General features: G+C 48.2%; 3 protein-coding genes across 4 annotated transcripts; all 3 read right to left on the bottom strand.

Moving 5' to 3' along the window:
- Positions 1–7,554: 7,554 nt before the first annotated feature.
- On the bottom strand, positions 7,555–11,289 carry SMIM44 (small integral membrane protein 44). Its single transcript, XM_060275306.1, has 2 exons — positions 10,125–11,289; positions 7,555–7,842 (listed from the first exon to the last, which is right to left on the bottom strand). Exons 1-2 carry the CDS (start codon positions 10,300–10,302, stop codon positions 7,628–7,630), a joined length of 393 nt encoding a protein of 130 aa, XP_060131289.1. The 5' UTR covers positions 10,303–11,289; the 3' UTR covers positions 7,555–7,627.
- A 7,175-nt stretch (positions 11,290–18,464) lies between these two features.
- Positions 18,465–34,971, bottom strand: DOHH (deoxyhypusine hydroxylase). 2 transcript variants are annotated; one of them, XM_035119281.2, is made up of 5 exons: positions 34,785–34,971; positions 22,306–22,611; positions 20,620–20,696; positions 20,303–20,540; positions 18,465–19,044 (listed from the first exon to the last, which is right to left on the bottom strand). In XM_035119281.2, the coding sequence occupies exons 2-5, from the start codon at positions 22,577–22,579 to the stop codon at positions 18,728–18,730; spliced, it is 906 nt and encodes a 301-aa protein (XP_034975172.2). In that variant the 5' UTR covers positions 22,580–22,611; positions 34,785–34,971; the 3' UTR covers positions 18,465–18,727. The 2 variants fall into 2 exon arrangements, with proteins under 2 accessions (XP_034975172.2, XP_034975171.2); XM_035119280.2 differs by having other exon boundaries at positions 34,708–34,798.
- Positions 34,972–41,544: 6,573 nt separating this feature from the next.
- On the bottom strand, positions 41,545–180,578 carry UNC13A (unc-13 homolog A). The gene is given in 44 exon segments (XM_060275227.1): positions 41,545–41,772; positions 42,244–42,535; positions 45,736–45,895; positions 47,009–47,101; positions 52,014–52,070; positions 54,834–54,981; positions 56,502–56,582; positions 58,150–58,206; positions 67,226–67,255; positions 70,697–70,735; positions 78,208–78,331; positions 78,479–78,631; positions 79,513–79,601; positions 81,109–81,186; positions 82,301–82,384; positions 83,301–83,444; positions 85,827–85,923; positions 86,951–87,077; positions 88,452–88,537; positions 88,971–89,104; positions 90,607–90,741; positions 91,055–91,144; positions 93,852–93,920; positions 104,723–104,873; positions 107,039–107,202; positions 110,011–110,126; positions 111,327–111,496; positions 113,272–113,413; positions 116,272–116,499; positions 119,745–119,964; positions 121,960–122,031; positions 131,877–131,955; positions 133,600–133,649; positions 138,031–138,124; positions 138,455–138,588; positions 138,949–139,333; positions 145,702–145,912; positions 152,120–152,159; positions 155,100–155,197; positions 156,081–156,204; positions 157,265–157,382; positions 158,717–158,816; positions 161,365–161,394; positions 180,382–180,578. Coding segments are annotated over 44 exon segments (5,343 nt in total). The 5' UTR covers positions 180,404–180,578.
- Between the last annotated feature and the right edge of the window lie 41,925 nt (positions 180,579–222,503).

Genomic DNA, 222,503 nt, shown 5'->3' with positions numbered 1-222,503 from the left:
TCCATCCCCTCCAACACTTCTCTGATGAAAATTGGGACGCCCTATTCCATCCCCTCCAACGTTTCTCCCATGAATAGAGGGACATCCTATTCTATCCCCTCCAACGTTTCTCACGTGAAAATAGGGACGTCCTATTCCATCCCCTCCAACGTTTCTCCTGTGAAAATAGGGACATCATATTCCATCCCCGCCAACATTTCTCCCATGAATAGAGGGACGTCCTATTCCATCCCCTCCAACATTTCTCCCATGAATAGAGGGACATCCTATTCCATCCCCTCCAACGTTTCTCCCGTGAAAATAGGGACACACTATTCCATCCCCTCCAACATGTCTCCCGTGAAAATAGGGACGTCCTATTCCATCCCCTCCAACATTTCTCCTGTGGAAATAAGGACATCCTAAGGAAATGATAGCTCTGGGGTTGGGGGGACGGACTGCTGGGACCTTAATGCCAGGAAGCCCCCAGGAAGCGGAGACGAGTTTATTTTTCTGGAGGGTGGCTCTTGCCGAAAACACCGTCGGCGAGTCGCCCTCCTCCTCTCCCCTTCGCCTGCCCTCCGTCCTTGCTGCCCTCGGCTCACACCCTCTCTATTCACTCTGCACATGCTCAGAGGCACCAGGGCAACGGAGGAGGGGCAGCAAGAAGATTTGGGGCGGGCAGGTCGGCTGTCCCACCTCACCTTGGAGGAGCATGAGGCCTGGCACATGCCCAACCATTCCTATCTGCGAACGGCAACCTGTTCCTGGCATTTGGACTCTGACCCTCACATGATCTGCTGGCACAGTAAAATCTGTGGTCGTGCTGGCAGGAAGGGAACGGCTGAGTGAGGAACATTCAGAGCCAAATCTCTTCTCCTCTCAGGTTCTCCTTTTTCCAGTCGTTAAGTCCAGCTCTCTATATTTCAACATTGGTTTTGTAATTATTATTATTTTTTAAAAATCTTCAAGCAAATTCATCAGCATCCAGGAATCTCAGCTGAAGCATCTATGACAGATGGAGGGCTCTTAAGTCTTTCGAATATACACATCCCCCCACACCCCTGCAGAGCCATCCCCCCTCACACAATAAATTTCCTATGCTATTTCCTTTTCCTTTTCCTTTAATACAACTTTTATTAAATTTCCTGTTTTACAATTGAAAGCACTCGTTTATACATCCTTAAAATATCAGCGACTTCCCTTCTTCTCTTTCCATGGTTCATTTTGCGTAGCATAAATCCCTGCACATTTTACAGAAACTATCTCCTGTTAGGGAATTTTATTGGGGGGGGGCACCCTGACGAGGCTTCATTTGGGAATCAAGATTGGCACAAATGCCCTCAAGGGGACCCCGTCTGATCCTACAACACCACTCTAGTATCGCACCAACACGAACCCCTCAAGATCAAGCCCTGTGTAATAAAGGCTCCCTTTCCTACCCTTTCTCTGTTGCCTGAGACTCTATGTAACCATATTTCTTGATGAATGAATACCGTGTATCTGTATTTCTAAATGAAACCCCCTTTTGCTACTCTGGCCAAGGGCTCTCAGGAATGCAGGGAACAGCCATAATCCTTTAAGCAAGAGGTCAGGTAGCCAGGGTGGTGCTCCTCTGCATATCCATAATCCATTCAGGTACCATCTCCTGCCATTCCCGACCCTCCGAAGCCAGAGGCAATACACACACCTGGACCCATTGTTTTTCCCTGCCAGGTACTCAAGGATCCCCTCCCAGATACTTACTGGTACTTGCTTATCAATGTCCTGGGACATCCAGCATTGTTACCTTATGTTAATCCTGTTTACCTCCTGTTTACCTGTATGCTAATGCCCCTTGCACCGTCCCCTTTTCTGACATTTTACCCTGTCACAAGTGATGTATGTATGATGCTTTCGATGTGCATTATGGGGTGGTGGTGGGAACTTTTAAAAGTTCTTGCAGCCCTGTTCACGGTGTTCAGTCTGGCACTGAACCTGCTGCGCAGTAATAAACCTTGCTGTTTGCTCCGGATCGTGGCTGGACTCCTTCCTTTTATACTCCAAAATGACCACAGGCCCTTGCCTGATGAGCTGGGTGGCTGAGCATTCTCGCACCCAGAATTTTGCCCTAACAATACCATTCAGTATTCCATGATCGTATCCGTCAAAGCTTCTTTACCCTGTTGAATATATCTTAATGTTGCAAGCGTTTTCAGCTGCACAGTTATTTCCAATATACAGTCATACCTCGGTTTAAGTACGCTTCGGTTTGAGTACTTTCAGTTTAAATACTCCGCGGACCTGTCTGGAACGGATTAGTCCACTTTCCATTACTTTCAATGGGAAAGTTCGCTTCAGGTTAAGTACGCTTCAGGTGAAGTACAGACTTCCGGAACCAATTATGTACTTAAAACGAGGTACCACTGTACTTTCAATGGGAAAGTTTGCTTCAGGTTAAGTACGCTTCAGTTTAAGTACAGTCATACCTCGGTTTAAGTACGCTTCGGTTTGAGTACTTTCAGTTTAAGTACTCCGCGGACCCATCTGGAACGGATTAGTCAACTTTCCATTACTTTCAATGGGAAAGTTTGCATCATGTTAAGTACGGACTTCCAGAACCAATTACATTCATACTTCGGGTTAAGTACGCTTCAGGTTGAGTACTCCGCAGACCCGTCTGGAACAGATTAATCCACTTTCCATTACTTTCGATGGGAAAGTTAGCTTCAGGTTAAGTACAGACTTCCAGAACCAATTGTGTACTTAAACCGAGGTACCACTGTATTCAATAAACGTTTTAACAATCTTCTCCAAACATATACCGGTATGTTCTTCTTGTTCTCTTATCCAATATGTTAAGTCCGCAAGCTGAGCATATTCTGTCTGCTTAAGTTACCTTCTCCTTTGGTTGGGACCTTGCGTGTTTCCCATATTTGGGGCTAACGAAACATGGGCCGCAGTAGTTGTTTAGTCGTTTAGTCGTGTCCGACTCTTCGTGACCCCATGGACCATAGCACGCCAGGCACTCCTGTCTTGCACTGCCTCCCGCAGTTTGGTCAGACTCATGTTCGTAGCTTCGAGAACACTGTCCAACCATCTCGTCCTCTGTCGTCCCCTTCTCCTAGTGCCCTCCATCTTTCCCAACATCAGGGAAAGTAGTGGCATACACAAATAACCTTTTTGACACCTGGGAATTTCCGTCTCAATTATGCCTAACAGAAAGGGGTTTTTTTTGGGGGGGGGGAGTGCTTTAAAACATTTTTCCCCCAATTTGTTATGGATCATTTCCCAATACTCTCTTTTACCTTTTTGCAAGTCCACCACATATGAAAAAAACGCCCCTCCCACATTTTGTATGCTGTTTTCACCAACGCATGCCTTTCCGAACTTTAGCCCAGCAGATGGATTTTTGTAGCTGTTACGGAAAAGTCCGAGCCATCGCTCAGCCGGAGAACTGCATCGCAAAACTTGGAGCAGGGCAGATTTTGCAGGGCGGCTGTGTTTCTGCCCACGTACCATTTTGGAAAGCATCAATTAGGTCGGGTTTGCTGTTCAGAAATCCAATTCCATCTCCTTCCTTAGTGGGAAGAGGCTTGCTCCAGTAGATTTGCGGTGGCGGCACAGAGGAAGCTGGTCTTTTGTGGGTCCGGATTAAACATGAAAGGCCCTGCCATGTGTGTGTTGTGGTAGGAAACCTCGTTCCGAGGAAATGCTCGAGGGAAGCGGGCTGCCCCAGATTTTGACAGACCAAAGAAGCAACGGAGAAGACTGGCGGGACTCGTACCCTGCCCATTTATAATGTTACAAAACACCTCCATCTCTGAGCAGTGGGAGATTGCTTTCCAGTGATCCTCGTGATAAAAGCAGGCAATGCTTTTTCTTTCTTTCTAAAAAAAATGCTTAGGGGTACTCTCATTTTCCTACTTGTTATGAGAATTATAAGGTCTAAGCAGGGGTGTTAAAAACTGGCAGTGTTCTACCCCCTTTTTTGAGTTCAGGTCAAAGTTGTTGAGCAGGCATCCCTAAACTGCGGCCCTCTAGATGTTTTGGCCTACAACTCCCATGATCCCTAGCTAACAGGACCAGTGGTCAGGGATGATGGGAATTGTAGTCCAAAACATCTGGAGGGCCGAAGCCCTGTTTTTTTTGGGGGTGCAGGCCAACACTGTTGAACTTTTTTTTAGGGGAGCCAAAGTTGTTGAGGTTGTTTGGGGGGGGGGAGCCAGTGATCTACCACAGACATCAAGTGATCTACCAGTAGATCACAATCTACCCGTTGGACGTGCCTGGTCTAATGTTCATAAATGTACTAGGCAAACACATACACACACACACACACACACACACACACACACACACATATATGAGCCACATGTCTGAAACAGGACAGGAAAACAGTCCCAAAGGCATTTGGACTCTTTTAGTGACCTCAAATATTCCTCTGCAGTTTGGATGGAAATGGGGAAGACCTCCCCATCATACCTACCGAGTCTCCCGCTTAAAAATGCGGGATCAGCAGCGGCGCGGCACCGGAAGTTGCGTAGAAGCAACGTCCGGGGCCGCTCTGACCATGTGTGGGCTATGCAGCCACCACCAAGATGGCCGCTGGGCATGCGTAGAAGCGACTTCCGGTGCCGCTCTGCCCTATTTCCGGTGCCCACACATGGGCAGAGCAGCACCCAAAAATGGAGGCTCCCTGGCAGGTAGGAAATCCAGGGGATTTCCGGGATTTTTCTCCATTCGGGAGAACAGCGGGAAACGGATTAAAATCCGGGGGTTTCCCGCGAAAAACGGGATACTTGGCAGCTAAGCTCCCCACTGCCTCTGTGCTCACAAATCCTGCCTTTAAGGCACGTTTCGGTATGAAGAGGGTGAGCCTGTCACCTGGACTCAGAAATTCATCTTCTTTGGCGATCACTCGTATCCGAGTAAGATTGTCTTCCACGGTTTTAACAATGGGTCCGTAAGTGACTGTGGAGGCCAATTCCGGATCCCCACGTCCTTCCACAGTGGGGACATTGGTTTCTGGGTGGGAGTTGACGCCAGTGGGGGTTTGCCAAGCGTGCCTTCCTCTTAGCACATTTCTCCCTTGCGTCCTGAGTTCAAGTGTCTTCAAAGCCCAGGACACCTTTGGTCAAGGCTGTTCTCTAACTGGAGCACTCGCAGGCCAGTGTTTCCCAGTTGTCAGTGTTTGTACTACATTTTTTAAGACTTGCCTTGAGAGAGTTTTTAAACCTCTTTTGTTGACCACCAGCATTGCGCTTTCCATTTTTAAGTTCGGAATATGTAGAGTAGTTGCTTTGGAAGAGGATCATCAGGCATCCGCACAACATGACCAGTCCAACGAAGTTGATGTGAAGAATCATTGCTTCAACACTGGTGATCTTTGCTTCTTCCAGTATACTGGTATTAGTTTGCCTGTCTTCACAAGTGATGTGTAAAAAATTTTGGAGACACCGTTGATGGAATCTTTTGAGGAGTTGGAGATGGCGTTTATAAGTGGTCCATGTTTTGCAAGCATATAGTAAGGTTGGTAGTACAATAGCTTTGTAAACATTCATTTTGGTTTCCCTGCAAATGTCCCGGTCCTCAAACACTCTGCACTTCAATCGGGAGAAAGCCGCACTCGCAGAGCTCGGGCGATGCTGGATTTCGGCATCAATGTTGGCCCTTGTGGAAAGATTACTGCCCAGGTAGGAGAAGCAATCGGCATTTCCCAACGTTACACCACTGAAATTACATATTTATCATCACAAAAGAATGGGCAGGCTGTCCAGGTAAACCCATTAACAGGTTTCCTGCCAGACAGGTTCCCTGCTGTAGGCTGCACCTTCTGTGGTGTATGTATGATGTTTGGGGGGGGGGGTGGTCTTGAGGTACAGGATGACAATTTCAAAAGTCTATATAAGGGCTTGCGCACCATCGTTCTGGGTTTCTCCTTCCTCCTTCATGTGGTTGATTATTGCTTTCATTTTATGGATCAATGGTCTCGCTAGATAGTAAAATTAATGTTAAACTGCTGTTTTAGGGGTTGTTTTTAAAAGCTCCGGAACGGATTAATCCGCTTTGCATTGCTTTCTATGGGAAAACACGCCTTGGATTTGGAACGCTTTGGTTTTGAAACGGACTTCCAGAACGGATTAAGCTTGAGAACCAAGGTGCCACTGTAAATTAATTCTATCATTTGCTTCTCTTTCTTTCCCTGTCTCCCCATAAGTCCCTAACAAAGCTCTGCTTTGGCTTTGCAGAGGAGCTGAGCTGTTGCAAAATGTTTTTTTTGGGGGGGGCAGTTTTGGGCAGCTAAAGGAAAGCAACTGGGAGCCTATTTTACTTGGAATGGGAAGTTTTGAAAGCAGGTGGCTTAGACCTGGGGCAGTAAAAGTTTTCTGGGAAATGATATATAATGAGCTGAGACAAAATGTTTCAGATAACTTTTTTGTTAGGCATTATAGGTGCAGAACTGTGTATGTTTGCAGCAACAGCCGCAAGAATGCTCTTAGCCCAGAGATGGAAAGAAGAAAAAGTACCGACTAGAGAAGAATGGCAGACCAAGCTGATGGAATATGCAGAAATGGCGAGACTGACGGGAAAGATCAGAAACCAGGGAGACCAAGTATTCTTAAAAGACTGGAATAACTTTCTAACATATTTGAGAGACCACTGTAAACAGATGAAATCACTGGCAGGAATACGACGACGCTTGTAAAGTAACATGGATTTTGGATACTATGATTATATAATAGAAAGATTATGGTAAAAGATGCAGGGATAAAATTTAGAACTGGAACCCATAGAGGGAGGGAAGGAGGTCTCAAGGTTCGAAAACCCCCCCTTTTAATGTCCGAAAATGTTGCGCTTATGGTGTAGAAGCTTTATGTAAAACTAATAACAAATAACAATATTTTTCTGTGTATAAGACCATGTTGCTTTATTAAAATACTATGCTAAAAACATGGGGCGTCTTAAACACGGACAGTGGAGAGGTGCGACGGGCAATTGGTGTCTGCCGCGAGCAGGAGATTGTCTGCGGCGCTTTTGTGGGCGATGGTTGATTGCTGCAAGGTCCGCTGGCTATTGGAGTCTGCGGCAATTGGGCGGGCGATCGGTGCTTGCTTTCAGCGAGCGTGCCGGCGTTGGGTGGCGTTGCCAATGTGCGTGCGATTGGCCGTTGTGTTCCTCCGGGCAAGCTATTTTTGACAAACTCCCCTCCCCCACAAAAAAGCTCAACAGCTCTGGGCAATCCCCCCCCCCAATTTTCTCTATTAGGAGTCCTAAAAACGGGGGGGGGGATCTTATACATGGGGGCATCTTATACGCGGAAAAGTATGGTACAGTCGTACCTCGGGTTGCGAACACCTCGGGTTACGAACAACCCGGGTTACGAACTTCGCAAACCCGGAAGTATTTTCGCCGCGTGCGCATGCGCAAAGCGCGAAAATAGCGCTTTGCGCATGCGCAAAACGGCGGTTCGGGCCCTTTTCGGGTTACGAACTTTTCGGGTTACGAACTGCGACCCGGAACGGATCGCGTTCGTAACCCGAGGTACCAGTGTATTAAAAAAAAAAGGAAAGGAAAGAAATAGGATCACAGGGATCGCGAGCCTGGAAATCCAAATCCAGGGGTGATATATATCCAGCTGATCTCTCCAGCTGATCCAAGCAACAACTCAGCCAGACGCTTCCAGAGTTGTTGAAGGCGATGTGGAGCCGGTCTCCATCCCAGGTAGGGGGTGCAGGGTGCGGCCCTCCGCACACTCCAGCCCTAGGAAAGGGACGTCCTTTTGCCAACCCAGGCGATGGTCGGGAAAAGCTGCAACCTCACATCCATCCGAGGCCTCTTCCAGCCTCTTCCTCTCTTCCAGTTTGGGGCCAAATGCCCAATCTGGGGGGGGGGGGAGAAGAGAAAATTAAAACCAGCAGGCTGTGGGCAGCAGAAAGTTGGGTACGTCTCAGTGCCAGATTGACGTATAAGCTAAACAAGCTCTAGCTTAGGGCCCCCCAAAAAATTTAAGGGGAAAACAACAACTGAATGTACATTTCCAAAATATAAGATAAAAAAACAAATAAAATAAAACCTACATACAGCAACAGTGTTTTGTGTTGTGCAGGCTCCTGTGCTGTAAGTCATGGGCCCCGCCTGCTAGCCTGCTCCCTAAAATATCCCTGGTTTGCTCCTTTCTAGATATAGGGTGCCTACATTCTGCTATTTATCATTATTAGTAGTTTGCATCATATATTTACACCTCTTATTATTTCATGTTCTAGCAAGTTTCTAGAGACTAGATTATGAGTCTTTGTCAATTGTGTTCCTAAAGGAACTTCTGTTCTTGCCAAATGCCAACGTGTTTGCATTATTCAGTTTGTGACGAATCAAAAATTATTAAGTTACAGCTAAATAATTATTTCACTATTAATATACTTCTTAATTGTATTTCAGTTCAACAATTGCTTTGATAAAATACATATTTTGTGATGTGCAAATGGCTTGAGATACCTATTAGCATATATTCAACACACAAAAACAGTGACAATTTGTTGTGGACAAAGGACAGCTGGACATATAATGGGCCCCATTCCCTTCAGTAGCTTAGGGCTTCATCAAACCTGAATCCAGCCCTGGGTATGTGTGAGAGTGTGCTTGCAAATGCTTTTTAATTTTTTTTTACCCCTTTTGGTACAGATGTTTTTATTTCGTCTTGTAACGGAGGTAAAACAGAGAGAGAGAGAGAGAGGAAAGCTGCAGCAACAAAACCAAAAGAGGACTAGCGAAAACGTAGGATAAGTAAAGCCGCACACAGGTTAAAACGGCAATAATCCAAGTCAAGAAAAGGAAAAAAAGTGGGAATAAATGTCTTCGCGTCAAGGATATTAGGAGTCCCTTGGAGGGTGGTAGACTCTCCTTCCTGGGACTATAAAATAATAATAATAATAATAATAATAATAATAATAATAATAATAATAATAATAGACCCAGGTGGTGCGGTGGTTAAACCACAGAGCCTAGGGCTTGCTGATCAGAAGGTCGGCGGTTCGAATCCCTGTGACGGGGTGAGCTCCCGTTGCTCGGTCCCAGCTCCTGCCAACCTAGCAGTTCGAAAGCACATCAAAATGCAAGTAGATAAATAGGAACCGCTCCAGCGGGAAGGTAAACGGCGTTTCCATGTGCTGCTCTGGTTTGCCAGAAGCGGCTTAGTCATGCTGGCCACATGACCTGGAAGCTATACGCTGGCTCCCTCGGCCAATAATGTGAGATGAGCGCGCAACCCCAGAGTCGGTCATGACTGGACCTAATGGTCAGGGGTCCCTTTACCTTTACCTTTACCACTACTACTAATAATTTATTATTTATACCCCACCCATCTGGCCGGGTCCCACCTGCCATCTATAAAACTAATCATATTTTGTTTACTTGCAGGTTTATAAGCTGCTTCACAACCAAAACTTCTCAAAGCAGTGTAGAATAAAATCGCAATATAAAGTACAAAAGATTACAGACTCAGTGACTGCGCACGTTAAAGCCATTTCTATGATTATACAGTTGTTATTTCATGAAATTGACTAGGTCATTCAAACTACAGGAAAGCCTTCTTTAAAAAAATTAATAAAATTGAATAGCTGCCTAAATATCAAAATGTGTGGCCTTAGTCTAATTTTAGTTGGTCACTTGGATTCGTCATGTTTCAATATTCTAATTAGCGTTGTGCGCAATTTTGTTCCTAGATCGGCATGAAACTTACATTTTTAATTATGTGTAGATCTCCCCAGAAAAAGGAACCAGTTGACCTGTAAGGAATCTGCTTAGCTAGAACTTATTTGTGTTTTTTTAAATATATATTTTTTATTAAAGATGCCTTAGTTTTCAAAAGTATGTGCAATGTCTCTCTTTTTTACCCAAGCTGCGTTTTCTACAGATCAGTTTCGTTTGTTCCTTGGGACGTTTTTAAGTGGAAAACCCAAACTGGTAAGTAGGGTAATGGTTTTGGAACGCTTTGGTTTTGGAACAGACTTCCAAAAGGGATGGACTCTGAGAACCAAGGTACCCCTGTAAACAAATTAAAAAACAACAACAAATGGAATACTCAAACTCAAAATGGTCCTGAGGACTAGCAACTTGGAAAAGAAAGGGGAGCTTCTCAGAGGCATGGCCTCGCTCTGCCCACTCACCCGCAAAGTCGTGCGCGAGGTCGTTGATGAGGTGACCCACAATGGCGTAAGCAACCACGACCACGATGATGACAGCCATCAGAAGGTACAAGGCGTAGCGGGGCAGGCGGATCGAATCGAGAGAGGGGGGTTTGTAATCTCTGAAGAGGGCACCCGCCTCCTCCTCTCCGGACTGCATCAAGCGAGGATTCACACTCAGGTCCCTGGAGCCCTGTTCCCCTTCCTTCCTTCCCCAGCCAGCAATCGTTATTTAGGTTTCCCCTGATGGATATTCTGGGGAAGAAAGAGATAGGGGCAGCTCAGGCCCCACTTACGGAGAAAAGCCATATGTTAAGAAAAAAGGCCCATGGACAGTATCAACTTGGACAAATAACTCAAAATTTACGGCAGGCTATACTTTAAACGAAAACCGTCTAAAGATCCACAGGCGGTTACTTAACACCAAATAGGCCAGCAAAGATGTTTAAATCACAGAGTGATAAATGCTGGAAGTGTGAGAAAACAACAATAGTAGGAACATTTCAACACATGTGGGGATCTTGCAGTGTGATTAAATAATACGGTGGTACGTTGAACATCTCTGTTGACGAACATTTCGGTTTTCAAACGCCATAAACCTGGAAGTAAACGCTTCGGTTTTTTGAATGGGCCTTGGAAGTCGAACCGGAAACGCAGCTTTTGCATTGAGCTTTCCGTTTTAAGGCTTCTGTACTGAGTTTTTGGTTTTCAAGGTTTCGGAACTCCAACGGTCTTCCTGAACGGATGGCCTTCAAAAACCGAGGTACCACTGTACACTGGTACCTTGGTTCTCAAAGTTCATCCATTCTGGAAGTCTGTTCCAAAACCAAAGCGTTCCAAAACCAAGGCGCGCTTTCCCATAGCAAGTAATGCAAAACGGATTAATCCTTTCTGGACTTTTAAAAACAACCCAAAACTAGCAATTTAACATGAATTCTACTATCTAACGAGACTATTGATCCAAAAAATGAAAGCAATAATCAATGTATTGTACTATAAAATAAATAAGATAGCATTGTAGATGATAAAAAGTAAAATTAAATTGGATGGAAACAGAGTGCTGTGTTAAGAGAAAGACTGGTGTGCAATTACAAGAGTCTAAACATTCCCTTTTCATGTCTTCATTAAGTTTGTAAAAATATTCCTCTAACACAAGAAAATGCTGTAAATATTTATAACAACATTTTTTACCTGTCAAAAAAAAAAAGGTTTTTGGGAACAAGTATAAAATGGTTTTTATATTTTAAAAAAACATCAACTATCTTGTATATTTTGATAAGCAACAGTACCAGCTTTCATTTGTTAAGCAGCTTGTGGCAAGTGGATTTAAAATTAAATTGTTTTATTTACCTGCACTGATGACGGTCATTGTTTAGATGGGGGGCTTTTATCCATTTCCACAGTCACACAATCAATTTATATCCCACCCTCCCCAGCCAAACCGGGCTCAGGGCAGCTAACATCAAAATATAAAGTAAAGGTAAAGGGACCCCTGACCATTAGGTCCAGTCGTGACCGACTCTGGGGTTGCGCGCTCATCTCGCATTATTGGCCGAGGGAGCCGGCGTATAGCTTCCAGATCATGTGGCCAGCATGACAAAGCCGCTTCTGGCAAACCAGAGCAGCACATGGAAACGCCGTTTACCTTCCCGCTGTAGTGGTTCCTATTTATCTACTTGCATTTTGACGTGCTTTCGAACTGCTAGGTTGGCAGGAGCTGGGACCAAGCAACGGAAGCTCACTCCGTCACAGGGATTTGAACCGCCGACCTTCTGATCAGCAAGCCCTAGGCTCAGTGGTTTAACCACAGCGCCACCTGGGTCCCTAACATCAAAATATATAATACGTTAAAACTTAAAATCCAGCAATCGACTGAAATACAGCTTAAAATCAGATTAAAATCAGAATAGGACCTCCAGACACACTGGCCAGGCTTGCCCAGCCACGCAGCAATTAATATTCCTTGATGGTTCGCTGCTCTCTCTGGTTAAACAGGCGCAGAAGGTTTCGGAGGTCTGCAGCACCCCTTCCAACCTGTGCAGCGTGGGAAAAGTTTTAAGCATGCAACGACCAGCAACAATGCCTCCCGTTGCACCAAACTCAATTTCCTCTTGGGGGGGCTGCAAATCAAGCTACCCGTTTGCTGCTAAGCCTAAATTTCTAAACCTGGCTTTTGTTTTCTGGGATTTGCAGAAAGCAACTTACCTGGCTACAGGGAACAGCTGTCGTCGCGCAAGGCAGAGCCCTCGATCGCTGCAACTCGAAAGCGTCCCCAAGGAGTTCCTGGCGACTTTTAGGGGTGAGAGATGCTGTTTGCCAACAGCTGGAGAGCAAAAGAGCACATTCTCTGCACAGCCACCCACCCAGCTTTTTAAAGTTTATTTTAAATACAGATACCCTTGCTCAAAGCCTTTCCTCTTCCAGATATTTCCCCCTTTCCACCTCCCCCCCCCCAAAAAAAAACCAGCAGAAGACAAATCTACTATTCTGGGCTCCTTCCCCTCTCCAAGAGCTGATCTCTTAAAATCAGCTAAGCAGATCATAATAGCTGGGGATTTTGCGAGGGGAGGGTTGAGATGAAGGCAGGCAGGCAGGCAGAGAGAGAATTCACTATTTTGAGTCTCGGCTGCCCGTTAATTCGCGTTCCAATACACAGAGGCAAAGGATTTGCTTTCTTGCTTAGACCACAGGGGATGAATGAAATAAACACGGCAAACAAGATTGCAGTCCTCATTGTTTGGAGTAAAAGGCTGGTCCAGCAGGGGAAGCTGCTTTATATCGAGGAAGAACGCTGGTCCCTCTAAGCCAGGGGTCAGCAAACATTTTCAGCAGGGGGCCGGTCCACTGTCCCTCAGACCTTGTGGGGGGGCCAACTATATTTTTTTGGGGGGGATGAACAAATTCCTGTGCCCCACAAATAACCCAGAGATGCATTTTGAATAAAAGGACACATTCTACTCATGTAAAAACACTCCGATTCCCAGACCGTCTGTGGGCCGGATTTAGAAGGCGATTGGGCCGGATCCGGCCACCGAGTCTTAGGTTGCCTACCCATGCTCTAAGCTCAGTGCTGTCTGCACCGAGCGGAAGCTCTCCCAAGACTTCGCTCAAATACCGCCGCAACATGTGGCTAATAAATGTAGTACAGTAAATGTATTGATTATAGGTGGTTAGAATGCCACCCAAAATTTACAAATCACCAGCTTCAATACACACACACACACACACACACAGCGGTACCTCGCAAGACGAATGCCCTGCAAGACGAATTATTTGCAAAACGAATTGACTCGCGGAACGAATTAAATTCATCTTGCGAGGCACCACTATATCAGCCCATAACCAAAGAGTAGTTAGCGTAATGAATTGCTGGGAGGAAAAACCACGATGCAGGCAGGATGCTTATCAATGGATGGTGTCTGAAAGTAATGTGGTGGTGGCGGGGCTCCAACATGAAAAATTCAATAGCAGTATTATTTTTGTTGTCATTCACTGTATGTAATGAACTTAATTTCGTCATCAGCTGACGAAGATTCATCTCCGAAACAGTTGATTCAATGCGGATACACTGTTCTGTTCTGCTTGTTTCCTGGTTGCTACTGAATTCTCCATGCCGGAGCCTCCACCACCACAATACTTTTGAACATCATCCATTGGAAGGCATCCTGCCTGCGTCGTGGTGTTCCCTCCCAGCAATTCATTATGCTAACTACTCTTTGGTTAGGGACGCGAGTGGTGCTGTGGTGTAAACCGCTGAGCCTCTTGGGCTTGCCGATCGGATGGTCAGCGGTTCGAATCCCTGCGACGGGGTGAGCTTCTGTTGCTCGGTCCCAGCTCCTGCCAACCTAGCAGTTTGAAAGCACATCAAAGTGCAAGTAGATAAATAGGTACCGCGTTTCCGTGGTAAACGGCGTTTCCATGCACTGCTTTGGTTTAGCCAGAAGTGGCTTAGTCATGACGGCCACATGACCCGGAAAAACTTTGCATGGCACAGCCAGTCTAGCAAAGGTCAGAGTCGGGGAGAACGAGGCCCTGTCTACGAAGTGGGGCTCAGGAACCAAACAAAACGGTCCATTTTGCTCTGTGCAGTAAAAATAAAACCCTGTTTGGGTGTCCTCAGCCAAGGATCAAACTGTTGTCTTTTTAAAAATATGTTGCAGCCCCCCCCCCCTGCAAGCAGATGCCAAACTGGAAAGAGGATTATGAATAGGTCTCGTACACACAAAGTAATAAGAGGATTGTGGAGGGCTGAATCGGAAAAGGATTTTGGGGAAAGGGAATACTGTTTGCTTGGTTCTGCATGAAAGCAACCTCCTTTAGCCAAAAACCCTATCAGATTAGGTTTACCCAGGGCTTAAACATTTAAAGGCAAATCAGGCTTGGCAGAACCCGATTTCAATGTCAAGGCTTTCCGGAGCCGCTCCCCAGAGAGCGATTGCAAACGGCTGTGTCAAAGTCTCTCCGAATTCAAAGCTTCTACAGAAAAAACAAAAACCCAGAGGCAAATTTATTGGGCATTTTAGGATAGGATCTCCCACAGGATAAGAAAAGGCTATTTTTATATGCCACAGGCAGATTATTAATTGCTAAAAACTGGAAAGGGGGCACTGTACGTACCCAAAAAGAATGGATAGGTAAGCTATGTGAATTTATAAGGTAAAGGGACCCTTGACCATTAGGTCCAGTTGTGACAGACTCTGGAGTTGTGGTGTTCATCTCGCATTATTGGCCGAGCGTACAGCTTCCGGCGTACAGCTTCCAGGTCATGTGGCCAGCATGACAAAGCTGCTTCTGGCGAACCGGAGCAGCACACGGAAACGCCAGTTACCTTCCCGCTTTGAGTGGTACCTATTTATCTACTTGCACTTTGACGTGCTTTCAAACTATTAGGTTGGCAGGAGCTGGGACCGAGCAACGGGAGCTCACCCCGTCACAGGGATTCGAACCGCCGACCTTCTGATCAGCAAGCCCTAGGCTCTGTGGTTTAACCCACAGAGCCACCTGTGTCCCGTGATGTGAATTTATAGAACTGGCTAAATTATCGGCAGCCATAAGACACCAGTCAAATCAGAAATTAAGGATGGAGTGGCAATGTTTTGAGGATTATCTGAAAAAAAAACACTGTTCTAAAGAAAACCTGTTGATATGTATAGACTAAGTATGTAAAGCTAAATCGGATCATGACAAAATTAACAATAGGTGAATGTTGAATAATATAAAAAAACACAGTGTAAATACAGTGGTACCTCCACTTACGAACGACTCGACAACCGAATTTTTCGACTTACGAATGGGGCAAATGGCCGCACACTTACGAATTTCTTGACATCTGAACGGAAACCGCGGCGGTTTTAGATAGGTTTTTTTTTACTTACAAATTTTTAGATGGGGTTGCTTCGACTTACGAATTTTTCCGTTTCCAATGCATTCCTATGGGAAATCGCGTTTCCAACGGCGCTTTTCGACTTACAAATTTTTCGACCTACGAAGGTGCCTTCAGAACGGATTAAATTCATAAGTCAAGGCACCACTGTATTAATACTAAAAGATGTGGACTCGAGGTGGAGGGATGTCACAGTGGTGAAATTCTTATTTTATGTTATTGTAAAGATTGATATTTGATTTCTTGATTGTACATATATAGTTTTCCGAATAAACTTTGGGGGGGGGGAAGGTCTCTCTGAATTCTGGCCATTTGACACCCCCCCCCAAAAAAAATACAAGGTGTGAATGGGAAGTTCGGCGAATGGTCACAGAAATCAGACAGTGAGATTTTCAAACATACATACCTTAAGGCCTTCAAAGTAGGCCCCCTCTGATACGACGCACCGTTGGCAACGTTAACAGAACTGTTGGAAACTTCTGCAGAAGTCGTCTTCTTGTACTGCTTTCAGTTCCTTCGTCACAGCAGATTAGACGTGTGAAATGTTGGAAATATCTGTGCCCTTTCAGTGCAAATTTCAGTTTTGGAAAAAAGAAAGAAATCCGGTGGGGCCAGATCGGGAGACTATGGAGGGTGGGACAACTCGGTAACGATTTCGCAGAGAATATGCCATTCTTCCGCCATCGTTCGGGCAGACAAATGCCGATTCCGCATCAATAACTCACACACTTTGTCAACATTTGCCACTGTTCTGCTTCTCTGATGGTCATCTTCGATGGTTTGCTGACCTTTGCGGAAACGCTTAAACCACTCATACGCTGCCTTTTGAGTTACAGCTTCAACTCCGTACACAATTATGAGCATTTTGTGGGTTTGCGACACCGATTGTATGTTTGGGTACTTCTCGCTGTCCGATTTCTGTCACCGTTCACCGAACTTTCCGGTCAAACCTTGTGAGATCAAGGCATGAGGGGACCTTGCCACCGTTCCAAATCTTATACAGGATGAAGGGTGTGCAGGTAACCCTTTCAGATTTTCTTCCCCGGGACAAACGCTCCATTCTAAAGCAACACAGCTCCCAGGGCATCAATCTTCCTCCTGGGAATTGTAGCTCGTGGTGGGGGGTGGGTAAGGGTCTCCTACCAACATGCAGCACCCCTCAACGAACTACGGTTCCCAGGATCCTTTGGCAGGAGCCATGGCGGTTTGATGTGGTACGATACTGCTTTTAAATGTGCAGTGTGTTTAATTTTGGCACACGTAGGTTCCCAATTATTGCATCCACCCGCGAACGAAATATACTACGGACATCCAAAACCTATGACTTAGTTGGGTGCAATCTAAACCAGTACTTATTGCATATTGACTCAAACGATGCTTCCAAACTAGGGTCCCAGACTGTCTCGACCTAAGACTTTTACATGCCGTAGTATGCAAAGCTAAATGCACCCCGCAAGTTTAATACTAAAAACCTACTTATTGGCCTGCCCCCATATACCAGTTTTTCGTCCAGAACCCCCCCCCCCACCACCACCAAGGACTGATGCTCTAAATGTCTCTAGTCCCTATTGTGCTGGCAATGAGCACCAGGCTGCAAAGGCAAGTTAAGGGACCGGCGGTCTAAGCTTCCAGTCCCTATTGTGCCAGAAACAAACTTAAGGTTATGAAGGCAAATTATTGGGGGGGGGGGAGACAGGGGGTGATCTGCAAACATTCAACCTGGAGGTTCACAAGCTGCGTCAGGCTCACTTTAAAATGTCAGTGGTGGCCGTGGGTCTTCTCTGTACAGTACAGGAAGTTTTTAATGTTTGGTGTTATTGCTGTGCTTAATGCTTCAATTTGTCGGAAGTTGCCGAGAATCCTGGGGAAACACTGTCAGATGGGCAGCACTATTATTATTATTATTATTACTACTACTACTACTACTACTACTACTGATTGTAGGAAGTGCCATGGGCCCACAATACACCAACGCTGTCGCAAACCGTCTAATTTGTCAGCGCCTAAATGATATCGAGCATCAGAACAACTTGGCCACAATAAGGAAATTTTGCCCACGGCATGACTATTTTCCACCTTCCCATTTCGACTCTCCGGCACCCTATCTGCATAACCTAGCAATTCCAAAATATAGACGCACTTCGAGTCTCGCAAGATTGAATGTCTTGCCCTTGGCTGGACTTGTGGGACGATTCCAACAGATTCCACACGAAAAACGTCCCTGCAGAGATGGCAGTCCCGAATTAGTGGCACATCGCCCTTCTGGCTTGCCCTCTTTCTAAAGACTTGAGGAATGAGATTATCACCCCTCTTTTATTGTCCATTACGGGTCGCCCAGCCACTGCCCCAGTGTCCTTTCTCTTGGCAGATCAAGATGAGCAGGTGACAGCAAAGGCGGCAAGGTTTTTCGCTGGGGCAATCAGAATAAGATCCACCATTTGACCATTGATTCAAAACCCTAAAGTGTGTTTTATATAATTGACTTTTTATTTCTATTCTTTGTACAGTGGAACCTCGGTTTATGAACACCTCGGTTTATGAATTTTCGGTTTATGAACGCCGCGGACCCATCTGGAATGGATTAATTCATTTTCCATTACTTTCAATGGGAAAGTTCGCTTCAGTTTATGAACGCTTCAGTTTATGAACAGACTTCCGGAACCAATTACACCCATGCTTCAGTTTATGAATGCTTCAGTTTAAGTACTCTGCGGACCCGTCTGGAACGGATTAATCCACTTTCCATTACTTTCAATGGGAAAGTTCGCTTCAGTTTATGAATGCTTCAGTTTATGAACAGACTTCCGGAACCAATTGTGTTCATAAACCGAGGTACCACTGTATATTGTAGTGTTGTTTTATTGCTATGGCCGATAGCTGGCACAAACGAAGATTCATTCACTCATTCAACGCTGCCGCAAGGAAGACTCGGCAGTCAGTTTTCAAAGCGATATAAATACGTGTGACCATATATTTGCAAAACAGAGAAACAGAAAAGCCACCAGATTTGGGGCAGAACCCGCTACTGAGCTGCAGGTGCCCATCTTCCCACCAACCACCGAGCAGAGAAACAGGCAGCAAATTAGAAACGGAGGCGAGAAGTCTCGTGCCCCCCTGTCCGGTGCTCTTCCCAGGGGCTGCGGGAATCCAAACCGGGATGTAATTGCGGTGGCCGAGACGCAGCCAGCTCCCCGCGCCCTTTTCAGTCCGAGGTCTTCAGCTTGCTCAGCCCGTCGGGGTACTGGAAACTGCCGCCGTTCTCGTAGTCGTAGATGTCCAGCGCCACCTCGCAGCTCTCCCGCACGACCCGCTCCTTGTCCTGGGCGTGGGCCTGCAAGGCGGAGAGGCAGGAGGCCCGGGCGATAGAGCCCAGGGCCTCGGCGCACTCGTGGCGCACCATGGGGCTCTCGGCGCCGTTCTCCAGCGAGGCCGTCAGCTGCGGGATGCTGGCCTCGTGCTGCATCTGGCCCAGGACGTAGGCGACTTCGTGGCGGAAGAGGGCGCTGCCACACTGGAGGCCTTGCGGGTGGAAGGGAGAGGAGAAGCGCAGTTCAGGAAAGGGGCTTGAGGACTAGCACCTTGTGTTATCTTTAGAGTCAGAGCTTACTGGCAAGAAGCTCCTTCGATGCATGCAGTAGAGGTCCTGGGTTCGGTTTTATGACCGATCCAGGTAGGCCTGCTTTTGGGGGGGGGTGTCCTCTGCCCGAGACTCTACTTGGTTTCTAAAATACCCAGTTTACAACACTGCGATACACCACCAGCTAAACATTGTGATATACAATGTCCGAAATCAGGATGGAACTGGTTTTCAATATCGTGATCTATCAGTAGCTAAACATCGCTATATACCAGGGGTCAGAAAACTTTTCAGCCGTGGGCCGGTCCACCATCCCTCAGAGAAGGCATCCCCAAACTGCGGCCCTCCAGATGTTTTGGCCTACAACTCCCATGATCCCTAGCTAACAGGACCAGTGGTCAGGGAAGATGGGAATTGTAGTCCAAAACATCTGGAGGGCCGAAGTTTGGGGATGCCTGCCTCAGACCATGTGGTGGGCCAGACTATATTTTGGAAGGGGGAAAAAATGAACGATTTCCTATGCCCCACAAATAACCCAGAGATGCATTTTCAATAAAAGCACACATTCTACTCATGTAAAAACACGTGGATTCCCAGACCGTCTGTGGGCTGGATTGAGAAGGCGACTGGGCTGGATCTGGCCCATGGGCCTCAGGTTGCCTACCCCTGCTATATACTGAAATAAGGATGGGAGCTGGTTTTCAACTTCATGATATATCACAGGCTAAACGTCGCGATATACTGAGATATCACGATGTCTGAAATAAGGATGGAGCTATGGAGAAGCATTGCCTGGTTTCATGGGCTTTCCAACATTGTGATTTCTGCACAGCACCCACCCACCCAACTTGTGATATATCGCAGGTCGAAAATTATGAAACTGTTATCACGAAATGGACTTCAAACTGGTATTGGACGATTGATCACGCAGCCCTGCCACACGTCGAGATGCGCAATATATCGCTAGGTCAAGAATTATGAAGCCAATGTCATTATAGGGACTTCAAACCGGTTTCGGACCATATATTGTCTTTCTGCGCAGGGACCAAACAGATGCCACAAGGGGAAGCCACAAAACTGGTATTCACAAGCACTGCTGCCTTCGAGCACGGAAGCAGAGCGCAGTTGCCATGGTCCAAATTCTGGCCAGAGTAGCTGTCCGGGCAAAATCTCTGGTCAAAGAGAAGCAAGGAGACTCACCGTCAGCCAAGGCCAGGACAGCCGATTCCCCGCCGACGTTGCGCAGGGCGAACATCGCCCGGTATCGCTCGAACAGCAGTCGCGAATCGTCCAGCAAAACCTGCCGCAGCCTTTCCACGTCCCCCTCCTCGGACGGAGGCGCTGGGTCTACGGAGGAGTAGGGACCGGAGGACCCTTCTGCCGGGTGCTGCTGCAGCCATTCCAGCCTCTTGACGGCCAGCTGGCATGTCTCTGCCACCTGAACAGGATGGAGGGGTGTTAATTTTTTGGATCGGGTCAGGTTTGGGGAAGAATTGCAAAGGAGCCCCTGGATTTACCTCGATGACAGGGTCCTCCGAGTAGTGTTTCAGAACGTCTAGAACTTTGGGGTTCCCAATGGCACCGAGCGCCTCGCCTGTCGAAAGCAGGGAGAGGATGAGATAGGAAGGTGGAAGTGGGGGGAGGGTGTTATTAATTTTATCTGTTTATATCCCTCTCTCCCGCTGTTGACCCCACAGAGACACGCAGCGTAATAACAATAAAAAGGTCCGGTTCAAGATCCTAAAATTGCTGAAGGTCCCAGATTCAATCTCTGTTTCAAACTGCGGAGAGCGGCTGCCAGTTAGTGCAGACAGTACTGAGGTAGATGGACCAATGGCTTTATTCAGTTTAGGCAGTGAGGTTACAGGGAACCAGGCAGAGGGCCTTCTTGGTGGTGGCGCCCGCCCTGTGGAACGCCCTCCCGTCAGATGTCAAGGAGATAAACAACTCTCTGACTTATAGAAGACATCTGAAAGCAGCCCTGTTTAGGGACGTTTTTAATATTTGATGTTTTATTTTGTTTTTAATATCCTGTTGGATATTAGACCGCATTGCAGTAGCCCAAGCGGGAGATAACCAGAGCATGCACCACTCTGGCCAGACAGTCTACGGGCAGGGAGGGTCTCATCCTGTGTACCAGATGGAGCTGTGGGACAGCCGCCCTGGACACAGAATTGGCCTGTGCCTCCATGGACAGCTGCGAGTCCAAAATGACTCCCATGCTACACACCAGGTCCTTCAGGGACACAGTTACCCCATTCAGGACCAGGGAGTCCACCACATCAGCCCGCCCCCTGTCCCTGAAGAACAGTACTTCTGTCTTGTCAGGATTCAATTATTATTATTAATAATAATAATAAACTTTCTTTTGAGGAAGAGCAGTCCCTCAGCAGGAGAGCACCTGCCTTGCGTGCAGAAGGTCCCAGATTCAACCCTAAGCATCTCCAGAAAGGACTGGGAAAATACTCCTGGGCTGCTGCTTCCAGTTAACAACACTGAGCTAGTTCCCGTGTCGCTTTCCCCAACCCTGGAATCCGTCGACACAGCTAGGGCTGGATTTAGGTTTGATGAAGCCCTAAACTCCTGAAGGTAACGGGGCCCTTTCTATGTCCAGCTGTCCTTTCTCAATATATCCTATATGGTCATTTATGGACCTAATAGGTATCTCAAGCCATTTGCACATCACAAAATATGTATTTTATCAAAGTAATGGTTGAACTGAAAAACAATTGAGAAGAAGGATATTAATAGTGAAATAATTCTTTAGCTCTAACTTAAAATGATTTTTGATGAATAAACCAAACACGTTGGCATCTGGCAATAACGAAAGCTCCTCTAGAAACACAATTTCCAAAGGCTCTTAATCTAATCTCTAGAAACTTGCTATATGAAATAATAATAGGCGTAAATATATGATGCAAACTACTAATTAGAAATAGCAGAATGTAGGCACCCTATATATAGAAATAAGTAAACCAGTGATATTTGGGGGCAGGGCCCAGGACTTACATCCTAGGAGCCTACACAACACAAAATACTGTTGCTGTATGTAGGTTTTATTTTATTTGTTTTTAATTTTATATTTTGGAAATGTACATCCAGTTTTATTTTTCCCTTTAAATTTTTTTGAGGAAGCCAAGAGAGTGGGGCCCTAAGCTATAGCTTGTTTAGCTTATATGTAACTCCGGCACAGTGCCTCTTACCAGCTTCGTGGCGGACCATGGGTTCCTGGCGAGCGTCTCTGAGAACCTCAATGAGGACTGGAATCGCTCTCTCGTCCTGCATCTGCCCCAGGCAATAAGCCAGTTCGTGTTTGAGGAGGGCAGAGTCGTCCCCAAAACCTCGGCTGATCCAATCAATGGCTGCCGCCCCCCCTAGGTTCCGGAGGGTGAATAGCGCCCGGAAACGGGCTTTTAGGGGCTGGCCGACATCCACCAGCGTCCGGCCGATCAGCTCGATTTCCTTCTCTGTCACCATGGTGCCTGGGTGGGAGTTATTTCAAAAAATACCTAAAGGAAAAGGAGTTGTTTTTTTGTGTGAAAGCGCGTGTTTCAGAGAAGCCCAAACTCCCCCCCCTTTTAAAAAAATACTTTATTTCATTTTAAAATTTATGTGACAAGAAAATAAATGGATCATTGCGTTCACATAAACAGAAAATAAAGCTATACATGAACGAAATAAGGAAAAAAAAACACCCAAAAATATATAATATAAAGCTTTGGGGGGGAGGAAGAACAAAAAATTATTTATCAAACGCACAAAATTATTTAAGGATTACAAACCATAATTTGAATGTTTTATACCCAAAATTCCTAGAACGACACTAACTTCATGTTCTATTTTCTTTACCGTCATGTTCTGATTATTCTCCCAAACTGGTTTGAGTCCCTTTTAAACGGCGTTTCTGTGTGCTACTCTGGTTCGCCAGAGGCGGCTCAGTCATGCTGGCCACATGACCCGGAAGCTGTACGCCGGCTCCCTCGGCCAGTAAAGCGAGATGAGCGCCGCAACCCCAGAGTCGTCCACAACTGGACCTAATGGTCAGGGGTCCCATTACCTTTACCTTAATAATAATAATAATAATAATAATAATATATTATTATTTATACTCCGCCCATCTGGCTGGGTTTCCCCAGCCACTCTGGGCGGCTTCCAACAAAACATTAAAATACAATAATCTATTAAACATTAAAAGCTTCCCTATACAGGGCTGCCTTCAGATATCAGATAGTTGTTTTTCTCTTTGACATCTGGTGGGAGGGCGTTCCACAGGGCGGGTGCCACCACCGAGAAGGCCCTCTGCCTGGGTCCCTATATTATTTGACTTCCCACTATCTCTTTGCGGTTTCCAAGTTTCTTTTACATTCAACTTATCTGTATTCCATAATTGAAAAACAACATTCCCTTATATCTGTGAAGTTAGTCTAGGGCACAGCCAAGTTGTTGGAACCATATTTAATTAGATAGTTATTAAAGCAATCCCATTCTTTTTTTAACCTTGTCGCCTGAGTGGTTTCTTATTAATTGCGTCATTTTAGCGAGTTCAAACTTTTTAGCGAAGCCCAAACTTTGCAAAGGTTTAGAAATATGGGTTGGAGAAAACAGGCACCAAACAATGTCTACTCAGAAGTAAATTGCATCTGGGTGCATTTGATTTAAATAAAATCCATTTAAATCACGATATAAATCACTTTTTTTACAGAAAGACTCATTCTTGCTGATATCATCTTCATATTTACAAACCAGAGGAAGGTTTCATATTTGGAATGATACATTTTCAGAGCAGTTTTTACAGTTACAGGTGAAACTCGGAAAATTAGAATATCGTTGAAAAGTGGATTTCATAGAATCATAGAATCATAGAATCATAGAGTTGGAAGAGACCACAAGGGCCATCCAGTCCAACCCCCTGCCAAGCAGGAAACACCATCAAAGCATTCCTGACAGATGGCTGTCAAGCCTCTGCTTAAAGACCTCCAAAGAAGGAGACTCCACCACACTCCTTGGCAGCAAATTCCACTGCCGAACAGCTCTTACTGTCAGGAAGTTCTTCCTAATGTTTAGGTGGAATTTTCTTTCTTGTAGTTTGAATCCGTTGCTCCGTGTCCGCTTCTCTGGAGCAGCAGAAAACAACCTTTCTCCCTCCTTTATATGACATCCTTTTATATATTTGAACATGGTTATCATATCACCCCTTAACCTTCTCTTCTCCAGGCTAAACATACCCAGCTCCCTAAGCCGTTCCTCATAAGGCATCGTTTCCAGGCCTTTGACCATTTTGGTTGCCCTCTTCTGGACACGTTCCAGCTTATCAGTATCCTTCTTGAACTGTGGTGCCCAGAACTGGACACAATACTCCAGGTGAGGTCTGACCAGAGCAGAATACAGTGGTACTATTACTTCCCTTGATCTAGATGCTATACTCCTATTGATGCAGCCCAGAATTGCATTGGCTTTTTTAGCTGCTGCATCACACTGCTGACTCATGTCAAGTTTGTGGTCAACCAAAACTCCTAGATCCTTTTCACATGTACTGCTCTCAAGCCAGGTGTCTCCCATCCTGTATCTGTGCCTTTCATTTTTTTTGCCCAAGTGTAGCACTTTACATTTCTCCTTGTTAAAATTCATCTTGTTTGCTTTGGCCCAGTTGTCTAATCTGTTAAGGTCATTCTGAAGTGTGATCCTGTCCTCTGGGGTGTTAGCCACCCCTCCCAACTTGGTGTCATCTGCAAACTTGCTCAGGATTCCCTCAAGCCCATCATCCAAGTCATTGATAAAGATGTTGAACAAGACTGGGCCCAAGACAGAACCCTGTGGCACCCCACTAGTCACTACTCTCCAGGATGAGGAGGAGCCATTGATGAGCACCCTTTGGGTTCGGTCAGTAATCCAGCTACAAATCCACTGAATGGTAGCATTGTCTAGCCCACATTTTACCAGCTTCTTTACAAGAATATCATGGGGCACCTTGTCAAAGGCCTTGCTGAAATCAAGATAGGCTACATCCACAGCGTTCCCTTCATCTACCAGGCTTGTAATTCTGTCAAAAAATGAAATCAGATTAGTCTGACATGACTTATTTTTCAGGAACCCATGCTGACTTTTAGTGATCACAGAGTTTCTTTCTAGGTGCTCACAGACTGTTTGCTTAATGATCTGCTCTAGAATCTTTCCTGGTATTGATGTCAGGCTGACTGGGCGGTAATTGTTTGGGTCCTCTCTTTTCCCCTTTTTGAAAATAGGGACAACATTTGCCCTCCTCCAGTCTGCTGGAACTTCGCCTGTTCTCCAGGAATTTTCAAAGATTATTGCCAGTGGTTCTGAAATCACCTCTGCCAGTTCTTTTAATACTCTTGGATGTAGTTCATCTGGCCCTGGAGACTTGAATACATCTAAACTAGCCAAGTATTCTTGTACTACCTCCTTACTTATTCTGGGCTGTGTTTCCCCTGCTGAATCATCTGCTCCATATTCTTCAGGTCGGGCGTTGTTTTCTTTCTTGGAGAAGACTGAGGCAAAGAAGGCATTGAGGAGTTCTGCCCTTTCTCTGTCCCCTGTTTGCATTTCACCATCTTCTCCTCTGAGTGACCCCACTGTTTCCTTGTTTTTCCTTTTGCTACGGACATACCCATAAAAGCCCTTTTTGTTGCTTTTAACCTCTCTGGCGAGCCTGAGTTCATTCTGTGCTTTAGCTTTTCTGACTTTGTCTCTACACGTGCTGGCTATATGTTTGAATTCCTCTCTGGAGATTTCCCCCCTTTTCCATTTTTTGTACATATCCCTTTTAAATCTTAACTCAGTCAAAAGTTCTTTAGATAGCCAGCCTGGCTTCTTTAGGCACCTTCCATGTTTCCGTCTCATTGGTATTGCCTGAAGTTGTGCTTTTAATATCTCCCTTTTAACAAACTCCCAACCATCATGAACTCCCTTCCCTTTTAGTATTACTGTCCATGGGATTTCACCCAGCGTTTCCCTAAGTTTTCTGAAGTCGGCTTTCTTAAAGTCTAGAATTTGGACCTTAGTATGCTTGGTTGCTCCTTTCCGCTGGATAATAAACTCCAGAAGAGCATGGTCACTCCCACCTAATGATCCTGCCACTTCTACCCCACTAACCAAGTCATCACTATTGGTTAGGACCAGATCTAAAATGGCTGATCCTCTTGTTGCTTCTCCCACTTTCTGGACAATGAAGTTGTCTGCAAGGCCAGTGAGGAATCTGTTCGACCTTATGCTCTTGGCTGAGTTTGACATCCAACAAATATCAGGATAGTTGAAATCCCCCATTACTACTATCTCACTTCCTTTGGAATGCTTGGCCATCTGTTCCAGGAAGGCATCATCTGTGTCCTCAGTTTGGCTTGGGGATCTATAGTAAACTCCCACAATGAGATCACTGTTGTTTTTCTCTCCCTTAATTTTGACCCAGATACTCTCAATTTGGCTTTGAAGTTTTAAATCCTGGATCTCTTCACAGGTATACATATCCCTAACATATAAAGCTACTCCTCCTCCTTTCCTGTTTGGTCTATTTCTCTTAAATAGATTGTATCCCTCTATTACTACATTCCAGTCATGAGACTCATCCCACCAGGTTTCAGTGATGCCTATTATGTCATATTTAGTTTGCTGTACCAAGAGCTCAAGTTCATCTTGTTTATTTCCCATGCTCTGTGCATTAGTATACAGACATTGAAGACCGTTGATCATTCCCCCATGTCTCTTATTTAAGGATATTTTCGTCCCACCACTAGGTCTGCATGCTGCTTGCTCCATTTGGTCCTTGACATTTGGATGATCATCTTCAGCATTTGATAGACTCCTACCTTCAGGACCACTGTCTCCCTCCCCCACATAAGTCAGTTTAAAGCCCTCCTGATGAGGTTTTTGAGTTTTGTGGCAAAAACATTCCTCCCAACTTTTGTGAGGTGCAGTCCATCACTTGCCAGAAGTCCATCATCAAGAAACTGCAGACCGTGATCTAGGAATCCAAACCGTTCCTGTTTGCACCATTTGCGAAGCCAGTTGTTCACTTCCCCTATTTTTCCCTCTCTCCCTGGGCCATGTCGTTCAACTGGGAGGACAGAAGAGATGACAATTTGTGCATCTAATTGCTTCAACTTCCTGCCCAGAGCCTCATAATCATTTTTGATCTTCTGTAAGCTATGGCTTGCAGTGTCATTGGTTCCCACATGCACCAAAAGGAAGGGGTATTTGTCGGTGGGTTTTATTATTCCTTGCAGCCGTTCTGTTACATCTTTGATCTTGGCCCCAGGTAGACAGCACACCTCTCGAGACATCTTGTCAGGCCCACAGATCACTGCTTCTGTACCCCTCAGTAGGGAATCCCCAATCACCACTACACGCCTCTTCAGAGGCTTGGTTGGGATTCTTCTATGTGCTGTCCCTTCCAAGGTTACCTGCATATTTCCAGAGGACTGACTTGGTTGCTCGTCTTCATATTCCTCATCAACTGTGATGAGGGAGAGATCCTCAGGTGGAGTCTGTTCCTCGTCTTCCATGAGCACTTCAAAACGGTTGTTTAATTCTAAGCACTCAGAGCGATCCCTGGGCCTTCTACTTCTATGAGTCACGTTCCTCCATACATCTGGCTGCTGTGTTGGGGAACTGACCTCCTCCTCAGGGAGATCCCCTGTCTCCTCCTTGGTGCAGACAGTGTGCTCTGCTGCATCCAAGAAAAGCTCCAGCTCTTTAATTCTCTGGAGCGTAGATACACGCCCCTGAAGCTGCTGCACCTTCTCTTCCAGAAGGGCAACCTTGTTTTCTAGTAGGGCAACCAACTTGCAATTGTTGCAAGTGTAGCTACCCACATCCTTTGGCAAGAAAACAAACATTGCACAGGAATTGCAGGTGACAATGGTTGTTCCCTCCACCTCCATCTTGAAAACCTTGAGGTCAAGGGGGAAAGAGGAAGAGGCCTAGGTCCCCCCTAACAAACGTATGAGACTTGCTGCCCTAGGTCAAAAAGATGGGTAAAACTGCGCGCGCCGATAGGCGCGCGCCGCTGCACTCCAAGCTCTGACTAGCTCCGCCCACAGCTAATCACCTGAACTTCCTGACTCACACTTCTAGGTGAAAGGTCACAGCCAGAAACAAACAAGGTCACAGCCAGAAACAAACACCCACACAAGCCTGGACAGTCACCCAAATCCAAGAGGCAGCAGCCCTAGAAAACCAGCACAAGCACACAAACAAGTAAGAAAACAAATAAGCACACAAACTTACTCACACACAGCCCCAAAAGACAAAACCACAAAACCTACAGAGTGTCTCCCAAGCTCAGCTCACCTTCTGCTCCTTCCTCAGTCACTGCACTCCAAGCTCTGACTAGCTCCGCCCACAGCTAATCACCTGAACTTCCTGACTCACACTTCTAGGTGAAAGGTCACAGCCAGAAACAAACAAGGTCACAGCCAGAAACAAACACCCACACAAGCCTGGACAGTCACCCAAATCCAAGAGGCAGCAGCCCTTCTGCTCCTTCCTCAGTCACTGCACTCCAAGCTCTGACTAGCTCCGCCCACAGCTAATCACCTGAACTTCCTGACTCACACTTCTAGGTGAAAGGTCACAGCCAGAAACAAACAAGGTCACAGCCAGAAACAAACACCCACACAAGCCTGGACAGTCACCCAAATCCAAGAGGCAGCAGCCCTAGAAAACCAGCACAAGCACACAAACAAGTAAGAAAACAAATAAGCACACAAACTTACTCACACACAGCCCCAAAAGACAAAACCACAAAACCTACAGAGTGTCTCCCAAGCTCAGCTCACCTTCTGCTCCTTCCTCAGTCACTGCACTCCAAGCTCTGACTAGCTCCGCCCACAGCTAATCACCTGAACTTCCTGACTCACACTTCTAGGTGAAAGGTCACAGCCAGAAACAAACAAGGTCACAGCCAGAAACAAACACCCACACAAGCCTGGACAGTCACCCAAATCCAAGAGGCAGCAGCCCTAGAAAACCAGCACAAGCACACAAACAAGTAAGAAAACAAATAAGCACACAAACTTACTCACACACAGCCCCAAAAGACAAAACCACAAAACCTACAGAGTGTCTCCCAAGCTCAGCTCACCTTCTGCTCCTTCCTCAGTCACTGCACTCCAAGCTCTGACTAGCTCCGCCCACAGCTAATCACCTGAACTTCCTGACTCACACTTCTAGGTGAAAGGACACAGCCAGAAACAAACAAGGTCACAGCCAGAAACAAACACCCACACAAGCCTGGACAGTCACCCAAATCCAAGAGGCAGCAGCCCTAGAAAACCAGCACAAGCACACAAACAAGTAAGAAAACAAATAAGCACACAAACTTACTCACACACAGCCCCAAAAGACAAAACCACAAAACCTACAGAGTGTCTCCCAAGCTCAGCTCACCTTCTGCTCCTTCCTCAGTCACTGATTTATTTCAGTAATGCAACTTAAAAGGTGAAACCAATATCTGAGATAGATGCATGACATGCAAAGCAAGATATGTCAAGCCTTTATTTGTTGTAATTGTAATTATTTGTCGTTAGGCGGGTCAATTATAAATAGAATGTACCGTAACTAATGAAATGTAATAGCGATGCTTATTTTTGAATTATTGTAACTATTTGTTTTATTACTGTGGAATTTCCAAAAGAAAGCATTTGTACAAATTGAAAGAAAAATAAATAATAAGAAGTTGCATTACTGAAATAAATGCACTTTTCGACGATATTCTTATTTTCCAAGTTTCACCTGTACTGTATATCAAAAATTACCAATTTAGTTATACTATTAGAAATACATAGACAGGTAATTATGAAATTATGGTGAGGTTTAATAAGTTAACTTTATATTCGGAGAACTTTTCTGCTGTACTTTATTGGAAGGAGAAAAACTAATCATCTCCTTAGTAACAATTTAAACAAATAAGCACACAAACTTACTCACACACAGCCCCAAAAGACAAAACCACAAAACCTACAGAGTGTCTCCCAAGCTCAGCTCACCTTCTGCTCCTTCCTCAGTCACTGCACTCCAAGCTCTGACTAGCTCCGCCCACAGCTAATCACCTGAACTTCCTGACTCACACTTCTAGGTGAAAGGTCACAGCCAGAAACAAACAAGGTCACAGCCAGAAACAAACACCCACACAAGCCTGGACAGTCACCCAAATCCAAGAGGCAGCAGCCCTTCTGCTCCTTCCTCAGTCACTGCACTCCAAGCTCTGACTAGCTCCGCCCACAGCTAATCACCTGAACTTCCTGACTCACACTTCTAGGTGAAAGGTCACAGCCAGAAACAAACAAGGTCACAGCCAGAAACAAACACCCACACAAGCCTGGACAGTCACCCAAATCCAAGAGGCAGCAGCCCTAGAAAACCAGCACAAGCACACAAACAAGTAAGAAAACAAATAAGCACACAAACTTACTCACACACAGCCCCAAAAGACAAAACCACAAAACCTACAGAGTGTCTCCCAAGCTCAGCTCACCTTCTGCTCCTTCCTCAGTCACTGCACTCCAAGCTCTGACTAGCTCCGCCCACAGCTAATCACCTGAACTTCCTGACTCACACTTCTAGGTGAAAGGTCACAGCCAGAAACAAACAAGGTCACAGCCAGAAACAAACACCCACACAAGCCTGGACAGTCACCCAAATCCAAGAGGCAGCAGCCCTAGAAAACCAGCACAAGCACACAAACAAGTAAGAAAACAAATAAGCACACAAACTTACTCACACACAGCCCCAAAAGACAAAACCACAAAACCTACAGAGTGTCTCCCAAGCTCAGCTCACCTTCTGCTCCTTCCTCAGTCACTGCACTCCAAGCTCTGACTAGCTCCGCCCACAGCTAATCACCTGAACTTCCTGACTCACACTTCTAGGTGAAAGGACACAGCCAGAAACAAACAAGGTCACAGCCAGAAACAAACACCCACACAAGCCTGGACAGTCACCCAAATCCAAGAGGCAGCAGCCCTAGAAAACCAGCACAAGCACACAAACAAGTAAGAAAACAAATAAGCACACAAACTTACTCACACACAGCCCCAAAAGACAAAACCACAAAACCTACAGAGTGTCTCCCAAGCTCAGCTCACCTTCTGCTCCTTCCTCAGTCACTGATTTATTTCAGTAATGCAACTTAAAAGGTGAAACCAATATCTGAGATAGATGCATGACATGCAAAGCAAGATATGTCAAGCCTTTATTTGTTGTAATTGTAATTATTTGTCGTTAGGCGGGTCAATTATAAATAGAATGTACCGTAACTAATGAAATGTAATAGCGATGCTTATTTTTGAATTATTGTAACTATTTGTTTTATTACTGTGGAATTTCCAAAAGAAAGCATTTGTACAAATTGAAAGAAAAATAAATAATAAGAAGTTGCATTACTGAAATAAATGCACTTTTCGACGATATTCTTATTTTCCAAGTTTCACCTGTACTGTATATCAAAAATTACCAATTTAGTTATACTATTAGAAATACATAGACAGGTAATTATGAAATTATGGTGAGGTTTAATAAGTTAACTTTATATTCGGAGAACTTTTCTGCTGTACTTTATTGGAAGGAGAAAAACTAATCATCTCCTTAGTAACAATTTAAACAATTTATTTAACTAAAACAATAACATTATAGCATATGTATCCAAGTTGGTTAACTGATGTGGTTAAACAATTAAAAAACAACAACTTAGACTGAGTTTTAGCACACATGGAAAACAAATCCTTATTTCCTGATGAATAACCTTTGGACTATAATGTAACTTAAATAGAAAATCTTTAGAAAGATTTTTCCTCCAAAAGGATTTTATTTTAAAAATCTAATTTAAATTTTAAAAATCTGTTGTTGTTTTTTAATCATTGATTTTTATCCACCCTGAATTTGCATTGAGTTCAAGCAAATGTCCAACTCCTTTGGGCCATATCTTTTTGGAAGGTGTCAAATTAACATGAATTGCAGCTGGTTTAATTTTTGCTTGTTTGGCTTCTGTGGGGTAAACAAAATGATTGGATCTCCTACTGCAGAGAAAAAAAGTTCCAGATCCAAAATTTCCTGGGGATGCCACGCTGGTAAAATTCCATTTCACAGTCACCTGCAGGCAACTCTGAGTATGATACACACATAATTGTTAACTCAGGAGATGGTTTGGCTTTTAAGTCTTGGAAGACACCCATAAATGGCATCCTGGGAGTTTTTTTTATGTTATTGCTCAAGCACGCACATTGACACCTGGCCAAAGCATTTTGGCGAAAAGACTCCCAGGTATAAACTGCTGCAAAAAAAATTAAATTACTGTACCGGTAAGGTGCAGCACAGCTCAACTCATCCAAAATCTTGTGATTCGGACATTGTGTGGGTCAGAGGTCTGGGTTAACCCTTTAAAGGCCAAAGAAGTGGGGAGCAAGGATGTAACTTGCCTTCAAACAAGCAGCTTTTTGCTCTTGCCCAGTGAGAAATGTATAGAAAATGCATGCTCAGAGCCACTCTCTATGCCACAAATAAACTGTATATGATGCTATTACTGTAGCATCAAGCAGTAATGGAGAAATCGGGACACAAATAGTGGGAAAGAATTTTTTTTAAAAAATACACCTGTTAAATTTGATGTAATTTGGCATTGATTTGTTAAAAATTTGGGAAGCTTAATAAACAGGTGCAAATCAGAAATGGCCAATGCTGTTAACGAGCAAACCTATGCAAATCAAGGCCAGAGAATGCACAAATCTATGCAAATCATTGGAAGGCACCATAATAAATAAATAATCTGCAAATACGGCAGCGCCCCTGTAAACCTATGCAAATTAGCAAAGACCTATGCAAATTAGCAAAGATCTATGCAAATCAGCAAGGGCCCAAACCTACGTATGCAAATAACACGAAAGTCGCCAGCGGCCCCAACAGAATATGCAACAGAAGCAGAAGACATCAAGAAGAGGTGGCAAGAATACACAGAGGAATTATACCAGAAAGATATGGAGATCTCGTACACCCCAGGTAGTGTGGTTGCTGACCTTGAGCCAGACATCTTGGAGAGTGAAGTTAAATGGGCCTTAAAAGCACTGCTAATAACAAGGCCAGTGGAAGTGATGATATTCCAGCTGAACTATTTAAAATTTTAAAAGATGATGCTGTTAAGGTGCTACACCCAATATGCCAGCAAGTTTGGAAAACTCAGAAATGGCCAGAGGATTGAAGATCATCAGTCTACATCCCAATTCCAAAGAAGGGCAATGCCAAAGATTGCTCCAACTACCGCACAATTGCGCTCATTTCACACGCTAGCAAGGTTATGCTTCAAATTCTACAAGGCAGGATTAGGCAGTATGTGGACCGAGAACTCCCAGAAGTGCAAGCTGGATTTTGAAGGGGCAGAGGAACCAGAGACCAAATAGCAAACGTGCTGGATTATGGAGAAAGCTAGAGACTTCCAGAAAAATGTCTACTTCTGCTTCATTGACTATGCAAAAGCCTTTGACTGTGTCGACCACAGCAAACTATGGCAAGTTCTTAAAGAAATGGGAGTGCCTGATCACCACATCTATCTCCTGAGAAATCTCTATGTGGGACAAGAAGCTACAGTTAGAACTGGATATGGAACAACTGATTGGTTCAAAATTGGGAAAGGAGTACGACAAGGTTGTATATTGTCTCCCTGCTTATTTAACTTATATGCAGAATTCATCATGCGAAAGGCTGGACAAGATGAATCCCAAACCGGAATTAAGATTGCCGGAAGAAATATCAACAACCTCGGATATGCAGATGACACAACCTTGATGGCAGAAAGTGAGGAGGAATTAAAGAACCTTTTAATGAGGGTGAAATAGGAGAGCGCAAAATATGGTCTGAAGCTCAACATCAAAAAAACCAAGATCATGGCCACTGGTCCCATCACCTCCTGGCAAATGGAAGGGGAAGAAATGGAGGCAGTGAGAGATTTTACTTTCTTGGGCTCCTTGAACACTGCAGATGGTGACAGCAGTCACGAAATTACAAGACACCTGCTTCTTGGGAGAAAAGCAATGACAAACCTAGACAGCATCTTAAAAAGCAGAGACATCACCTTGCCGACAAAGGTCCGTATAGTTAAAGCTATGGTTTTCCCAGTAGTGATGTATGGAAGTGAGAGCTGGACCATAAAGAAGGCTGATCGCTGAAGTATTGATGCTTTTGAATTATGGTGCTGGAGGAAACTCGAGATTCCCATGGACTGCAAGAAGATCAAACCTATCCATTCTCAAGGAAATCAGCCCTGAGTGCTCCCTGGAAGGTCAGGTCATGAAGCTGAGGCTCCAATACTTTGGCCACCTCATGAGAAGGGGATGACAGAGGACGACATGGTTGGACAGTGTTCTCAAAGCTACCAACATGAGTCTGACCAAACTGTAGGAGGCAGTGCAAGACAGGAGTGCCTGGCGTGCTCTGGTCCATGGCGTCACGAAGAGTCGGACACGACTAAACGACTCAACAACAACAACATGCAGATCAGCAGCAGCCAAAATAAAACTACTATCAGCTCTGGGCCAACCCACCAACCCCAAAGCCACCCCACAACCCCACCCCCACTGTCCCCCCAACTCTGGGTAGCTCACCTGCCCCCTCCCATCCCGTCTCCATGGCAACAGGGATGCAGACGGTCCCCATCCGCTTTGATGCCTATCCCACTCACCTAAGTCACACGCGTTCTATGGCAGCCTCTGCGCCTGCGCGCTAAGCTGTAACCACTGCGCCTGCGCCTGAGCGCTCGCGGGACTACCCACCCACACGGCGATTAGGCGGACGAAACCAAGTACCACTGTGACAGAATGGTGGAGGCGCCCCTTTTTCTCTGCATGCCCCTCTCTTCTTCTTCTTCTTAAATATAGAGGGGCGAAGCGGTGAACTTTTTTCACTAGAGGCTGCCTAATTTTTTCCCTTTCTCTTCCCCCCCTCCCAACTCCGCTTCAAATGGGTGAGTCCGATGTGCAAAGGCCGCGAGAGGAAATGGCGGCCTCAAGCACATGCGCGTTAGTATGGTGACGCCTGCGTTGCTCCGCCTTAATTCCGTAAGGCTGGTCGTGGCGATAGACATCTAGGTTATAGACTGACGTGCAGTTCTGAGTTTCCGGGTTCAGTTTGGAACACTGCACCATTCGCTGTGACAATTGTGGATTTTGAAAGATTCTCTCTCTCTCTCTCTCTCTCTCTCTCTCTCTCTCTCTCTCTCTCTCTCTCTCTCTCTCTCTCTCTCTCTCTCTCTCCTTGCTTGCTTGCTTGCTTGCTTGCTTCTTTAATTTCTTATGCCTCTCCACATTTGCACATTATATTAATTTTGGGGTTTTTGGAATATGGAAATAATTTTAAAAATGAGAAATCTAGTTGTGCCCCCCCCAATAAACGCTCTTTTTAGTTTTCTAATTAGCATTAAAAAGGTAATACCAAATTAAAAATTAAGAAAATCAAGGCTCTGCTCTCAGAAGTGCTGAAAAGTTTTTATACTAATTTCATGTGGAAATAATAACAACAAAAATAATAAATAACATAAATCCCCACTAATCTGGCGCTATATATATATATATATATATATATATATATATATATATGCGGAACTCACTGCTGCAAAATACTGTAGTTTAAAAAATATTTTTAAACATAGCATATCTGCATTCAAATCAATGTGTGGTGGTGGTAAATGTGATAATGGAAATCCCTGAGTGCGCTTCTAATAGAGAAGTCATGGCAGTCTGTTGCTTTATGAAACTGATGATTCTGCAATTTGCCACCCTTCATTGGGGCAGGAATACAGCTAATATGTGAATCACAAAGATAAATTGGTACATGGTACAAATGGCTACACGTAACACAGGCTCCCAACATGCATAATAATAATAATAATAATAATAATAATAATAATAATAATAATAATAATAATTATTTATACCCCGCGGCTCCCAACAAAATATTAAAAACATAATAAAACATTAAACATTAAAAACTTTCCTACACAGAGCTGCCTTCAGATGTCTTCTAAAAGTCTGATAGTTGTTTAGTTCCTTGACATCTAACAGGAAGGTGTTCCACAGGCCGGGTGCCACTACTAAGAAGGCCCTCTGCCTGGTTCCCTGTAACCTCACTTCTCGCAGGTAGGGAACTGCCAGAAGGCCCTCGGAGCTGGACCTCAGTGTCCGGGATGGACGATGGGGGTGGAGACGCTCCTTCAGGTATACTGGGCCGTTTAGGCTTTCAAGGTCAGCACCAACCCTTTTAATTGGGCTCGGAAACATCCTGGGAGCCAATGTGGGTCTTTCAGGACTGGTGTTATGTGGTCTCGGCGGCCGCTCCCAGTCCCCAGTCTAGCTGCCGCATTCTGGATTAGTCGCAGTTTCTGGGTCACCTTCAAAGGTAGCCCCACGTAGAGCGCATGGCAGTAGCCCAAGCAGGAGATAACCAGAGCATGCACCGCTCTGGCCAGACAGTCTGCGGGCAGGGAGGGTCTCATTCTGCGTACCAGATGGAGCTGATAGACAGCTGCCCTGGACACAGAATTGACCTGCGCCTCCATGGACAGCCGTGAGTCCAAAATGACTCCCAGGCTGCGCACCTGGTCCTTCAAGGGCACAGTTGCCCCATTCAGGACCAGGGAATCCTCCACACCTGCCCGCCTCCTGTCTCCCACAAGCAGTACTACTGTCTTATCAGGATTCAACCTCAATCTGTTAGCCACCATCCATCCTCCAACCGCCTCCAGGCACTCATACTAACATACTAGCAATGTAACAGCACACGGGGGGAATCAAAGCTTGGTCACCAGAAATTGGTGAGAATCAGACCTGAATCAGCATAAATGGCCAGGGCTTATACCGCATGTGTATTAAACATAAAATGAGGTAATGATGTGCATGATTGGTGAAAAATGGAATCCTTTGTTTGAAACTTTATAAGTACCACTGCCAGAACCACTGGGTGGGGTTGCAGTTTTTGCGAAATAATTCAAATTGTAACCTATTGCCTTGCAATACACGTTGGACTCCTAGCTCCTCAAGCTTCTGGGTTTTTATTGGCATAAACTCAGGAAATAAGCCATTTTTGGCTTACATTGCAACATATGAATCCTGTGAATTCTGAATCTGGACGAGAGACAGATTCACATCGATTGCAACCGATTGCTTGTACTGTATGTATAACACCTGTGTATGGATAAAGTTTGTTTTACATTACAGGTAGTTGTTTTAAAGGGGTCACTTTAAGAAGAAAACCTTACAGCTGCAGATTGCTGTCACCTGTAACCAAACTCTATGCTGCACCTGTCTATATAATCTTACATTGTAATACTTGTTGTTCACTGCAGAAGCCACTATGTTATAAGTTCTAGTATCTTGATACTTCATATATGGTATGTACAGCCATACCTCGGTTTAAGTACGCCTCGGTTTGAGTATTTTCAGTTTAAGTACTTCGCGGACCTGTCTGGAACGGATTAATCCACTTTCCATTAATTTCAACGGGAAAGTTCGCTTTAGGTTAAGTACAGACTTCCAGGACCAATTGTGTTTGTAAACTGAGGTACCACTGTACTTCTATAGCACAATCTATATATATATATATATACAGTGGTACCTCGGTTTATGAACACAATTGGTTCTGGAAGTCTGTTCATAAACTGAAGCGTTCATAAACTGAAGCGAACTTTCCCATTGAAAGTAATGGAAAGTGGATTAATCTGTTCCAGACGGTCCGCAGAGTACTTAAACTGAAGCGTTCATAAACTGAAGCGAACTTTCCCATTGAAAGTAATGGAAAGTGGATTAATCCGTTCCAGACGGGTCCACGGAGTACTCAACCTGAAGCATACTTAACCCGAAGCATGGTTGTAATTGGTTCCGGAAGTCTGTTCATAAACTGAAGCGTTCATAAACTGAAGCGATCTTTCCCATTGAAAGTAATGGAAAGTGAATTAATCCGTTCCGGATGGGTCCGCGGCGTTCCTAAACCGAAAATTCATAAACCGAGGTGTTCATAAACCGAGGTTCCACTGTACTGTATATATACAGTAAATGTAAAAAAAGGTGAAACTGTGGGCTCCACTTTTCTCCGAAACTGCTTGACCGATCGTCCTGAAATTTTGACACAACGGTCCATGCCACTACCCGAGTGTTTGCACAACCTCCGATTGCTCACATCTCATACCTGCTCAGGTAAAAACCTGCTTTTCCACAAACTAAAACAGTGTTATTCCCACACCTCCTCCTCCACCCCATGGAGTCTAGCCCACACCCACAAACCCCACCTCCGCCATGAGATCCTGTAAAACAGGGGGACTCTGAGACTCAGGGGGATCTGAAGGGGGGCTATTACCCTCCCTTTGGCAGACTAACGCACAGCAACGCGTGCAGGGCCAGCTAGTTGTTTATATAATTTCAATTTGTTAAAATATGTTGAATTGTGACATTATATTCATTTATATTACTTAAATATGTACCACCGATGAAGCCCATGAGAGTGAATCAAGGCATTGTTCCAGAAATCCTTGTCAACTCTGAGAAACTGTAGTAGGCTCCAATTTGGACTTAATGAACCTATGTGGCACAGAAACTAGCAGGTATTTGGTCTTTATGAATGAACTGATCTATTGGGACTTCCGTCTATATTATTGCACTTTATGTGCAAGATAAACATTTGATATTGTGATAAGAATATATAGAAGAATATATATTGTTCATGTGAATGCACAGCCGGTTATGTCTTGTGTGTTTGTCGAATGTATTTCATGTAACACAAAGGTTATCACCATTATCAGCTATCCTGGTAGGCAGGATTTCTGCTGTAGGCCTGCCTCCTTCTGTGGTGTATGTATGATGTTTTGGGGGTGGTCCTGGGCTACAGGGTGGGCAATTTCAAATGTCTATATAAGAGCTTGGACACCAATGTTCGGGGTTCCTCTCCTCCCTCCCTGTGTGGGGTGAGCAGGGAACCGTGTTGCAACAGTTCAATAAAGATCAGTCTTACTAGCTTGCTTTGCTTCTCAATATTCTCTGCTTGGCCTCTGTTATTTTCTCCTACTGATAGAGAACCTACGGTACTTAAGGACTCTATACGGGCTCTTGGATACCCCATAAGGGAATAGGGAGCCGTTTTTTCCTTCTTACAACACCCACAACGAGCTCCTTTGCAAAGAAAAATCACACTTGCTAGGGCCCTAGGGGTCCCCAAACTAAGGCCCGGGGGCTGGATGTGGTCCAATCGCCTTCTAAATCCGGCCCATGGATGGTCTGGGAATCAGCATGTTTTTACATGAGTAGAATGTGTCCTTTTGTATTTAAAATGCATCTCTGGGTTATTTTTGGGGCATAGGAATTCATTCGTATTTTTTTTTCTTCAAAATATAGTCCGGCCCCCCACAAGGTCTGAGGGACAGTGGACTGGCCCCCTGATGAAAAAGTTTGCTGACCCCTGTGCTAGGTACTCTTCGCCGCGGGGAGGACGGGTTAGAAACACAAGCAGGAAAAGAAGCGTTCGTTCATTTTTCCCTTTTCTTTTTAATGTCAGTTAATAAAATATTTGTATAGAGCCCCAAAAGTTCAAAATAGTGCAAAACATCTCACCATCATGCATCGTTGGTTGTTGTTGTTGTTGTTGTTTTTTTACTCAATCCACTTCAGGTATGTAGGAACAGAACAGATAATGACATATTTCAAGACGTGTGCAAGTGGTCCACAACAGGAGAATTATTAACTCGATTCCGAGCATCCAGGAATTGTATTTACTTATTTCACTCCTCCTCCCCTCCCACCGCCGTTTTTTTTGTTTTTGTTTTAATCGTCTTCTCTTCATTTGTTTGTTTAGTTTCAAGTACATGCCGGACAGAAATGACCGAGAAGGGAATCGGTTCGGTTCGGAGAGGGGAACAGGTTGGGGGGAAGAAACACTACCAACCTTTTGGGGATGAGGTCCGTGGAGAAGAATCCGAAATCTAAACCGTTTAGATGTTCTTGTCGATGTCTTCTTTTTATTTAAATTATTATTTTAAAAAAAGTTCGACGCAATGCACACCTGCGCAGGTATACGACTTGGGGTGTTTTGTGTGTGTGTGTGTGTGTGTGTGTGTGTGTGTGTGTGTGTAAACATTCAACTCAAATTCCAACACTTTGGTCCCGGGTTAGTGGCATGGAAAAGGTATCTTCAGAAAAGCAGGAAAGCCGGCTGGAATGAAACCGCATTGGGCTGATGTTCTCTCCCTGGGGGAGAAGAAGCAGGTCTTGGAGGAGGCCGGCCAACGACGTTTTGCCGCCTGCAGTGGGGGGGGGGGACAAAGGACAAGACGACACCCGTTTCCCCCCCAATTCTGGACCGGAAGATGAGTTTCAGCTTTAGCGCTGATGGTAGAGGGTCTTGGAGGTTGACCCCACTGCAATTAACAGACCTACGGTAAGTTAGACAGGTCCTTTCTCTGAAATGGGTCCAATGAACATGCTACCCAGAAGAAGCAGGCAAGCCTAGGCTGCCCTGCTTGGTAGAGCCGGCTCTGAGCTCAGAATCGGGCTGCCGCAGTGCTTGGAAAGGGGCAGCTACCATCCCCTCCAACATTTCTCCCGTGAAAATAGGGATATTCTACCGTACCCTCCAGGGGACCCAGGTGGCGCTGTGGGTTAAACCACTGAGGCTAGGGCTTGCTGATCAGAAGGTCGGCAGTTCGAATCCCTGTGACGGGGTGAGCTCCCGTTGCTCGGTCCCAGCTCCTGCCAACCTAGCAGTTCGAAAGCACGTCAAAATGCAAGTAGATAAATAGGAACCGCTACCGCGGGAAGGTAAACGGCGTTTCCGTGCGCTGCTCTGGTTTGCCAGAAGCGGCTTTGTCATGCTGGCCACATGACCTGGAAGCTATACACCGGCTCCCTCGGCCAATAATGCGAGATGAGCGCACAACCCCAGAGTCGGTCACGACTGGACCTAATGGTCAGGGGTCCCTTTACCTTTACCTTTACCATACCCTCCAACCTCTCTCCGATGGAAATAGCAACGTCCTATTCCATGCCCTCCAACCTTCCCTCCCTCCCTCCCTCCCTCACTTCCTGCTGATAGTTGTTGAGCTGCTTTTTTAAGGAAAAGAGGGCCAGATTTTCCAAGTCTGTAATTGGAATCCCAGACATATGGCAACCCTACAGAAGTGGAATTAGTTGGTTCCGCCTGCCTTCGGTGTTTCTGCCGCCATCTGCTGTTGACCTCCCAACGGGCACCAGCAGCTTCTGAATACCACCGAGCCACAATTTTATTTTATTTTATAAAAAAAGGTTCTACTTTAAAATCCCTTCTCTTCGCCAACGGGTTGCTCTGCTTCTTGGCAGCGCTGCAAACCGCAAAGAGCTCGGCTCTTTGGGAAGGGCCGTGTTGTGAAACCTTGCTTCTTTTCAAATGCTGCCGGTTAGGGTGTGTGTCTAGCCCTACGCTGCCGGTTAGTGCAGGCAGCACTGAATTAGATAGGCCAATGGCTTCACTTGGCCTCGAGCAATTCCAACACTACCACCTCTGACCCAACCTGGAGGCGCTGGGGGACCAAAACGACTCCTTGCCAAAACCTTGGGAGAGCGCGGCTGCCGGCCAGAGCTGGCAACACGGAGCTCGGCGGACAAACGGTGCAAGGATGGCTCCTCGGTGAAGAGCTGTGACCGGGACAGAGGTGGCTGTGAGTGCGAAGGAGGAGGGTCTGTCCCGGGAAACATGCAGCAAGACCTTTGGCCCCCGTTTCCAGAAAGGTAGCGTCTCAATGGCAGAGCCCTGTTTGCCCACAGAAGGTTCAACCGTGGGCATCTTCAGGTAGGGCAGAGAACGCCCCTTTCTCCTGAGGTCCAGCGCTGGACTGGACGGGCCAAGGGTTCTGACTTGAAGGGAGGCGACCCTCTTTCCCCTCTGCCCCACAGCGGCTAATACTGAACGGAAGTGGGGTTTGGCAACCTGTGTGCATGTTCGGAGGGTGTTTGATCCTTGGCAGCGGGAGCCAGGCTCCCAAATTCAGGAAGGAAGGAGAAGGCTGGGGAATCTCTTATGGCTTCGACATGGCTGCATAAAAGAGAAGGTCGGAAGGTGATGCTAGCAGGCCATGGGGCGGGCGGACCACAGGACTGGGGCGGGCGGAGAGCAGGGCACAGCGGGGCTTAGCTGGCGCTGCCCTCCTCGGCGGAGCGCGTGTCCGACTTCAGCTTGACGAACTCCTTCGCCACATCGTCGTTGTTGCGCTGCGAGAGGATGCGGAGGACGGTCAGCCCCGTGTCGTCCATGTGGATGCGGCGGCCGAGGGGCAGCCAGCAGGCACAGCTGCCCCTCTGGAGGAGGTCCTTCAGCTGCAGAATGGCGATGCCCACCGTCCGGTCCTCGCGGGCAAAGCAGTAGTCCTTCACGCAAACCTGGAGCTCGTAGCATTCCGGGCCCGTCTCGGTGCCCAGGGCGCTGTGGGAGGAAAAAGGTGGGTTCAGCTACAGAGCCGCAAATATAAAGCTTTAAGTGCGTTTCGAGCGCATTGCGCAAACACATCATCTCCTTGACATCTGACGGGAGGGCGTTCCACAGGGAGGGCGCCACCACCGAGAAGGCCCTCTGCCTGGTTCCCTGTAACCTCGCTTCTCGCAGGGAGAGAACTGCCAGAAGGCCCTCAGAGCTGGACCTCAGTGTCCGGGCTGAGCGATGGAGATGGAGACGCTCCTTCAGCTATACTGGGCCGTTGAGGGCTTTCAAGGTCAGCACCAACCCTTTGAATTGTGCTCGGAAACGTACTGGGAGCCAGCGTAGATCAGTCTCACAGGACGGAAGGTACATGTCTGTCATGGGCTTAGCTAGTGAGGCAAGTGGGGCAGCTGCCCCCACCCCCCCAAATTCAAGTAAACAAATAAAAATACTTAAATAAAAATAGAAATAATCAGAATATTCGAGATTCAAGTGATCAAGGGGCTATGCTTACTGAGTGTGGGCAGAAAAACTGCATTGGGGGGGAAAAGGAGGAATTTGAGAAGGAAGTGCTGAAAAGGTTTTCAGCAAATCCCAGAAAATGTGCTTTGGTTTAAGTTTCTTTAAAAAAAAGATGAAAAGGTGTGTTCTTTGTAATTTTGCAAATAATAATAATAATAGTAATAATTTATTTTTTATACCCTGCCCATCTGGCTGGGTTTCCCCAGCCACTCTGGGCGGCTTCCAACAGAAATATTGTTGTTGTTGTTGTTTAGTCGTTTAGTCGTGTCCGACTCTTCGTGACCCCATGGACCATAGCACGCCAGGCACTCCCGCAATTTGGCCAAACAGAAATATTAGAATACACTAATTTCTTAAAGATTTAAAGCTTCCCTAAACAGGGCTGCCTTCAGATGTCTGGTAGTTTTTCTCCTCTTTGACATCTGATGGGAGGGCGTTCCACAGGGAAGGTGCCACTACCGAGAAGGCCCTGTGCCTGGTTCCCTGTATGTAACTTGGCTTTTCACAGGGAGGGAACTGCCAGAAGGCCCTCGGAGCTGGACCTCAGTGTCCGGGCTGAATGATGGAGGTGGAGACGCTCCTTCAGGGATACTGGACCGAGGCCATTTAGGGCTTTAAAGGTCAGCACCAACACTTTGAATTGTGCTTGGAAATGTACTGGGAGCCAATGTAGGTCTTTCAAGACCGGTGTTATGTGGTCTCGGCGGCTGCTCCCAGTCACCAGTCTAGCTGCCGCATTCTGGATTAGTTGCAGTTTCCGGGTGGGTCACCTTCAAAGGTAGCCCCACATAGAGTGCATTGCAGTAGTCCAAGCGAGAGATAACTAGAGCATGCACCACTCTGGAGAGACAGTCCGCGGGCAGGTAGGGACTCTGCCTGCGTACCAGATGGAGCTGATAAACAGCTGCCCTGGACACAGGATTGACCTGTGCCTCCATGGACAGCTGTGAGTCCAAAATGACTCCCAGGCTGCGCACCTGGTCCTTCAGGGGCACAGTTACCCCATTCAGGACCAGGGAGTCCTCCACACCTGCTTGCCTCCTGTCCCCCACAAACAGTACTTCTGTCTTGTCAGGATTCAATCTCAATCTGTTAGCCGCCATCCATCCTCCAACCGCCTCCAAGCACTCACACAGGACCTTCACCGCCTTCACTGGTTCTGATTTAAAAGAGAGGTAGAGCTGGGTATCATCAGCATACTGATGGACACCCAGCCCAAACCCCCTGATGATCTCTCCCAGCGGCTGCATATAGATGTTAAAAAGCATGGGGGAGAGGACAGAGCCCTGAGGCACCCCACAAGTGAGAGCCCAGGGGTCTGAACACTCATCCCCCCCCACCACTTTCTGAACAAGGCGTGTTCTTTTTAATTTTGCAAACTATACTCATTAACTTCCCATCTCGCGGCAGGCAATTTCACCTTCATAGCAATCGCCTCCTAATTGCTCCTACAGCCCATCATTCCAGCTTCTTGGCACTCAGTCAACAATTGCATGTTAGAACTTGAGGGAAAACCTTGTGGAAATGCAGTACCGTTTGGTACTTGACCCCACTAAAATTATCTAAAATGTACCAGAATGTTTCAAGTAAATGCTGGAGAGGTGGAAGGCTCAATGTTTCATCTTTTACAAAAACAAAAAACAAAACCCAGAGGCTTTCCTGTTGGCAACATTAATGGAAAAAATGACAGACCGCACTGAACAAATATTTATTAGGAAATGGGGCATGTACAAAAAGTACCTTAAGGATTATTGTAATAACATGAAATCTGTGTAAGCTCTAGAATAACTTCTGTGATATGTTGGGTGAGTATTAGAAAACATAACATGCATGAAATTTAATGAAAGAAAATCGAAATATAAAGTGCGATAGGTAAAATAATGAGGCCAACTAAGTTTGTCATAGGTGTGAGCTTTCGTGAAGTGTGCATGCACACGAAAGCTCATAGATATGACAAACTTAGTTGGTCTCTAAGGTGCTACAAGAAAGAAGATTCCACCTAATCATTAGGAAGAACTTCCTGACAGTAAGAGCTGTTCGGCAGTGGGATTTGCAACCAAGGAGTGTGGTGGAGTCTCCTTATTTGGAGGTCTTTAAGCAGAGGCTTGACAGGCATATGTCAAGAATGCTTTGATGGTGTTTCCTGCTCGGCAGGGGGTTGGACTGGATGGCCCTTGTGGTCACTTCCAACTCTACGATTCTATTCTATGATTCTATGCTACTGGAAGGATTTTTTTTTTTTGACTGCGTCAGACCAACACGGCTACCTACCTATAACAGGTAAAATAATGTTTAGAGGCAGGAGGGGTTGGCAGGAAGTCACTGGAATTTTGAGAATAATGTGATACAATGTAACAAGCATTAATTCTTTCTTCTTTTTATGGACAATTTTGTTTTAATAAAGCATTTTAAAAAGCAAAAAATGAAACAAACAAACAAACAAAAACAATTGCACACACCACCAGCATTTAAACTGCACGCTCAGCTGCTGGAGAATTGCAATGCCTCCACCGACTGGTGTTTCCTCTGTTTAATGCGCGTAAAAAAATTATTTCGTCAATATTTAAAAATGGTTCTTACAGCCAATTGAGACGGCTGACCTGGCGACGGGGCAGGACTGAGGTTAGCAATAATTGCCCTTCTTGAGTTGGAGGAAGGAAAGGGGGGAATGGAGAATCACTTACAACTGGATGCTCTCGTTATATTTCGGGGACCAGCTGTTGTTCTTGGACTTGGTGGCGAATTTCCTCTTCTTGTCACTGAGGTGCGGCCCGATGATGTTGACCTCAATAAAGGGGCGGAAGATTCCCGACGTTTGCCACTTCAGGTCATTGGCGGCTACCACTGGACGAGAGAAAGGCACAGTGCCGGATTTATGTATAAGCTAGACCACAGAGCCTAGGGCAGGCATAGGCAACCTTGGCTCTCCAGATGTTTTGGAACTACAACTCCCATGATCCCCAACCACTGGCCCTGTTAGTTAGGGATCGTGGGAGTTGTAGTTCCAAGCCTAGGGCTTGCTGATCAGAAGGTCGGCGGTTCGAATCCCTGCGACGGGGTGAGCTCCCGTTGCTCGGTCCCTGCTCCTGCCAACCTAGCAGTTCGAAAGCACGTCAAAGTGCAAGTAGATAAATAGGTACCGCTCCGGTGGGAAGGTAAACAGTGTTTCCGTGCACTGCTCTGGTTCGCCAGAAGCGGCTTAGTCATGCTGGACACATGACCTGGAAGCTGTATGCCGGCTCCCTCGGCCAGTAAAGCGAGATGAGCGCTGCAACCTCAGAGTCATCCGCGACTGGACCTAATGGTCAGGGGTCCCTTTACCTTTACCTTTAACCAAGCTCTAGCTTAGGGCCCCACTTTTTTGCCCCCCCCCCAAAAAAAATTAAAGGAAAAAAACACCTGGATGTATATTTCCAAAATACAGGTGAAACTCGGAAAATTAGAACATCGCCGAAAAGTGCATTTATTTCAGTAATGCAACTTAAAAGGTGAAACCAATATATGAGATAGATGCATGACATGCATAAGCAAGATATGTCAAGCCTGTATTTGTTGTAATTATAATTATTTGTCATTTGGTGGGTCAATTATAAATGGAATGTAATTAATGAAATGTAATGGCGATGTTTATTTTTGTATTATTGTAACTACAGAATTTGTTTTATTACTGTGGAATTTCCAAAAGACAGCATTTGTAAAAATAAAAATAAAAAAGTTGCATTACTGAAATAAATGCACTTTTCAACAATATTCTAATTTTCTGAGTTTCACCTGTTCAAGATAAAAAAACAAATAAAAAAGTGAGGAAGGAGAATATTCAATCAATATATTATCTCCTACTATCCACAACACCAAGGTAGCAGGTTCAATCCCCGGACAGATTCCTGCATTGCCGGAGGGTCAGACTGGATGACCTCGGGGGTGCCTTCCAAGTCTACGACTGCCACTTCTGCTCACCTTTGACGGTGACCTTATGCTCCCCGGTCCCAGGGTGGGTGATCAGTTCCACGTGGATGGAGACCTCGCCAACAGGGTCGTCCACCCCGGATCCTGCCCGGCAAAGGGAGGGAAGCATGGAGATGTAGAACAGAGAATTAGTGCATAAGCTTTCAGCCCATCCCCAGTCCGATTATTTCTCCCGCTCCTCCCTGCTCCAAAAAACCCAAAACCAAAACCTTGTTGATGGACTGAGGCCTGACGCTTGCTTCAGAGGCTCCCCCCTTTTGGGAGGTCCTTCCTATGTCATCATTCCCCCCCCCCCCCGGAGAAACCTTTCCCTGGAAGATCAGGCAAGGCCTCCTTCCACCTGGCTTGCCCCACCCTCTAGTCTCTGCTTCTCAGTTTGTATTGTATTATTTTATATACTGTGGCTTTATTGTTTGTTGTTTAATCGTTTAGTCGTGTCCGACTCTTCGTGACCCCATGGACCAGAGCACGCCAGGCCCTCCTGTCTTCCACTGTCTCCCGCAGTTTGGTCAGACTCATGTTGGTAGCTTTGAGAACACTGTCCAGCCATCTCGTCCTCTGTCGTCCCCTTCTCCTTGTGCCCTCCATCTTTCCCAACATCAGGGTCTTTTCCAAGGAGTCTTCTCTTCTCATGAGGTGGCCAAAGTCTTGGAGCCTCAGCCTCAGGATCTGTCCTTCCAGTGAGCACTCAGGGCTGATTTCCTTCAGAATGGAGAGGTTTGATCTTCTTGCAGTCCATGGGACTCTCAAGAGTCTCCTCCAGTACCATACTGTGGCTTACCATTGTTTTATTGATTATAGTTTAGAAATTGTTTACTGTAACTGTCAAGAGTGAATTTCTGTTTAACTTTCATATGCTGATATTGTTATTTTAGACTATTCCAACGATTGTCTTCTGTATGCCTGCCTGGTCGTTTTAACTGTATCTAGTTTTGAAATTGTTTTGTGGGTCTTTGTTGTTGTAATGATTGTTGAATGTTACTTTTATGATGCAGGTTGCTTATTTTAGAGTTATGTTTTATTATCACATTTTTGCATTGCATTAGATTGTTATAAGGTGTACATTTTTTGTTTCTTCAGCTTGTAAACCTCCTTGAGTACTGTAAGATAGAAATGTGGTATACAAATAAAAAATGATGGCGATGATGGTATCAGACTCACCAAAGCAGGGAATCGTACTCATATCATTGTTACCCTTTGTAAACTCCCTGCCTATTGATATTCCCTGCACCGTGTGTTTTTCCCAGCGCTTGCTGAAAGCACGCACATTTTTCGAGGGCAATTTTTATTTTATAACGTTTATGGGTCGCCTCCAATGTCAGTCGTACTCGAGAGCAGACCCCTTGAAACGGAAGTATGTGACGAACGAAGCGCCGTTCCTTTCAACGAGCGTAAACTCGGTGTAGAATTTAGTTGGCTGTAACTGTGCTTAAAAAAAAAGTGTTCTTTTGTAAAAGGCGAAAGATTCACATGATCTGAAGAGAAACCAGAGTATCATTTTGACATTTCAAAACTTGACTTCCTTCTGCCTCTTTCTGCGGTTCCTTAAATTTATTTTTTAATATTTTCTGCATATCCAAATTAACCTAATTTGGTCCTTTATTCATCTTTAAATATATACTCTCATGAAACTGCAGGTTATTACAATAACCCTGCCAATGTTTTTATCTGTCTACAATTTATTTGTAAACATTCAATAAACCATTCCCATTCTTTTATAAAAAGTTGGTTATCTTGATTTCTTATTCTCACAGTAACTTTTGCCATTTTTGCATATTTCATAAGTTTTTTGTTTCCATTCTTCCTTTGCTGGGACTTCTTCTTCTTTCCATTTTGGGGCAAGTAACATTCTTGCCGCTGTAGTCGCACACATGAATAAGTTTCTATACAGTTTAGGTAGTTCTGGTCCCTATAATTCCCAAAAGAAGCTTCTGGTTGTTGTTTTAACAAACGTTATTTTAAACATCCTTTTCATTTCATCACTTATAATTTCCCAAATGATATTTGGTTCCCCCAAATTCAGCTAAAAACGCAACTTTGATTTGCTCGTTGCAAACAGCGGAAAGTCTGCAAATTTTTTATAATGAACCTGTTTTGCAATGGGTGTTGAATAATTTCAATCTCAGCAGCAGATATAGACCCTGGTTATTTATACCTCCATCTTATAATTTTGATGCGAGCCACTTAAATGCTTTGCTGATTAAGCGGTATATATATCTAAACCCTGTTAGCGATTGGTAACCAGAATAACAGAGTCATCAGAATGGGCAGATAGCCCAGGCAAGCTTCTGTGACCTCAGCCAAGCAACAAGGTGAAAATCATTCCTTCCCGGAACCCCACTTCAGTAACAGTACCCAACCCAACTCTGCCCTTTCATGGTCCAAGAAGCAGGATAAAAACCAGTCCATCATTCAAACAGGCTTCCTCCGATGAGGAACTTATTCATGCAGCAAAGGCAGAGAAGGAAGAGGAATGGGTGAGGAGGAGGAAAGAGAGACAGCTGTTTGTCAGATGGCAACCAGGGACAGGAGATCTCAGCCAAAGGTGGCCGAGCAAATGGGGAGAGGAGTTGGTGGGCGGGGGGGAGAGAAGAGCTTGGAAACAAAAAGTGCTCCCCCCCACGTTCAGTGGCTCAGGTCTTGCGGATGGGGAGGGGGGAAGGAGGCCAAGGCTGCGGATCTCAGAAGAATGGGGGCCCTGAGCCAAGTGGGAATGTTCAGGGTGGCAGGAGAGGATATATAGTTTATTAATATCCTTCCTAGTTCCTTTACTTAGCAGAGTTAATTCCCCCTTTTTACATGCACAGCAGAGAGCTGGTTGCAGGCTCGTGTGAGGCTCTCACTATTGCACAATTCAGTCTGTCTTCAGATTGAATTGTACGTTCCTGGTAAGTTCCCTTGAATCCCTCTTGAAAGAATAAAGACGCCACAAAAAATATTCAATGTCAATAAAATAAGTTTACTCACATCCATTCACAGTTGGATTCCTGAAGGCAGACTTAGTTGCAAATATGTACATGTGGATCTACCCATATGGGGGAATAATCCCAGTGCTTCTGCTAGCTGAGAGCTAGCAGAGCAGTCCTAGCTAAAAGCTGGTCAAACCAAAGAAGGCAGTAAAAAGAAAGAAAGAGGTTGCTGCATGACTCGTCCTTTTGTTACCTGGACAGGTGAGGTCAACGCCCACCTTCCATCACACGCAAAAGGAAGGATGCTTCAGCCAGGAGGAACAGGAAGTTTTCGACTGGCCTGCCCAAACATTCCCTTGGATGTCTTCTCTAGCATTACAAGGAATGTTGCACTTGACTGCCTCTCATGGATAAAAGGGAACTTACCAGGAACGCACAATTGAATCAGACTGAATTGTCTAATAGTGAGAGGCTTACACAAGCCTGCAACCAGCTCTCTGCTGTGCATGGAAGAAAGGGGAATGTAACTCTGCTACATGAAGGAACTTGCTAGCGCAAGTTAGGAAGGATATTAATAAGCAACATATCCTCTTCTGCCACCCTGAACATTCCCACAAAAAAGAGGGCAAATTTACCTACTTCTGCTTTTAACTGACGACTCTCATTCTAATTACCCCTCCTACATGTAGGCTTTAGAAGCTGTGGTTGCCAGTAGCTATGTTCTTCACTTTCAACAACAAAATAATAATACTACTACTACTAATTGCTCCCTCGCTTGCCACGTGAAAGTATTTGGGCTCATGTTCACATCTTTGTGAGCATCATTCTGCACAGAGCAATTTATTAAACTGTTTCACACGTACATATGGATTCTCCTGGAGGGCAGAGCGGTGTCAACTCTTGCCCTCCCAGACTCCTTCTCCGTGATCTCGTAGCTGAGCCAGCGGCCTTTGAATTCAGCCGCAAGAGAGGGGATTTTTACAGGGTGGAGCTGGTTTAAGATGTTGCTCTCTTGTGATTCTCTGCTGCAGACCAGCTTAGATCTGAGTCGAATGCACTAGGAATTTTTTCCTTGGGGTTACTGTAAACCAGGGGTGGCCAACTCCCAAGAGACTGCAATCTACTCACAGAGTTTAAAAGTGATCTACCCCCTTTTTTGGGGGGTTCGGGTCAAAGTTGTTCAGGGAGGAGGTAAATGTTGAGCTTTTATTTAGGGGAGCCACAGTTGTTCGGCTTCTTTGAGGGGAGCCAATGATCTACCAGTGATCTACCACAGATGTCCAGTGATCTACTGGTAGATCACGACCTACCTGTTGGACATGCCTGCTGCAAACAAAACAAAAAAACCCTGGGCGTTTTGGCCCAATTTTAAAAATCCACCTGAACAGAAATTTTAATTCTGAAAAAGAGGACATGTCTGGGGAAAGGAGGACACATGGCAACCCTAGTATTGAGGGGAAATGTACAGCCTTGGAGGAAATGCAACGATCCGGCCGAAAAACCATTCCCCGCCACTGCCTGGGAGATAGTCCGGATCTTCAGCCTTTGCCCTTTTCATGCAGAAGGAAGATTTGGGAAGGTTGGGCAACACGCACACACACACACACTCGCAACGGCACCGAGCCAACTCCCGAGTCGCATGCTGAGACTCTCTCTCGATCCAGGAACCAAGGCTGGAAACAAACGGGTCATTTCCAAAAGGCCAAACGCAAGCACAGGGGGATGGTGAAAACCCCAAAGTTGCCCCCCTCCCCTGCCCGGTTTCCTCCATCTGGGGATGAGTGCTTGCTTGTGCAAGGGGGGGGGGGTTCTCATTCTGACGCATTCAGTGCATAAGGTTGTGGAGAGCTGATGGAGGCCCCCCCCCCCCCCCCTGAGCAGAGCTAGTCAAAAGCGAGGCAGAGGTGAGAGCCAGTTGTGGCTTGCATGTCCCTTTCCATATCGGGTCCACAGAGGATGAAAGTTTGGGGGCTTTTGCTAGCCCTGGTCAGGGTGGCGGGGAGAGGGTGGGTGGGTGAGTGGAGGAGGTCTGGGGTGGGTGCAGTCCAGGAAGGAGAGGAGCATTGGGAGGAGAGCTCGAGACGTACCCTTCTCAGGATATATTTCTTCACTAAGAGTAAACCTAACACCTTTGCCACCATGGACTAAGGATGAGAAAAGGAGAGATAAAGTTGGGAGATAAAGAAATGCCAAGGAGGGAAGATAGAGTGGGAAGTAAAGGAGGAGAAGGTAAAAGGAAGGATAAGAAAAAGGCAGAGGGGGAAAGGGAAGGGAAGAAGGTAGATATGAGGGGGGGGAAGGTCAGTACAGAAGAAAATACAGAAAGGATAAGGAGGAGGGCAAAGAGGGAGAGGGAGAAAAGTAAGGCAGGTAGAAAGAAGGAGGGGGAAAGGTAATCAACATAAGGTGGAAAGAAAATATAAGAAGGAAAGGAAGGAATAGAAAAGCAGATGGAAAGAAGGAAGGAAAATATAAGGAAGGAAGGAAAGGAACAGAAAAGCAGAAAGAAGGAAGGAAGGAAAGAAGGAAGGAAAATATAAGAAGGAAGAAAAGGAATAGAAAAGCAGAAGGAAGGAAGGAAGGAAAATATAAGGAAGGAAGGAAAGGAACAGAAAAGCAGAAAGAAGGAAGGAAGGAATATATAAGGAAGGAAGAAAAGGGATAGAAAAGCAGAAAGAAAGAAAGAAGGAAGGAAGGAAAATATAAGAAGGATGGAAAAGCAGATAGAAGAAGGGAAAAGTTCAGAAGAAGATAAAGGAAGGTGGAGAGAAAGAATGAAAGATAGAAGGGTAAAATGGAAAGATGATAGAAATAATGGGTAAGAAGAAAGTAGGAAGAGAAAGAAAAGAAAAAAGGTAAAAATGAAGTTTGAGAAAAAGAAGGTGATGAGAAAACGAGAAAAGGTTAGAGGAGAACAAAAAGTAGGAAGAAGGAACAAGAAAGAGAATGAATAGAAAAGAAGACAGCGAGAAAGAAAGACAAACGTTTGGAAGAGGCGATAAAGAAGGATAGGGTAGAAAAGAAGACAGGTGAAGAAAGGAAAGGGTAAGAAGAGGAAAAAGGAAGGTAGGGAGAAAGAAGGGAAGAAAGAATGGATAAAAACAAGGGTAGCAAGAGAGAGAAAAGGAAGGGAGGGAAAAAGAAGAGAAATAATTTAGAGGCAAAGAAACCAAGAGCAGGAAGAGAAGAAAGGAAGGCGGATAGAAAGGGTGTCAAGGAAAGTTGGAGAGAGAAGGAGGGAAAGAGAAAGAAAAGAGAGAGAGAGAGAGAGAGACATGAGATGGTTACAATAGAAGCAAGAGAGGGAAAATGTGTGAAGGGAGGAATGGAAAAAGGCAAGAGAAAAAAGAGAAGACGAGAGATCAGCTCCTGTAGATTCACACACTGACTCGAGTCGCAGCTGGAGAATTCAGAATATAATGTTATAGCAATCACCAAGTTCAATAACTCTAGGGGGAAGAGGGGAACGGTCAGAAATGTGCCCAGGAGGGCTAGACAGCGCAAGACACTGTATGAATATTTTGAATGTATCATTTGAGGTATCCTGTTTTTATTTTAAAGAGCTCTGTGGAACGCCCTCCCACCAGATGTCAAAGAGAACAACAATTACCAGACCTTTAGAAGGCATCTTAAGGCAGCCCTGTTTAGGGAAGCTTTTAATGTTTGATGGATTTCTGTATTTTAATATTTTGTTGGAAAGCCGCCCAGAGTGGCTGGGGGAAGCTGGCCAGATGGGCGGGGTATAAATAATAAATTATTATTAAAAATTATTATAGAAGCCTGAACAAGACTCCCTTCGGGTGTCTTTTAGCCTGTTTGCACTCTTTGTCAAACCAGCCGATCGATTCCATTCGCCTTTTTGAGCCACTGTTTTTAATCTCAATTCTTAAGTGGTCTTGCAGCCTATCAGTGTATTAAATGATTTCATGGCCTCAGCAGTGGAAGTAGCTGAAATAATAGCAGCGTGGATAGCCTAGTTTAAATCATCTATACGAAGAAAGCCTGTCAATGCTAAATTAAGTAATGGGGGTCCATTTAATTCTATTGGCTGCCTAAGTTATGCCTCAATTTGCGTTTGGAGATAAATTGAATTTCTAAGGGAGGGTTGTTAAGTAGTGGACCCGAGAGTACTATTGTTAAGGGTAGGCGATCGCTTGCAATACTGTGGCCCACTTCAAACTCCACAACAGATTTATGTGTGAATCGTGAGATTGCAATATAATCTATGACACTTCCTCCGAACTTTGTAAAATGGGTATATTCCCCGGGCCATGCTTCAACAATATTTGCATGGGTCCGGGCATCTATTTATTCCAAAAGGAGTCAGCTCTTCGAAATGCAGAATATTAAATATCTTTAACCTTCAGCACAGCCGGCCGGTGGTCCCGATTGAGGGGAACAGGCCCCCTGCACCCCCCCCCCCCGGACAACTTCAACAACGCGCAAGAACCCGCCTCTCTTTTTGGTTTACACCAAAGCAAAAACCTGGCACTGTTTTCTAAAAACAGCAGCTTGCCGGATGCCTTGGGGGGGGGGGGAAGGAACCTTCAAAGCAGTGCATGATGGGAAACGGCACCGACCGCCTCCTCCTGGGCAGGCTGGTGCCATAGGGATAGACTGCACCCGGCTAGGGAGGCTCCGCACAGCCTGCTGGACCAGCGAGCTCCACGAGAGCAGCGACTCCGGGGACTCAGCCGCAAATATTAATGTTTTAAGTGCACTATACAAACATGACGCTAGGTGGCGACGGCGAGCTAACGGGAAATCCAATATATTTTTCAAAACTTTTTTTTAAAAAAAGTGTTTTCGCATCTGTGTCTGGATTCTACCTGGGTCTCCTTGGGGAAACTGGGATCCGAGGAAACCCCAGAATCTGGGCCCCCTTCTGCTTCGCCAGCCGCGCTTACCTTGTGAGGACTGCGTCTGCACGAAGGTTTTGATGAGCAGGTCTGTGGCTTGCGTGTAAAGAGAAAGGGCGTAACGCAGAGACTGAAGGTCCGGGCTCTTCTCCAGGAAGGTTTTCTTCAGGCCGACGCCTCCTGCGTGGAAGTATTGCTGAATTGGGGAGGAGAGAGGGGAGAGGGTTGGGGTGGGAGAAGACACCAGTGGAAGCAAACCCACAGAGCCGTGGCCACAGCATCACATTTGCAACGTGCCAGCTGAGGCGATAATAACGGCAACGGCGACCGCAGGCTGCCATGAGGACTAGAAACTTGGATGGTGAAACTTGAGGGTGAAACTGGACAACTTAGGTCCACTAATGCCGACGGGTTTGGGATGTGACTCAAAGAGGCCTAGAAACTTGGGAAACGAAACTTAGGAAGGGGGAATCGTCCTGGGGACTAGAAGCCGCGCGAGACGTGGAAATGAAACTGAGCATTGATCCCTTGTCCTCCATCTCACTGTTGCTCCGAACTTGCCGGGGCAAGAGAAGGGTAGGGAGAAAACAAGACTGATTTGGCTCTGCCTGTCGTTCTCTCTGGCGCCACCTTCTGTTGGCCTCCTGCGCTGCCGCAGCACTCATCTGGATTTATTGGCCAAGGGAGCCGGCGTACAGCTTCCAGGTCATGTGGCCAGCATGAGTAAGCCACTTCTGGGGAACCAGAGCAGCACACGGAAACGCCATTTACCTTCCCGCCGGAGCGGTACCTATTTATCTACTTGCACTTTGACATGCTTTCGAACTGCTAGGTTGGCAGGAGCAGGGACTGAGCAACGGGAGCTCACCCCGTCGCAGGGATTCGAACCGCTGACCTTCTGATCAGCAAATCCTAAGCTCAGTGGTTTAGACTACAGCGCCACCCATAGAGTTGTTTAAAAAAATAAAAATAAAAATCACTTGGGGACACCTGGATATCTGTGTGTGAAAGGGAGAGACTATATTGACTTTACCCACAGTTTTTTTGGAACTTGTGATGGTATGGAGCCGGTTAGGGCCTTTGTCACAAACTAGCAGGCCAAGAAGGGACGGGATCCCCTCCCAGACATGCTGGGTAATCCTATACGCCAGCCCCATTCAACTCAACGAGACTTTTCCTGCGCGCAAGTGTGTCTAGTGTGACGACCTAAGTTCTTAGTCTTCTTTACCATGTGTACAACATGATTTTTTTTAAACGAAAGCACCCATGAAGTTTAAAGGATAAATAAAGCCACTGAGAATAAATAAAACGCCACAACCAAACCAGACACGTTCCACATGAATTGCAATAGGATCTAAAATAAAGATACAATTGTCAAATCATCTATTCTAGCACGCAGGGGGCCAACAAAATAATATAATTTGGCATCTGAACAATTGGCATTATTAATTGCATTATAATTTGGTATTGACGATGAGGCTTTTATGGGGCTACTGTAACTGAAAACTAATAAAAAATATTATACATTTTTCTAAAAAAAATAAAGATAAAAACAAAAAATCCCAATAACAGCGGTGTTTCACCCATGCTGAACTGGACAACCTGCCCAAGACATGGTGGGGGAAGGGAGTCCGGGACATGCCCGGTTTGGGGTTGGGCTAGATGACCGCTGCAGGCCCCTCCCAGCTCTACAATTCTAGGATTCTATGCTCTCACCTTGATAGTGTCCAGGGCCAGCTCTACCACAGCACACTGCTTGGGTGTCAAACTCTTGGCTTCCTCACGCACCATGTGGTCCTGGATGGGATGAAGAACAAGTGACGAACAGGTTTCCTTTTCCAGGTGGGGGTAATGCACCCTCCGGCAACCCCCATTTCAAAGCCCCTTTTGCCATCTCATAACCTGGATTACATTTGCCCTACGCCCGGATTTTCCCGTTCGGGATTCCGATGACGGAATTGGCGCCCAGGGAGAGTTTTGGGGTGAATCGGCAAAACGTGCAATTTTTAAGGGGGTAGGCTCAGTTGTCAGGCTCCCCCCTTCTTGACCTAGGCAGCTGCAGAACCTCAGAAGCTTCTCAACTTTCCCTAACCTAGACCAGCCCCATGGCGGTTCAGCCTGCCATGGGGCCGCTGGTGGATGCCCCCTCTCTCTGTGCAACGCTGGAGGGCTTGGTCCTTACGGGTGAAAGGGGCCACTGCTCCCCCCCCCACGCTTCCACTTGCCTTCCCTCTGACCTACAAATAGTCCAGAAAGTGCCACTATCAGTGTCGGCCCATTTTCCCCTTGTGAAACTCAGCAGGGGCAAAGGTCAAAAAGGTAAAAGACCCCTGGATGGTTAAGCCCAGTCAAAGGCGACTATGGGGTTGCGGCGCTCATCTTGCTTTTAGGCCGAGGGAGCCAGCGTTTGTCCGCAGACAGCTTTCCAGGTTGTGTGGCCGGCAGGACTAAACCGCTTCTGGCACAACGGGACACCGTGACGGAAACCAGAACACATGGAAACGCCGTTTACCTTCCTGCCGCAGTGGTACCTATTTATCTACTTGCTCTGGTGTGGTTTCAAACTGCTAGGTTGGCAGGAGCTGGGACAGAGCAACGGGAGTTCACTCCGTCACGGGGATTTGAACTGCTGACCTTCTGACCGGCAAGCCCAAGAGGCTCAGTGGTTTAGGCCACAGTGCCACCTGCGTCCCTGGGACAAAGGTAAAACGAGTTGGCTCTTCCTGCTGTTTGTCTCTGGCGCTACCTAATGTCCAGCTCCTTGCCTTCTGCAATACCATTGGGCTGGCTCCATCTCTCGTCACCTTGGGGCCATTGGTGATGGGAAGCATGGGAGGCTAGCTTGTTAAGGCAAGTGGTCTGCCTAACTCATGAGTCATCTACACTTGTGGTTTTCAATGCTAAAAGCGAGTTTTAAAAAAGGGTTACGGTAGCCATATAGCCATATGACGTTCTTTTTTTAATAATGCGTTATTGGAATGTGACACCAGGGGGCGCTGCAGAGCGATTCCCGTCAAATAAACGGGCAGACCTTGTAGAAAAGGAAGCGGAGGAGAAACCAACAGTATTTTAAACATTATTAAATATATCATTCTAAGAATGTGTAAAAAGAGAACATAGGACCCCCCCCCCCGCCTCAGTCCGCTGTCTTCCTCCTCCTCGTTTTCCGTTGTGGGACTCAGCAGGGAAGAAGATGGAGGCCACTCTAGAATTAGCTAATTCTCTGCCTGTCATTGGCTGTGGCGCCACCTAATGCCCGGCTCCCTGCTTTGCGCCCAACCAGGCCCAAGAAGCACAAACGACCGCCGTCCTCTGCAACACAGCTCCTTGAATTCTGTGGACTCCACAATCCTGCGTTTCTCACCTTGAGTTTCGAAAGCTGCCCCAGTTCCTTGGCTGCGTTGAAGATCATCTGCGTGCCCTGGGGGGCGGGCATAAGGAGGGATGGAGAGAAGAAAGGGGAGGGGGAGGGAAGAAAAGATAACAGAAAGATAAAAGGTAGCTATGTTTCTGCTGAAATTTACCCTGAACCTCAGCTATCCTTTCCCATTTGATGCTAAGAAATTCAGGCAAGGTTTCACCCATGAACATAGCTGCCAAGTACCCTGTTTCCCCCGGGAAACCCCCGGTTTTTCTTACCTTTTCCCGGTGTTCCCCCGTATCACTTCGTCTCCCGTTATTCTCCCTTATATTCTCCTGCCGGCGGCCATTTCCCCCCCTCCTGATATGCCCATCTATGGGCACCAAAAATGGCCAGCGTTGGCTTTGAAAGTCGCGTCTACGCATGTCCGGAAGCCGGCGCCGGCCATTTTTGGTGCCCACAGATGGGCAAAGCGATACTGGAAGTTGCATCTATGCAACTTCCGGTGTCATGTGGCTGCTGGTCCCGGATTCTGCAGTCCAGGACTTGGCAGGTATGCCTCTGAAGCGTTGCTTCCCAAGAGCGTTGCACCCGAAATGTCTGTTTTTCCACCTACCCATCTCAAATGGAGGGTGTAACAAAGCAATTCTGGCCCTACACACCTAAACAAGATTCACCCTTTCATTTGCAAGGCCTTGGCTCTGGCGTTTTGGAGCCGGTCACTCCCGAGCGTGACAAAATACCTGGAGGCAGAATAGCAGGGTATCGAATGGCGTTAGATACCCTGAATAGAGGCAGGATCCAGACCAGGCACCCTCAAACTTTGGCCCTCCACATGTTTTGGACTACAATTCCCATCTCCCCCGACCACTGGTCCTGTTAGCTAGGGATCATGGGAGTTGTAGGCTGAAACATCTGGAGGGCCGCAGTTTGGGGGTGCCTGATCCCAGACAGTTTAACCGATTGCATAAGCCAGAGGTTTTCAACCTTTTTGTGTGCACAGCTCCCAGGAGCAACATTTGTCTGTGGCACCCCTGTGGGGCTCAGGAGCCCAGTTATGTCCCCCCTTCCCTGCAGAGCTGGCAGCCCCTCACCCTTTTTTGAACCTCCTCCCTTGTGGCATGTTTCCCTTGGCCTCCTCTCCCCTCTCCTTGGGCGTCCTCAGGGCCGTCTTAAGCCCATCCAGCGCCCTGGCACTACGTCCCTCCAGCGCCCCCCTCCAGAGCCTCTCCAAGGGCCCGGGAGTGCCAAGCAGACCACGGCAGCAGCGGGAGGCCACCTCCGAGGACTCCGCGCTGCGCCTCCTTCTCATTTCCCCAGCGCTGGGTTCCGCTCAGTCAAGCTTCGCCACCAGCGCCCGCACCGCAGGACCAGCAAGAGCTGCTTGGGCGCTGTGCGCGCGCTGGTGGCGAAGTTCGACTGAGCGGAACCCAGCGCTGGGGAAATGAGAAGGAGGTGCAGTGCAGAATCCTCAGAGAAGGAGCGCAGTCCTGGCCAGATCGCCGGAACCCTGCGCTCACTTGGCGCCCTTCCAGCGCCCTCCAGCGCCCGGCGCCGTGGTTCTCCGTGCCACTAGCCTCTATGGCTAGGGCGGGCCTGGGCGTCCTCTGGGCATCCGCTGGCCTCTGAGCTGCCCACCCCCCTGCCCTAAAGAGAGGTGCCTCCTCACACTGCCCCACAGGGGCTTGGGACTTGTCTGCCCCATTCCCAACAGCAAGGGCTGGCGGACTGGGTGGCTGGGATCCCTCGCCTGCTTGCTTGCTTACTCCGAGGCCACCCCGACTCCTGGCACCCAGCACCCCCTGGCCAGCCCCAGAGGCACCGTTCGCCTGGGGAGCTTGTAGCCGGGGCTGCTGCAACAAACAGCCATGCAAGCCTTTGGGAGGCAGAGACACAAGAGGGCATCAGAGGAGGGAGGGAAGGAAAGAGGGACGGAGGCCAGTGTTGCCCGCAGCACCCCTGACCATCATTCTGGGCACCCCAGGGTGCCACGGGTTGGAATCCACTGCCATAAGCATTGCAAGGTGCAGAGAGATACAGTATACTAGATCTGATTAAATACAGGTACTGTAGACAGATTGGATGAGATAGATGCGGATGAAGAAGGCTGGATTAATTTAGATAGGTACAGAGAGATTTAGTTCGACGCAGAGATACTGGATTGGTTTTGATAGATGCAAATTTGGTTGGATCAGGGCTGCGTCTACACAGCCCTGGACTACTGCAATGTGCTCTATGTGGGGCTGCCTTTGAAGGTGACCCGGAAACTGCAACTAATCCAGAATGCGGCAGCTAGACTGGGGACTGGGAGCGGCCGCAGAGACCACATAACACCGCTCCTGAAAGACCTACACTGGCTCCCAGGATGTTTCCGAGCACAATTCAAAGGGTTGGTGCTGACCTTGAAAGCCCTAAACGGCCTCGGTCCAGTAGACCTGAAGAAGCGTCTCCACCCCTATCGTTCTACCCGGACACTGAAGTCCAGCTCCGAGGGTCTTCTGGCGGTTCCCTCCCTGCGAGAAGCCAAGCTACAGGGAACCGAGCAGAGGGCCTTCTCGGTAGTGGCACCTGCCCTGTGGAACGCCCTCCCATCGGATGTCAAAGAGAAAAACAACTACCAGACTTTTAGAAGACATCTGAAGGCAGCCCTGTTTAGGGAAGTTTTTAAATGTGTGACTTTTTAATGTATTTTAATCTTTGTTGGAAGCCGCGCAGAGTGGCTGGGGAAACCCAGCTGGATGGGCGGGGTACAAATAATAATAATAATAATAATATATTATTATTATTATTATTATTACTAAAATTCCTTCAGTAGCACCTTAAAGACCAACTAAGTTTTTATTTTGGTATGAGCTTTCGTGTGCATGCACACTTCTTCAGATACAGTAAAATAGAAGTCCCCAGGCACTTATGTAGAGAAGGGGTGGGGATGGGGAGGGGAGGGGGGATCACTCAGAAGGGTGGTGGAAGTGGGTGATTGACTGACTGATAGCTGTTGATGACCGAAAACGACTGCAAATGGTTTTGCATGAAAAAGCAAGGGTTGAGATGGCTGAAGATCGCTTATCATGTATAATGAGATAAGAATCCGATATCTCTGTTCAAACCAGGTCCCTCCATGGTTTTGAGCTTGGTGATAAGTTGTAATTCAGCAACTTCTCTTTCCAGTCTATTTCTGAAATTCTTTTGTAGTAAGACAGCTACTTTGAGATCTTGTACAGAATGTCCTGGGAGATTGAAGTGTTCTCCTACTGGTTTTTCTGTCTTCTGGTTCCTGATGTCAGATTTATGTCCATTTATCCTTTGGCGTAGGGTTTGGCCTGTTTGTCCAATATAGAGAGCTGAAGGGCACTGTTGGCATTTGATGGCATACACAATGTTAGAAGATGAGCAATTAAATAGCCCTGAGATGGTATGTTGGATGTTGTTGGGGCCAGTAATGGTGTTGTCCGGGTGTATGTGGCAGCAAAGTTGGCATCTGGGTTTATTGCAGGCTCTGGTACCAGTGTCCATGTTAAGTCTGGTGGTTGTATTATTGTGGGTGAGGAGTTGTTTAAGATTGGGTGGCTGTCTGTAGGCAATGAAAGGTCTTCCTCCCAGAGCTTGAGAAAGGGAGCTGTCATTGTCCAGGAGAGGCTGCCTCCTCACCCCTTAGGAGAGGCTGCCTCCTCACCCCAGTGCCTGGGGACTTCTATTTCACTGTATCTGAAGAAGTGTGCATGCACACGAAAGCTCATACCAAAATAAAAAATTAGTTGGTCTTTAAGGTGCTACTGAAGGAATTTTTTTATTTTACTTCGACCCAGACCAACACGGCTACCTACCTGTAACCATTATTATTACTGTTTATTCTGTTTCTTTGACTTTCTCTGTGTTATATCGAAGCCTTTCACGCAATGCAAGAGGCCCTTCCTGAAATCTAGCAGGGATCTACCAGAAGAGGTGGAATTCTTGGGCAGTCGCGAATTATTTCCTGTCGTTTTCATGGGCAAATATTGGGGGGGCGGCGTGGAGGGGACAGGGCCCCGAATGGGCAGAGAGGGTGGCAGAATAGTGATGTTGTCCCACTGCTGCAAGTGAGATTTAGTGCGTTGTCCAAAAGCCACAGCTCCATCGCAAAACAGGTACTGGGGTTTGAAAGGAATGGGACAGAGGCAATTAGCACTATAATCGGGGAAACTAAGGGAATATTTCCCGTGACGGAATTCACCCTGGGCTGATGGAGACAGATATATTAAATTAGATTAGGCAGGAGCAGATAGATTGGATTAGATTAGGTAGCTGCAGTTAGATTAGATTAGGTAGCTGCTGACTAAATTCAGTACAGAGAAGGTACTTGTATATTCGACAGATGCAGATTAGTGTAGATATATTGATTAGACCCAGATGGTATTAGATCAATATAATCAGACTGAGATTAGGCAGGCACAAATCAGATCAATGCAGGACATGGATAGATTAGATCACAGGCAAAATGAGAGAAACAAACATTATAAAAGTTGACTTCTTCGCTTTCAACAAACTCCCCACCTCTTCCCAAACCCTGCTTTGAGTTTTAAAATACATTTCAAACAAAATCCCGATAGGTACGCCATCCTCCTGACAGTTTGTGCCCGAGTTGCATGTGTGTGCCTCTAAAATTTACACCCAACAAGTAAAATATGTTTGGGTCTTAATCTGATGATCCTGTAGAAGAAAGGGGGATTGATTGATTGATTGAAAGGCTGATTGGTGTAGGGAGTGGATTCCTCGACCCGGAACTGCCTAAATCATGCTTCCGATGTCCCCCTAGTTAACTTGGTTTGTAGCCCTCCACCTGTTGTACTCAAAGGTACACAGCTGTTGAATGTGGAGGCTCAACCTTTGGCAGGAACTTTGCCCCAACCCTTATTCCCCAACCCCCACCGACCGGCAAGCCCTTGGCCACCACATGATCGTCTTGTGGCAGTGAGTCCCGCAAGCCGGCGATATCGTTGCGTGATGAAATCCTGAGCCCAAGCACCTTCCACGTGTTATAAGAATTCTAAGGTCCCAAATATAAAATAAAGGTTCATAAACGTACGAGGCAAACACATGCGTAAGTATATAAACCACGTGTCTGAAATAGTCCAGGGGAGCAATCCTGAAGCCATTTGGACTCTCCCAGTGACCTCAAATATTCCTCTGCAGTAAGGGGGGGGGAGGGGAATCGGGAAAGCCTTCCCATTGTCTTTTTGCTTGCAAATCCTGCCTTAAGGGCATATTTGCGTAAAATAGGGTGGACCTGTGACCTGGATCCAGGAATTTTTACCATCACAAAAGAACGGCCAGGCTGCCCAGGTAAAACAATCAGTGACCATTATCAGGTATCCTGGCAGGCAGGATTTCTGCTGTAGACCGCCTTCTTCTGTGATGTATGTATGATTTTTTTTGGGGGGGTGGTCTCTTGGGCTACAGGGTGGGCAATTTCAAAAGTCTATACAGTGGTACCTTGCAATATGAAATGCCTCGCGCAATGAAAAACTCGCAAGACAAAAGCGTTTTGCGATGTTTTTGGTGACTCACAAGACGAAGTTTTCTACAGCCGTGCTTCACAAGATGAATTTTTTTGCGTTTTTGTTTTTGCCGCGGCAAACTGCGCTTCACAAGACGAAATTATCGCAAGACGAAATTATCGCAAGAGAAAGCGACTCGCAGAACGAATTAATTTCGTCTTGCGACGCACCACTGTATAACGGCTTGCGCAGCATTGTTCGGGGTTTCTCCTCCCACCTGCGTGTGGGGAGTGGGGGACCCTGTTGCAACAGTTTAATAAAGATCAGGCTTACTAGCCGCTTTGCTTCTCAATAGTCTCTGGTTCGCCTCTCTTATTTTCTCCTACCGAGAGAGAACCCACTCAAGGACTCTATACGGGCTTTTGGATACCCCATAAGGGAAAAGGAGCAGGTTTTTTTCCTATAACGCACGGCTGGTCCTTAACATTGTAAGAACACAAGAAGAGGCCATCATAAGGGCCCTCTCCCCTCCTGCTGGCCTCCAGCAAGCAGTATTCAGAACCAGGGCTGCTTTCCAGGTATAAGTAAATAAATAAGTCGGACCCATTTCTTCCAATGAGTTTGCGACGAGCATGCTAAAACCAGGAATTGGGGGGGGGGGGCAGTTAAACGACTCCCCCCAAATCCCAAGTCCCCACCAAGCCTCTAACTATGTCCAGGACAACGGCCATTGAAAACAGGCACCACACATGCACAACAGCAAAGAGGCTGAGAAAAGCAGCCTATAAAATTGTAGCAAGAAGCGGATACCATGCATCGTATCCAATATAAAATCAAATAAATGCCGAAATACAACGGTGTGACGGATTTCCTTGGTTCCAACGGCTAATGAATCCCCTGGAAGAGGGGAATCCGGGGCTCGCCCTCCCTCCATAATCCCGTAAGCATAAGGTCACGTACTCCTTGCCCCTCCACAAGGTGTAAACTTAGCCACGCAATAGGAGGCAGGAGGGCAACATATATCCAGGGCCATCTTAACCATAGGCGTTAGGGGTGCTGGGCACCCGGGCGCCGGGCTCTCAGGGACACTAGGCTGAGAGACCAGGGCCCAAGAGTTGGAGTCCGGGGAAGAGCCCGCCCGTCAGAGCGCTGTGGTGGGTTCTTCCGCTGCGGGGGGGGGGGCTCTCCACCGCAAGTTCGGGGGCAAGCGAGCCAGCGAGGCCCTGAGGCGGCCGGCTGGCTACACCCTCCTGCTCGCCTGGGATTGGCGTAGGGCCGTGGAGAGGCCTGCCCAGGGTGCACTGCCCACCTGATGAGGCGCCCAGCCTAGCACCAGGGCCGGCTCTAGGCCCAGGCTGGGTGGCGCAATGCACCAGGGCGCCTGGCCACCAGAGGCGCCGAAGGGGCGCCAAACGGCTGGCGTCCAGCTGAGCGCGGCAGCCAGGAGCTCCATGCGAGGCGGCAAAAGCTTCCTCTCCTCCTCTTCTTGCAGAACCAGTGAGACACCTGCCTAGAGTGGCAGCAGGCGTGTGGTGTGCAAGGCCACTAAGTCCTATGGCTCCTCCTCTGCCGCTGCCTCCTCCTCTCCCTCGGCTGCAGGAATCCCCTCAGCCGCTGCCCGCCGAGCCGTCATCTGAGGGAGCGGTGCCTCTTCCCCCCTAAAGTCCCTTCTCTTTCTCTGGACTCCACCCCACCCCACTGCCCCACCGCCTTCCCATCTCCCGGCCATTCCCGAGGACGGGTGGCCAAGCTTCCCCTGCTCTCCGCGCTTCGCCCTCTGCCTCGCGCTCTCTCGTGCGCACCCTCTTCGCCTGGGCGCGCGTTTGTTTTGCCCGTGACGGCGGCAAGGCACCAGAGCGAACTTTGGCAAGGCGAGGGGCCGCCCTTGCGGCGAGTGCTTGTCGGTGGGTGGGCAGCGGAGAGCCCCAGTGGGCAGCCTTGGCGCTTATCTGCTCCGAGGAGCGAGGCAGGCGTTGCTGTGGGCAGGATCTCCGGGGAGCTGGTGGCAGCTTTATAAGCCAGTGCTCTTCGTGGGGATGGCCTCGTCGGGCGCCAAGATGCCTCCTGTCACCACCTTCCGCAAGTTGGGCCCCGAGGGGGCGCAGGAGGGATCTTTGCACCACGGAACTGGGTGAGCTTAAGATGGCCCTGCCTAGCACCACCGCCTCGCGCTCCTCTGTGCCCTGCTTTGCCCTGCCTGCATGCCTCGAAGGCTGGCCCAGAGCGCCCTGGCCCCCCCCCCCAAAGGCTGACAACTCTGGGCAACCTGGGGGGGGGAGGGCCCACCGGGTGGATTTTTGCACCCCGGCGCCACATATGCTTCAGACAGCCCTGCATATATCCCAGACAGAAACCCATCGGGATGGCGGATTGAATCCTGATACTTTCAAAGGAGAAGCCCAGGAAAGCCTTGCCGCCACGTGTAAATACTTCTATTGCTCTTTGGAGAAAAGGGTAGTTAAAAAGGTGTCGGGTATCGGGGTGGGTGACTGGGCTCATGTTTCGACATGCCAAGCTTTGTGACGTATTTGTGACGCACCAATGATGCCATTGGAAAATGGCCTCGGTCCAGTACACCTGAAGGAGCGTCTCCACCCCCATTGTTCTGACACTGAGGTCCAGCTCCAAGGGCCTTCTGGCGGTTCCCTCGCTGCGAGAAGCAATGCTACAGGGAACCAGGCAGTGGGCCTTCTCGGTAGTGGCACCTGCCCTGTGGAACGCCCTCCCATCAGATGTCAAAGAGAAAAATAACTACCAGACTTTTAGAAGACACCTGAAGGCAGCCCCGTTTAGGGAAGCTTTTAATGTTTAATAGATTGTTGTATTTTAATATCCTTCTGGAAGCCGCCCAGAGAGGCTGGGCAAACCCAGCCAGATGGGCGGCGTATAAATAATAAATTATTATTATTATTATTATTATTATTATTATTATTATTATTATTAAAGTTCAAGCAGCCCCCATGCTTGGCGTTCCTACCCTTTGTGCGTTCGAACAAATAAAGGTCAGGTCTACTGACCGCTGTTTTGCTTCTTTAGATTGGCTGGAGACTCCTCCTTTTGCTGGCCAGAGAGAATCCTAGAATCCTAGAGTTGGAAGAGACCACAAGGGCCATCCAGTCCAACCCCCTGCTGAGCAGGAAACACCATCCGAGACCCACAGGGAGAGTGGACCCTGACCAGCTGGGCAGCGGAGTAAATCCGCACCCCAGGATTTTTCCTTATCAGGCAGAACACCCCCCTGAGTCTTAGGACTGCCAACATTGATTTCCCACAAACTTGCCCACACATGCAGACAGGCAGGCAAAGCAAGCTGAGAAACAGACGAGAAGGAAAATAAGGGGTTGTTTCCCCCCTTACCACCACCAGGGAGGGTCACTTAAAAAAACAGAGGTCAGCAGACACAACTTTAGCACAGGATATATTTTTGAAGAAACACAACAGCAGCCAGGTAAATCCAGTTAGCGACACCCGGGAAAAGAGAGGGGGACAGATGGACACGATGACCACAGAGTCAAAAGACCACAGGCGGGGGGCAGGAGGGGGGCGGACACGGGGCTCTGCAGACAGAGGGAAGCAGGGTTAAGAATTAAACGGAGTATCCTTACTTCGGTGTGACTGGGGACCTTCGCCCTGCTCTGCAGAAAAGAACAGCAGGGTTTTATATACTTTCAGCACACGGAACACATTTCCATAACATTTATATACTTTCAGCAAAGTGGAGCGTTGCCCCACACAGACATTGCCCTCCATTCCTCCCTGCTGTGACTCAGCTTCCATTTCGACAGGGCTTGGATTGTGTCGATTGATCGGCGACCGACTGACCGATCGATTGATCTGTCAGGTTCTGTCCCCGGCGTAAGGCGAGTTTTGCAGGGCAGGGACCCAAATGCGCAGACCCTCTTCCCTACCCCTGAAGGCTGCCTTGCCTGCGGACCCCTTGCTAGTGTTAGGAGAATTATAAGGTCTAGATGTAAAATAAATGTTCATAAATGGACCAGGCAAATGCATACATAGATCTATAAACCACATGTCTGAAACAGGACAGGAAAACAGCCCTGAATCCATTTCGACTCTCCCAAACTGACCTCAAATGTTTCTCTGCAAGGACAAAGGAAATGGGGAAACCTCCCCATTGTCTCTTTGCTCACAAATCCTGTCATGAAGGCGTATCTGTGTGTGAATAGGGTGAGCCTGTGACCTGGATTCAGGAACTGAGTATTTACCATCACAAAAAAAAATGGGCACGATGCCCAAGTAATACATTCAGTGACCATTATCAGGTACCCTGGCAGGCAGGTTTTCTGCTGTAGACCGCCTCTTCTGTGATGTATGTAGGATGTATTGGGGGTTGGGTCCTGGGGTACAGGGGAGGCAATTTCAAATGTCTATATAAGAGCTTGCACACCAATGTTTGGGGTTCCTGTCCTCCCTCCCGGTGGGGGGGAGAGCGGGGGGACCCTGTTGCAGCAGTTTAACAAAGATCAGGCTTACTAGCTGCTTTGCTTCTCAATATTCTCTGCTTGGCCTCTGTTATTTTCTCCTTTCGATAGAGAACCTACATAAGGACTATATACAGCAGGCATCCCCAAACTTCGGCCCTCCAGATGTTTTGGACTACAATTCCCATCATCCCTGATCACTGGTCCTCTTAGCTAGGGATCATAGGAGTTGTAGGCCAAAACATCTGGAGGGCCGCAGTTTGGGGATATCTGATATACAGACTCTTGGGTACCCCATAAGGGAAAAGGAGCAGGTTTTTTTCTTATAACAATTGACAGGGACCACAGACCCCCCTTCCCTACCCTAGAAGGCTGTCTGCAGACCCCTGGCTGGCCACTGCTCAATATTGCATGCACAATGCCCCCCCCCCGAAGATCACACACCAGAGATGGGGTGGGAAGACCTCTGGACCTCCAGCTATTATGGGGTTCCCAATGTTAGAGGAAAATCCTCAGGCTCACTCGGGTCGTCGAACAAAGGCGCCAGCCAGGTGTCTAAAAGACTGCCGCAACAGGAAAACTTATAAAAGAAGGGGGCGCCCTTTTCTTCCGGGCTTCTTCCTGCTTCTTCCATGCGGTGGGTGGAAGTCCTGTTGCAACCGTCTTCTGAATAAAGATCAGACCTGTTGGCTGCTGTTTCGCTCCTATATCCCTTGCTGGTGTCTTTGCTTGGCAATACAAGCAAGCCTGAGGATTTTCCAATAACACCAACTCCGTGACTCCCCAGGAGGCAGCGTGGCTGACGGGTCAGGATTTTGGGAATATCCAACAAATATTCTCCGGGGTGTCGCAGGTTTGCCAACCCCGCCGGGAACGGCAGATCCCGACCAGCTGGCCCGTGCTGCTTGCAGTTTCAAAAACGGCTTAAGCAACCGTGTCTTCTCTCCTAAAGGAATTTGATTGCTGGCTGCATATCTCTACGCCGAGAGCTAAAGGTTGCTTTGAGGCCAGCTTCGTTTGCAATAACTGCGGCTCTGTAGTAGAGCTTCTGCCTTGAATACATCTCCGGCTCAAACTATGAAGCCTTCAATGGCTCAGGAGCGCAAGACCTCAAGGACAGCCTCTTTCCATATGAACCGACCCGGACCCTGAGATCATCTTCTGAGGCCCTCCTTCATGTGCCTCCTCCTCGAGAGGTCCGGAGGGTGGCAACACGAGAGCGGGGCCTTCTCTGCAGTGGCTCCCCAGCTATGGAATGCTCTCTCCAGGGAAGTTCGCCTGGTGCCTTCATTATACACCTCTAGGCACCAGGCAAAAATGTTCCTTTTTAACTAGGCCTTTGGTTGAAATTATTGACATCCAACACCCTTTTAGAATGTGGGTTTTTTTGGGGGGCGCGCGGTGTTATTGGGTTACCGCTTTTAGTTGTGAACTGCCCTGAGACCTCCGGGTATAGGGCGGTGTATAAGTTGAATGACTGACTGACTGAATATCTGGATGAGGCCCTGTCTGCAGTGTGCACATGTAAAGGAATTTCATGTCTTCCCCTAAAGGAGACTGAGAGTGGTTAGCAGACATCCATTTCCCTCTTCAGAGAGCTGCAATTTCCCAGAGCTCTCTGGGAATGAGAGATTGACTGTTAAATCACTGGGAATTGCAGCTCCACGAAGGGAAGATGGATCCCTGAACAACTCTCAGCACCCTTAAACTACAGTTCCCATGATCCTTTTTCTTTTTTTGGGGGGGGGGGAGCCATGACTGCTTAATGTGGACGAGCCTAAGCACTTCCCATTAATTCTTTCAGAGGGTATTGCTTTATTTTTGCCCTGTGCACCGTTGGAATAAGGCCCCGGGAAGGCATTAATCCGGCCCCTGGTTCACGGTTCCACCATATCACACTCTGTCCTCTCTCCTCTGTCAAAAGTAGAGATTGTAGACGCCTCGGGGCAGGAATCTAGCTTGTTGCTGTAATGGCGGCCCCCGCAAGTCAGCGCCAGTCTTGGGCAGCCCTGTTACGGAGCGGGGAGCTACTTGTGTCGAGACGCACCTCTTGCTCGCCGAATCTGCATGCCGCGCACACACACACACACACAACCGAGTTCCATGCCACACATATCTTCGGACACCTCCGGCCACCACACGGGGACGACACACGACGACACACACACCTCCACGACACAAGAACCACGACCCAGCCTCTCCTGATCTTCTGCCGTTTCCTCTGTCCCTCTCGGACCGGGATGGGGAATATGTAGGGGCCCCTCTAGATGGCGCTGAACCCCCCAACCCCGGTAGCCTGGGTTTAATGCTGGCTAGATCTGGAATCCGGCAACCCTTTGGGGAATTCGAACCATTCCCTACCCCCTTGACCGAAGGAAGAGGCACCACTTTCCAAAAAGAGGCATCCTCTCCATCTCTTTACGAGAGCAGGGAATGCCTCTTCTTAGTCAGGGATGGGAGAACCTGTCTAGATGTTACTTGACTCCATCTCCAAAGGTCAAGGAGTCTGGCAAAATCTGGAGGGACGCAGCAGGTTGCCCACCTCTGCTCCTCGGCCCGGGGCGCGGGAAAGGATTTCTGGCTTGGCCCTACTGCCACGGACAAGACACTCAAGGAGCGGGAAAGGTCAATAATTACCTTCTCGGTCCCTTTGCCATGCTTTCTCAAGAGAGTACCCTGCAGAGACAATCAATATCACAAATCGATCAATGCAGAATGGGAAAGGGCGAGCGAAGAAGTCCAGCGAAGGAAGGGCAGGAGGGTGGAAGGAAGGAAGGAAGGACAGACGGACAGACAGACGGATGGACGGATGGACGGACGGACGGCCTCTCATCTCAAGGCTCTCTCCAGGGAGCAGCAAGGCCAGGCATGATATTGTCCTCCCTCCCCCAAGACTCCCAGTACCATATAACACCAGTCCTGAAAGACTTACATTGGCTCCTGGGACATTTCTGAGCACAATTCAAAGTGTTGGTGCTGACCTTGACAGCCTTAAATGGCCTTGGCTTAGTATACCGGAGGGAGCGTCTCCACCCCCATCATTCTGCCCAGACACTGAGGTCCAGCTCCGAGGGTCTTCTGGCAGTTCCCTCCCTGCGGGAAGTGAGGTTACAGAGAACCAGGCAGAGGGCCTTCTCGGTGGTGGCGCCCACCCTGTGGAACGCCCTCCCATCAGATGTCAAGGAAATAAACAACTACCAGACTTTTAGAAGACATCTGAAGGCTGGAAGTTTCAGGGAAGTTTTTAATGTGTGATGTTTTATTGTGTTTTTACTATCCATCTGGTACACAGGCTGAGACCCTCCCTGCCCGCAGACCGTCTCGCCAGAGTGGTGTATACTCTAGTTACCTCCTGCTTGGACTACTGCAATGCACTCTTTATGGGGCTACCTTTGAAGGTGACTGGGAAACTGCAATTAATCCAGAATGCGGCAGCTTGACTGGGGACTGGGAGCAGCCATCGAGACCACATAACACCGGTCCTGAAAGACCAACATTGGCTCCCAGGATGTTTCTGAGCACAATTCAAAGTGTTGGTGATGACCTTGAAAGCCCTAAACGGCCCTGAAGACCTGAAAGAGCGTCTCCACCCCCATAGTTCTGCCCGGACACTGAGGTCCAGCTCCGAGGGCCTTCTGGCAGTTCCCTCCCTGCGATAAGTGAGGTTACAGGAAACCAGGCAGAGGGCCTTCTCGGTGGTGGCGCCGTCAGATGTCAAGGAGATCCACAACTATCTGACTTTTAGAAGACTTCTGAAGGCAGCCCTGTACAGGGAAGTTTCCACCGAGGGAGAAAGTTTCCACCGAGACGTGACAGCTGGCGCAAAGCAGCTCAGCGACAAGAGGGAAGGGTTTGGGGGTTCACAGAACAAAGGCGTTTTGGGGGAGGATCAGGAGCAGGGAGAAGATAGAGGCACATTGGAGAACGTAGCCAGCCACCACAGGACGACAGAAAAACCAGCTCAAGTTACTTGGGAGGGGTGGGTTGGGGGGGAACTAGACGCAAGGCACAAGGACAAAGAGATAGAGACAAACGAAAGACAGGCAGGGCTTTCACCTGCCGTACTTACAATCATCTGCCCAGGTGAGGGGAGCAATCAGAAAGAACAGCCGTCACGTGAGTATAAGCCTCAGGTCTGCCGCAACCCCACCCCGCAACCCCAAACCAACACACAACGCCACGACAACCCCACACGAAAGAGACACAACACAGCACAACAACGCCTCCCGGACGCGAGGCCACAGGTCGCACCCCGGCGCCCGCAAGCAGCAGCCCTCGGGGGGCGCGGGGTTTGTGCGGGTGCAAAAGTGAGCCTGCCCCCCTATATTTAGGCATACACCCAAGCCCCAAATCCCTGCCCGTTTGAGAAAGAACCCCCCCCCCCCAAGACCGGAAAGGTTTTCTATCTGCAATTTAGTTAGACAAAAGGAAGGTGAGTCAATTAGGACAAACACCCCCCCCCCCAAATTCATTGCAGGTTTTATTTTCAAATGCATCATAACTTTTAAAAAGTCAATCACGAAAGCTCATACCTATGACAAACTTAGTTGGTCTCTAAGATGCTACCTGTAACTAATACCATCAGAACTGTCAGCTATGCCCATTTCACTCTACACTCTATCTATCTATCTATCTATCTATCTATCTATCTATCTATCTATCTATCTATCTATCTATCTATCTTCTTGCTGTTATGAAAATGAAGAGATTTGGTGGATACTATTGAGGGGTTTTTTTGGGGGGGGAATCAGTCTGATCCTGTACCCCAGTGAGGGGGAGACTCTTAGCCAGACAAGTTTCTGTGCAAGGCAGCGACTTGAGCTGGATACTTAAGGGTCCTCATCAACACCCCCAAAGAATGAGCAACTAAGTGACGGGGCCCTCCAGGCTAATGGGGGTGGGACTTTCCTCCCACCTAGCTGCCAGGTAGGAGAATAGGGTTGAACTGAAAACAGGCTGGAAGATGGATGGACCTGCCTGCTCTGTGCTGGATCCAAAGCTGGGAGGAGATCATAGAATCATAGAGTTGGAAGAGACCACAAGAGCCATCCAGTCCAACCCCCTGCCAAGGAAACACCATCAAAGCATTCTTGACATATGCCTGTCAAGCCTCTGCTTAAAGACCTCCAAAGAAGGAGACTCCACCACACTCCTTGGCAGCAAATTCCACTGCCGAACGGCTCTTACTGTCAGGAAGTTCTTCCTAATGTTTAGGTGGAATCTTCTTTCTTGTAGTTTGAATCTATTGCTCCGTGTCCGCTTCTCTGGAGCAGCAGAAAACAACCTTTCTCCCTCCTCTATATGACATCCTTTTATATATTTGAACATGGAGAAACAAAATCTGTTGGGGTGGCGATGCTGCTCTGGTTATCTCCTGCTTGGACTATCGCCATGCACTCTACGTGGGGCTACCTTTGAAGGTGACTTGGAAACTACAACTAATCCAGAATGCGGCAGCTAGACTGGTGACTGGGAGCGGCCGCCGAGACCACATAACACTTGGAAACACATGAAAGATCTACATTGGCTCCCAGTACGTTTCCGAGCACTGTTCAAAGTGTTGGGGCTGACCTTTAAAGCCCTAAATGGCCTCGGTCCAGTATACCTGAAGGAGTGTCTCCACCCCCATTGTTCTGCCCGGACACTGAGGTCCAGTACCGAGGGCCTTCTGACGGTTCCCTCATTGCGAGAAGCCAAGTTGCAGGGAACCAGGCAGAGGGCCTTCTTGGTAGTGGCGCCCACCCTGTGGAACGCCCTCCCATCAGATGTCAAGGAAATAAACAACGACCTGACTTTTAGAAGACATCTGAAGACAACCCTGCATCATGAAAATTTTTAATGTCTAATGTTTTACAATTTTTTATGTGCCAGCGACTCCAACACTCATTGTCTCAGCATCAGGGCCATCATTGCCCATGCTTGCTTGCTGAGGATCGCTGAGAGTTGGAGACCAGGGAGATTTGGAGGGTGCCATAAATGGAGAAGGACCGGGGTGGCCCTTGAGGAATGAAAAGGCAAACCAGGAAAAGGAGGGCCATCTATTGTTCCTGTGCTCGTTTCACCCGTCTCACCCTCCTCATTGTGTAAGTGAAACCAGAGATATATTGTTTCCGTCCTGCAATCACCGCGTCCTGCTTTAACCGGGACGGGTCTCCTTCTCCCGGAAAACCACTGCTCATAAAAACATAAGAGGGCTGCCGGATGAGGCCATCGAATCTGGCATCCTATCCTCACAGTGGCCGACTAGATGCCTGTGGGGGAAATCTGCAAGCAGGATCTGGGTGCGAGAGCAACTCTCCCCCCTCCTGTGGTTTCCAGCAACTGGGATTCAGAAGTATTGTGGCCTCCGATCACAGCCATCATGGTTAAATAGCTATTAATAGCTCTTTCCTCAATGATTCCCCCCCCCTCCATATCCTCTTTTAAAGCAATCTGGGTTGGTGGCTGTCAGGGGACCTTTCTACAGGGAACCTCCCCCCCCCATCCTGTTGACCAGCTCTTTGCCCAGTGAGAGCAGCAGCAGCGGGTCAGGTGGGGGGAATGAGGAAGTCAGCGAGATGGAGGAGGCAAGGCTCAGCGATGTGGGAGAGCCCTTGTGCCGCCTTGACCAAGAGGTAGAGGGGAACACACAGCCCCTTCTGGCGCCTGAAGTAAGGTGCGCCACTAAACGTAAGGTCGGGAGGAGGCGTTTCGGAGTGCCCAAGTTCTTATGCTGGTCACACAACAGGAAACGTCCACTCCTGGATTCTGCGAGTAACTAGGAGGTCATGTTTTCTGCTATCTCTGCACTGTAAATATTATGCACAACACAGGGGCGTAGTGAGGCGCCACGACACCCGGGGCAGCAAATTGCCATGCCTCGGGGGGGGGGGGGCGCCGTCGCTACGTAATGACGCATGCATCGCTACGTAGAGGGGGATCGCGCCCCCCGCAACTTCTAAACGGAGCGTCCAGGCTCCAGGTAGATAGCCCACTGGTGTGGCAGCCCGCCGCACCAGTGGGCTACCTACCTGGAGCCTGGATGCTCCGTTTAGAAGTCACAGGGGGGGCACGCGATCCCCTCTACATTGTACATCATGCCCCCCTGCGACTTCTAAATGGAAACTAAACGGTCCAGGCTCAGGCACCGATTGCGGGGTAGGGGGCGCGGCCCCGAGTGCCACCCCCCCTCCAGCAGGCACCCGCACAGCGATTTCGGCGCTTGCAGCCTTTTCTTTTCTTTTCAGGCTGCCGTGCAGAGCTGAGGGGCGGGGGCGTGGCCCCAAGTGACACCCCCTCCAGGGCGGTACCCAGGGCGAACCGCCCCCCCTGCCCGCTTGCTCCGCCCCTGGCACAATAAAACCGTTAAAGACAAGCACGGACTTGGGCGTCTTTACTCGAGAGGAGCCGCAACAACACCATTACAGCGGCCACCACTGCTTCCTGCAGCAGAGAGTTCCACAGGGTGTGGAGAAGGACTTTCTTTATCTGTCCTGAATCTCCCAATGTCCAGCGTCGTTGGATTCATGGCTTCTAGTGCTCGCAGAAACTCAGAATGGCAGAGTTGGAAGGGACCCCGAGGGCCATCTATTCCAACCCCCTGCAATGCAGGAATCTTTTGCCCAATGTGGGGCTCGAACCCACAACCCTGAGATCGAGAGCCTCATTCACTATTGACTGAGCTATCTCCCATTTCTGCACCGGTTTGCGACTTTAAAACAACAACACATGAACGTTCACGCTGTAAATTTATCCTAGCGTACATTTCTGTATGCAATTCCCTCCTCCCCTAAGAAAAACCACCTTTTGTTTTTGCAAAGCAGTTTCCCCTAATACAGTGTTCCATTCCACCAACATATGCATTTTCGCACACACTTCTCCCCACAATTTGCATTCTTGTCCAGATTTCCTGACTGGGGAACAGCCTTGCAAAATTAATGTACGTACGGATTTTTATGCTGCAGTTCCATTTCTGCTAGAGTACCATTTGGGGAAAGTTGCAGAACTGGTCAGTTTGCATTTAAAATGTGAACCGAACAATATTTCTCCTTCCCCTCTGCAGCTCCTCAAGAGATGGCCACCCTCCTTATAAAAGTGTCAGCTAAACAAACAGTTGCATTATGTTAACTAACCCACATTTCTTGCACCACGAAATTCAAGGCGCTTAGATCTGCCTCTCAGTCCCTGATATCCCCAAGCATAAATGCTATCCTCACACCATTTCTGCACCAACTTGCAATTTATTTATTTTTTAAAAAAATCCAGAGCAAATTCTCATATTGTGCACATCCTGTCTCATGTAAGCATTTTTTTTGCAAGCGATTTCCCCACTATAGGCCCCCCCCCCAAAAAAAATTGTTAGGTAATTTTCTCAAATATGTGTATTTCCCCTTTACATAAAGCTTTTTTTTTTAATTTGTTTTACTGCAACACAACATTTAGGTAAGAGTGAGTTTCGTAGGAGCTAGAGATGGCTCAGACATGGCTGCAAGTCCCTTAGTGACACTCAGCGCCCCCCCCCAAAAAATAACACTGAAAAACCTGATTCCTCCCCAGCCAGCAAATTATTGGGAAGTCGGACAGGCAAATACCTTCACTTTTAATCAAATACAGTGGCTAAACGGACTGTCCCTAAAGATACGGGGGTTAGTCTACATCCCACCTCGAATTTAATTGTGGGATCCGATGGGGTAGTTCTCTAACCAATGGGGAAATAGAGTTCATTTCACCCATTTCTGGTTGATCCACAGAGCTGGTGAATTTCTGGAGAGTTTGCAGGCATGACGGCTACCACCCTGACGTCTAATCAGCACCCAGGGCAGTGAGGCTGTGCCCCTCCAAAGTTGTTGGACTCCAGCTCCCAGCAACCCCCCCAGGAGGGATGATGGGAGCTGGAGTCTATCCAGAGGACTGCAATTTCCCCAACTAAGTTCTAAGGAAGAATTGGAGGTGCAGAGGAATGCCTCGCCTTAGATGGAGACGGGAATACCTCTCCTTAGATTGAGAAGGGAATGCCTCGCCTTAGATGGAGAAGGGAATGCCTCGCCTTAGATGGAGAAGGGAATGCCTCTCCTTAGATGGAGAAGGGAATGCCTCTCCTTAGATGGAGACGGGAATGCCTCTCCTTAGATGGAGAAGGGGATGCCTCTCCTTAGATGGAGAAGGGAATGCCTCTCCTTAGATGGAGAAGGGAATGCCTCTCCTTAGATGGAGAAGGGAATGCCTCTCCTTAGATGGAGACGGGAATGCCTCTCCTTAGATGGAGAAGGGAATGCCTCTCCTTAGATGGAGAAGGGAATGCCTCTCCTTAGATGGAGAAGGGAATGCCTCTCCTTAGATGGAGAAGGGAATGCCTCTCCTTAGATGGAGAAGGGAATGCCTCTCCTTAGATGGAGATGGGAATGCCTCTCCTTAGATGGAGATGGGAATGCCTCTCCTTAGATGGAGAAGGGAATGCCTCTCCTTAGATGGAGAAGGGAATGCCTCTCCTTAGATGGAGAAGGGAATGCCTCTCCTTAGATGGAGAAGGGAATGCCTCTCCTTAGATGGAGAAGGGAATGCCTCTCCTTAGATGGAGAAGGGAATGCCTCTCCTTAGATGGAGAAGGGAATGCCTCTCCTTAGATGGAGAAGGGAATGCCTCTCCTTAGATCGGGGATGGTGGGCATATCTTTATCCTTCGAGACATTGCTGACCCAAACTCCCAGTAGCCAGCACAGCCAAGGGGCAGGAAAGGTGGGAGTTTGAATCCAGAAACATCTGAAGGGATACAGGTGCACCTTCTGCCCCGAGGGAAACTGAATCCTATTTGGATCCGTGCCTCTCATTTCATATGGTTCCTTTTATCTTCTGAGGGTGGGGGAAGGCTCTACAGTGAACTGGACCCCCCACATTTCCAGACTGGTGGTTTTTAAGCACATCTTAGCAGCTGCGGGAGCTGGGAGCCGATTTCCATTAAAACAAAACAAGGAGAGAACCTGATTATTTCAAGATAAAAAGGCAAGTGTGCAACCGATCTACTTTTTTTTAGGAAGGCACAGCTGAGACGCTTCCACGTTGGGCTCCTACACCCCCAGTTTGCCCATGCTCCCAGAGTTTTGGAGAGTGTGTTGGGGCCATGGGGGAAGAGTGGGTTAGCCCATCTCGTCTTACACGTGGTTTGGGACTCACCGTCTGGTCCGTGAGGGGCGGAAGCACGATCGTCTTCTCCATAGTGTTCATGACGAGTTTCCAAAGCTCCTTCAGCACTCGCTTGAGGACGGTCTTCTCGCAGATCTTCGCAAAGAGGGTCAGGCTGAGAGAGAAGAAGGCCGCGAGGGGGAAGCCGGTGAGCACCATTCAGGGCCATATCGGGGAAGGGAGGGGAAGGATCTTAGTGAGCGAGCACATGCTGCCATAGGCTGAACCTGTGGTCCTAGACCTCGGCGTCTATCCCACTCACTTGCTATCGAGAAGGTCCATGATGGGTTGCAAGACGTTGTCAGCGTCTTGGGCTACGCTGCTGCAAGCACTGGCCGGCACGTTGCCTGTGCCTTTCACCTGGCTCAGAATGTCCCCCATCTGTTTCACGCAGTCCTCAATGTGTGGCTGGAAACTTTGGGGTGAGGAGATAATAATAATAATAATAATAATAATAATAATAATAATAATAATAATAATATAGAGAAGTGAGGTTACAGGGAACCAGGCAGAGGGCCTTCTTCATGGTGGCACCCTCCCTGTGGAACGCCCTCCCATCAGATGTCAAGGCAATAAACAACGATCTGACTTTTAGAAAACATCTGAAGGCAGCCTTGTTTAGGGAAGTTTTTAATGTTGGATGTTTTATTGTGTTTTTAATATCCGTATGGTGCACAGGATAAGACCCTCCCTGCCTGCAGACTGTCTCTCCAGAGTGGTGCATGCTCTAGAATCTCATAGAGTTGAAAGACACCAAAAGGGCCATCCAGTCCAACCCTCTGCCAAGCAGGAAACACCTCCCGCTTGGACTACTGCAATGCGCTCTCCGTGGGGCTACCTTGGAAGGTGACCTGGAAACTACAACTAATCCAGAATGCGGCAGCTAGTCTGGGGACTGGGAGCAGCTGTTGAGACCACGTAACACCGGTCCTGAAAGACCGACATTGGCTCCCAGTATGTTTCCGAGCACAATTCAAAGGGTTGGTGCTGACCTTGAAAGCCCTCAACGGCCTCAGCTCAGTATCCCTGAAGGAGCGTCTCTACCCCCATCGTTCAGCCTGGACACTGAGGTCCAGCTCTAAGGGCCTTCTGGCGGTTCCCTCCCTGCAAGAAGTGAGGTTACAGGGTACCAGGCAGAGGGCCTTCTCGGTGGTGGCGCCTGCCCTGTGGAAGGCCCTCCCGTCAGATGTCAAGGAGATAAAGAACTACACAACTTTTAGAAGCCATTTGAAAGCAGCCCTTTACCGGGAACCTTTTTAATACTTGATGTCATGTTATGTTTTTAATCAGCCCTACCTGGTTGCAAACACTCGACTCAGCTCGTCCAAGACGTTGTTGAGCTTCACCTGCAGCTCCTTGAGGATGTCGCTGGCTTCTGTGTCCAGCTGGAATGGCAGAAGGCAAGAGAGCAATGTTCATCCTTGGAAGATTAATAGGCAGCTCCCCCCCCCCCCCGCAGGCAAATTCTCCAGCTTGAGAATCCTTAAGAATTTGCATCTCTATCCTATTGAGGCAAAGCCTCTGGCACGGATTAATGCCGAGTTGCTCTCATGGAACTAAACAGTTTGTAGTCAACCTTCTGTGAGGGAAAGGGAAGCTGTGAGTTTGGCTAGAGCCAAAGCCTCACGCACCACCAGCTTCAGTCTCATAGAATCATAGAATCCTAGAGTTGGAAGAGACCACAAAGGCCATCCAGTCCAACCCCCTGCCAAGCAGGAAACACCATCAAAGCATTTTTGACATATGCCTGTCAAGCCTCTGCTTAAAGACCTCCAAAGAAGGAGACTCCACCACACTTCTTGGCAGCAAATTCCACTGTTGAACAGCTCTTACTGTCAGGAAGTTCTTCCTAATGTTTAGGTGGAATCTTCTTTCTTGTAGTTTGAATCCATTGCTCCGTGTCCGCTTCTCTGGAGCAGCAGAAAACAACCTTTCACCCTCCTCTATATGACATCCTTTTATATATTTGAACATGGCTATCATATCACCCCTTAACCTTCTCTTCTCCAGGGCTTAACCTTCTCTTCTCCAGTCTCCCCTTGGCCAACCCCCCCCCCATCTGCCTTCTTCCTAACGACAAGTTCTGGGGGGGGGGCTGCTTGTGAGCTTCCTCCTCCTCCTCCTCCTCCTCCTCCTCCTCCTCCTCCTCCTCCTCCTCCTCCTCCTCCTCCTCCTCCGTGTTGCCTTTGTAGAACTCTACTCCAAATGGGCACCAATGCAGTGGATGTTTGAGGGCGAGAAGGCACATTCAGGATGCAGTGAAGCTAATATTCGGCTGGTGGTGCCCCCCTCCCCATTCCACGAAGAAAAGCAGAACAGCCAAGCTATTGGGACTTAAGTCTTCACTGTAAGGTAAAGGTAAAGGGATCCCTGACCATTAGGTCCAGTTGCGGATGACTCTGGGGTTGCGGCGCTCATCTTGCTTTATTGGCCGAGGGAGCTGACATACAGCTTCCGGGTCATGTGGCTAGCATGACTAAGCCGTTTCTGGCGAACCAGAGCAGGGCACGGAAACACTGTTTACCTTCCCGCTGGAGCGGTACCTATTTATCTACTTGCACTTTGACGTGCTTTTGAATTGCTAGGTGGGCAGGAGTTGGGATTGAGCGACAGGAGCTCACCCCGTCGCGGGGATTCGAACCGCCGACCTTCCGATTGGCAAGCCCTGGGCTCTGTGGTTTAACCCACAGTGCCACCTGCGTCTTCACTGTAGGCGAGACGTTTCCCTCTCCTACCACCTCTGACAGCGGGTGGCGAGTTGAGGGGGGCAAAGCTGCACAGGACACAGAAAGAGCTCTGCCTTTCAACAGTTTCTCAGCTGCTCTGCAGCCCCAGCCACTCTGTCCTGGGACAGGTCCGCCCCCCCCCGAAGACCTTTTAAGAAATGCAAACCTCTTTCCCCCCCATGGCTTCAAACATTTTCTCCAGTTGGACCCGCAACTGCTGGATGTTGTTCATCAAGATGCAGGGCTGTGACGGGAGAAATAAAATAAAACGGACACGTTGTTATGAAGGCACTGAGATGGCGATTCCTAGGAAAGGTGGCACCTTCCTTCTTTACTTTCTCTAATTATTCTGGGAAGCCGCTCTCTACATCGTGGAGGGAGCACGGAGTAGAATTTTCCCCTTTATACAGGAAGCTAGTTTGTACACACACAAACACAACCCACTTTCTATTGTGCGTCCAGACCAGCAAACAGCATGATTAGAGTTCAGCAACACCCATGGTTCTTTGCTGAGACAACATCTTCCACAGCTCAGCCTTGAAGCACCCACTGGGAGCTGTCCAGAGTGCTGATTTGGCTTGCCCAGGTTTCATATATCGCCGCCACCAGTACAGTCATACCTTGGGTTACGGCTGCTTTAGGTTGTGTGTTTTTGGGTTGCGCACTGCGCCAAACCCGGGATGGGTTACTTCCGGGTTTCGGCGCTCACGCATGTGCAGAAGCACTAAATCGCGCTTTGCACATGCACAGAAGTGCCGAATCGCAACCCGCGCATGCGCAGATGTGGCGCTGCGGGTTGCGAACGTGTCTCCCGCACGGATCATGTTCGCAACCCGAGCGTCCACTGTATTAGCATAAACGCTCCATTCGCCAGCAGGTCCCAGGGCAGGTTACGTCCATTTAAAATGCATAAATTAAAAAAAAGTTTAAACAAATTGCTGTCCCGGGAATAGGGAGGACCCTGAAAACACACATCCCAGGTCATTCGAGGCCTGCAAAATAAGGTGGGTATGAACGCTGACCCATCAAATTCACCCAGATGGCAATGAAATAAAACTTCACAACTTTGGGGCTGCCACAGAGAAGGCCCTGTCCCAGACCACAACCACCCCAAACATCAGAGGGCAGTGGAACTAGCGAGAAGCCCCCGTCTGTTCATCTTAACTACTGGGAGGATCTGTAGCGAAGGAGCCGGTCTCTCAAACTTTGCGGCCCCGAGTCATTTAGGGCCACATCATGTGTGTCCCCAGTCCAGCCCCAACCCCTTTGGTGCCTCGCCGCTGTTCTTTGGGAAACCCAAATCTGTCCGCAGATACTTGGAGGCGGAAGGGGGAAGAGCTACAAAACAGATACATCACCACTTTTTCTTTCTCCTTGGAGCAATGGGAAGCAAAATCCTTGGAGATAATTTCGGCGTACTGCAGCAGGACATTGCTAATGGTCTGGAAGGGAAAAGAGGAGGGGAGGCTGATGAGACGAGGAAAGCCGAGTGCTATTGCCTCCCACATATATATAGAATAGAATGATTTATTGGCCAAGTAACAAACAGATTGGAATTTTGCTTCGACTACATTGCAATGTAAACGTACCTTCTACAAACACTGTTCCACTTACAATACAATAGCACAGCAAAGGAACCCCACCCATAACTGGCCTCCCCTTCCACTGCACAACTACGAATTTAACAATTTGATGGCACAAGGGAGAAAACTGTTCCTGTGCCTAGCCGTTTTTGTGTATAGAGTCCTGTAGTGACGTCCAGATGGAAGTAAATCAAACAGATGATGACCGGGATGCAAAGGATCTGTGACAATTCCCTCTGCTCTCTTCCTAGCTGGAACAGCATAAAGTGTCTCTATTGAAGGCAAACTAGCACCGATTACCCTTTCTGCAATTCTTACAGCTCGTTGGAGCCTTTTCTTGTCCATCTTGGAGGCTGTGCCATACCAGGAAGTAATAGATTTACAGAGAACAGTTTCAATAGTACCTCTGTAAAACTGGATCAACACTTCTTGGGGCAAATTAAATTTCCTTAGTTGACGCAAGAAATACAACCTCTGGTGGGCCTTTTTAATAATACTATTGATGTTGCCTGACCAATTTAAGTTTTGAGAAATTATAGAGCCCAGGGACTTGAAGGACTCTACTACTACAACCATGTTACCAAGGATGGAAAGTGGCGGCAAGACGGAAGAGTGCCTTCTGAAATCAATTACCATTTCCACTGTCCTTTGGGCATTTAGCACCAGATTATTCTTGATGCACCACGAAACAAGCTGGTCTACTTCCCGCCTATGTGCAGATTTTCAATTAAGCAATGCTCCGAAGCTGCTGCCATCGCACAGAGCCCATTCTTACCTTGGCGAACCTGCGCATGTAGTGGCCCACAATCTGCGGGTCGGGGCACTCCAGCTTCTTGATGATTTCGAAGCTCTGGTTCAGCTGGGAAAAGACGTCGACCACCGAGCAGGAGAAAAGGGCATGCTCCGACGTTTGCTGGAACTAGAGGGGAGGCAGACGAGAGGGACAAGGTGAGAGGATCGGTCCCGTTTGGAGGAGAGGAACCAGGCTCCCTTACAAAACATTTCACAGAAATGGGATTCCAGCGGGGTTTCTCCCTCTCAGTAATCCTATATAATAAAGTGCAAGTGTCTCTGCGTCCAGTTTTCCGTGTGTCCCTGTGTCCGCGCTACTGCGCATGTGCCCCACGGACACAGGGATTGGATGCAGAGACTGCACGCACACACACGCGCGCTCTCCCCACCCACCTACTGTTTCCCTGCGGCCGCCAACCGCTGCTCCCAGCCAGACTTCTCCGAACCCCGGGATGTCTCTTTCCTATCGGCGGCTGGGGGAGAGGAAGGAAGGAGGAGAAAGGGCTGCTTTCTCCTCCTTTGTTCCTGTCCCCCTGCCGCCGACAACAAGGACAGGTCCCGGGGTTCAGAGAAGTGCTGCACAAGCGCTTCTCTGAACCCCGGGATGTTCTAGCGCCCGTTTATTCAACGGGCTGAATTACACTAGTACAGTAATAATGTTGGAGGGGATGGAATAGTTGCCCAGATTGGCTGGAACAACCCAGTCAGATGGGTGGGGTATAATAATAATAATAATAATAATAATAATAATAATAATAATAATAATTCTACCCCACCCATCTGGCTGGGTTGTTCCAGCCACTCTGGGCAGCTTCCAACATCTATAAAGGTAAAGGTAAAGGGACCCCTGACCATTAGGTCCAGTCATGGACGACTCTGGGGTTGCGACGCTCATCCCGCTTTACTGGCCAAGGGAGCCGGCGTACAGCTTCCGGGTCCTGTGGCCAGCATGACTAAGCCGCTTCTGGCAAACCAGAGCAGTGCACGGAAACGCCATTTACCTACCTGCCGGAGCGGTACCTATTTATCTACTTGCACTTTGACATGCTTTCGAACTGCTAGGTTGGCAGGAGCAGGGACCAAGCAACGGGAGCTCACCCTGTCGCAGGGATTCGAACCGCCGACCTTCTGATCGGCAAGCCCTAGGCTCTGTGGTTTAACCCACAGTGCCACCCACGTCCCCTCCAACATATATACAAACACAATAAAACATTAAACCTCCCAATATAGGGCTGCCTTCAGATATCTTCTAAAAGTTGTGCAGCTCTTTATCCATATTGACATCTGATGGGTAGGTGTCCCACAGGGAGGGCGCCGCCGCCGAGAAGGCCCTCTGCCTGGTTCCCCGTCACTTCACTTCTTGCAGCGAGGCAACCGCCAGAAGGCCCCTGGAGTCGGCTACCTGTTCCCCCCACCTCCTCATCCTGCAAGGAGCTTGTGGCTCTCCAATCCTCACAGCGACCTCACAATAGATTGCAATGGATTGCTTTGAAGCTAATTCAGCACCAGGTATTGGGGGGGGGGTTAATCACTTGCTCCCTGCCACCAGGGCCATATAAGCGAGCTAGGCAACCGCCTAGAGCGCTGTCGTGGAGGGGGCGCTGCCAGCCTGCCCGCCACCCTCCGCTCGCAGCTTTCCCTCCTGCTGCTGCTGGCTGCTGGCTGCAAGGACGGGGAGGCGGGGGAAATTGAGCGCGCACGCGCCCAGCACAGCAGCAACAGCGCCCGCCGGCCGAGCGCCATGAGCCAGCCAGCCAGCCAGGCGGCCACCGCCAGCACGCCTAAGAGCCTGCATGCCCCAAGGCTGAGCGGCGGCGGGAGGCCTGCAGGCCCCTTCTGCGCTGTGAGCGAGTTGGCAGCTGATTGACAGGCGGCCTCGGAGAGCTGCCTGAAACCGCTAAGTTTGGCGCCCCTTCCGCGCCCCTGATGGCCAGGTAAAGAGACTGCAATTACCCCTTCCCCTCACCAACAACCAAGGAACTCTCTTTTTATTTTTATTTTCTACTTTTTATTTTATTTTTTCTATTTTTTCTATTTTCTATTTTTATTTTTTTAGTTTTATTTATTTTTATTCCACTCTTATTTTTTCCAAAAAAAGTCAACAACCCTGGTAAATGGGGGGGCGCCAGAAGGTGATCTCGCCTAGGGCACAAAAAACCCTAGCACCGTCCCTGCCTGCCACCCACCCGCCACCGTCCTATATTTTGCCAGAACAAAGGTCACAACCATACTTGGCTGGGCTCTCTGAACTGAAGTGTGCAATGTTGTGCAATGTGCAAAGTCTGCAATGTTTAGTGAGGGCAGGGAAATTATGAAACCTCTCTTCCACCTTAAACACGTTTCAGGCAACGTATGGATACATCACCCAGGATTAAGTCACCACCCAAACCTCATCTGACGCTATAATCCAGGCTTCGTGGGTTGCCAGTAGAACACACATGAAAAAGATCTAGGGAGTCTTAGTAGACCACAAGCTTGATGTGAGCCAGCAGAATGAGTGATGCCATACCCCATCCTTCTTGTCCCGTTCTAGGGCTCCGTGCAAGAAATCTCGTGAGACTTCCTCATTCTCGTCCAGCCACTGGATAACAAAAGGTTCAAACCACCTAGAAAATAGAGAATGAAGAGGTTTTTTAAAAAAGACTATAGCCTCAGCTTGGGGGAGAAAAAAAGCGAGAAACTCATCTGGTTCAGGAGAACAAGGAAGTGGGTTGTTGTTTTTCTGGGGGGGGGGGACCTTTCTTGAACTTCCATTCTGTTCCGAACTAAGGGACGTGTCTCTCTTTCACTTTAAGAAAGTATGCTCCCTTTTTTCCTGCCTCGTTCTGCCTCAGGGCACTTGAGAATTTCTTTGGGATTCCTTCAGAATTTGAGAGCGTGGGGTCAGAGGCGAACGAAGGCATCGTGACACCCGGGGCGGGGCACCGCTACGTAGGGCGCATGTGCGGCGTCGCTACATGCGACGCATGCGCCGTACGTAGCGACGCTGCACACGCGCTGCACATAACGGTTTGCCAGCGGTGCTGGGATCCTTCACATGCGGCTGCAGCGGCGCGATTGCTGTTTGCGCTGCCATGGCGGGGCGGGGTGCCTTCTTGTCATCCCCCCAGACTTGGCACCCAGGGTGTACCGCCCCCTGCACCCCCATTGCAAAGCTACTGCGTGGTGTGTCGTCATCCCCCTGGACTTGGAGGTCCGAATGTATCGGAGAGCAAAGGAGTCCCGTTGGCACCCAAAATTCTGAAGAAAGCCGGAAGGTTGATTAGACTAGCCAACTGCCTTCCTTTTGGAGAGCTGTGTACTTGTGCTCGCAACATGACGCTGTAATAAAAGGACTATAAATCTTATCAACTGCTTGTTAATTCTTATCTGTGAATTAACCGAAAGGAGGGGAGGGCTCTCCATGCCTGATACAACACTGGTGTGACCAGCGGAAAACCCCACCTCTGTGTTATTACAAGCCAATAATCACAACTACTTCTTGGTCTATCTGTTTTAGGGTTGATGGGCTAATCTATCTGTTCATGTGAGCTGGCATTGTTTTGTCCTCCTTTCTTTATGTTTCAATAAAAAATAGCACTGTTGTTGTTGTTTTTTTTTAAAAAAGCGCAATAAGACAAAACGCGGACTTACGCCGGATACTCGGGGACGCGGCTCTTGAAAGAAGGGAGATCTGTGACATATTCGTTGTACAGCCACTTCACCTTAAAGTGCAGGTTCATGTAATCGGCACTTTTGCACAACCGGTGCTTATCATGCTCTGCAGAGGAGGAGAAAAGGAGAGAGGAGCCTGTATACACCTCGAAGCAGCTCCCCTGCTTCTCTTAAAGGTAAAGGACCCCTGGCAGTTAAGGTAAAGGCTGATTAGATTATATGTCTGGAAACTGTAGAAACGACTACCTTTCCTTTCCTAAAGAAGCTGCAGAACTGTGAGTTGAACCCCCATAAAAACAGGATTTTTCCCTTTGCAAAGTAAGCTCAACATCTTTGAGCTGATCCTCAAAAAATTGGGCTTTTCCCTTTTGCAAAAGAAGCTGCACAACTGTGAGCTGACCCCCCCCAAAAATGGGGCTTTCCCCCTTTCCTCCTCTAAAAACTAGGTGCGCATATGGTCAGGTGCGTCTTGTGGAGTGAAAAATATGGTAATCTACGTCACTCCTATGTCGGATAACCTGAGCTTGTCGCCGCAGCGCTCTCTGTTCTACCGCTCTCAAAGCCCGTCTAGTCTTAGACAAAGTGGGGGGGGGGTCAGGAATGCTGTCCCAGGACACTGAATCTACCAGCTGACTCTCTCCTGGTGTTTCCTCTTTCCTCTTCTAGCTGCGCCTCGCCCATTATTTCCTAGCTTTTCCCCTATGGATTATGCCCCTCTGCAAACCACTGTTCTAAATCAATACTGTCTTCCTTGTGGGAATGTTCAGGGATGCAGGAGAGGGTATATTATTTGATTATATCCTATTCCAACTTGTGTTAACAAGTTTCACAAATTAGCAGAGTTAACATTCCCCTTTTAAACTCACGGCAGCGGGTGCGCTTGCTCAGGTTCGCTAGAACCTCTATAATAATATTGTCCTGGTATTTCCCCCTTTATTCCCTCCGAAAAGATAAGGCAGGACACAGTCACACATCATCCTGTTCACAATAGGAACCCAGAAGGCAGAATTAGCTTAGAAAAGATATATACACTTGGAGACTATCCCATAGGGAGACAGTTCCTTTGTGGTCTCTTGGCTGGCCAAGAGGGCACCTCTGGCTAAGCAGTTGCTTGCTTGAGAGTGAAGTCAAAAGAGAGAGAGAGAGATGGCCGCCAGACCAGTGCTTTTGTTTACCTGCACACAGGTGAGGCCACGCCCATCTCCGGTTACATGCAGAGGAAGTTTGTCCCAGCTCAGGAGGAACAGGAAGTTCCGACTGACTGGTGCAAACATCCCCTTTCTATGTCCACTCTAGGGATGTTGTACTTGACTGCTCTTGTGTTTCACACCCCACATAGCTGCCCTTGGGAATGGGGGTGGGTGGGTGAGGCAGCTCCCACCATTCCTCCTCAGTCCTGACAGGTGGATGGAGAATGTCCTCTGCTGAGTGAGGGATCTCCAAACAGCCCCCCTTCCCCAACTCTCAAAGGAAGACTCACCTTCCATTGCATATTTCATATCCTGAGCAAAAAGGTTCCACATCACTTCGGCGCTGATCTTCCCGACGTTCAGCTCCTGGGGGAACCTGGCGAAGGGGGTCAGAGGAACCGGGAATGAGACTTCCTCGGGATAAGCCTGGTGCAAACATCAGCGGGGGTGGCCGAACCCTCTGCCGAGACTAGTCTGGACCAGACATTTGTGTATCTGGGCCCACCTTGTCCAGCAGAAGTCCACAAAGAGGAAGTGTGCCTGATAGTCCCCTTCCTCTTAAGACCCTGAGAAATTCCATTCTACCTCTGAACTGGAGCTGGGGTCCACAGCCATTAAGACTAGTAGCTGTCGATGGACTCGTCCCCCCCCCTTCCAAGCATTTGTTGGATCTGTTATCCCCAACATTGTAAACTTTCATCGTAAGGGAGTTACGCCCGTTTTTGACCCTGCACCTTTTCCCTGCTATAGAACGTTATTTTTAACGTGCGGCAGGCGGAACTGCGCGCAAAGGATCTTAAGGGTCTTACTGGTTGAGGCAGGGCGTGTATGAGTTCTTATCTTCCTCGATGATGGAGACGATCAAGGTGATAAGCTTGGACCAAAAATCCAGGTTCTTGATGCTGGGGCCTTGTTCTTCAGGAGGGAGTTCTCCTTTCTTATTCTGGAAGGAGGGCGGGCCCCCCAAACAAAAGACACATCAGATTAAGCAAAGCTATCACCACAATTCCCATTTTTAAGGCCCCCACCCCCAAAGTTATTTTCTTATTTTTTGGGGGGGGCGGACGATGACAAGAGGAACTGGAAGTGCAGCTGACATCGTATTAGGGGACCAAAGATTAGCTCAAGGAGTTTATTAGGCTTCAACTCCCCACCTTCCTTGAATATTTGGCATACTGGCTGCTGGGAATGTTTGGAGTTCGGATCCTACAGCATTTGCAGACACGCAGGTTTTCCTGTTCTATATCTAAGAAGAGGCACTCTCGCGCCCCCCTCTCTCTATAGAGGTATTCCCTCCCATGTCTTGCACGCAGTAAGGAAATGCTACTCCTAAAACCAAGGATATGACTATAATAAACATAAATTTATATAAAGGCAATAAATAAATGGCTCAAGGCTCGAGAGAAGATCTAGTTTTGGGGGACAAGGGGAAATCTCATCGACTGCTTGGTATCGCTTGACAAACTGCCTTTCGGCTAGGATGGGGTGGTAGTGCAGTAGGCAGGGGCTGGCGGGATAAACCCCGCTATAAATAAGTCAAATAAAAAAATTCCTTCAGTAGCACCTTAAAGACCAACTAAGTTTTTATTTTGGTATGAGCTTTCGTGTGCATGCACACTTCTTCAGATACCTTTTCGTGTGCATGCACACGAAAGCTCATACCAAAATAAAAACTTAGTTGGTCTTTAAGGTGCTACTGAAGGAATTTTTTTATTTTACTTCGATCCAGACCAACACGGCTACCTACCTGTAACCATAAATAAGTCAGAAATTATATCGTTATAACAAAGGGGGGGGGGAGCTATAGAAAACTGCTTAGAATTTTTTTTGCTCTCTGGCGCTATCTGGTGTTGCATGTTTACAACGCATTCAAAACACTGTTTCTTGACTAATGCCATAGAATCATAGAGTTGGAAGAGACCATAAGGGCCATCCAGTCCAACTCCCTGCCAAGCAAGAAACACCATCGAAGCATTCTTGACAGATGCCTGTCAAGCCTCCGCTTAAAGACCTCCAAAGAAGGAGACTCCACCACACTCCTTGGCAGCAAATTCCACTGCCGAACAGCTCTTACTGTCAGAAAGTTCTTCCTAATGTTTAGGTGGAATCTTCTTTTTTGTAGTTTGAATCCATTGCTCCGTGTCCGCTTCTCTGGAGCAGCAGGAAACAACCCTTCTCCCTCCTCTATATGACATCATTTTATATATTTGAACATGGCTATCATATCACCCCTTAACCTTCTCTTCTCCAGGCTAAACATACCCAGCTCCCTAAGCCGTTCCTCATAAGGCATCGTCAAAATGCCAGCAGCTCTATCTTAGGACAGACAAAGCCTAGGGAATACTGAGCTGCGGCTGCCGGGGCCGTCTCCCCCCCCCCAACCAACTCAAATACCCCACCCCCATCTCTTGGTGCCCTGCATGATAGAAACCCCCCAATGCTCACCGGATCGGTTTGGTACTCCCGACTGTAGAGCTCGTGGCAGTTGTTGAAGATGTACTCGTACGTGGAGTTGAGGCAGGCTTTCACACAGTCCTTTACCACCTGACTGGCTCGCGGGGGACTCTGAAGTTCCTGGACCTGCATGAGACTTGCACTCATTATGTTGGCCCTGCGCTGGCCACATAAACCCCAAACAGGGGGAGGGAGGAGCTCAGGTCTCTGGGCAAAGCGCAGGCCTCTTCCCCTGCCCTATACTTGGAAATGCCGTTGGGGACCGAAACCGGGTCCTCCTCCATCCAAGGCACACCACGGAATTGTAGAGTTGGAAGGTACCCCAGCGGTCATCTAGTCCAACCCCCTGCAACGCCACTGAGACGCACAGCTCTCCCCCACTAACTCAGCAGTGGGGCTGGGAAACGCAGACAAGGGCTCAGCTACTTGCGGTCATTACCTTCATCCGGAAAAAAGTGATGCTGGTCAAGAGGTCCACCGTCGATTTGAGGTCCTGCAACCTCTCCGGGCTGCTGGCAGGGAAGTTATTCTGCCAGGGAGGAAAGCAGACAGAGGGCATAGGTCATCCCCCCCCCTTTTTTGCACTTCTAAACTTAGTGAACAACCCCCTCCCACCCGGAGCTCCTTTTGTCAGTTTGCATTTCTTAGTGCACAAAGTATTGCTCTTATGTGTAGAGATCTTTCCTATTTGACTCAATTCAAGAGGGTTCTGCAAGCTTCTCTATGTGAAAGAAGCAAGCAAAAGATTCGTGATGTTTGAGTTACTCCTTCTGAGAAACTGAGTACAGCTGGCTTAAACTGGTCCTGTTATCTCTTTCTGGCAAGGTCACGCTGGCTATAAAAAATACAGTCAAACCTTGGATCCCAAACATCCGTTTTGGAACTTTTCGGCTCCCGAACGTCGAAAACCCAGAAGCAAATGCTCCGGTTTTCAAACGTCTTTCGGAAACTGGATGTCTGATGCGGCTTCTGCTTGAGTTCAGGAAGCTCCTGCAACCAATCAGAAGCCGCGCCTGGGTTGTAGAACATTTTGGAAGCCGAACGCGTTTCCAGAATGGATTACGTTCGACAACCGAGGTTTGACTGTAGGGCCAGAAGGAGCCTGAGTTTCATTTTCTCTATCGATCTCTTTTCCTTTTGTTGTTGTGTTCTGTACGTTGTATGCTTAGTGTTAAGGTTTAGACATATATATATATATATATATATATATATATATATATATATATATATATATAGGTTTTACATATAATCGCATTACGTAACATCATACCCTCTTCTTTTATCTCTTTGGCTCAACTGAGCCTAACGACTTCCCACCTTCCCGTCTATTGGTTTACAGAATTAATTTTTGCATCATTACATTTCATTTCATTTCCTATCCTTGTTATATCCTTTCCTAAAATATTAAATTAAAAAGGTAAAGGACCCCTGACAGCTAAATCCAGTTGCAGACGACTCTGGGGTTGTGGTGCTCATCTTGCTTTACTGGCCGAGGGAGCCGGCCTTTGTCCGCAGACAGTTTTTCCGGGTCATGTGGCCAGCAGGACTAAGTCGCTTCTGGTGAAACCAGAGCAGTGCACGGAAACGCTGTTTACCTTCCCACCAGAGCGGTACCTATTTATCTACAGTAAGGTAAAGGGACCCCTGACCATTAGGTCCAGTCGTGACCGACTCTGCGGTTGCGCGCTCATCTCACATTATTGGCCGAGGGAGCCAGCGTATTGCTTCCAGGTCATGTGGCCAGCATGACAAAGCCGCTTCTGGCAAACCAGAGCAGCACATGGAAACACCGTTTACCTTCCCGCTGTAGCGGTTCCTATTTATCTACTTGCATTTTGACGTGCTTTCGAACTGCTAGGTTGGCAGGAGCTGGGACCAAGCAACGGGAGCTCACTCCGTCACAGGGATTCGAACCGCCGACCTTCTGATCAGCAAGCCCTAGGCTCAGTGGTTTAACCACAGCGCCACCTGGGTCCCTAGTATTTATCTACAGTACTTGCACTTTTTTGGCATGCTTTTGAACTGCTAGGTGGGCAGGAACTGGGACCGAGCAACGGGAGCTCACCCCGTCGCAGGGATTCGAACCGCCGACCTTTTGATCAGCGAGCCCAAGAGGCTCAGTAGTTTAGAACACAGTGCCACCTGCGTCCCTGAAAATATTAAATTACTCAACCTGAATAGGTAGCAATTTCATCTTACAAATCTTCAGATAACCCTGATAGTGATTTTCCCTTTCCCTTTCTATCTCTTTTCCTTCTGGTGTGGTGTTCTGTATATAGTATGCTTAGTGTTAAGGCTTAGACTTATTATAAGTTATTGTAAGTTTAAGTTAAGTCTGCTGCAACTGGATTTCTTATGGACAGGGCCAATCCTGAATGTATTTGGATTTGTGACCATGATGCTCATTTGCCTTCAGTAGCAGTAAAGCTCCGCTGGATGAAATACAATTGCCTCTGGTCTATTTTTTGGGAATCCTGCAACGTGTTGTTGTAAGAATTTAAGGTCTCAAATATGTAAATTAAATGTTCATAAATTTACAAGGCAAACACATACATAAGTATGTAAACCACGTGTCTGAAATAGCACAGGAGTACAATCCTGAAACTATTTTGACTCTCCCAAATTGACCTCAAATGTTCCTCTGCAAGGCGGAAGGAAATGGAAAAACCTCTCCATTGTCTTTTGCTTACCTGTCCTAATGGCATCTTTGTGCATGAATAGGGTGAGCCTGGGACCTGGATTCAGGAATTAAAGTATTTACCATCACAAAAGAATGGCCAGGCTGCCCAAGTAAGCAATCAGTGACCATTGTCAGGTATCCTGACAGACGGGATTCCTGTTGTAAACCGCCTCCTTCTGTGATGTATGTATGATATTTTGGGGGGTGGTCTTGAGCTACAGGGTGGGCAATTTCAGAAGTCTATATAAGGGCTTGCAAACCATTGTTCTGGGTTCCTCCTGCCTCCTGCCTGTAGTGAGTGAGGACCCTGTTGCAACAGATTAATAAAGATCAGGCTTACTAGCTGCTTTGCTTCTCAATATTCTCTGCTTGGCCTCTGTTATTTTCTCCTTCCGATAGGGAACCTACTTAAGGACTCTATACGGGCTCTTGGATACCCCATAAGGAGAAAGGAGTGTTTAAGTTTTTACTCTGTCGGAGTTCTGCTCTGGATCAATTTTGAGCAGAATTCCACAACACTTTTCTCAATCGCAAGCATTCATACACGCAAACGTACCCGGTACATAGAGAGATCGATCCGGAGGGAATTGTGCAGTTGATCCAAAAGTTTGACAAACCGTTCTTTCTGCAAAAAGAGACAGGCCCCAGAAGCAGGTAAATGAAGTCAAAGAATGGGCAGCACTACCACCCCCCTAGCCCCACAAATAAACCTCCCACCCTATCCTTTCGGACTTGTTTCAAGCCCCCCACCCCACCCCACCCCAGACCCTCTCCATTAGGAAATCCTGGCTTTTTTATATATATTTTTGGAGAGAGAAAATGCAAGCACCTTGGGGCAGGGACCTTTCATTGTGATGAAAAGCTAAGCACCTTCCTTATTGGGGCAATCTATGCTGAACCAATGCCTTGCTCCCTGGAGTGTGGAATTCACAGCACCCATTGATTCTCCTCTGGGCACCAGTCTACAAACGGTTTAAATTCCCTCCTAATCTAGTCTCCTTAGGCACCATCTCTGCTTGCTTGCTTTCCTCAAAGGGGGCAGGCAGTACCCTAGACCTGGGCGGGAGATAACTCTTGTGGCTGAGGGGCAGGGGAAGAGCTTCCAAAAGCTCTGGCCATGAAACTCCCCCCCCCACTTCTTCTGCATTTACAGGTTTCAAAGGGGTCCCCTTGAAGCAGCTGCAGCAAGGGGTCTATTTCTCCTCCTGCTGAGAGTTAACACTTGGAGCCAGCAGCTGTTGAATTCCTGGGCTCAGCCTTCAGGGCAAGCGCCTGATTTGGAGAAACTGCAATTTCTTCACCCAGGGAAAGTTCTTCACCCAGACTGTCCCTGCTTGGTTTGCTTTGGTGTGTGGTAGCGAGAGTGGGCAATAAGGTAAAGGGACCCCTGACCATTAGGTCCAGTCGTGACCGACTCTGGAGTTGGGGCACTCATCTCGCTTTACTGGCCAAGGGAGCTGGTCTACAGCTTCTAGGACATGTGGCCAGCAGGACAAAGCCGCTTCTGGCAAACCAGAGCAGAGCACGGAAACGCCGTTTCACTTCCTGCTGGAGCAGTACCTATTTATCTACTTGCACTTGATGTGCTTTCGAACTGCTAGGTTGGCAGGAGCTGGGACCGAGCAACGGGAGCTCACCCCATCAGGGGGATTTGAACCGCCGACCTACTAATCGGCAAGCTCTAGGCTCTGTGGTTTAGACCACAGCGCCATACCTTTCCACTTATCTGGTCCCTGAGATGCAATCATGACAGGGCTCTAGGGCCACTTCGTGTTGTTACCTTTCCTCCAGAAGAGGATTTTTTTGGGGGGGGGGTGAGGGACCCTCATCCCATTTTTTTGACCCACGTGTGAAATGGAGATTGGCCTGAGCTATGTGCCACCCCCCCCCGCCCGCACTCATGACATTTCCACCAAGATATTCCCACCCACCCACCAAAGACTCTTGAGCGAAGCAGGAGGGAACGAAGGACTCAGCGTTTTTGCGACATGGCATGCAGACAGCGAGAACAGTCCTTTAGAAGGAGGTCGCCCCCCCCCTGCATCCCCACCAAGCGACACCCCCCGCCCCAGATCTCCCCCCGCCCAATTGAATCGTGATACAAGCTAAGTCCCCGTACCCCACTATCTGCCTGACATCTGCCCTCCATGCCCCCCCCCCATATCTATGACTCCGCACTGGGTTGCTTCCCTGTTTCTTAATAACGCTATGCATGCGCTCTTATGCGCAGCGCGAAAGGCAGGGTCGCCACAGGCACAAAGGAAGCGCCGTGGTGCCCAGTGGAGAGGGCATCTCTCTCCCCCCCCCGCCCTCTCAACGCTGCACGGCGATATTAAGAAACGGACGTCAGGCCTGTCGTCACGACAAGCAGTTGTGCACGGTGGCAGGAAAGGTGTACTGGGGTGCCAAAAGTGCATGAGCAATCTATCTGGAAGATAAATTGTATTTCGGGGAGTTGGTGATCTGTCAGGGTTACCCTTCTTCTCTCTTCTTAAATTCTTTGACGGCATGAAGAACAGCCTAATCCGTTGGGAGGGAGTGATAGTGCTGGGGGCCTTCTTTCATGTTGGACTTGTGTCTGTGTGTGTTTACAATTCCTTTATTAAAGATTTGTTGGTTTACAAAAGCATATGCAATGTCTCTTTTTCCAAGTTGCATTTTCTATAGACCAGTTTCATTTGCTGAGACATGAGCGTGACATTAGGAAGAAAAGGGGGGAAGAGGTGGAGGGGCCATGGTGGGTGGGGGTGGGGGTGGGGAGGCGATATTTCTATTTTGCTTAATGTATGCGTGGGGTTTTGTGTCAGCGTCGCTTGTGCTGGTTCTCTTTGCTATCCGCTTGTGTTCCTTTGGTGGTGAGAGAGGTTGGGGGTTGGCCTCGGGTGTGGCTGTTCATTTGTGATTGGTTGTGGTGAAGTTGTGAACTTTGTTTTCATGTTTTTGTTTCCCACCCCCACCACCCTCTGAATATACATAAGGGTCTGGCTCTTCTGTTTCAGTGTATCTGACGAAGTGTGCATGCACACGAAAGCTCATACCAAAATAAAAACTTAGTGGGTCTTTAAGGTGCTACTGAAGGAATTTTTTATTTTTGTTTTCGTGTGTGTGTGCCATATTGATTTGTATGCTGCTGGTGGATTCTTGTTGTCTTGTTGGGCTGCGTATGTGATAAAAGGGAGCCATATTGGGGCGAAGGCGTCTTCTTCCATTTGTCCCTGTGTCAGTTTCAGCTTATTGGTTAATTTTTCTAATAAGGCTGTTTCCCATACTATCTGGTACCATTGGTCCATGCTTACTCCCGACAGGTCTTTCCAGTATCTGGTTATGGTGCTTCTGGTTGCTGAGAGTAAGTGGGTTATAAGTTCTTTGTGATGTGAGTGGTCGTTATTGTTTTGGAAGATTTTTAGTAGGGCCAATTCCGGGGTTATTTCTAATCCTTGCTTAGTTACTTTGCATATTTCTTTTATGGTTATTGTTAGGGGGACTCCCTACAGGGAGCCTCTCCCCCCCGTCATCCTGACCAGCACTTCACCCAGCGATAGCATGAGCAGCAAGTCAGGAGGAGGGAGTGAGGAATGGAGCGGAATGGAGGGAGGGCTCAGTGAGGTGTCTGAGCCCTGGCAATGCTCAGGAGAACAGAGCGGGCAGGAAGGGCTCAGAGATGTGTCAGAGCCTTGGCACCGGGGGACAGCAGATGAGGGGCTCAGCGAGACGTCGGAGCCCAGCCAGAAAGAGGGGAGACCTCTCCTTCCGGCGCCCGAATTGAGGCGCGCGCCCACACGTAGGGCTAAGGGGCGGCGTTTCGGAGTGCCCAGGCTTTTATGCTGGCCCCGAAGCAGACGGAAGCCATTGCCGGACTCTGAAAGTGACTAGGTGAACATGTTTTCTGCTATCTCTGCACTGTAAATAGTATGAACAATAAAACTCTTAAAGACAGTGTGGACTGGAGCGTCTTTACTCGAGAGTAGCCGCAACAACCCCCTGACAGCTATTGTCCAGAAAAGTTGGATTTGGGGGCATTCCCACCACATGTGGAAGTAGGTGCCTGTGGAGGTGCACCCTCTTCCAGCATTTTGGTGAGGTTGCTGGGCGTATTAGTGCTAATTTCCTTGGCGTTAGGTACCAGCTGTAAGTGAGTTTCAGAGGGAGTTCTTTCATTTTCATTGATATGGATTCAAAGGGAGGTTTAGACCACATTCTGGTCCATTGGGTAGGGTTGATTTCATAGCCTATGTCGTCCTCCCATTGTTCTTTGATTACGTGGGGGGACGGGATGACACACATGGTCAACAAGGCCACCCGTGGAGGGAGCTGTCCAGCCCTCCGGTGCTGAAGTGAGAAGCAATTGCCTGCCAGGGTGGGTTTGTGCGCTGTCCCAGTGACCGGTTCTGAAGCTAGCTTCAGCCTGTCACACTGTGCAGACTCCCAGAGCTAAAGGGAGACCCAGTTGCGTACTGCGGGATTTGTCATCTTTCCGCAGGGCCTGCAAGACAGAGCTGTTCCGCCTGGCCTTTGGGTTGGACTTAGCCTGACCCCTGTGCTTTCCTCCCTCATGGCCTGGATTTATGGACTACTTGAAATGAGGCTGCACTTTAAATTTTAATACTGTATTTTAATCTGTATTTTAATTAACTGTTTTTATGTTTTATGGTGGTTTTGTTGGTGTGAGCCGCCCTGAGCCCGGTTTTTTACTGGGGAGGGCGGGGTATAAATAAAAATTTATTATTATTATTATTATTACGTGGAAGAAGGGAAGCAACACACTAACCTTGCCTATTGCCCCAGTTAGCAAAATGTATTTGGCCGGCCTCCAGGGTCTGCCTTCCACCCCCAACATGGACCAACGAACACCTCTCCATAGCCCACTGCCTCTGCTCCCTCCCTCCCCCTTTAGCTGAACCCTCCTTTTCCCTCAACCCACCCACCCCACCCCCAGCCCTGGTTCCTGCATCTCCCTTGACCGCTAAGGTTGCGAGAGACAACAAAAAAGCAATCCTTGCAACAAAAAGAACACGGGTGCGCATCCGCCACAACACAGCCTCCGTAGCACCCCTTAGCACCGGCACACAGAGGGTTAAAGCGACACAGTCTGGTTTTTTGGGGGGAGAGGGAAAACGCCCAAATTTTAGGCTCTCTCTGAGAGGGAAAAAGAAGAAAGAAAGAAACACGGTTTGTACAAAGCCTAACATTTGCTTTATCAAAATGATTGATTTTTTTTTTTTGAAGCCACGATGGAGAAAAACGAGAGACCAGAAAACAAAGACAGTCCTGTCGAGGGCTAAACACACCCCTAACCGCAAAACAGAATCGGTTTTATACAGAAGCAGAGTCGGAGGCTTGCTTACACACACACGTTGCGGTCAATAAATCGTGCTACATTCCCCAGAGATACATTTGGTTTCCTTTGACAAACTTGGCAGGGCTGTTGTTGCTGGCCTTCAGAATTGGGTTGCGTGCAAACCTTACCCCCCCCCCCCCAGCACTGATCTCTGTTAACGTGTTGATGCCGCATGGCCTCAACCACAGATCCCCCCCCCCCAGTTTTGCTGCGTGAACAAGCCTCCGGCAGTCGACATTTTGGAAAACGCACAGAGAAGAGAAAACCCTGTTTTCAAAAACTCCTGTTAAGTTAAAACGGCGTGGCGGAGTCATCGGGAAGGGGGCCCAGTGTCCAAGGTCACTTCCCTCAGCGCAACTGATATGGGCCTCGCTGAGATTCCCACACTCTCCCTGCGCATCAGAACTGAAATCCACGTTGCTGCTGGTCTATGTGGGCTTCCCTGCCTCTGACACAGCACCATGGGGTTTTGTAGTCTTCAAGCTGCACCGGCACATGCTGAGCAAAGACTACAAAGACCGCATGCAGTGAGAGTGCGAGAAAACCCAAAAGAGCAACTCTCCCCTCCTGTGATCTCCAGCAGCTGGTTTTCAGAAGCACCGTAGCTGTTAACGCAGAGCTATCATCATGGCGAGTAGCCTCTCCTCCACGAATTTGGCCAATCCTCTTTTAAAGATCGGTGGGCACCCCAGCCTCCTGTGTGTGGGATGTGATACATAGATAGCAGCCAAGTACAACATTCCTAGAGTCATAGCTGCCAAGTTATCCCTTTTTTTAAGGGATTTTCCCTTATGCTGAATAGGCTTCCTCGTGAGAAAAGGGAAAACTTGGCAGCTATGCCTAGAGTGGACATGAAAGGGGATGGTTGCTCCAGCCCGTCGGAACTTCCTGTTTCCTCCTGGGCTAGGGCAAACTTTCTCTCCATGTGACTAGAAGTGGGCGTGACCTCACCAGGTAACAAAAGGGCAAGGCAGGAAGCACACTCTCTTCTCCACCTTGCCTCCACCGTGTGAGCTGCAGTGACTGCACTGCGATTATTCCCCCACATGGGGTAGACCCACACCTATATATCTGTAACTAAGTCTGCCTTCAGGCATCCAGCTGTGAACTGAATGTGTAAGTAAACTTCTTTTATATACTTTGCACAAGATTGTGTCGTGCCTATTCTTTTTAAGGAGGAGATAAGGGGACCTCCCAGGAATCCAATATTAAGAGGCTTAAGCGAGCCTGCATCAAGCTAACAGCTGTGCACGTTTGAAAGGGGAATGTAAACTCTGTAAAGGCACTTGCTAATGCAAGTTAGGAAGGATATTATTAAACAATATATCCTCTCCTGCCTCCCTTAACATTCCCATACTGTGGCAGCGAGTTCCATAGTTTAACTATGCATCGCATAGTGAACAAGAACTTTCTTTAATCTGTTCCAAACCTCCCAACACTCAGCTTCATTGGGTATCTACACTGCTGGTCTGCACTGAAATATGAATTTCTACTAGGTTTTTTCTTTTTCTTTTCTTTTGCAAATTGCTGCAGAAATGTAGGGGAACTGACCTTAAGAGTGGGGGGGGGAAATGAGAAGGGAGGGGACCAAAAATCGACAGATCCTTCCACCCCTAGCCCCTCCTGTCATGATCCACTCTCCACCCTGGTTCCAGAAAGACCAACGAAAAAATTCCAGCGGCTGGCTTTCCAGTATCCCAGCAGGTTCCCCTTCCCCTTCTACTTTAACTTTCTGCCCTCCAAACATTTCCCCAGCTCCCAATCCAGCTGCAACCCAGAACATGGTTTGCCAACCTGGCTCCCAGACTGGATTTCCTTCTCCACCTGTCTGGTGTGAAAGCTCACTTTCTCCATCCTGCTTTCCGAGACAAGGCTCAAAATGTCTCCTTAGCACAGCGCTTCACTAAGTATGCCTTCTCAGTCTTAGAAGGCGACAGTAGTTGTACCGAGGGAAGTGATCTCAGGATCGGCACCTTTCCAGACTTTGCCACGCCTCTCCCGCAAGGCACAAACCACCACCCTCCTAAAGCCTTCCTGACTTAGTTGTCGTCTTCGTACATCGATATATCTATATATCAACATATTGAGGCTGGGTGTGGACTGCCTCACTCATAACAAAAGCCAGGCATTCTGCGAACATGAAAATTTGAGTTGCTTCAGCCACGGAGGGAAGCACGGAGGTATTTCAGACTTTGCTTCTTGATTGGTGGAAATTATAGTTTCACATTTATCTTATGAGTTTTCTTCCATCATGGAACGCAAGATGGTGTACATCACGTCCCCAGACAATCTCTCATCTGGGGTGTCCCATGTGTGGTGTGGCTTGTGTTCGTGGGATTATGGTAGGGTTGCCATATTTTGAAGAGCGAAAAAGAGGACACATTTGCCAACTTCTACTTGAAACTACGGGTCGCTATTGTGACAACTCTCCTTTTAAATACTCCTCCTATATGTAGGCTGTAGAAGCTGTGATATATTGCTGGTAGCAATGTTCTTAACCTTCAACAACAAAATAATACAGTGCTACCTCAGTTTAAGTACACAATTGGTTCCGGAAGTCTGTACTTAACCTGAATCGTACTTAACCTGAAGCAAACTTTCCCATTGGAAGTAATGGAAAGTGGACTAATCCGTTCCAGACAGGTCCGCGGAGTATTTAAACTGAAAGTACTTAACCTGAAGCGAACTTTCCCATTGAAAGTAATGGAAAGTGGATTAATCCGTTCCAGACGGTCCACAGAGTACTTAAACTGAAGGGTACTTAACCTGAAGCGAACTTTCCCATTGAAAGTAATGGAAAGTGGATTAATCCGTTCCAGACGGTCCATGGAGTACTCAACCTGAAGCGTACTTAACCCAAAGTATGAGTGTAATTGGTTCTGGAAGTCTGTAGTTAACCTGAAGTGTACTTAACCTGAAGAGAACGTTCCCATTGAAAGTAATGGAAAGTGGATTAATCCGTTCCAGACAGGTCCGCAGAGTACTTAAACTGAAAGTACTCAAACAAAAGCATGCTGTAACCGAGGTATGACTGTAATAATAATAATAATACAGTGGTACCTTGGTTCTCGAACTTAATCTGTTCCGGGAATCTGTTCAACTCCTGAAACTATTCAAAAACCAAGGCACAGCTTCCGATTGGCTGCAGGAGCTTCCTGCTCTCAATTGGAAGCCAAGTTGGACGTTCGGCTTCAGAAAAACGTTCACAAACAGGAACACTTACTTCCGGGTTTGTGGCGTTTGGGAGCTGATTTGTACGGGAGCCAAACCATTCGGGAACCAAGGTACCACTGTAATAACTATTGCTCCCTCTCTTGCCACATAAAGTATTGGGGTTCATGTTCACCTCTTTGTGTGTGACAGGCTTCCTCTCTTCACAGAAATCACCACGAGAGTCTCCTGACATTTTTATGATAGCTGGGGTAAACCTCCACCCCCCCCCCCCGATTCTGAGCTCGAGCTTAACCCTTGCTGCTCCTGTGAACTTTCTGGCTCCCTAGCCTCTAGACTTACTCCGACCGCTCTCCCCTCATCATCTTCCTCCCCCGGGTCCCCCTCTGGGGAACTGGAAACCACTGGCTCATCCCTGACATTGTGAACCTCAGTGTGCACAGAACAAATTATTAAACAATTTAACATGTACATATGGACTCCCCTGAAGGACACGGGGATGTTAAATCTTGCCTTCCCAGACTCCTTCTCCGAGATCTCGTAGCTAAGTCAGCATCCTTTGAGCTCAGCCGCAAGAGAAGGAATTTCTACAGGATGAAGCTGATTTAAGATGCTGGTCTGATATGATTCTCTGCTGCAGACCAGCTTAGCTGGGTGCCTTAGATCTGAGTCAAATGCGCTAGAAAAAATTCTGTGGATACTGCAACAAAGCAACCAAAAAACCCCCACAAAAAACCTAGATATTTCCCCAAATTTTAAAAAATCCACCCAGGCAGATATTTTAATCCTAAAAAAGAGAACATGTGTCAGAGACCAGGCTGAGGAGTACAACTCTGATGAGGAATGGTGGGAGGCTACCCCTCCCCCTGCTCATGGCCAGGATCCTGAAACTCCACAGGAGCAGCGGAATAGTGTTGATTTGGAACAATGGTTTGCTGAGGGGCACAGTTCACAAGACAATAGTTGGGTAGAACTGGGAGGTGAACAGCAAGAAGAAGAATGGAAAGATAAATAACAGTGGTGATAATGGACATGCTTGTCTTGTTCCCTTTTGTATTTTGCATTTGTCCGTCACCACTTGACTAACGATTAATTTTGCTTTTTGATCTGAGTATATTTCCTGTATTCCTTTTATGAGATTTGCTCCAAAATCCATTATTTCAAGAACTTTTTTCATAAATTCCCAAGAAACATTGTCGAAGGCTTTTTCTGCATCTATAAGCATAATTGCTGCTTGTTTTTCATTTCTCACTTCCAGGTATTCTATGTTAATAATATTCCTTATATTATCTTTCATTTGTCTCCCTGGAAGGAATCCTGCTTGGTAATGATGGATATATTCCTTCAAAATTGTTTTCATTCTATTGGCCATTATATAGAGATCAGGTGGCTAGGAGAACAGAGGACGGAAGTGACTAGAGGGAAGTGGGCGGAACCTTAATTGGGAGCGCCTGCTCTCCGAGAATGGTTGCTTGTTCTTTTGCTGTCTTAATTAAACATTTCTGTTATTGGTAAGTGTAAGGCGGAGGGCTTATAGGGAACAGCCCCCCCCCCCCATCAGGTCGAGTTCCTCGCAGAGCAGCAAGTCCAGTAGCAGATCAGATTACAGGAATCAGGAAGTAGAGAGGGAGGGAAGAGGCTCTGACAACATGCGAGAGCCTCAGCACCGAGTAGAGAAGGAAGCAGCTGGAGAGGAAATGACGGGAGTGGCCATGGGAGAGCAGTCAGAAGGACGGCCCTTCCCCCCAATGCCTGAATTGAGGCGCACGGCACCCCGTAGGGCGAGAGGGAGACGCTTTGGGGTTCCCAAGCTGTTATGTTGGGCGCGAAATAGAAAGAAGCCATTGCGAGGTTCTGACTCAGACTAAGCAGACATGTTTTCCAGACTCTTTGCACTGTAAATAAGATGCACAATAAAGACACCTTAAAGACAAGGAGGTGTGGAACGTCATTACTCAAGAGTTTCCGCAAGAACCTCTGACAGTAAGAGACTGATTTCTATTTGTACTGATGATCTACTGCCAAGCGGGGAGGAAGCCGAGCCCTGGAAGCCTGGCAACGTGTCTGGGAAAAAGAGGGCATATGGCAACCCTAGATTATGGCCACACCCACCTTTGTTCATGCCCACCATTGGCGTGGGGCCTCCGAACGGTGTCATCTCTCAGTTGAGGCTACTTGGTTGGGTTAATTGTGCAGTTCACGCAGGGAGAGGAAACATGTACACAATCTTGAGCTCCTCAGAGGAAGGCACGGTGTTATATTTAGAAATGAACGGCACTCCTAATAATTTGAGTGCCTTAGGTCAACTAAGCCAGGAGGCCTCAGTCAGGTTTCAGGTTGTGACCACTTCTACAGAGGACTCCAACAAAAAAAAGTCGCCGCAGAACAGGCCTGGTAGCATTCCCCACATTTTGCCTCCTATTAAATCATATTAATTTAGCGGAGTTGAAATTAGACTATGTTTCCCGATCATACTGGCTGGCTCCCAGTCGCACTGCGTCATGGTTTTGGTAGTCCTCGCCTTCACACGCCCTTTTTTCTCCAGTTCTTTCCCCCTGGGTTTCCAGCCGCTTTTGGACTACAGTCCCCATCATCCCTGACCACTGGTCCCGCTAGCTAGGGGTGATGGGAGTTGTAGTCCAACAACGACAGCTGGAGAGGGTCGCAAAGCCAAGCCCAGGCGAAAACGCAGCCGCCAATTCTGCTCTGAATCCTTCAGCAAAAACCGCCGCGGCATTTCATGGGGAAGAGGAACAGCTTCTTCCTTTGCCGAATCAGAAGAATTTCGAAATCTGCGGCGATGGTTGGTTGTTGTTTTTGGTAGGGTCCTCTCTACCGCCATGCAGCCCCCCTCCCCCCGGGGGGAAAAGGAGAGAGTAAAAGTAAGAAATGAGTGTTCTACGCACCATCGGACTTACCCCGAAATTGGACGCGGCAAAACGGTCAGAGGCAGAGACGTTGGTAGAGGCAGTTGTATGAGCATAATAAGCGTTGATGTTGGCCAACAGGGTGCTCATGACTGCTGGCACCCCAGGGCACATGTATTTCGAAGAGAGGCAGGCAAAGTGCCTGGGGGGTGGGGGGGCGTGGAGAACAAGGAAAGGAGCAGAAAAGACAGTCAACACAACTCAAGATTTAGGAAAGCAGACCGAAACTTTACACTTGGCACCACTGAAAGATGGCTGTAACCGAGAAGATGGGACATAACCTGAGATTTTGACATGGACTATTATTATTAATAGGGACCCAGGTGGCGCTGTGGTTAAACCACTGAGCCTAGAGCAGGGGTTCCCAAACTAAGGCCCGGGGGCCGGATGCGGCCCGCGCGAGCCAATTGTGCGGCCGCCGATGACTCCCGCTGCCTGCTCTTATCGGCGCGCCGCGGTGCAGTTGCCCATCTCCAGGTCAGCGTGGCGCCAGAAAGTGCACCGGAAATTACGTCTGCGCATGCGCAGAAGCCATTTCCGGCGCCAACCCATGCCAGAAAAAGCAAGTGTGCATGCATATGGGAGCACGTTCCCCCGCCCTCTGGCCCGCCGCACGATCGGCGCCGGAGGAACCGGCCCGAAGCTGGGTAAGTTTGGGGACCCCTGGCCTAGGGCTTGCTGATCAGAAGGTTGGCGGTTCGAATCCCTGCGACGGGGTGAGCTCCCGTTGCTTGGTCCCAGCTCCTGCCAACCTAGCAGTTCGAAAGCACGTCAAAGTGCAAGTAGATAAATAGGAACCGCTACAGCGGGAAGGTAAACGGCGTTTCCATGTGCTGCTCTGGTTCGCCAGAAGCGGCTTTGTCATGCTGGCCACATGACCTGGAAGCTGTACGCTGGCTCCCTCGGTCAATAATGCGAGATGAGCGCGCAACCCCAGAGTCGGTCATGACTGGACCTAATGGTCCCTTTACCTTTATTATTATTAATATTATTAATATTATTAAATTTGTTTATTGCCCTATATCTGCAGGTCTCAGGGCAGTCGACAAACAAAAAAATCACAATATTAAAACACAAAATACATAACAACAACAAACAGCAATAACAACAACAACACAAAAAAACAAGAAGGCCCTCTGCCTGGTTCCCTGTAACTTCACTTTTCCCCCCCTTTGGCATCTGGTGGGTGGGTGCCACCACTGAGAAGGCCCTCTGCCTGGTTCCCTGTATCCTCACTTCTTGCAGTGAGGGAACTGCCAGAAGGCCCTTGGAGACCTAGATGACCTACACAGGTATCCCTGAAATGTGGGGGAAGTGACCCTTTAGTATGTAATTTTCTCCCGCTTGGACTACTGCCATGTGCTCTACGTGGGGCTACCTTTGAAGGTGACCCAGAAACTACAACTAATCCAGAATGCAGCAGATAGACTGGGGACTGGGAGCGGCCGCCGAGACTGTATAACACCAATCCTGAAAGACCTACATTGGCTCCCACGACGTTTCCGAGCACAATTCAAAGGGTTGGTGCTGACCTTGAAAGCCCTAAACAGCCTCGGCCCAGTATACCTGAAGGAGCATCTCCACCCCGGACACCGGGGTCCATCTCCCGAGGGCCTTCTGGCAGTTCCCTCCCTGCGAGAAGCAAGGTTACAAGGAACCAGGCAGAGGGCCTTCTCGGTGGTGGCACCCTCCCTGTGGAACGCACTCTCGTCAGATGTCAAGGAGATAAACAACTATCTGACTTTTAGAAGACACACGAAGGCAGCCCTGTTTAGGGACGTTTTTAATGTTTGGTGTTTTATTGTGTTTTTAATATCCTGTTGGAAGCCGCCCAGAGTGTCTCCATCTCCTCCACCCATAGGAATGCTGGTTGCCAAGGGAATGGCTGATAAGGAGGAGGGAAAACTCAGCCGAAGTTCTCTGGAAGAGCGAACAGGCACAGCAACAGTTTGTCAGCAAAAGAGGAAGCTGGAGCTGAGCCAATCACTCCACGGAGTCGTCGTATGGGTGGGTTGTTAGACAGGAAGCAAAACAAAAGGCGCAAAGGACGCCAGTTCGGTATTTTCTACAGAACCCGAAAGAAAAGTTCAGAAGGGTCACCTTGATTGATGATGCCGGAGGCTGGTTACAGCCGTCCAGAGCTATCTGTTTGTTTTTGCAATAAATCCTCCTTTTTAATTAACGACCTTACTATGTTATCAAGCCAGGAACTTGGACGTATGACAGCAGATATGGAATATAACATCAAATGGAACTGTGTGTGCAAAAAAGAGAGAGGTCGACACAGGTATTCCTACAGAGACTCACGTCATGGCCTGATAGATGGACTCCACTCCATATCTCATCGCAAACTCGTCCACGATCTCCTGGGCGGTTTCGTCGAAGTACACTTTCCACGCGTCGTCACCCTTCGCCTCGGGTATTTTCACCACGCCGTTGTTTTGGATGTCCGTCACAAAATGGAAGAGGTTCTAACCAGACATAGAAATAGGGTGAAGAAGGTATAGAGAGGTTGTAGATGGTTAAATGTTGAGATTTAGAGATATATAGATTAATAATGTTAATAAGTTGTGAAATAAATGATAAGTTCATAAAATAAGTTTTAAGGTTTGGAATTAAGGTAAAGTTAAAGTTAACTGAGTTAAGGATTTAGAGTTAGGAATAACTAAAATAAAGTTTTTCAATGTAACGCAGTGGAAGGAGGAAGGAGGAAGTCGATATCTAGATTAATACAAAGAATAATATTTTTTTTGTAACAAAAGATTTCTGGTTTGTTGTGTCTTTTTTGTATTGTATTTTTCTGTATTTTTTCTCTTTCATTGTGTGTAATTTGGATTTGGATTTTGTATTATTGTTTTTGTTCTTCTATCTTTTTTAAAAAAATTAATAAATATTTTATAAAAAATGGAAAAACGACACAAAAATAGGTGGGGGGGGGGGTTAAAATAAAGACAGAAGAGACACACACCAATGGGAGACCTCTGGCAACTGTAGCTACCACCCCTGGATTCTCAGCTGCTCCCCCCCCCAGCCCCAAAGAGAGGTGCCTCCTCAGACTGCTCCACAGAGGCCTGGGAAGCACCCGCTGGCCAGCTCAAGAGGGACCATTCAAATGGGGGGCTTGCAGCCAAGGCTGCTGCAACAAACAGCCATGCAAGCTGTAAGGGGGAGGGATTATAGAGAACCCTCCCCCCTCATCAGAAGCAGCCCGTCTCCAAGCAGTCATGAGAGCAAGGGGTCTGAAGGGGTGAGTCAGGAAACGGAGAGGGAGTGCCAAGGCTCTGGCAACATCAAAGAGCCCCTGCTCCATAGGCAGGAAGAGAGGGAGGCCGAAAGAGTGGACAGGAATAGGTCAGACAGAAGACCCGCCCCCCCGACTCCGGAATTGAGGAGGAGGAGGAGGAAAGGGAGGCGATTCTCAGTTCCGAGGCTTTTATGCTGGTCCCGAATGCAGAAGGGGGTAGTGCAGGAATCTGACTCGAGCGGATGAAATGAGCAATCCGTTACACTGTAAATAATGTGCACCAATAAAAACGTCTGAAAGACAAGCATGTGTACGGCCGTTACTCAAGAGTAGTCACAACCAACCCTGACACAAGCCTTTGGGAGGCAGAGGCACGAGAGGGCATCAGAGGAGGGAGGGAAGGAAAGAGGGACAGGGGCCAATGTTGCCCGCGGCACCCCTGACCATCATTCAAGGCACCCCAGGGCGCCACAGCACATGGGTTGAAAACCACTGCCATAGAATCATGGAATTGTACAGTGGTACCTTGGTTCTCAAACTTAATCCGTTCCAGATTGAGGTGAACATGAGGCCAGCACCTTACCTTGAGTGGAAGCAGCGGGCGCTGTCAGACCTGCATGGCACAAAGGCTCCCCTTCAGCACCGGGCACTCAGCTCCCAGGCTGGCATTGCAGACAGCAAGCACAGGAAAGGCTGCTTGCCTGCCCGGCCTCCCACTAGTCTGTCCATTCCCAACAGCAAGGGCTGGAGGACTGGCCAGCTGGGCTCCCTCTCCTGCTTGCTTGCTTGCTTACTCTGAGGCCACCCCAGCTCCTGGCACCCAGCACCCCCTGGCCAGCCCCAGAGGCACCGTTCGCCTGGGGAGCTTGTAGCCAGGGCTGTTGCTACAAACAGCCATGCCAGCCTTTGGGAGGCAGAGACACGAGAGGGCACCAGAGGATGGAGGGAAGTTAAGAGGGACAGGGGCCAGGGTTGCCCGCGGCACTCCTGACCACGGCCAAATCCCAGCAATGTCTGGGAAACTCCGGATGTATGGCAAAAGCCTATGTTATTCAGGTTTTGTTTTTAAAACAAAAACATTAGCCCTGTCTCCTGAATTAATTCCAGGGAGGGAATGTTGCCTCCCCTTTGGGCAGGACAGCCCACGCCCCCAGGCAGATCAGAGAGGGGCTGTGTACAGCTCTGGTTCCTATCAGCATGAGTATGCATCTGGGGCAGGACCAGGGGCACAGCCTGGGAGTCATTTTGGACTCACAGCCATCCATGGATGCGCAGGTCAATTCTGCGTCCAGGACAGCTGTCTACCAGCTCCATCTGGTACGCAGGGTGAGACCCTCCCTGCCCGCAGACTGTCTCTCCAGAGTGGTGCATGCTCTGGTTATCTCCTGCTTGGACTACTGCCATGCGCTCTATGTGGGGCTGCCTTTGAAGGTGACCCGGAAACTGCAACTATTCCGGAATGTGGCAGCTAGACGGGTGACTGGGAGCGGCCGCCGAGACCACATAACACCGGTCCTGAAAGACCTACATTGGCTCCCAGGACGTTTCCCAGCACAATTCAAAGGGTTGGTGCTAACCTTGAAAGCCCTCAATGGCCTCAGCTCAGTATCCCTGAAGGAGTGTCTCCACCCCCATCGTCCAGCCCACAGTCTGTCTCCGAGGGCCTTCTGGCGGTCCCCTCCCTGTGAGAAGTGAGGTTCCAGGGAACCAGGCAGAGGGCCTTCTCAGTGGTGGCGCCCGCCCTGTGCAACACCCTCCCATCAGATGTCAAAGAAATAAACAACTACCTGACTTTTAGAAGACATCTGAAGGCAGCCCTGTTTGGGGAAGCTTTTAATATTTGATGAATTATTGTATTTTAATATTTTGTTGGAAGCCAGCCGCCCAGAGTGGCTGGGAAAATCCAGCCAGATGGGCGGGGGTATAAATAATAAATGTATTATTATTATTATTATTATTATTATTATTATTATTATTATTATTACATACACCATCCCAGAAAATCAAGGGTCCCACCGCCTTGTGCCCCGCTCACCTCATGGAGGCAGGTGTATTGCACATGATACGGCGCCACTTTCTCCTCGCCTTTGATCTCCACGCTGATGTGCAAGCGGATCGCCCCAGAGACAGCCGATTTGTCTGTCCGCTTATCTGAAACAGCCCAGGGGGTGGGGAGAGTATAGTAGCAGGCATCGCATTTAGAGAAAGGTCAGTTATGTTGCAGAGGTGTGCAGAGAACGAGGTGCCTGATATGAACTGATATATAATGAATTGGGGGGGGGGATGTTTAAAATAACTTTTCCTGAACTTAAAAAGATCTGGAAATTTTTAAAAAAGACCTGAAGCCTTTCTGTTACCGTAGGTATCATGTCCACTGAAATACAAAAAAAAAAAACCCCAAAAAGAAAAACCCCACCAGAGAACCCTTTTTATGTACGCTGCAAGAGTTGCCAGAAGGAGGCAGACAAGGTGCCTTAGAGACTCCAGATTTGTGTAGGGTTTCCTCTTGAGCCTTTTCTTCTCCCCAAGATAGCCCACAAGGCAGCGGACCTTTAGCATCAATAGTTTTCCTTCTCTTAGATGGGCTCCCTTCCCAGGTTGATGAGCCCCTCTACAGCATGGGCAGAAACCGCCTTCTTGATCTGCCAGAACCAGTGGCCATCCAGATTTTGCTGACTTGTGGGCCATCCCTGACCTTTGGTGATCTTTAGCACGGACAATAACATAGTCTAAGAGATGGCAGTGGTTTGACCGAGGGTGCCTCCATGGAGTTTTAAATTTATTTTTCTGTTGGACGAGTGTGTTGGTTACAACAAGAGTGTGTTGGTTACAACAAAGTTGTGCGCTGCTCATATCGTCAAAAGTAAAATTCCATTCTGGTTGCTGTTGCCAATTCCTTCTTTCCCTATAGTCCCAGGCCACAGATCGAAATCTCGCCCAACTCTTGCATTAAAATCACCCAGGAGGATAATTTTATCTTCCTTAGGTGCAAGGGAGAAACGCGCTAAGAGGAAGGCACGCTTGGCAAACCCTCACCAGGATCAACTCCTGCCCAGAAACCTATGTCCCAACTGTGGAAGGACGTGGGGATCCAGAATTGGCCTCCACAGTCACTTACGGACTCATTGTTAAAACCGTGTTTATGGAAGACAATCTTACTCGGCTATGAGTGATTGAAGAAGAAGAAGAAGAAGAAGAGTTCAACAACCTCTGCAGGGTCACTGGTTTTTCCCATCCCTGCTCTAGACCTTGACTTGTGCCAAGCTTGGACTCTGAACCTGCCTCGGGGCCACTCAGATGGCTGGACAGCCCCCAGGGCCTTGGGCCTTGGCCGCCTTCGCAGTCACTTACCCAGATTGTACCAGACGTCCATCTCCCCACTCAATGTCCGCACCTCGATGATCGTCTGGCCAAGGAAGTCGTCAGATTCTCTCTTAAAGTGCTGCTTCACCCTAGACTTGATGTCGTCGTCTTCGTCCCAGACGCGCACCTTGATTCGATCGGAGGAGTTATGGCATTCACTGTTGTTGGGGAAGATCGGTAGGAAAAGAAGCCAATGTCACGAACGAGAGCTGTTCGATTCCCAGAGTTGCCCCCGCAAAACTTTTTCTCCGAGGAGATCACGGCGGCATGTGTGGTTCTTCCCCACCCCACCGTAGCTTTACCCCCCACGACAACCCTGCGAGGTAGTTTAGGCTAAAGGAGAGTGCCTGCCCCAGTACAGTGGTGCCTCGCTAGACGAATGCCCTGTAAGATGAATTTTTCGCTTAACAAAGAGATTTTCCTAGCGGAGGTTGCCTTGCAAGACGAATTCGTTTTGCGAAAAATTCGTCTAGCGAATCGCGGTTTCCCATAGGAATGCATTGAAATCAATTAATGTGTTCCTATGGGCAAAAAATAAAATAAAAAAAATTCAATGCATTCCTATGGGATTCGCTAGACGAATTTTTCGTTATACGAATTGACCCGTGGAATGAATTAAATTCATCTAGCGAGGCACCACCAGTGAAATTAGCTGAAATGTATAAAACAAGTAATAAATGCTGGAAATGTAAAGAAAAAGAAGGAATGTTTTGTCACATGTGGTGGGAATGTAAGAAAGAAAAAAGCTTCTGGGAAATGATATATAATGAATTGAAAAAGATGTTGAAATGTACATTTATTAAAAAAAACAGAGGCTTTTTTACTTGGCATTACAGGAGAAGATATTAATAGACAAGATAAAAAATTGTTTTTGTATGCGACTATGGCGGCAAGAGTATTACTGGCGCAGAGATGGAAACAAGAAGAACTACCGACGATAGAAGAATGGCAGATGAAGTTGATGGACTACGCAGAATTAGATAAGAAGTTTTGTAAGGAGAAATGTATGATATATTGCAGGGATAATTTAAGAAAATGAAAATTGATTAGTGATTATTGAAAGTAATAGTGAAATAAGAAATACAAGAAGAAGTTAAAAAGTTTGGAAATCTTGAGACGTGGTTGATGGAAGTCCAAAAATATTGTATAATATATGAATATATGAATATATATGAATAATATATGAATAATATATATATATATTATATATATATGAATATATTGTATAATATATGAATATATGAATGAATGGTAAATGATTAATGGAAAATATATATAAAAACTTATATATATATAAAAACTTATATATGCCCCAAGACTACCCAGCGAGCTTTGTGGCCAAGTAAGGATTTGAACTCTGGTCTCCAGGTCCTAGCCCGACACTCTAACCACTATGCCACACTGGGTGACAGGTTCATCCCTCGCTGCATCTAACTGAGCGGTCCCCAAACTTCCCCTGACCACTAGACCTCTTGAAAATGGCTGGCAGTCTGACTTAATGACTTTTTTGTCTGCTGGTTATAACTATTGGAATGGGCTGTGCTAGATGCTGTCTGAATTTTCTGTTGCTTCTTTTCTTTCTTATATTGCATTACATCCTGCAAGCCACAGAAGTCCATCAAAATTGTAAGTGTGGACTCCTTGAATGAAGCTCGTGGACCCACCGGCAGTCCTCGGACCACAGTTTGGGAACTCCAGATTTGACACAGGCTAGAGACCCTGATGTTGGGAAAGATGGAGGGCGCAAGGAGAAGGGGACGACAGAGGACGAGATGGTTGGACAGTGTTCTCGAAGCTACAAACATGAGTTTTGGGAGGCAGTGGTAGACAGGAGTGCCTGGCGTACTCTGGTCCATGGGGTCACGAAGAGTCGGACACAACTAAACAACCAAACAACAACAACAAAGAGGCGAGGACCCCGGGATCAACTCACAAGTGGAAGTTCTCCTCCCAGATCGGGTTCAAGTTGCCGTAGATGGTCTTGGTCCTCTTTTTCGTCTTCCCAACCTGGACAGTGACGTACGGGTCGCTGGACCCTGTCTTGTCCTTCGCCTGCAGCCCTTGTGCACAAACCACTGGCCGAGCGATCCCATGCGCAGCCGAGTGCCGTTTCGATGGGTTTCATGCGCATCCAGCGCCGGGGGGGATCCCCCCAAAACAGCCACGAAACACAAAGAGAGAAAAATGAGGGTGAAAGGGCAGGACAAGGACCCAACATCACCAGCTCGTTCAGTTAGAGGGCCAAGACAAAAGAACATCCCCACATCTTGTATCCCTGTTTGTAGGTGATGGGACTGTGAGGGACATTGCCAGATTGACATATAAGCTAAGCAAGCTATAGTTTGAAGGTGACCCAGAAACTACAGCTAATCCAGAATGCGGCAGCTAGACTGGTGACTGGGAGCGGCCGCCGAGACCACATAACACTGGTCTTGAAAGATCTACATTGGCTCCCAGTACGTTTCTGAGCACAGTTCAAAGTGTTGGTGATGACCTTGAAAGCCCTAAATGGCCTCGGTCCAGTATACCTGAAGGAGCGTCTCCACCCCCATCGTTCTGCCCGGTCCAGTACCGAGGGCCTTCTGGCGGTTCCCTCATTGCGAGAAGGCAAGTTGCAGGGAACCAGGCAGAGGGCTTTCTCGGTAGTGGCGCCTGCCCTGTGGAACGCCCTCCCATCAGATGTCAAAGAGAAAAACAGCTACCAGATTTTTAGAAGACATCTGAAGGCAGCCCTGTTTAGGGAGGCTTTTAATGTTTAATAGATTATTTTATTTCATTTTCTGTTGGAAACCGCCCAGAGTGGCTGGGGAGACCCAGCCAGATGGGCGGGGTAATAATAATAATAATAATAATAATAATAATAATAATAATAATAATAATAGTTTAGGACCCCACTTGCTTGGGGGCCCCCAAAAAAATTAAAGGAAAAAATACCTGGATGCCCATTTCCAACATATAAGATAAAAAACAAATAAAATAAAACCTCCATACAGCAACCGTGTTTTGTGTTGTGTAGGCTCCTATGATGTAAGTCATGGGCCCCGCCTGCTCGCCTGCTTTGTAAAATATCACCAGTTTGCTCCTTTCTATGTATAGGGTGCCTACATTCTGCATGTGCAAATGGCTTGAGATACCTATGAGGTCCATCAATGACCATATAGCATATATTCAACCAAAAAACAGCGACCATTTGTTGTTGGCAAACGACAGCTGTACATATAAACCAAGGCGCACCTTCCGATTGGCTGCAGGAGCTGTTAAGACTGTGTTCATGGAAGACAATCTTACTCAGCTACAAGTGATAGAAGAAGAAGAAGAAGAAGAAGAAGAAGAAGAAGAAGAAGAAGAAGAAGAAGAAGAAGAAGAAGAAGAAGAAGAAGAAGAAGAAGAAGAAGATTTCTCTATGCTCATCTGGCTCTCTGTGTTTGCACATATCCATATGCCTGTCTGTATAAACGTCAGCAATATCCATAGCTGCCATGTTTTCCCTTTTCTCGCGAGGAAGCCTATTCAGCATAATGGAATTTCCCTTAAAAAAAGGGATAACTTGGCAGCTATGGCAATATCAAAGGCAACACGATGACCATGTGCAATATACAATATACAATATGAAAATCTTTATAGAATTTCTTCAGAACATCACACGTAATAAACTGAATTCTTTGAAAGTCTTTAGGGGTCACGAAGAGTCGGACACAACTAAACGACTAAACAACAACAGGTCTTTAAAAGAAGCAAGGTGCCAGACTTTTATCTGGTGAAAAGCAAGCTATGTAGTCCCTGCTCCGTAATTACATGAGCACTGTTCCATAGCAATTGATATTTCCACCTATATTTAGTTGAGAAAAATATGGGTTAATGAAGCAATTCTATATCCTTTTGCTGCGCTGAAGAAGAATTCCACGAAACAGTAGTCATTATAGTCACCAGCAGTGTTGGACATCATATGTGCTGACTACACAAAGCTTCACAGCTGGCTTTTCACCGGATAAAGTCTAGCACAGGCACCCCCAAACTTTGGCTCTCCAGATGTTTTGCACTACAATTCCCATGATCCCTGACCACTGGTCCTGTTAGCTAGGGATCATGGGAGTTGTAGGCCAAAACATCTGGAGGGCCGCAGTTTGGGGATGGCTGGTCTGGCACCTTGCTTCTTTGAAAGACTTAGAGACTTTCAAAGAATTCAGTTTATTACGTGTGATGTTCTGAAGAAATTCTATAAAGATTTTCATATTGTATATTGTATATTGCACATGGTCATCGTGCTGCCTTTGATATTGCTGATGCACTTGTTGCAACACAGGGGTTTGTTTGTTTGTTTGGTTGGTTGGTTACTTAAAGGTAAAGGGACCCCTGACCATGATTAGGTCCAGTCATGACCGACTCTGGGGTTGCAGCGCTCATCTCGCGTTATTGGCTGAGGGAGCCAACGTACAGCTTCCAGGTCATGTGGCCAGCATGACAAAGCCGCTTCTGGCAAACCAGAGCAGCGCACGGAAACGCCGTTTAACTTCCCGCTGCTTGCACTTGATGTGCTTTTGAACTGCTAGGTTGGCAGGAGCTGGGACCGAGCAACGGGAGCTCACCCCATCGCGGGGATTCGAACCGCCGACCTTCTGATCGACAAGCTCTAGGCTCAGTGGTTTAGACCACAGCGCCATACCTTTCCACTTATCTGGTCCCTGAGATGCAATCATGACAGGGCTCTACGGCCTGTAGCGGTCCCTATTTATCTACTTGCATTTTGACGTGCTTTCGAACTGCTAGGTTGGCAGGGGCTGGGACGGAGCAACGGGAGCTCGCCCCGTCGTGCGGATTCGAACCGCCGACCTTCTGATCGGCAAGCCCTAGGCTCTGTGGTTTAACCCACAGCGCCACCCGCATCCCATTTGGTTACTTACTGTCTGTATAAATGGCCATCAGCGTGACGTACCTGTGATGCTGATCTTGGCCGACCACTTAGAGGTACCATCCAAAACGCTCTGCTTCACAGCTTTCATCTGCTGGGTGTGAGTGGTCTTGGAGACGGCGAAGATCTCCTGGATCAGCTCGAAGATCTCGGGCTTATTGCGCTCCCGGATCTTCATACGATCTTTCAGCACCATGATAATGTTCTGCGTGCGGTCCTCCGCCCCGTGCTTAGAACTTTTCTCTGCCGCCCCTGGACAGAGAGAGATTTGCGATGGGTGGGTTACTAACACCCTCACTGCAATGCCTTCTGATTATTCCACGCGTTAGGAAATCTGTTTTGCATTTCACAGAAGCAGGAAGAACCGTTACGCAGCAGAACAATAGGTTGCACCCAGCTAAAAGCAGATACGTTTAAATAAGTGTACATGTTTTGGTCTTGCCCATTGGTTTCAATCGGAGGGTCTACTCTAAGTTAGGGCTAAAGGTAAAGGGACCCCTGACCATTAGGTCCAGTCGTGACCGACTCTGGGGTTGTGGCGCTCATCTCGCTTTACTGGCTGAGGGAGCCGGCATACAGCTTCCAGGTCATGTGGCCAGCATGACCAAGCTGCTTCTGGCGAACCAGAGCAGCGCAGGGAAACGCCGTTTAACTTCCCGCCAGAGTGGTACCTATTTATCTACCTGCACTTAGACGTGCTTTCGAAATGCTAGGTTGGCAGGAGCAGGGACCGAGCAACGGGAGCTCACCCCATTGCAGGGATTCGATCCGCTGACCTTCTGATCGGCAAGCCCTAGGCTCTGTGGTTTAACCCACAGTGCCATCTGTGTCCCTAAGTTAGGACTACAACCCACCAAAATCAAGGGCATGGTTCCTTTGAGCCCATTTATCTCAATGAGCCTTAGGATTTATAGTAGGATTCATAGAATAATAGAATCCTAGAGTTGGAAGAGACCACAAGGGCCAGCCAGTCCAACCCCCTGCCGAGCAGGAAACACCATCAAAGCATTCTTGACATATGGCTGTCAAGCCTCTGCTTAAAGACCTCCAAAGAAGGAGACTCCACCACACTCCTTGGTAGCAAAATGAATAATCCAATGAATAATCAAAGGTTACAATGATCCCGACTACGGGTGTAAGGTGAAGTCTCATTCATTACATTGCAGAACTGTTTCCATTCCCTGCAGTTCATCTTCCACAGCTCACTGTCCACTGCAGTGAAATTACATAATGGTGAACCTAATTTTGTGGAACTGCGACCAGAAAGTCCCCTACAAATGAGCTTCAGAGAAATAACTTGCTGTTCTGGCAGGTATTTTAAGTCAGCCGTACTATCTCTATTTATCAAGTTCATGCTTTTCGTCAGCCACGTTCCTTTGTTTTGAAACACTACAGCTTTCTTTTTTTCTTTTTTTCAGTAATTGGGGTTGCTATAAAAATCCATCCCTTCTGAAGTTTTGGGTTGTTTCGTTTGCCCGGCGGTCAAGTGCCCAATGGCATGTGACAAAGCCGAACATTGGAAGATTTGGGACAGATAAAAGAAAGTAAGAACTTAAATCGTTCCGGAGGTCCGTTCTTAACCTGAAACTGTTCTTAACCTGAAGCACCACTTTAGCTAATGGGGCCTCCTGCTGCCGCTGCGCCAGCGGAGCACGATTTCTGTTCTCCTCCTGAAGCAAAGTTCTTAACCCAAGGTATAACTATTTCTGGGTTAGCGGAGTCCGTAACCTGAAGCATTTGTAACCTGAAGTGTTTGTAGCCTGAGGTACCACTGCACTTGTTCACACAGGGCATAGCTAAACTGCGGAACTCCCTCCTGCAGGAGGCAGTGATGTTCACTGACCTAGATGGTTTTAAAAGAAGACTGGACAAATTCATGGAGGAGGAGAGGGCTATTGGCGGCCACTAGTCATGGTGGCTATGTTCTGTCTCCACAGTCAGAACCAGCAATGCTTCTGAAGACCAGTTGCTGGAAACCACAGGAGGGGGAGAGAGGGCTCTTGAGTTCAAATCCTGATTGCAGGATTCCCACAGGCATCTGTTTGGTCACTGTGAGAACAGGATGCTGGACTTGGTAAGAACAAAAGAGAGTGTACTGGATGAGGCCAATGACTCATCTAAGTAAAAAAAAAAGGTAAAGGTGAAGGACCCCTGGATGGTTAACTCCAGTCAAAGGCGACTCTGGGGTCGTGGCGCTCATCTCGCTTCCAGGCCAAGGGAGCCGGCGTTGGTCCACAGACAGCTTCCCAAGTCATATGGCAGGAGGACCAAACCGCTTCTGGCGCATGATGGAAACCAGAGGTCACGGAAACACCATTTACTTTCCCGCCGCAGCAGCACCTATTTATCTACTTGCATTTTGACGTGCTTTCAAACTGCTAGGTTGGTAGGAGCTGGGACAGAGCAACGGGAGCTCACCCCGTTGCGGGGATTCGAACTGCCGACCTTCCGATCGGCAAGCCCAAGAGGCTCAGTGGTTTGGCCTAATCCATTATGAACTTTAAAAAATAATAATAATACAACGATGGTAATAAAAAACAAGACATCGTATTATTTTTATTGGCAGATCGCCTTTGTTAACTGCAGTGCAAAATCAGTGGTGAGAAAACCACTTCCGCATCCCACAGAGGTGGTGTTGTGGGCTTGGCCCGACTGAACTCTCGCGATGGGGGCTGAGAGCTCAGCCCCCTCATGAAGGGGGAGTTCCTGCCTCCGGCATACCTGGGCTGACCAATCGGGTCAGCCGGGAGGCGGGGCTTCCCCACTTTAAACCAAGCCGGAGGCGGGAACCGAGCCTCTTTCGCCCCAGCTCCCAGCGCGATCGGATCACCCACCCACCCACCCTTTAGGTTAGGCAGGTTAGGCCGACGCTGCTATGGACATTGGTTGGCCACCTTGGTTGGCCGGGGGGGCCTGGTAGGACTTTTCCCACTTGGACTAGCCAAACTGGTTTTTTCACCTACCTCATAGCAATTCGTCACAACTGGGTTTTGGCGGTTAGGCATTGGAAATTTGCATAAATGAAGAAGGGGGGGCAGATTACGTCATCATCTGCCCGAAATTGGAGATTTAATCCTGTTAAAGGGGTTCCGGGGCGGTAGCTTTGTCCTGGGCCTACGGAGGTCAGGGCCTTAGAGCACCCCCCAACGGTGGCCACAGGAGGTGTCTCGGTAGATGTACATCTCAGGGCTCCTTTCTGGTGGTTAATTTCTCCCAGACTGTAACACACGGGTTACAGTCGGATATAGTCGGTTAGGTTCCAATGCCTAAGCCAATACCGCTCAACATCCGAAACCAATAAAGTTGTGGCCTTTTCACCCACTTAAACTCATTTCACTGTGTCTCGTGTCTTATTTCCTGGGGAGGGAGGGACATTGCCACACAAGCTTCAAATTTTGGAAATGTAGGCTGCATGTTTTATTGCTCTCAGTTCAGACAGAACTCTACAGCCTCCCACCCCAAGACGAACTCAAGCGAGCAAGGCACCCCCTCCTCACTTTGCAAGCAGTCGGCGTTGAGCAGGTCTTGGCACTTCTCGTGGCACTTGACCCCGCATTCTGTACACCGCATGCCTTGACGTGCAATGCCCCAGAGCAGGCCCTCGCACTCGTAACAGTAGGTGGGCGTTGTGGCGGTCCACACCTCGAAGTTGTGGGGGGTTGTGCAAGAGATGGGGTAGATTAAGGCTTGGAGGGTCTTCTTGTAAACATGGTTTTTCTGGAGGGAGACAATGAAAAACACACGCTTGGGATCTGAACAGGCGAGACTCTCTCAACTTTTTATAAAAGAACGGAAATGGCTTATTGAATATTTGCAGACAAATTCTAAGAAAGGTGAGAACATTGGCAGGATCATTGTAATAACCTGCAATTTCATAAGAGTATATTATTTAAAGTAGATGAATAAATGAACAAGTTGTTAATTTGGATAGGCAGAAAATATTAATAAATTTAAGGAACCGCAGAAAGAGAGGGAAGGAAGTCAAGTTTTGAAATGTTAAAATGACTGTAAAATTATTGAAATGTATAGACCTGAAAATAATAAATTGTTTGTGTGTGTGTGTGTGTGTGTGTGTGTGTGTGTGTGTGTAAAACGCTCCAGTTCAGTACTGTATAGAGTGGTTGGCAGTGACTTTCCAGGGACTCAGGTAGAGAAGTATCTTTCCCATCACCAGTTACCTGATCAGACAAGGTATGACGGAGGCGATGCTAGAGAAATCTCTGCCAGCCCTTTCAAAGCCTTTCAAAGGGGACTCCAGTCCTTTGCTTAGACAACATCTGCTGTAGCTCAGCCAGCAGGATTCACTGGGAGCTGTCCAGAGTGCTGACTTGGCTTGCCAAGCCTCCAGGAGACTCTGCTAAACAGATCAGCCAGCAGTGTCCTGCTAGGGCAGTGTTTCTCAACCTTTTTTGGGCCAAGGCACACTTGTTCCATGAAAAAAACCACGAGGCACACCACCATTAAAAAAGTTAAAAAATTTAACTCTGTGCCGCCCTATATTGACTATATAATTATGACTGTAAGAAACACTTGCCAATTGCTGTGTTGGTTGCAATCTCCTGTAATAAGGCTTCACAAGCCGCTGATTTCTCTGCCAGCACAATCCTTTGCTCAGCAAGTTTCAGGTTGAGCTCATCCAGCCAGCTTCTTTAAGTTTGTCTAAAACCACCCTCCCGTGGTGGTGGCTGTTGAGAGCTGCGCTCGCCCCGCGTCGTGACCTGTCCGGCTTCCTTTCCGGTGGGTCAGCGGCCGCCAGGCACGTGACAATGCAAATCGCCCTTCTCGTCGCCGCACGTCACGGCACACCAGCCAGCGGTTGAGAAACGCTGTGTTAGGGTTCAGTCCTGAGCAAACTGAGGAGATCGAGGAGAAAGACACCCACCCACCCACCCAAGTAGATCTCCACACTGACGGTGACCCTGAAGAGCTGTTGGATCTGGGCATCTCTGCTCCAGAACTAGAGGTCTTTGCACTTGGCTGCCTGAGATCCCAGTTGGCTCTCAGACACCCCATACTCTACTGAGACCAGAGCTGGTGGTGCACCAGGAAAGACCTTCAGGGCTGATGCTATAGTGTCTGGCTAGCAATGCACGAGGCTACATGCAGGAAGCATATTTGACCACATCAGGGCAGCCAGGAAAGGGGTAGAGCCTGTCATGACTAAAGCCTTTGAGGGCAGAAACTGGGAAGTGCTGGGAAGTGCTGGAAAATTCTAGAAGGTTCACTTCTGATGTAAATATTGTTTTGACTATCTCAAGGTCACACTGATGAATGCCTGCACTCAGCAAGCTGCTCTCTCTCTCTCTCTCTCTCTCTCTCTCTCTCTCTCTCTCTCTCTCTCTCTCTCTCTTGTTTATACCTCGTGTGTCTGAAGTTTTTGTAACAAGCCTTTGCTTTTTAGTATTAAAAAAAAATCCTTTTGGAACTTTTGACTCTGCATGGCCTTTTTTATTTCCTGCAAGATGCTGTCCGTCAGAGCCTCCTTCTCCCATACAAGCTCCCTGTCTGAACGGCTTCATCGCTGAAGCAACAGCTCCCTTATGACTCCCAACCACCAGGGATATGGAACTGTCCGTGGTCCTGACATGAACTTCCTTCTATGCCTTGCTTCCGCTTCCCCTGTGGGCTCCCAAGACAACTAAAGACCAAGTTCTCCTAACGCAAGAGCATGAGCATATATATGTATAAAAAAGGAGGAACTGGGGCACTTACTAGCTCTTCGTTGTTTAAAGTGCTTGATGCGAGTGCTGATGTGATACCAGCTTTCCTGGACTGGACCAAGGACTGTTGGAAGGAAGCATAAAAGGATAAGCATATGAAGAACGCAGTGCAGAAAAACAACAACAACAGAAGTTAAGGTAGACTGTTTCCTGCATTCACATGGTCTTCACCTAGGCATGGGATGGGGGGGGCGATTAGTGGAGCTCCCTACATTGTTGGAGTCCAACTCCCATCAGTCTCAGCACCCAGCATGGCCAATGGTTAGGGTTGATGATGGGAGCTGGAATTCAGAAATATCTGGATTCGTCACTCCTGATCTAAGAAGAGATATTTCCCCAAACTCAGGGGATAATAATAATAATAATAATAATAATAATAATATATTTATACCCCACCCATCTGGGCGGCTTCCAAAAGAAATATTAAAATACAGTAATTTCTTAAAGATTAAAAGCTTCCCTAAACAGGGCTGCCTTCAGATGTCTTCTAAAAGTCTGGTAGTTGTTTTTCTTTTTGACATCTGATGGGAGGGCGTTCCACGGGGCGGGTGCCACTACCGAGAAGGCCCTCTGCCTGGTTCCCTGTAACTTGGCTTCTTCCAGCGAGGGAACCGCCAGAAGGCCCTCGGAGCTGGACCTCAGTGTCCGGGCAGAGCGATGGAGGTGCAGACGCTCCTTCAGGTATACTGGACCGAGGCTGTTTAGGGCTTTAAAGGTCAGTACCAACACTTTGAATTGTGCTCGGAAACGTACTGGGAGCCAATGTAGGTCTTTCAGGACCGGTGTTATGTGGTCTCGGCGGCCACTCCCAGTCACCAGTCTAGCTGCTGCATTCTGGATTAATTGTAGTTTCCGGGTCACCTTCAAAGGTAGCCCCACGTAGAGCGCATTGCAGTACAGTCCAAGTGGGAGATAACCAGAGCATGCACCACTCTGGCGAGACATCCAACCCCCAACTGCCTCTGAATAGAGACTTCCTTCCTGCACGCAGAAGAGAATTCTGCTTTTTAGATCAGGGTGCAGGATCTGTGAGGTCCTCCAGATGATATGAGTCTCCCAACTTCCACCAGCCAGCATGGCCAATGGGCAGGGGTGCTGATGGGAGTTGTAGTTCAGCCATGTCATTGGACTCCATCAGTCTCAGCCTGCAAGGCCAATGGCCAAGAGTGAGGAGGGGGAAAGAGGTAAATCCAGCAACATCTGGAGAACCACAGGTTCCCCATGTCTCACCTTGGCCCTAAATATATATGTGGACTCTAAATCCATCAGCACCCACTCCTTCAATTCCAGAGATGATTAAGATGCCACCCAAACACTATCTCTATTTACATTTCTTGAAAATGCCACATGCCATTACGGCCATCGAAAATTTGAAACACTCTTTTGTTTTTCTGGGTGTGGGTGTGGCCCTCCTGCACGGCTGAAAACATGTTCCCCATGTAGCCGTGAAATCATGTTCACTGGAACCAATGTAAAAAAGGGTAAAGGACCCCTGGACGGTTGAGTCCAGTCAAAGGCGACTATGGGGTTGCGGTGCTCATCTCACTTTCGGGCCGAGGGAGCCGGCGTTTGTCCGCAGACAGCTTTCCGGGTCATGTGCCCAGCAGGACTAAACCGCTTCTGGTGCATGATGGAAACCAGAGCACACAGAAATGCTGTTTACCTTCCTGCCGGAGCGGTACCTATTTATCTACTTGAACTGGCGTGCTTTCAAACTGCTAGGTTGGCAGGAGCTGGGAACAGAGCAACGGGAGCTCACTCCGTTGTGGGGATTCGAACCACCAACCTTCTTCTGATCAGCAAGCTCAAGAGGCCCAGTGGTTTAGACCCCAGCGCCACCCGCATCCACCTGGATGTGTGTGTGGCCCTCCAGTATGGCTGAAACCACATTCCCCACGTGTGGCCGTGAAATCATGTTCACTGGCCCCGATGTAACAAGCTGGGAAGGAACCACTGGAGCTCCCCCCCGCCTCCAGAAGTGATTCATAAACTCATCAACGTCAAAACAATTTACAATCAAGAGGTGTTGGGGAGTTTGCCCATCACTATTCTTATTTGGGAGAAAGATTTGCGAGTCCTGAGCGAGGAAAAGAAATAAATAAGGAGACAAACACTCACCATAGCCTGCAAAGGCGTGTTGGTCAACGATTGAGCAACAAAGGAAGAAATGAGATGTTGTTAAGATGACTCAGACAACCAGGTATATATATATTTATACATAAAAGACCAAATTCCAAGCTTGTCCCCATGATAATTTCATTCTTCATTCGTAAGCAGCAGAATTCACTGTCACCCACTAGCTAAACATGTTGCGGCCTTTGTTATTCTAAATCAGGGGTGGATCACATTCCTCATCCTGTGGGGTGCCTCATTCCCTCATGGGGTTAACTTCCGGGGGGTCGCATGCCAGAAGTGGGCGGGGCTACAGGAAAGGGGTGTGGCCAGTGCCCGAAGTGGGCCGTCCCAAAGGTATGACTCCTACCTTTGCCCAGTAGGCTAGATTGCAGCCGTGCCAAAGTCAGTGACTTGCGGTGGTCTGGCAAGAGGGCGTGCTGCCTGGGGGCCAGATCTATAGGTCTGGGTGGCTGGGTTCAGTCTATGACCCACAAGGTTCTCCAGCCTTCTTGTAAATCAGGGTGGCAGTCAAGTGCACAAGTGGAATTTGGCCCTATTCATTTTCAACAGAACTAGAAAAACTAAATAGGTAAAGGTAAAGGGACCCCTGACCATTAGGTCCAGTCATGACCAACTCTGGGGTTGCGCGCTCATCTCGCATTATTGGCCGAGGGAGCCGGCGTACAGCTTCCAGGTCATGTGGCCAGCATGACAAAGCCGCTTCTGGCAAACCAGAGCAGCACATGGAAACGCCGTTTACCTTCCCGCTGTAGCGGTTCCTATTTATCTACTTGCATTTTGACGTTGCTTTCGAACTGCTAGGTTGGCAGGAGCTGGGACCAAGCAACGGGAGCTCACCCCGTCACAGGGATTCGAACCGCCGACCTTCTGATCAGCAAGCCCTAGGCTCAGTGGTTTAACCACAGCGCCACCTGGGTCCCCTGATATTTGGGGTCTGGCTTGTTAACCACCCACAAGTCACCTCTTGCTCGATCTCTCCCCCCCTCAACCGCACAGACAATGTCTTCACACGTACCAGATTTTTCAGGCGATGGTTTGGAAAAATGTGCACAAACCTCAGCCCCTTCCCACCTCTTCCCCGCGTCGATAAACCCCTCACATGTTAGAAAGAGGCATCAGCTCTCCCAACTTAAGGAGTCGGGGTGTTCACAGGAGGAAAGACACAAAAGAAACAGTGGCGTCAGTAGGAAAGGGCGGAAGCTCGGCGGAGGGGAAAGGCAGGCAGAGATAGGGAGGATAGTCAAAGCTGGACATTGCAAGAAGGGAGCGAGAAAGCGAGAGAGGTTAAGCACAGGAGCTCGGCAAGAGAGCACGAAATGTTGGGATTTTTGGCCATGGCAAAGCTGCGTCCGACAAGGATTCATTTTGTGATGCCCACCAAGGAACCTGGGGGTTGTGGTTTATCCTATATAATAAAGTCCCTGTGTCTCTGCGTCCAGTATTCCCTGTGTCCCTGGGTTTGCGCTAATGCACATGTGCCCCACGGACACAGGGACTGGACGAAGAGGCGGGACGTACACACGTGCACTCTCTCTCACCCCTCAACCCTCTGCCTCCCGTTCCCCTGCGCCGGCGGACCAAGATGGCGGCATTGGGCTCCGCCGCCACGGGTCGTGGCCCCGGAGCCCGATGCCGCCATCTTGGTCCGCTGCCGCCTCCTCCTGACAACCCTACCTGGCCCGTGGGAGGAGCGGCGGGGCCGCGGCCTTCCCTCCCTCTCTGCGCTCGGCCGCGGGACACGACGGGAGGGAAGGCCGCGGCTCCGTCGCACCTCCAGTGCCCGTTTTCTTAACGGGCTGAATGCGACTAGTTTAAAATAAAAGGAATGAAGGCACCAAGATGTTCCTCTTTCTAGGAGGACACGGTCATGAGATCACATTTGGTCACCTTAAATCGAAGCTGTGGCTCCCTGAAGGGTTTGGGAATCTCTCCAAATTTTGCTCCTCAGAAAAAGCTACAATTCTTCCGGGTTCCTTGGCTGAGCTGAGCATAGATTCCAATGCTGGAGTCTTGGGAACTGTAGTTCCAAGTCTCTCTAATGCAGGATTCATATTACTGGGACAAAACTACAGTTCCCAGGTTCCCTGGATCCAACACCAATCAATGAGATGTTGCTCAGGAGATAATAGCTCGCAGGGTTTCTTGATGGTAGTTTGTTAACTCTGAGCTTCCAGTAGGGAACTGCGGTTCATTGGAGGTCTATTGATCTCTATCTAACACTGAAAGGTTAGCACATACACAGTTCCAAAGTTTCCTTGGCTTCAAAGGAGAGTAAGAGGGGGGAAAGACCCTTGGACGTTGAGCAACCGTATAGAAGAGCGAACTTTCGCCATGAAAAAGCATGCCTAGCCACACATCTCATAGCTGAACACAGCCCTTCCCAAACTTGTTCCCTCAATATGTTGTTGGGCTACGGCTGGAATTGACGAGAAGCTAATGAGAGGAGGTGGTCTCCTGAGGGCTGGAAACCTCTCCACAGCCTTTGGAATGGGACGTAGAGATGTTGCTGGGCTGTCAACTCCCACCATGGGAGTTGGGGGTCCAGAAACACCTGGAGGGCATGACTTTGGCCACCTCCGGTCCATGCGGACTGCTGCCAGGTCTTTAACGGAAGACGCCAGGCATTGAACATAGGACCTTCCGCATGCAAGACGCTGGGGCTCTGCCACTGAGCTATGGCTCCTGGGAGCCCGCAGGGAGTTGTCAACAAAGGCAAGCATGCACAGGTAAGGTTTGAGGTAGACCATGCCAACTGCAGCATTGGGGGGGGGCTTTCTTTACACAACAACGGAGAGCTATCCCTTGGGAAGGAGAGAAGGGTTGGGAGCGCCAGGGCAGGTGTTGGGAGGGGACAAAAAGGAGGAAATTCAGACGCAGGAAGACAGGCTGATGTTCCTCGTTGGACAAGGGTTCCGTACGGCTTCTGTTAAAGCGATGGCGCCGTATGAAAAAACCAAGACAACCGATCCTGAAGCCTCTTGTAAGCTCACTGTTTCGGCAAGCCTGGCACCTTGGAGAGGAGTTCTCCAGAGTCTCTGTTTCCCCCACCCCCAGGCTGTCCATCAGGTGCGGTCAATGCTGTGTAGGATATAATCCACTGGAAGCAGTCAAGTACAACATTCCTTGTAATGCTAGAGTGGACATGTAAGGGGATGTTTGGTCCAGCCAGCCAAAACTTCCTGTTTCCTCCTGGCTGGAGCAGAGCAGACTTCCTGTTGCATGTGACTACAGGTGGGCGTGACCTCACCTGTCCAGGTAACAAAAGGACGAGTCACACAGCACTCTCTCTCTTTTTTTTTTTCACTTCCTTCTACGTTGGACCAACTTCTTAGCCAGGACTGCCCTGCTAGCTTCTCAGCTAGCAGAGGAACTGGGCTCATTCCTCCCTATGGGGTAGACCCACATGTGTAAATTTGTAACTAAGTCTGCCTTCAGGGATCACACTGTGCTCTGCCTGATGTAAGGAAACTTCTTCTATTGACTTATGAATAAGATTGTGGCGTGTTTATTCTTTTAAGAGGCATTCAAGGGAACTTAGCAGGAACGTACAATTCATTACTGAATTGTATGATAGTGAGAGGCTTACACGAGCCTGCAACCAGCTCCCTCTTGTTGGAGCCAATGGGAGTCCTAGTTCAGCAGCATCTGCAGGTAAATGCATCTTCTAAACAGCGGCATTTTACCTTCCCCCTTCCTGGCGTAGTAAAGACGTAGTACTTTTTAGATGCAGAAGTTCCCTGCTCCACATCTAAGGAGGCAATCCCCTCTCTCAGGAGGGAACACGCCTTCTAATCAGAGGCATTCCTCCAAGGATATCTGGACATAAACAGGTTCCTCATCCCCTGTCTGAGAAGAGGCATCCCATGCTCTCAGGAGCGAATGCCTCTTCTAAATAAAAGGTAAAAGGTAAAGGACCCCTGGACAGTTAAGTCCAGTCCAAGGCGACTCTGGGATTGCGGCGCTCATCTCGCTTTCAGGCTGAGGGAGCCGGTGTTTGTCCACAGACAGCTTTCCAGGTCATGTGGCCAGCAGGACTAAACCGCTTCTGGCGCAAAGGGGCACCGTGACAGAAACCAGAGCGTACGGAAATGCCATTTACCTTCCTGCCGCAGTGGTACCTATTTATCTACTTGCACTTTGACGTGCTTTCGAAATGCTAGGTTGGCAGGAGCTGGGACAGAGCAACGGGAGCTCACCCCTTCGAGGGGATTTGAACCACCAACCCTCTAGACAATGCTGAGAATTGGCCATGATAGGAATTGCTATAAAACAACTTCCAAACAGTGCCATGATGTCTACACCCGCCCTGAACAACCCCTTCCAGATTTCTTGTACTTGGCAAAACTAGATTTCCCCCAAGATGCTCCTTCATGGGGTACCAGTGGCATTAAGAGCATGTAAAGCTACAATTATGTGGCAATAGGGATGGACGGACCAATCCATTTTGGCTTCTTTCTCTTTTGCACATTCTTTCCATCCTTAAGCTAGCCACATTTCCATATCAGCTTGCTTGCAACCCCCACTGCCAAAGAACGAAGATGTCGTGAAAACACATTTTAGTCTCTCCCTAATATAAACATTCTGAATGCAAAATTTGTCAGTTTGCATTTCTTGGTGCAGAAAGTATCGATCTGACTTGTAGAGATCTTTCCCATTCTAATTAATTCCAGGAGGGTTCTGGGAGCTTCTCTGTGTGAGAGAATCAAGCAAAAGGTTCCTGATGTTTGGGTTATTCCTTCTAAGAAGCTCAGAACAGCTGGTTTAAACTGTTTTCTCTTTCTGTCGGGTCATGTTGGCTATAATAAGAAGGCCAGAAGGAGCCTTGTTTTCACTTTCTATCTCTTTTCCTTCTGGTGTGGTGTTCTGTATATGGTATGCTTAGTGTTAAGGTTTAGTCTCATAAGTTATTGTAAGTTTAAGTTAAGTCTGCTGCAACTGGATTTCTTATGGACAGGGCCAATCCTGAAGGTACTGGATTTGTGACCGTGATGCTCATCTGCCTTCAGTAGCAGTAAAGCTCTGCTGGATGAAATACAATTGCCTCTAGTCTATTTGGGGGGGGGGGGAATCCTGCAACACGTTTAAGTTTTTACTCTGCTTAACGATACAGTGGAACCTTGATTCTCGAACAGCTTAGTTGTCAAACAAATCAGCTCCCGAGCGCTGCAAACTCGGAAGTGTTCCAGTTTGTGGACGTTTTTCGGAAGCTGAACGTCTGACGCCACTTCCAATTGAGTGCAGGAAGCATTTTCGAACAATTTCAGGAGTTGAACGTGTGGGATGGAACACTGGGGCAGACAAGTCACAACAGTTCCTAGAGTGTCCACTAAGAGGAACTCACCTGGAGGGACACCTGACTAAGTTCAGTTCCTGTTCCTCCAGATATGCAGATGAGATGGATTAGCTGGCAGATAAGCCCCTAGCCAGCAGCCATTCTCTCTCTTAGCCATTTCTTCTTCAATGGGAACACATCTCTAGAGAATCTCCAGTTAGGATGGTTCTCCCTCTCGGCCTGCTGCCAAGAGAGAGACCAGATGGAGCCTCACTTTACTAAGAAGACTCCACATGTATATATATTTGTAACTTTTCTACGTAAGCCTGCCTTTCTGAGATTATGCTGTTAACTCAGGATGTCATGTGAGTAAACTCTATCTTATTTTAATACTATTGTGTTGTGTATTTCTTTTAAGAGGGAAAAAGGGGATTTGCCAGGAAGTATAATATTGAAGTATAATGTTATAGAGGTTCTAACAAACCTAACGCTCATGCTTTGCTGCGCACAAAAGGGGAATGTCACTCTGCTGATATTGGAAGCTTGCTAACACAAGCTTGGATAGGATCTATCTAATAATATATCCTAATCCACATCCCTAACATTCCCACAGAACGGACTTCCGGAACTGATTAAGTCCGAGAACCAAGGCACATTACTCTGGGTCAATATTGAATAGAATTCCATGACCAAATTTGCCAACGGATACGCATTTTGCAAACAATCTCCCCTACGTAAGTCTTCTCTTTATGCTTCTCTCTGTGTGCGCATGTGTCTACATGCGTGCGCAAACACGCACCTGCAAGTGCCCCCCCCCCACAGCCAACATGGGAACTCCAAATCTCCCCAGACCAGGCTTGCACCAAACCGGGGCAGCTTCCAAGAGAGCTTGCCGGATGTGGGTTGCGGGAGACCCATACGGTGCTCTCCCTTTAACCTCGTTCCTCACCAGGTCGCTGATGACTAGCGGGAGTGATTTGCATCCAGGCCTAATGTCAGGCATGCTGTCTATGCAGCGCAGAAACTTGACCGCCGCTCCCCTGGGGGACGGAAGCAGCCCAACCAACGTCCCAGAGAAGAAAGGAGGAAGAGGGGGTGGTGGAAACAGAAACAAGAATGAGCTGTATTAGCGAAGCGAAGCGAAGGCGAACTCAGCGAGGTGTGTGCCACACAGGAGCCGAGGTAATGGAGGGCAAGGCCTTCAACCCTGCAAGACAGTTCCCAGGCCAATTTTTCTTCTTCTTTTTGTCATGGCGATGGGGTGGTTTAGCAGCGGCAGAGGGGGAAGGAAACCCTGCAAATCGTCTGCCTGCAGAAGTTGCTATATTTGCAATCGGCCACCGCCATAGACCTTGCATTTCCTAACAGCTCTTATTGGGGGAATAATAATAAAAATGATCCTTCAACATCAACTTCGTTGGACTGGTCATGCTGTGCAGAGGCCTTCTTCCAAAGCAACTGCTCTATTCTGAACTTAAAAATGGAAAGCATAATGTCAACAAAAGAGATTTAAAAACTCTCTCAAGGCAAATCTAAATCTAAATAAAAATAGTACAAACACCGAGAACTGGGAAACACTGGCCTGTGAGTGCTCCAGTTGGAGAACAGCCTTTACCAAAGGTGTCCTGGGCTTTGAAGACGCTCGAACTCAGGGCGCAAGGGAGAAACAAGTTAAGAGGAAGGCACGCTTGGCAAACGCTCACCAGGATCAACTCCCACCTGGAAACCAATGTCCTCATTGTGGAAGGACGTGGGGATCCATAATTGGCCTCCACAGTCACTTACGGACTCATTGTTAAGACTGTGTCCATGAAAGACAATCTTACTCGGCTACGAGGGATCGCCAAAGAAAAAGAAGAAGGGAAACAAATAAAAACTTATTTGCGGGAGGGGAAATCTATCTTGGATTTAATCAGAAAATTAGCGACTTACTCCTGGGACTTTCTTAGTATGCTGCAACACAGCAGATCTACTGAACTCCTAATCTGATAGCCTTGATGTTAATATAATGGGGGGGAGAGGGGTTTTTTTTTGGAGGGGGGACAAACATTTCTGGACTTCTCCAAACCTTGAGAGTTGGAGCCCTTCAGCCACCTGTTTGCCTTTTGTGCAAGTGTGTGGTTTAGAGAGAAGATTTGAACCCAGGCATTTCCTGGCCACTAGGTTATTATCCCAGGTCTTGGGCTACAGAAAGTCCAGTGCACACCCAGTCTTAACCCTGGTTCAGAAGAGAGTTGTTGGTTTTGGCCTGGAAGGCCGCTCAGTTAAAAAGAGGGAGGAACTGTCTATAAGGTATAGCTCAAAATTGCCAATCCTTTATCCCGGCTCCAGGGGGGGACAGGGCAGAAAAGAATTCCAGCGTTTCCAGAGCAGGTGAAGCTAGCAGCTGCCAGAGAGAGAGAGAGAGAGAGAGAGAGAGAGAGAGAGAGAGAGAGAGAGAGAGAGAGAGAGAGAGAGAGAGAGAATGGAAATGGGAAGAAAAACGTTAAGAGAAACCTCACCAAATCGCTAACTAAGGGGATGGGTTTCCTTTTGCGAATATCAGGCATGCTATCAATTATGATGAGCCCGCCGCCCGGTCTGGAAAAAAGACAGAAACAGTCAGCACAGGAGGAGGGGAGAAAGGGAGTGGATTAGGGAGAGAGAGAGAGAGAAAGATTTGATAGTGAGGAGAGGAGAGAGAAGAGGGGAGGGGGAGGGGGGAGGAAAGGGAGAGGGGCAGGGGCATACCCAGGATCAAAACTAGGGGGAGCAAGGGGCGGGGCCAAGGCATGGGAGGGGAGGGGCCACAAAGTGGGAATGTGGGCGAGGCTATGGAGCCCAGGTGGAGTGTGCAGCTGTGGGTGAGAGTGGCGCTGCCGACGGGGCTGGTGGGCAGAGGCGGAGGCGGAGCACAGGCCAGCAGAGCGGAGCGCGAGTTCAGCGTTCCTGCCCGCCGCGCCCTCCAGCTTCCCGCCACGCTCTCTGGTTCCCCGTCGTGCTTGGCCTTGCCGGAGGGCGCGACGGGGAGCTGGAGGGAGGGCGCAGCACGGTGGAGGGGGAACGCCGAGCTCGCGCTCCACCTACGCCTCTGCTCACCAGCCCCGCCGGCAGCGCCGCTCTCGCCCATGGCTGTGCCGGCCCTGCTTCTAGGGGGGGCAGTTGCCCCCCCGCCCCGCGCTGGGTACGTCCATGGGGAAGGGAGGGGAGGGGGAGGGGGAGAGGAGAGGGGAGGGGAGGGGGAGGAGAGAGGGAAGGGGAGGGGGAGAGGCAGGGGAGGAGAGAGGGGAGGGGAGGGGAGAGAGGAGATGAAGAGAAGAGAAGGGAAGGGAAGGGAGAGGAGATGAGAATCGCTGCATGCTTAATGGACTCAGAACACCAATTCGCTTCAAATGGCCATATGCTAACTTTGTTCATTAATAAATATCAAGAGTTATCAGCATTGATTATGATTAAGCATCTCAATTATATATTAAACCATTATTAACCATTATTAACTTTATTTATTATAGCCATCCATTGCAACCATCATTCATCGTTTTCTCTTACCTGCCCTTTTCCGGGAAGGGCGGGATTCCAACAACATTAAAATGCAATATTAAAATCAGTTTTTGGGGAATAATAAATAATAATAATAATAATAATAATAATAATAATAATAATAATAATAGATTTGCAAATCTGTACAAGCATGCACAGGAGGCTATGGGAAATTAAGGTGGAAATTTAACAAATAAACAAATAATATTAATACGCATAGTTTTCTTTCTGAATATGACGAGCGTGTTATCATTGCTGCCACATCCAGGTATCTTACTAGGTGCAATTGAAAACAGCAACATAAAAATAAAATGATACTGGGTGGCCTTCCACCAAGAGCACACCCATTAGAATCAATGGACCTTGGGCCCATTAAATTCAATGGATGGACCTCCTCTGAGCAAAAAAACCTGACTACCATCCTCGGCTGCCATGGTTTGCATTTGACGCGAGTCCTACACAGAGTAGATCTGCTCAATTTAATGGACATGGCTTATCCATCTCAGCAGGTTTACTCTGAGTAGGGCAATCCCAAGTGCCTACTTGGGGAGAGGGCGGGCAGGTAAATCTAGGCACTCTGCACATGCTTTAAAAAAGAAAAGAAGGTTGACTATCAGAACTAGGATAGATCAAGCGACCACAGCCACCTGAGACCCATCTAAAGGCTTTTTGAATTTGAGACGGCAGTCGGAGACAGCAACTCACCCGCCTTTAAACCACAGGGATTTCGATTCTCCAGATCCTTCGCCCCGAGCCTGTGAAATAGAAAGATCAGTTATTTAAATGAGGTTGCACTTGTAGATTCCTAATTTTAACATTGTATTTAATCTGCATTTTAGTTGAATTATTTCTTTTATGCTTGCTTTCATATTCTTGTTGTTAGCCGACCTGAGCCCGGTCTTGACTCAGGGCGGCTATTATTTTTATTGTTATTATCATCATCATCATCATCATCATCATCATCATCATCATCATCATCTCTGGTAGGGTCTTGATCCTAGGAGACATTTCTCTGCCGCCCCCCCCCCCGAGATTTCAGAAATGCAGAAGTCAGATCATTCCTCTCTCAGACCCTAGCTGCTCATTATCTCCAAAAGGGTAGAGCTCCAGATGTTTTGGAACTACAACTCCCATGATCCCTAGCTAACAAGGCCAGTGGTCAGGGATCATGGGAGTTGTAGTTCCAAAACATCTGGAGAGCCAAGGTTGCCTATGCCTCGCTTATGGTTATAGGAAGAGTTCCCCCCAGTTTTGGTAATCGGTTTGCAGCCGGTAATCATAGAATCATAGAGTTGAAAGGGACCCCAACTGTCATCTAGTCCAACCCCCTGCAGTGATGTTAGAAGGGCTTATTTGGGTGATTTGCAGCACTGGCCCTGCTCTTGGGGCAGATCGGACTGAGCCATCAGGCTTCACTCTGGTCCACCCCATGGGTTTTCAATCTCGGGGCCTAGTCCACCTCTGGGGGGTGGGGGGCGCTGAGGTTTTTTTTTCCCCTACAAAGGGGGCAGTACTAATAACGATAATAATTTGTTATTTATACTCCACCCATCTGGCTGGGTTTCCCCAGCCACTCTGGGCGGCTCCCCACAGAACACTAAAAACAAGATCAAAGATCAAACATTAAAAGCTTCCCTAAACAGGGCTGCCTTCTGATGTCTTCTAAAAGTCAGACAGTTGTTTATTTCCTTGACATCTGCTGGGAGGGCGTTCCACAGGGCGGGTGCCACCACCGAGAAGGCCCTCTGCCTGGTTCCCTGTAACCTCAATTCTCGCAGTGAGGGAACCACCAGAAGGCCCTTGGCGCTGGACCTCAGTGTCCGGGCTGGACGATAGGGGTGGAGACGCTCCTTTAGGGGTACTGGGCCGAGGCCGTTTACTGGGCCGAGGCCCTACGACATTGGCTCCATTCATGAAGAACATCTAGCTTGGTTTTGTCCACACAGATAGGCAGCAGCTCTCAAGGGCTTCATGCTGGAGCGTTTCAAAGGTGCCAGGGGCCGAACATGAGACTTGGCACACTGGAAAAAGATGCTCTAACAAGGAGTGGTGGCCCCTACACCAAACCTAAGTGTCAGGGATGAACCAGAGGTTATAGGTTTCCCAGAGGGAGGGGGAGACGTTGGTGTGGAAAGAGCAGGAGGTGAGCCCAAAGGGGAGGGGGAGGACAGAGCTGTGGAGATTGTTCCTGAAGAACAGGCAAGAAGGGACGTAGAACCGGGAGGTTCACAGGAGCGGCAAGGGTTAAGTTCCAGCTCAGACTCAGGAGGAGCGTACAAGCCGGCTCACAGCTCTCGGGAGACTTGTGGGGAAAAGGCGTGGCGAAAGACGAGGGTTCGCCCTTTTCTCATGTGCTGGCCGGGCCAGACAGGCATCAGCAGAGATCTGAGATGAGTGACTCCGATGAATGATCATGACTTGCTAATGACCGCTTAGAATCATAGAATCATAGAGTTGGAAGAGACCACAAGGGCCATCTAGTCCAACCCCCTGCCAAGCAGGAAACACCATCAAAGCATTCTTGACATATGCCTGTCAAGCCTCTGCTTAAAGACCTCCAAAGAAGACTCCACCACACTCCTTGGCAGCAAATTCCACTGCCGAACAGCTCTTACTGTCAGGAAGTTCTTCCTAATGTTTAGGTGGAATCTTCTTTCTTGTAGCTTGAATCCATTGCTCCGTGTCCGCTTCTCTGGAGCAGCAGAAAACAACCTTTCTCCCTCCTCTATATGACATCCTTTTATATATTTGAACATGGCTAGCATATCACCCCTTAACCTTCTCTTCTCCAGGCTTGTAAATAATGTAAATAAAAAGCCATAAAAATGCCAGGAGGCTCTTGTGGTGATTGTGTGAAGAGGGGAACCCGTTGGCTGTGACACTAAGTTTCTTGTCCTCATGGCGCTGGATACATGTAGGATGCAGAGGAGGGGGATTTTGAAGGGTATCCTTATCTTAAGGTTAGCAGATTTTTTTTCAATACATCCGGGGACACTTTTCAGCTGCAATGGATTTTGCCAGGGGACTGATTTGTAAATCTGGGGACTGTCCCCGGGAAACGGGGACGTCTGGTAACCTTACCCTAACTGAGGCTGTGCTGTGGGGAACCTCTGGGGGCGCTTGAGGAAACTCTTACCTGCAATCCCAGAGGGAGACAGAGAACGACGAAGACACAAAGATGGCGGTGGCTCTGAGCAAACTGAAAAGTGAGGTCTGGGGTGCCCCCAAGTGGGGGCAGCTTTGGGGCAAAAAGAAAAAGATGGCGGGTGGAGTCTACAAGCAAAACAGAACAACAACAAAAATTATAGGTACGGTCAAAACTCAACAAATGGGGAAGAGGACCAAAGAGGGAGAGGGATGGGAGAAAGGTACAAACTTAAAATGGTGAGACATGGAGCTGGGATGGAGATGTGCAGGGTGGTCCATTAGCCTTCAGCCAGCCGCCACTTGCCTGCCTCCTTTGGGGGACATGATCCATGAGAGGCAGTCAAGTACAACATTCCTTGCAATGCTAGAGAAGACATGCGAGGGAATGTTTGGTCCAGCCATACCTGCCAAGTTGCTGTCGGAGAAATAAGGAACCAGGTGGAAGTAGCAGACCGGAAGTAGCGCTGCCGCCATTTTGGAACTGGGCGGAGCATGCTCAGAAGTGACTTTTGATGCTGCTTTGCCCAGTTCCAAAATAGCCGCCGTGCCAGAAGTCGCACTGCATGCCAGAATTAACCAGGGGGAAACAACAACAAAATCCGTTTTTTCAGCTAGGAACAGCTGGAAAAACGGGGATTTCCCGGGAGACTTGGCAGCTATGGGTCCAGCCAGTCGAAAACTTCCTGTTCCTCCTGGCTGGAGCATCCTTCCTTTTGCATGTGATAGAAGGTGGCCGTGACCTCACCTGTCCAGGTAACAAAAGGACGAGTCACACAGCACTCTCTCTCTCTTTCTGACTTCTTCATTTCGCCAGCTTCTAGCTAGGACTGCTCTGCTAGCTCTCAGCTAGCAAAAGCACTGGGATTATTCACCCATATGGAGTAGATCCACATGTACATATTTGTAACTAAGTCTGCCTTCAGGAATTCAACTGTGAACTGTTGTGAGTAAACTTCTTTTATCTTTGAATAAGATTGTGGTGTCTTTATTCTTTAGAGGGATTAAAGGGAATTTACCAGGAACGTATAATTCAATCTGAAGACAGACTGAGTTGTATGATAATGAGAGGCTCCCACAAGCCTGCAACCAGCTATCTGCTGTGCGTTTAAAAGAGGAATGTAACTCTTCTAAGTAAAGGAACTTGCTAGCACAAGTTAGGAAGGATATTAATAAACAAAATATCCTCTCCTGCCACCCACATCCTTATTTACAGGCAGCCCAGAGGGACAACCTGCCTCTAGGAGTTTCTTCCTCCTCCTTAGTTTCTGTGTTGCCTTTCTAGAACCCAACAGGAAGGAAGGGGAGGATGGGCGGTTGCCTGTGCCTCTCGTTGGCTTTGGCGCCCCCTACTGTTGGGCTCCTTGCCTCGGAAGGTCACTCAGAAGGCAACGCAGCCCTCGGGGTGAACGAAAGGAATTAAAAACTGCACTGCATTCAAGACTCAGAACTTCACTAGAGCCTGCCAGGTGAGACCAATGGCCCTTCTAGTCCAGCACCCCGTTCTCAGGATTTAATTTATTTAATTCGGAAGATTAAGTGGGGGGGGGGGCAAATTTGCGGAATATCACAAAATGAAATTCCAAACGCACCGCCTCCATTTCTGAAAGCGAAAACAGCTCAAGTACGAACTCTCAAATCTGGAGGTGTAAAAGATTTGGATCGTCATAAAAGGCACAGGAGGAAATGATTAACAACAGGACCCACAAAGGGGAGGAGGGAAGGCAAGGAGATTCCTTGCAATCGTGTTTTTATGTCCCATGTTCGATATAAGACTGTAAAATTGTAATCCGAAAACCCAAACGAATAAATCCTTTTAAAAAAAAGAACTCTCAAATCTGCAGAGAATTTCGGAAGTGCTTGTGGCGGGGGGGGGGAGCTTGATGCAGCTGGGAAAGGAGGCGGGGTGTTTCACAGCCAGGGGGAGGAGCCTAAACCTACTGTACTGTATTTGAATACGGGGGACAAGGGAACGTGACCAGAGGTGCTCACCTCCTGAAGCTGCATGCATACTTTGTTGAAAGCCCGTAGCCAATTCGCCTTTGCTCGGGCTTTGGGGTCCACCGGTTCTGCCTCTTCCTTCTCCCTGCAGCCAAAACAACAGAGGCAACTCGCTGAATGATGCGTAACCATGCAGGAACCAAGCCCTGCCCACTTTTGCTTCTGCCCCCGCCTACCACTCGCATGTTGGGGGCCCCTGAAAGTTCCCCAGATGTTAACGTGGACCCTGATCGCCCTTCCCCTGATGTGCACTTTATGAGTTCCACGCATTCGATTTATTATTGGCAGGTGTCGGTACTAACCCTCCTGGGGTTTCCGGTAACTGGTACCCGGAAGCACGGCTGCCTCCACTGCTCCAGTGAGTCGTTTCCAGCCAAGGCAAACTGCCCCACCCATTTCCAACCGCGCCTCTTACCTCTCCTCTTCCTTGGGGGGTTCTTCCTCCTGAAGGACTTTCTCCGGGGCAGGGGCCTCTTCTGCGGGCGGCTCCTTCTGCTGGCCTGCCGGAAGCTCTTCCGCCGTCTCTTCCACCACTTTCCGCTGCTGCTGCTGCAACGATTGCACCTGCTGCGGCGGTTGTTGCGGCGGCGGCAGCTGCTGCTCTGCTTTTTGCTGCTGCTGTGCTTGTTGTGGCTTCTGCTGCTGCTGTGCCTGTAGTGGCTTCAGCGCTTGCTGCTGCTGCTGCGCCTGTAGTGGCTTTTGCGCTTGCTGCTGCTGCTGTGCCTGTAGTGGCTTTTGCTGCTGTTGCTGCTGTGCCTGTAGTGGCTTTTGCTGTTGCTGCTGCTGCTGTGCCTGTTGTGGCTTTTGCTGTTGTTGCTGCTGTGCCTGTAGTGGCTTTTGCTGCTGCTGTTGCTGCTGCTGCTGTTGCTGCTGCTGTGCTTGTAGTGGCTTCTGCTGCTGCTGTTGTGCCTGTAGTGGCTTCTGCTGGGATGCCACGCCTTGTGGCGGCTGTGGCGGCTGCAGTGCCTGGCCCTTCTGCTGCTGCTCTTGCTGCGGGTAGGCGTCCCCGGGGTAGGGAGGCTCGGGTTCAAGCTCTGCCACCTTGTCCTCGGGGTAATACTCCTCGTTGTCGCTGTACTCCTCGTTGAACTCGTCCTCGTCCAGGTACAGGTCGTCTTCATCCTCGTCCCAGCGCGGCGAGTCCTTGTGGTAGCTCACCGAGCTGTGGCAGGAATGGTAGGAGTCCCCGTCCCGCTCGTCCAGGCTGATGTCGTCGGGGTCAAAGTCGTCGCTCAGCTGCGAGCTGCCCTGGCTCAGCTCCCCCGACGAAGCGTAGCGGCTGCTCCCCGTGGGGCTGCAGTGGTGGGTCGGGGTTAGAGAAACCAAGTGAGGCGAGAGAGAGACAGAGAAGCTTAGAAAGGGAAGGGCCTCAACATCTGCCTCACAAGCAGAAAATCCCACATTCAACCCACCCACCCCCTCCCAGGCATCCCCGGGTAGCATTGAGAGAGAGAGCGCTGCTGCCAGTCAGTGCAGACAACATTAGCTAGATGGACTGAGTTGTCTGATTTTCTCCAGGGCAGCTTCCTGTGTTCCGAAGGGGCATATGGACATTAGGGTTATTCTTTTATTTTTATTTTTAAATTTATTTGATGGTTCAACTTAATTTTACAGAGATACAGTGGTAACCTCGGAAGTCGAACAGGACCTGTTCCAGAAGTCCACCCGGCTTCCAAAACATTTGGAAACCAAGGCGTGGCTTCCTATTGGCCATAGGAAGCTCCCGCAGCCAATCGGAAACCGCGCCGAACATTTGGGTTCCAAAGAACATTCACAAACTGGAACAATCACTTCCGGGTTTGCGGCATTTGGGAGCCAAAACGTTTGACTTGCAAGGAGTTTGGGATCCAAGGAACGACTGTATATCAGACATAAATTGTAAAAACAAGATACGAAGGAATCTCCTGGACTTGCATCCTCCCCTATGTGGGTCCTATTATTAATCCTTTCCTCCCCCATCTTTTACGATAATCCAAACCTATTACTTCTTCCATTATGCCCAGAATCAGCCTTAAACTACAAGTGCTATTCCAATCCCACTAACAATTTTAACTGTTTACAGAGGTCTTTAAGTTATAATTTCCCCCCATTCCTTGTTAAAATTTTGGTCTTCCTGATTTCTGACTTTTCCAGTCATTATAGCCATTGATCCATGAAATGAAAGCAATAAACAATGTACTGCAGTCACACAATCAATCAATCAATCAATCCTTCAGTAGCTGAACTGGGTTCCACACAGTCACAAAAACAAAAAACCACAAAAACTCAAAGTAAAAAGCAAAAACAGATGACAGACCTCAGCGTAACACTCAAATTGGAAGCGTAGCCCTCAAAACGGAGCACGTTCAGCTTCCGAAAAGAGTTCTCAAACTGGAACACTTAACTTCCGGCTTTTCAGTGTTTGGGTTCCAAGTTGTTTGAGTACCAAAGGCGTTTGAGAACCAAGGGACCACTGTACTTTAAAACACACGGAAGTTTAAATGCTAGCAGCGCAGATTAAAATTGCCCCAGCTTTCTAAGCCCCTTGTCTAAACAAGGCAAAACAACCAGGCACCTCGAACGACCAGGGTTATAAAAACCAACACATGCTCCCAGAACGAAACTGGGTGTCTGGGCACATTTCAGAGGCCCAGTTAACGCGCTTAGGAAACAGGGAGCGTGTGTGAGGAGTGGGTCCGCTATTATAAGAGGATGGCATCCCATCTTAAGTTCGGGATGTGGGGGTGTAGCTGCCAGATTCTCATCCTCTGAGGTCCAGCTCCGAGGGCCTTCTGGCGATTCCCTCCCTGCGAGAAGCGAGGTTACAGGGAACCAGGCAGAGGGCCTTCTCGGTGGTGGCGCCCGCCCTGTGGAACGCCCTCCATGCGCTGTTTTGCTGCAGTTGGACATGGCACATTTGCTGCAGTTGGACATGGACATTTTGCTGCAGTTGGACATGGGGCTAGGAGAGGTAGTCTCCCCGCCTCCCCCCACTGTCCCAAACCCCATTCCCTGTTCCCACCTCCTCCAACCCCTGCTGGCCACACAGATTTCCCCCACACCCAAGTCATTAGCAGCGATGAGTCACGCAAACACACACACACACACACACACACACACACACACACACACGCATTAAAAGAACAGCAGCCAGGAAACACAGGGCCCTAGGAGTTGGCTCCTATGTCCATTCTGAAGTGGACATAGTTTGGCTCAGTCCCTCCCGCTATTTCATTCTGATACACCAATCCCTTTTCGAAACCGCCCTGCCTTGAAATCGCTTCTGGACAAATCTCACTGCGGCAGAAACAGACATAGATGCACACAGAAGGGGGGGAGAGGGGGCCACAACGATTCACGGTGGGTGGAAGACAATAAGCCTTCGCCGCCGCCGCCCCCCCCACGACAGCTACCAGTCACCACCAGAACATCTCTGAGCAAGCGCAGAGTTCTACGGGAAAGCACATGCAGACAGGATACGGGGGACACTCCTGGATTAGACCGAAACCACGCCTCCAGCTTTGGCACAGGCGGGGGCTTAGGGTGCCCCCCCCCCACAGATACCAATGTGACCTCCAAGAACTTTCGAAAAGATTGGGATTTTTGAAACGGCCAGGCTCCCTTGATGACAACGAGGCAGAGAGAAAAGGTTGTCCCTTCGTCTTGTGGGGAGGCAGTGTGTCTATGTGTGCTGGGGGGAGATGTTGACATTCTCTCCAGCCCAATTTCCCCTCGGGGTTTTGAAGTTCTGAACAGCATTGGTTCAGACTCCAAAGCGGAAAGGGCACACTACAAATTCCTAGGCTCCTCCAACCCCCCAACCCCCGCAAAACAGGAATCTCAGCTAAAACATCCCTGGCTGATGGCCACCCACCCTCTGTTTAAAAACCTCCAAGGAAGGACAGCCCCTCCTCCCCTTCCACCTCACTGCCAAACAGCTCTTGCTGTCGAAAAGTCCTTCCTGATATTGAGTCGGAATCTCCTACCTTGTCGCTTGAAGCCACGGGTTCGAGTCCTACCCTCCAGGAGCGGGAGAAAACAAGCTTGCTCCATCTCCCATGGGACAGAAATATTTGAAGATGGCTCTCCTATCTCCTCTTTTCCAGGCTAAACATCCCCAGCTCCTTCGACCGTTCCTCATCAGGCCCGGTCGGCAGGCACCTTTGACCATCTCCCCCCCCCAACCCCCTCTGTATGACTCACAACTCCCTTTCCCCAGAGGTGGGTCGAATTGGCCACAGCTGGAAGGATGCTAACAGCCTAACCCAGGGTGCAGAACGCCAAAGAACCACGTTAATCTGCGAAAATAATAATAATAAAAGGCACACTTCGAGAGACACAGAGAGAGAGAGACAGAGAGAGACCCACCTATCCGATAGGGCTAGGGTGCGCCTGCTCTCGAGGGAGGGCTGGCGGCTCGTGTGTCTGCTCGAGCCAGAACCAGACTCAGCGTCGCTGTGTCCGTTTGCGGCAGAGTCTACGCTACCGTAGCGTCTGCCGGAGGATCGGGGGAGGGGAAGAGGAAGAGGGTCAGCATTTGACAAGTCAGAGAGAGAGAGAGAGAGAGAGAAGACCACCTTCCCCGTCACGTTCAAAGACAATTTCTGGTTCCAGAGGTTGGGGGTGGGGAGAGAGGGAAGAGGCACACACACATTCATAGAATTGTAGAGGGACCCTAGAGTCATCTAGTCCAACCCCCCCCCCCGCAAGGCAGGAATCCCAGGCGGCCAATAGAATCGCAGAACGGTAGAGTTGGAAGCAGCTCGCTTGCAAGGTTGGTTTTCGGCGACGTTTTTAGGGATGGAGGGCGCTGAGCTTACACCTGAACCACGGTCGTGTGTCCGTCCCCCCCCCCCCGCAAAGAAAACTACACTCACCCAATAGTCTTAGCATTGTAAGAGTTGGAAGCGACCCAAAGGGTCTTCAAATCTAATGCCAGAATCACGACGGAATCTGCCTGGACATAAGGCTGTTGGAAGACACCCTGCTGAGACTGGACCAAAGATTTATCTAGCCCAGCATTCTGGTGGCCAATGGGATTTTTGAACCCGTATGATCTGATCCAACAACAAACCGCTTGTGCTTCCCAGGAACCTGTATCCGCAGGTCGACTACCAGGAACTGACCTGAGCGACAGCCCACCCTCCCCGCTTGCGATTCTCAGTAGCTGATATTCGTGTTAGGATTCTATCTATCCTTAGCTGCTACAGTGTAAATCACACCAGTGTCTGAGAGAGTGTGAGAAGGGAAGTCTATCTTATCTCTTCCTCCTAAGTGTTGTTATTATATGTGTTAGTTTCACTTCTGTCGTGTCGCAGTCATAGAATCATAGAATCATAGAGTTGGAAGAGACCACAAAGGGCCATCCAGTCCAACCCCCTGCCAAGAGAAGCGGACACGGAGCAATGGATTCAAACTACAAGAAAGAAGATTCCACCTAAACATTAGGAAGAACTTCCTGACAGTAAGAGCTGTTCGGCAGTGGAATTTGCTACCAAGGAGTTTGGTGGAGTCTCCTTCTTTGGAGGTCTTTAAGCGGAGGCTTGACAGGCATCTGTCAAGAATGCTTTGATGGTGTTTCCTGCTTGGCAGGGGGTTGGACTGGATGGCCCTTCTGGTCTCTTCCAGCTCTATGATTCTATGATTTAACTATCTCAAAAGACAATGGAGTGCACCTTTGGGGGTGAAGTCAAACTGCTCCATTAGCAGCACCCCAGGGACCTCCCTGGGTTGCAAGCCTGGGCAGTGTGTCTGGAGGTCCTGGGCTGCCCAAACAACAAGAACCCCACCCCAGCCTCACTGATGGGGTCCAAAGGAAAGCAGAGCAAGACGTTGGCTGCAGGAGTTGCCGGAAGGAGGCAGACAAGGCGCTACCCAACTGCCTTAGAGACTCCAGATTTGTGTAGGGTTTCCTCCTGAGCCTTTTCTTCTCCCCAAGATCGCCCACAAGGCAGCGGACCTTTAGCATCAATAGTTTTCCTTCTCTTAGATGGGCTCCCTTCCCAGGTTGATGAGCCCCCCCCCACCTACCCCTCGCTCCCCTCTACAGCATGGGCAGAAACTGCCTTCTTGACCATTGGGTCCACTCTTGGCTCTCATCTGCTCAATCTGCCAGAACTGGTGGCCCTCCAGCTATTACAGACTTGTGGGCCATCCCTGACCTTTGGCCACACTGCCTGCAGGGTGTGATTGGACGCAGAGCCCAGCAACCTCTGCAAGGCCACTGGTTTCCCCATCCCTGCTCCAGACTTTGAGGAATACAAGGCTCCATCTAACCACCTTAGGGACTCCGGATTTGTGTAGGGTTTCCTCCCAAGCCTTTCCTTCTCCCGAAGATATCCCCCAAGGCAGCAGAGAGATCATTGTTCTCCTTCTCCTAACTAAAGAACCCCCAAACATCAAAATCTTTCCTTCCTCCATCACCTTGAACTTGCCCTTTGCTCTCATGGCTCCCAAAACAATAAAAAAGTCATCCCAGACCAACAATGGATGCTCAGCCGACCTAGGACATAAATAATAGCACTCTTCTATTATGGGCTTAAAGGGAGGCAGGTGGCGCTGTGGGTTAAACCACAGAGCCAAGGGCTTGCCAATCAGAAGGTCAGTGGTTCGAATCCCCCGATGGGATGAGCTCCCGTTGCTTGGTCCCAGCTCCTGCCAACCTAGCAGTTCGAAAGCACGTCAAAGTGCAAGTAGATAAATAGGTAGCGCTCCAGCGGAAAGGTAAACGGCGTTTCCGTGCCCTGCTCTGGTTCGCCAGAAGCGGCTTTGTCATGCTGGCCACATGACCCGGAAGCTGTATGCCAGCTCCCTCGGCCAGTAAAGCGAGATGAGCGCCGCAAGCCCAGAGTCGTCCACAACTGGACCTAATCGTCAGGGGTCCCTTTACCTTTATTATGGGCTTAAGGTGTTGTGGGCTTTGAAGACACTCGAACTCAGGACAAGAGGGAGAAACATGCTAAGAGGAAGGCACACTTGGCGAACCCTCACTGGGGTCAACTCCCGCTCAGAAACCTATGTCCCCACTGTGGAAGGACGTGTGGATCCAGAATTGGCCTCCACAGTCACTTAAGGACTCATTGTTAAAACCATGTTTATGGACGACAATCTTACTCGGCTACGAGGGGAAGGAGGAATAGGAGGGGGAGGGGGGGAGGGGGAGGGGGAGGAGGGGGAGGAGGGGGAGGAGGAGGAGGAGGAGGAGAAGAAGAAGAAGAAGAAGAAGAAGAAGAAGAAGAAGAAGAAGAAGAAGAAGAAGAAGAAGAAGAAGAAGAAGAGACGAAGAAGAGAAGAAGAAGGAAGAGGAGGAAGAGGAAGAGAAGAAGAAGGAAGAGGAGGAAGAGGAGGAGGAGAAGAAGGAGGAGGAAGAGAGAAGAAGAAGAAATAATAATAATAATAATAATAATAATAATAATAATAATAATAGCATTCTTCGTAGGCCTGGGGCCCACCTGCCTGCCTGCATCCTTAAACAGAGCACCGGCTCAATCAACCTTTGGTCCGATCTAGTCCAACCTGACCTGTGGTACCCTTCGCCTTCCAACAGCCTGGTGCCCGCTTCCGGCCAAAACTCCCCAGCTAGGATCAGGCCCCTCACCCCCCACACACACCACCTCCACCCCTGCTCCGTGGAGGCTTCTCGCGCCTTTCCCCAGGAAGGTCCCCAGCTCCCATCCGCTCTACCTCATGGGGCGATGGTCAGAGTAGTCCATCTCGTAGCTCTGCATGGAATCGCCGTAGGAGTCCCTGCCCGCTCTCTGCTGGTGCCGCATGGGGTATTGGTGGACCGAAGCGTTGGGCTGGGAGGTGGTATAAAAAGGGGGAGGGATGCTATTGCTGGTCTCGCTGCGGTAGTCGCTGTCCCGGTCGTCCATGGTGCTGTCGGGGTCATCGTCTGGAGAAGAGGAGGACCCAGTTTCGCAAGTTAGGAAAACGCCCACTCTCATAACAAGGCGTGGCCGTGTTTGTGTGCAGGCCTGGAGATCTAGGGTGCGTGCAAACACACACTTTCCTTCTTTGTTTTCCTGGGGACGTTAGAGTAAGGTTACCAGATTTCCCACCCCCCAAAATGAATCCAGGGACACTTCATTGAACATGAGTCAGAATGGATGGATTTTGTCAGGGGACTGATTTATAAATCGGGGGGCTGTCCCTGGGAAACGGGGGCGTCTGGTAAGCTTACATTAGAGAGGGGAGGTCAGGATTCAGGAAGGGGGGAAACGGCTCGACTGGGGTGGGTGGGATTCGGGGAGAACAACGGTACTGGTCGATGGCAGAAGATAACGAGGGAGGACACTGAGAGAGGTGGACGGAGCGATGCGGAAACCCAGAGAATGGAGGTCTTTTCCCCAGAAGCAAAAGTTGGAAGGGACCCAAAGGGCATCTAGTCCAACCCCACTGCAATGCCGGTCCGCAAAGTTGTTTGCGCAGGGGCGAGCATCCCGTGTTTTAGCTACCAGGAGGATGGAGAAGTGAGAGGGAGACGGGTCACAGGGAGATAAGACATGAGAAGGAAGGAGCCTAGGACTAGATTTTCCTGATTATGGGGGAAGGCAAATTCCCACTGCTCTGGGGAGGTAAAACTTGATCTGCAATCTGAATAATAATAATAATAATAATAATAATAATAATAATAATAATAATAATAATTTAATATCTATACCCCGCCCATCTGGCTGGGTTTCCCCAGCCACTCTGGCATAGCTGCCAAGTTTTCCCTTTTCTCGCGAGGAAGCCTATTCAGCATAAGAGAAAATCCCTTAAAATAAGGGATAACTTGGCAGCTATGCACTCTGGGTGGCTCCCCACAGAATATTAAAAACACAAACATCAAACATTAAAAACTTCCCTAAACAGGGCTGCCTTCAGATGTCTTCTAAAAGTCAGATAGTTGTTTATTTCCCTGACATCTGACAGGAGGGTGTTCCACACGGTGGGCACCACCACCGAGAAGGCCCTCTGCCTGGTTCCCTGTAACCTCGCTTCTCGCAGCGAGGAAACCGCCAGAAGGCCCTCGGGAGAGGGACCCCAGTGTCTGGGCAGAACGATGGGGGTGGAGACGCTCCTTCAGGTATACTGGGCTGAGGCCGTTTTGGGCTTTCAAAGTCAACACCAACACTTTGAATTGTGCTCGGAAACGTCCTGGGAGCCAATGAAGGTCTTTCAGGACCGGTGTTCTGTGGTCTCGGCAGCCGCTCCCAGTCACCAGTCTATCTGCCGCATTCTGGATTAGTTGTAGTTTCCGGGTCACCTTCAAAGTTTTGAAGTGTTACTTCTCCATCAACTGTTCCCAACTCCACCCACCCACCCAACAAAGCTGGCTCACTTTTTGAATTTTGAACCTCAGCTTCAGCCAGCTTTCGTTGCTTTGCACCTGGGGGTAACCGCCCAGTCCAGTCCAGTCCTTTCTGGTCTCCGAACTCCCATCAACATGACAGGCAGGCAGGGATGAGGGGAGATGGGAGCTCGGCAGATTCTGACCCGTGTGTTCAGCCCAAGAATGAACAACCCACCTTGAGTTTTGGCTTTGCTGGGCACAACGACTCGACTGCTTGCTTTTGCAAAAGTCTCCAGGAAGTGCAGAAAAACTCCGCCCTTTATCAGGCTGGCATTCCCCCTCCCCCCGAAATTATTTCCCAGTTCCCTGCTCTCAGCTTGCTTCCCACCTGCCCTCTGTGATACCATTTTTCAGATCAGTTTAGATACATGGAGTTAAGATGCCGCGCAGTCCAGTGCGGGATCCCTGACTGCATGAGGGTCAGCCTTATCAATACAGTGATACCTTGGTCCACGAACTTAATCCGTTCCAGAGGTCCGTTCTTAAACCAAAGCGTTCTTAAACCAAGGCACGCTTTCCCATAGCAGCGGGGGACTCAATTGACAAATGGAACACACTCGACACGTTCTGCTTCCGAGGCAAAGTTCACAAACCAAGACACCTCCTTCTGGGTTTGCGGCGTTCTTAATCCAAGTTGTACATAAACTAAGATGTTCTTAAACCAAGGTACCACTGTAATTTGTTCCGGTGGCAATGCTTTCTCTCTCCCTATGCAAGGCGGAGTAAAGGCTGGATTGGGACCAGGGTGGGGGGGGTCAAAGAGTTCAAGCCTCCGTCTTGTTCGAGCACTCTCCAAACACACAAAACTGAAATTTATTTTTTAAAGAACAAACGCGACGCAGATGGCATTTTTCACCCGCCATACTGTGATACCACTTTAAGCAGTCATGGCTTCCCCCCAAAGTATTCCTGGGAAGTGTAGTTTGTTAAGGGTGCTCCAAGGAGACCCTAATTCCCAGGGAGTTCTGGGAATTGTAGTTCTGCGAAGGGAACCAGGGGTGGTATCTAGACACATATATTAAAAAACCTTTAAAAATGCTTTAAAATAAAATAAAATAAACGTTTTGAAAAATATTTTGCTTTTGCCCTAGCTCAACATCGCCATCTAGTGTCGCATTGGTACAATACATTTCGCAACACACATTTTATTTGCAGCTGAGTCCAGGGTCTCCCAGCTCCTCTCAGCAAACTACAGCTCCTAGAATTGCGGCGGGAAACCAGGCCTGTTTAAAATATTTTAAATGAATAGCGCGAATGTGGTATTTGTCTCATATGGTCCGCAAAGTGGTGGGGGGGGGAGAGAAAAGTGTTTGAAGAGGTCTGCATAGTGAAACGGGTAGAAATTAGGGGTACGGAGGTCTAGAAGTGGGGACAAGTCATATACTTACTTTGTTGATCTCCCCAGCCAAAATAATTCCAGTTGCCTACAAAAAACAAAAAAAATACCAAGAAGACATGTCCCTTTAAGAGACAGGCCAAGTCTAAATAAAGCCAGTAACTTTTTTAGCCCCAAAGGGAAGAGGAAACGGGAAGAATTTAAATCCTTCCTTGAGGGCATTATACAAGCAACGTACCTAGGACACAGAAAAGCGAGCACAAAATAAAGTCCATTATGTGACTGATTCGTCCTCACATTTACCAACCTATTTAGCAGTGGAAAGCCTATTTAGGCCAGGAAGGAGCTGAAATCATCTCAGCTTTCCGCTCTTTCTCCTCTCCCAATTCCGTAGGCAAAATTCAGAAGGGCAAGGTCCCTTTCTGACAACCACACCCCCTTCTAAGAGGGCACAATAAACTTGTGACTATGCCATAACAATTATTTGGGCTGCATTGCATCCAGGGCCAGATTTAGGTTTGACGAGGCCCTCAGCTCCTAAAGGTAATGGGGCCCTTCATATGTCCAGCTGTCCTTTGTCAACAACAAATTGTCACTGTTTTTTGTGTTGAACCTATGCTATATGGTCATTGATGGACCTCATAGGTATCTCAAGCCATTTGCCCATGTTGCCCTGCAACCAGTCCATGCAGAATGTAGGCACCCTCTATATAGAAAGGAGCAAACCAGGGATATTTTAGGGCAGGCATCCCCAAACTGCGGCCCTCCAGATGTTTTGCCCTACAACTCCCATGATCCCTAGCTAAGAGGACCAGTGGTCAGGGAATTGTAGTCCAGAACATCTGGAGGGCCGGAGTTTGGGGGTGCCTGTTTTAGGGAGCAGGCTAGCAGGCGGGGCCCATGACTTACATCATCGGAGCCTACACAACACAAAACACGGTTGCTGCATGTCGGTTTTATTTTATTTGTTTTTTATATTTTGGAAATGTGCATCCAGGTTTTTTTCCCTTTAATTTTTTGGGGGCCCCCAAGAGAGTAAGATAAGGCGGCTATCGCATCTCCTTTTCCAGACATTTCCCAGCTCCCTCAACCGTTAGTGTGGCCAAATAAGGAACTCAAAGTGTTGGAACTCAAGCAACTCTCATTTCTGGCACCTTGCAGGGGGGAGGGGGAGGGGCATTTCCTTACTCTGTCTGCTAGTGATGCTTTTTCCTTGACCCCCCCCCCACCTTGCCCGCCTTCAGAAGGGAACCTCTCTTCCTTCAAAACCCCCTTTGAAATCACCGTTGCTTTTCGATCTCCAACCAGCCGTTCCTAGCCCACATACTTTGCTCCCAAGCTCGAGACTTTCCTGAGACTTAGAAGTGGGGTGGGGGGTGGGAGAGAGACATAGCAGGGAGGGGGGACAAATGGGGTAAGGGAGACACAGAGGGGAGGGTTGAGAAGCAAGGGTGGGACTTCTGCCAGCCAGGTAACCCCCTTTTCAGTGGTCAAGCCCTCTGAGCGAGGTACCTTCCAAACCAAAGATGGAGGGTCATGGAAAGACCTTCACAGATATGCCCTGAGTCAGGGGTTCAGAACGATTGTTGGACTCCAATTCCCAGCAGCCATTGATATGTTCTGTTTGCATAATGCGTTCAGAATTCCTGGGCATTGAGTTACAGGAGGATCTGTCCAGGAGTGACAACGTAAGAGGGATTGTGAAGACGGCGCAGCACAGACTGTATTTTTTGAGAATTTTAAAGGAAAATCGGTTGGGTTTCTTGAATAAGCAAAGTTGCTTTTGAGCCGGTCTAATGTCAATACTGTCTTTTTAAGAAAAACAGGTGCCAGTAATTTCTGTTTAATTGCTCACAGGTGTGGGCTCTACTCCATGTATATAATGCTCTGTTGGAAAGCATTTTGTGTGGGAGTTGTGTGGGAGGTTTGGAATGTGGGTATGTAAAGTTGCTGGGAGAGGGAGCGTTTATCTTTAGTTTAAAGTCTCTTCCGAGTCAATTTGTTTTTCTGTTAGAGAAAGCCAACCTTTTGTTTTTCTTCTGTATACTTTAAACAGGTCTACTGCTAGTCAGGGGTTTCATGCTAGGTTGGTCTTCAAACTCTTGGTGGTGTATTTTAGCCAAGTCAACTTCTGTTTGCGTATTTTGTTTTTCTACAAACTCTGCGTGAAGCGTACTTTGAAGGGCCACTGGGAAACTGGGGTATATGATTTATGTTAGCACTCTTAATACCCAGTGTTCCCCAATATTATTTCCTAATCTTCCGCAAAAGTTGCTGCTTGCCTTCTATCGCTGTGCCATTGAGAGCATGCTCACTTATGGTTTATGTGTGTGGTATGGAAGCTATCGGGAAAGGATAGTGTTGTGCAGAATTATCAAAACAGCAGAGACTATCATTGGTTGTTCACTCTCTACCTTGGAACATACCTATACCATCAGGTGGCATTAGATATATCAAGAGACCCATTGCATCCTGGTCATCGTTTCTTTGAGCTCCTGCCATCGGTAATGAAGGCGAGAACGAGCCGTCTCAAGAACAGTTTCTTTCCTAGAGCAATTTTGGCCTTAGATGGAAAATCTGAAGTCATCTTATTTATCTGCTATATTGTTCTGTATTGTATTGTGGTTATCAGTATTTTAATTTATGTGGAGTGTCCTATTTGAGTTGATATAGCAACCGAGAAATTTCGTTGTTCCCGCAAGGGGACAATGATAATAAAGATCTATTCTATTCTATTCTATTCTATCCTATCAGGGGCGACCAACTCCCAAGAGACTGCGATCAACTCACAGAGTTAAAAACTGGCAGTGATCTACCCCCTTTTTGGGGGTTCAGGTTCAAAGTTGTTGAGTTTTTTCAGGGAGGATGTAAAATGTTGAGCTTTTTTTTAGGGGAGCCACAGTTGTTCAGCTACTTTGGGGGGAGCCAATGATCTGCCAGTGATCTACCGCAAACATCCAGTGATCTACCAGTAGATCACGATCTACCTGTTGGACACTTTGTGAGGTTTATACCATGTTTCTCCGAAATTAAGAAACCGTCTTATATTTATTTTTCCTTTAAAAACCTCACAGTGGCTTATTCTCAGGGGATGTCTTATTTTTTATTACACGTCCAGCCTCGCCTCTTCCTTGGGGCCCTCCAAAACTGTGCCAATCACTATGTCTTATTTTCGGGGGTATGGCTCATATTGTGCAAATGCTTAGAAATCCTGCTATGGCTTATTTTATGGGTATGTCTTATTTTAGGAGAAACCGGGTATGTTGAATTGTGTTTGAAATAGAAGTTACATATTTTTTTAAAAAGCCTGTTACATTGTGTGTGTTGTTACTGGGAGCTGGGGTCCAGCAAGTGACAGAGGGTCAGGACCTGGTAGGGGCATGGGGGAAGCGAGATCGAATTCCCTAAAATTCACAAGCGAGTCAAACACTTACAGCACTGAGATCCGGGTACTGGCAGCGGCTTCTCCTGTGTCCCCCGAGAACAAGAATGGGAGCCCCAAGATTTAGAGAGGCAGGGAGTAGGCAGAGAGAAGAAGGAAGGAGAAGTTATTAAAGAAAACGCGATCACAAAACATCTAATAAAAATAACAATATGTCATTAGAATGTAACAAAGGCTCGTGTAATTGCTCATACAGTGGTACCTCAGGTTACAAACGGTTTGGGTTACAAACTCCGCTAATCCGGAAGGAGTTACCTCGGGTCGCAAACTTTGCCCCAGGATGAGAACGGAAATTGCGCGTTGGCAGCACGGCGGCAGCAACGGGAGGCCCCATTAGCGAAGGCACGCCTCAGGTTAAGAACGGTTTTGGGTTAAGAACGGACCTCCGGAACGAATTAAGTTCCTAACCCAAGGTACCACTGCATTTAGATTTCCAATCTACCTACATTAGAAATTGTCCAGGTTAATTTGTGTCTCTTAATTTCAACGGGGGAGCCAACTACATCACAGTGGTACCTCTGGTTAAGAACTTAATGCGTTCCGGAGGTCCGTTCTTAACCTGAAGCACCACTTTAGCTAATGGGGCCTCCTGCTGCCGCCGTGCTGCTGAAGCACAATTTCTGCTCTCATCCTGAAGCAAAGTTCTTAACCCGAGGTACTATTTCTGGGTTAGCGGAGTTTGTAACCTGAAGCATTTGTAAACGGAAGCGTTTGTAACCCGAGGTACCACTGTAGTCAAAATAAATGTGTTATAACACCGTAACACCAGATGGCACCGAGGAGCTGAAATCGCAATGATGTTTTCAGTTGTGAGCTTTGCAATGTTTTGTTTTGTTTTGTTTTTGCAGAGCATATATATACAGTATATAGCTGTGTAGATCTAGCCTGGGTCTAGTCCAAAGGTCAGCAAACTTTTTCCCCGGGGGGCATAGCTGCCAAGTCCGGATCGTAAAGATCCGGGATCGGCAGCGCGCGCATAACCGGAAGTTGCGTGGCGCAACTTCCGGTGGCGCTTCGCCCTTCTATGGGCACCAGAAAATGGCGGCGCCAGCGCCAGAAGTCGCTTCCGCGCATGACCGGAAACACGTAAAAGCGACTTCCGACGCCGGCGCCGCCATTTTCTGATGCCCATAGAAGGGCAAACCGCAACCGGAAGTCGCGTCACGCAACTTCCGGTCATGCGCGGAAGCGACTTCCGACGCCGGCGCCGCCATTTTCTGGTGCCCATAGAAGGGCAAAGCGGCACCAGAAAAATGGCCGCCGGGAAGAAGCAAATTAAAGGGACAATGCCGGGATTTTCCGCCAAACGGGAGACCGCCGGGAAACGGTAAGAAAAAAGGGGTTTTCCCGGCGGATACGGGATACTTGGCAGCTATGCCGGGGGGGGCCGGTCCACTGTCCCTCAGACCTTGTTGGGGGCCAGACTATTTTTTTTTTTGGTGGGGGGAAATCTCCCTCACGACTCTCCACTCCCTTCCCCACAGCACCAGACGAGCCCCGATGGCTGCTTATCTGTGCCTTGCGAGCAGCAGGGGCTGGCAGCGGCGGCAGCGGAGGGACGATGAGTGTCACAAAAGGGCTGGCTCCGGAGAGGGGCTGCTTAAAATGGCACTCAGCCAACCGTGGCTCAACAAAGCCCAGCCCCCTTCCTCCTCTAGGCAGGGCGGGGAGAAGCCGGGAGGAGGGAGGGAGGAGGCACCATTTTGGTGTGTAAGAGGGAGAAGGGGGGGAATGGCGCAGCCCGAACGATCAGAATCTCCACGCCGATATACGCTGCGATTCCCGGACCATTTGCAGGCCAGATCCAAAAGGCAATTGGGCCAGATCCGGCTCCCGGGCCTTCGTTCGCCTACCCATGATCTAGTCTGAGCAGGAAATAGTTGGAGACAACCCTCTCAATCTATTGGTTGCCTCCAACGGTTTCCCCTATTCAGACTAACAAGGCGTGCCCATCAATGGGCATTGCTAATTTAGATCTCTTAATTTCAATAGGTCTAGTCTGAGTAGAAAAACAAAACAAAAATGTTACGGAAATTACGGGGGGGGCACATCTTTAAAGTTGTTAAAAGTTACATATATTATGCATAAATGTATCCTTTCAACTTGACAGCTCAGAGAAGTTAGCTAGCTTTAGAAATCATATAAAATCAACTCCTTTGCCAGTTTCCTCCATTCCAACGCTATTTTGCCCTTGAAAAGGGACTCCAGGAAGTGCCCAGAGGTGACAATTGCTGAGCTGACTGCTGGCCAAGGAAAGCTTAATCCCATCACCAGACTTGCCAAGGGGTCCAGACATGCAAAGGAAATTCTATTATATTGTCTCCAAACTGCGGCCCTCCAGATGTTTTGGCCTACAACTCCCATGATCCCTAGCTAACAGGACCAGTGGTCAGGGGTGATGGGAATTGTAGTCCAAAACACCTGGAGGACCGAACTTTGGGGATGCCTGCTTCAGAGGTGTTTGCCTATGCTAACCTTTTACCTGGGTCTTGCCCTGATATGCTTATGCTAATCTCTAACCAAGGACTTGTCTGGACAGGTTTGCTAGGGTAACCCCTGTCTACCCCTCTCCTTTGGTGACATGCCAGTGATGTAAAGATGATGTATCAATGATGCTGTGCGAACTGTACCCTGGGATGTGGTGGGAAGATTTAAAAGTCAATGTCGCCCCATGCTCTGGGTTCAAAATTCCTCTTTGAACCTGTTGCGCAATAAACTTTGGTCTACAGCTATTTGCTCCGGTTGGTGGCTGGACTCCTTTGTTCCTCAGGGACCCGTGGGCTCTGCCCGACGAGCTGGCTGGCTGAGCAGCCTCACACCTAGACTTTTCCTGTAACATTAAAACCACCACCATGCTGGTAAGAATACCACGAATGCTAAAATCCAGGAAGGAAACTGGATGAGCAGGTCCCCCCCTGTTTCAGATAAGGCATATTACCTGTGTGTGTGCGCGCGTGAGCGCGCGCAAGCGCGCCCTCTTACAAACTTACATCATCCTGATCTCGCATCGCATTGAGCCTCTCAAGCTCTTTGACCCAGTAGCGTGCTTCCTCCTCAGGTATATCTGCACAGGAAAGAGGGGTGAACCGGAGGGGGTTCAGTTGACAGAATTAAAAAGAAAGAAACACACACACACAATTGGTGCAAGCCTTTCCTGGACTGCACCATACAGAACTCAAGAAGAGGGCTGCATTCCTGTTAGAATCATAGGGTTGGAAGGGACCATTAAGGTCATCCAGCCCAACCCACTGCTTTTGCAGGAAACTTTTGCCCAAGGTGGGACTTGAACTCGCAACCCTGAGATTTAGAGCCTCATGTTCTACAGACTGAGCTATCCCACAGTGGCCAACCCACACTTTGCATGACCTCTAGGATGTACAAACCCCTAGTACAGTAGTACCTTGGTTCTCAAATGCCTTGGTACTCAAACAACTTGGAAGCCAAACACAGCAAACCTGGAAGTGTGTGTTCCAGTTTGCGAACCTTCTTTAGAAGCCTAACGTGCTCCGTTTTGAGTGTTACGCTTCCCTTTTAAGTGTTACGCTGAGGTCTGTCTGTTTTTGCTATTTATTTTGTGTTTTTGTGACTCTTTTTGTTTTGTTTTTTTGACTGTGTGGAACCCAGTTCAGCTACTGATGGATGCATTACACCGTTTATTGCTTTCGTTTTATGGATCAATGGTCTCGTTAGATTAGCAAAATCCATGTTAAATTGCCGTTTAAAAGTTTGTTTTTAAAAGTCTGGAACGGATTAATCCGTTTTGCATTGCTTTCTATGGGAAAGCACGCCTTGGTTTTGGAACGCTTTGGTTTTGGAACGGACTTCCGGAACGGATTAAGTTTGAGAACCAAGGGGCCACTGTATTAGGGTAAACACACACACACACACACACACACACACACACACACACACACACTTTACAACCCAATCCAGCCCTGCTTCCCTACCAAGTGGAAGTTCAAAGCGAGTGTCCAAAAGGATGCGGTGGAAGGTTGGGTCCTTGGTCCCAGAGATCTCATTGTCCGTCATGATGACGTGGGAGTCGAGAGTCAGCCATTCCCCAGGCCCCTCCTGGCATGGAAGAAAGATGTTTGGATTTAGCCCAGCCATTGCAAAATGTGGGGTGTGATACATAAGGAGCAGTCAAGTACAACATTCCATGTCTTCCTAGAGTGGGCATGCGGGGGAATGTTTGGTCCAGCCAGTCGAAACCTTCCTGTTTCCTCCTGGCTGGGACATACTTCCTCTTGCATGTGACTAGAGGTGGGCATGACCTTACCTGTCCAGGAAACAAAAGGACAAAGACAAAAGGACAAAAGGACAAGGCATGCAGCCATCTCTCTCTCTCTCTCTCTGACTTCCTCCATTGTTGGAGCAGCTTTTTAGCTAGAATTGCTCTGCTGGCTTTCAGCCAACAAAGGACCCTGGGATAGATCCACATGTATATACTTTGTAACGAAGTCAGCCTTCAGGGATCAAACTGTGAACTGATGATGTGAGTAAACTACTTTTATATACTTTACACAAGATGGTGGCGTGTTTATTCTTTTAAGAGGGATATAAGGGAACTTAGAAGAACTGCTGCTTTTGAATTCTGGTGCTGGAAGAGATTATTGAGAGTCGCATGGACTGCAAGAAGATCAAACCTCTCCATTCTGAAGGAAATCAGCCCCGAGTGCTCATTGGAAGGACAGATCCTGAAGCTGAGGCCCCAAGACTTTGGCCACCTCATGAGAAGAGAAGACTCCCTGGAAAAGACCCTGATGTTGGGAAAGATGGAGGACACAAGGAGAAGGGGACAACAGAGGACGAGATGGCTGGACAGTGTTCTTGAAGCTACAAACATGAGTTTGACCAAACTGCAGGAGGCAGTGGAAGACAGGAGTGCCTGGCGTGCTATGGTCCATGGGGTCACGAAGAGTCAGACACGACTAAACAACTAAACAACAACAACCAGGAACCTAATAGCGAGAGGCTCACACGAGCCTGCAACCAGCTATCTACTGTGTGTTTTAAAGGGGAATGTAAAACTCTGCTAAGTAAAGGAACTTGCTAGCGCAAGTTAGGAAGGACTTTAATAAACAATATATCCTCTCCTGCCTCCCTGAACATTCCCACACTTTCCACGCACCTCGTTGGATTGCCGGATCGTGCTTAGAGGAATCCACACAGTCCCCACCATCGTGTCCCAGATTAGACCCTTGTTCCACACTTCCACTGTCAGCCCGAGGTCCAGGCGGTTGATTTCGCTGCAAGAGAAACGTAGTTTTAATCGCACGGTACCCGTTCTCAGGAATGGCCAATGCCTTAATATATGGCCGCTGTTTTTTGTGTTGAATCTATGCTATATGGTAATTAATGGACTTAATAGGTATCTAAAGTAATTTGCACATGCAGAATGTAGAGGCACCCTATATATAGAAAGGAGCAAATCAGGGATATTTTAGGGAGCAGGATAGCAGGCAGGGCCCATGACTTACATCATAGGAGCCTACACAACACAAAACACTGTTGCTGTATGTAGTTTTTATTTTATTTCTTTTTTATCTTATATTTTGGAAATGTACATCCAGGTTTGTTTTTTTCATTTAAATTTTTTTGGGGGGGCCCAAAGAGAGTGGGGCCCTAAGCTAGAGCTTGTTTAGCTTTTACGTAAATCCGGCACTGCTGGTCTCCTCCGAGCACTTAAAATGAACTAGTTTGGTTTTAGCAAAGTACACCGAATTAGTTGAAAAATCTCTAAAGGGCATTTGAGAGTAGTTCCCACAAATTCTGGGAGAACTGAACCAGTGCTAGCTTGCTAATAATCAGTGCTTTTTTCCTTAAAAAAATGTTTAGGGGTACTCTCATTTTCCTACACGTATTGAAATACTGCCCTTCAATGCGGCCAAACTTAGATTCACAAAATGTTTAGGGGAATGCGTACACCCAGAAAAGAAGCACTGATAAATAATAATAATAGTTATAATAATAATGATAATTTATAACCCACCAATCTGGTTGGCTTTCCCCAGCCACTCTGGGCGGCTCCCAACAGAATATTGAAATCACAATAAAACATCAAGCATTAAAAACTTCCCTGAACAGGCCTGCCTTCAGATGTTTTCTAAACGTCATATTTTATGGGGAAGTTTTCAATTATAAAGAAATAAAGTGATACAAATAAAAATAAAAAGACACCAAAATGTGTAGAGAAACATATATATACATACACATACGAAAAACACCTTAACCCATACTGATATTACACTACTAACACATATGTAAATATGAATAGCCTACGGCATTTTGTATAAACGCATTCCAAATATTGGATTTATATAAGCAAAATCAATAGGCAGACTGAGGGCTCCTCAGCCATCCTTTTCCTGCTCCTTTTCCAGGGAGACTCACTATTTAGCTCCAAACCAGAAACAACGGCAAGCTGTCAGAAACCATAGCTGCCAAGTTTTCCCTTTTCTCGCGAGGAAGCCTATTCAGCATAAGGGAAAATCCCTTAAAAAAAGGGATAACTTGGCAGCTATGGTCAGAAACCCAGGTTGCTGTTTGTTCCGAATGAGCACTAGAGAGCAGTTCCACTTACAACATGAAGTCTTGCTCCCAGCATGGAAGATTTCCCCGCACCGCTATCGTCGTGCTCTTCACATTCTGGACTTTGAGGGTAACGTACGTGTTGAATTTTTCTGCACGGAAGGGGGGGGACACAGAATAGGATAGGTGGATAGAGAGAACAGAACCGGTGTTTGTCAGAGGAAAGCCATTTGAATGAAAAACAGCCACAAAAACCCAAGTCTTTCTGTACGTCTCCTTAATACTCCCACATTTCTCACTGAACCCCCACAAAGCATTGAAATGAGCCCCACAGCTTGAAACCCCAGTGTTATAAGAATTTCAAGGTCTCAAATATAGAATAAATATTCATAAAGGCACACATATCAAAATATATGAACCATGCGTCTGAAATAGTATCGGAGCCATTTTGACTCTCCCAATGACCTCAAATATTCCTTTGCCTTGCCTAAGACCCAGGACAAAGTGGAAATTCGCCCCCACCCCACCCCGACATCAATTCCAGCTATTAAATCCCAGTAATGTCCGTGTTATAAGAATTCTAAGGTCTCAAATACAAATTAGATGTTCATAAACGTACGAGGCAAACACATACGTAACTATATAAACCACGTGTCTGAAATAGTACAGGAGAGCAATTCTGAAGCCATTTTGACTCTCCCAAATTGACCTCAAATATTCCTCTGCAGTAAGGGAGGCAAGTGGGGAATGCCTTCCCATTGCCTCTTTGCTTGCAAATCCCGTCTTAAGGGTGTATTTGTGTATGAATAGGGTGAGCCTGTGACGTGGACTCAGGAACTAAAGTATTAACCATCACAAAAGAATGGCCAGGCTGCCCAGGTAATGCAGTCAGTGACCATTATCAGGTATCCTGGCAGGCAGGATTTCTGCTATAGACCCGCCTCCTTCTGTGATGTATGTATGATGTTTTGGGGGGTGGTCTTGGGCTACAGGGTGGGCAATTCCAAAAGTCTATATAAGGGCTTGCACACCAATGTTCGGGGTTCTCCTCCCTCCCGCATGTGGGGAGCGGGGGTCCCTGTTGCAACAGTTCCTTGAATAAAGATCAGGCTTACTAGCCGCTTTGCTTCTCAATATGCTCTGCTGGGCCTCTGCTATTTTGTCCTACCAATAGGGAACCCACTTAAGGACTCTTAAACGGCAGGCATAGGCCAGGCTTCCTCCACCTCGGTGTCAGCAATAAGCCGTCCTGGGGGCCAGTGGCTAAACTGGCCCCACAGGCCAAATATGCGATTGCACTCACAAACATGAAGAACAACACACACAAGTCAGTAAATAAGGCTCTCCAGGTGTTTTTGAGACTACAATTCCCATCATCCCTGACCACCGGTCCTGCTAGCTAGGGATCATGGGAGTTGTAGGCCAAAAACATCTGGAGGGCCGAGGTGGAGGAAGCCTGGCATAGGCAAACTCGGCCCTCCAGAAGTTTTGGGACTACAACTCCCACCATCCCTAGCTAAGAGGACCAGTGGTCAGGGATGATGGGAGTTGTAGTCTCAAAACATCTGGAGGGCCGAGTTTGCCTATGCCTGCTACCAGCATATGGGCTCCAGAATACCCCATAAGGGAAAGGGAGCAGTTTTCTTGTAACACCTGGGCATGCAGAGAAAGGCACTGGGTCTTCGACTGGCCAGGTGTGGCGAGCATTCATTCAAAAACGCGAACACAGCTTAATTCCAAAAACAAACAATCAGCAGTTCGCAAAAAATATCCTCTATAATAATATCCAAGTGTCTCTGCGTCCAGTCCCTGTGTCTGTGGGATTGTGCTACTGCGCATGTGCCCCACGGACAGCCGTTGGGACTTGGAGCGCAGAGACACTTGGATATTATTATAGAGGATATCTCGCTTGCGCGCCCAGGACACTCTCATGCGCACGCACGCGGGTCTGAGGGGAACGGCTGGCCCGGGCGTTGAGTGAGCGGGAGGCGCAGCGCGGAGAGGGGGAAAGAGAGGCCTGTGTGTTGTGGGGCAGCCCAGCCACCCTCTCGGCTCCCCGCCTCCCGCCGTCTAGCCCAGAGCCGCGTCGCAAGGCCGAAGTGGCGGTGAGGAGGAGGAGGAGGAGGACGCCTTCTCCCCCCCGCCCCAAACGATGACACTCTTTACCCGCCTCTCAAGCTCAGCCCGCTCCAGTGGGGGGCAGAAAGGAAACCCCTTGGCCAGGAGGATGACAGGCCCACGATGCGGGTGAGTGGGGCCCGCTGTGGGGCGGCGGGGAAGGAGGGGAGAGAGATGAGGGAGGGATGCAATGTAACAAGTCTGTTTTTATAAATGTCTCACCACATTTGTTCTAGCACCCGTTAATTTAACGGGCTTAATGATACTAGTAAAACAATAAAATAACCAGTGAGAAAAAACGACCAACAATAAGTCGAGACCTTTCCAAAAGTTCAAATAACAACCGTTTCAAACCAGCTTTCTAAACATCTGGGTAGTAGGTTGTTCTGACAAGGTAGAGCTTATTGCTCAAAGGAAGGAAGGCAGGAAGCCCCTCTGATATTGCCTCCTGCCTTGGAGGAGCCAATGGTTGGTTGCTGGGAAGCTGCAGCGACAAGGCTCTCAAGGTGGGGGCAATGGTCAGTCATTCTCAACAGTCACATGACTCCCCGGGTACAACAAGAAGAAGAGGAAAGGACTCACCTTGGGGGCCATCAAATTTGGCTTTCTTGACTGGAAGATAAAAGCAGAAAGCAGAAGAGTTAGTTGTAGCATCCAATATGTGCTCTCTTTTTCGTTCTTTTTTTACTTAATTTTAAAATTGATTTATCATAAAGATAAATGTAAACAGCGCAGGACCATGTAAACAGCAACAGAACCATACACAAAACATGTTCGGTATACAGTGGTACCTTGGGTCTCAAACGCCGAAAACCCGGAAGTGAGTGTTCCGGTTTTCGAACGTTTCTCGGAAGCCGAACGTCCAATGCGGCTGCCAGCTATTGTTTCTGGGGCGCCTACGCCAATCTGAAGCCGCGCCTTGGTTTCCGAACATTTCGGAAGTCAAATGGACTTCCGGAACGGATTAAGTTTGAGAGCCAAGGTACCACTGTATTTGGCGCTTTTGTTTTTGCTATTTATTTTGCGTTTTCGTTTTTGAGGCTTTTTCGGTTCATTTGTTTTTGTGACTATGTGGAACCCAGTTCAGCTACTGATTGATTGATTGATTGATTGATAGTGAGACTGCAGAAATGGATAAAAGCCCCCCATCCAAACAATGACTATCATCAGTGCAGGCAAGAAAAAAATTAATTCTAATTTTTATCATCTACAATACTGTCTTTTTTATTTTATAGTACAGCACATTGATTATTGCTTTCATTTTATGGATCGGTGGTCTCGTTAGATAGTAAAATCCATGTTAAATTGCTTTTTTAGGGGTTGTTTTTAAAAATGGAACAGATTAATCCATTTTGCATTACTTTCTATGGGAAAGTGTGCTTTAGTTTTGGAACGCTTTGGTTTTGGAAGGGACATCCGGAACAGATTACCGGTAAGTTTGAGAACCAAGGTACCACTGTATTAACACACACACACACACACACACACACACACACACACACACACACACACACTACAGAGATGTGGTTACATATAGCAAACATTTTAGGATAAGTCCAGATGGACACTTTGGGAATCTTTCAGTGGGAGCAGAAGAGTCTGAGAGGGGGAAGCTTCCCAAGTCATAATTCTGTCCCTGGGATGGGGAGCAGAGTTGGAAGCAACCTCTAAGCTTTCTGATCTGAAGAAAAGCTCAATGGAAGGATTTGCCTCATGGCTTCAATTGGAAGTGTTAGAAGTTGGGGGTGCCAGCTATAACACACCTGAGATTGTGGGAACGTGAGAAGTCAGGAAAGTTGACTACCACCAAGCACCTGAGTTTTTTGGAAGTGTGGGAAGTCAGAGAATCTGGTCAACAAGCACCTGGAGCTGTTGCAACTGGAAAACTCAGAAAAGTCGGCTATCCGGCACCTGAAACTGGTTCGCTGGCTTATTTTTTAAAATGAAACTCTTCCTTTTACCTTCTAAAGGTGGACTACATTTCTACCTTGGATCTTGAACGCTTTGGCTCCTGATCAAATCAGCTCCCAAACGCTCAACACCCGGAAGTGAGTGTTCCGGTTTTCAAACAATTTTTGGAAGCCAAACGTCTGACGGGCTCTTCCGATGGGCTGCAGGAGCTTCCTGCAGCCCATCAGAAGCCGTGCTTTGGTTTCTGAACATTTTGGAAGTTGAACGGACTTCAGGAACGGATTCCGTTCGACTTCTGAGGTACGACTGTATGAGCAAGGGCTTGACCTGAAGCCCCTCTGCATCCCATCCCTGAGAATTTCACCAACATTTTCTCTGGTGTGTTTTGAAGGCGACGCCTACTCCCATTCATTAAAGATTAAAAGAAGGGGAAAAAGTGGAACAATTGATTGGCCCAGCACTCTTCCCATCGCTGTCTTAAAGGAACCCGGCAGATCTTCCTTCCTCTGTTTATTTGCCCTACTTCTCGGCTGGGTTAAATCCATTTCCCTCGCTCCCAGAAAGCTAGTGACCTACTTCTGAGCCGTCAGAGTGACATTGCATTTTGCATTGCTGCGGAGCCTCTGGGCAACGAGGGGAACATGTGGGAAGATGGATTCTCTATCGTACTTGAACTCCTCCGCTCCTGAATGGCTCAGAACTGGTTTGAACCTGCTTTTCTTTCCTCTCGCATCCTCTGGAACGCTGTCAACTCTGTCTCGCTTTTGAATGAATTAACCACTACAGTCTCAGACCGATGAAATAAAACACACAATATCATGCAACGGGTTGATTTTTTTTTGGAGCACATATATAAAAAGACTCCTTTTTTAAAAAAAGAAGCAGCTGCAGTAGCTGGTGGTGATCTTTACACTGAAGTAAGAATTACTGCTATTTTTTGCAACCCAACTAATGTAATGAGGCAGTTGTAGAGTGGAAGACCAGGGTTCAAATTCCAGCTGGGTGGTGTTGTTTTTTGAGAGACCGGAGTGTCTCACTCAGAGCTCTCCGTGGTGCTGAAACGCTCCCCCCTGCCTTGCTGCCTTAGGTGCTGTCCATTGTGCTACCTTAGACCAAGCGACTCACTCGGAAGCCAGAGGTTTTAATTTATTATTATTTTTACTAGTCAGCCATTTGTATAAAGGGGGGGGGGAGAAATATTTTTAGCTGTGGTTTTCCTGACATTATTCGCTGCTAAATTGTTGCTGTCAGGAGTTTGTGGTTTCAACTACGTGCTGTTGCATTGGATGAGAATCTCTTTGAAGTCCGAGCCCTACCTTGCTCATCTTGACCCTTGATCGTCAGATTCACTGACCCCTGAACTGTCTGACCATGTGGGTTGCTGTTCGCCCGACTCTAGGGCTGGATCTGCCTTTGGATACTGACTCTGCCCCCAGGCAGGTACACCTCAAAGGCTCTTCTGCTTGACTGGCGTCCCACTCCACTGAGCTTCGCACTCCCCCCCCCCCCTCTGGTTTGTTCGCACATGTTATTCTCTGCATATTATAAAATTGTACATATCCTCCTTGCCTTATCAGTCATATCTTCTACTAATAAATTGTGGGTGTTTATTCAAAACCTGCCAAGGAGTCCAAATCCTTTGGTTGTCTTTTTAAATGGTTTGTAAAAAGTTCCCATTCTTCTTTGAAGTCACGGCTGCCCTTCTCTCGTAGTTTGTATGCCAACTTTGCCAACTCTGCATAGCTCGTCAGTTTTTCTTGCCACTGTTCTTTCGTTGGGATTTCCTCAGTCTTCCATCTTTGTGCTAACAAGACCCTTGCCACTGTTGTATCCGCTCCCAGTCTTAAGGGGTCTTGGGGGTGTTACTGTTCGGGTCTTTGCTAAATCAGTAGCGTGAGAAACCATCAGATTGCTTCTTCACACAATCAACTCTAGGACAAGCAATTAACACTGGGCAGAAAGCCAAGGTCTACTTCTGCCTTAGTAACTGCGCTCTCATTGGTTGATATCAGCACTGAGACCTGTTATCAGAGAAAGCTAGCACAGTACGTGGTGTGGTGAGTGTGTAGGAGGAGAGGTGCTGTATCGGTTGAGAGAGAGACAGAGAGGAAAGGATTTATTTTACTTTGTTTTTGAGTTCTAAAGCTGTACATAGAAACTCTGGATTTCTTTTATTTTAATAAATCCTGTATATAGTTTTACTCTGCATCCAGACTTCTAGTCATTTAAGTTACCGCCAGAAGCTTCCGGAAAAACCTGCGCAAACTCTGCTGTGTTCAGGCTGAAGTTACACCTGACACTTAAAAACACTAAGAGTTACACCACTGCCACGATGCATCCAGTTTGATAACGGGGACCACTAAAATGGCCCGTGCTTTGGTGCAGGTGGCTCAGCTGGAGCTCTCCGTGGTGCTGATTCACCTCAACCTGCCTTCCTGCATGGGGCTCCAGATTGGACTAGGACGATGGTACGTACAGAATAGTTTTGGTTCCAGAAGGCCGGAAAATATTGTTGTTGCTTTTCCAGCCTCGTCTCCTTCCAGAGAAGAGGAGCAAAAAAAAAAAAAAGAAACAGAAACCGGGTGCTGAGCGAAATATGGAGCCACCCACGGAACAGGTGTCCTGTCTCTGCCACCGTCTCTGTTGACTCGACAAGATATCATTCTGCTTGCATCAAGAAATATCACCAACTCCCCACACAGCTCCAACCACTGTGATTTAAGGGAAGGTGCCATTGTTTGCCCCATAGGGGTGCTGCGAGGTCCTTTTTTGTGTCTGGACTTAATGGTAAACTCGCTTTTAGATAATGAAATATATTAAATATCCCCTTCTCTAAAAAAGCAGTCATTTTGGACTCACATTTTGGACTTCTGGCGGTTCCATCACTGTGAGAAGCAAAGCTACAGGGAACCAGGCAGAGGGCCTTCTCGGTAGTGGCACCCGCCCTGTGGAACGCCCTCCCATCAGAGGTCAAGGAAATAAACAACTACCTGACATTTAGAAAACACCTAAAGGCCCTGTTTAAGGAAGTTTTTAATCTGTGATATTTTGATGTATTTTGATGTGTGTTGGAAGCCGCCAAGAGTAGCAGGGGAGAGCTGTCCATGGAGGCACAGGTCAATTCTGTGTCCAGGGCAGCTGTTTATCAGCTCCATCTGGTACGCAGGCTGAGACCCTACCTGCCCGCAGACTGTCTCACCAGAGTGGTGCATGCTCTGGTTATCTCTTGCTTGGATTAGAATAGAATAATTTATTGGCCAAGTATCAACCATACTTGGAATTTTGCTTTGACTACTTTGCAATGCGCTCTGTGTGGGGCTACCTTTGGAGGCGACCCGGAAACTGCAACTAATCCAGAATGCGGCAGCTAGACTGGTGACTGGGAGTGGCCGCCGAGACCACATAACACTGGTCTTGAAAGACCTACGGTACATTGGCTCCCAGTATGTTTCCGAGCACAAATACAGGATCAGTTTTATCCAAAGGTTTCTCAACCTTTTTGAGTCCATGGCTCCCGTGACCAACTGCATTCTTCCTGTGGCTCCCTTGTGGGCCTCAGGAGCCCAGTTATGCCACCCCTCGCCCGCAGAACTGGCAGCCAGATAGGCCTCTGTGCTCTCTCCTTGCTTTCTTACAGAGGGGGGGACAGCTCCATGCCTAGAATCATAAAATCATAGAGTTGGAAGAGACCACAAGGGCCATCCAGTCCAACCCCCTGCCAAGCAGGAAACACCATCAAAGAATTCTTGACATATGCCTGTCAAGCCTCTGCTTAAAGACCTCCCAAGAAGGAGACTCCACCACACTCCTTGGTAGCAAATTCCACTGTCAAACAGCTCTTACTGTCAGGAAGTTCTTCCTAATGTTTAGGTGGCCTCCCCCGTCTCTGCTTTAAATGGACCCTCCCTGTTCAGATCCAGTCTACCTGAGTGTTCCAAAACACTGGTCATTCCCCTGCTGTCAGGGGACTGGAGGGAGGGAGGCCTTCCTGGGAAAAGCATCCTTTAACTCAAAGGTTTTCAACCTTTCTGAGTCTACAGCTCCCTTGACCCACTGCATTCTTTCTGCGGCACTCTTGTGGGGCTCGGGACCCCAGTTATGTCCCCGCTTCCCTGCAGAGCTGGCAGCCCCTCACCCTTTTTCGAACCTCCTCCCTTGTGGCGTGTTTCCCCGGCCTCCTCTCCCCTCTCCTTGGGCGTCCTCTGGGCAGCTGCTGGTCTCTGAGCTGCCCCCCCCGCTCTTAAGGGAGGCGCCTCCTCACACTGCCCCCCAGGGACCTGGGGCTTGTCTGCCCATTCCCAACAGCAAGGGCTGGCGGACTGGCTGGCTGGGATCCCTCGCCCGCTTGCTTGCTTACTCTGAGGCCGCCCCGACTCCTGGCACCCAGCACCCCCTGGCCAGCCCCAGAGGCACCGTTCGCCTGGGGAGCTTTTAGCCAGGGCTGCTGCAACAAATGGCCATGCAAGCCTTTGGGAAGCAGAGACACAAGAGGGCATTGGAGGAGGGAGGGAAGGAAAGAGGGATGGAGGCCAGTGTTGCCCGCAGCACCCCTGACCATCCTTCAAGGGCACCCCGGGGTGCCACGGCACATGGGTTGGAAACCCCTGGTTTAATCCCATTTCCAAGGGACCCGCTCACCGCACCATTGCTTGGAAGAACAGTGGGATAGAAATGTTTTAATAATAATAAAAAACCCACCCAAATGTTCTTATTCCTCTACCTCCCCCTCTTGCTGCTGCTACGGTGAAAGCTCCTTTATTCCCTCTCTGCTAGATTCTGCCTCTTAAAGCCTTCACATTTAACTGAACTATTTTTAATCTCCTCTTCGCTTTTCACTTCCAGATGGCATGTGGCTGCCGGCATGTCGACACACACACACACACACACACACACACACACACACACTCTTTCTCTCTCTCTGTACCTAGAAGCGAGAGGACACGAGGCCATTTCATGAAGGCGCAAAAAAAATGTGGTTGGGATCTCTCTCTCTGGAAGCTCAGATTGCAAAAAAACTGCCGTACCTCGATCTTGGGGTCCTTCTGTTTCCCAAGAACAGTCGACTGGAGAAGCACAGCCGTCAACAGAGTCTGGTCCGTTCAGGCCAGTTAAAGAACCGTTCCACCAACGTCAGTTGGCAAATCTGGATAGCTTAGTTGGTTAGAGCGTGGTGCTGATAATAACCAGGGTTGCAGGTTCGGTCCCCCGTATAGAATCATAGAATCGTAGAGTTGGAAGAGACCACAAGGGCCATCCAGTCCAACCCCCTGCTGAGCAGAAAACACCATCAAAGCATTCTTGACATATGCCTGTCAAGCCTCTGCTTAAAGACCTCCAAAGAAGGAGACTCCACCACACTCCTTGGCAGCAAATTCCACTGCCGAACAGCTCTTACTGTCAGGAAGTTCTTTCTAATGTTTAGGTGGAATCTTCTTTCTTGTAGTTTGAATCCATTGCTCCGTGTCCGCTTCTCTGGAGCAGCAGAAAACAACCTTTCTCCCTCCTCTATATGACATCCTTTTATATATTTGAACATGGCCATCATATCACCCCTTAAAATTCTCTTCTCCAGGCTAAACATACCCAGCTCCCTAAGCCGTTCCTCATAAGGCATCGTTTCCAGGCCTTTGACCATTTTGGTTGCCCTCTTCTGGACACGTTCCAGCTTGTCAGTATCCTTCTTGAACTGTGGTGCCCAGAACTGGACACAGTACTCCAGGTGAGGTCTGACCAGAGCAGAATACAGTGGTACTATTGCTTCCCTTGATCTAGATGCTATTGTATAGGACGGCTGCAAATTCCTGCGTTGCAGGGGGTTGGACTAGATGACTTTCAGGGTCCCATTCAACTCTATGATGCTAAGTGGCCTGTTGAAGCTTGAGAGGGGGGTGACAGTTATCATGATTGCCCTTCTTCATGTGCCTCCTCCACAAGGGTGGCAAGATGAGAACGAGGCCTTTTCTGCGGTGGCTCCCCATTTGCGGGACGCTCTCCCCAGGGAGTTTCACCTGGCGCCTTCATGAGACGCCAGGCAAAAACATTCCTTTTCAACTAGGTCTTTGCCTGATTGACATCCTATGCCAGGCATCCCCAAACTTCGGCCCTCCAGATGTTTTGGACTACAATTCCCATCATCCCTGACCACTGGTCCTGTTAGCTAGGGATCATGGGAGCTGTAGGCCAAAACATCTGGAGGGCCGAGTTTGGGGGTGCCTGTCCTATGCCCTTTTAAAATGGGGAGGGAGGGGGGGTATTGGGTGGTTGTTGATTTTACCCTGTGAACCACCCGATCGAATATAAAATAATATAAAGCTTGAACAGTGCTGTGTGTGTTTAACCCCCTGAAACCTTCCCTGGTCTTTTCATGCCGGCCAGCAATTATTTTCAGCAGCTCTCCCGCTCTGCTTAACAATGGCTGGGTAGATTTCAAAGCCAAAAATCGCCTCCTGGTGCAGGAAAATGTTAGATCCATTTTAAGCTTGGAACAAATTGTTATGTGAAACATCCACCTATTGAAACAAAGAACAGAAGGGACTGGGCTGGCTTGGGGTTTCTGATATAAGCATAATGGTTACGGCACCAATATATCCGACAGGGAGTGATGCCTTCAAGTATCAATGGGGCATCCTCATTTCTCTCCCCCCCCCCAATATTCTGAAATCTTGCCCACTGTCAATTCCCCCAGAGGGAACTACGCATGGGGAATAAGTCTCCGTTGTTTAAAATTGTACGTCAGGGGTACATTTAAGCCGGGCAAAAGGCCATTTTGGAGCGGCTGCCGTTGCGCGCAGAACGCCCTGGGTTCGAGTCTTAGCCTTACCCCCGGATAAGGCTAGGAAATGCTTTCCTCTGACACTGACAATAGGCAACACTGAGCAAAATGGACCAGAAGTCTGAATTGATCATAGTATCGTTCAACCCGGACACTAAGGTCCAGCTCCGAGGGTCTTCAGGCGGTTCCCTCCCTGTGAGAAGTGTGGTTACAGAGAACCAGGCAGAGGGCCTTCTCGGTGGTGGCGCCCGCCCTGTGGAATGCCCTCCCATCAGATGTCAAAGAAATAAGCAACTATCTGACTTTTAGAAGACATCTGAAGGCAGCTCTGTTTAGGGAAGTTTTTAATGACTGATGTTTTAATGTATTTTTAATCTTTTGTTGGAAGCCGCCCAGAGTGGCTGGGGAAACCCAGCCAGATGGGCGGGGTAGAAATAAAATAAATAAATAAATAAATAATATCTTAGGGTTGGACAGGGGTCCCAAGGGTCATCTAGTCCAACCCCCTGCAAGGCAGGAATCTCAGCTAAAGCATCCATGACAGATGGCCTCTGCTTAAAAAACCTCTGCTTAAAAACCTCCAAGGAAGGAGACTAACCACTTTCCGAGGGTGACCGTTCCACTGCCGAACAGCCCTTACTGTCAGAAAGTTATTCCTGATGTTGAGTCGGAATCTCCTTTCCTGCAACTTGAAGCCATGGGTTTGAGTCCTACCCTCCAGGGGAAAACAAGCTTGCTCCCTCTTCCATGGGAAAGCCCTTGAGATATTTGAAAATGCCTCTCCTACCTCCTCTTTTCCAGGCTAAACATACACAGATCCTTCAACCGTTCCTCACCAGGCTTGGTTTCCAGACCCTTGACCATGGGTGGGCAAACGAAGGCCTGGGGGGGGGATCCGGCCCAAACGCCTTCTCAATACGGCCCACAGACGGTCCGGGAATCAACGTGTTTTTACATGAGTAGAATGTGTCCTTTTATTTAAAATGCATCTCTGGGTTATTTGCGGAGCATAGGAATTCATTCATTCCCACCATCATCACCCTCCCCCAAAATAGTCCGGCCCTCCACAAGGTCTGAGGGACAGTGGACCGGCCCCCTACTGAAAAAGTTTGCTGTCCCCTGCCCTTCTGTACCCACCTTCCAGCTTGTCAACGTTCACCAACAGTGAAACGGACTCCCTTGGGAGGTGAGTGACTTTCCTTTCCTTGGAGGTTATGAAGCAGAGTTCGGGTGGCCATCTGCCAGGATTCTCTAGCTGTGATTCCTGCATTGCAAAGGGGGTTGGGCTAGATGACCCTCGGGGTCCCTTCCCACTCTACAATTCAATGAATCTAGGATTTCTTCCCCCTTCAATTCCAGAGGCCGGAGCCGTTTTCCCTCCTCCTTCAGACCTTCCCTTCCCCAAAAAAGGAAGCACACCTTTTCCGTGTGTGTCGTTCGAGGCGGGAGAGAATGCTGAGATGCTGGATTTCGGCTGCGTGCCGATGCATCTTGAGGAGTGGGGGCGATGCCCTAATTTTGAAAAATGCAGGAGGCAGCTACAAAGGAGGGTTCTATTTATTTCTCCCCATCTCTCCCCCCCCCCCCACACACTTTCACCACACATCACAGATCCTTGCACGCCGGGCCTACAATTAACAGCTCTCGACAATGTCTGATCTCCAAGCGGTGTCAGTTTTAGGCTCGGTGCCAGAAATAGCAGATTCGTTTTGGAGGCAGGGAAGAGAGCTTAGCCTCCACTCCCCCCCCCCCACAATCCAACACCCTCCTCCTCTTAGGAGACCAACACCCAGAGTAGGGGCACTGATAATTCAGATGTTACGGAAAAATTCTGGGGGCAGGTTTACTCCGCTGCCCAGCTCGTCGTGTCTCTTCTGGCCAGCAAAAGAAGGAGTCAGGCTCTGGGCCCTGTAGTGCTTTGCAGGACGGGGGCCTGCCTCAGCTTGTGCTGGAGAAGCAAGGAGTGGCCACTCAGGTGAGGCCACGTGATACCTCACTGCACCTGGTGGCAGGAGCTGGGAGGGATAAAAGCCCAGCATTTCCCTTCAGTTCTTGGCCACAGCAACGCTATCCCTGCCTGGTTGCATCTGGCCTCTTGCTCCTTGGACCCTTGCCTTGCCGACGCCTTGATCCTCTACCCTTGGCCCTTCGCCTTGCCGACGCCTTGCTCCTTGACTCCCAGACCTTCGCCTGTTCCTGCTTCTACACCACCATCTTGCCTCTGGTCCTGACGTCCTCAGCCAGGGCTTCAACCGCCCGCCAACCGGAACAGTGACAAGGACTCTCCTGATCTGGCCACAGTGATCCAGGTGACGGTCACCTCCAGGCTTGACTATTGTAACTCGCTGTACGCGGGGCTGCCCTTGAAGCTGACCCAGAAACTCCAGCGGGTGCAGAATGCCGCGGCGAGGCTCATTACGGGGTCCTGGCCGCGGGATCACATTCATCCAGTGCTTTACCAGCTGCACTGGCTCCCGGTGGAGTACAGGATCAGGTTTAAGGTGTTGGTTTTGACCTTTAGAGCCCTATGCGGCTTGGGACCCTCGTACCTACGGGACCGCCTCTCCTGGTATGCCCCGCGGAGGACCTTAAGGTCCACAAACAACAATACTCTGGAGATCCCGAGCCATAAGGTGGCTAGATTGGCCTCTACTAGGGCCAGGGCCTTTTCAGTATTGGCCCCAACTTGGTGGAACGCTCTCTCACAGGAGACCAGGGCCCTGCAGGATTTGTCATCTTTCCGCAGGGCCTGCAAGACAGAGCTGTTCCGCCTGGCCTTTGGGTTGGACTTAGTCTGACCCCTGCGTTTTCCTTCCTCGTGGCTTGAATTTGTGGACTACTCAAAATGAGGCTGCATTTTAAATTTTAATACTGTATTTTAATCTGTATTTTAATTAATTTCTTTTTATGTTTTACTGTAATTTTATTGGTGTGAGCCGCCCTGAGCCCGGTTTTGACTGGGGAGGGCGGGGTATAAATAAAAAATTATTATTATTAATTATTATTATTATTATTATTATTATTATTATTATTATTATTACTATGTAAAGAAGCAAATCAGCAGTCAGTAGACCTGATCTTTGTTGTTGCGGTGAATTTGTCTAATCTCCTGTTACAGCCATCCAAACTGGTGGGCATACGGTATCTACTTCTTATAAGGCTGCCCCATACGTCCGGACATAGCCAGGATTTGTCCATCAAGAATGGCAAATTTACAAAAAGTGGTTAAAATGCCCGGGGGAAACTTGGGCCCATATTGGAAGTGGAAACTTCAAATTCTGAGATTTTGCAAAAAAGAAAAAGAAGAAGAAAAAGAGCTTGACAACTTTGGCCAAAAAGGTTTTTGTGTACATAGAAAACGAGCGAGGTCCCAACCAAAGGATGGCAACTAAAGCTGATGGAATACGCTCAGCTTGCAGACTTAACATATAGAATAAGAGAACATATGTTTAGAGAAGATTGGGAAAAGTTTATTGAATATATGGGAAATAACTGTGTGCAGCTAAAAACGCTGGCAGCATTAAGATGAATTCAGCAGTGTAAATAAGTTTGGATGGATGTAATAACGGAATACTGAATGGTTTAGTTTATGTAAAGTATGCAGGGATTTTTGATATGCAAAATGAACCATGGAAAGAGAAGGGAGGCCATCGATATTAAGGATGTTTATATGAGTATTCTAAATTGTAAAACGGAAAATTATATGAAAACTTGGCCAAAAAAAAGCTCTTGTGTACAGATTTTCACTTCTTGAAATATAGCAACTAATATAGTTGCAAATTTGCCCAATTCAGATGATGCAGGGGGAGCAAGATAATAATGATAATAATAATGATAATTGTACCCCACCCATCTGACTGGGTTGCCCCAGCCAATCTGGGCAGCTTCTAGCATATAGATAAAGAGAAATGCTGTAAGAGAAATCAGCATTATTTGCTCCATTCTACAGATGTTGTAATGAGGCTGAGATCGTGAGTTGGCTAGGGCAACACAGTGAGATTCAAATCGCAGATTCCATATCCAGATCTCCATCACTTTGGCTGTCAAGCTACCCTAACTTTCAGCAATATGAAAAGATCTACCACTTGCGACACGGCGTCACACAGACAACTGCCACATCCCCTATTTCTATGGGCTCAAGGGCTTGACTTCTAGAGATACAATGAAAATTCAAAGAGATAGTCCTTTCGAGACCCATTATAGTTTGCCAACACGGCCAACCGCTTGCAAACAGGAACGTTTATTTTTAAAAAATGGCAGTCTCAAAGCAGCTAACATTTTCCTTTCCCTTCCTCCCCCACAACAAACACTCTGTGAGGTGAGTGGGGCTGAGACCTCAAAGAAGTGTGACTAGCCCAAGGTCACCCAGCAGCTGCATGTGGAGGAGTGGAGACGCGAACCCGGTTCCCCAGATTACGAGTCTACCACTCTTAACCACTACGCCACACCGGCCTGGAACAAGGGCCTGGAACCCCAGCCTGATGAGGAACGGTTGAAGGAGCTGGGCATGTTTAGCCTGAGAGATAGGAGAGCCATCTTCAAATATCTCAAGGGCTGGCCCATGGAAGATGGAGCAAGCTTGTTTTCTCCTGGAGGGTAGGACTCGAACCCATGAGAGGAGATTGTTGAGCTTTTTGGAGGGGGGAATCTGTCCCAAAAAGGCAAAGAGGGATACACAAACACACAGTTCCTGGTTCTATTGGCAACAACTCGGACATTTTGAGGGAATTGGGTATGCTTAGCCTGGAAAAGCGAAGACACAGTGGTCATTCTCCAGCATCTGAACGGGTGTCTCTTGGAAGGCTCTGCTCTGGTCAGACCTCACCTGGAGTACTGTGTCCAGTTCTGGGCACCACAGTTCAAGAAGGATACTGACAAGCTGGAACGTGTCCAGAGGAGGGCAACCAAAATGGTCAAAGGCCTGGAAACAATGCCTTATGAGGAACGGCTTAGGGAGCTGGGTATGTTTAGCCTGGAGAAGAGAAGGTTAAGGGGTGATATGATAGCCATGTTCAAATATATGAAAGGATGTCATATGGAGGAGGGAGAAAGGTTGTTTTCTGCTGCTCCAGAGAAGCGGACACGGAGCAATGGATTCAAACTTCAAGAAAGAAGATTCCACCTAAACATTAGGAAGAACTTCCTGACAGTAAGAGCTGTTCGACAGTGGAATTTGCTACCAAGGAGTGTGGTGGAGTCTCCTTCTTTGGAGGTCTTTAAGCAGAGGCTTGACAGGCATATGTCAAGAATGCTTTGATGGTGTTTCCTGCTTGGCAGGGGGTTGGACTGGATGGCCCTTGTGGTCTCTTCCAATTCTATGATTCTAAGACGGAGCAAGCTGGTTTTCTGCTGTGCATCCTTGACTCCACCAATTGGGTTTAAACAGCCGCAACTGACTACATCACCACCGCTGCCAAATCTCTAGAAGGAGCCTTCCGTAAGGACATTCATTCATAAACTCTTCCCAGAAAGCACATGTCTCCAGAAGGGCTGACAAGCCTGGCCCCATCGGACACCTCTGATTTATAGATTTGTGCCGATGACTATCATTAACTTTTCTTTCTTTCTTTTTTGCAGACTCAGTCCTCACCAGCTTTTACAAACCCTCAAGCCATGAGATTTCTGGAAGGACGTCCCTTAGGAAGCCTGCCTGGGAGTTTAGAACACTGGTGGTTGTTTTGACCTGCTTTTAAGCGGATTTTATTTTTGTTCGAATCTTTTTAAGGATTGCACAATCTTATGGATTCATCTTTTCGTAGAACCGCTTTGAGGTTTTTCCTTTTACGCCCAAGCTGTGTACGAATCTGACAATATAAGTAAAAGCGTCAAATTGCCATGGCTTGCCATTCCACCAAACTAAACACATTTAACCCAGAATGCCAACTGCTCAAAGCCACAAGAGGGGACAGGCCTCCTGTGCTCGAATCTTGCTTGAAGGCTTCCCACGGGCATCTAGTATGAAGGCAGTGGTTTCCAACCCACGTGCCGTGGCACCCTGGGGTGCCTTGAAGGATGGTCAGGGGTGCTGCACGCAACCCTGGTCTCCGTCCCTCTTTCCTTCCCTCCCTCCTCTGATGCCCCTCGTGTCTCTGCCTCCCAAAGGCTTGCATGGCTGTTTGTTGCAGCAGCCCTGGCTGCAAACTCCGCAGGTGACAGGGGCGTAGCCAGGATGAAAATTAGGGGGGCAGGGGCGGGGCCAAGGAGCCGACCCCCTCCTCCCCCTCCTCGAACGGCAGGGGCGAGGGGGCACCAGGATCAGCTCGAAATCGGGCTGATCCGACTCCCTCCTCCCCCTCCGCGATCGGCAGGGGCGAGGGGGTGCCAGGATCAGCCTGAAATCGGGCTGCTCCGATCCCCTCCTCCCCCTCTGCGATCGCCGGGGCGCGTGGAGGGAAAGCCCCAGAGCCGTGCAAAGCGGTTGCCTGGCTTTCCCTCCGCCCGCCCCACAGCCAGCCAGGGAGAAGAGAGACAGCACCGGGCGGGCAGCGGGGCAGGCTGGCCAGCGGCCCTGCTTCTAGGGGGGCCCCCTCCTGCCCCCCCTGCCTACGCCCATGGCAGGCGAACGGTGTCTCTGGGGCTGGCCAGGGGGTGCTGGGTGCCAGGAGCTGGGGCGGCCTCTGAGTAAGCAAGCAAGCCGGTGAGGGAGGCCAGCCAGCCAGTCCACAAGCCCTTGCTGTTGGGAATGGACAGACTAGTGGGAGGCTGGGCAAGCCTTTCCTGTGCTTGCTGTCTGCAATTTCGGGTGCTGAAGGGGAGCCTTTGTGCCATGCAGGCCTGGCAGCACCCGCTGTTGCCACCCAAAGTAAGCTGCTGGCCTCACGTCCACCTTTGGCCGGTCTCCGTTGGGCCACTGAGGCTGGGGGCCTCCTCTTCCCAGGCCCCTGTGGGGCAGTGTGAGGAGGCACCTCTCTTTGGGGCAACTCAGAGACCAGCGGTTGACCAAAGGACTCCCAAGGAGAGGGGAAAGGAGGTCAAGGGAACACTCCCCAAGGGAAGGTGTTTGAAAAAGGGTGAGGGGCTGCCAGCTCTGGAGGGAAGGGGGGGCATAACTGGGCTCCAGAGACCCACAGGGGTGCCACAGAAAGAATGTAGTTGGGGGTAACTGTTATTTTGATTGTTTTATTTTTATGCTGCCTGTTATGTGTTTTTATTATGTTTTCATTATCGATGCTCTGTAAAATGTGTTCTGAATGTTGTACACCAGCCTGGGATCTTTTGAACAAGGGTGGTATATACAGTGCTTTTTTCCTTAAAAAAATGTTTAGGGACACTCTCATTTTCCTGCTCGTATTGAAATACTGCCCCTCAACGAGGACAAACTTATATTCACAAAACGTTTAGGGGTATGCGTACCCCTGCGTACCCCCCCCCCCCGAAAATTGCAAATCAGGTTTATTATCGAAAACTTTTCAGCTGTTTGCCGTGAGCAAATCAAACAAAATGCCATTTAAATAGCTTAACACAGAGGATGCTTCCAGAGGTTCCCCCAAATTCAGCTGAAAATGCCATTTTGATTTGCTCCTTGCAAACAGCTGGAAGTCTGTACATATTGATTGCAACTGTAATAAATTAAATAATAATAATAATGTCCCCAGCAGAAGGCCGCCCACCAGAACAGACAATACTAACTTGGATCTGGCTCGGCATAACATCTGCTCCCACCAGAACAGCCCTTTATTAAACCAATCCATGTGGACTAGAATCCTGCTCTGTCTTTTGGAAGGAAGACAGCAGCTAGTGGCAGAGCAGATTCAGTCCCTGATCCATCTCCCAGTTAGGGATCTGGCAACAGGCTCCTGCCTGAAACCCAAGCATGCCAACGCAGCTGTATGGCCTAGTGGTCTGACACAGTTTAAAGGAGATGCCTAGGGCTGCTATGTTGTGGGGAGAGGGGGGAAGCCTCTGTTCTTCCACTCCAGAAGGCATTTTGCAGCTAGGGGCATAGCTAGCTGCTCCAGCACCCGGAGAGGCAGGGGGATCTGTGCGCGGGGCCGCCACAGAGATCCACCCAGGGCGGGGGGCGGCGCAGCAAACTGCCCACAGAGTCCGGCTGGTGGACACAAGCCCCACGCTGCACTTTCAGGCAGCACAGGGCTCCGAGCCACCGCATCACTCCCAGCAGAGATGTGTGGCTCGGGCGTGCTGCAGGCATTAAGTGCCAACCCCCACGGTGTGCCATTTTGTCACCCCCTCAAGGATGACACCAGGGGCGGACCGCACCCCCCTTCCTACGCCCCTGTTTGCAGCCTGCAACCCAATCGGATGTCTCTGCCTCCTTCCAGTTCCGCTCCTTGCCAGTTCCCCCAAGCAGCCTGGCACCGGCCCATTGGTAGCTGTGCTGGCAGTTTCGACAGCCAAACCCCCAAGAGAGGCCCGTTACTTTTTTTGTGAATGAAGGCGTTGCAGCCAAGCACTTTGGGTAGGGCAAGAGAGCCTTTTGCAGGGCCCGGGTGATCTAATAGCATATCGAAAGAGGAGCGGCGTTTTTTCTTCTTCTTCTTTTAAATGAGCTGCAACTTAAAACACACACCACGGCCTGTGATAGTATTTGCTATCGAGCTACAAAGCTTTTTAGCCGAATGGGAGATACACAGGTTTGCAAACCCTCCAAGTGCCCCTCTTTCCCAGGATTTACAGAAACCGTCCCGATTCCTGATTTGACCCCGGTTTTTCCCTTAGGACGTCCCTATTTTCATTAGGGAAATGTTGGAGGGTATGGAGTTATACAACCCCCCTGAGCCGTCCGAAGACAGCCCTGTAGAGGCAAGTTTTAAAATGTTTAATGTTTTGTTATTACATATATGAATCTATTGGAGTAGCTGGGATGACCCTGGCAGATGGGTTGGGGGTATAAATAGTAAAATTATTATGGAATAGGATAAATAACAATAACAATAATAATAATGCGAGAAGCAAGGTTACAGGGAACCAGGTGGAGGGCCTTCTCGGTGGTGGCGCCCACCCTGTGGAACGCCCTCCCATCGGATGTCAAAGAAAAAAAAAACAACTACCTGACTTTTAGAAGACATCTGAAGGCAGCCCTGTTTAGGGAAGTTTTTAATGTTTGATGTTTTATTGTGTTTTTAATATTCTGTTGGGAGCCGCCCAGAGTGGCTGGGGAAACCCAGCCAGAAAGGGGGATATAAATAATAAAATTATTTATTTTTATTATTATTTCTGTGGGAACCAATGGGAGAATGGAACAGGGTCCATCTATTCCAATTCCCTACAATGCAGGAATATGCAGTTGTTCCATTGGGGGGGGGTGTCGAACCTGAAACCTTGGCTTTTATCAGCACCATGCTCTAAAACCAACAGAACTATCTAGGGTCCATTGGCCATGCTGGTTGCTGGGAGCTGGAGTTTGACAACCCCTGGGGGGTGGCAGACGTTCCCCATCCCTGTTTTATAGAACTTTTTTTAAAAAGGAACACCAGATTAAGAACAACAACTTCTTAATTTAGATACAGGATCACAAGACACTTGCCTTACACTGAGTCCACCTAGCTCAGGCATCCCCAAACTGCGGCCCTCCAGATGTTTTGGCCTACAACTCCCATGATCCCTAGCTAATAGGACCAGTGGTCAGGGATGATGGGAATTGTAGTACAAAACATCTGGAGGGTCGAAGTTTGGGGGTGCCTGACCTAGCTCAATATTGCCAACACTGACTAGCACTAGCTGACTAGCGGCAGATACTCTCTCGCCGAGCTACAACCTTTCGCCGAAGACTCGCCAACGCCATCCAGTTTCAGCCCTGCTCAGAGTAGACCCATCCACAGGCAAGGATCTTGCTTAGCTCTATCAATTTCAGTGAGCCTACTCTGAACACAACCTAGTTGGAAGCTCCCCAGTGGGTCTGCTCCACCGCGGCTAGCATCGGACACAGCCCCTTGGCCATACATAAATTATTTTTTAAAAAAACCTTGCCAGGTGTAGGCATGCACAGATATAATACGGCTGTTTTAAAAATCATTTTTAACCGCAGGTCTTTGAGTGGACAAGCACTGCCTTTCATGCACGCAATGGAGAAAGGGGGAAAGAATATGTTGAAAATTAGCGAGGGGTGGGTGGGGGCTGCAAGCGACCGGCCACGGATCTCCGATATTTCCATTTAAATGATAATAATGAGAACATGTGGGGGATAGGTGCGAAATTCACACCTCCCCCCACGCCAGCAGGGGGAGAAAAGGGGGAGGATTAATTCACTGTCTTAATTATCAGCGGGGGGGGGGGTGGAGAAACGATCTGGAGGGATGAAGCGGAAGGAAAATGAGAGAATTAGCCCTGATCCCTTCTTCAGCTAAGCTTTCTCGTAAAACCGAAGCGAGGAGATCGTCCGACTTCGAGCAGAGCATCCCTCAGCCACACACACACGAGAGAGAGAGAGAGAGAGAGAGAGAGAGAGAGAGAGAGAGAGAGAGAGAGAGAGAGAGAGAGAGAGAGAGAGAGAGAGAGAGAGAGAGAGATAGATGTACCACACCCTCACCTCCCATTCATGAAAAATGCCTTCCCTTTAAATATGCTCCAGAGACGAAATTCCCACCTTCCACCGACACACCGAGGAGCATTCGTAACCGCAAACGCATCAATATATCTCTCCACACAAGAGACAAATATTCCTGGATACAACAGCAGAATATGCACCGCATCACACACACACACAAATTACATCTCCCCTCACCCCCCCAAAAAAAACACACCCCACCAACCAACCCATCCTTTTTGCTGTCAAATCGCTCCCCACCTTCGTTTTTTCACAGAGGCGGATGGCACGAGAATCTCAACAGAGGGGCACTTCTAATCTGGGCAGGATCACACCGGCATTAAAAACCCACATATAAAATAATCATTTGGAGGGATGAAATGGGAATAGACTGATTTGGGGTTTGTTTGTTTTTTTAAAGACTCCTTACCTCCAACACATAGCAAAGACATGGTCCTTTCTTAATTTCTCTCTCTCTCCCTCCCAGGCCAATTTTTGTTTTCTTCCCTTCGGCGAGGCTGGCTTGGCAGATTTGGCTCTCAGCTCGGACCTGGCTTGGGAGAGGCGGTGCGTTGTCGCCTTCTGGGAAATTGCATACTTCTGGAGCTGTTCCACCTCCTTGGGTTTTTCTAGCAGCCAGCCATTTTATTTCAGCACCAAGGCCTTTGGACAGCTCCTGACGTCAGGGTGATGAAAGAGAGAAAGAGGAGGAGGAGGAGGAGGAGGAGGGGAGGAAAGAGGCAGGCAAAAAAAAAAGAAGATGAAGAAGAGGCGGGGATTTATAGGGGACCACCTGATCTCGGCTGAGATTTCACATCTTAAAGGCACCCTTTATAAGAGGCCAGAGTTATGCTGCTGAAATGCCTCTATGTAAAACTAGGCAGAATTCCCAGATCTCCACATGCTTTCGAAATTTTGTCACTCAGTTACGTAAGGAGGAAGCCCTGCATTTGGGTGAGGCCAAAGGAGCCCCACTTTTGCCCCCCACAACGGTCAAGACGGTGCCCCCAATGGGAAGCCAACGAGACGCAGCTGAGTACAAACCAGTTTCTCATTCATGAGCCCGGACAAAGGGCTTTCAGGAACCAAAGGCCCACCTGGCCATAGAATCATAGAGTCTGAAGGGACCGTGAGGTTCATCTGCTCCAACTTCTTGCAATGCTCGGACCTGCAACCTTGGCGTTATCGGCACAAGTGGACAAATAGGTACCACTGCGGCGGGAAGGTAAATGCCGTTTCCGTGCGCTCTGGTTTCCGTCACGGTGTCCCGTTGCACCAGAAGCGGTTTAGTCCTGCTGGCCACGTGACCTAGAAAGCTGTCTGTGGACAAACGCCAGCTCACTTGGCCTGAAAATGAGATGAGCGCCGCACTCCATAGTTGCTTTTGACTGGACTTAACTGCCCATGGGTCCTTTACCTTTTACATTTTTACCAACCCGTGACCCTAATTTGGAGACCCTGCATCAGCTGAGATGCCCTGAGGCGACCCACCTCCCTCCCCTGCCCAGAATCCAACCATCTCAGCAGGTGGGGTTATTGGTTTTAAAAGCTCTCTTCAACCTATGGCAGGGCAGTAAGGTAAAGGTAAAGGTAAAGGTACCCCTGACCATTAGGTCCAGTCGCGGATGACTCTAGGGTTGTGGTGCTCATCTCGCTCTATAGGCCGAGGGAGCCGGCGCTTGTTCAGAGACAACTTCCAGATCATGTGGCCAGCAGGGCCGGCTCTAGGGATAGGCTGGGTGGCACGGGGCATCAGGGCGCCGCGCAGCAGAGACGCGCGGAAGCTGTGCTGCGCCCTGCGCCCGCCCATCAGCCACGGCAAGAAACGGAGCGGAGCGGGGGCGCCGGAGTGATCTCCCAACACACTTGAGACGGCCCTGGTGGCCAGCATGACTAAGCTGCTTCTGGCGAACCAGAGCAGTGCACGGAAACACTGTTTACCTTCCTGCTGGAGTGGTACTTACTTATCTACTTGCACTTTGACACGCTTTCGAACTGCTAGGTGGGCAGGAGCTGGGACCGAGCAATGGGAGCTCACGCCGTCGCGGGGGTTCAAACTGCCAACCTTCCAATCGGCAAGCCCTAGGCCAGGCATCCCCAAACTGCGGCCCTCCAGATGTTTTGGCCTACAATTCCCATGATCCCTAGCTAACAGGACCAGTGGTCAGGGATGATGGGAATTGTAGTCCAAAACATCTGCAGGGCCGAAGTTTGGGGGTGCCTGCCCTAGGCTCTGTGGTTTTCACAACAGTGCCACCCACGTGGTGTGCACAATTTCCAAGCACAATTCAAAGTGTTGGTGCTGGCCTTGAAAGCCCTAAACGGCCTCAGCCCAGTAGACCTGAAGGAGTGTCTCCACCCCCACAGAGGTCCAGCTCCAAGGGCCTTCTGGTGGTTCCCTCCCTACAAGAAGTGAGGTTGCAGGGAACCAAGCAGAGGGCCTTCTTGGTGGTGGTGCCCGCCCTGTGGAACACCCTCCCATCAGATGTCAAGGAGATAAACAACTACCTGACTTTCTCCGCCGTGCTAAGCAGTTGGTCCCTTACCTCTCTCGCCCTGATCTCACCACTGTGATCCATGTGACGGTCACCTCCAGGCTTGATTATAGTAACTCACTCTATGTGGAGCTGCCCTTGAAACTGTTCTGCCAAGTCACGTGGCCAGCAGGACTGTCCGCAGGCCGGATTGAGAAGGCGATTGGGCCAGATCCGGCCCCCGGACAGTCCGGGAACCAGGAAGTTTTTACCTGAGTAGAATGTGCCCTTTTATTTAAAATGCATCTCTGGGTTATTTGTGGAGCATAGGAATTTGTTTGTTTGTTTGTTTGTTTTCAAAATATAGTCCGTCCCCCCACAAGGTCTGAGGGACAGTGGACCAGCCCCCTGCTGAAAAAGTTTGCTGACCCCTGATCTAACTCCTCGAAATTACAATGGCATTTCCCCTACAGAAACTGACCTAGAAACTCCAGCGGGTGCAGAATGCCGCGGCGAGACTCCTTACGGGGTCTTCGCCGCGGGATCACATTCATCCAGGGCTTTACCAGCTGCACTGGCTCCTGGTGGAGTACAGGGTCAGGTTTAAGGTGCTGGTTTTGACCTTTAAAGCCCTATACGCCCTAGGTCCCTCATACCCACGGGACAGCCTCTCCAGGTGTGCCCCACGGAGGACCTTACGGTCTGCAACTAATAACACCTTGGAGATCTCGGGCCTCAGAGAGAGTAGGCTGGCCTCGACCAGGGCCAGGGCCTTTTCGGCCATGGCCCCGGCCTGGTGGAACGCTCTGCCACAAGAGATCAGGGCCCTGCAGGATTTGACATCTTTCTGCAGGGTCTGTAAGACAGAGCTGCTCTGCCAGGCCTTTGGTCAGGGCTCAGCCTGACTCCCCTTTTCTTTTTATAGAAGAACTAATACGAAAGAGGCCTCCCAGCATTCTCACAGGCCCATATAAGATCAGCGTAAACAGTTGGGTCAATGAGCACCTACAGTTCCCAACCCCAACCCTGCGGAAAGCCATCTAATTATACTTTAATTTGATTTTGACCTGTTTTTAGGAGGTAATTTAATTATTGTTTGATTTTGTACCAATGTTATATAGCTGATGTTAGCCGCCCTGAGCCCGACTTTGGCCGGGGAGGGCAGGATATAAATAAAAGTATGTTGTTGTTGTTGTTGTTGTTGTTGTTGTTGTTGTTGTTGTTGTTGTTGTTGTTATTTCTGTAAATATCTGAAGGCAGCCCTGTTTAGGGAATAAAATTGGTTTTATTCTATATTATAATTGATAAGTGGAAACTGTTTAATCATTATTTGTTGAGGTTTAATTTTGCTGTTTGATTGATTATGGAGTCTAATTGATTATGGAATATTCCTTTATTTTAAAATTATTGTGACTTTTTAAATTTTGTATCAGGCAGCCCTGTTTAGGGAAGTTTTTTAATGTTTGATGTTTTTTCACTTTATTATTATTATTATTGTTTAGTCGTTTAGTCGTGTCCAACTCTTCGTGACCCCATGGACCAGAGCACGCCAGGCACTCCTGTCTTGCACTGCCTCCCGCAGTTTGGTAAAACTCATGTTGGTGGCTTCGAGAACACTGTCCAACCATCTCGTCCTCTGTTGTCCCCTTTTCCTTGTGCCCTCAATCTTTCCCAACATCAGGGTCTTTTCCAGGGAGTCTTCTCTTCTCTTCTCATGAGGTGGCCAAAGTATTGGAGCCTCAGCTTCACGATCTGTCCTTCCAGTGAGCACTCAGGGCTGATTTTCTTCAGAATGGATAGGTTTGATCTTCTTGCAATCCATGGGACTCTCAAGAGTCTCCTCCAGCACCAGAATTCAAAAGCATCAATTCTTCGGCGATCAGCCTTCTTTATGGTGCAGCTCTCACTTCCATACATCACTACTGGGAAAACCATAGCTTTAACTATACGGACCTTTAAAGCCCTAAAGGTTATTATTATTATTATTATTATTATTATTATTATTATTATTATTCATCCCTACCTTCTCCTGGGGTGTTATGAGTGTTTGAGTACTGGTTTGCAGGGAAACCAAAATGCTTGTTTACAAAGCTATTGTACTACCAACCTTACAGTACGCTTGTGAAACATGGACCACTTATAAACACCATCTCCATCTCCTCGAAAGATTCCATCAACGGTGTCTCTGAAAAAATTTACACATCACTTGGGAAAACAGGTGAACTAATGCCAGTGTCCTGGAAGAAGCAAAGATCACCAGTGTCGAAGTGATGATTCTTCAACATCAACTTTGCTGGACTGGTCATGTTGTGCGGATGCCTGATGATCGTCTTCCAAAGCAACTCCTCTATTCCAAACTTAAAAATGGAAAGCGTAATGCTGGTGGTCAACAAAAGAGGTTCAAAGACTCTCTCAAGGCAAATCTTTTAAAAAGGTAATATAAACACCGACAACTGGGAAACACTGGCCTGTGAGCGCTCCAGTTGGGGAACAGCCTTTACCAAAGGTGTCTGGGCTTTGAAGACACTCGAACTCAGGACGCAAGGGAGAAACGTGCCAAGAGGAAGGCGCACTTGGCAAATCCACACCGGGATCAACTCCCTCCCGGAAACCAATGTCCCCACTGTGGAAGGACGTGTGGATCCAGAATTGGCCTCACTGTTAATTATGGCCTCACTGTTAAAACCGTGTTTATGGAAGACCATCTTACTCGGCTACGAGGGATCGCCAAAGAAGAAGAAGGAGTCCCCCCACCCCCCGCCGTCTTGAAAGAGGTGCCAATGTGCTTATTCTCCTCCAGATTTCCCAAGGCGTCTTTGAACACCCGGGACAATCGTTGCCAGGTTGGCTGAAGATTGAAGGGTCCGTGTGGTTATCTGCAATTACAACGGGCAGGAAAATAACACAGTGAGGCTGGGAGAAGGAGGGGGGTGAGTTGCCGCCTCCCACCTCGTGCGAAGGGTACAGGGGGCGGGTTAGGAACAGGAGGGCACCCGAAGAGCTCTGTACCAGATTTATGTATAAATTAAACAAGCTAGAGCTTAGGGCCCCGCTCTCTTGGGGGGGCCCAAAAAAATTAAAGGGGGAAAAACTGGATGCACATTTCCAAAATATAAGATAAAAAACAAATGAAATAAAACCTACATCCAGCAACAGTGTTTTGTGTTGTGGAGGCTCCTAGGAGGTAAGTCATGGGCCCCGCCTGCTAGCCTGCTCCCTAAAATATCCCTGTTTTGCTCCTTTCTATATATAGGGTGCCTACATTCTGCATGTGCAAATGGCTTGAGATACCTATTAGGTCCATCAATGACCATATAGCATATATTCAACACACAAAACAGTGACAATTTGTTGTTGGCAAAGGGCAGCTGGACATTTAAAGGGCCCCATTACCTTCAGTAGCTGAGGGCCGCATCAAACCTAAATCCGGCCCTGGCCGCAGTCCGTCCAGCCTCCACAGGGGGCAACTGGGTGCCCCAGTCGAAAACCCCTCAAGCAGGATTCAAGCACAAGAATAACTCTCCCCTCCTGCAGTTTCAAGCAACTGGGGTCCAGAAGCATCGCTGCCTATGGAGGGGAAAGCATCTCTCCTTTTTCCTTCCATAATTTTTATTAAATCTTCTGTTTGACGTTTTAGAATATTCATTCAAACAACCTTTAAGCATCAACGACTTCTTCTCTTTCCACGGTTCGTTTTGCACAAGGCAAATCCCTGCACATTTTACAAAATCTAAACCATTCAGTATTCCATTATCACATCCATCCGAACTTATTTACGCTGCTGAATTTATCTGAATGCTGCCAGCGTTTTCAAGTGTACGCAATTCCCCGCCCCCCATATATTCAAGAAACATTTTCAAATCTTCTCTAAACGTACTGTATGTTCTTCTTGTTCTCTTATTCTATATGCTGAGTCTGTGAGCTGTGCATATTCCATCAGCTTAAGCAGGACCGTCTTAAGCGTATCTGGCGCCCGGGCGCCGTGGTGCAAAGATCCCTCCAGCGCCCCCACCCACCCCGTTTCCCATGCGGCACCCCCCTGGCGGCCCAGCGCCCTGGCACATTGCGCCACCCAGCCTTGCCTTAGAGCCGGCCCTGAGCTTAAGTTACCATTCTTCTTTACGTACTTGGGACCTCACTTGTTTTCCATTTTTGGGCTAACAAAACACAGGCCACAGCATAGCTGCCAAGTTATCCCTTTTTTTCAGGGATTTTCCATTATGCTGAATAGGCTTCCTCGCGAGAAAAGGGAAAACTTGGCAGCTATGGGCCACAGTAGTGGCATGCATAAACAGTGCTTTTCTGGGGGGACACGAGGGTGTGCATGCCCCTAAACATTTTGTGAATCTATGTTTGTCTTCATTGAGGGGCAGTACTGTATTTCCATATGAGCAGAAAAATGAGAGTGTCCCTAAAAAATTTTTAAGAAAATAAGCACTGTACATATATAACCTTTTTTGACACCTGGGAATTTCCGTCTGAATTATCTCCAACAAAATGGACTCAGAACTTTTAAACCATTTTTTTCATTTCATTGTGAATTATTTCCCAATACTCCTTTACCCTTTTACAGCTCCACCACATATGATAGAAAGTACCCTCAACCTCATTGCATCTCCAGCACTTATCCGATTCAGTCTTTATACATCTTAACAAGCCTAAGGGAGACCGGCCAAAGGTGGACGTGAGGCCAGCAGCTTACCTTAGGGGGGGCAGCAATGGGCGCTGCCAGGCCTGCATGACACAAAGGCTCCCCTTCAGCACCGGGCACTCAGCTCCCAGGCTGGCATTGCAGACAGCAAGCACAGGAAAGGCTTCCTGCCTGCCCGGCCTCCCACTAGTCTGTCCATTCCCAACAGCAAGGGCTTGTGGACTGGCCAGCTGGGCTCCCTCACCTGCTTGCTTACACCGAGGCCGCCCCAGCTCCTGGCACCCAGCACCCCCTGGCCTGCCCCAGAGGCACTGTTCGCCTGTGGAGCTTGTAGCCAGGGCTGCTGCAACAAACAGCCATGCCAGCCTTTGGGAGGCAGAGATGCAAGTGGGCATCGGAGGAGGGAGGGAAGGAAAGAAGGATGGAGGCCAGGGTTGCCCACAGCCCCCCTGACCATCATTCTGGGCACCCCAGGGTGCCACGGCACGTGGGTTGGAAACCACTGCTTTAGCAGATCGAGATCCCCACCCCGCTGCCAGGAAAGGCCAGCCGAAAGCTCACAGATCCTTCTGTCTCCCCGCTGCAGCCCTTGCCCCAGAACACACCTACCTCTCCCCCCCCCCACACACACACAAACACAAAACCAGGCATATTCTCCTTACCCTCTTATTCATTCAAATATAAACAGGGAGGGAGAGGGGGGGAGCGAAGGAAAAGGCTCCCAGGAACCAACCATTTACAGTACGTTATTACACCCCCGCAGAGATGCAACCTCTAGCCTGAAAACTTTGGCCACCCACATGCCAAGGCACGGCTACGAGTTTGGTCTATGTCCATTCCAATGCAATGTGCTTTTTGCTTTGATTTCTTTTTTTCAAAAAAAATATATAATCTGCCCTGCTTCTCCTTTTAAAAAAGAAAAGAAAAGAAAGAAAGTCATTCTACGAAACACACAAATGAGCTAGAATCGTCATATCAGTTTTGCATTTTAGAAAATTGCACCAGGTTCTGTTCCGTTTTTTTCTTTCCACCCCTGCTTTTCTCGGGGTTCAACAAAACCGAAGCTGCTGTCAGCAGGGTTGTCTGGGAGCTGATTTTCCAAGCATGCCAACGCGAGCTGACCGGCGATTGAGGCTGACCGCAAGATCTTGGAGCTTTAGGTCGGGATAGGTCACCCGGGACAGGAATTGTTTTGTGGTTCCGTCCAGTCGCATGGAGTTCCGAAGATCCTCCGGGGCGGCCGGGCAGAGTGGGGAGAGCACTGTGAAATGGCAGCTGTGTTACGACATGGCAGCTAAGACCTGGTGGATGGTAAGTAAATGCAGCTTGGTGCGGTCAAATGACCTGCAAGGCTTAAAAGAATCCGTAACTTGGGCAGTTTCTAGCTTAGTCTGAAATATTTGTGGGCAGGCTCAAAACCTGTCGGCGTTTCGGGATTTCTTTCCAAGCCCACCTGCAATTAACAATATCTGTATTTCCATGTTCTGATTTGGAAGATTCGATGATGGAGGGGCGCTGTGGCAATGGGCAGGGGGAGGTTAATTCTTACAACAGGTCCTTAGTTTTGAAAGCCTTACCACCATGAACCAGCTCGCAGAATTCAGCAGATTGTTTCCAGCTAGTTTCCTTTTCTAAAAAATTTAAATTAAATTTCCAAAAATACCGATACATCTTATATTGTCGACTTTCCATTTCCCATGATGTTTTTCCTAATATCTCCCTTTTCTGCACCCCGACTTTCTTCTCCCCCCCCCACATAGTTGTAACACAATGATCTTTAATTATTTCTGTAGTTCGAAACCCGCTCGTGGATTTTTCATGCTGTAGTATTCCTTCAAATAATTTGTAAAAGGCTTCCATTCTTCCGAAAGAAAAGAGAGAGAGAAAAATCATCACCACCATCAGATTCTCTTATTTTAGCTGTTAGCTTTGCTGAATTTCCAGGTAATTCCTACTTGGAGGAAACCCACTGAAATGAACGGACCCAAATTAGTTCAGCTTCCCCCTGCCCCAATGGCTCTGCTCTGATCCTTTGGCCCTGATCCGAAATGAGTTCAATCGCATGGCAACGCCAGGGCAAGGAAGTCGCATTCTGTTCATTTGAAGCGGACTTATGTATAAGATGTTCGGGTGTGTGTGTGTGTTGATAAGAAAACCTGTTTTTGGATTCATGTGCCCCATAGCATGGAGAATTCCCATCCCCATCCCCCCTAGTTTGAATCTGATTTGCAACTTTAAGAACAAAACGCAAAAGCAATTTATAACGTGGCTCTCATTGAAAAGATGGAGAAGAGGTGTGTTTATTTTTGTTCTTTTTTAAATGGGTGGTGTGACAGTTGTAATCTGTAGTGGATCTGTAGGTTTAAACTCAGGTTATAATAATAATAATAATAATAATTTATTATTTATACCCCGCCCATCTGGCCAAGTTCCCCCAGCCACTCTGGGCGGCTTCCAACAAAACATTAAAATACAGAAATCAAACATTAAAAGCTTCCCTAAACAGGGCTGCCTTGAGATGCCTTCTAAAGGTCTGGTAATTGTTGTTCTCTTTGACCTCTGGTGGGAGGGCATTCCACAGGGTGGGTGCCACTACCGAGAAGGCCCTCTGCCTGGTTCCCTGTAACTTGGCTTCTCGTAGCGAGGGAACCGCCAGAAGACCCTCGGCGCTGGACCTCAGTGTCCAGGCAGAACGATGGGGGTGGAGACACTCCTTCAGGTATACTGGACCGAGGCCGTTTAGGGCTTTAAAGGTCAACACCAACACTTTGACTTGTGCTCGGAAATGTACTGGGAGCCAATGTAGGTCTTTCAGGACCAGTGTTATGTGGTCTCGGTGGCCGCTCCCAGTAACCAGTCTAGCTGCCGCATTCTGGGTTAGTTGTAGTTTCCGGGTCACCTTCAAAGGTAGCCCCACGTAGAGTGCATTGCAGTAGTCCAAGCGAGAGATAACTAGAGCATGCACCACTCTGGCGAGACAGTCCACGGGCAGGTAGGGACTCAGCCTGCGTACCAGATGGAGCTGATAGACAGCTGCCCTGGACACAGAAGTGACCTGTGCCTCCATGGACAGCTGTGAGTCCAAAATGACTCCCAGGCTGCGCACCTGGTCCTTCAGGGGCACAGTTACCCCATTCAGGACCAGGGAGTCCTCCACACCCGCCCGCCTCCTGTCCCCCACAAACAGTACCTCTGTCTTGTCAGGATTCAATCTCGTGCATGCACACGAAAGCTCATACCTATGACAAACTTAATTGGTCTCTAAGGTGCTACTGGAAGGATTTTTTATTTTTATTTTGACTCTGTCAGACCAACACGGCTACCTACCTGTAATCAGGTTTAAACAGTCAGGGGTCTAAGCAGAGGCTGGAGAGATGCAAACATTTTAGAGAGTTGAAAAGAGTTGTAGACGGCATTTTTACACCTCGTTTCCCCCTCTCTCTTTTGACAACGCTGCCACCTCTGGTTCAACAGGTTCAGGTGGCTTTGGAGGATGCTGCGAAAACTTACCGAACCTGTTTTGCACGAGCCAAGAGCACCAAATATAAGCACCAAATGCAACCAGCCCTCTCGCAAAAGGCGAAGGAACCTCACTGTTGTCTGATTGAGATAGGCTTGATCGGGGATGGAGCCTCCAACATTCCCACTTTTAAGAGGGAAGCCTGGGCTCAGTTGGTAGAGCAGGTTAACTGCTGCAAAGCTTCCTTGGGCTCCTTCCCAAGGGTGGGGGGTGGGATAGAAACAAAGGCAGCCTCCTTCTGCCACAAAAGCAAACAATTTGCTAGGAGGGGGGGGGAGGTTGGTGTGTTCTAATTGCCAGTTTAGATCAGGGATACGCAGGAGAAATCTCCGTGGGTGGCCCTGTTAACTTCGGCTGCCCGGCGTGGCGGAGGCCGCGGCGAAAACAAAGAGCCGCATGGGATAAAAGGACTGATTCATAGAATCGTAGAGTCGGGATGGAGCACAAGGTTCATCTGTAGTCCAACTTCCTGCAATGCAGGAATCTGAACCCACAACCTTGAGATTGCGAGTCTGCTGCTCTGGCAACTGAGCTATCCCAGCTGGGTTGACCAAACACAGTGGTACCTTGGTACTCAAATGCCTTAGTACTCAAACGCCTTGGTTCCCAAATGCTGAAAACCCGGAAGTAAACGTTCTGGTTTTCAAACGTTTTTCGGAAGCCGAACATCTGCTGCGGCTATCGGCTATTGTTTCCGGGGCGCCTGTGCCAATCAGAAGCCGCACCTTGGTTTCAGAACATTTCGGAAGTCAAACGGATTAAGTTTGGCGCCTTTGTTTTTGCTTTATCAGTTAATTTGGTTTTGTGACTGTGTGGAACCCTATTCAGCTACTGATTGATTGATTGATTGATTGACTGATTGATTGATTATGTGAAATGGATAAAAGCCCCTCATCCAAAACAATAACTATCATCTACAATACTGTCTTATTTATGTTATAGTACAATACATTGATGATTGCTTTCATTTTATGGATCCACGGTCTCATTGGATAGTAAAATTCACGTTAAATTGCTGTTTTAGGGGTTGTTTTTAAAAGTCTGGGACGGATTAATCTGTTTTGCATTCCTTTCTATGGGAAAGCGTACCTTGGTTTTGGAACGCTTTGGTTTTGGAACGGATTAAGTGTGAGAAGCAAGGTACCCCTGTAAATCCCTTTTCCATGCAGTGCAGAATTAAACTTTGGAACTCCCTGCCGCAGCTGCCAACTTGGATGGTTTTCAAAGAGGATCGGGCAAATCCAAGCTAGCGATGGTTACCACCCATAATGGCTCAGCTCGGACTCTGCGGTCGGAGGCAGCGGTGGTTCCGAATGCCAGCTGCTGGAAGCCGCAGGGGGGGGGGAGAGCCCTTGTGTTCAATTCCTGATTGCGGGAATGGGGTGCTGGCCTAGGCAGGCCCCTGGCCTGATCCATCAGGTGTTAGTCTGACTGAGAGTAGACCCAGTGAAACTGGTGCGCCTGAGTCACTTGAGTCCATTTCCTTCAATGGATCTTCTCTGAGTTGGTAAAAAAAAAGGTAAAGGACCCCTGGGCAGTTAAGTCCAGTCAAAGGCGACTATGAGGTTGCGGCGCTCATCTCGCTTTTAGGCCGAGGGAGCCGGCATTTGTCCACAGACAGCTTTCTGCATCAATAGGAGTATAACATCTAGATCAAGGGAAGTAATAGTACCACTGTATTCTGCTCTGGTCAGACCTCACCTGGAGTACTGTGTCCAGTTCTGGGCACCACAGTTCAAGAAGGATCCTGACAAGCTGGAACGTGTCCAGAGGAGGGCAACCAAAATGGTCAAAGGCCTGGAAACGATGCCTTATGAGGAACGGCTTAGGGAGCTGGGTATGTTTAGCCTGGAGAAGAGAAGGTTAAGGGGTGATATGATAGCCATGTTCAAATATATGAAAGGATGTCATATGGAGGAGGGTGAAAGATTGTTTTCTGCTGCTCCAGAGAAGCGGACACGGAGCAATGGATTCAAACTACAAGAAAGAATATTCCACCTAAACATTAGGAAGAACTTCCTGACAGTAAGAGCTGTTCGGCAGTGGAATTTGCTACCAAGGAGTGTGGTGGAGTCTCCTTCTTTGGAGGTCTTTAAGCAGAGGCTTGACAGGCATATGTCAAGAATGCTTTGATGGTGTTTCCTGCTCGGCAGGGGGTTGGACTGGATGGCCCTTGTGGTCTCTTCCAACTCTATGATTCTATGATTCCATGATTCTGGGTCATGTGGCCAGCAGGACTAAACCGCTTCTGGCACAACGGGACACCGTGACAGAACCAGAGCGCATGGAAACGCCGTTTACCTTCCAGCCACAGCAGTACCTATTTATCTACTTGCACTTCGTGGTTTCGAACTGCTAGGTTGGCAGGAGCTGGGACAGAGCAACAGGATCTCACCCCGTCACAGGGATTCGACCTTCCCATCAGCAAGCCCAAGAGGCTCTGTGGTTTAGACCACAGCGCCACCCGCGTCTCTGAGTAGAACATGTCAGCCTAGATAGGTCAGTTGGTCAGAGCATGGTGATGATAATAGCGCCAAGGTTGCAGGTTTGATCCCCGTATGAGACAGCTGATTACGATGAATCTCAGGGTCCCTTCCAACCCTACGATTCTATGATCTCCAGAGCATTTGACAGCCCAGCCAGATGGTGCGGTTGTTTTATTAAGCGCATTGAAATGGGCCTTCTCTACGGAGAATTGAAAATGGAAGTCCAAGAGGCTGGGGAATTCGCGTTCCGGAAAAGGATAAATGGATCTGACCGAAACGAAAGAACACCACTTAGACTCTTGATAAATAAAACAGCGCAATGGCGAGACCAAAGGTCTAGCAGCCTGCCTCTGGGAGTGGACAGCTAAAGACTTCTGGGAAGCTCCCGGGATCCGAGCTGTGTGGGAATGTCCAGGGAGGCAGGAGAGGATATACATATTGTTTATTAATATCCTTCCTAACTTGGGCTAGCAAGTTCCTTTACTTAGCAGAGTTTTACATTCACTGGAGGCAGTGAGAGATTTTACTTTCTTGGGCTCCTTGATCACTGCAGATGGTGACAGCAGTCACGAAATTAAAAGACGCCTGCTTCTTGGGAGAAAAGCAATGACAAACCTAGACAGCATCTTAAAAAGCAGAGACATCACCTTGCCTACAAAGGTCCGTATAGTTAAAGCTATGGTTTTCCCAGTAGTGATGTATGGAAGTGAGAGCTGGACCATAAAGAAGGCTGATCGCTAAATAATTAATGCTTTTGAATTATGGTGCTGGAGGAGACTCTTGAGAGTCCCATGGACTGCAAGAAGATCAAACCTATCCATTCTTAAGGAAATCAGCCCTGAGTGCTCCCTGGAAGGACAGATCGTGAAGCTGAGGCTCCAATACGTTGGCCACCTCATGAGAAGAGAAGAATCCTTGGAAAAGACCCTGATGTTGGGAAAGATTGAGGGCACTAGGAGAAGGGGACGGCAGAGGACGAGAAGGTTGGACAGTGTTCTCGAAGCTACGAACACGAGTTTGACCAAACTGTGGGAGGCAGTGCAAGACAGGAGTGCCTGGCGTGCTATGGTCCATGGGGTCACGAAGAGTCAGACACAACTAAACGACTAAACAACAACACACATTCCCCGTTTACATGCACAGCTGATAAGCCTCTTACTATCAGTATTGAATTGTACATTCCTGGTAAGATCCCTTGAATCCCTCTTAAAAAATAAAGACGCCACAATTTTATTCAAAGTCAATAAAAGAAGTTTGCTCACATCAGTTCACAGTCAGACCCCATATTCGGGAATAATCCCAGAGCAGTCCTAGATAAAAACTGGTCAAGTGAAGAAGGAAGTCAGAACGAGAGGGAAGGGTGCTGCGTGACTCATCTTTTTGTTACCTGCACAGGTGAGATCACACCCACCTCTAGTCACATGCAACAGGAAGGCTGCTCCTGCCAGAAGGAAACAGGAAGTTTTCGACTAGCTGGACCAAACATCCCCTTGCATGTCCACTCTAGGAAAACAAGGAATGTTGTACTTGACTGCTCTCAGTGGATTACATCCCAGAAGCTGTTCTCACCACACTCCTGGAAGCCGGCATTTCAGAGACAACCGATTGCTGCACGGTACTCAGGATAGACCCATTGATGCAACTACAGCGGTTAGGATTTTTGTTACAGCCCAAAAATGGCGGGCGAGAGAGGTCCCTAAGGAGAAGAAATGGCAACTTAATCAGATGGAATATGCAGAGTTAGCAGGCCTAATTAGCAGAATAAGAGACCAAGGAAATCGTTTCTGGTCAGGAATGGCAGATCAAGTTGGTGGATTTTGCCGAAATGGCAAAAATGACCGGAAGAATCAGAAAGCAGGAAGACCAAACTTTTAATAAGGAATGGGGGGAATTTATAACTTGTCTTAAAAACCATTGCAAACGGTTGAAATCGTTCGTAGGAATCAAATAGCACTTGTATTTCAATGGTGAATGTTGGATATAATGGAGAGGTGAAATATTTGGGTTATTATATAAGATGCAGGAGGAAATGATTAACAATAGGACCCACAAAGGGGAGAAGGGAAGGCCAGAAGATTCCTTGGAATCTTGTTTTTTTTATATTTATGATATATGTTGGATATCTGATTGTAAAACTTCAATTTGAAACCCAATAAATAAATTTATTTTTTAAAAAGAGACCAAGAAAATAAGGAGCGGGGAATTTTGGCGGAATGTTTGGAGAATAACTGTAAACAAGTGAAAATGCTAGCAGGATTAAGAGAGCAAAGAGACGGGAAACAGGTAGGGGAGCCGTCCTGTTTAAACATCCCCAGAAGCCCCTTTCCACTTCCGCACCCAGACGGAGTCCTTGGAAAATTAAATGAGTGACTTAGTGACCTCAATTGCTCTGCTTCCCCCTGGGGGTAAACCTGAATTGCTAACAGCTGGATTCTGCAAAAAGGGAAGGGGGACAGAGAGCTTGAATGCAAGCTGCGGGGAGAAAGAGTAGGAAGCAGATCGGAGGAGACAGCCGTAAGGGGCTCAGAACGGGGGCCAGCAAACCTTTTCAGCAGGGGGCCAGTCCACTGTCCCTCAGACCTTTTGGGGGGCCGGACTATATTTTGAAGGAGAAAAATGAAGGAATTCCTATGCCCCACAAATAACCCAGAGATGCATTTTAAATAAAAGGACACATTCGGCTCATGTAAAAACACGCTGATTCCCAGACCATCCACAGGCCGCATTGAGAAGGCGATTGGGCTGGATCCGGCCCCCGGGCCTTAGTTTGCCTACCCATGACTTACATCACAGGAGCCTACACAACATAAAACACTGTTTTATTTTATTCGTTTTTTATCTTATATTTTGGAAACGTACATCCAGGGTTTTTTCCCTTTAAATTTTTTGGGGGTCCCCAAGAGAGTGGGGCCCTAAACTATAGCTTATTAAGCTTATACGTAAATCCGGCACTGATTGAAAACACAGCACTGAGTTTATTTTTGTCAGGAGCAAAGTTGCAACCAGCTTCCAGGTGGGGATACAGTGGAACCTCGGTTTATGAACACCTCGGTTTACAAATTTTCGGTTTACGAACACCGCGGACCGTCTGGAACCAATTAATCCACTTTCCATTACTTTCAATGGGAAAGTTCGCTTCAGTTTATGAACACTTCAGTTTATAAACAGACTTCTGGAACCAATTACACCCATGCTTCGGGTTAAGTACGCTTCAGGTTGAGTACTCCGCAGACCCGTCTGGAACAGATTAATCCACTTTCCATTACTTTCTTTTTTATATATATAATTATTTTTATTAGTTTTTCAAAGAAAGAATACAGAATAGAAATAGAAAAATACACAAGAAAAAAGAAAAATACAACAAAAAACACACAAAAATCAAGAAATAAAAACAAAAATTTCTTACATCATTTACTAATATAATTCTTATATCAGTGACTTCCTCCTTCCCCCCCTCCATGTTTCTAATAATGACTATTTCAGCACTCACGTTTTCAAAACTCTTCACTTTTTCTAATACCAAACTTCTTATAACTATTATCAACCCAGTTCTTATTATAAATCTTTGCATTTATACATTATTTTTTAAAAAAAGATTTTTATTGCAAAAAAAAGAAGAAGGACAATACATATATATATATATATATCTACAATATATAAATTCAATTTTCATTACATTTACATGCATTAAAATCTCAAAAAGGCTAATATGCAATAAGAAGAGAAAGAGAAGTGGAGAGTTTGAAAAAAAGAAAAAGAAAAGAGAAAAAAGAAAAGAAATTAGAAAAAAGAAAGAGAAGAAAAGAGAAGAGAAGGAAAAAAAAAAGAACAGACTGTATCAACAGTCATCACTTATCTGCATATATTACATCTTATAGTACTTCCACCGCACTGAACACAGAAATAAACCCTTCAAAAATTTTACACAGTTGTCCTCTAAATAACACTCATCTTTAAATGTACTGCAAAATAAAACGTTTTAAACAACCTTTTATGCCTTTACCCTGCATAATTATTCTAAACACAGCCATGTTTCCTTTCCCACTCCTTGTTTCCTTAAATATTCGTTTAGACATTCCCACTGAATCTTGGTTTTATTTTTAGGTTTGTTGCATATCATGTCTGTTAATTTCGCTAGCTCAAGATATTCACAGAGCTTATCAATCCAGACCCCTTTCGTTGGTATAGTAGGTTCTTTCCATACTTTCGCAATCGTTATCCTAGCCGCTGTTGCTGCATATAGGAAAATGTTGATCTTGTCTGGTGGTATATCGCTGTTAAGAATTCCTAATAAATATGCCTCTGCCCTTTTACTAAACGGTATCTTAATTAATTTTTGAATTTCTTGATGGATCATCTCCCAAAAAATTTTAATTCTAGGGCACGACCACCATAAGTGGTACGTTGTCCCTATCGCCTGTTGACATTTCCAGCATTGGTTGTTACTACTCTTGTTTATTTTTGCTATTCTTGCTGGGGTTAGGTACCACCTATAATAAACTTTCATAAAATTCTCTTTTAATGTATAACAGGCTGTAAAATTAATTCGTTTCTCCCAAAATTCTTTCCAGTTTGTATAATCTATCTAATCCAGTTTGTATAATCTATAATCTTTGCATTTATACATTAAGTCTTTTACTCTAAAAATCACATATCTTACTCCTTACTTCTTTAAACTAATGCTTCTATAGCTTCTTTATACTTCCACTACCCTTATTATCCATTTTTTAACTTATAATTCTTTTGAATCTTAAATTTCTTCCAAACTTCTTCCGCCATCTTCTTTCCCACTTTCCATTACTTTCAATGGGAAAGTTCGCTTCAGTTTATGAACGTTTCAGTTTATGAACAGACTTCCAGAACCAATTGTGTTCATAAACCGAGGTACCACTGTAATAGTTTCAGAAGGGGAATTGGGAGCGGGGCGTGTTACTGCAGATGTGGAGGGTCTCCACCTCCCAACATCCTTGACCTTCAGCCAAGGACCATGCTTGGCTGTCCAACAATATCTGGAAGAATGCACGTCCCCCTGTCCCTCCCCATCTAAGAAGAAGAATTCCCTTCTCCCCGGAGAGAACGCTTCCTCTACATAAGAGGCCTAGTAATGTTCCCCCCCCCCGCCATCTGTCTAGCCTACCTCACATGATTGTCGTGAGGGTAAAACATTTGTCCGTCTGTTTGTTTAAATAATAGGAGAAGGGCATGCTGCTCTCACCTCTTGGGGGAGGTGAAATAGATTTAAATCAGGCACGGGCCAACTTGGCCCTCCAGATGTTTTGGGACTACAACTCCCATCATCCCTAGCTAACAGGACCAGTGGTCAGGGATGATGGGAGTTGTAGTCCAAAAACATCTGGAGGGCAGAGTCTGCCTATGCCTGATTTACATGTTTTATCTTTCCAATGTGGGAGAGGGCTTCTTCCTCTTCCTCCTCCTCCTCCTCCTCCTCCTCCTCCTCTTCTTCTTCTTCCTCTTCCTCTTCTTTTTCTTCTTCTTTGATCGATCGTAGCTGAGTAAGATTGTCTTCCATGAACACGGTTTTAACAGTGAGTCTGTAAGGGACTGTGGAGGCCAATTCTGGATCCACACCAGGCATCCGCACAACATGACCAGTCCAACAAAGTTGATGTTGAAGAATCATCGTTTCGACACTGGAGATCTTTGCTTCTTCCAGTACCCTGGCATTAGTTCGCCTGTCTTCTCAAGTGATGTGTAAAAAAAATTCGGAGACACTGTTGATGGAATCTTACAAAGCTTCCGCCTGCTGACTTTTGGGGTTCTATACTCAATAGTGCACTGCGTGCTAAGGCAATGTCGCATACTGGTTAGAGCCATGGACTGCAACCTGGGAGACCAGGGTTCGAATCCCCGCTTCAGCCATGAAACTCACTCGGTGGCCTTGGGCCGGTCTCGGAGGAGGGGAAGAACGATGGGATAAAAGCACGCAAGCAGATGCTCCAGAACTGAGCTGGGCTGGGAGGGCTCTTTTCCAGAAAGTCTGATATTGGGGAGTGGGAAGCGCATTGGATCACTTTTGCCACTAGGTGGCGGTGCAGCAGCATGTAAGTCTGAGCTTGGAAAACTGATAGGAGAAGCTGTTGTTTCCGCCTGTGTTTGTTGGAACTCCAACTCCCAAGCACCCCTACCAGACAGCAAGGGCTGATGGGAGTTGTAGTCCAGAACTCCATGTCCCTCTGTTAGGCAGCGTTGCAAATTAGGGGTGTGCAAGGACACACAAATATATATATGTTGAGGTTTAATTTTAGCCACTCCATTCATTTGAGCAATCAAAGGGGCTCGTTCGTCGTTTCACAGACTCAATCAGTGCTATTTTTCTATAAATAAGAGATGTGCCGGAACTCACAATGAATGCCTCTCTTGTTCTAGAGTGGTACCTCAGGTTAAGAACTTAATTCATTCCGGGGGTCCATTCTTAACCTGAAACTGTTCTTAACCTGAAGTACCACTTTTGCTTATGGGGCCTCCCGCTGCTGCCGCCGCCGCACAATTTCTGTTCTCATCCTGAAGCAAAGTTCTTAACCTGAGATACTATTTCTGTAACCTGAAGTGTCTGTAACCAGCGGTGTAGCAAGCTGCTCAGGCACCCGGAACAGCAACCTGCTCCGCCTCGTGCATGTGCAGCGTCACTACGTGGAACGCCCTCCCGTCAGATGCCAAAAAAAATAATAACTACCAGACTTTTAGAGGACATCTGAAGGCAGCCCCGTTTAGGGAAGCTTTTAATCTTTAAGAAATTAGTGTATTCTAATATTTCTGTTGGAAGCCGCCCATGGGCGGGGTATAAATACAGTAATATATTATTATTATTATTATTATTATTATTATTCAACACAAAAAACAGTGACCATTTGTTGTTGACAAAGGACACCTGGACATATAAAGGGCCCCATCACCTTCAGTAGCTTAGGGCCTCATCCAACCTAAATACAACAACAACAACAACAACAACAACAACAACAACGTTGGAAGGATGTCATATAGAGGAGGAGAAAAGTTGTTTTCTGCTGCTCCAGAGAAGCGGACACGGAGCAATGGATTCAAACTACAAGAAAGAAGATTCCACCTAAAGGAAGAACTTCCACATTAGGAAGAACTTCCTGACAGTAAGAGCTGTTCGGCAGTGGAATTTGCTGCCAAGGAGTGTGGTGGAGTCTCCTTCTTTGGAGGTCTTTAAGCAGAGGCTTGACAGGCATATGTCAAGAATGCTTTGATGGTGTTTCCTGCTCGGCAGGGGGTTGGACTGGATGGCCCTTGTGGTCTCTTCCAACTCTACGATTCTATGATTCCAACAACAGGACATCCATATTTTCATCAGACAAAAGTTGGGAGTTTTGTTCTTTCTTTTTGTTCCAAGTGGTGGTCACATGGGATATGATCTCATCCTAGCCCTGTGAGAGAGGCTGGCAAGCCTGAGACATTCTCCAACCACAGAGGAGGAGGAATGAATGAGGGGCATTTGCCAGCATGTTCCCTGGTCATTTGGTCTGGGCCCAGCAAGATTTCCTGCTATGCCCCTGCGTAGCTGCATGTTAGCTGTGAGCCCAATAGCGCTGCACCAACAAGCGCAAAATAACTCCTCTGCAGCGCCACAAATCCAACTCAATGGTGTAATGTTGGAAAATGTTGATCACTTCTCCACTAGGGTTCACATTGATGCAGAAATCCAGCATCGCCTGAGCTCTGCGAGTGCGGCTTTCTCCCAATTGAAGCGCAGAGTGTTTGAGGACAGGGATATTCACAGGGAAACCAAGATGCTTTTTTACAAGAAGCTATTGTACTACCAACCTTACTGTATGCTTGTGAAATATGAGCCACTTATAAACGCCATCTCCAACTCCTCGAAAGATTCCATCAACGGTGTCTCTGAATTTTTTTTACACATCACCTGGCGAACTAATGCCAGTGTACTGAAAGAAGCAAAGATCACGCATGTCGAAGCAATGATTCTTCAACATCAACTTCATTGGACTGGTAATGTTGTGCGGATGCCTGATGATCGTCTTCCAAAGCAACTACTCTGTTTCGAACTTAAAAATGGAAAGCGTAATGCTGGCAGTCAACAAAAGAGGTTCAAATACTCTCTCAAGGCAAATCTTTGAAAAATGTAATATAAACACCGACAACTGGGGGACACTGGCCTGCGAGCGCTCCAGTTGGAGAACAGCCTTTACCAAAGGTGTCCTGGGCCTTGAAGATGCTCGAACTCAGGACGCAAGGGAGAAACGTGCTAAGAGGAAGGCACACTTGGCAAATCCACACCAGGATCAACTCCCACCCGGAAACCAATGTCCCCACTGTGGAAGGACGTGTGGATCCAGAATTGGCCTCCACAGCCACTTAAAGACTCGTTGTTAAAACCGTGTTTATAGAAGACCATATTACTCGGCTACGAGGGATCGCCAAAGAAAAAGAAGCAGCGCTGGGTGTGGAACAGAAAGGGAAGGAAGGAATACCAGCCAGCAGAGGGCAGCCAGGGAAGGAGTTGAGACACAAGACCAAAAGGCGTTGGCTGGGTCTTGGAGGAATCAAAACGTCAAGTTTTGGTCTTGCTTTTTAATAGTGAGCACAGGCCGCAAGCTATATTCAAGGCAACTGACCTGCCCCCTTTGTAAAAGCAGCAGAGGCGCAGAAGGAAGGCACGGGAGGTACTTTAGCACAGAGGTGGGGGACATCTGTGGCCCACCTCCAAATACTGATGGACTTCGAATCATAGAGTTGGAAGGGACCCCGGGGGTCATCTAGTCCAACCCCCTGCAATGCAGGGTTATGCAGCTGTCTCATACGGGATCGAACTTGCAACTGTGGCATGCTGTGGTTATCTCCCACTTGGACTACTGCAATGCGCTCTACGTGGGGCTACCTTTGAAGGTGACTCGGAAACTGCAATTAATCCAGAATGCGGCAGATAGACTGGGGACTGGGAGCGGCCACAGAGACCTTATAACACCGGTCCTGAAAGACCTACATTGGCTCCCAGGACGTTTCCGAGCACATTCAAAGTGTTGGTGCTGACCTTGAAAGCCCTAAACGGCCCAGTATCCCTGAAGGAGCATGTCCACACCCATTGTTCAGCCCGGACACTGAGGTCCAGCTCCAAGGGCCTTCTGGTGGTTCCCTCCCTGCGAGAAGCGAGGTTACAGGGAACCAGCCAGAGGGCCTTCTCGGTGGTGGCGCCCGCCCTGTGGAACGCCCTCCCATCAGATGACAAGGAAATAAACAACAACCTGACTTTTAGAAGACATCTGAAGGCAGCCCTGTTTAGGGAAGCTTTTAATATTTGATGAATTGTTGTATATTAATATTTTGCTGGAAGCCGCCCAGAGTGGCTGGGGAAACCCAGCCAGATGGGCAGGGTATAAATATGTTGTTGTTTTTGTTGTTGTTGTTGTATGTCTTAAAAAAAGGCAGGGGTGACCCCTGCTGAACTTCCACTGGCAGGGAGTTCCACAGGGCAGAGCGTCATATCGTGTCAGACTTAAGAGGTTGGAGAGCTGGCCCCAAACTAACAAAACCAATGGGGACAAATGTAAGGTTCTGCACTTCGGCAGGAAGAACCAGATGCAGAAATATGGGATGTGGGGAACACCTGGCTTACTAGCAGGACATGTGAAAAGGATCATGGAATCCTAGAGTTGGAAGAGACCACAAGGGTCATCCAGTCCAACCTCCTGCCAAGCAGGAAACACCATCAAAGCATTCTTGACATATGCCTGTCAAGCCTCTGCTTAAAGACCTCCAAAGAAGGAGACTCCACCACACTCCTTGGCAGCAAATTCCACTGCCGAACAGCTCTTACTGTCAGGAAGTTCTTCCTAATCTTGGGATCATGGGGTCTTGGTGGACTACAAGCTGAACATGAGCCCACAGTGTGATGCAGCAGCAAAAAAAGCAAATGCAATTCTAGGCTGCATCCACAGAAGTCTAGTGTCTAGCCCAGGCTTCCTCAACCTCAGCCCTCCAGATGTTTTTGGCCTACAACTCCCATGATCCCTAGCTAGCAGGACCAGTGGTCAGGGATGATGGGAATTGTAGTCTCAAAACATCTGGAGGGCCGAGGTTGAGGAAGCCTGGTCTAGGTCAAGGGAAGTCATAGTCCCACTCTGTTCTGCCTGAGTCAGACCACAACTGAAGTCCTGTGCCCAGTTCTGGGCACCACAATTTAAGAAGGATATTGACAAGCTGGAAAGGTGTGCGGAGCACGGCAACCAAGATGATCGAGGATCTAGAAGCCATGCCTGATGAGGAACGTTTGAAGGAGCTGGGTTTCTGGAGTCTAGAAAAGAGGAGACTAAGATGAGATATAAGAGCCATCTTCAAATATCTGAAGGATTGTCGCATGGAAGAGGGAGCAAGCTCGCGTTCTCCTGCTCCGGAGTGTAGGACTCGAACCCATGGCTTCAATTTACAGGAGAGGACATTCCGACGAAACATCCGGAATAACTTTCTGGCAGTAAGAACTGTCGTACTGTGGAATTCTCCTTCCTAGGAGGTTTCATCAGACACAGACTGGCCAAGCTAAATGTTATCCTCCAGTCACAAAAATGACAGCAGGATTTGAATTCGTCAAGCCTCCAAAAATATTTTTAAGGCCCCTTTAGACTAAAGAAATTTGCAACAACAAAAAAACTTCCTAAAATGACACACCCTGCTTTTCCCGTCCTACTCGGAAATGCCAGTGTGTTGTAGTTCAGGCAACTAGTTAAAACAATTTAAAACAGCTGCATATATAAAGAAACTTAAAAGAAGAAGAAGAAGAAGAAGAAGAAGAAGAAGAAGAAGAAGAAGAAGAAGAAGAAGAAGAAGAAGAAGAAGAAGAAGAAGAAGAAGCCGCTGGCAATCTTATAATCTGGGCTTGAATTATTAAATAATTACCATTATTTTATTTTATTTTTGTTGCAACCCAGGCAGTGTGTTGGGAGTGGCTGGAGCGTTCAGCCAGGACCTGGAAGACCAGGGTTCAAATCTCCCACTCAGCCAAGAATGACCATGGCAGGGTGCGGGGTCTATCCCTCAGCCTCCACCCTCCCTCCCAGGGATGTTGTGAGGATAGAAAGACAAGCCGGGAAAGAAGTTTGTATGCTCATGGGGGGAGGCTTTTTTCCTTCTTCCTTTTCTTCCAAGATACAAATGCCTATAATAAATAAACAAAACCCCAGGACGTTCTGCATTAAAGAAAAACCCAGGCGCTGTACCCACTGAGCCACACAGCCCTTCAGTACCCAGCCAACTTTCCAAAGGCAGTTCTGCAAGCGGTTTCATTTTTGCATGCAACTGAGGAGGAGGAGGGGAGGCGGGAGAAGATGGGCTTTTTTTCCGGGGGGGGGGATATGCGAGAAGGGAGAGGAAAGCTCTCTGCTCCAACCCCCCCCCTCCCTGCCCGCTGTGCCAAGGGGGTACAGACGCCAGGACTGGCCCGGGTTCAACTTCCTGATGGGAATGCAAGAAACTCTCCAGCCTGCTTTCTCTCCCTCCCACAAGTGAAAAGAAGGCTTTGGAAAAGGGACAGCCGTAATTGGGAGAATTGGGGGTGTGTTGGGGGGGTGGGGTGGCCGAGGCGGAGTTGCAAAGAGATTGGGGGGGGGGGAGAGAGAGAGAGAGAGAGAGCAGGCAAGTCCGCCTCCTTAATGACCAACAGCTGTTGCAAACCTTTAATCCGTGCAGAGTTTGGGAACAAGCTGTCCCTGCGATTATATAAACCGCCTCTGCTGTGTTTGTTTAATTCGGTTTGTGTGCGTGGTTTTTTTTTTTTTTTTTTTGCAAGCGCGCGGCCAATGGCGCTGGGGGGAGTGGGTCTGAAAGCGCCAGTTGCAGTGGGGGGGGGAGTGGCAGCTGACCACCCCCTTTCCCCCCCCTCTCTCTACTCCTCTGTGTAGTTGCCTCTTGACCTCCAGGCGCTACGCACCAAAGGGTTGGTTTTTTTCCTGCTGAAAACCTTGGCGCTTCGGTGGAAAAAAACGGCCCACCCCAGACTGCTTGCTGCTTGCTTCCCCCAGATTGCAACATTTCCTGCTGGGGACGGGTCCAGATGCTAGCGCACGCATGCACAAGCCATTCCAGGTCCTCTCCGACCAGGGCATCATTCCCAAACTGAGGGCAGACCTGACGTCAGGTCCCGAGCTGCGTCCAAGTCACCAAGGCCTGGAGTTTGCCAACTTCCCTTCCTTGCCTCTGTTCCCCTGCCTGGGATCACACACAGAGGGAGAGGGAGAGGGAGAGGGAGAGGGAGAGAGAGAGAGAGAGAGAGAGAGAGAGAGAGAGAGAGATTGCAATGTTTGGGACACTTTATTCAGTTTAGAGAGGAAAGGCGAAGGAGGCAAGTTTGCAAAATTGTGGCAGAGAGAAGTTTGTGCTCCTTCTCTGCTCACACTGGAAATCCCCTGAAGCTGAATGTCGGGAGGTTTGGCGCACGTAATGACAAAGCCCTCCTTCGCACAGTTAAACTGCGGAACTCCCTCCCGCAGGAGGCAGCGATGGCCACCAATTGGGATAATAATAACAATAATAATGTTATTATTTATACCCCGCCCATCTGGCATATTCCTGCATTGCAGGGAATTGCAATTCTCCCATTGGTTCCCACAGAAATAATAATAATAATAATAATAATAATAATAACAACAACAACAACAACAACAACAATAATAATAATAATAAACAATAATTTTATTATTTATATCCCCCTTTCTGGCTGGGTTTCCCCAGCCACTCTGGCCGGCTCCCAACAGAACACTAAAAACAGAAGAAAACTTCAAACATTAAAAACTTCCCTAAAGAGGGCTGCCTTCAGGTGTCTTCTAAAAGTCAGGTAGTTGTTTATCCCCTTGACATCTGATGGGAGGGCGTTCCACAGGGCGGGTGCCACCACTGAGAAGGCCCTCCGCCTGGCTCCCTGTAACCTCGCTTCTTGCAGGGAGGGAGCCACCAGAAGGCTTTAAAAGGACTGATTTGTAGAGGAGAGGGTGGCAGCTAGCCATGTCACAGACCCTCCAAGTGTCCCTGTTTCCCAGGGACCGTCCTGTATTTACAGAAGCCAACCCGGTTTCAGATTTGATCCCGGAATGTCTCGCTTTTCCTTAGGACGTCCCTATTTTCATGGAAGAAATGTTGGAGGGATTGGGGTCAGCAAACCTTTTCAGCAGGGGGCTGGTCCACTGTCCCTCAGACCTTGTGGGGGGGCAGACTATATTTTTTATTGGGGGGGGATGAACAAATTGCTATGCCCCACAAGTAACCCAGAGATGCATCCTATATAATAATGTCCATGTTGTCCCTGCGTCCAGATGTCCCGTGTGTCCCTGGGTCACTGCGCATGTGCCCCAGGGATACAGGGATTGGACAGCAGAGACTGCGCGCGCGCACTCTCCCCCCACTCTGCCTCCTCCAACCGCTGCTCCCGCCGGGGTGGAGGCCGGCGAAGGCCTCCTCACAACCCTCCCTGGCCGTGAGGAGCGGCGGTTGGAGGAGGCGGGGGGGGGGGGGAGAGTGCGCGCGTCCTTCCTGTCGGCGGCTGGGGGAGAGGAAGGAAGGAGGAGAAAGCGCCGCTTTCTCCTCCTCCGTTCCTGTCCCCCTGCCGCCGACAGCAAGGACGGGTCCCAGGGTTCGGAGAAGCGCTGCGCAAGCGCTTCTCCGAACCCTGGGATGTCTGCTTCCTGTCGGCGGCTGCGGGAGAGGAACGGAGAAGGAGAAAGCAGCGCTTTCTCCTCCTCCGTTCCTGTCCCCCTGCCGCCGACAGCAAGGACAGGTCCCAGGGTTCGGAGAAGCGCTGCGCAAGCGCTTCTCCGAACCCCAGGATTCTAGCGCCCGTTATTGAACGGGCTGAAAACCACTAGTTTTAAATAAAAGCACACATTCATAGAATCATAGAGTTGGAAGAGACCACAAGGGCCATCCAGTCCAACCCCCTGCCAAGCAGGAAACACCATCAAAGCATTCTTGACATATGCCTGTCAAGCCTCTGCTTAAAGACCTCCAAAGAAGGAGACTTCACCACACTCCTTGGTAGCAAATTCCACTGCCAAACAGCTCTTACTGTCAGGAAGTTCTTCCTAATGTCAAAACACCAGGCAGGCCCCACAAATAACCCAGAGATGCATTTTAAATAAAAGGACACATTCTACTCATGTAAAAACATGCTGATTCCTGGACCGTCCACGGGCCAGATTGAGAAGGCGATTGGGCCAGTTCCAGCTCCCGGGCATTAGTTTGCCTACCCATGGAATGTTGTTGTTTAGTCGTTTAGTCGTGTCCGACTCTTCGGGACCCCATAGACCATAGCACGCCAGGCACTCCTGTCTTGCACTGCCTCCCGTAGTTTGGTCAAACTCATGTTCGTAGCTTCGAGAACACTGTCCAACCATCTTGTCCTCTGTCGTCCCCTTCTCCTAGTGCCCTCAATCTTTCCCAACATCAGGGTCTTTTCCAAGGATTCTTCTCTTCTCATGAGGTGGCCAATGGGATAGCATGTCACTATTTTAATCGGAGAAATGTTGGAGGGGATGGAATAGGACGTCCCTATTTTCATCAGAAAAATGTTGGGTTATTTGACAAATGGTCTCTGGCTTGAGTCCTTTTAGAAATCATTTTGGGGGGGTTGTCCAACCCAGGTCTTTTTGCTTGGCTCTGTTGCCAAAGGACTTTTAAGGCCTCATCCCCCCCTTTCTTCTGCTTCATTGATAACTGCATTGCCACAGGGATGAGCAGAGGAATAAAAATGCCATTTTGAAATTAATAAATGACTCTGGGTAGTTAAAATTTCACCTTTGCGGTTCTGACAGAGGCTCTGGGCAGTTATTCTGGAAACCTGAAGCTGATCTTAGCCAAATTGTGGCCCGGCTGAAAAAAGGGAAGCTGGTTGATTAAGGTTGCCATCTTACCAGTGGCAGAGTGGGGGGGGGGGTAAAAGGCAACCAAAGCTCTGCAGGGAAGGCGGGACATAACTGAGTTCCTGAGCCCCACAGGGGTGCCACAGACAAATGTAGAACCATAGAATCATAGGAGTTGGAAGAGACCACAAGGGCCATCCAGTCCAACCCCCTGCCGAGCAGGAAACACCAGCAAAGCATTCTTGACATATGCCTGTCAAGCCTCTGCTTAAAGACCTCCAAAGAAGGAGACTCCACCACACTCCTTGGCAGCAAATCCCACTGCCGAACAGCTCTTACTGTCAGGAAGTTCTTCCTAATGTTTAGGTGGAATCTTCTTTCTTGTAGTTTGAATCCATTGCTCCGTAGTTCAGGGGAGCCATGCCCTAATATGATGGACTCTGGGGTGCTATTTTCAACACCTCTTGGCACACACTTCGGCGAAACCCGTGCATTTTTCTGCACATTGCTTGGCCAGAGATCAGCACCACGCCATTCGGGGAAGTGTGGGTTTCGACGGAGGGCTACGGTTTTTGGTTTTTGTAGAGTTTTTGGAAAGAGCAAACGAGATAAGCTAGCCGTTAAATGCGAACTGGACCAGCTGTCTCCTCGAAGGCTACGGGACTCTACCCACAGCAGCCGACAGTCCGAGACCGTGATGAGAAAGCAGCAAGATGGAGCAGGAGAAGGGAGAGGCTATCTCTCGCCCCTGTTGAAACTTGCTGTTCTCTGCCTGCATGGCACTTGTCATGTCTTGATCGGATTCCCAGGAAATCTGAACGGTGATTTATAGCTTGCTTGGCATTGCCGTGTGTTGCTAAATCCGACCAGGGTGTCTCAAACAAATGCACCCATTTTCACACGCACAGATCCGATCCCATGGGATATCAATCACTTTGCATCGAGGAAACCTTTCCCCAGTCCGTCGTCTCCCGAGCCAATTTCTGCACCTCCTTTGCTGGGTGTCTGGGAAGGTGGAGGAAGAAATCGAGTGACATCTGGTTGGGTGCCGAGGTCACTGCCAAGACATTCATGATTGTCGATGAGGAGCACCGCTTCTTTCTGATTGTAACTGGGTGCTGGGTTTCAGAAGCGCTTAGATGTAGTCTGGAGGGCACAATGTGGACCTATGCACGTGTGTGTGCGCGCTATAAATAAGCCAGAAATTAAATCATTATAACGTAAGAGGGGGAAACCGCTATGGAAAACCGCATAGAAATTTTCTTTGCTCTCTAGCGCCATCTGGTGTTGCATGTTTATATCACATTCAAAGTGCTGGCGGGGTTGTTTTTTACTAATGTAGCTGAGTCCTGTACAGATGCCAAGTTGCAGGGAACCAGGCAGAGGGCCTTCTCGGTGGCGGCACCCACCCTGTGGAATGCCCTCCAACCAGAGGTCAAAGAGAACAACAACTACCAGACCTTTAGAAGGCATCTCAAGGCAGCCCTGTTCAGGGAAGCTTTTAATGTTTGATTTCTGTATTTTAATGTTTTGTTGGAAGCCGCCCAGAGTGGCTGGGGGAACCCGGCCAGAAGGGCGGGGTATAAATAATCAATTATTATTATTATTACTATTACTATTATTATTATTATTGGATGGGTCTGTCCCTTTGCAGAGGTGGCACTCATATTCATAGAATCGTAGAATTGGAATCAGGCACCGAGGGTCATCTAGACCAACCCCCTGCAAAGGCAGGAATCGCAGCTGAGGAATCCCTGGCAGGCAGTCATCATCTTTCTGTTTGTAAACCTCCAGTGAAGGGAGACCCTTCTGCTGTCAAACAGCTCTTTCCCGGTGTCAGAAAGTCTTTCCCGGTGTCGGAATCTCCTGGAGCCTTTTCAATGGAACCCATAGCCCATACCCGGACCATAGCTGCCAAGTCTCCCGCTGAAATATGCAGGATCAGCAGCGGCACGGCACCGGAAGTCGCTTCTACGCATGTCTGGACATGCGTAGAAGCAACTTCCGGTGCTGGCGCTGCCCAATTTCCGGTGCCCAGACATGGGCTGAGCGGCACCCGAAATGGAGCCTCCCTGGCAGGTAGGAAATCCGGGGGATTTCCGGGATTTTTTTCTATTTGGGATAACAGCGGGAAACGGATTAAAATCTGGGGGTTGCCCGCGAAAAACGGGAGACTTGGCAGCTATGACCCGGACCCTGATATCATCTTCCAAGGCCCTCCTTCGTGTGACTCCTCCTCGAGAGGTCCGGAGGGTGGCAGCACGAGAACAGGGCCTTCTCTGCAGTGGCTCCCTGTCTGTGGAACGCTCTCCCCAGGGAAGTTCGCCTGGTGCCTTCATTATACACCTTTAGGCATCAGGCAAAAACGTTCCTTTATGACAAGGCCTTTGGTTGATCTCATTTACATTCTATGCCCTTTTAAAATGTGGTTTTTTTGGGGGGGGGCTATTGGGTTCTTTTTATTTTGATTGTGTATTTTGTGGTTTTATACCTTGATTTTATTCTGAGACCCCCGGGTGTACGGCAGTATATAAATTTAATAAATAATAATAATAATACCCTGTGGAGAAGCATGCCATAGTTATCATAGTTTTTAGTACATTACAAGTATTACTCAAATCCTGCCAAAGTTTTTAGTTGTTTACAGTGTTCTCTTAAATACATTGTAAGTTCCCCCCATTCCTTCTTAAAGTTCTTCTCTTCCTGGTTTCTGATTTTCCCGGTCAATTTTGCCATTTTGGCATAGTCCATCCTCTTCATCAGCCATTTCCATCTCTGGGCCAGTAGCATCCATGCTGCTGTTATCACGTACATAAATAAGCAATTCTGCTCCTTTGGTATCTCTGCACCTAAAATACCTAATAAAAAAAGCCTCTGGTTTTTTCACAAACGTTGTTTTAAACATGTTTTTTCAACTCATTGTATATCATTTCCCAGAATGCTTTTGTTATCTTGCACATCCACCGCATGTGATAGAAAGTGCCTTCTTTCTCTTTACATTTCCAGCAAACATTTGAAGCAGTCCTGTGCATCTTTGCTAATTTTACAGGTGTTAAATACCACCGAGACATCGTTTGCATAGAGTTGTCCTTCAATGCTGTAAATTTTAAATCCTCCCTCCATAACTGGAGAATAACCATATTCTGGGACTGCAGAATATTACACAGTTCCCTGTCGGAAGGCACACAAACACACGCAAAAGCATTGTAATCCTGCAAGCCTGTATAGCTCAGCTGGTTAGAGCGTGGTTGCGGGTTCGAATCCCCAGCTTCATATTCTTGCATCGCAGGGGCTTGGCCCAGATGATCCTCAGAGCCCCTTCCAGTTCTACGATTCTACGATTCTAACCTGAATTTTTTAAAAAAAAAAACCAGGGGCTGTACGGTTGGATTCCGCAAATGCCCCCCAGATTATCTCCTTAATCTCGTTACCCAACGAGATTATACACAGACACAAATGAGTGAATGGCTGATTATTTGAGAGCAGTCGGAGATACGATGATTTAAGGTCATGTGGGGGGGCGAGAATAGGGGTGGGGAGCTATTCCCAGCTGCTGGTGATCGTAAGGAACGATGGCACCAAACCATCCGGGGAACATAAAATGAATCTGCTGGATCCAGCCAATGGCCCGCCTAGTCCAGCCCCTGTGGTCTAAACCACTGAGCCTCTTGGGCTTGCTGATCGGAAGGTCGGCGGTTCAAATCCCCACGACGGAGCGAGCTCCCGTTGCTCTGTCCCAGCTCCTGCCAACCTAGCAGTTCAAAAGCACACCAGCGCAAGTAGATAAATAGGCACCAGTGCGGCAGGAAGGTAAAGGGCGTTTTCGTGCGCTCTGGTTTCCGTCATGGTGTCCCGTTGCGCCAGAAGCATTTCAGTGCTGCTGGCCACATGACCCGCAAAGCCGTCTGCGGACAAACGCTGGCTCCCTCGGCCTGAAAGCGAGATGAACCCTGCAACCTCATAGTCGCCTTTGACTAGACTTAACCGTCCAGGGATCCTTTACCTTTATCTTCTTTTACCTAAATTCAATTTGTCTCAAATTTTACCCCTGAACAGGAAGGTGTGCCCCTCTTCTCCAGGGCCTGTGTCTGCTCCACCTATTTCAGCGCCTTTCTGCTTCTGGGAGACAGTGGGAGATGATACCTCCGACTCTCCGCTAGCCTGACTCATCTCTGCCTCTTGGCCTCCCTCCTGCTTCAGTTTCTGATTCTGGACTGCTCTCTGCCACAGACTCTCCCTGCTCACTAAGCCCTGTTTCTACTTCCAGCTTCTGACACCTCCTCTTTCCATTCTTCTCCCTCTTCTCCCTCTGACCACTCAGTATCCCTGAAGGAGTGTCTCCACCCCCATTGTCCATCCCAAACACTGAGGTCCAGCTCCGAGGGCCTTCTGGCGGTTCCCTCCCTGCGAGTAGCGAGGTTACAGGGAACCAGGCAGAGGGCCTTCTCGGTGGTGGCGCCCGCCCTGTGGAATGCCCTCCCATCAGATGTCAAGGAAATAAAGAACGACACAACTTTTCGAAGACATCTGAAGGCAACCCTGTAATCGGAAGTTCTTAATATTTGACATTTTATTATTTTTTATATTTTGCTGGAAACCTTCCAGAGTGGGTGGGGTAACAACAACAACAACAACAACAACAACAACAACAACAACAACAACAACAACAACAACAACAACAGATTATTTATACCCCGCACATCTGGCTGGGTTTCCCCAGCCACTCTGGGTGGCTCCCAACAGAATACTAAAAATATAAAAGATCAAACATTAAAAACTTCCCTAAACAGGGCTGCTTTCAGATGGCTTCTAAAAGTCAGGTTGTTGTTTATTTCCTTGACACCTGATGGGAGGGCGTTCTACAGGGCAGGTGCCACCACCGAGAAGGCCCTCTGCCTGGTTCCCTCTAACCTCACTTCTCGCAGGGAGGGAACCGCCAGAAAGCCCTTGGAGCTGGACCTCAGTGTCTGGGGTGGAGACGCTCTTTCAGGTATACTGGGCCGAGGCCATTTAGGGCTTTCAAGGTCAGCACCAACACTTTGAATTGTGCTCGGAAACGTAGTGGGAGCCAATGTAGGTCTTTCAGGACCGGTATTATATGGTCTCGGTGGCCGCTCCCAGTCCCCAGTCTAGCTGCCACATTCTGGATTAGTTGTAGTTTCCAGGTCACCTTCAAAGGCAGCCCCACGTAGAGCGCATTGCAGTAGTCCAAGTGAGAGATAACTAGAGCATGCACCACTCTGGCCAGACAGTCTGCAGGCAGGGAGGGTCTCATCCTGCGTATCAGATGGAGCAGGGAGACAGCCGCCCTGGATGCAGAATTAACCTGCGCCTCCATGAACAGCTGTGAGTCCAAAATGACTCCCAGGCTGCGCACCTGGTCGTTTGGGGGCACAGTTACCCCATTCAGGACCAGGGAGTCCTCCACAACTGCCTGCCCCCTTTCTCCCCAAAACAGTACTTCTGTCTTGTCAGGATTCAACCTCAATCTGTTAGCCGCCATCCATCCATCCTCCAACCGCCTCCAGGCACTCACACAACAATAATTGCTGTTGCTCTTCTTGTTGTTCTCCCAACCACCACTACCTGGGCTGTGAGCCTTCTTCCCCAGTTGGTTCCTCCCTCCATTCTTCTCCATCCCACTAGCCCATGACATTTTGCTTCCTAAAATGATGCAAATAGTTAAATGGATCTTCCTTGCTGCAGGGTGGGGTGGGGTGGGGTGGGGACTGTTGACTCATCGGGAGCACTGCTGAGTCAGCAAAATTGCCTCGGGGGATCTTCCTTGGAACCAGGCCTGGGCTGGTAACAACGACTTCCTTTTAGTTTGTGTGCGTTTATGTTTCCCCAAAGGATGTATCCCGTTGCTATGTTCTTCAAACGGGGAAGAAGTGCGCAGTTGGGCACGATTCTCCCCAAGCCCTCCAGACAGCTTCGTGCGGAAGCTGTTCTTCGTTTGAGCTTCGCAACACTGGAGGGCTGATCCATTGGGATGAATGGGTCACTGTCTGCCCTCAGCCAGCCCACACCTGCCTGCCTCTTGACTTACCAAAAGCCCAGGGGGTGGTACAGCCTTTCAGCTGCCTCCTTCGCCTTAGTCTCAACCCTATCGGTGGTCAAGCAAACTGCAGCGTGATGACAACCTTACGTTTTGATGCATATAGGAAGAAAGTATGGACACATCCTATCTAGATAGTCTTGAGAATATTTTGCTAAAGGTCCTGGGCAAAGCTGGTCATTTAGTTGTTGTTGTTTTATTATCAAGGATTGCTGGTTGGGAATTTGTGGGTTTTGTGTGTGTGTGTGTGTGTAGAACAGAGCAGTGGAGGTTTCCTTATGCAGGGGCTCCAGCTAAGAACAGTGTTTCCCAAAGTTACATTTGGAAACGGAAGCATTCTCTTCCAGGTTTCCGGTGCTCGGCTTCCGAAATGTCCGGCAGCCGAGACGTTCGAAACCGAGGTTTGACTGTAAAATTGAATCTGAGAAAACTATGGTGGAGATAAAGTATTGTAGTGCCAAATAACTATAATCAGCAGCAAAGTTTGGAAATTTGGAGAAACCATGGAGGGGCAAAGGGGGAGTCCAATGTTAATTGACTGCTAATTGGGAAATGTTGTATTCAAAAGGACCTTAACAGATTAGACAACTGGGCCAAAGCTAACAAGATGAATTTTAACAAGGAGAAATGTAAAGTACTACACTCGGGCAAAAAAAATGAAAGGCACAAATACAGGATGGGAGACACCTGGCTTGAGAGCAGTACATGTGAAAAGGATCTAGGAGTCTTGGTAGACCACAAACTTGACATGAGTCAGCAGTGTGATGCAGCAGCTAAAAAAGCCAATGCAATTCTGGGCTGCATCAATAGGAGTATAGTGTCTAGATCAAGGGAAGTAATAGTACCACTGTATTCTGCTCTGGTCAGACCTCACCTGGAGTACTGTGTCCAGTTCTGGGCACCACAGTTCAAGAAGGATCCTGACAAGCTGGAACGTGTCCAGAAGAGGGCAACCAAAATGGTCAAAGGCCTGGAAACGATGCCTTATGAGGAACGGCTTAGGGAGCTGGGTATGTTTAGCCTGGAGAAGAGAAGGTTAAGGGGTGATATGATAGCCATGTTCAAATATATAAAAGGATGCCAGATAGAGGAGGGAGAAAGGTTGTTTTCTGCTGCTCCAGAGAAGCGGACACGGAGCAATGGATTCAAGCTACAAGAAAGAAGATTCCACCTAAACATTAGGAAGAACTTCCTGACAGTAAGAGCTGTTCGGCAGTGGAATTTGCTGCCAAGGAGTGTGGTGAAGTCTCCTTCTTTGGAGGTCTTTAAGCAGAGGCTTGACAGGCATATGTCAGGAATGCTTAGGTGGTGTTTCCTGCTTGGCAGGGGGTTGGACTGGATGGCCCTTGTGGTCTCTTCCAACTCTATGATTTGTTTTTGGTGGTGGTTTTTTTTAATATATATATATATATATATATATATATATATATATATATATATATTTCTTTTAAAAAAACTTTCCTTAACTCCCAAAGGACAAACAAAAGGTCAATAACCCCCCCCCCTTCGCATAATGTAAACTCCATCTAGGACAGACAGAATAGCCACTCCCTTGCCAGCTGACCTTGGGCACGGCCAATGCCATCCCAGGTTGGCACAGGGCAAGAGGGCACCGGGGACGCTTCCTCTCTCCTTCCGCTAAGCTTAGGGATAAAATCAGCTTGAGCTGGGACAGCTGCTAAGATCCCAAATCCCCATGTGCGGTTAAAAATAGCCGTGGGGCTCAGCGTCGAGAGGCAGGCACGCCAACGGCAGTGAGATCTTGGCGCGGGACCTCAGATGGCATTTTAGCATTGTCTGCGCTGGACGCCTTCTTTTTGTTTTTGTTTTTTAATACGCGACCTGAACTTCATGTTGGCATTAGCTCGTCAAAAGCCACCTCTGTCTATCGAGTTGGCAGCAAATTTCGCCTGAGGCAGCAGCGAGCGACCGCTTTTTCTGTCGAGGGATGCAAGTCCTTCGAGGGCAATCCTTTTTGGGGGGGAATCTTTGGAGTCAAAAGCACCCCCTTTTCTCTCTGTTTCTACCACTGCTTTTTAACACCCAGGGCCAGATTTAGGTTTGATGAGGCCCTCAGCTCCTGAAGGTAATGGGGCACTTTATAGGTCCAGCTGTCCTTTGTCAACAAAAAATTGCCACTGTCTTTTGTGTTGAATATATGTTATATGGTCATTGATGGACCTCATAGGTATCTCAAGCCATTTGCACATGCAGAATGTAGGCACCCTATATATAGAAAGGAGCAAACCAGTGATATTTTAGGGAGCAGGCTACACAACACAAAACACTCCTGCTGTATGTAGGTTTTATTTTCTTGGTTTTTTTATCTTATATTTTGGAAATGTACATCCAGATGTTTTTTCATTTAATTTTTTTGCCCCCCCCCCAAGAGAGTGGGGCCCTAAGCTATTGCTTGTTTAGCTTATACTGTACATAAATCCAGCACTGAGAACACCCCCCCCCAAAAAATCCCTGAACCTGGTTCAGGCCAGTGGCCCCTCAAACCCTGCCCCGTGTTCTCAAGCACTAGCCCAGGCATAGGCAAATTCCAGCCCTCCAGATGTTTTGGGACTACAACTCCCATCATCCCTAGCTAAGAGAACCAGTGGTCAGGAATGATGGGAATTGTAGTCCCAAACATCTGGAGGGCCGGAGTTTGCCTATGCCTTCACTAGCCCCTAAGCATTTCACCCTTCTGCAACTAGCATGGGCTACCCAGGGATGAAGGCATTTGGCATGCAAACTAGGTGCCCCTCCATCGAACCATGTGGTTGGCCATTGAATCATAGAATTGTAGAGTTGGGAGGGACTTTGAGGATAACCTAGTCCAGGCTTCCTCAACCTCGGCCCTCCAGATGTTTTTGGCCTACAACTCCCATGATCCCTAGCTAGCAGGACCAGTGGTCAGGTATGATGGGAATTGTAGTCTCAGAACCTCTGGAGGGCTGGGTTTGAGGAAGCCTGGTCTTGTCCAACCCCCTGCAGCCGTCCCATACGAGGATCGAACCTGCAACCTTGGGATTATCAAGCTCCGGGTCTTAACCAACTGACCTATCCCGGCTCCAAGGAACTTCCTACGTAAGAACATAACAACAACAACAACAACAACAACAACAACATATTATTATTATTATTATTATTATTATTATTATTATTATTATTATTATTATTACCCCATACATCTGGCTGGGTTTCCCCAGCTATGCTGAGCGGCTTCCAACAAAATATTAAAAATATGATTAAAACATCAAACATTAAACACTTCCTGAAAGTCTTGACATCTGCTGGGAGGGCGTTCCACAGGGCAGGCGCCACCACTGAAAAGGCCCTCTGCCTGGTTCTCTGTAACCTTGCTTCTCGCAGGAAGGGAACTGCCAGAAGGCCCTCGGAGCTGGACCTCAGTGTCCGGGCTGGACGATGGGGGTGGGGGCACTCTTTCAGGTCCACTGGGCCGAGGCCATTTTGGGCTTTCAAGGTCAGCACCAACGCTTTTAATTGCACTCAGAAACGTACTGGATGTCAAGGAAATAAACAACTACCTGACTTTTAGAAGACATCTGAAGGCAGCCCTGTTTAGGGAAGCTTTTAATATTTGATGAATTATTGTATTTTAATATTTTGCTTTAAGCCGCCCAGAGTGGCTGGGGAAACCCAGCCAGATGGGCTGGGTATAAATTTGTTGTTGTTGTTGTTGTTGTTGTTGTTGTTGCTGCTGCTGCTGCTGCTGCTGCTGCTGTTGTTGTATGTCTTAAAGGAGGCAGGGGTGACCCCTGCTGAACTTCCACTGGCAGGGAGTTCCACAGGGCAGAGCGTCATATTGAGTCAGACTTAAGAGGTTGGAGAGCTGGCCCCAAACTAACAAAACAAATAGGGACAAATGTAAGGTTCTGCACTTCGGCAGGAAGAACCAGATGCAGAAATATAGGATGTGGGGAACACCTGGCTTACTAGCAGGACATGTGAAAAGGATCATAGAATCATAGAGTTGGAAGCGACCACAAGGGGCATCCAGTCCAACCCCCTGCCAAGCAGGAAACACCATCAAAGCATTCTTGACATATGCCTGTCAAGCCTCTGCTTAAAAACCTCCAAAGAAGGAGACTCCACCACACTCCTTGGTAGCAAATTCCACTGCTAAACAGCTCTTACTGTCAGGAATCTTCTTCCTAATCTTGGGCTCATGGGGTCTTGGTGGACTACAAGCTGAACATGAGTCCACAGTGTGATGCAGCAGCAAAAAAAGCAAATGCAATTCTAGGCTGCATCCACAGAAGTCTAGTGTCTAGCCCAGGCTTCCTCAACCTCAGCTCTCCAGATGTTTTTGGCCTACAACTCCCATGATCCCTAACTAGCAGGACCAGTGGTCACGTATAATGGGAACTGTAGTCTCAGAACCTCTGGAGGGCTGGGTTTGAGGAAGCCTGGTCTTGTCCAACCCCCTGCAGCCATCCCATACGAGGATCAAACCTGCAACCTTGGGATTATCAAGCTCCGGGCCTTAACCAACTGACCTATCTTGGCTCCAAGGAACTTCCTACGTAAGAACGTAACAACAACAACAACAACAACATATTATTATTATTATTATTATTATTATTATTATTATTATTATTATTAATACCCCATACATTTGGCTGGGTTTCCCCAGCTATGCTGAGCGGCTTCCAACAAAATATTAAAAATATGATTAAAACATCAAACATTAAACACTTCCTGAAAGTCTTGACGTCTGATGAGAGGGCGTTCCACAGGGCAGGCGCCACCACTTAAAAGGCCCTCTGCCTGGTTCTCTGTAACCTCGCTTCTCGCAGGAAGGGAACCGCCAGAAGCGCCTCGGAGCTGGACCTCAGTGTCTGGGCTGAACAATGGGGGTGGAGACGCTCTTTCAGGTCCACTGGGCCGAGGCCATTTTGGGCTTTCAAGGTCAGCACCAACACTTTTAATTGCACTCAGAAACGTACTGGGAGCCCACATAAATTTTATATGGCCCTCGGATGGGTGGCTGGCAAGAAGCAGGAAAATGCAGGTGATGGAAAGAGAGGGAAGATTTCTCCTTCTCTCGTAACAGCCAATGAAGCTGAATAGTGGTTGTTTCAGGACAGGGAAAAGCAAAGGGCTGATGGAACTCACTGCCACAAGGAGTAGTGACTTGAATGGCTTTCGAAGAGGATTAGCCAAATTCACAGTGGACAAGGCTATCGACAGCTACTAGTGGCTATGCACTTTCTTGGCTATCGGAGGCAAGTCATGACTCTGGCTGCCGGTTGCTGGGGAGAGGTGCTGTTGCGCTCAGGTCTTGCCCGGGGGCTTCCCCTTGAGGCATCCGGTTAGCCACTGCGAGAACAGGATGCTGGACTAGAAGGGCCACGGCCACGGTTCAGCAGTTGACGTGCTCATGGGCAGAATCAGAAGAGCAGGCCTTTCAGAACCAGGGGCAGGACCAAGGTGCCGTGCAAGTTGCTCTCTCTGAGCAGCTATGTAGGCAAGCTTTTCTTTTTGGCGCCGATGGCTGTCAACAGCGGAACGTGCAAGGCGGCGAGTCAAAAATGCTTAGGGACTCGATCTGGCCTGAAGCACCTGCTGCTAAGTAACCTTCAGCACACCTGCTTTCAGATTCAGAAGGGAACGGAAGCCCTTCTTGCAGAGTTCGGATTCCATCTCTCGGTGTGTCAAATGAGTGCAGCCCTAAGGCCACAGGTGAGCCTTGGTTGCTAAGGAGCTCTGCACCTGTTGTGTTTGCTCTTCAACCTGGTCCTCCCCCCTTCTGTTCCTCTTCTTTGTTCTCTTGGCTTCCCCTGTGTTCTGGTCCCAGCTGGCATCACGCCCCGTGATCTCTGCTCCTGCCCTCGGGAGCTGCCAGAGAGAACATACCAGCTCTTACCCAGGCCCCAGGCGAGATAACACGATATCGCCTGTCACCGCTCCACCCACACCTACAAAAACCAGCACGGATATATAGGGGGGTAGGGAGAGGCTTGCTGGGGCTTTGGAGAGAAGGGTTTGCTAAACAGACCGCAGCTAGGAGCAGTCAGAGGACGGAAGCATGGCGAGATTTCTTGACATCTTCTTTTGATGGGTGGGGGCAGAGCATTCAAACGTTGACTGGCGAAAACCAGAATGCCTCTATTGTTTTAATTGTTTAGGACAGCGTTTTAACTAAATGGTAGAATTGTAGAGCTGGAAGGGACCCCAAGGGTCATCCAGCCCAACCCCCTTTGCAATGCAGGAATCTCAGCTAAAGCATCCATGACAGATGGCCATCCCACCTCTGCTTAAAAACCTCCAAGGAAGGAGAGCCCACCACCTCTTGAGGGAGACCGTTCCACTGTCGAACAGCTCTGACTGTCAGTACACACACTGAAACCCATGGACCTAAGTGAATCATATCCTGAAAGACCTACATTGGCTCACATTTGAAAATTGGACACTTCCGAGCATAATTCAAAGTGTTGGTGCTGACCTTGAAAGCCCTAAATGGCCTCGGCCCAGTAGACCTGAAGGAGCATCTCCACCTCCATCGTTCAGCCCAGAAAATGAGGCCCAGCTCCGAGGCCCTTCTGGCGGTTCCCTCCCTGCGAGAAGTGAGGTTACAGGGAACCAGGCAGAGGGCCTTCTCGGTGGTGGCGCCTGTCCTGTGAAAGCTGGACTAGGAAGCAGGGCTCTTCAAACGTACTATGTATCCTGTCCTGCTCAGGCTCAGAGATTCCATGAGGAATGGAAGCAATAAGCACAGCATCCCCAAAGCAGGCTAGGCGAGCAAAGCAGGTCCCAAAGAACAGTTCAGGACCTTGGCCAGCTCCCAATAGGCCTGGCTGGCTGAGCTATGGAAGGTGTTGTCTCAGCAAAGAGCTGGAATCTGACATAGAATGGCACCGTAGTTGGGGCGCACATCCTTGATGTGCTGGCTGTGCTGAGCAAAAAGCCCCTTGCTCGGCCCCACACGCCCCTACCCTGTGGAAGGGATGGAGGTGTTGGGGGGGGCTGCAATTGGCTTATTATTTTGTTTGTTTGTTTGTTTTTGTTTATTTCTCACCCATCTACCCATCTGGGTGGGTTTCCCCAGCCACTCTGGGCGGCTCCCAACAGAATATTAAAAAGATGATAAATACATCAGACATTAAAAACTTCCCTAAACAAGGCTGCCTTCAGATGTCTTCTAAAGGTCAGGTAGTTGTTTATTTCCTTGACATCTGATGGGAGGGCGCCACCACCGAGAAGGCCCTCTGCCTGGTTCCCTGGAACCTCACTTCTCACAGGGAGGGAACCGCCAGAAGGCCCTCGGGAGATGGACCCCGGTGTCTAGGGTGGAGACGTTCCTTCAGGTATCCTGTCAAGGACATTATATCATTGGAAGGGTGCCTCTATTTACAAGATCTTGCTTCTCCATCCCAATCTCTTCTTAGGTGGTGGTGGTGAAATATGAACCACTCCAGAGCTCGCCAGACTCCCAACTCTCCTCATCCCTGATCCATCAAACAGTTACAGCTCACCAGTGTCTGACACCTCCGAACTCCCAACTCTCAGAAGCCCCACCCAGCACGGCCGCCTGCTTGGGGGCTGATGTGAACTGTAGCCCATAAATATCTGGGGAGGGGCCACAGTCTCCCCACCCTTGCCATGGACCGAAATAGACGTTCTCTCTCTTTTTAAAAAGGGACGCGGGTGGCGCTGTAGGTTAAACCACAGAGCCTAGGGCTTGCCGATCAGAAGGTCGGCGGTTCGAATCCCCGTGATGGAGTGAGCTCCCGTTGCTCAGTCCCAGCTCCTGCCCACCTAGCTGTTCGAAAGCACCTCAAAGTGCAAGTAGATAAATAGGTACCTCTCCGATGGGAAGGTAAACGCTGTTTCCGTGTGCTGCTCTGGTTCGCCAGAAGCAGCCTTGTCATGCTGGCCACATGACCCGGAAGCTGTACGCTGGCTCCCTCGGCCAATAACGCGAGATGAGTGCCGCAACCCCAGAGTCTGTCACAACTACCTAATGGTCAGGGGTCCCTTTACCTTTTACTCTTTTTTAAAACACTCTGAGGCTCAGCGGAGCCTCCCTTGGCAAAGGCAGTCTATCTCCAAATACAGTGGTTCCTTGGTTGTCGAACTTAATCCATTCCGGGAGTCCGTCCAGCTCCTGGAACCGTTCGAAAACCAAGGTCCAGCTTCCGATTGGTTGGACGTTCGGCTTCCAAAAAACATTCGCAAACTGAAACACTCACTTCCTGGTTTGTGGAGTTTGGGAGCCCATTTGTTTGGGAGCCAAGCAATGCGAGAACCAATGTACCACTGTAGCAGTTGCTCAGGGTGGGATGAGCTGTGGTCTCTGTGCCCACATTTGCCAGCTTCGCCCTCGTCTGCAGGGATAGATCACATGTTGCCAACGCTTGGCTTTTTTTTTTCTTTTTCAAACGGCGGGCTCACCAGAGGTGGTTTGAGGGTTGCAAAGGCCGGATTGCTTGCACTGTGGCCAGGCGAAAGATCCTTAGGTTACCATTAAAAAACCCATAGCCAAGTGTGGGCAACCTTTGTGGT

The sequence above is a fragment of the Zootoca vivipara genome, chromosome 6 (genome assembly GCF_963506605.1).
Source record: "Zootoca vivipara chromosome 6, rZooViv1.1, whole genome shotgun sequence".
NCBI classification, from domain to species: domain Eukaryota; kingdom Metazoa; phylum Chordata; class Lepidosauria; order Squamata; family Lacertidae; genus Zootoca; species Zootoca vivipara.
This window is presented reverse-complemented; position numbering and strand designations above follow the sequence as displayed.

Bases quoted from the DNA above. Each gene is read 5' to 3' on its own strand.
- DOHH (XM_035119281.2), bottom strand. From the start codon at position 22,579: ATGGTGACAGAGAAGGAAATCGAGCTGATCGGCCGGACGCTGGTGGAT. The intron at 20,697-22,305 runs GTAAGAGGCACT...TGCTTTCGACAG, and splicing joins CATGGTCCGCCACGAAGCTG to GCGAGGCGCTCGGTGCCATT. The intron at 19,045-20,302 runs GTGAGTCTCCTT...TCCACCCGCAAG, and splicing joins TGTCCTGGCCTTGGCTGACG to GCCTCCAGTGTGGCAGCGCC.
- SMIM44 (XM_060275306.1), bottom strand. From the start codon at position 10,302: ATGCAGTCCGGAGAGGAGGAGGCGGGTGCCCTCTTCAGAGATTACAAA. The intron at 7,843-10,124 runs GTGAGTGGGCAG...CCCCCCCCCCAG, and splicing joins CCTCGCGCACGACTTTGCGG to ATTGGGCATTTGGCCCCAAA.